At 50.5% G+C, this 273,322-nt stretch overlaps 6 protein-coding genes and 1 long non-coding RNA gene across 19 annotated transcripts; 3 read left to right on the plus strand and 4 right to left on the minus strand.

Annotated features, from left to right (window-relative positions):
• Positions 1-4,608: 4,608 nt before the first annotated feature.
• On the minus strand, positions 4,609-27,981 carry LOC139230078 (uncharacterized). Its single transcript, XR_011587890.1, has 3 exons — positions 27,902-27,981; positions 14,926-14,985; positions 4,609-5,437 (listed from the first exon to the last, which is right to left on the minus strand). It is a non-coding gene; the product is annotated as an uncharacterized lncRNA (long non-coding RNA).
• On the plus strand, positions 13,041-47,417 carry LOC139230076 (branched-chain-amino-acid aminotransferase, cytosolic-like). 2 transcript variants are annotated; one of them, XM_070861873.1, is made up of 11 exons: positions 13,041-13,107; positions 29,530-29,604; positions 30,978-31,178; positions 34,237-34,347; positions 34,935-35,054; positions 37,353-37,516; positions 38,316-38,458; positions 39,152-39,237; positions 40,308-40,448; positions 45,798-45,872; positions 47,148-47,417. In XM_070861873.1, exons 1-11 carry the CDS (start codon positions 13,063-13,065, stop codon positions 47,187-47,189), a joined length of 1,203 nt encoding a protein of 400 aa, XP_070717974.1. In that variant the 5' UTR covers positions 13,041-13,062; the 3' UTR covers positions 47,190-47,417. The 2 variants fall into 2 exon arrangements, with proteins under 2 accessions (XP_070717974.1, XP_070717975.1); XM_070861874.1 differs by lacking the exon at positions 34,935-35,054.
• A 17,570-nt stretch (positions 47,418-64,987) lies between these two features.
• Positions 64,988-213,355, plus strand: LOC139230080 (cytidine deaminase-like). Of its 5 annotated transcripts, XM_070861883.1 has the most exons (6): positions 204,512-204,601; positions 205,718-205,785; positions 208,336-208,493; positions 209,759-209,870; positions 210,595-210,652; positions 212,986-213,355. In XM_070861883.1, exons 3-6 carry the CDS (start codon positions 208,337-208,339, stop codon positions 213,097-213,099), a joined length of 441 nt encoding a protein of 146 aa, XP_070717984.1. In that variant the 5' UTR covers positions 204,512-204,601; positions 205,718-205,785; position 208,336; the 3' UTR covers positions 213,100-213,355. The 5 variants fall into 5 exon arrangements, 2 of the variants coding, with proteins under 2 accessions (XP_070717983.1, XP_070717984.1); XM_070861882.1 differs by lacking the exon at positions 205,718-205,785 and having other exon boundaries at positions 203,694-204,601; XR_011587894.1 differs by lacking the exons at positions 204,512-204,601; positions 205,718-205,785; positions 208,336-208,493; positions 209,759-209,870; positions 212,986-213,355 and adding exons at positions 64,988-65,259; positions 67,755-67,846 and having other exon boundaries at positions 210,595-210,649.
• On the minus strand, positions 73,061-216,400 carry LOC139230079 (uncharacterized). Of its 7 annotated transcripts, XR_011587891.1 has the most exons (10): positions 216,104-216,400; positions 202,691-202,862; positions 201,727-201,761; positions 200,734-200,851; positions 197,046-197,385; positions 109,170-109,343; positions 107,826-107,967; positions 106,409-106,504; positions 102,395-102,751; positions 73,061-73,197 (listed from the first exon to the last, which is right to left on the minus strand). XR_011587891.1 is itself a non-coding variant. In XM_070861877.1 (9 exons), exons 2-9 carry the CDS (start codon positions 202,779-202,781, stop codon positions 102,668-102,670), a joined length of 1,080 nt encoding a protein of 359 aa, XP_070717978.1. In that variant the 5' UTR covers positions 202,782-202,827; positions 216,104-216,400; the 3' UTR covers positions 102,382-102,667. The 7 variants fall into 7 exon arrangements, 6 of the variants coding, with proteins under 6 accessions (XP_070717978.1, XP_070717977.1, XP_070717976.1 ...); XM_070861877.1 differs by lacking the exon at positions 73,061-73,197 and having other exon boundaries at positions 102,382-102,751; positions 202,691-202,827; XM_070861876.1 differs by lacking the exon at positions 73,061-73,197 and having other exon boundaries at positions 102,382-102,751; positions 202,691-202,859.
• Positions 216,401-223,128: 6,728 nt separating this feature from the next.
• LOC139230082 (apoptosis regulator BAX-like) lies at positions 223,129-240,831 on the minus strand. Of its 2 annotated transcripts, none has more exons than XM_070861884.1 (6): positions 240,703-240,831; positions 236,378-236,426; positions 235,520-235,687; positions 231,423-231,558; positions 224,838-224,942; positions 223,129-223,522 (listed from the first exon to the last, which is right to left on the minus strand). In XM_070861884.1, the coding sequence occupies exons 1-6, from the start codon at positions 240,782-240,784 to the stop codon at positions 223,427-223,429; spliced, it is 636 nt and encodes a 211-aa protein (XP_070717985.1). In that variant the 5' UTR covers positions 240,785-240,831; the 3' UTR covers positions 223,129-223,426. The 2 variants fall into 2 exon arrangements, with proteins under 2 accessions (XP_070717985.1, XP_070717986.1); XM_070861885.1 differs by lacking the exon at positions 240,703-240,831 and adding an exon at positions 240,531-240,546.
• An 18,526-nt stretch (positions 240,832-259,357) lies between these two features.
• LOC139230305 (apoptosis regulator BAX-like) lies at positions 259,358-262,037 on the plus strand. Its single transcript, XM_070862130.1, has 4 exons — positions 259,358-259,373; positions 260,795-260,907; positions 261,159-261,254; positions 261,915-262,037. The coding sequence occupies exons 1-4, from the start codon at positions 259,358-259,360 to the stop codon at positions 262,035-262,037; spliced, it is 348 nt and encodes a 115-aa protein (XP_070718231.1).
• A 5,909-nt stretch (positions 262,038-267,946) lies between these two features.
• LOC139230550 (sodium-dependent neutral amino acid transporter B(0)AT2-like) lies at positions 267,947-271,411 on the minus strand. Its single transcript, XM_070862385.1, has 3 exons — positions 271,228-271,411; positions 270,308-270,470; positions 267,947-268,624 (listed from the first exon to the last, which is right to left on the minus strand). Exons 1-3 carry the CDS (start codon positions 271,374-271,376, stop codon positions 268,271-268,273), a joined length of 666 nt encoding a protein of 221 aa, XP_070718486.1. The 5' UTR covers positions 271,377-271,411; the 3' UTR covers positions 267,947-268,270.
• Positions 271,412-273,322: the final 1,911 nt, after the last annotated feature.

A 273,322-nucleotide genomic window follows, 5' to 3' on the forward strand; every position in this document is an offset into this window, starting at 1 on the left:
GTGTGCCAGTAGTGCAAGGATAGTGTACACTGCAGTCACAGTGTGCCAGTAGTGCAAGGATAGTGTACACCGCAGTCACAGTGTGCCAGTAGTGCAAGGATAGTGTACACTGCAAAGGGGATGGAATATAAAAGCAGGGAAGTCTTGCTACAGTTATACAGGGTATTGGTGAGGCCACACCTGGAATACTGCGTGCAGTTTTGGTTTCCGTATTTACGAAAGGATATACTTGCTTTGGAGGCAGTTCAGAGAAGTTTCACTCGGTTGATTCCGGGGATGAGGAGGTTGACTTATGAGGAAAGGTTGAGTAGGTTGGGCCTCTACTCATTGGAATTCAGAAGAATGAGAGGTGATCTTATCAAAACGTATAAGATTATGAGGGGGCTTGACAAGGTGGATGCAGAGGGGATGTTTCCACTGATGGGGGAGACTAGAACTAGTGGGCATAATCTTAGGATAAGGGGCCGCTCATTTAAAACAAGATGAGAAAAAATTTCTTTTCTCAGAGGGTTGTAAATCTGTGGAATTCGCTGCCTCAGAGAGTTGTGGAAGCTGGGACATTGAATAAATTTAAGACAGAAATAGACAGTTTCTTAAACGATAAGGGGATAAGGGATTATGGGGAGCAGGCAGGGAAGTGGAGCTGAGTCTATGATCAGATCAGCCATGATTTTATTGAATGGCGGAGCAGGCTCGAAGGGCAGTATGGCCTATTCCTGTTCCTATTTCTTATGTTCTATCTAAGGGCTTTGATTGTGTTGTTGCAGCCCCCTGCCCCCAGCTCCATGCTTACCTCTTCCACAACTCCCTATTGGAAACCCTTCAGTCCAGTTTTTATCCTGTGCACAGCACTAAGACCAACTCTGATCAAATCACAGGTATTCCCTTTGACTAACATTACCTTTACTTGGCCTTGACCTCTCTGCAGCATTTAACACAAATGATCGTATCATCATTCTCCAGTACCTTTCCTCCATGATCCATGTCTATAGGATACTCTTTTTTAGTTCCACTCCTACCTGTCCCAACACAGCCAGCACATCACAAGTAATTGCTCTCTAGCTGCTAAACAGTCATCTCCAAAAGATCCAGACTTGGCTTCCCCATCCATCTGCTCCCCCTTGGTGACACCGTCTGTAGAAACAGCCTTGGCTTCCATTTGTTCGCTGACTTCTCCACCACATCCCTTGACCACTGCTGTTCTGACAGAATACCAGTCTGACATTAAGTCATGGATGAACCAGAATTCCCTCCAATTGAACATTGGAAAGACTGAAGCCATTCTTTTTGCACCTCACCAGAGCCACATTGTCTCCCAGCATGGGAAAGGAAAAATCGGAAGTCTAGCCGGGGCAGTAACGTATTCTTCCATGTGACTGGTCAAAGGGGCAGGGAACAGGCACCTCAGCACCCATTCTGGGGCACAGGGGCAAGTCCAAGCAGAAAAAAGAAAGGGACCACTTTTAAACTACGAGCTTAAAAATAAACAAGTTCAACTTTGTCCATAACTCCTGTAAAAGGACAGGGCAATGGTTTAAAGTGTCCTGCAGCACACTTAGAAACATAAAAACATAGAAAATAGATGCAGGAGTAGGCCATTCGGCCCTTCAAGCCTGCACCACCATTCAAAATGATCATGGCTGATCATGCATCTTCAGTACCCCATTCCTGCTTTCTCTCAGAGTATGAGAGGAAGCTTGCAGGGAACATAAAAATTGACTGGAAAAGCTTCTATAGATATGGGAAGAGAAAACGATTAGTGAAAACAAATGTAGGTCCCTTGCAGTCAGAATCAGGTGAATTCATAATCGGGAGCAAGGAAATGGCAGACCAATTGAACAAATACTTTGGTTCTGTCTTCAATAAGGAAGACACAAATAACCTTCCAGAAATACTAGGGGACCGAGGGCCTAGCAAGAAGGAGGAACTGAGGGAACTGAGGGAAATCCTTATTAGTCAAGAAATGGTGTTAGGGAAATTGAAGGGATTGAAGGCTGATAAATCTCCAGGGCCTGATAGTCTGCATCCCAGAGTACTTAAGGAAGTGGCCCTAGAAATAGTGGATGCGTTGGTGGTCATTTTCCAACATTCCATGGACTCTGGATCAGTTTCTATGGATTGGAGGGTAGCTAATGTAACACCACTTTTTAAAAAAGAAGGGAGAGAGAAAACAAGGAATTATAGACTGGTTAGTCTGACATCGGTAGTGGGGAAAATGCTGGAATCAATTATTAAAGATGTAATAGCAGCGCATTTGGAAAGCAGTGACAGGATCAGTCCAAGTCAGTATGGATTAATCTTCTAGAATTTATTGAAGATGTACATAGTAAAGTCGATACACGAGAACCAGTGGATGTGGTGCATTTGAACTTGGCTTCTGACAAGGTCCCACATAAGAGATTGATGTGCAAAATTAAGGCACATGGGATTGGGGGTAATGTACTGATGTGGATAGAGAACTGGTTGGCAGACAGGAAGCAAAGAGTGGGAATAAACGGGTCCTTTTCAGAATGGAAGGCAGTGACTAGTGGGGTACCGCAGTGCTCAGTGCTGGGACCCCAGCTATTTACAATATATATTAATGATTTAGACGAAGGAATTGAATGTATTATCTCCAAGTTTGCAGATGACACTAAGCTGGGTGGCAGTGTGAGCTGTGAGGAGGATGCTAAGAGGCTACAGGGTGACTTGGACAGGTTAGGTGAGTGGGCAAATGCATGGCAGATGCAGTATAATAAGGATAAATGTGAGGTTATCCACTTTGGGGGCAAAAACAGGAAGGCAGATTATTATCGGAATGGTGACAGATTAGGAAAAGGGGAGGTGCAACGAGACCTGGGTGTCATGGTACATCAGTCATTGAAAGTAGGCATACAGGTACAGCAGGCAGTAAAGAAAGCAAATGGCATGTTGGCATTCATAGTGAGAGGATTTGAGTATAGGAGCAGGGAGGTCTTGCTGCAGTTGTACAGGGCCTTGTTCAGTTTTGGTCTCCTAATCTGAGGAAGGACATTCTTGCTATTGAGGGAGTGCAGCGAAGGTTCACCAGATTGATTCCTGGGATGGCAGGACTGACATATGAAGAAAAACTGGATCGACTAGGCTTATAGTCACTGGAATTTAGAAGAATGAGAGGGGATCTCATAGAAGCATATAAAATTCTGACGGGATTGTTTACTCTAGTAGTTACATCCTCAAAAAATTCTAGAAGATTTGTCAAGCATGATTTCCCTTTTATAAATCCATATTGACTTGGACCGATCCAGTCACTGCTTTCCAAATGCGCTGCTATTACATCTTTAATAATTGATTCCAACATTTTCCCCACTACCGATGTCAGGCTAACCAGTCAATAACTCCCTGTTTTCTCTCCTTTTTTAAAAAGTGGGATTACATTAGCTACCCTCCAATCCATAAGAACCCATCCAGAGTCTATAGAATGTTGGAAAATGACAACCAATGCCTCCACTATTTCTCGGGCCACTTCCTTAAGTACTCTGGGATGCAGACTATCAGGTCCTGGGGATTTATCGGCCTTCAATCCCACCAATTTCCCTAACACAATTTCCTGACTAATAAGGATTTCCTTCAGTTCCTCCTTCTTGCTAGGCCCTCGGTCCCTTAGTATTTCCAGAAGGTTATTTGTGTCTTCCTTAGTGAAGACAGAACCAAAGTATTTGTTCAATTGGTCTGCCATTTCTTTGTTCCCCATTATAAATTCATCTGATTCTGACTGCAAGGGACCTCCATTTGTTTACAGTAATATTTTTCTCTTCACATATCTATAGAAGCTTTTGCAGTCAGTTTTTATGTTCCCTGCAAGCTTACTCTCATATTCTATTTTCCCCCTCCTAATTAAACCCTTTGTCCTCCTCTGCTGAATTCTAAATTTCTCCCAGTCCTCAGGTCTGCTGCTTTTACTGGCCAATTTATATGCCTCTTCCTTGGATGTAACACTATCCTTAATTTCCCTTGTTAGCCACGAGCCACCTTCTCCGTTTTATTTTTACTCCAGACAGGGATGTACAATTGTTGAAATTCATCCATGTGATCTTTAAATGTCTGCCATTGCCTATCCACCGTCAACCCTTTAAGTATCACTCGCCAGTCTATTCTAGCCAATTCACGCCTCATACCATCGAAGTTACCTTTATTTAAGTTCAGGACCCTAGTCTCTGAATTAACTGTGTCACTCTCCATCTTAATAAAGAATTCTACCATATTATGGTCACATTTGTTTGTTTAGGATGAGATGGTGTAACTACACACGCAGAAATCTGCTAATGAATCCTTGATGCAAAGTTTTTAATGCAGTGAAAAAGATTGTGGAGAAAATATAGTGTCTTCTGCAGCGCAATTGATGTAGAATGCAGGTGTTCAACAGTCTTTTTGGATCAGGTTACTCCGGGGAATGAGCGTGCAAAGTCTCTAGACTGAGAGAACACCACCGCTCACATTTCTTTACCTTCAACCTCCAGAGGCTCATATTTTATAATTAATGTTATATCGTAAAATGCAGTTTCAGAACAGACCATAAGATGATGGGAGCCTTTCTGGATTAGCAGTGAGGTGGCAGGAGCTGTTCTCCACTCCCGACACATCCTGGGAACCTCAGAGCCCCGACATCGGCTCAGGCTCTGGAAACTTGTGTGACAAAATGAAAGCAGATAACTTTGATACTCTGGTTTAAGAATGACTTTAGTAACAATAAAGTGAAGGTAAAATTAAAATGCTAGAACAATGCAGCAGGTCTGCCAGTATCTGTACTGGGAAAAGGAACATTCATATTTTGGGTGCATACCCTTTGCCAGACTGGAGAGATAAATGTCCCTTATAGGACAGCAGAAGTGATTGGAAAGGACCATGTATTCTGCCTCTTATCACAGTGAAACAGTAAATGGGTTTACATAAGAACATAAGAAATAGCAGCCCGCTCGCCATTTAATAAGATCATGGCTGATCTGATCATGGATTTAGCTCCACTTCTCCGCCCACTCCCCATAACCCTTTAGTCCCCTGTTTAATAGCCTGTAGGAAGATACTGTTGAACACTAGATACATATCCACAGACGTGGCAATAGTTCCCACACAACCGTAAAGCAGGGTCTACAGTAGTGGATGTGACCTTGAGAATGATGGGGAGGAGGAGCGTGTTGGAAGAATGAAATACAGATATTAAAAACTGTTCTGCATAAATTGATATTGACAATGACCTTTCAAACACCGCTGTAGGTCACTGAAGGGTTAACATGAAAAATTGAACACAGATCTGCCTTTGCACGGTGTCAGTCTGGCCAATCAGACGTTGTTCAGCCTCGCCACGCTTCCCATGTGGGATCTCGCTGGAATGTAACATCTCCTCCCCAGTGCAAAGCCAGTCAGATTGAAGGAACGAGCTGACGCCGGGACTGCAGGTTCTGTGCAGAGTAACACGACCCTGCGGATATAATGAGCGCACATTTAGCAGTAGTCTCGGGAACGATCGGCACAAAGCACGTCACAGAATGAATGACCATGCAGCGCGCTAACTTGTCTCACACACAAATAGTCACTCAAATAAACAAAGGGTATATGGTTACAGAGATTATACACAGAGTTTTAACAGGAAATGTATTTTAAAACTAGAAATTGCAGAGACATTGGAAGTGACTGACATGCAAGGCGGTAATGTAACCCGACAGGTCAGGTGACAGTGAACTCGAGCAGTGTGAAGTATTAAACTACAAGATTTCATGCACATTCTCGGCTCACTGTGGTGAATATGTTTCTGATCCTTGCCATCATCAGGAGAGTTGCGGTGTTGGGATGTAATCACTGTGTCGGGGGGAGTTGGACTCGACAGCATATTGGCCAAGTTTATAGGGCAATACAGCACAGAAAGATGTCGAGGTCAAACAACAAAACTGCCGAAAGCAACAGACCTTATTTTAACGTTAAAATTGGGTTCGGGCCCGGAAGCATATTCTTCTTCATTATAGGCACTATTCACAGCAATTGCATCACAGGCTGGCCTCCCCAGCTCCACAACACATACTCGACAGAGGAGAGCAGGGAGGGACAACAGTAAAATGAAACGGCAGGTTTAGATACCGTTCACTGCCTGTTTGCGTGTCTGTTGATCAAGGTTACAAGGTTAGCCTCCGCGTAAAGCAGGTTGCGCACAGGCGCTGAACTTTTAAATATAGATTTATGGTTCGATCTGACTCCTGAGTGATGCTACCTCTTCCAATTGGGCCCCGATTCTGGATTCAGACTGCAACCATACTCTAATGCATCGTTACTCTAACAGACATGTTTTACAGAATTGAATTGACACCATGTTCCATGTCTGCAATGTATCAGACGATGTTGAATGTGTTTATAAATAATGTATCCATGATTTCCCTACACATGGGTTAGAGAGAGAATCTTTCCCATGCCTAGGAAATCGAACAGTAACCCTTTGCACAGACGGACTGTGAGTACTGCGAACTCCACCTTACTCATTGTATATATGTAGCTGCCTCTGTGGGTTCCACAACTACCTTCCAGAAGGAGAAGCTAGATTTAAAAAATAAGGAGGAATGGCCTGTTTCTGCTGAAAATACTATAATTCTATTCTGCTCTCCGACTACCTGGCCACCCCGTCCAATGAATCAATGAAAATAATTACATAAAGAGCAAGAGGACAACTAAGGAAAGAGTAGAGTCTATTATAGATCAAAATAGAGATCTGCGTGGAGGCCGATGATGTGGGTAAGATATGAAATGAATACTTTGCGGCTGTCTTCACAAAAGAGGGGACGATGCCGATGTTGAAATTAATGAGGAAGAGAGTGAAATATTGGAAGGGATAAACAGTAAGACAGGAAGTATTAAGGGGTTTAGCATCTTTCAAAGTCAATAAATCATCAGGATCAGATGAAATATATCTTAGGCTATTAAAAGAAGCAAGGGACGAAATTGCACAGGCATCATTTTCCAATCTTTCCCGGCTGCAGGAGTGGTGCCAGAAGATTTTAGAACTGCTAACGTTGTACCATTGTTTAAAAAGGGAGGAAGGGATAAACTGAGTAATTACATAAGAACATAAGAAATAGGAGCAGGAGTAGGCCATATGGCCCCTCGAGCCCGATCCACCATTTAATACGATCATGGCGGATCCGATCATGGACTCTGGTCCACTTCCCTGCCCGCTCCCCATAATCTCTTAATCCCTTATCGATTAAGAAACTGTCTATCTCTGTCTTACATTTATTCAATGTCCCGGCTTCCACAGCTCTCTGAGGCAGCGAATTCCTCAGATTTACAAGAAGAAATTCCTCCTCATCTCACTTTTAAATGGGCAGCCCCTTATTCTGAGACTATGCCCCCTAGTTCTAGTCTCCCCCATCAGTGGAATCATCCTCTCTGCATCCACCTTGTCAAACCCCCTCATAATCTTATACGTTTCAATAAGATCACCTCTCATTCTTCTGAATTCCAATGAGTAGAGGCCCAACCTCCTCAACCATTCCTCATAAGTCAACCCCCTCATCTCCAGAATCAACCTAGTGAACCTTCTCTGAACTGCCTCCAAAGCAAGTATATCCTTTCTTAAAAACGGAGACCAAAACTGCACGCAGTATTCAAGGTGTGGCCTCACCAATACCCTGTACAACTGTAGCAAGACTTTCCTGCTTTTATACTGCATCCCCTTTGCAATAAAGGCCAAGATTCCATTGGCCTTCCTGATCACTTGCTGAACCTGCATATTAACCTTTTGTGTTTCATGCACAAGTATCTCCAGGTCCCGCTGTACTGTAGCACTTTACAATCTTTCTCCATTTAAATAATAACTTGCTCTTTGATTTTTTTCTGCCAAAGTGCATGACCTTACACTTTCCAACATTATACTCCATCTGCCAAATTTTTGCCCACTCACTTAGTCTGACTATGTCCTTTTGCAGATTTTTTGTGTCCACCTCATACATTGCTTTTCCTCCCATCTTTGTATCATCAGCAAACTTGGCTACGTTATACTCAGTCCTTCCTTCCAAGTTGTTAATATAGATTGTAAATAGTTGAGGTCCCAGCACTGATCCCTGCGACACCTCACTAGTTACTGATTGCCAACCCGAGAATGAACCATTTATCTCGACTCTCTGTTTTCCGTTAGATTTCTGTTAGTTAGCCAATCCTCTATCCATGCTAATATATTACCCCCAACCCTGTGAACTTTTATCTTGTGCAGTAACCTTTTAATGTATTACAGGCCAGTTAGTTTAACCTCCATGGTGGGCAAATTATTGGAATCAATTCTGAGGGACAGTATAAACCTTAATCATGGACAATTAGCATTGATTTGTTAAGGGAAGGTCATGTCTGACTTACTTGATTGAATTTTTTGAGGTAACAAGAAGGGTCGGTGAGGGCAGTGCATTTGAGTAGTCTACATGGATTTTAGCGAGGCTTTTGACAAGGTCCCACATGGCAGTCTGATCAAAAAAGTAAAAGCAATGGGATCCAAGGGAGGGTGGCAAATTGGATCCAAAATTGGCTCAGTGGCAGGAAGCAAAGAGTAATGGTTGATGGGTGTTTTTGCGACTGGAAGGTTGTTTCGAGTGGGGTTCCACAGGGCTCAGTAATTGGTTTCTTGAATTTTGTACTCTTACTCCATTTTTTGAGGATGTAACTAGCGGAGTGGACAAGGGAGAACCAGTGGATGTGATGTATTTGGACTTTCAGAAGGCTTTTGACAAGGTCCCACATAAGAGATTGGTGTGAAAAATTAAAGCACATGGTATTGGGGGTCATGTACTGACGTGGATAGAGAACTGGTTGGCAGACAGGAAGCAGAGAGTCGGGATAAACGGATCCGTTTCAGAATGGCAGGCAGTGACTAGTGGAGTGCCGCAGGGCTCAGTGCTGGGACCCCAGCTATTTACAATATACATCAATGATTTAGATGAAGAAATTGAGTATAATATCTCCAAGTTTGCAGATGACACTAAGCTGGGTGGCGGTGTGAGCTGTGAGGAGGATGCTAAGAGGCTGCAGGGTGACTTGGACAGGTTAGGTGAATGGGCAAATGCATGGCAGATGCAGTATAATGTGGATAAATGTGAGGTTATCCATTTTGGGGGCAAAAACACGAAGGCAGAATATTATCTGAATGGCGGCAGATTAGGAAAAGGGGAGGTGCAATGAGATCTGGGTGTCATGGTTCATCAGTCATTGAAAGTTGGCATGCAGGTACAGCAGGCGGTGAAGAAGGCAAATGGTATGTTGGTCTTCATAGCTAGGGGATTTGAGTATAGGAGCAGGGAGGTCTTACTGCAGTTGTACAGGGCCTTAGTGAGGCCTCAACTGAAATATTGTGTTCAGTTTTGGTCTCCTAATCTGAGGAAGAACATTCTTGCTTTTGAGGGAATGCAGCAAAGATTCACCAGACTGATTCCAGGGATGGCTGGACTGTCATATGAGGAGAGACTGGATCAACTGGGCTTTTATTCACTGGAGTTTAGAAGGATGAGAGGGGATCTGATAGAAACATAGAAGATTCTGACGGCACTGGACAGGTTAGATGCGGGAAGAATGTTCCCGGTGTTGGGGAAGTCCAGAACCAGGGTCACAGTCTAAGGATAAGGGGTAGCCCATTTAGGACTGAGATGAAGAGAAACTTCTTCACTCAGAGAGTTGTTAACCTGTGGAATTCTCTACCACAGAGAATTGTTGATGCCAGTTCATTGGATATATTCAAAAAGGATTTAGATATGGCCCTTACGGCTAAAGAGATCAAGGGGTATGGAGAGAAAGCAGGAAAGGGGTACAGAAGGAATGATCAGCCATGATCTTATTGAATGGTGGTGCAGGCTCGAAGGGCTGAATGGCCTACTCCTGCACCTATTTTCTATGTTTCTACTATGTTTATCTTTTCCAATATTTCACTCTCTTCCTCCTTAACTCAATGTCGGCATCGTCCCCCTCTTTTGTGAAGACAGCCGCAAAGTATTCATGAAGTACCTTAGCCATACATCAATGATTTAGACTTAGGGGGCATGATAAAGAAATTTGCAGATGATACAAAAATTGGTCGTGTGGTTGACAGTGAGGAGGAAAGCTTTAGACTGTAGGAAGATATTGATGGACTGGTCAGTTGGACAGAAAAGTGGAAAATGGAATACAATTCGGAGAAGTGTGCGGTAATGCATTTGGGGACAGGCAACAAGGCAAGGGAATACACAATAAATGGGAGGATACTGAGAGGTATGGAGGAACAGAGGGACCTTGGAGTGTATGTCCACAGATCCTTAAAGGTAGCGGAACAGGTCGAAAAGATAGTTAAAAAAGCATATGGAATACTTTCCTTTATTAGCCGAGGCATAGAATATAAGAGCAGGGAGGTTATGCTTGAACTGTATACAACACTAGTTAGCCCACAGCTAGAGTACTGCATGCAGTTCTGGTCACCACATTACAAGAAAGATGTGATTGCACTAGAGAGGGTACAGAAGAGATTTATGAGGATGTTGCAAGGACTGGAAAATTTTAGTTATGAGGAAAGATTGGATAGTTTGGGATTGTTTTCTTTGAGGTGTACAAAGATGTGAGTTGCCTAGATAGAGTGGATAGGAAGGACCTATTTCCCTTAGCAGAGGAGTCAATAACCAGGGGGCATGAGGAATAACATTTTCACCCAGAGGGTGGTGGGGGTCTAGAACTCACGGCCTGAAAGGGTGGTAGAGGCAGAAACCCTCATCACATTTAAAAAGTACCTGGATGTGCCCTTAATCGGCCGTGACCTACAGGGCTACAGATTTAGTGCTGGAAGGTGGTAACTTTTTTTCGACTGGCACGGACACAATGGGCCGAATGGCCTCCTTCTGTGTTGTAATTTTTCTATGATTCTATTCTATGATTCTAAATGTATCCTTCCTTAGGTAAGGAGACCAAAACTGTCATCATCATAGGCAGTCCCTCGAAATCGAGGAAGGCTTGCTTCCACTCTAAAAGTGAGTTCTCAGGTGACTGAACAGTCCAATACGGGAATTAGTCCCTGTCACAGGTGGGACAGACAGTCATTGAAAGAAAGGGAGGGTGGGACTGGTTTGCCGCATGCTCCTTCCGCTGCCTGTGCTTGCTTTCTGGATGCTCTCGGCGATGAGACTCGAGGTGTTCAGCACCCTCCCGGATGCGCTTCCTCCACTTAGTGCGGTCTTTGGCCAGGGACTCCCAGGTGTCGGTGGGGATGTTGCACTTTATGAAGGAGGCTTTGAGGGTGTCCTTGAAACATTTCCTCTGCCCACCTGGGGCATGCTTGCCGTGTAGGACTTCCGAATAGAGCGCTTGCTTTGGGAGTCTTGTGTCATGCGGACAATGTGGCCCGCCCAACGGAGCTGGTCGAGTGTGGTCAGTGCTTCGATGCTGGGGATATTGGCTTGATCGAGAACACTGACGTTGGTGCGTCTATTCTCCCAGGGGATTTGCAGGATCTTGTGGAGACATCGTTGGTGGTATTTCTACAGCAACTTGAGGTGTCTACTTTATATGGTCCATATCTCTGAGCCATACAGGAGGACGGGTATTACTACTGCCCTGTAGACCATAAGCTTGGTGCAGATTTGAGGGCCTGATCTTCAAACACTCTTCCTCAGGCGACCGAAGGCTGCGCTGGCACACTGGAGGCGGTGTTGGACCTCGTCGTCGATGTCTGTCCTTGCTGATAATAGGTAAGGAAAGTGGTCCACGTTGTCCAAGGCCGCTCCGTGAATTTTGATGACCGGTGGGGGCGGCAGTACTGTGAGGGGAGGGTCAGGTTGGTGGAGGACCTTTGTCTTATGGATGTTTAGTTTAAGGCCCATGCTTTCGTACGTCTCGGTGAAGATGTTGACGATGACTTGGAGTTCGGCCTCTGAATGTGCACATGTATCCTTCCTTAGGTAAGGAGACCAAAACTGTACACAGTATTCCAGATGTAGCCTCACCAATGCTCTATATAACTGCAGCAAGACTTCCTTACTCTTATACTCCGACTCTCTTGCAATAAACATTAACATACCATTTGCCTTTCCAATTGCTTGCTGTACCTGTATGTTAACTTTCTGTGATTCGTGTATGAGAACGCCCAAATCCCTCTGAAAAACATTTTCTATCTGACGAAGGTTCAGCGACCTGAAAAGTTAACTCTGTTTTTCTCTCCAAAGATGCTGCCTGACCCGCTGAGGATCTCCAGCATTTTCTGTTTTTATGTGCTATCCTCTCACCTTTTAAAAAATATTCTGCTTTTCTATTCTTTGTCCCAAAGTGGATAATTTCACACTTCCCCACATTATACTCCATCTGTCACCTTCTTGCCCACTCACTTAACCGGTCTAGATCCCTTTGCAGGCTGTTTGCATCCTTTCACAGCTTAATTTCCCACCTCGTGTCAGCTGTGAGTAGCTCACTCACCTCTGAGTCAGAGGTTGAGGGTTCAAGTCTCACTCCAGGAACCTGAGCAGTACTGAGGGAGGTGCCGTCTTTCGAATGAGACATTAAACCGAGGCCCATCTGCTCTCTCAGGTGGGCGTAAAAGATCCCATGGCACTATTTTGAAAGGGAGTTATACCTGGTGTCCTGGGGCTAATATTTATCCCTCAATCAACATAACAAAAACAGATTATCTGGGTCATTATCACATTGCTGTGTGTGGGAGCTTGCTGTGCACAAATTGGCTGCGCGTTTCCCACATTACAACAGTGACTGCACTCCAAAAGTACTTCATTGGCTGTAAAGTGCTTTGAGACGTCCATTCGTCATGAAAGGCGCTATATAAATGCAAGTATTTATTTTCTTCAGAAAGACTGGGATTTATATAGCGTCTTCACGACCACCTCAAAGCGCTTTACAGCCACCGAAGTACTTTTGGAGTGGAGCAATGTGGGAAACATGAGGAAACCCAGCATTGTACCCTCAGCAAACACACTGCACTCGCTCCCCACAGCACAGTCCCGGCTATTCCCCTCCCCGCGCCGCTCAGCCTGGCTTCAGGGGCGGAACCTTCGAGCGGGGCTGGGCGGATCTGGAGGGCCGGCCGGCCGGGTTTGGGTGAGACGCGGTGCAATGGCGGCGGGAGCGGGAGCGGGAGCGGGAGCAAGAGCGCTGAGGGTGAGTGAGGGGCCCGGGGAGGGGGCTGAGGGTGAGTGAGGGGCCCGGGGAGGGGGCTGAGGGTGAGTGAGGGGCCCGGGGAGGGGGCTGAGGGTGAGTGAGGGGCCCGGGGAGGGGGCTGAGGGTGAGTGAGGGGCCCGGGGAGGGGGCTGAGGGTGAGTGAGGGGCCCGGGGAGGGGGCTGAGGGTGAGTGAGGGGCCCGGGGAGGGGGCTGAGGGTGAGTGAGGGGGCTGTGAGGGTGAGTGAGGGGGCTGAGAGTGAGTGAGGGGCCCGGGGAGGGGGCTGAGGGTGAGTGAGGGGCCCGGGGAGGGCGCTGAGGGTGAGTGAGGGGCCCGGGGAGGGTGCTGAGGGTGAGTGAGGGGCCCGGGGAGGGGGCTGAGGGTGAGTGAGGGGGCTGTGAGGGTGAGTGAGGGGGCTGAGAGTGAGTGAGGGGCCCGGGGAGGGGGCTGAGGGTGAGTGAGGGGCCCGGGGAGGGCGCTGAGGGTGAGTGAGGGGCCCGGGGAGGGGGCTGAGAGTGAGTGAGGGGCCCGGGGAGGGGGCTGAGAGTGAGTGAGGGGCCCGGGGAGGGTGAGTGAGGGGCCCGGGGAGGGGGCTGAGGGTGAGTGAGGGGCCCGGGGAGGGTGCTGAGGGTGAGTGAGGGGCCCGGGGAGGGGGCTGAGGGTGAGTGAGGGGCCCGGGGAGGGTGAGTGAGGGGCCCGGGGAGGGGGCTGAGGGTGAGTGAGGGGCCCGGGGAGGGGGCTGAGGGTGAGTGAGGGGCTGGGTAGTGAGGTGCCGGGGGGAGGGTGAGTGAGGGGCCGGGGGGAGAGAGGGCCCAGGGTGGGGAAGTGAGGGTGGGGGGAGGGGGGAAGAGTGAGGAGCCGGTGGGGTGAGGGGCTGAGGGTGGGTGTGAGTGAGTGAGGGTGAATGAGGGATGGGGGGGAGGAAGTGAGGGGCCAGGGGTAGCCCTGGGAGGGGAAATGAGAGGGGCCGGGGGGAGTGAGGGGGGTTGGGGATAGTGAGGGCCCGGGGGGTGAGTGAGTGAGTGAGTGAGGGGCCCGGTGGTTGAGTGAGTGAGTGAGTGAGGGGCCCGGTGGTTGAGTGAGTGAGTGGCCCGGGGGTTGAGTGAGTGAGTGAGGGGCCTGGGGTTGAGTGAGTGAGTGAGGGGCCTGGGGGTTGAGTGAGTGAGTGAGGGGCCCGGGGGTTGAGTGAGTGAGTGAGGAACCTGGGGGTTGAGTGAGTGAGTGAGGAACCTGGGGGTTGAGTGAGTAAGTGAGGGGCCCGGGGGGGTTGAGTGAGTGAGGGGCCGGGGGATGGGGAGGGCACTGAGGGCCATGGGGCGGGGGGGGGAAAGGGGACTGGGGGCCCATGGCGGGGTGGGGAGTGAGCGAGGACTGGCCCGGGTCCCTGGAGCTGAGCCACTGACCAAGGCACTGACCCCTGACCCACAGCTCCACAGCCACCCTTGGCTCCTCCCTGCTGTGACCGTTCTTCTGGTTACAGGCGTTGTATTGGCACAATATTCAACTGTGGGGGCATCACAGCTGATCCCGAGCCCGCCCCACCCTCACAGACTTGCATTTTCTGCAGAGTGCTTCTCCTTCGCCCAGGGGACCGAAACAAACTGAAACCTGCCACGACTGGTCTATGCAGCTTCATATAAGAGAAACTCGGCAATTTAAAGTTCATCGACAACATTAATACCAATATAAAGCATTCACAATCTGCTTTCTAAAGCTTTTGGGATGATTTCAAAGTAAAAATGAGGCTGGAACAATGATCAATGTCATGTGTACCAAATCCTTTAGTTATTTATAATTTATATATAATAGTGTTCCTTACCTCCTTCCATTTCCCTTTTCCCCAGAGGCTGATATGGTAGATCGTGTGGACAATCAGTACCTGGGTGTGCATAATGTGACACTGGGATTGGTTTTGCTTAACGATTATTACTGCCTTTATTATTTTTAATTAAAACATTAATAGTTGTAACATGGCAGTACTTTCAGCAATGTTTATAGTGTAAAACCACTAATAGAATTCTTAACTGGCTCTGATTTTCTCAGTGTTAAATGGAACAAAAAAGAATATCTATTAACATAAGGAAACATAGAGAGAGGCACCAAAGATCAGAGGAATTGTAATGTTGCTCCAAAATTTTCTGGTGTGTAATAAAAGGGGTCTTTAGCAGGACTGGACACTGTGTTAAGCTATGTCATGAGTCTATTGACAAAACATTGAATTTTTCTTAGGAACTTAAAGAAATAAATACTTGCATTTCTATAGCGCCTTTCACGATCACCGGACGTCTCAAAGCACTTTACAGCCAATGAAGTACTTTTTGAAATGTAGTCACTGTTGTAATTTGTTTTAACTAAAGGTATTAAGGGGTATGGTCCAAAGGTCACAGACCAGCCATGATCTTATTAAATGATGGAACAGGCTAGAGGGGCTAAATGGCCTCCTCCTGTTCCTGTGTTCCTCAGCACAATCTGCTGTTTTATTCAGCAACCAGCAGCACCACAAGCACATTGCACATTCTAGGGAGCACGGTGCAGCCCGATCCTGATGGGCCGAGTGGTGTAGCCCGAGTCCCTGCGGCTGAGTGGTGCAGCCCGAGTCCCTGAGACCAAATGGTGCAGCCCGAGCCCCTGCGGCGGAGTGGTACAGCCCGAGCCCCTGAGGCCGAGTGGTGCAGCCCGATCCTGATGGGCCGAGTGGTACAGCCCGAGCCCCTGAGGCCGAGTGGTACAGCCCGAGCCCCTGAGGCCGAGTGGTGCAGCCCGATCCTGATGGGCCGAGTGGTACAGCCCGAGCCCCTGCGGCGGAGTGGTACAGCCCGAGCCCCTGAGGCCGAGTGGTGCAGCCCGATCCTGATGGGCCGAGTGGTACAGCCCGAGCCCCTGCGGCGGAGTGGTACAGCCCGACCCCCTGCGGCGGAGTGGTACAGCCCGAGCCCCTTGTCGTTTATTGACACTGAGGCCAGTCATGTTTTTACTGGTGGGAATACTGACGAAGGATATGTCCTGCACAGTTGCAGTTGATAAAGAATCAGTCACTGATGAAGCAATGATTATGTTGCACCATCTCTAATGTGAGCTCATATTAAGATTGTGATTCAGGTCCTGATCACCCATTAAAATCGGGATGATTAGTTGGAAAATCCTGATGTTGGAAATAAATCTATTGGAATTTGCCTCTGTGTATTTAAGGTTTAATATATGATGCCTTATTTAGTTTGCTTCAAGTTGACCTGTATTAAGCCAACACACATCGAGACCTTTATCCAAGTCTGATTATAGTGCAGCATTGCTTGACGACCATTTAATTTTTGTTTATCAGAGATACTGAGAAATGAGTGGTAATATGTATCTATAACAGTAATTTATCAACTACTACACATGAAACGTTAACCATTTTTAGGGAAAATATCGATAAATATTTGAAGCAGAGGAAGAGAAAGGAATATTGGAAGCAATCAGGATAATTACTTTTGTATTGCTCTCGCAAAGAGCTGGCACGGGTTAAATGGCCTCTTCCTGTTCGATATGCCTCTGGAACCACTTGCTGGGTTCACTTATCTAATCTTAGTTCAGCATTTGTTTTTTTTAAGATCGTGCTGCATGTGAACATAAGAAATAGGAACAGGAGTAGGCCATTTGGCCCCTCGAACCTGCTCCACCATTCAATAAGATCATGGACTCAGCTCCACTTCCCCGCCCACTCCCCATAACCCTTTACTCCCTTATCGCTCAAAAATCTGTTTTTATCTCCACCTTAAATATATTCAATGACCCGGCCTCCACAGCTCTCTGAGGCAGAGAATTCCACAGATTTACAACCCTCTAAGAGAAGAAATTTCTCCTCCTCTTAGTTTTAAATGGGCGGCCCCTTATTCTAAGACTGTGTCCTCTAGTTTTAGTTTCCCCTATGAGTGGAAATATCCTCTCTACATCCACCTTGTTGAGCCCTCTCATTATCTTCTTTGTTTCGATAAGATCACCTCTCATTTTTCTGAACCCCAACCTAGCTTCATAAGTCAACCCCCTCATCTCCGGAATCAACCTAGTGAACCTTCTCTGAACAGTCTCTAATGCAAGTATATCCTTCCTTAAATACGGAGACCAAAACTGTACGCAATACTCCAGATGTGGCCTCACCAATACCCTGTACAGTTGTAGCAGGACTTCTCTGCTTTTATACTCCATCCCCCTTGTAAGAAAGGCCAACGTTCAATTTGCCTTCCTGATAACTTAATGTACCTGCATGCTAACTTTTTGTGTTTCAGTTTGTACAAAAGCACAAGAGGTACTTGTTATATATGTAAACTTGTATACTCTGTACAGCCTCATCCTCTGGAGTCCCAAGGGATCCCATAATCCCTTGGGAGCACAGGAATTTAAGGAGACCTCACAGGTTGGAGAGGCACTCTGGAGACCTGCAATAAAAGACTAAGGTCACACTTTACTTTCAGCTCACAGTATTCAGTCTGACTCGTTCTTCATACATAACAACTGGCGACGAGATACCGATGGCGAACCCAACGACGCAGAGAACAGTGGGCATCCTGGAGAAATTCTCGGAGGGAGATGAGTGGGAAACCAATACTTCGTAGCCAATGAGCTGGATGGAGAAGCGAACGCTGCCAAACGAAGGGCGATTCTCCTCACCGTCTATGGGGCACCAACGTATGGCCTCATGAAAAATCTGCTCGCTCCAGCAAACCCTACGGAGAAATTGTACGATGATTTGTGCACACTGGTCCGGGAGCATTTGAACCCGAAGGAAAGCGTCCTGATGGCGAGGTACCGGTTCTACATCTACAAAAGGTCTGAAGGCCAGGAAGTGGTGAGTTATGTCACCGAGCTAAGATGCCTTGCAGGACATTGCGAATTTGAAGGACATTTGGAGCACATGCTCAGAGACTTTTTCGTACTTGGCATTGGCCACGAAACCATACTTCGCAAACTTTTGACTATAGAGACCCCAACCTTGAGTAAGGCTATAGCAATAGCCCAGGCGTTCATTGCCACCAGTGACTATACTAAACAAATCTCACAGCACACAAGTGCTGCTACAAGTACTGTGAACAAAGTGATGTTGTTTTCAAATTGCAATGTACAGGGCAGGTCACACATACCTGCAGCTGCACGTCCGCCGATGTCTGAGTCCACCATCGAGTGTAGTGAATACAAGGCCATTAACACCTTGTTGGGGCTGCGGGGGTGATCATCGTTTCCATTCATGCCGACTCAAAGGATACGTTTGCAAGGGCTGTGGAACAATGGGACACCTCCAATGAGTGTGCAGGCGAGCTGCAAACCCTGCTAATCCTGCAAACCACCATGTTGCAGAGGTGGATCACGATGAACCAGAGTCTCAAACCGAGGAGGCAGAGGTACATGGGGTGCACACATTTACCACAAAGTGTCCCCCGATAATGCTGAATGTTGAACTAAATGGACTCACGGTGTCAATGGAGCTGGACACGGGTGCGAGCCAGTCCATCATGAGCAAAAAGATTTTTGAAAAATTGTGCTGCATCAAGACCTCAAGGCCAGTCTTAACTCCCATTTGCACGAAACGAAGAACTTATACAAAGGAACTGATTCCCATAATTGGCAGTGCTACTGTAAAGGTCTCCTACGATGGAGCGGTGCACAAGCTACCACTCTGGGTGGTACCGGGCGATGGTCCCACGCTGCTCGGCAGGAGCTGGCTGGGAAAGATACGCTGGAACTGGGACGACATCCGAACGCTATCGACCGCTGACGACACTTCGTGTGCACAGGTCTTAAACAAGTTCTCTTCACTGTTCGAACCAGGCATCGGGAAATTCCAAGGAGCAAAAGTGCAGATCCACCTAATTCCGGGGACGTGACCCATTCATCACAAGGCGAGAGCAGTACCGTACATGATGAGAGAAAGGGTAGAGATCGAGCTAGACCAGCTGCAAAGAGAGGGCATCATTTCACCGATCGAATTCAACGAGTGGGCCAGCCCGATCGTCCCAGTCCTCAAGGGAGATGGCACCATCAGAATCTGTGGTGATTACAAAGTAACTGTCAATCGTTTCTCCCTGCAGGTCCAATACACACTACCAAAGGCCGACAACCTCTTTGCAACGCTGGCGGGAGGAAGGACATTCACAAAGCTGGATTTGACTTCAGCCTACATGATGCAGGAACTGGAGAAATCATCGAAGGCCCTCACCTGCATCAACACGCACAAAGGTCTCTTCATTTTTAACAGATGCCCGTTTGGAATTCGATCACCGGCGGCGATATTCCAGAGAAACATGGAAAGTTTACTGAAGTCAGTCCCGCGCACCGTGGTCTTCCAGGACAACATCTTGGTCACAGGTCGGGACACAGTCGAGCATCTGCAGAACCTGGAGGAGGTTCTTAGTCGACTCAACCGCGTGGGGCTCAGGTTAAAACGCTCGCAGTGTGTTTTCCTGGTGCCTGAAGTGGAGTTCCCGGGGAGGAGGATCGCGGCGGACGGCAGGCAATCGAGAATGCACCAAGGCCACAGAACGTGATGGAGCTGCGGTCGTTTCTAGGATTCCTCAACTACTTTGGTAACTTCTTACCGGGTCTCAGCACACTGTTAGAACCACTGTAGGCCTTACTGCGTAAAGGGGACGAATGGGTTTGGGGCAAAAGCCAAGAAAATGCCTTTGTAAAATCTAGAAAATTGTTATGCCCAAACAAATTGCTTGTGTTGTATGATCCATGTTAGCGTTTGGTACTAGCATGTGATGCGCGTCATATGGCGTCGGGTGTGTATTGCAACAAGCCAATGATTTTGGGAAATTGCAACCGGTTGGTTATGCGTCCAGGAGTCTGTCTAAGACTGAGAGCGCCTACAGCATGATTGAAAAAGAAGCATTAGCATGTGTCTGGGGTAAAGAATATCTGTTTGGGCTAGAATTTGAGTTGGAAACTGACCATAAACCACTTATATCCCTGTTTTCCGAGAGTAAGGGGATAAATACCAAAGCAGTGATGGGCGCTCACGTTGTCCGCATACAACTACGCAATATTGCCGCCACAGGCCAGGCACAGAAAATTGTGCCGATGCTCTCAGTAGGCTGCCATTGCCCACCACGGGGGTGGAAATGTCGCAGCCCGCAGATCTAGCCATAGTTATGGAAGCATTTGAGATTGAGCAATCATCCGTCACAGCCCGACAGATTAAAACCTGGACAAGCCAGGACCCCTTATTGTCCCTAGTTAAAAACTGTGTGCTTCACGGAAGCTGGTCCAGTGTCCCAGTGGAAATGCAGGAAGAGATAAAGCCGTTCCAGCGGCGCAAAGATGAAATGTCTATTCAGGCAGACTGCCTTCTGTGGGGCAATCGAGTAGTGGTCCCCAAGAAGGGCAGAGACATCTTCATCAATGATCTCCACAGTATCCACCCAGACATCGTAATGATGAAAGCGATAGCCAGATCCCATATGTGGTGGCCCGGTATCGATGCGGACTTAAGAGTCCTGTGTGCACAGATGTAATACATGCTTGCAGCTAAGCAATGTACGCAAGGAGGCGCCGCTAAGTTTATGGTCTTGGCCCTCCAAACCCTGGTCTAGGGTCCATGTTGACTATGCAGGCCCATTTTTGGGTAAAATGTTCCTTGTGGTTCTAGATGCGTACTCCAAATAAACTGAATGTGAGATAATGTCGGCAAGCATGTCCGCTGCTACCACTGAAAGCCTGCGGGCCATGTTTGCCACTCACGGCTTACCCGATGTCCTGGTGAGCGACAACGGGCCATGTTTTACCAGTGCCGAGTTCAAATAATTCATGGCCCGTAACGGGATCAAACATGTTACATCTGCCCCGTTTAAATCAGCGTCCAATGGTCAGGCAGAGAGAGCAGTGCAAACCATCAAGCAAGGCTTGAAGAGGGTAACTGAAGGCTCACTGCAGACTCGCCTATCCCGAGTCCTGCTTAGCTACCGCATTCACTCACTTGGGATTCCACCTGCTGAACTGCTCATGAAAAGAGCACTTAAGACACGGTTCTCGTTAGTTCACCCCGATCTACATGAACAGGTAGAGAGCAGGCGGCTTCAACAAAGTCAATATCATGATAGCGCAAATGTGTCACGCGAGATTGAAATCAATGATCCTGTATTTGTATTAAATTATGGACAAGGTCCCAAGTGGCTTCCCGGCACTGTCGTGGCCAAAGAGGGGCAGGGTATTTCGGGTCAAACTTTCAAATGGACTCATTCACTGGAAACACTTGGACCAAATCAAACTCAGATTCACGGACTACCCTGAGCAACCCACCTTGGACCCTACATTCTTTGACCCCCAACATACACACCAGTGGCAACCGGCACCACGGTTGGCCACGAAGCAGAACCCATCATCCACAGCAGTCCAGCAGGACTCACCACACCTGGCAGGCCAGCTGCACGGCAGGCCAGCTGCACAGCAACCCAGCGAGGACCCAACAAATGATCCAACAACACCAGCTTTCACACCGAGACGATCAACCAGGGCAAGAAGGGCTCCAGATCGACTCACCTTGTGAATAGTTACACTATTGACTTTGGAGCGGGGGGAGAGAGGGGAAAGAGTGTTGTTATATATGTAAACTTGTATATACTCTGTACAGCCACCAGAGGGCCCATCCCCTGGCGTCCCAAGGGATCCCATAATCCCTTGGGAGCACAGATATTTAAGGAGGCCTCATAGGTTGGAGAGGCACTCTGGAGACCTGCAATAAAAGACTACGGTCACACTTTACTTTGAGCTCACAGTATTCAGTCTGATTCTTTCTTCTTACATAACAGTACCAATTGCAAGCTTTGTATTTTAGTCTGTGGTATTATTGAACCATCTTACAATCTCTGTACTCAGAAGGTAGTTACACTGTTGGGTCAAGGTTGACTACAGTGATGTGCTTGCAAATCTCTCTATCCTCCATAACTGTTCTTAATTGCTGGTTCATTAGGCCTTGTCTTCTCTATTCTGCTTAACTTTACTCAAGTATTCTTACTTTGAGATCTTGGTACAGGTACCAAGTTAATTTGGACTTCTCTATGAGTGGAACTCTGTTGATTTCAAAACTGACATGTTTTTTCTTTTTTGAAATCAATCTGCATACTGTTGTTATAATCAATCTTACTATGCCTGTGAAAACTATACCCAAAGCTGCCTTTTTTATATTTAAAAGATCAAAAAAATCTTCAGACAGAACTGTCAATTGTTTTTTGCTCGATTGGAAAGCTACCTCTTTAATCCCTTTTATCAGAAGTTTCAACATTGATTACTTGTCTCTGTGCCAGTGCAGAGCAGAGAATTTTTCCTTGTAATGTTTTCACAGGAATTGATTGCCCCGTGCTGTTATCAGCTGTCAGCGTGTGAGAGGATTAGCTTCTGCTTTGAGCAGTTGTTGTGAAAAGGCTTTCTCGGGATCTGATCTGGTTGGTGTTTTGTTCCCAGGTTGAATAGTCTAGTATTGTAATTCAAAGCCATGCATTGACCTTTGTTATTATACTTCTCTACCGCTTGTTTGTTTGATAACCCAAGCAGAACTGGCCTCTTTAACTCCCCTTTCCTCTCTAAGGCCCTAGAGGATGTAGAATCACAGAATGGTTACAGCACAGGAGGAGGCCATTCGGCCCGTCGAACCCGTGCCGGCTCTCTGCAAGAGCACTTCAGCCAGTCCCACCACCCCACCCTTTCCTTGCAGCCCTGCAATTTTTTTCCTTCAAGTACTTATCCAACTCCCCTTTGAAAGCCACGATTGAATCTGTCTCCACCACCCTCTCCAGATCTTAACATAGATTTTAAAGTAATTGGTAGAAGGTTTAGAGGGGATTTGAGGAGAATTTTTTTTCACCCAGAGGGTGGTGGGGGTCTGGAACTCACTGCCTGAAAGGGCGGTAGAGGCAGAAACCCTCAGAATTTATAAAGTACTTGGATGTGCACTTAAAATGCCGTAACCTCCAGGGCTATGGACCAAGAAAGTGGGATTGGCTGGATAGCTCTTTGTCGGCCGGTGTGGACACGATGGGCTGAATGGCCTCCTATGCTGTAAATTTCTATGATTCTTAACCACTTGCTGCATAAAAAAGGGTTTTTCCTCATGTCGCTTTTGGGTCTTTTGCCAATCGACTTAAATCTGTGTCCTCTGATTCCAGACCCTTCCACCAATGGGAACAGTTTCTCTCGATCTCCTCTGTCCAGACCCCTCATGATGTTGAACACCTCGATCAAATCTCCTCTCAACCTTCTCTGCTCCAAGGAGAACAACCCCAGCTTCTCCCGTCTATCCCGTAACTGAGGTCCCTCATCTCTGGAACCATTCTCGTAAATCTTTTCTGCTCCCTCTCTAAGGCCTTCACATCCTCCCTAAAGTGTGGTGCCCAGAATTGGACACAATACTCCAGCTGAAACCGAACCCGTGTTTTATACAGGTTTAGCAGAACTTCTCTCCAGCCTACAACTCACGGTGCTGTCGGGCTGCTGTCCAACATCAGCGACAACTTCCTTCTTTACAAATTCCAAATCTTTGACACTCACTTCATCACATCTCTGGCTTCTCACTCCGGCTCAACAAAACTCCACAACCGGGACATCCTGTCCGACCTGAGCTGTGTTTCAAACCCCATATTGTCTCTGCCACCCCTGCAAGAATTGTCTACCTCTGTCCCCCGGACCCCTCTACCACCGAAACCAGACTCGATTATTCCAATGCTCTCTACCTCTCGCCATCCAAACTCCATAAACGGCAGTGTGTCCAACATGGACCTGCTCATATCCTGCACTCAGCCTCGCTCATCCAGCACACATGTCCCCTCCGATTGCTCTGTAGCCCAACACATTCAATTCGAAGTCCTCATCCTTGTCTTCAAGGCTTCGCTGCACCTATTTCTGCAATCTCCTCCGAACTTCACCTTCCCTTTCTCATTCTTTGGTATTCTCACTTTGGCCTCCTGTGTATCCCACCCTCCCTCTGTCCCACTAATGGTGGCAGAGAGACACAGCTACCCAGGCTCTGCACTCTGTAACAACCTCCGAAAATCCCTCTACCTTTCGGCCTCCTCCTTTCTCAAATTCCATCTTTTCTCCCATGCCTTCAAACACTCTCAAACTCTCCGTCCTAGCGCAGGGTTTCCAATCCCCGTGCTACAACTCTGTAAAGTGCATTGGGACAATTTGTGCATTAAAACTATTCTATAAATGTGACTTGTTGTCAGTAACTTTAGAAACAGTTCTGTGTTTATAAGAATCCTGAACTATCACAAATAGGAGTTTAATCCTAATCTATCCGTGGGATTCACTCCTAGAGCAACATCTTTATCTGGTTCTTTTATTCTGAAACAGTATGTTTCGAAACACGGAAACCTGTTTTGGAAACACCCGTAAACACAGCATCAGTTTCCACATGTACACTGATGACACCCAGCTATACCTCACCACCACTTCTCTCAACCCCTTCTTAAATTGTCAGACTACTTGCCCGACATCCAGTACTGGATGAGCAGAAATTTTCTCCAATTAAATATTGGGAAGACCGAAGCCATTGTCTTTGGTCCCCGCCACAAACTGCGTTCCCTAACCACTGACTCCATCCGAGAGGGATGAACCAGACTGTTCGCAACCTTGGTGTCATATTTCACCCTGAAATGAGCTTCCGGCCACATTTCCGCGGCATAATTAAAACCGCCTAATTCCACCTCCATAACATCTCCCGTCTCCACCCCTGCCTCAGCTCATCTGCTGCTGAAACCCTCATCTCCATGCCTTTGTTACCTCTACACTTGACTATTTCAACGCTCTCCTGGCCGGCCCCCCACATTCTACCCGACATAAACCTGAGGTCGCCCAAAACTCAGTGCCCATGTCCTAACTCACACCCAGTCCCACTCACCCATCACCCCCTGTGCCCCGTGTCCTAACTCGCACCCAGTCCCACTCACCCATCACCCCCCGTGTCCTAACTCGCACCGAGTCCCGCTCACCCATCACCCCCCGTGTCCTAACTCGCACCGAGTCCCACTCACCCATCACCCCCCGTGTCCTAACTCACACCCAGTCCCACTCACCCATCACCCCCCGTGTCCTAACTCGCACCGAGTCCCACTCACCCATCACCCCCCGTGTCCTAACTCACACCCAGTCCCACTCACCCATCACCCCCCGTGTCCTAACTCGCACCGAGTCCCGCTCACCCATCACCCCCCGTGTCCTAACTCGCACCCAGTCCCACTCACCCATCACCCCCTGTGTCCTAACTCGCACCGAGTCCCGCTCACCCATCACCCCCCGTGTCCTAACTCGCACCGAGTCCCACTCACCCATCACCCCCCGTGTCCTAACTCGCACCGAGTCCCACTCACCCATCACCCCCCGTGTCCTAACTCGCACCGAGTCCCGCTCACCCATCACCCCCCGTGTCCTAACTCGCACCGAGTCCCGCTCACCCATCACCCACCGTGTCCTAACTCGCACCGAGTCCCGCTCACCCATCACACCATATCTTCTCCAGTCCCACAACCCCCCCCGAGATGTTTGCGCTACGCTAATTCTGACCTCTTGAGCATCCCTGATTATAATCGCCCAACCATTGGTGGCCGTGCCTTCAGCTGTCTAGGTCCCGAAGCTCTGGAACTCCCTCCCTTAACCTCTCTACCTCTCTCCTCCTTTAAGACTCTCCTTAAAATCACCCTCTTTGACCAAGCTTTTGTTCATCTTCCGTAATTTCTTCTTGTGCGGCTCGGTGTCAAATTCTTGTTTTATAACACTCCTGTGAAGCACATTGGGATGTTTTACTGTGTTAAAGGCGCTATATAAATACAAGTTGTTTTGAGAGTGAAAATGAAAGACTGAGGTATTAATCATTTCGCTCAGAATTACTGTAAGAAATGCCTGATCAGTTGCTAATAATGCACTGGAGCCTTGGGCTGGGAGTCCCGGGGGGGGGCGGTGGGGCTAGGAGACGCTGGGAGGGGTCACTGGGAGTCGCAATGGGGGGGCTGGGAGTTGCGGGTGGGCTAGGGGTTGCTGGGAGTGGGGGGCTAGGAGTCGCGGAGGGGGTGGGGGCTGGGAGTCGCTGGGCTGGGGGGGTGCTGGGAGTCGCTGGGCGGGGGGGCTGGGAGTTGCGGGGGGGGGTGGGAGTCGCGGGGCGCTGGGTGTCGCGGGTGGGTGGGAGTCGCGGGGCGGGGGACTGGGAGTCGCGGGGGGGTGGTTGGGAGTCGCTGGGCGGGGGGGATTGGGAGTCGCGGGGGGGTGGGTGGGGTTGGGAGTTGCGGGGGGGGCGCTGGGTGTCGTGGGTGGGGTTGGGAGTTGCGGGGGGGGTGGGTGGGGCTGGGAGTTGCGGGGGGGGCGCTGGGTGTCGTGGGTGGGGTTGGGAGTTGCGGGGGGGGGGCGCTGGGAGTTGCGGGTGGGCTAGGAGTTGCTGGGAGTGGGGGGCTAGGAGTCGCTGAGGGGGTGGGGGCTGGGAATCGCTGGGCTGTTGGGGGTGCTGGGAATCGCTGGGCGGGGGGCTGGGAGTTGCGGGGCGGGGGACTGGGAGTCGCGGGGGGTGGGTGGGGTCGGGAGTCGCGGGGGTTGGGGGGGTCGGGAGTCGCGGGGGGTGGGTGGGGTCGGGAGTCGCGGGGGTGGGGGGGGGGGGTCGGGAGTCGCTGGGCGGGGGGGTGGGAGTTGCGGGGGGGGCACTGGGTGTCGCTGGGAGGGGGACTGGGAGTCGCGGGGGGGCGCTGGGTGTCGCGGGGGGGTGGGAGTCACGGGGCGGGGGACTGGGAGTCGCGGGGGGTGGGTGGGGGTTGGGAGTCGCGGGGGGTGGGTGGGGTCGGGAGTCACGGGGGGTGGGTGGGGTCGGGAGTCGCGGGGGGTGGGGGGGGTCGGGAATCGCTGGGCGGGGGACTGGGAGTCGCGGGGGGGTGGGTGGGGTTGGGAGTTGCGGGGGGAGGGGGCGGTTGGCTGGGAGTCGCGGGGGCTGGGAGTTGCGGGTGGGCTAATAGTTGCTGGGAGTGGGGGGCTAGGAGTCGCGGAGGGGATGGGGGCTGGGAATCGCTGGGCGGGGGGGCTGGGAGTTGCGGGGCGAGGGACTGGGAGTCGCGGGGGGTGGGTGGGGGTTGGGAGTCGCGGGGGGTGGGTGGGGTCGGGAGTCACGGGGGGTGGGTGGGGTCGGGAGTCGCGGTGGGTGGGGGGGGTCGGGAATCGCTGGGCGGGGGACTGGGAGTCGCGGGGGGGTGGGTGGGGTTGGGAGTTGCGGGGGGAGGGGGCGGTTGGCTGGGGGTCTCTGTGCAGGAGGGGAAGGATTGGCTGTTTTATACAAACACGGGGAGAGAGAATCAGCAAATAGAAAATATTGCAAGAATGAGTTGTGGCATTTTTGAGGCAGCTGGCTGGTGCTCGGATTGCTGTCCTGTGACTCCTGCTGGACATGTGAGCAGACACTGGGTGAGGAGGACAGGTTCAGACTTCACTCACAGGAAGGATAACATGGAGGGAGAGGTGGGAGAGAGCAGTCACTACTGGTGCAGGAGAGAAAGGGACTACAATACACCGACACACATGGCCTCTGCCACAGTCGCTGCCTCTGTGTTAGAGAAACAACATAAAGCAATGTCTGTATAACACAATCTGATAACATTAATCCCCCACTTCCTCTGATGGATCACAGCGTGCTTATGGTCCCTTCTTAAACAGACGAACCCTTGCACTATAAAACACTTTTCATGGCTTCTAAACAAAAACAGTTTATTTCATTCTTTATCTTGTATCTGATTCTCCCAGAAATGTACCACAGAGTTCCAAACAATGAAACGGCTAAAAGATAGAACTTGATGTACCTTAAAATGGAGGCGAGGTCTTTACTCGCCCCTTCCATCCGAGCTTCATGTGAGCTTTGCTGCTTGTATTCGTGTGTCCACAGGCAAAGAACTGTACTTTGAACTAGGCAGAGCAGTTAATATATCAGAAAATATGTTTTCTTCTAACCTTTGAATTGCTGAGCTAGTAAAATGCAAATTAATCTCAGTGCCTAAGCAATAAATGATTGTTGAAGTTTGCACTGGGTGGCAGTTGGAATTTTGATGAATGCCGCCTGCTTTAACCAGTCGTGTTCTGCCCAGATGATTTTATTTAATTTATATTTTTAAAATCTCTCTAATGATCAATGTCTGCCAAGACATGATTGTATGGGATCCAAATCTTAAGCCATTTGCTCACTCACACAGATGATTCACACTGCTTTTGTGACTGGGCTGTTATTTATTCACTTCTTGAATAAAATGTGTTATCTCTGCAAAATTCTGAGACTTCTGCATTGCTGCTAAAAAAAAATACCGTTCATTATTACCCGTCTCCGGATCGTTTCAAAGTGCTTCACAAACAGCTTGTTATTTTCAGGTACAATGAATGTTGTTATGTAGGCAAATGTGGCAACCATTTTGAACACATTGAGCTCCCACAAATGATTTAAGGGAAATGGAGAAACTGTTTCATGACATTTGAAGGAGGAATGTTGACAGGGGATTGCGGACTGCGGGGACGCTGGGCTAGCTGCTCAATTGTCGTCATCATAGGCAGTCCCTCGAAGCGAGGATGGCTTGCTTTCACATCAAAAAAGGATGAGTTCACAGGTGTTTCAATGAAGGACCTAATATTCCAGGTCCTGAACTACATGTTGAAGGGTGGAAGATGCCTGTGGGTGGATTATTTTAACGTGGGGTGGCCGTTGCACACCAGCCACCACACGGGCTTGACAGAGCGAGGTCTTGGTCCAGTGGCAAGGGTTAACCAGGACGACTGGAGATCTGCTCTGCTGCACGGACCTAGTGCGCCCCGGCTCTGATCTCACGCCTCTCCTGGGCCCCGATCACGTCCCTCTACAATCTCTCACCACCCCTTCGCCCCGACCTCGCCGTTCCTGCTGTACCTGCCCAGGCTCCAATCACCAACCTGGACCTTGATGACATCACTCTTCCCGGCCGTCGCCCTCCTGCACCAGCTCGCGGGGCCTCCATGCCGCTCCTTTTATGGCTCCGGCCTGCCACTAGTGTTCTCACACAGGCAGGACCTCCACGCTGCTCCAGAGGCCTCCATCCACTCAATCGTAAACAGTGCCCTGCAACATGTTGGAGTCACCTTGTTGTACAGGAGTAACTTGGTTGCAATCTCCCGTCAAATGGTGTGTCATCTTGGAGCTAAGCTGAACCCAAAGGGACTTGATACCCCCCCCCCCCCCCCCCCCCGGAAGATAGTCACTCGATGATCATTAGCTTACAAGCACAGCTTTTGCCCTAGCTAGGTTGACGGCAGATGCCAGGTTGGGTTAAAACACACAATTCCTGAAAATGTTTATTGGAAGTGGTCCTTTTAATGAGCATTTATTTATCCTACGACACTTGTGTCTTTGCAGATGCAGCTTGTGCTGTAATCTCACCTGATAGTCATTTCAGAACTTTCTATTTTGCAGATTTTATCAAGACAGTTGTTCCAGGCTCATGGCTTTTCCAATGGATCCTGGAGATCTATTAGCACAACGTTTAAGGTAATCTATCTGTATAGAGTTTTGCAGTACTTTGTGACAGATTGATTAATTTAACCTTGCGGTAATGACATCTCATTTTTAATGCAGTGATCAGCACGTGACAACTAGCCAGGCAACCTTTACAGTAATAAGCTGCCTCCCAACGGTTCAGCTGGTAAAGGCAACATCTGACTGAGTCATAGGCAAGATCCCAAGTTGTCTCGCTGCTCTGTGTTTTGTTAGCTGCTTTTAACCAGGGCAGCAATGGGGATGCGACAGTTGGCCTCAGTGCCCCAGAGTGGCAAGATCGGGGTTTGTGCTCCTGATTACAATCCAGGGCCTCCTGCTGGAGTGTCTACGGGATCAGGTCTGTGATTGAATAGCCTGACAACACTCAATGTCTTTGCACGCTCATGAAGAATGGCCGTTTGGGTGAGGTTCTGAAGGGTGGTCGGTGCCCCAGGAAGAGTCAACGCCTTTGAGAGAGGAATAAAACGTGGTTGAGAAAGGAAAGCCAACACATCTATAAAGAATGTAGAAAGGTGACAAACCAGGAGATTACAAGACTAAGAGGTAGTATGTGAGACAAATTGGTAAAAGAAACATAAAGGAAAATGAGAGACTGTTTCTGGTCACATTAGCAAGGGGTTGTTGAATGTGCTGGTCGGGCTGCCAAGGGAGGAAGTAGACAAGCATGGGGTAAGGAAATGGCAGCAGTACATATCGGCACTCTGCCTCCACTTTCACACAGGATGTCGATAATTGAGATTGCAGAATCACCAGAGGGGAATGTCGAACAGTTACAGGAGTTCTTGTTCACTTGGGGGGTTAGAGTTGGTCTGAGTGCCCTGGGTAGGGTAATGAAGACAAACCCCTGCAGAACCTCTCGTTACTTCCAGCATCCTGTTCGGCACTATTTTATACAGGTAAGCAATTGAGGAATCCAGTAATTCCTCAACTGGCACAGGTGAAGGGTCAAGGGTCCATGAAGTTAAGGATGCAGCAAATCGGGAAGGAGGGATTCAGTGATGCGAGGTGTGGTCTTTAGAAGCCTGTCAGAGGAAGCAAAGACAGAGGCAAGCTCCACAGTTTTACGTCCAGGAAAGAATGAGTTGGAGTAGGAAGACAAACCAACACAATGAGGGGTTATGAAGATGGCAGAATGTATAGGACAATGTATTTGGAGCTCAAGTGGAATGCAAGAGGAAATTTCAGAGGAGGACAGTCCATTATAGTACTAGCACTGTGTGAGAGGAAGCTTGGAGTTGAGTGCTCAGCGGACAACAAACTCAGCAAGTTAGGTATAGTTAGTGTTCCACCAGTCATTTGCCACCCAGTTATCTTCAAGAACATAGCATGTTAACTAAGACTCTTTTGTTCTCTCCCTCAAACAGGCTTCTGATTTGCAGATTGAGCATTCCAAACACCCCAGAGAGAAGCCCGACAGCAACAAGCTGGTGTTTGGCAAGTCATTTTCAGACCATATGTTGACAGTGGAATGGAACGCAGAGAAAGGGTGGGATAAACCCCACATCAAACCCTTGCAGAACCTCTCATTTCATCCAGCATCTTCAGTTCTGCACTATTCTATAGAGGTGAGTAATCTCCTTACAGGAGCAGTGAGGTGACACATTTAAACCAGGGACAATATCCCATCTTTCTCCTTGGCACCCTGCAGCTTCTGATATGAACAATGATTCAACAACTTTGAACCTTGCGTCCTGCCCTATATACCTACTCATTTCTCCCAGCCACTTGCCATTCACACCTTTACATTTTAGAACTTTTTACAACAACTTGCATTTATATAGCTACTTTAACGTATTTAAAAGTCCCAAGGCTCTTCACAGGAGTGTTATAAAAAATGGATAGAAATTAGGGCAGATAACCAAAAGCTTGGTTCAAGAGCGTACAAAAAGAGGAGAGAGAGGTAGAGAGGCGGAGAGGTTTAGGGAGGGAGTGCCAGAGCTTGGGGCCCAGGCAGCTGAAGGCACGGCCACCAATGGTGGAGCAATTATAATCAGGGATGCTCAAGGGGCCAGAATTAGAGGAGCGTAAACATCTCGTGGGGGTTGTGGGGCTGGAGGAGATTACAGAGATATGGAGGGATTTGAAAACAAGGATGAGAATTTTAAAATCGAGGCATTGCTTAGCATTGAGCCAATGTAGGTCAGCGAGCACAGGGGGTGATGGGTGAGCGGGACTTGGTGCGAGTTAGGACACGGGGCAACAAGCACAGGGGTGATGGGTGAGTGGGACTGGGTGCGAGTTAGGACAGGGGGCAGCGAGCACAGGGATGATGGGTGAGTGGGACTCGGTGTGAGTTAGGACACGGGGCAGTGAGTGATGGGTGAGTGGGACTCGGTGCGAGTTAGGACACGGCAGTGAGCACAGGGGGTGATGGGTGAGTGGGACTCGGTGTGAGTTGGGACACGGGGCAGTGAGCACAGGGGGAGATGGGTGAGCGGGACTAGGTGTGAGTTAGGACACGGGGCAGTGAGCACAGGAGGTGATGGGTGAGTGGGACTCGGTGTGAGTTAGGACATGGGGCAGTGAGCATAGGGGGTGATGGGTGAGCGGGACTAGGTGCGAGTTAGGACACGGGGCAGTGAGCACAGGAGGTGATGGGTGAGTGGGACTCGGTGTGAGTTAGGACACGGGGCAGTGAGCACAGGGGTAGATGGGTGAGCGGGACTCGGTGTGAGTTAGGACATGGGGCAGTGAGCACAGGGGGTGATGGGTGAGCGGGACTCGGTGTGAGTTAGGACATGGGGCAGCGAGCACAGGGGGTGATGGGTGAGCGCGACTCGGTGTGAGTTAGGACATGGGGCAGCGAGCACAGGGGGTGATGGGTGAGCGGGACTAGGTGTGAGTTAGGACACGGGGCAGTGAGCACAGGGGGTGATGGGTGAGCGGGACTTGGTGCGAGTTAGGACATAGGCTGCTGAGTTTTGGATGACCTCTAGTTTATGTAGGGCAGAATGTGGGAGGGCAGCCAGAAGTGCATTGGAATAGTCACGTCTAGAGATCACAAAGGCACGGATGGGGTTTCAGCAGCAGATGCACTGAGGTGGGGTGGAGACGGGCAGTTACGGAGGTGGGAATAGGCATCTTAGTTATGACGCTGATATGTGGTCAGAAGCTCATTTCAGGGTCAAGTATGACACCAAGGGCACAAACAGTGTGGTTCAGCCTCAGGAGTTGTGGAGCGCGATGGAGTTTGTGGCGGGGACCGAAGACAATGGCTTCGGTCTTCCCGGTATTTAATTGGAGAAAATTTCTGCTCGATGGCGGATAAATAGTCTACAATTCCGTGGAGGGGTCAAGAGAAGAGGTAGTGAAATAGAACTGGGTGTTGTCAGTGTACATGTGGAAACTGACGCTGTGTTTTTTAGTCCATTTTCTCTTTCCATTGCCCTTTCACAACCTGAGATGATCTTTATGTATTGTTTAACAATTTTTCACTTCTTCACAGCTTTTATTTTTAATTTTAAAAAAATTCACAGGCTATTAAACCCATTAACTGCTACTTTGTGATAATGTAGCTGGCTCTCTATCGAAAAGAAAGACTTGCATTTATATAGCACCTTTCACGACCACCGGACATTTTAAGTGCTTTATAGCCAATGAAGTACTTTTGGAGTGCAGTCACTGTTGTAATGTGGGAATATAACACACCGGGCTCTGTGTCGCACACCTGGTGCTTTACAGCACACTGGGTACGGTAGCATACAGTGGTTGTTACTGGACCAGTAATCCAGAGGCCCAAACTAATGATCCAGGAGACGGGAGTTTAAATCCCACCACGGCAGCTGGGGAATTTAAATTCAATTCATTAAATAAATTTGGAATAAAAGCCAGTGTCAGTCATGGTGACCGTGAAAAATCCTAACTGGTTCACTAATGTCCTTTAGGGAAGGAAACCTGCCATTCTTACACGGACTGTGACTCCAGACCCACAATGTAGTTGACTCCTAACTGCCCTCTGAAATAACCTCGCAAGCCCCTCAGTTGTACCAAACCGCAGCGACAAAGTCAGCACTGTGGAAGTGCCTTCACCACACGGACTGCAGCGGTTCAAGAAGGCGGCTCACCACCACCTTCTCAAGGGGCAATTGGGGATGGGCAATAAATGCCAGCCTTGCCAGCGATGCCCACATCCTGTGAATTAATACATTTTAAAAAAAACAACTTTGTAGCTAACCCGACTCTTTATAATATGGCTGACCCCTATATTTGCCCTTGGTATTGGTTTAAAGCTTGAAGTAACTCTGATATAGGAGTCAGTGCATCTTTTTCAGTGCAATTTGTGTTTGACTTCTGTTAGTTTTAATGAAATGATTATATGATGATGGTCGAAACAGATGCTACTGTCCAGCCTATAATCCTTTGTGTACAAACACCGTGCTCTCATACGATGCCTCGCATTGGCTGCTACTCCCTTAAACCTTGAACACTTGCTCCAATTAATATCCTGGTTCTGGAGGGAGGTGAAAATTAAGGTAAATGAGCTGAGTGGGGTCTAGTTAAGTAAAGTATCTCTACGTCCTTCGCTGTGGGAGAGCCACATGTTACAGTTGAAGCTGTTGGTGAAATGCAGCACATGGTACAATTTGAACTCAATGTTTTTTCTCTGTCCTTTTCACCCAAAAGCTGTTTGAAGGTATGAAGGCTTTCCGCGGTGCAGACAACAAGATTCGCATGTTCCGACCCGATCTGAACATGGAGCGGATGCATCGATCAGCACTTCGGGCATGTCTGCCTGTACGTAGGTCACATTCCAGACTGAATACATTAAAGATATGCATTTATATAGTGCCTTATCACATCTCTCAGGAACATCTCGAAATGCTTCCATGAAATGAATCATTTTGAAGTGTAGTGTTACGTTGCTGAATGTGCCAGCCATTTTGCACCATTCAGATCTCACCCCAGGACTTGCATTATAATTCAATGTAGTGCTGAGGTTGTGCTGCATTGTTAGCGATGTCACTGTTCAAGTGAGATATTAAATTAAGGCCCCTATCTGTTTGTTTGGCTGTCCCAGGTCAAGTGCGGCATGGGTTAGATACAGAGCAAAAGCTCCATTTACACTGTAATTCTAATGTCTGAAGAGCGCCTGCCAGCATTCCCATCTCCAGCAGCATTCCCATCTCCAGCAGCATTCCCATCTCCAGCAGCATTCCTCCTTCTGGCCTGTGTCTCTCAGACTCGATTTGGTGCTGTGGTCTGGTGTAGTTGTACATGTTCCAAAGCGGCCCCCTCTGTCCATGTTGCCCTCAGAAACTTAGTCTGTAGAAGTTCTGCATCGCCAGAGTTTCTGAAGAATGCTGACGTGTCTGTATTTTTAGGACTTTGACAAAGAAGAGCTGGTGGAATGTATTCGGAAACTAATTGAAATTGACAGAGAATGGGTCCCATATTCTGATGCAGCGAGTCTCTATATCCGCCCCACTTTCATTGGGACAGAGGTAGGAGGTCTTTGTTTTCCAGGTTATTGTTAAGTAGGATTTTTAACGGATTTGCCTGTCAGTGTTGTGTTTAATCACGCATACACTGAAGGGTAAATCCGTACAGAAACAAGTTACTAGCAGATGAATATTGTTTGGGTATCTCTGTCCCCATGATCTTCCTCCATAAGAACATAAGAAATAGGAGCAGGAGTAGGCCATTTGGTCCCTCGAGCCTGCTCCGCCATTCAATAAGATCATGGCTGATCTGATCATGGACTCGGGTCCACTTCCCTGCCCACTCCCCATAACCCTTCACTCCCTTATCGTTCAAAAATCTGTCTATCTCCGCCTTAAATATATTCAATGACCCATCCTCCACAGCTCTCTGGGGCAGAGAATTCCACAGATTTACAACCCTGAGAGAAGAAATTTCTCCTCATCTCAGTTTTAAATGGGCGGCCACTTATTCTAAGACTATGTCCCCTAGTTTTAGTTCCCCCTAGGAGTGGAAATATCCTCTGTGCATCCATCTTGTCGATCCCCCTCATTATTTTATAAGTTTCAATAAGATCGCCTCTCATTCTTCTGAACTCTAATGAGTATAGATCCAACCGACTCAACCTATCCTCATAAGTCAAACCCCTCATCTCCGGAATCAACCTAGTGAACCTTCTCTGAACAGCCTCCAATGCAAGTGTATCCTTCCTTAAATACGGAGACCAAAACTGTACGCAGTACTCCAGATGTGGCCTCACCAATACCCTGTCCAGTTGTAGCAGGACTTCTCTGCTTTTATACTCCATCCCCCTTGCAATAAAGGCCAACATTCCATTTGCCTTCCTGATAACTTGCTGTACCTGCATACTAACTGTTTGTGTTTCATGCACAAGGACCCCCAGGTCCCTCTGCACTGCTGCATTTTGTAATCTCTCCATTTAAGTTATAATTTGCTTTTCTAGTATTTCCCACATTATACTCCATCAGCCAAATTTTTGCCCACTCACTTGTGTCCTCACAATTTGCTTTCCCATCCATCTTTGTATCATCAGCAAACTTGGCTACATTACACTTGGTCCCTTCATCCAAGTCTTTAATATAGATTGTAAATAGTTGAGGCCCCAGCACCGATCCCTGCAGCACCCCACTAGTCACTGTTTGCCAACCAGAAAATGACCCATTTATTCTGACTCTCTGTTTTCTGTTAGTTAGCCAATCCTCTATCCATGTTAATATATTCCCCCTCGAGCCCTGTGAGCTTTTATCTTGTGCAGTAACCTCTTATGTGGCAGCTTATCGAGTGCCTTCTGGAAATCCAAATACACCACATCCACTGGTTCCCCCTTATCCATTATGCTTGTTACATCCTCAATAGAATTCCAGCAAATTTGTCAAACATGATTTCCTTTTCATAAAACCATGCTGACTCTGCCTGATTGAATTATGCTTTTCCAAATGTACCGCTACTGCTTCCTTAATAATGGACTCCAGCATTTTCCTAAAGACATGTTAGGCTAACCGGTCTATCGTTTCCTGCTTTTTGACTGTCTCCTTTTTTTAAATAGGGGCGTTACATTTGCGTTTTTCCAATCTGCTGGGACCTCCCCAGAATCCAGGGAATTCCAGGGGGTTAGAATCATAGAAAGACACCATTTGCCCCACTGTCCCTGTGCCAGTACTAGCACCACACTGGTGCTACCCACTCAATCCCATGTATCTCTCTTCATTATACTGTTCTTCGTCATTTTCTCCCCACCTTGAAAGTATTCCTTAAACCGATCTTTTCGAGCGTGCTTTCAGTGCGTTCTCCGAATTCTCCCACTCTCATTCGTCTACTTTCTCCTATGTGAAGTGCCTGAAGACATTTTATTACGTGAAATGCACCACAAATCTAAACTATTGCTTATCCAGTTCTCTTAAATGTTGTGATTGTTTTGGCTCCAATAGCCGGTTGAGGTAATATATTCCTTTGTGTGAAAGTAATTCCCTCTGACCTTGCCCTTTATGCTTTTAGTACTAACCCTACATTTAATGCTCCCTTGTTACTGATTCACTCATCGGTGTTGTATGGAATCACATGCTACATACCGTCTCAAGCCCTTAACCTTCTATGCTTCACAAATACTGAGCTCATTTTTTAAGTCCCCGCCATAATTCTCATCCCTGATACTGTGCTGGTGCACCTGGTGGCCAAGTTATTTTGCTTTCTCTTTGTGGGGGGAGTTTACTTTTCAGCAAGCAGCACTAATTAAACGTTTGACAAGAAGCTGCAGGGAGTGGAGCACACTTTCACATTACCACATTTACTTTTTTTCCCAGCCTTCCCTTGGTGTGTCTCGAACTAATCATGCCCTACTCTTTGTTATCATTGGGCCTGTTGGACCCTACTTTGCCACAGGAGGTTTCAACCCTGTCTCATTGCTTGCTGATCCCAAGTTCGTGCGTGCTTGGAAAGGAGGCGTGGGTGACTGCAAAATGGGAGGGTAAGTGAGGGCAAAAAGAATGAAATGCAATTTAAAAACAATTGTTTTTGAAGGTATGATGGAGAGAGCTCCACAATGGTCATGGTCTAGCAGGTAAGGTGCACCCAGTGTAGTGCTGGGCCATACAGACCAACAGCTCCCAGGATTGGTTCCAAGTCTGTGCTCCAGGTCCCTGGGCTAGGAAAGGTGAAAGTTAGCCAGGCCTCCCACTGATTACTACCAGTTCTCGCTGGATGGTGCAATTTGTGGTGTCAGGTGAACACTGAATTTGGCGGCCATAACACTCCTCCATGGTCAAAGAACTTGGTGGCATTCTCTCTAGGCTTGTGTATGGAGAATGGCCACTTGAAGCCAGTGCCCATGGAATCATACCCTCGGCAGTGTTTCTAGCTCTATTTGTGATATCCAGTTACCAACCCAATAACTAAATTCAAAACCTTTTAAACCTCTCCCAGCGAATGTGTTTCCATTATAACCAGTGATCTGAATGGAAGATTTTTGTTGGAGCTAGATTCCACCTATGATGAGCATGTGTGACAGCAGTCAGAGGGGAGCGCATCTCCAGGACTAAGTACTTGCCCTTAATTGTTAACGTGATTAGGTTTCAATTTGCTTCCGATTTGCAAGACTGCTGCACAAAGCCCTGTTAGTGCTCTATTTGTGGAGTGATCTTTTAACGTGAATCCACCCTCGATCACAGTCTAATGCGTTTTAGTTCTTTGCATTTTGAATAATTTCCTCGCTGGAAGTCATATTGCGTAAGATCTGACAGAATTCGCTTCTCACTTCCTCTATCTAGAAATTACGGTCCCACGATTTATGTTCAGAACGAGGCTCTGAAACAAGGTTGTCAGCAGGTGCTGTGGCTCTACGGAGACAAGCATGAGATCACCGAAGTGGGAACCATGAACATCTTCATCTATTGGAAGAACGAGCAAGGCGGTACGTGACACTGGCAACTCCAGCACCGCAACCAACTCGCCAGCATTGAAGTGTTAAACTGCGCTTCCTTGTCCTGTTCTACTGACGCCAAAATTATTTATTTTAAACTTTCAGGCCTCTTAAAAGCCCAAGCTTGGCATTACCTATGACAGTTTCTAATTCTCTTCATCTTCTGTCCTTGCAGCTCACTGGGGTCTGTCCGACACTGGGGTCTGTCCGACACTGGGGATCTGTCCGACACTGGGGATCTGTCCGACACTGGGGATCTGTCCGACACTGGGGTCTGTCCGACACTGGGGTCTGTCCGACACTGGGGTCTGTCCGACACTGGGGTCTGTCCGACACGGGGGTCTGTCCGACACTGGGGTCTGTCCTACACTGGGGTCTGTCCTACACTGGGGTCTGTCCTTGCAGCTCACTGGCTGTCCCGCACCGAGGGCGAGGGTCTGTCCCGCACCGAGGGCGAGGGTCTGTCCCGCACTGAGGTCTTGGCCTTTCACCTGCATTTCTCAACAAAAAGTTTAAGTGTTTAAGTGGTGTGTTAGCCAATGAGAGCTCCCTAGTTTCAAATCCCAGTGAAGGTGATGGTCAGTGAGAGCTCCCTAGCCATTAATCCCAGTTGATTGTTGATTTGATGTTGGCCAGTATTTAGGGATTTTTGCTTGTTAAAGAATTCTACATTTCCTTCTTCAGAGGTGGAGTTGCTCACACCTCCACTGGATGGTACAATCCTTCCGGGAGTCACGAGGCAAAGTTTGCTGGACCTGGGACGACAGTGGGTATGTTGGCATTGCAGTAATAAATCTTTATTTGATGTGTCTTTGTTATGACTATATGATGTGCCCTCATCAGTTTACAGATAGTTTGGGATTCTTTCAATGATTTTAGTCTATAACCCTCCCAAGCTAGCTGGTTCTGTGTCCTTCTGGAGTGTGCCTCTCTGCTGCCTGAGAAATGGGATAAGGCAGCAGGTGAGTCGAGTGCCCAGGTGCTGCCAGCAGATTCAAAATGTCAATAGGAGGAGTATCTACGACACTAGATTGTTGGTAGAATCACAATATTAATGATTCTGTGAGCAGTGTTTTAGGTCTGCCCTAGATATTCTCTCGGGTTCAATGTCACACTTCACTCCTGGAGCAGACCTTGTATCCCCTACCATCTACAGACCTTTGCTGCCCATTAAACAATAGCATGATCCTGGGGCCATAACAATAAAACCTCTGAATACTGAATACCATGGTCTCACTCGTGCCCCATGTGTGTTTCTCCTCCTTTTGGAAGGCATTTCAGTGAGGTGTGGCCAATTGTAAATCAACAAACTGGAGTGAACAGCATGCAGTTTCACGGCAAAACTTACCTATTTTCAAAATAGTAATAACTGACTTTACAAGTCCGGCACTGACTTGGAAATCAAGGTGCTTCTGCCTCTTCACTGTTCCAAACGCAACCCGGCTGCAGACTATTTTTCCAGGTCAGAGAGAGAGAGGAAACCAAAATCCTAACCCCCTGCCCTGCCCCTCCCTGCAGATAAGAAGCTAGTAATTATATTTTTTTGGAGATGCAACTTAAAAGTGAGGAGGCTTCACTTTTCTGACCCAAGATACAAATTGGCATTTTTCTTATTTGTGGGTGTTGCTGGCTAGTTTGCAATCACTGCCCATTCTTAGTTAGCCTGAGAAAGTGGGAGTGAGTCTTCTTCATGAACCACTTGTAATAAGGGCACTCCCACAATGACGTTAGGTAGGGAATTCCAGAATTTGTATTGTGCCGATGATGGAACAATTAGTGCAGGTTAATGAGAAGTCACTCACACGGTCCCAGCACTGTTAAACACGCTGCTTATTTCCAGGGTGAGTTTAAAGTTTCAGAGCGAGGGATGGCGATGCCTGAGCTGCTCAAAGGACTGCAGGAGGATCGAGTGAAAGAAATTTTTGGTGCTGGCACAGCCTGTGTCGTCTGCCCAGTCGATCGGATCCTGTACCAGGGTCAGGTGAGTCCATTTGCAGAATCCCAAGCAATGTATTCATTTCTTTTACTAAAAAATACTTTAATTTGTGAAAGTAACAGTGTGACGAGCAGAACAAGAAACTAAAAATCCAAGCAAGCACCTCGTCAAACGGCAAACACTGAGCTGGGGGAGCCCGAGAATCATCGACAGATTCTAATTCAGACATTTCCACTGCTGCAGGGCACTCCAAATATCCAATAAACAATACTGGGCTAAATGTGTGGTTATCTACTTTGGTGGTAAAAACACGAAGGCAGAATATTATCTGAATGGTGACAGATTAGGAAAAGGGGAGGTGCAACGAGACCTGGGTGTCATAGTACATCAGTCATTGAAGGTTGGCATGCAGGTACAGCAGGCGGTTAAGAAAGCAAATGGTATGTTGGCCTTCACAGCGAGGGGATTTGAGTACAGGGGCAGGGAGGTGTTACTACAGTTGTACAGGGCCTTGGTGAGGCCACACCTGGAGTATTGTGTACAGTTTTGGTCTCCTAACTTGAGGAAGGACATTCTTGCTATTGAGGGAGTACAGCGAAGGTTCACCAGACTGATTCCCAAGATGGCAGGACTGACATATCAAGAAAGACTGGATCAACTGGACTTGTATTCACTGGAGTTCAGAAGAATGAGAGGGGATCTCATAGAAACGTTTAAAATTCTGACAAAGGGGACTACAGTGGGATGAGGGCAGAGTTGGCTAAAGTAGACTGGAAACACAGACTAAACGGTGGCACAATTGAGGAACAGTGGAGCACTTTTAAGGAGCTCTTTCATAGTGCTCAACAAAAATATATTCCAGTGAAAAAGGGCGGTAAGAGAAGGGATAACCAGCCGTGGATAACCAAGGAAATAAAGGAGAGTATCAAATTAAAAACCAATGCGTATAAGGAGGCCAAGGTTAGTGGGAAACTAGCAGATTGGGAAAATTTTAAACGACAGCAAAGAATGAATAAGAAAGCAATAAAGAAAGGAAAGATAGATTACGAAAGTAAACTTGCGCAAAACATAAAAACAGATAGTAAAAGCTTTTACCGATACATAAAGCGGAAAAGAGTGACTAAAGTAAATGTTGGTCCCTTAGAAGATGAGAAGGGGGATTTAATAATGGGAAATGTGGAAATGACTGAGACCTTAAACAATTATTTTGCTTCGGTCTTCACAGTGGAAGACACAAAAACCATGCCAAAAATTGCTGGTCATGGGAATGTGGGAAGGGAGGACCTTGAGATAATCACTATCACTAGGGGGGTAGTGCTGGACAGGCTAATGGGACTCAAGGTAGACAAGTCCCCTGGTCCTGATGAAATGCATCCCAGGGTATTAAAAGAGATGGCGGAAGTTATAGCAGATGCATTCGTTATAATCTACCAAAATTCTCTGGACTTTGGGGAGGTACCAGCGGATTGGAAAGCAGTTAATGTAACGCCTCTGTTTAAAAAAGGGGGCAGGCAAAAATAGGCCAGTTAGTTTAACATCTGTAGTGGGAAAAATGCTTGAAGCTATCATTAAGGAAGAAATAGTGGGACATCTAGATAGCAATAGTGCAATCAAGCAGACGCAACATGGATTCATGAAGGGGAAATCATGTTTAACTAATTTACTGGAATTCTTTGAGGATATAACGAGCATGGTGGATAGAGGTGTACCGATGGATGTGGTGTATTTAGATTTCCAAAAGGCATTCGATAAGGTGCCACACAAAAGGTTACTGCAGAAGATAAAGGTACGCGGAGTCAGAGGAAATGTATTAGCATAGATCGAGAATTGGCTGGCTAACAGAAAGCAGAGAGTCGGGATAAATGGGTCCTTTTCGGGTTGGAAATCGGTGGTTAGTGGTGTGCCACAGGGATCGGTGCTGGGACCACAACTGTTTACAATATACATAGATCACCTGGAAGAGGGAACAGAGCGTAGTGTAACAAAATTTGCAGATGACACAAAGATTAGTGGGAAAGCGGGTTGTGTAGAGGACACGGAGAGGCTGCAAAGAGATTTAGATAGGTTAAGCGAATGGGCTAAGGTTTGGCAGATGGAATACAATGTCGGAAATGTGACGTCATCCACCTTGGGGGGAAAAAAACAGTAAAAGGGAATATTATTTGAATGGGGAGAAATTACAACATGCTGCGGTGCAGAGGGACCTGGGGGTCCTTGTGCATGAATCCCAAAAAGTTAGTTTGCAGGTGCAGCAGGTAATCAGGAAGGCGAATGGAATGTTGGCCTTCATTGCGAGAGGGATGGAGTACAAAAGCAGGGAGGTCCTGCTTGAACTCTACAGGTATTGGTGAGGCCGCACCTGGAGTACTGCGTGCAGTTTTGGTCACCTTTCTTAAGGAAGGATATACAAGCTTTGGAGGGGGTACAGAGATGATTCACTAGGCTGATTCCGGAGATGAGGGGGTTACCTTATGATGATAGATTGAGTAGACTGGGTCTTTACTCATTGGAGTTCAGAAGGATGAGGGGTGATCTTATAGAAACATTTAAAATAATGAAAGGGATAGACAAGATAGAGGCAGAGAGGTTGTTTTTCCACTGGTCGGGGAGACTAGAACTAGGGGGCACAGCCTCAAAATACGGGGGAGCCAATTTAAAACCGAGTTGAGAAGGAATTTCTTCTCCCAGAGGGTTGTGAATCTGTGGAACTCTCTGCCCAAGGAAGCAGTTGAGGCTAGCTCATTGAATGTATTCAAATCACAGATAGATAGATTTTTAACCAATAAGAGAATTAAGGGTTATGGGGAGCGGGCGGGTAAGTGGAGCTGAGTCCACGGCCAGATCAGCCATGATCTTGTTGAATGGCGGAGCAGGCTCGAGGGGCTAGATAGCCTACTCCTGTTCCTAATTCTTATGTTTTTAATTATGTTTAGACAGGTTAGATGCAGGAAGAATTTTCCCAATGTTGGTGAAATCCAGAACCAGGGGTCACAGTCTAAGGATAAGGGGTAAGCCATTTAGGACCGAGATGAGGAGAAACTTCTTCACCCAGAGAGTGGTGAACCTGTGGAATTCTCTGCCACAGAAAGTTGTTGAGGCCAATTCACTAAATATATTCAAAAATGAGTTAGATGAAGTCCTTACTACTGGGGGGATCAAGGGGTATGGCGAGAAAGCAGGAATGGGGTACTGAAGTTGCATGTTCAGCCATGAACTCATTGAATGGCGGTGCAGGCTCGAAGGGCCGAATGGCCTACTCCTGCACCTATTTTCTATGTAAACTAGATGCCGACCTATACTAGCCCAACCATGGGATTTGCAGAAAGAGCTCGACTTTGTTTTAACATTTGATTAATCTTCTTTTCTGGGAGGGGGACAGATCTCTCAGCATTTTGTTCCCCACGAGGTGCTGTTTGCTATGGTGCACCTGTTATATATTCCCCCCCTCCGCCATGTCACTTGCTGAAGCACTGTTTACACACAACCTGTAAAAGCCATGTCTTACTGAGTTAGATTTTTATGGGGGGGGGGGGGGGGAGGGGTTGCACTCTACTATCTCTAAGTTTATCCTCTCCTCTACTGAGGGCACTGACTTCTTCCTAAGGTACCGTTCCATATGCCCTAGCAGCCTTTAAGCACCCTGTGAGTGTCAGCAGGATATTGAACTGTAGATGGCATCACAACCAACTTAGATTCTCTTGTCCATCGTAAATGTCATCACGTGTGCTTCCAACAGGAGTTAGGGTTACAGGGTTCATCGGAGAGTGATCCCCTCCCAGGGCACTGCGGCTTAGTATCACACCCCAGTGTTAGCCCAGCTGAGGTCAGATAGTTAATATAACAAAACTCAGTTAGGCAGTGGGCACTTGCTTTACCCACTGAACCATTCTCAGCATTCCATTCTTTCTCTGTTTCAGTTCGTCCCCCTCTCTCTGACTTTCTCTTTCTGTGTTTACATTCCTGGTTCTTTCTCCCTCTCTGTCTGTGTCTCTGTTTCTCTCTCTCCTTCCATTTCTTCCCCTTCTATCTCTTTTTGTATTTCTAGTTCTCCCTTTATCTATGTCTCTCATTAGTGATAACTAATTAACTTAAAAGTAATTTCCAACAACCAGAACTTGTTCATGTTAACACCTTGAGGCAGCAAGTCTCGCTGGTGTGAGGATGACTTATTTCATTGTCTGTATGAGTAGATCTGACTGGTGAGAAAGCAAGAGGCAGAGCCAGTGAAAATATAACTGCTCTACCAGGTCTTAAATGCTTAGTAAAATCTGTATTGTCTGCCAGAGTTGCCTTGGGCAAAGCGTTGCATAATCCATTAATGCCAATATCATGTCTGAGGTAAATGAGCCGAGCAGCCTAAGCAGAATTACATTCAGCGATGTTTGTATTGGCCCCACCTTCATCCCATGGTTTTGCTGTTCCATAAATGTCAGATTAGAATCTGTGTATTTCTGGGTAATCAGCCCATTGCCATTCAGTCTATGAGTTCATCCTGCAGTCTGCATTGCAGCATCCAAATGTTCCTTAAATGATTTCAATGTTTTCCCCACTATTCTGTCTGGGGGTTCCTTCTATTATGATGGATATTTGAGTATTAGAAACTGGATTTCACTTTATTAATTTGCAAGAAGCTGATTTAAAAAAAGAAAAGAAAATACCCCTTTTGTCTCCATTTTCTGGCCAAGCAGGCAGACAGACAGTTCATTCCCAAGATAAGAGGCTTGATAGAGGGGATCTCACGCTCTCATTCCTTCATTTGAATTTCCCTCCTCAACAGGATGTAGTATCTCAAAGGTAACAGTAGGACTGCGTGATCGAGCTGAAGTTGTGACCCCATGATTCATGGCTCGACTGCGCGATACCACCGTCATGTTTCACAGCTAGTGTGTAATGCAGGAACCAGCAGGCTGCTGGAATGAATCAGCTTGAAGGGAACAGAATGAACACCTGAACACATCAGAGGTCGAGTGTGAGAGGGAGCGAGGTACTGCAGGCATGGAAATTGCACCTGGCTTGTGCCAAGGATTTGTGATCATTTAGACAGTGGAAGCTGTAGAACATGTTCACAGATAAAATGAAAATGTCATGTTAATAACAAAAGGACTGTGTTGTTTAGTGGCTTGGGCAGCCTGTGCAGCCTGTGCTCCCAGTGGCTCCCCCGCTCTCAGATTCAGTAACGTTTCCAGTTTCGTAACCATGACATCATTAGCACATGTTGTTTAAAAAAGAATCACAGAACCAAACAACATGAGCTCAAGGTCAAAGACTCACATAATAGAACATGTGCTAAAGTTAAAAACATCATGCTATAGGGCTGCTTTATGTTTAATGTATGTTAATGGCTGAATGCTGTCGATAAAGCAATTCTTTAATTCACTTTTTCCCTTTCTTCAGAGCTATCACATTCCTACCATGGAGAATGGCCCCGAGCTAGCTAAACGGTTCCTGAAAGAACTGACAGATATTCAGGTAGGAGTTCAGGGTATTGAAGCACATGGTATTATACCTTGCAATATGTCCTGCTGACTCTTGCAAGATGAAGGTGATGATACCTTCATACCTGCTCTTGTGTAGAGTCTCTTCCCATTATACAGCACTATGGGCCGAGTTTGATCGACTTACCGTCGGCTGCCGCCGAGTTTTCTTGGTGGTCTCAATGGTCTTTGGGCGCTCTCCCCTCCGAGCGAGTTTCGTCAGGTCCTCACGCTGGCGGGGAGAGAAGACCGCTGGGTGCCATTCGCCCACAAGAGTCCTCTCGCCCCCTACGTTCCCAGGTGGTCCGGGCGGTCCTCCGCTCCAGCAGGGGAAAGGACCGCTGTGTGGAGGCAGGTCTAACCTCAATGGTGAGTATGAAGACCTGCAAAAAAACGTTAGTGTACTTTTCTTTTATTTATTTTGCAGGGATTTAGGTGTTTTTTTTTTATTGGTTTAAAAACTTTTTATTTTATCAGTTTCCCCCCCCCCCCCGGCTCCCTGGGCCCAACTCTATCCTCACGGTACTTTGCCGAGGATCGCATTTGCCACCCAGAATGGGAGCTATTACCCACTGCTGCCCAGAATCAGTGTACAAGGCCCAGTTTTGCCGCCGGGCGGCCTTTCCCACATTTTTTTCATGAAACTTCCGCCCAAATTACTGTCAGGATCTTAGCGGTCCTTTGGAAGGTGCTTGGGCAGAACTTATATTTCACCAAACTTATTCCCTCAAAGGGGCAAAGATCAGGGGATGTTTTATTTGAAGTATTCATTCTATATTCTAAGAAATATCTTCAGAAAAACTATCCCTGATATTTTAAAAATCTCAACTGTTTATTTGCCCAGAGGACCAGCCCTCCGTGATGCTGCTATTCTACAGCAACTGCAGTCATCACAATGAGAGTAGCCTAGAATCGACTCTTACTGCCTGTACTGTTGCACAGGAACTAGTTGTCCTACAGTACCATGCACGAGTCTCGTCAGTGCCAGTGAACCTGATCCCTGGCTTTCCCTGTCCTTACCCAGGAGCCTAAGGTCAATTGTGACATTCCAGCTGTTGCCCTGGCATAGACCGAGATGCAACCTGGGAGGCACCTGGTCTGTGCGGCTCAGGAGAACACTGGAAAATGGGAAAGGTTACAGTCCACTGCAACCCTTTACCTGGACTTACTGTGCATTTCTCTGCTGTCACCATTGTAACTGAGGAGAGTTATGGGGAGGGGGATTGACAATATAGTACATGATAAAAATGTCATTATATTCTAATTTCAGTATGGCCGAACTTCCAGCGACTGGACGCGGCTGGTCATCTAAGCAATGGAAATGTGCTTCCCATTCTGCACAGCCCTGAGCCAGAAGCCACATCGCTGTCTCGCTTTGCATTAGGGATATGTGTGATCCTTTGCCTTGCTTCTAGATGAAATATCTCAGACGTTCATTAACTTGTATGATTATAGATTTAGTCAAAAAATTGGATTCAGTGGTGCTGGCTTTTTTAGATTCTTTGGTCTAATTAAATATATATTACTAATTCCTTATCAACTATGTTGCTGCTCTTTATGGGATGTTTCCTAAGCTTAAATTCTAATTGATATCAGTGACAACTCAAAGGCTCAAGGTACCCATAGTGCTCGGCGTTGGTGACCCAGTGAATTGAGAAGCTCTCCATTCCAGACATCAGAAGAGATCAACCGTGCTGGAAGAACTGAAGTGTTCGCTCCTGGGCACCCTTAGTTCCTGTCTGTCATTTATAATATCAAAAATTAGAACAGAAAATTCTGGGAGCTCATAGCAGATCCGTCAGTATCTGGGGCAAGACAGACAAGTTAATGGTTTGGATCAATGCTGTCGGAACTGATCTCAGTACCATCAGTTAATATGGCCTTTCTTTTTCACATACCAATCTATCTGCTGCGGATTTTCTGTAATTTTGGAACAGAATTCAGTTTCTAATTTTAGTTGTCATAGACTATATCAGCTGTATGCTTCTGCGTCTCTCGCTCGCTGAGGATCGGGCTCACTGACTACAGACTGGTGTGTCCGCTAAACTGGGGCAGTCAGCTAAAGTACCCTGAGAGTAGGAACAATTTTGTCAGTCGATCATACTGACATTGTTGTTTCCATCAGCGCAGTCCCTTAACTTTCATTCACCATGACTGCTTGGATGTTACAAAGCTGTTGGTGTTTGCACTGACCAGTATAAAACAGGAGTGTATCAAAACCATGTTATATGAACAATTCAGTTGATGTACTATTCAATGACAGCTTCATAAATTTATGACCTTTCCTTCATTGCTATGTTCCTCAGCAAGCAAGTAACATATTTGCAAGTCTCTGCTTTGCTGATGGAGGTTAAAGGTACATCGAAGCAGATGGACACTACCATCTTGCATTTTATCCTTTCTTTTGTGTTTTTTTTCCTCTCAGAACTCTCCTTCCAGAAGTGCCTGGCCTCCACTCTGTGCCTACTCCTAATAACTGGCCAACCTGGAAAACCAATCTTATGCTGCTATTCTGTGCTGCAGTGCAGTGACTGAGCTCCCAGGGACACGAAAAAAAAACACTAACACTGGAAGTTCTTAGCTAGTCCGATCAGGTCAATGATGAGGGTGGAGATGTTTCATTAGTTCAACATAGAAATTTACAGCACGGAAGGAGGCCACTTCAGCCCATCGTGTCCGTGCCAGCCGTTCCTTCACCCCCCCCCCCAAAATCGATAATCTGGCTTTTCTCTTTCAGATGCTGTTTGTTTGCTGTACATTATTAGCATTTTCAGTTTGTTTTCCCTGGTAGTTTTATGCTCTGTTGATGAAGAATAGGACTATGAAGGTCATAGATCCCGGTCCAGGAATGGTAGAAGTTATTGACAGTGGAATCGGCGCGGTTTCACAATCTCCTTCGGGTATTGGGTAAATAATGTAACATAGCTGGCTCCTTCCACAAACCCTGTACCATTTAAACCGAATTAGATTTAATAACTGGGACCACTCTTCCTTGCCTTGTTCTGTGGCAGTTACCTTTGTTAACTTACCTTGCATATTTTTTGTGATTCATGAAGTCTCTTATCTGTGCAGGCATTTTGTGTGTGATAAACGGCTGATTTAGCAAGTGAGAGAATTGACATTGTTAGTGAACATCAGAAGTTCAGTGTATCTGCATATGCGTGCATATCCATGTGTCCATTTGTGAATCCGTCCATACGCATCTCCGTACATATCCCTGGATATATCCCTGTGATTATCCACATGCATGCACGTGTCCACATGTTTATATTTACGTCTGCGTGTGTGTATATAAACAGTGTCCCAGTAATGATGCTTACAAGATTGATTATAAACTGCATTTAAATAAGCTGATATGCCACAGATTGTCTCACTAGGTCAACTTAAAAATAGCTGTTCCAATTATGCCATCTAACAGCTTTTTAATCCCAGCCCTTAGCCACGTTACGCAATTTTCAACGTTACGCAATCTTCAACACTACGCACCTGGATGGTAACTAGGGAGGCTGCAGTGGGTCAGTCCCTGACAAACACTTTCTTTCACTTTCTGCACCCCACCACTCCCCAAACACTGTCATTCATGTCTTCCATTTTATCCAGAACGAAGTTATTCTGGATTAGCTACTGGTTCAGTGCTTGTGGAGTTGAGAGTTTGAACCTGGCAATCCTCAGTGAGCAAGTTCCACCTTCCTGCACTTCTCCAACTCAGTCACTAGATGGAGCATGGCACTTGTCATAGCTTGGAGTGGGGTGAGGGAGGGGATGAATACCTCAGCCAGACAGCCCTCTCTGCTCACTGGTGATGGGAGCAGCTGTGGGGAGACTCAGAAAGGAGAAGAGCAAACAAAAACTGTTTCGAGGCATTCATGTGAGCTGTTGGAAAGGAAAGTCAAACTTAACAACACAACCAAAACTAATAATGAATCCTTTTTGCTTCCTGCCCATAGTTCTGTGCTGATTAAGCTGCAACACTGATCAGGCCCCATGTCTCATCCAGCGCTTGATCCTCGCATTCTGCCATTTAATTTTAATTCGAATGGATAGATGTATCGTGCAGTAAAACTCCCCAGTGACTTTAATCATATGCTCTTCAAAGCAGAAATTACTGAAATCATTTTACCCTAAGGTAGTGTTTAGATGGTCATGCTTTTAATACACTCTGATTTCTTGGCAGGAAACATCAGTTGTCCAGATTTACTGTGTACAGCTGGATGTGTGTGTGTAGATATTACAGTTAACAGAGAAAATGCAAACACAGAAAATGCTGTAAATACACGGTGGGTCCGTGAGCATCGGAGTGAGGACACTGCCTCAGGTGTGACAAATGGCCCCCCTTGAACCGCCAAGCCGTGTTGGCTTTACCTGACTGCCGTGGTGCATTTTCTCAATAATTATAGGCATAGCTGCACTTCATTACAGAGCAAGTGTGAAAGGTTACGGCGAGGAAGCTTTGCACAACAAGGCATCATTGCAGACGATGATGTGACACATGCTGCAGTCACAAGCTACCTCTGTGCAGGTTACTGAATGTGGGTCACACACCCCACTGTACAGGATTTATAAAGAGAAGCTCCAGCTTTAAAAATATTTTTATCATTTTTTAGCCTAAAATTGGTAAGTGGGTAAGAAAATTATACTTTTTACAGGAAGATTGGGATGGGGCGCTGGGGGTGGGTTAGTGTGTGAGGTGGGCGGTGGGGTGAGGCTGTGTGTGGGTGAGGTGTACTGTAGGGAAGCTAATATCGCCAAATTGTTGCTGGGTACAGGGCAGTTTTAGATTAGAATCCAGGAGAGGAAAAAGTAGATTGTTTCTGTTGCCCATTCCTGTCAAATCCCAAGTTTGGAAGTTTGGAAGGGTAGAATTTAAGTCAGGCATTGCAGCTGACTGTCAGCCTGGGTCTTGGCTGGCCTTTGTTGCGATATTCAGTGGTACTGTTTAATATTAGAACATCCAATTAAAATGGGACATTTGAGCAGTGTGCTGATTGTCCTGGCCAGTGGATGTTGATGGGCCTCACTGCTAATACCAGGCTGTGAGTTGAGGGCAAGGATCTTAGTTCCAGATATTCCCACCAGTGGATTTGTTCTTTACAGTGGCTTTTACAGTGCTCTTCCTCTTCATGAATGTACGGTTTGTTTCAGTGCCTATAATTTATGATATATCGTTTACAAACTGAAATGTGTTGCTGTAATTTGCATTAGAGGCTTTAGGCAGCTCTGTGAAGTAGATAGAATGACAGGCTATTAGATTGGAGCTGGCCTTTGTAGCCACACCTGAACAGCCGACTGACAGCTCTAAATGTCGACAAAACATTCAGTAAATACAGAGCACCATCTCCAGAAATTGGGTTACTTTGGGAGCTTGATTAGAAAGGCTGCTATTTATAAGTTATCCAACTTCTAGTAAATTCCGTCACAGCTTCACCTTGTGTTTTGCTAGCTTGTCATAACTGGCCAACTTGTCTTTCTACTTGGTGTTACTGGAAGTATACATGTGTCTGCGTGTATACCTCTATGTCACAATGTGTGTTTCTGCGCGTATACCTGTATGTCACAGTGTGTGTGTCTGCGAGTATACCTGTATGTCAGTGTGTGTCTGCACATACCTGTAGGTCAGTGTGCATGTCTGCGAGTATACATGTATGTCAGTGTGTGGTGTGTGTGTCTGCACATATACCTGTATGTCACAGTGTGTGTGTCTGCGCGTATACCTGTATGTCAGTGTGTGTCTGCTCATATACCTGTAGGTCAGTGTGCATGTCTGCGAGTATACCTGTATGTCAGTGTGTGTGTCTGCGCGTATACCTGTACGTCAGTGTGTGTGTCTGCGCGTATACCTGTACGTCAGTGTGTGTCTGCGCGTATACCTGTACGTCAGTGTGTGTGTCTGCGCGTATACCTGTACATCAGTGTGTGTCTGCGTGTATACCTGTAGGTCAGTGTGCATGTCTGCGAGTATACCTGTATGTCAGTGTGTGTGTCTGCGCGTATACCTGTATGTCAGGTGTGTCTGCACATATACCTGTAGGTCAGTGTGCATGTCTGCGAGTATACCTGTATGTCACAGTGTGTGTGTCTGCGAGTATACCTGTATGTCAGTGTGTGTGTCTGAGTATACCTATATGTCACAGTGTGTGTGTCTGCGCGTATGCCTATATGTCAGTGTGTGTGTGTCTGCGCGTATACCTGTAGGTCAGTGTGCATGTCTGCGAGTATACCTGTATGTCACAGTGTGTGTCTCTGAGAGTATACCTGTATGTCAGTGTGTGTGTCTGCGAGTATACCTGTATGTCACAGTGTGTGTGTCTGCGAGTATACCTATATGTCACAGTGTGTGTGTCTGCGCGTATACCTGTATGTCAGTGTGTGTGTGTCTGCGCGTATACCGTATGTCAGTGTGTGTGTGTCTGCGCGTATACCTGTATGTCAGTGTGTGTGTGTCTGCGCGTATACCTGTAGGTCAGTGTGCATGTCTGCGAGTATACCTGTATGTCACAGTGTGTGTGTCTGAGAGTATACCTGTATGTCCGTGTGTGTGTCTGCGAGTATACCTGTATGTCACAGTGTGTGTGTCTGCGAGTATACCTATATGTCACAGTGTGTGTGTCTGCGCGTATACCTGTATGTCAGTGTGTGTGTGTCTGCGCGTATACCTGTATGTCAGTGTGTGTGTGTCTGCGCGTATACCTGTAGGTCAGTGTGCATGTTTGCGAGTATACCTGTATGTCACAGTGTGTGTGTCTGAGAGTATACCTGTATGTCAGTGTGTGTGTCTGCGAGTATACCTGTATGTCACAGTGTGTGTGTCTGCGAGTATACCTATATGTCACAGTGTGTGTGTCTGCGCGTATACCTGTATGTCAGTGTGTGTGTGTCTGCGCGTATACCTGTATGTCAGTGTGTGTGTGTCTACGCGTATACCTGTATGTCAGTGTGTGTGTGTCTGCGCGTATACCTGTATGTCAGTGTGTGTGTGTGTGTCTGTGCGTATACCTGTATGTCAGTGTGTGTGTGTCTGTGAGTATACCTGTATGTCACAATGTGTGTGTCTGTGCATATACCTGTATGTCAGTGTGTGTGTGTGTGCGTATATCTGTATGTCAGTGTGTGTCTGCGAGTATACCTGAATGTCAGTGTGTGTGTATCTGTGAGTATACCTGTATGCCGGCTTTGAATTTTACCTTTGATTCCCATGTGCTGAAAAGTGCTGCTTACAAATCTGCCACTGACTTTGTGAAAATTGAGATGCTCACTTGTACCATTATCACATCCATCACCATACTCGTTTGTTTATTCAGAAATAAAACTATAAAAAATAAACGTGTTTTGTATTTTTATACTAAAAGACTGTTTATGGAATCTGCATAGGATGTCTACACCAGGTACAGGCCCCACACCCGGGTACAGGCCCCACACTAAAATAGTGTCACTGTAGGCTAGTTAACGATTTCTATTGGACACTGAACTATGGGTACAAGCGGGTACCTATCTACACCGGGTCTTTGCATCCAACTATAACTATGGGTATGTGTAGGCAAAAGAAAATGAGGTCTCAGTTTGTGATGGTAGAGTCAGGGAGCTAATGCCTGGACATTGTTCACCCTCGGTCCCAGCTACACAAGTGCTAAGTGTACACCTTTGGTGACACACTCAGGTCGAAATTTGGTTTGTTACGCCACCCGTTAACACCGCAGAGGAGTGGCTAAGGACTTACCGTCGCTGCGGAGCTGACTCCTCGCCTTCCGAAAAATGTGATTGGGCCGTGGGGGCGGTGCCAGGAGGCACACTGCGCTCTCTACCGTCACCTACCTGCTGACGTCATTGAGCGTGCAGCCCGTCTGCGATATTCGGTAGGTTTGGCAGCTTCACCGGCAGGTGCTTGTACTGACTGGAAAAGCATCAGGGCTCTTGGTACGCGAGCGTCCAGAGATCAAGGTAAGTTGTTAACTTACATTTTTTCAGCCTATATTTATTAATGGCACCAGTGGGGAAGTGTAGGTGTGGGTGAAAGAAATTTTCAAAAATGTTTTTTTCAGTTTTATCGGCTGAGATGCCAGCAGCCGACTTGGGAAATTGAGTCTGCCTCCTGAGCTATTGCTCCATTGGTGCCAGAGGACCAGTGTGCAATGCCTCTTTTAGTGCTGCTCTCTCATCTTTGGGGAAAAATACTGAATTTGGCAATCTGAGGCGACCTAATAGCACTGTGGGAGCACCTTCACTACAAGGCCTACAGCAGTTTAAGATGGTGGCTTACCACCACATTTTCCAAGGAAATTGGGGATAGGCAATAAATGCTGGCCTTGCCAACGATTCTCACATCCAAGAAACTTTTTTTTGAATTATCAGGAATTAATATGGTAAATATATCTATACATATAAAACTTTTGTTATATAGCAATGTTGTCATTTACAAAGTTTGTCTCACACTTGCACCTGATTTGAATAATATCTGAGCAAAACACCAGAACTGACCAATCTTAAAAAATTGAGAAAGTAAGCCAGTCATTTCCTGTTGATTTCTATTAAACTTGATAACACGCACCTAGCATCAAGGGCAGGAGCGGCGATCTACACGTAGCTGCGTTCACTTTGGACTTTGATGTAATAAAATAGAATGTGTGCTGATACTGTGCTTTGTTATTCAAGCAGTTTAGAGTCAGACAGGAATAGGTGCAGCTACTCTGTGTTGACATTCTAGCAGGTGATGCATAGGCAAAGAGAGTTGAAGTGTGGTCATTTTCTCGGATGGGTTCTGGAGTCAGAGAACGTTCCTTTATTTGAAAGTTAGGGAGAAGGAGATAAACATAAGAACATAAGAAATAGGAGCAGGAGTCGGCTATTTGATCCCTCGTGTCTGCTCCATCATTTAATAAGATCATGGCTGATCTGATCCTGGCCTCAACTCCACTTCCCTGCCCGCTCCCCATAACCTTTGACTCTCTTATCATTCAAAAATCTGTCTATCTCCACCTTAAATATATTCAATAACCCAGGCTCCACAGCTCTCTGGGGTAGAGAATTCCAAAGATTCACGACCCTCGAAGAGAAGAAATTCCTCCTCATTTCTGTTTTAAATGGGTGGCCCCTTATTCTGAAACTATGCCCCCTAGTTCTAGATTCCCCCATGAGGGGAAACACCCTCTCTGCATATTCTGTCAAGCCCCCTCAGAATCTTGTATGTTTCTAAATTCCAATGACTATAGGCCCAACCTGCTCACCCTTTCTTTATATGACAACCCCTTCATCTCGGGAATCAACCTCATGAAGTTTCTCTGAACTGCCTCCAATGTAAGTATATCTTTCGTTAAATATAGAGACCAAAACTGTACGCAGTACTCCAGATGTGGCCTCACCAATACCCTGTACAGTTGGAGCAGGACTTCTCTGCTTTTATACTCTATCCCCCTTGCAATAAAGGCCAACATTCCATTTGCCTTCCTGATCACTTGCTGTACCTGCATACTAACTTTTTGTGTTTCATGTACAAGGACTCCCAGATCCCTCTGTACTGCAGCATTTTGTAATCGCTCCCCATTTAAATAATAATTTTAGTTTTTATTTTTCCTACCAAAGTGGATAACCTCACATTTTCCCACATTATACTCCATTTGCTACATTTTTGCCCACTCACTGAGCCTATCTATATCCCTTTGTAGATTCTTTACATCATCCTCATAATTTGCTTTCTCTCATATCTTTGTATCATCAGAAAATTTGGTTACATTACACTCGGACCCTTCATCCAAGTCGTTAATATAGATTGTAAATAGTTGAGGCCCCAGCACTGATTCCTGTGGCACCCCAATAGTTACAGTTTGCCAACCTGAAAATGACCCATGTATCCCAATTCTCTTTTTTCTGTTAGTTAGCCAATCTACTATCCATGCTAATATATTATCCCCAACCTGTGAGCTCTTATCTTGCGCAGTAACCTTTTGTGTGGCACCTTATCGAATGCTTTCCGGAAGTCCAAATATACGACATCTACTGGTTCCCCTTTATCCACTCTACTTGTTACATCCTAAAAGAACTCCAGCAAATTTGTCAAAATAGTCCCTTTTCATAAAACCGTGCTGACTTTGCTCGACTGTATTTTGATTTTCTAAATGTCCTGCTACTACTTCCTTAATAATGGACTCCAGTATTTTCTCAGTGACAGATGTTAGGCTAACTGGTCTATAGTTTCCTGCTTTCTATCTCCCTCCTTCCTTAAATAGGGGCATTACATTTGTGGTTTTTCAATTCGCTGGGACCTCTCCAGAATTCAGGGAATTTTTGTAGATTAAACCAATGCATCCACTATCTCTGCAGCTACTTCTTTTAAGACCCTAGGATGCAAGCTATCAGGTCCAGGGGCTTGTCCACCGTTAGACCCATTAGTTTGCCTAGTACTTTATCACTAGTGATAGTGATTGTTTTAATTATCAATTATTGGGATGTTTTAGTGTTCTCTACCGTGAAGACTGATACAAAATATTTGTTCAAAGTCTCTGCCATTTCCCTGTTTCCCATTATTAATTCTCCAGTCTCATCGTCTAAGCGACCAACGTTTACTTTAGCTACTTGCTTCCTTTTTATATACCTGTAGAAGCTCTTACTGTCTGTTTTTATATTTCTTGCTAGTTTACTCTCATATGCTATCTTCTCTGTCTTTATCATCTTTTTAGTCATCCTTAGCTGGTTTTGAAAAATGTTTAATTCCTCTGGCTGTGAATGTTTAAAAATGTATAGAGACATTGAAGTTGAGAACATGGGAATTGTATAGGGACAGTATAAGCTAACAAAGAATTCATGGAGGAATAGCCATGACATCTCAGACTCGAGACTGCAAAATGTTACAACACTAACAGTTTGAAACAAAACCCACAGCTTGCAAAACAAACCTCAAGGTCGTACTAACTTACATTGCTAACCTGAAACATTAACAGTAAGAGAATAATGGGACTACAGAATGGCTACTGTTTTGGGGACCTGTCGACCACTCCCTCCAGTGACTTCCTACTCTTATTATTTCTTATCTCCACCCAAACTGATTCTACATCTTGATGGATCTGTGTCAAAGATAGACTGTTACATAGAGTGAAGACTTCAGTGACAGGATGTGCTCTGATTTCCATTGCAATATGAGGTTATTTGGGACTCGGTGGACAGTTTCTGGAAAGGGCCAAAAAGCGTGATGGAATTTGGGGGAGTGATTTTGAGGTAGAAAACTTGTGTAGATGGCTGCCAGAAATGTTACTTACCCTGATTCTGCACTGAAATTACACTAAAAATGGGAGAATAAATTATCTTCTAGTATGTTACTAAAGAAAGACTTGTATTTATATAGCACTTTATCTCATCTCGAAATCTCAAAGTGCTTTACACAATTATTTTGAAATGCATCCAATTTGCACACAGCAAGATCACACAAATAATGAAGTGAATGGCTATGCTATAAATTTCATCCTCACTGTAGATCAGAAGTGTCAAACTAATATTCCACGGTGGGCCTAATCCGCTATTTGGCACTTCAGCAAAACGTATTAAAATAGAAATAGATGCAGATAAACTAATTGGTATTTACTTACATTTAGATTGTATTTACTGTACTGCTGTTCCCGATACCTGATACCTCTCAACCATTGCATCAACAGTTGGAGAAAACTTGGGCTGAGATCTGTCATGGATAGAAACATGGGGACCACTTGTCACCACAGAACTTTGAGCCCCAAGCACTGGAGGTGAATTCCACAACTCTCTGTGTGAAGATCACTGTTCTAAAATCTCTTACATTTAATCTTGCCTCTATGGTTCCTCGTCTTGACCCCTCAACCACTGGAAACAGCCTGCTTCTATCTACGCCATCCCAACTTTTAAACATTTCGATCATATCGCCCTGGAATATGTGTTTAATATGAGAAGGATGAGTTTCAACAGAATGGACCTGAGACTGAGCCACCTACCGTTCTGGCCAGGAATGCACCTGTCTTGTTTGACTTCTGTACTCCTAATCTCTTTACAACCCCGACCAGTTGCCTCTGTGATTAATGGCTATTAAACCACAAGCACATGACGCGCTCTACTGCACACCTTGTAAGTTGTATCTCTCGGACCTCCACAGTGGGAGAAAGCTGCGAGAAGAGGGGAATAGAAGTATCCTTCCTTCCCATAGCAATCCGTGGGCTTTACTCTGGAACCGCTACTCTTCAAATGAAATAACTCATTTCAGGCTTTTTTCAAGTATTCTTTGGCTGACCCCTCCTGTTCGGAATGACTATTGACAACGCAGCCACCCGGCACATCACTGGTGACCACTGCCGTTGTTATTGTTGACACGTCCTTTTTCATTTAATCTGTTTTTTTACCTCACAGACAAGTCACAAAATAACCGCATGAATTGTTCATTCAAAGAATCGAGCTCAATTTCCTCATTTCTTTCACATCTCTACGTTTCTCACAGAAAAATTCATCGGGGACATTAGACTTTGGGATTTTGGCACAAGATCAGGCGGACCCAGGCGTTACGCTAGTTACACCCGATCATCAAGTTGCTTGAAATAACAGTTATCACGCCCCAGCAGTCAGCATTTAATTCCACAATCATATCTTCATCCATTAACCACCTCTCACCTTCACCACCTATCCCCATACTGAGACACTCGGATTCCCTTTTTATAGTAAGTGTCCCGGGATTTGATCTCTGGGTGTCCCGGGATTTGGTCTCTCGGTGTCCCTGGGATTTGGTCTCTGGGTGTCCCGGGATTTGGTCTCTGGGTGTCCCGGGATTTGGTCTCTCGGTGTCCCTGGATTTGGTCTCCGGGTGTCCCGGGATTTGGTCTCTCGGTGTCCCTGGGATTTGGTCTCTGGGTGTCCCGGGATTTGATCTCTGGGTGTCCCGGGATTTGGTCTCTCGGTGTCCCTGGGATTTGATCTCTGGGTGTCCCGGGATTTGGTCTCTCGGTGTCCCTGGGATTTGATCTCTCAGTGTCCCGGGATTTGATCTCTGGGTGTCCCGGGATTTGGTCTCGCGGTGTCCCTGGGATTTGGTCTCTGGGTGTCCCGGGATTTGGTCTCTCGGTGTCCCTGGATTTGGTCTCCGGGTGTCCCGGGATTTGGTCTCTCGGTGTCCCTGGGATTTGGTCTCTGGGTGTCCCGGGATTTGATCTCTGGGTGTCCCGGGATTTGGTCTCTCGGTGTCCCTGGGATTTGATCTCTGGGTGTCCCGGGATTTGGTCTCTCGGTGTCCCTGGGATTTGATCTCTCAGTGTCCCGGGATTTGATCTCTGGGTGTCCCGGGATTTGGTCTCGCGGTGTCCCTGGGATTTGATCTCTCAGTGTCCCGGGATTTGGTCTCTGGGTGTCCCGGGATTTGATCTCTGGGTGTCCCTGGATTTGGTCTCTGAGTGTCCCTGGATTTGATCTCTCGGTGTCTCGGGATTTGGTCTCTGGGTGTCCCTGGATTTGGTCTCTGGGTGTCCCTGGATTTGGTATCTCGGTGTCCCGGGATTTGGTTTCTGGGTGTCCCGGGATTTGGTCTCTGGATGTCCCGGGATTTGGTCTCTGGGTGTCCCGGGATTTGGTATCTCGGTGTCCAGGGATTTGGTCTCTCGGTGTCCCGGGATTTGGTCTCTGGGTGTCCTGGGATTTGATCTCTCAGTGTCCTGGGATTTGGTCTCTGGGTGTCCCGGGATTTGATCTCTCGGTGTCCTGGGATTTGGTCTCTGGGTGTCCCGGGATTTGGTCTCTGGGTGTCCCGGGATTTGGTCTCTCGGTGTCCTGGGATTTGGTTTCTGGGTGTCCCGGGATTTGATCTCTCGGTGTCTCGGGATTTGGTCTCTCGGTGTCCTGGGATTTGGTCTCTGGGTGTCCCGGAATTTGGTGTCTCGGTGTCCCGGGATTTGGTCTCTGGGTGTTCCGGGATTTGGTCTCTGGGTGTCCCGGGATTTAGTCTCTGGGTGTCCCGGGATTTGGTCTCTCGGTGTCCCGGGATTTGGTCTCTGGGTGTTCCGGGATTTGGTCTCTGGGTGTCCCGGGATTTGGTCTCTGGGTGTCAAAGGTCTCTGGGTGTAAGTGGTTTTTGGATTGTGTGTCACTGTACAAGTTGTCCTTGGATTTGATCTCGGAGACTAAGCTCCTCGTCACGGTACCTTCACTCGCCAGCTTTTCGTCTTTTTCTCAGCTCTTTCTTTTACCAACCTTCGTGTTTTTCCCCGTTTAATGGCGGGCAAATTGGCACCTCGCCCCGTCGAATACCCTCTGCCGTTCCATTTCGCTGCTCCACCTTTTAAGATCAGATTTATCTAATTTAACGCAGTGTTTAGCTGCAGGACGGAGGAGCTGAGGCCCCAGGGAGTGAGTATGAGGGCTGAGGCTCAGGGGGAGTGGGGGTCGGTGAGGGAGGGGGGTGCGAGGGGGTAAGAGGAGATGAGGGTGGAGTGAGGAGGGGAGGGGTGAGAGGAGGGGGAGGGTTTGGAGGGTGGTGGGGATGGTGTTGGTGGGAAGTGGAGGAGGGGTCGAGGAAGGGGTGAAGGAGGTGAGAGGGGAGGAGGGAGGGGTGAGAGGGGAGGAGAGAGGGGTGAGGGATGTGAGGAAGGGGTGAGGGGAAGGAGGGGGTGAGTGAGAGGGGAGGAGGGAGGGAGTGAGGGGAAGGGGTGAGGGGGAGGGTGGTAAGGGGTGGGTGATGGGGGTGGAGGAAGGGGTGAGGGGAAGGGGTTGAAGGTGGGAGGGGGTGAAGGTGAGATGAAGGAGGGGGTGAAGGGTTAGGGGGTGAGGAAGGGGTTAGGAGGTGAGGGGTGAGGAAGGAATTAGAGGGTGAGGAAGGGGTTAGGGGGGGTGAGGAAGGGGTTAGGGGGTGAGGAAGGGGTTACATAGAAACATAGAAACATAGAAAATAGGTGCAGGAGTAGGCCATTCGGCCCTTCTAGCCTGCACCGCCATTCAATGAGTTCATGGCTGAACATTCAACTTCAGTACCCCATTCCTGCTTTCTCGCCATACCCCTTGATCCCCCTAGCAGTAAGGACCTCATCTAACTCCTTTTTGAATATATTTAGTGAATTGGCCTCAACAACTTTCTGTGGTAGAGAATTCCACAGGTTCACCACTCTCTGGGTGAAGAAGTTCCTCCGCATCTCGGTCCTAAATGGCTTACCCCTTATCCTTAGACTGTGACCCCTGGTTCTGGACTTCCCCAACATTGGGAACATTCTTCCTGCATCTAACCTGTCTAACCCCGTCAGAATTTTATATGTTTCTATGAGGTCCCCTCTCATTCTTCTGAACTCCAGTGAATACAAGCCCAGTTGATCCAGTCTTTCTTGATAGGTCAGTCCCGCCATCCCGGGAATCAGTCTGGTGAACCTTCGCTGCACTCCCTCAATAGCAAGAATGTCCTTCCTCAGGTTAGGAGACCAAAACTGTACACAATACTCCAGGTGTGGCCTCACCAATGCCCTGTACAACTGTAGCAACACCTCCCTGCCCCTGTACTCAAATCCCCTTGCTATGAAGGCCAACATGCCATTTGCTTTCTTAACCGCCTGCTGCACCTGCATGCCAACCTTCAATGACTGATGTACCATGACACCCAGGTCTCTTTGCACCTCCCCTTTTCCTAATCTGTCACCATTCAGATAATAGTCTGTCTCTCTGTTTTTACCACCAAAGTGGATAACCTCACATTTATCCACATTATACTTCATCTGCCATGCATTTGCCCACTCACCTAACCTATCCAAGTCGCTCTGCAGCCTCACAGCATCCTCCTCGCAGCTCACACTGCCACCCAACTTAGTGTCATCCGCAAATTTGGAGATACTACATTTAATCCCCTCATCTAAATCATTAATGTACAGTGTAAACAGCTGGGGCCCCAGCACAGAACCTTGCGGTACCCCACTAGTCACTGCCTGCCATTCTGAAAAGTACCCATTTACTCCTACTCTTTGCTTCCTGTCTGACAACCAGTTCTCAATCCATGTCAGTACACTACCCCCAATCCCATGTGCTCTAACTTTGCACATCAATCTCTTGTGTGGGACCTTGTCGAACGCCTTCTGAAAGTCCAAATATACCACATCAACTGGTTCTCCCTTATCCACTCTACTGGAAACATCCTCAAAAAATTCCAGAAGATTTGTCAAGCATGATTTCCCTTTCACAAATCCATGCTGACTTGGACCTATCATGTCACCTCTTTCCAAATGCACTGCTATGACATCCTTAATAATTGATTCCATCATTTTACCCACTACCGATGTCAGGCTGACCGGTCTATAATTCCCTGTTTTCTCTCTCCCTCCTTTTTTAAAAAGTGGGGTTACATTGGCTACCCTCCACTCCATAGGAACTGATCCAGAGTCAATGGAATGTTGGAAAATGACTGTCAACGCATCCACTATTTCCAAGGCCACCTCCTTAAGTACTCTGGGATGCAGTCCATCAGGCCCTGGGGATTTATCGGCCTTCAATCCCATCAATTTCCCCAACACAATTTCCCGGCTAATAAGGATTTCCCTCAGTTCCTCCTCCTTACTAGACCCCCCGACCCCTTTTATAACCGGAAGGTTGTTCGTGTCCTCCTTCGTGAATACCGAACCAAAGTACTTGTTCAATTGGTCCGCCATTTCTTTGTTCCCCGTTATGACTTCCCCTGATTCTGACTGCAGGGAACCTACATTTGTCTTTACTAACCTTTTTCTCTTTACATATCTATAGAAACTTTTGCAATCCGTCTTAATGTTCCCTGCAAGCTTCTTCTCATACTCCATTTTCCCTGCCCTAATCAAACCCTTTGTCCTCCTCTGCTGAGTTCTAAATTTCTCCCAGTCCCCAGGTTCGCTGCTATTTCTGGCCAATTTGTATGCCACTTCCTTGGCTTTAATACTATCCCTGATTTCCCTTGATAGCCACGGTTGAGCCACCTTCCCTTTTTTATTTCTATGCCAGACAGGAATGTACAATTGTTGTAGTTCATCCATGCGGTCTCTAAATGTCTGCCATTGCCCATCCACAGTCAACCCCTTAAGTATCATTCGCCAATCCATCTCAGCCAATTCACGCCTCATACCTTCAAAGTTAGCCTTCTTTAAGTTCTGGACCATGGTCTCTGAATTAACTGTTTCATTCTCCATCCTAATGCAGAATTCCACCATATTATGGTCACTCTTCCCCAAGGGGCCTCGCACAACGAGATTGCTAATTAATCCTTTCTCATTACATAACACCCAGTCTAAGATGGCCTCCCCCCTAGTTGGTTCCTCGACATATTGGTCTAAAAAACCATCCCTTATGCACTCCAGAAAATCCTCCTCCACCGTATTGCTTCCAGTTTGGTTAGCCCAATCTATGTGCATATTAAAGTCACCCATTATAACTGCTGCACCTTTATTGTACGCACCCCTAATTTCCTGTTTGATGCCCTCCCCAACATCACTACTACTGTTTGGAGGTCTGTACACAACTCCCACTAACGTTTTTTGCCCTTTGGTGTTCTGCAGCTCTACCCATAGATTCCACATCATCCAAGCTAATGTCCTTCCTAACTATTGCCTTAATCTCCTCCTTAACCAGCAATGCTACCCCACCTCCTTTTCCTTTTATTCTATCCTTCCTGAATGTTGAATACCCCTGGATGTTGAGTTCCCAGCCCTGCTCATCCTGGAGCCACGTCTCCGTAATCCCAATCACATCATATTTGTTAACATCTATTTGCACAGTTAATTCATCCACCTTATTGCGGATACTCCTTGCATTAAGACACAAAGCCTTTAGGCTTGTTTTTTTAACACCCTCTGTCCTTTTAGAATTTTGCTGTACAATGGCCCTTTTTGTTCTTTGCCTTGGGTTTCTCTGCCCTCCACTTTTCCTCATCTCCTTTCTGTCTTTTGTTTTTGCCTCCTTTTTGTTTCCCTCTATCTCCCTGCATTGGTTCCCATCCCCCTGCCATATTAGTTTAACTCCTCCCGGGTGAGGAAGGGGTTAGGGGGTGAGGAAGGGGTTAGGGGGTGAGGGGTGAGGAAGGGGTTAGGGGGTGAGGAAGGGATTAGAGGGTGAGGGGTGAGGAAGGGGTTAGGGGGTGAGGAAGGGATTAGAGGGTGAGGGGTGAGGAAGGGGTTAGGGGGGTGAGGAAGGGGTTAGGGGGTGAGGAAGGGGTTAGAGGGTGAGGAAGGAGTTAGGGGGTGAGGAAGGGGTTAGGGGGTGAGGAAGGGGTTAGCGGGTGAGGAAGGAGTTAGGGGGTGAGGAAGGGGTTAGGGGTGAGGAAGGGGTTAGCGGGTGAGGAAGGAGTTAAGGGGGTGAGGGGGGAGTGAGGAAGGGGTTAGCGGGTGAGGAAGGGGTTAGCGGGTGAGGAAGGGGTTAGCGGGTGAGGAAGGGGTTAGAGGGTGAGGAAGGGGTGAGGAAGGGGTTAAGGGGTGAGGAAGGGGTTAGGGGGTGAGGAAGGGGTTAGGGGGTGAGGGGGGGTGAGGAAGGGGTTAGGGGGTGAGGAAGGGGTTAGCGGGTGAGGAAGGGGTTAGGGGGTGAGGGGGGGGGTTAGAGGATGAGGAAGGGGTTAGAGGGTGAGGAAGGGGTTAGGGGGTGAGGAAGGGGTTAGGGGGTGAGGGGGGGTTAGAGGATGAGGAAGGGGTTAGGGGGTGAGGAAGGGGTTAGGGGGTGAGGGGGGGTGAGGAAGGGGTGAGGGGGGTGAGGAAGGGGTTGGGGGGGTGAGGAAGGGGTTAGGGGGTGAGGGGTGAGGAAGGGGTTAGGGGGTGAGGGGGGTGAGGAAGGGGGGGGGTTAGAGGGTGAGGAAGGGGTTGGGGGGGTGAGGAAGGGGTTAGGGGGTGAGGGGTGAGGAAGGGGTTAGGGGGTGAGGGGGGGGGTCGACCCCGGGCGCGAGCGGCGGTGGACGGTTGGTTGAGCTCAAGGCTCGAGCGGCCGGAGAGCGGGAAGAAGCGGAGCTGTGATTGGAGGAGGGGCGGTGCTTGGGGATCCGCGCCGACCCCGCGAGCCCGGGCTCTGGGTCTGAGCCCCGCCCCCTGCCCCGCGCCGCCCCCCGCGCTCCCCACGCCCCGCCCCGCCCCCTGCCCCGCGCCGCCCCCCGCGCTCCCCACGCCCCGCCCCCTGCCCCGCGCCGCCCCCCGCGCTCCCCACGCCCCGCCCCCCGGGGTATTGTCCGGTGAGTCGCTTCTGTTCCCACAGATGTCCCGGAGCGCATTGGAGCTGCCAGGAACGGAGAGAGGATTGGCCCTTTTATATATCCGTGATCGAGACTTGAATATAGGGGGATGATTAAGCAGTTTGCAGATGATAATAAAATCGCTGTGGTCGATAATGAAGAAGAAAGCTGCACACTGCAGGAAGATATCGATCAACTGGTCAGGTGGGCAGAACAGTGGCAAATGGAATTTAATCCGGAGAAGTGTGAGGTAAGGAGGGATAACAAGGAAAGGGAATACACATTAAATGGTAGGACACTGAGAAATGTAGAGGAACAGAGGGACCTGGGAGTGCAGGCCCACAGATCCCTGAGGGTAGCAGGCCAGGTAGATAAGGTGGTTAAGAAGGCATACGGAATGCTTGCCTTTATTAGTCGAGGCATAGAATACAAGAGCAGGGAGGTTATGCTTGAACTGTATAAATTACGAGGCTGTTGCCGGGAGTGGAGAATGTTAGCGATGAGGAAAGATTGGATAGGCTGGGGTTTATTTTCTTTGGAACAGAGGAGGCTGAGGGGAGACCTTATCTGGGCCTCTCATAATTTTATACATCAATAGAGTGGATAGGAAGGACCTGCTTCCCTTAGCAGAGAGGTCAACAACCAGGGGCCATAGATTTAAAGTAATTGGGGTGAGGTTTAGAGGGGATTTGAGGGGAAATGTCTTCACCCAGAGGGTGGTGGGGGTCTGGAACTCACTGCCTGAAAGGGTGGTAGAGGCAGAAACCCTCACCACATTTAAAAAGTACCTGGATGTGCTCCTGAAGTGCCGTAACCTACAGGGCTACGGACCCAGGGCTGGAAAGTGAGATTAGGCCGGATAGCTTTTTGTTGGCTGGTGCGGACACGATGGGCCGAATGGCCTCCTTCTGTGCCGTAAATTTCTGTGATTGTATGACCCGGAGTGAGAGGGGATTGATCCACAACAGATCCTGCTTCAAGCAACTTTGTCAAATACATTTTCTGCATCTCTTTGTAAAAGGCATGAACACATACACGGTGTGACAAAAAGTTTATTAATGATTTGACTTAAACAGTCAGTAAGTATACAGGCAGGATTTAATTGTCAAATGGAGTTCTGGAAGTGGTTCCAAGGATTAAATAAAGAGCAGTTGGTACAAATTCCAAAAATACGGAAACAAATGGTATCATTTCATTAATATGCCCAGAAAAAAATATCCATTGCTGACACAACTCCATCTGCACATACCCCAGCCAACACACGTCCCTACCCCAGCAGGCTCCCTCTACCCCAGCAGGCTCCCTCTACCCCAGCAGGCTCACTCTAACCCAGCAGGCTCACTCTAACCCAGCAGGCTCCCTCTAACCCAGCAGGCTCCCTCTACCCCAGCAGGCTCCCTCTACCCCAGCAGGCTCACTCTACCCCAGCAGGCTCCCTCTAACCCAGCAGGCTCCCTCTACCCCAGCAGGCTCCCTCTACCCCAGCAGGCTCACTCTACCCCAGCAGGCTCCCTCTATCCCAGCAGGCTCCCTCTACCCCAGCAGGCTCCCTCTACCCCAGCCAACACGCGTCCCTACCCCAGCAGGCTCCCTCTAACCCAGCAGGCTCCCTCTAACCCAGCAGGCTCCCTCTACCCCAGCAGGCTCCCTCTACCCCAGCCAACACGCGTCCCTACCCCAGCAGGCTCCCTCTACCCCAGCAGGCTCCCTCTACCCCAGCAGGCTCCCTCTACCCCAGCAGGCTCCCTCTATCCCTGCAGGCCCCCATCCCAGCCGCTGCCACGTGTGGTTAGTAGCTGTTTACAGGGTGACACTGGCATGGGCTGGGAGTCTTCATTGTGTTGGCCAGAGAGTGGTTCGTGCCATTGCAGGGAACCTTGTGAGGAAAATAAATAAAATAAACCACTTAAATTACTACAAAAGAAATGCTTTCAGTGATATCTCGTAACTATGAGCACGTTACTGTGGAGCAAGTTCAGTCAAAAATAGAGATTAATAGATACCTGTACCTGCGAATTAAGCTGATTGAATAACTGGGTCCAGCTAATCTCAAGCTATGGCTACTGAGTACATAATCTTTGTATGTGACTTGCGTTGTGTGGGGAAGGAAGGTTGTTTCATTGGGTTTTGTATCAGTGTGTATGGTAAGGCTGCCTCCAGACCCACACTCAACTCGAGGTGGTGAGGCCTTGGATCCCTGGACATTGTGTTCTGGCTTTGCCCTCAGCCTGCCCTACAGGCCAGTGATCCATTTTGCATTCTGGTGACAGAACAGATCATCTCCCTTCTCCCTCCCCACCCACCAACATAGGGAGATCTGAAATCAGGAACACAACATCACAGCAGCTGCACTGTGCGATTTTGCGGATGCTCTGGCTTTGTGTTGCTGTCAGTGGCCCCAATCTGTGCAAAGTAAGAGGGGCCTCAAAAACGCTGATCAACCATTTCTATAAATGGGGTATTAAAACAAACCAGTTTCAACATTTCATTTTAAGTAAACAATCTTGTATTTATATAAATAAGACCATATTGCGCTAAGATTAATAACGTTTTAAATAAATAAATAATTATTATTGCTGAATTCCTGAGCTGTGGTGATCTTCTCAACATTCAACCATTGTCAATGGGTCTGATGAATCGGGATTGACCTGTCCAGATTGCAAACATTTGCTGAGTATCTTCACAGGTGAACTGTTGTGTTTTTCTGTGTTCCCATGGTCATTATGTCTGCCTTTGAATTTGCAGTTCTCTGTCAACTGAAACTGAAATACAAACATCAATTCAGAGAGTTCGGAAGATATCAAAGTTTGTCTGACAACAGCAAGCTGGAACTCCAGGCAAGTTGTGCAATGGAACACAATGCTCAAGTTCAAGCTGTTTGTTTTTCTGTACCTTTTTAAAACCCTGCTGACTAAATCAATCCATCCTCAATCAAGTACAATACAAGAAAAATACAACTCAGCACAACCTCCTCTACATTAAACCGACAATGTATCTCAACCCCTATCTCAGCAGAATATGACTGATAAATGTGCATTCTGTAATGATTCTGAAATGTGACTATTCTTTCTGCACAAATAACAGTCTAAAACAAAGCTTTTGGCTCAATGTTCTTATTAGACTGGTTTTAGAAACATCAGATATAGGGTTTGCAACTCTTGCATTGGGTACTGTGGAAGTGGAACTCCTCACCGCTTTGTGTTATTTTTCTCAGGATTCCATGGCTCTTCCGCTATAGTTATGGCGGATAACCAGCAGAACCCTATGGAAATTCAGCCGCCTTACTTTTAATTTGGTAACAACAACTTGTAATTATATAATGCCTTTAACTTCCAAAGGCACTTTATAGGAGCATATTCAGACAAAAATTGACACTGAGCCAAAGGAGGAGACATAAGGTCAAGTGACCAAAAGCATGGTCAGAGGTAGGTTTTAAGGATGATCTTAAATTAAGAGAGAAGTGGAGAGGTTTAGGGAGGAACGTTAGAGTGTAGGACCGAGACTGCTGAAGACATGGCCACCAATGGTGGAGCAAAGGAAGTTGGTGCTACACAAGTGGCTGGAATTGGAGTAATGCAGAGATCTTGGAGGTTTGTCGGGCTTGAGGTGATTGGAGGTGAGGAGGGGCAAAGTCCTGCAGCGTATTTTAAATTCAAGGCCAATGTAGTTCAGCGAGCTGTGGTGATGGGTGAACGGGATTTGGTGCGAGTTAGTATACTGACAGCACAGTTTTGGATGCGCTTAAGTTTGAAGAGAGCATTGGAATAGTCGAGTCTGGGGATAACGAAAGCATGGATGAGGAGTTCAGCAGCAGTTGGCTGAGGTACAGGCAAAGAGCGTCAATATTATGTCTGGTGATGAAGAAGATATGAGTCAGATGCTCAGCTCTGATAAGATGTCAAATAAGACGCTGAGGTTGCGAACAGACTGGTTTAGCCTAAGACAGTGGCCAGGGAGAGGGATGAGTCGGCTAGGGAACGGAGTTTGTGGTGGGGTCCAAAGACAATAAATAGGATGGGCCAAGGATAGATCCCAGGGGGACTTCAGAGGTTGACCGTATGAATGGCTTTTCATTGGAAAATGTTCATATGATTCGGCCAGGCATAATGAACAGGGAACTGCTAGAATCTTCACTTTATATAAAAAGGGTCAAGTGTTGATGCTGTTAATGTAGTTCATGTACTGTTACTCACTGTGCTATATAGAGTATTGTTCGGATGCACGCACAAATACCGATCACTCTGTCTTCCTTTAATCAGAATCCCAGTCTTGGTGAATTCAATATCCATCAGAGCTGCAAATGACATGCAGTGTTAGTGAAAGATTCCATTATACTGACTTCATAGTCTAAAACTGGATAGGGGACGGATGAATGGAGAAGAGGGGGAATGGGGGAGGGGAGAGGGAATGGGGGAGAAGAGGGGGAATGGGGGAGGGGAGAGGGAATGGGGGAGGGGAGAGGGAATGGGGGAGGAGAGGAGGAATGGGGGAGGGGAGAGGGAATGGGGGAGGAGAGGAGGAATGGGGGAGGGGAGAGGGAATGGGGTGGGGGGGAGAGGGAATGGGGGTGAGAGGGAATCGGGGGGGGAGGGGGAGAGGGCATCGGGGGGAGGGGAGAGAGGGAATCGGGGGGAGGAGAAGAGAGGGAATCGGGGGGAGGAGAAGAGAGGGAATCGGGGGGAGGAGAAGAGAGGGAATCGGGGGGAGGAGAAGAGAGGGAATCGGGGGGGGAGGAGAGAGGGAATCGGGGGGGGGGGAGGAGAGAGGGAATCGGGGGGAGGAGAAGAGAGGGAATCGGGGGGAGGAGAGGAGAGGGAATCGGGGGGAGGAGAGGAGAGGGAATCGGGGGGGGAGGGGGAAAGGGAATCGGGGGGAGGAGAGGGAATCGGGGGGAGGAGAAGAGAGGGAATCGGGGGGGGGGGAGAGGGAATCGGGGGGAGGAGAAGAGAGGGAATCGGGGGGAGGAGAAGAGAGGGAATCGGGGGGAGGAGAAGAGAGGGAATCGGGGGGGGGGGAGAGGGAATCGGGGGGATAGGAGAGGGAATCGGGGGGAGGAGAAGAAAGGGAATCGGGGGGGAGAGGAGAGAGGGAATCGGGGGGGAGGGGGAGAGGGCATCGGGGGGGGGGGAAAGGGAATCGGGGGGAAAGGAGAGAGGGAATGGGGAGGAGAGAGGGAATCATGGGGGGGAGAGGGAATCGGGGGGGGGGAGAGAGGGAATCGGAGGAATATACATTAAATCATTAATGTATATTGTAAATAGCTGGGGTCCCAGCACTGAACCCTGTGGCACCCCACTAGTCACTGCCTGCTACCCATTTATTTTGACTCTCTGCTTCCTGTCTGCCAACCAGTTCTCGATCCACATCAATACATTATCCCCAATACCACTATAGCTCTCCCACTCTTTTTCCTGCCTTCCTGTGCAGCAGAGCCACCAATGGTGCCATGAACTTGGCTGCCGCTGCCTTCCCCTGATGATCCATCTCCCCCAACAGTATCCAAAGTGGTATATCTGTTTTGGAGGGAGATGACCGCAGGGGACCCCTGCACTACCTTCCTACTCCTGCTATGCCTGATGGTCAACTATTCCCTATGTGCCTTTGTAACCTTTACCTGCGGTGTGACTAACTCATTAAACGTGCTATTCACGACATCCTCAGCATCGCGGATGCTCCAGAGTGAATCCATGCGCAGTTCCAGTGCCGCAATGCGGTCTGATAGGAGCTACAGCTGGATACACCTCCCGCACATATAGTAGTCAGGGACACTGGGAGCGTCCCTGACTTCCCACATAGCACAGGAGGAGCATAACATGGGTCTGGGCTCTCCTGCCATGACTTAACCCTTAAATCCTTTAAATTAACTTAATTTGGCAATAGGGAGAGAGGGAAATGGGAGGAGAGAGGGAATGTGGCGGGGGGGGGGGGCGGGGAGAGAAAGAGAGTGCGAAGGGGGGGAGAGGGGGAGAGAGCGAAGGGGGAAGAGAGGGAATGGGGGCAGGGGTAGAGAGGGAATGGGGGGTGGGGTGAGAGGGAATGGGGGTAGGGGGAGAGAGGGAATGGGGGTAGGGGGAGAGAGGGAATGGGGGTAGGGGGAGAGAGGGAATGGGGGGGGAGAGGGAATGGGGGCGGGAGAGGGAATGGGGGCGGGAGAGGGAATGGGGAAGAGGGAATGGGGGGGAGAGGGAATGGGGGAGGAGGGGGAGTGGGAATGGAGGGGAGAGGGAATGGGGGAGAGGGAATGGGGGAGAGGGAATGGGGGGGGAGAGGGAATGGGGGGAGAGGGAATGGGGGGGAGAGGGAGAGGGAATGGGGGAGAGAGGGAATGGGGGGAAGGAATGAGGGGGGAAGGAATGGGGGGAGAGATTGAATCGGGGGGTGAGGGAATCGGGGGGAGAGGGAATCGGGGGGGGAAGGAATGGGGGGGGGAGAGGGAATGGGGGGAAGGAAATGAAGTGCTTTGGGATGCCCGGAGGATGTAAAAGGTGCTATATAAATTTCTTGAGACTGTACAGCTGCCTCCTGCGATGTGATGTTATTTCAGCCGAGTTCCTGAACTGGGCTGTTCGAGGAATAGAGGCTCACTGAGAACTCCTTCACACTGTGTCTGTGCCCCATAAAACAATTATTTTATTTTCTATTTTTATAGGTAAAGTCTTGGCAAGTTCCCCGATTTTGTAATTCTATCCCTTCTTTCCCATTGCCCTAATACATCTGCAATAGAGAAGGTGGAAACATGCTATACTGCCAGACTATCACCAATACAAGACTTGCATTTCTATAGCGCCCAAGATTTCCCAAAGTGTTTTACAGCCAATGAAATACTTTTGGAGTGTAGTCACTGTTGGAATGAAATACACACAGCACCCAATTTGCACACAGCAAGCTCCCACAAACAGCAATGTGATAATGGCGAGATAATCTGTTTTTAGTGACGTTGATTGATAATAAATCTTGGCTAGGACACTGAGGATATCTCCCCTGATCTTCTTCAAAATAATACCATGAGATCTTTTACATCCCAGGTCAGGACCACAGTTTAACATCTCATCCCTCAGTGCTGCACTAAAGTGTCAGCCTAGATTTTGTGCTCAAGTCTCTGGAGTGGGACTTGAACCCACAACTTCTGCCTCAGAGGTGAGAGTGCTTCCATTGAGCCACTGCTAACAGCTGCGAATATTGCCAGTAGGCAACCATGTGGAAGCATCAGAGACTGTACAGATATCCCCCTGAATTTCCTCAAGCCGATGTTCAGCTCCCTTTAAATACTTTGTGACATGCTAACACCCAATGCCACCAGCGATACTACTTCATTAGACATTGTTAGCTCATGTAATGATCACGCTCCCTCAGTAGAAATGTACAATATGAAACAGCAAAAGAAAGGCAACTCCACCAATGCAGGCTGTGCCTATAGCCTCCCCCTTTCCCAGGTGAATAGGCTCGCTATCTGCATCTGTCATTCCAGCCGCCCCAAAGACAGGTGTAGAAAAACAACTGGGTTTGTCTAGTCACTAATGTTCCTTTCCGGTTTCTCTCCTGCTCTTCTAAAGCCATTGGCTCTTGCTGGATGCCCTGCAGTACTCCAGCTGCCCATTCTCCAAATGTAAGCCTGGATAGTGAATATCAGAAGACTATTTGACTGTGGAGAGAATCACAGGGAAACTCGATGAATGCAGTTCTCTGCAGGAGTTACTGGACAGTGATCAGGAGCAGGAATCCTGGCTGATTTATGCTCTGCAGGCATGTGAGTCTCACTATAGCACTCTGAAATCTTACCTCAGATTTTCCTGGTTCATGTAGCTCAGAACCACAGTAAGAGAAACGTTCAGCAACCCAGTCACCGGGAAAAGTATAAACTCTCAATAAACAATCAAAGCTTTACAAAAGAGTTCAAATGATTTCCTTACTGTAATCATTCTTGTGCTGTAACTTGTCGACATTCCCATCATCATTGATCTGTATGTACCGGATAGGCTGCTGATTGGATGGTGGTAGGTTATGCCCATGTCCATGATTCAGGATAAGGTGCTGATTGGATGGTGGTGGGCCATGTCTTTGGCCGTGATTTTCCTGGTGGGACTGTCCAACTGGCTTTAACTCGATTAGGCCTATCGTGAACATTGCCAGAATTAAGATGACACATGGTGCAGATACTGAGTGAGACATGGCGTAAATGTGCACTTGGCTGTTTTAAAAACAAAAACAATTTGTTAATAATGTTGGGATTTAAATTGTCTCAAATCAGTTCTACAAACTGCTCCTACAAACTTACAAACAGAATTATTACACCCAAAAAACAATTTAAATTTAAAATACCGGGTCAGATTTAACTTGGGGTGGCTGTTGGCAAGCTTCTAGTCAAGTGTTGAGGAAGGGGTTTCAGGGGTTGGTCTTGCGAGAGGTGTGTCTGGGGTGGGGAAGTCATGACTTTCCCTATGGCGCCTGGATGAGCACTTCTGCTCTTCCTCCTCCTCCACAAAGGAAAGTTTGAGACTTACCAGCTGTAGACCTGCTCCTGCCTAGCGGGACGTCTCCATTCAGGCCCCAGTTAAACCTGCTCCAGGGTCCTATCTATGCAATAAGATCCTGATTTGCATGAATTTATGAAGCTCCCAGCTGCTTTATGGCAGGCCACTCATCTATCTGCAGAACACTGCAGGTTAACAATGCAGGCCGTTAAGTAACCTGCTTCTTTTTAACCAGTGATCGGGTAGAGTTCAAATAAACTTTAGCATTTAGATAGAATAAGTATAAAAATTTCAAGCAATGCAGAGAGAAAATAGTCTCAATATATACTGTGTCATACACATCAACACAGATAGACTGGCTTGGAGCTCAAATCAGAGGCTGACACCAAACTGAAAACAGACTGGCAGAGAACTCGACTCGGAGACTGACCAGGAGCTCGACTCAGAATATTCTGTCAGCTAAAGCCACCTCTTCTCCTTTCCAGTCAGTCAGCTTGTATCTGGTGCTTTATATTACACCCTGATTTCAACCCCTCCCCCTCAACAAAAATGACAAAATGTTGTTATCTTTCTGTTATCAAATCCATCCGTTTCTGCATCACCATAATATAAGGTCATTTTACATGTGAGAACAAACAATGTGCAATTAAAATGTTTAGAGATTAGACCAATTCAAATCAGCGTAAGGGAAATAAAAGATTAAAAGATAACAGGGAATAATGGAGTGGGATAATTCTAGATGAACTTGAATTTAAAGCAGGTTATAAGGGATATTAAAAATGAATACTTAGAATCATAGAATGGTTACAGCACGGGAGAAGGCACGGCCCGTGCCAGCTCTCTGCAAGAGCACCTCAGCCAGTCGCACTCCCCGCCCTTTCCCTGTAACTCTGCACATTTTTTTGTTCAGCTACCCACTCCCTTTTGAAAACAGTAATTGAGTCTGCCTTCACCACCCTTTCAGGGAGTACATTCCAGATCCTAACCACTCGTTGTGTAAAAAAAATGTTTTCTTATACTGCCTTTGGTTCTTTTGCCAACCACCTTAAATCTGTGTCCTCTGGTTCCTGACCCTTCCACCAATGGGAACAGTTTCTCTCGATCTACTCTGTCCAGACCCCTCATGATATTAAACACCTCGATCAAATCTCCTCTCAACCTTCTCAGCTCCAAGGAGAACAACCCCAGCTTCTCCAGTCTATCCCCGTCACTGAAGTCCCTCATCCCTGGAACCATTCTCGTAAATCTCTCTGCTCCCTCTCCAAGGCCTTCACATCCTCCCTAAAGTGCGGTGCTCAGAATTGGACTCCAATTGAGGCCAAACCCGTGTTTTATACAGGTTCCACACTTTTGTACTCTGTGCCTTTATTCATGAAGCCCCGGATCCCATAAGCTTTTTAACGGCTTTCTCAACCTACCCTGCAACCTTCAATGATTTGTGCACATATACCCCCAGGTCTCTCTGTTCATGCACCCCCTTTAGGATTGTACCTGTTAGTTTATATTTCCTCTCCTCATTCTTTCTACCAAAATGTATCACTTTGCACTTTTCTGCGTTAAATTCCATCTGCCACGTGTCCGCCCATTCCAACAGCCTTTCTATGTCCTCTTGAAGTCGATCACTCTCCTCCTCACTTCCAAGTCTTGTGTCCTCTGCAAATGTTGAAATTGTGGCCTGTACACCCACATTCAAGTCATTAATATATATCAAGAAAAGCAGTTGTCCCAGTACTGACCCTGGGGAACACCACTGTACACCTCCCTCTGGTCCGAGAAACAACCGTTCACCCCTACTCTCTGTTTCCTGTCACTGAGACAATTCCTTCTCCATGTCCCTTTTATTCCATGGGCTTCAACTTTGCTGGCAACCTATTATGTGGCACTTTGTCGAAAGCCTTTTGGAAATCCATGTACACCACGTCATCTGCATTGCCCTCATCAACCCTGTCTGTTACCTCGTAAAAAACTCCATCAAGTTGGATAAACACGATTTACCTTTAACAAATCCGGGCTGGCTTTCCTTAATTAATCCACACTTGTCCAGCTGACTGTTAGTGTTGTCCCTGATTATTGTTTCTAAAAGCTTCCCCATTACCGAGGTTAAACTGACCGGCCTGCAGCTGCTGGGTTTATCTTTACACCCTTTTTTGAACAATGTGTAACATTTGCAATTCTCCAGTCTTCTAGCACCCCCCCTGTTTCTGAGGAGGATTGGAAGATTATGGCTAGTACCTCCACAATTTCTTCCTCCTGTTTCCTCAGTGTCCGAGGATGTATCCCATCCGGCCCTGGTGCCTTATCTACTTTAAGTACAGCCAGCCTTTCTAGTACCTCGTCTTTATCAATTCTTATCCCATCCAGTATCTCCTCTTCCCCCTCCTTTACTATGTCTATGGCACCATGGAGAAGTCAGAGGCAAAGTACTCGTGTAGTACCTCAGTCTTACCCTCTGCCTCCATGTGTAGCTCTCCGCTCGTGTAGTACCTCAGTCTTACCCTCTGCCTCCATGTGCAGCTCTCAGCTCGTGTAGTATCTCAGTCTTACCCTCTGCCTCCATGTGTAACTCTCAGCTCGTGTAGTACCTCAGTCTTACCCTCTGCCTCCATGCGTAGCTCTCAGCTCGTGTAGTACCTCAGTCTTACCCTCTGCCTCCATGTGTAACTCTCAGCTCGTGTAGTATCTCAGTCACACCCTCTGCCTCCATGTGTAACTCTCAGCTCGTGTAGTATCTCAGTCACACCCGCTGCCTCCATGTGTAGCTCTCAGCTCGTGTAGTATCTCAGTCACAACCTCTGCCTCCATGTGTAGCTCTCAGCTCGTGTAGTACCTCAGTCTTACCCTCTGCCTCCATGTGTAACTCTCAGCTCTTGTAGTATCTCAGTCTTACCCTCTGCCTCCATGTGCAGCTCTCAGCTCGTGTAGTATCTCAGTCTTACCCTCTGCCTCCATGTGTAGCTCTCAGCTCGTGTAGTATCTCAGTCATACCCTCTGCCTCCATGTGTAGCTCTCAGCTCGTGTAGTATCTCAGTCACACCCTCTGCCTCCATGTGTAACTCTCAGCTCGTGTAGTATCTCAGTCATACCCTCTGCCTCCATGTGTAGCTCTCAGCTCGTGTAGTATCTCAGTCATACCCTCTGCCTCCATGTGTAACTCTCAGCTCGTGTAGTACCTCAGTCACACCCTCTGCCTCCATGTGTAGCTCTCAGCTCGTGTAGTATCTCAGTCACACCCTCTGCCTCCATGTGTAGCTCTCAGCTCGTGTAGTATCTCAGTCACACCCTCTGCCTCCATGTGTAACTCTCAGCTCGTGTAGTACCTCAGTCACACCCTCTGCCTCCATGTGTAGCTCTCAGCTCGTGTAGTACCTCAGTCTTACCCTCTGCCTCCATGTGTAGCTCTCAGCTCGTGTAGTATCTCAGTCACACCCTCTGCCTCCATGTGTAGCTCTCAGCTCGTGTAGTACCTCAGTCACACCCTCTGCCTCCATGTGTAGCTCTCAGCTCGTGTAGTATCTCAGTCATACCCTCTGCCTCCATGTGTAACTCTCAGCTCGTGTAGTACCTCAGTCTTACCCTCTGCCTCCATGTGTAGCTCTCAGCTCGTGTAGTATCTCAGTCACACCCTCTGCCTCCATGTGTAGCTCTCAGCTCGTGTAGTATCTCAGTCTTACCCTCTGCCTCCATGTGTAACTCTCAGCTCGTGTAGTATCTCAGTCATACCCTCTGCCTCCATGTGTAACTCTCAGCTCGTGTAGTATCTCAGTCTTACCCTCTGCCTCCATGTGTAGCTCTCAGCTCGTGTAGTATCTCAGTCATACCCTCTGCCTCCATGTGTAACTCTCAGCTCGTGTAGTACCTCAGTCACACCCTCTGCCTCCATGTGTAGCTCTCAGCTCGTGTAGTATCTCAGTCACACCCTCTGCCTCCATGTGTAGCTCTCAGCTCGTGTAGTATCTCAGTCACACCCTCTGCCTCCATGTGTAACTCTCAGCTCGTGTAGTACCTCAGTCACACCCTCTGCCTCCATGTGTAGCTCTCAGCTCGTGTAGTACCTCAGTCTTACCCTCTGCCTCCATATGTAACTCTCAGCTCGTGTAGTATCTCAGTCTTACCCTCTGCCTCCATGTGTAGTATCTCAGTCACACCCTCTGCCTCCATGTGTAGCTGTCAGCTCGTGTAGTATCTCAGTCACACCCTCTGCCTCCATGTGTAGTATCTCAGTCACACCCTCTGCCTCCATGTGTAGCTCTCAGCTCGTGTAGCATCTCAGTCACACCCTCTGCCTCCATGTGTAGCTCTCAGCTCGTGTAGTATCTCAGTCTTACCCTCTGCCTCCATGTGTAGTATCTCAGTCACACCCTCTGCCTCCATGTGTAGCTCTCAGCTCGTGTAGTATCTCAGTCACACCCTCTGCCTCCATGTGTAACTCTCAGCTCGTGTAGTATCTCAGTCATACCCTCTGCCTCCATGTGTAGCTCTCAGCTCGTGTAGTATCTCAGTCTTACCCTCTGCCTCCATGTATAGCTCTCAGCTCGTGTAGTATCTCAGTCACACCCTCTGCCTCCATGTGTAGCTCTCAGCTCGTGTCGTATCTCAGTCTTACCCTCTGCCTCCATGTGTAGCTCTCAGCTCGTGTAGTATCTCAGTCTTACCCTCTGCCTCCATGTGTAACTCTCAGCTCGTGTAGTACCTCAGTCACACCCTCTGCCTCCATGTGTAGCTCTCAGCTCGTGTAGTATCTCAGTCATACCCTCTGCCTCCATGTGTAACTCTCAGCTCGTGTAGTACCTCAGTCACACCCTCTGCCTCCATGTGTAGCTCTCAGCTCGTGTAGTATCTCAGTCACACCCTCTGCCTCCATGTGTAGCTCTCAGCTCGTGTAGTATCTCAGTCACACCCTCTGCCTCCATGTGTAACTCTCAGCTCGTGTAGTACCTCAGTCACACCCTCTGCCTCCATGTGTAGCTCTCAGCTCGTGTAGTACCTCAGTCTTACCCTCTGCCTCCATGTGTAGCTCTCAGCTCGTGCAGTATCTCAGTCACACCCTCTGCCTCCATGTGTAGCTCTCAGCTCGTGTAGTACCTCAGTCACACCCTCTGCCTCCATGTGTAGCTCTCAGCTCGTGTAGTATCTCAGTCATACCCTCTGCCTCCATGTGTAACTCTCAGCTCGTGTAGTACCTCAGTCTTACCCTCTGCCTCCATGTGTAGCTCTCAGCTCGTGTAGTATCTCAGTCACACCCTCTGCCTCCATGTGTAGCTCTCAGCTCGTGTAGTATCTCAGTCTTACCCTCTGCCTCCATGTGTAACTCTCAGCTCGTGTAGTATCTCAGTCATACCCTCTGCCTCCATGTGTAACTCTCAGCTCGTGTAGTATCTCAGTCTTACCCTCTGCCTCCATGTGTAGCTCTCAGCTCGTGTAGTATCTCAGTCATACCCTCTGCCTCCATGTGTAACTCTCAGCTCGTGTAGTACCTCAGTCACACCCTCTGCCTCCATGTGTAGCTCTCAGCTCGTGTAGTATCTCAGTCACACCCTCTGCCTCCATGTGCAGCTCTCAGCTCGTGTAGTACCTCAGTCTTACCCTCTGCCTCCATATGTAACTCTCAGCTCGTGTAGTATCTCAGTCTTACCCTCTGCCTCCATGTGTAGTATCTCAGTCACACCCTCTGCCTCCATGTGTAGCTGTCAGCTCGTGTAGTATCTCAGTCTTACCCTCTGCCTCCATGTGTAGCTCTCAGCTCGTGTAGTATCTCAGTCACACCCTCTGCCTCCATGTGTAGCTCTCAGCTCGTGTAGTATCTCAGTCTTACCCTCTGCCTCCATGTGTAGCTCTCAGCTCGTGTAGTATCTCAGTCACACCATCTGCCTCCATGTGTAGCTCTCAGCTCGTGTAGTATCTCAGTCACACCCTCTGCCTCCATGTGTAGCTCTCAGCTCGTGTAGTACCTCAGTCTTACCCTCTGCCTCCATGTGTAACTCTCAGCTCGTGTAGTATCTCAGTCATACCCTATGCCTCCATGTGTAGCTCTCAGCTCGTGTAGTACCTCAGTCATACCCTCTGCCTCCATGTGTACCTCTCAGCTCGTGTAGTACCTCAGTCACACCCTCTGCCTCCATGTGTAGCTCTCAGCTCGTGTAGTATCTCAGTCACACCCTCTGCCTCCATGTGTAGCTCTCAGCTCGTGTAGTATCTCAGTCACACCCTCTGCCTCCATGTGTAGCTCTCAGCTCGTGTAGTATCTCAGTCACACCCTCTGCCTCCATGTGTAGTATCTCAGTCATACCCTCTGCCTCCATGTGTAACTCTCAGCTCGTGTAGTACCTCAGTCTTACCCTCTGCCTCCATGTGTAGTATCTCAGTCACACCCTCTGCCTCCATGTGTAGCTCTCAGCTCGTGTAGTATCTCAGTCACACCCTCTGCCTCCATGTGTAACTCTCAGCTCGTGTAGTATCTCAGTCATACCCTCTGCCTCCATGTGTAACTCTCAGCTCGTGTAGTATCTCAGTCATACCCTCTGCCTCCATGTGTAACTCTCAGCTCGTGTAGTATCTCAGTCATACCCTCTGCCTCCATGTGTAACTCTCAGCTCGTGTAGTATCTCAGTCACACCCTCTGCCTCCATGTGTAGCTCTCAGCTCGTGTAGTATCTCAGTCTTACCCTCTGCCTCCATGTGTAGCTCTCAGCTCGTGTAGTATCTCAGTCACACCCTCTGCCTCCATGTGTAACTCTCAGCTCGTGTAGTATCTCAGTCTTACCCTCTGCCTCCATGTGTAACTCTCGGCTCGTGTAGTATCTCAGTCTTACCCTCTGCCTCCATGTGCAGCTCTCAGCTCGTGTAGTATCTCAGTCACACCCTCTGCCTCCATGTGTAACTCTCAGCTCGTGTAGTATCTCAGTCATACCCTCTGCCTCCATGTGTAGCTCTCAGCTCGTGTAGTATCTCAGTCACACCCTCTGCCTCCATGTGTAACTCTCAGCTCGTGTAGTATCTCAGTCACACCCTCTGCCTCCATGTGTAACTCTCAGCTCGTGTAATACCTCAGTCATACCCTCTGCTTCCATGTGTAGCTCTCAGCTCGTGTAGTATCTCAGTCACACCCTCTGCCTCCATGTGTAACTCTCAGCTCGTGTAGTACCTCAGTCACACCCTCTGCCTCCATGTGTAGCTCTCAGCTCGTGTAGTATCTCAGTCTTACCCTCTGCCTCCATGTGTAGCTCTCAGCTCGTGTCGTACCTCAGTCTTACCCTCTGCCTCCATGTGTAACTCTCAGCTCGTGTAGTACCTCAGTCACACCCTCTGTCTCCATGTGCAGCTCTCAGCTCGTGTAGTATCTCAGTCACACCCTCTGCCTCCATGTGTAGCTCTCAGCCCGTGTAGTACCTCAGTCACACCCTCTGCCTCCATGTGTAGCTCTCAGCTCGTGTAGTATCTCAGTCACACCCTCTGCCTCCATGTGTAGCTCTCAGCTCGTGTAGTACCTCAGTCACACCCTCTGCCTCCATGTGTAGCTCTCAGCTCGTGTAGTATCTCAGTCACACCCTCTGCCTCCATGTGTAGCTCTCAGCTCGTGTAGTATCTCAGTCACACCCTCTGCCTCCATGTGTAGTATCTCAGTCATACCCTCTGCCTCCATGTGTAACTCTCAGCTCGTGTAGTACCTCAGTCTTACCCTCTGCCTCCATGTGTAGTATCTCAGTCACACCCTCTGCCTCCATGTGCAGCTCTCAGCTCGTGTAGTATCTCAGTCACACCCTCTGCCTCCATGTGTAGCTCTCAGCTCGTGTAGTATCTCAGTCACACCCTCTGCCTCCATGTGTAGCTCTCAGCTCGTGTAGTACCTCAGTCACACCCTCTGCCTCCATGTGTAGCTCTCAGCTCGTGTAGTATCTCAGTCATACCCTCTGCCTCCATGTGTAACTCTCAGCTCGTGTCGTACCTCAGTCACACCCTCTGCCTCCATGTGTAGCTCTCAGCTCGTGTAGTATCTCAGTCTTACCCTCTGCCTCCATGTGTAACTCTCAGCTCGTGTAGTATCTCAGTCACACCCTCTGCCTCCATGTGTAACTCTCAGCTCGTGTAGTACCTCAGTCACACCCTCTGCCTCCATGTGTAGCTCTCAGCTCGTGTAGTATCTCAGTCTTACCCTCTGCCTCCATGTGTAGCTCTCAGCTCGTGTAGTATCTCAGTCACACCCTCTGCCTCCATGTGTACCTCTCAGCTCGTGTAGTACCTCAGTCACACCCTCTGCCTCCATGTGTAGCTCTCAGCTCGTGTAGTACCTCAGTCACACCCTCTGCCTCCATGTGTAGCTCTCAGCTCGTGTAGTATCTCAGTCACACCCTCTGCCTCCATGTGTAGCTCTCAGCTCGTGTAGTATCTCAGTCACACCCTCTGCCTCCATGTGTAGCTCTCAGCTCGTGTAGTATCTCAGTCTTACCCTCTGCCTCCATGTGTAACTCTCAGCTCGTGTAGTATCTCAGTCACACCCTCTGCCTCCATGTGTAACTCTCAGCTCGTGTAGTATCTCAGTCACACCCTCTGCCTCCATGTGTAACTCTCAGCTCGTGTAGTATCTCAGTCTTACCCTCTGCCTCCATGTGTAGCTCTCCGCTCGTGTAGTACCTCAGTCTTACCCTCTGCCTCCATGTGTAGCTCTGAGCTTGTGTAGTATCTCAGTCATACCCTCTGCCTCCATGTGTAGCTCTCAGCTTGTGTAGCACCTCAGTCACACCCTCTGCCTCCATGTGTAGCTCTCAGCTCGTGTAGTATCTCAGTCACACCCTCTGCCTCCATGTGTAACTCTCAGCTCGTGTAGTACCTCAGTCACACCCTCTGCCTCCATGTGTAGCTCTCAGCTCGTGTAGTATCTCAGTCTTACCCTCTGCCTCCATGTGTAGCTCTCAGCTCGTGTAGTATCTCAGTCACACCCTCTGCCTCCATGTGTACCTCTCAGCTCGTGTAGTACCTCAGTCACACCCTCTGCCTCCATGTGTAGCTCTCAGCTCGTGTAGTACCTCAGTCACACCCTCTGCCTCCATGTGTAGCTCTCAGCTCGTGTAGTATCTCAGTCTTACCCTCTGCCTCCATGTGTAACTCTCAGCTCGTGTAGTATCTCAGTCACACCCTCTGCCTCCATGTGTAACTCTCAGCTCGTGTAGTATCTCAGTCACACCCTCTGCCTCCATGTGTAACTCTCAGCTCGTGTAGTATCTCAGTCTTACCCTCTGCCTCCATGTGTAGCTCTCCGCTCGTGTAGTACCTCAGTCTTACCCTCTGCCTCCATGTGTAGCTCTGAGCTTGTGTAGTATCTCAGTCATACCCTCTGCCTCCATGTGTAGCTCTCAGCTTGTGTAGCACCTCAGTCACACCCTCTGCCTCCATGTGTAGCTCTCAGCTCGTGTAGTATCTCAGTCACACCCTCTGCCTCCATGTGTAACTCTCAGCTCGTGTAGTACCTCAGTCTTACCCTCTGCCTCCATGTGTAACTCTCAGCTCGTGTAGTATCTCAGTCTTACCCTCTGCCTCCATGTGTAGCTCTCAGCTCGTGTAGTACCTCAGTCTTACCCTCTGCCTCCATGTGTAGCTCTCAGCTCGTGTAGTACCTCAGTCTTACCCTCTGCCTCCATGTGTAACTCTCAGCTCGTGTAGTATCTCAGTCACACCCTCTGCCTCCATGTGTAACTCTCAGCTCGTGTAGTATCTCAGTCTTACCCTCTGCCTCCATGTGTAACTCTCAGCTCGTGTAGTACCTCAGTCATACCCTCTGCCTCCATGTGTAACTCTCAGCTCGTGTAGTATCTCAGTCTTACCCTCTGCCTCCATGTGTAGCTCTCAGCTCGTGTAGTACCTCAGTCTTACCCTCTGCCTCCATGTGTAACTCTCAACTCGTGTAGTATCTCAGTCTTACCCTCTGCCTCCATGTGTAGCTCTCAGCTCGTGTAGTATCTCAGTCCCCCCCTCTGCCTCCATGTGTAGCTCTCAGCTCGTGTAGTACCTCAGTCTTACCCTCTGCCTCCATGTGTAGCTCTCAGCTCGTGTAGTACCTCAGTCTTACCCTCTGCCTCCATGTGTAGCTCTCAGCTCGTGTAGTACCTCAGTCTTACCCTCTGCCTCCATGTGTAACTCTCAGCTCGTGTAGTATCTCAGTCTTACCCTCTGCCTCCATGTGTAACTCTCAGCTCGTGTAGTATCTCAGTCTTACCCTCTGCCTCCATGTGTAGCTCTCAGCTCGTGTAGTACCGCAGTCTTACCCTCTGCCTCCATGTGTAGCTCTCAGCTCGTGTAGTACCTCAGTCTTACCCTCTGCCTCCATGTGTAACTCTCAGCTCGTGTAGTATCTCAGTCACACCCTCTGCCTCCATGTGTAACTCTCAGCTCGTGTAGTAGCTCAGTCTTACCCTCTGCCTCCATGTGTAACTCTCAGCTCGTGTAGTATCTCAGTCTTACCCTCTGCCTCCATGTGTAGCTCTCAGCTCGTGTAGTACCTCAGTCTTATCCTCTGCCTCCATGTGTAACTCTCAGCTCGTGTAGTATCTCAGTCTTACCCTCTGCCTCCATGTGTAGCTCTCAGCTCGTGTAGTATCTCAGTCACACCCTCTGCCTCCATGTGTAGCTCTCAGCTCGTGTAGTACCTCAGTCTTACCCTCTGCCTCCATGTGTAGCTCTCAGCTCGTGTAGTACCTCAGTCACACCCTCTGCCTCCATGTGTAACTCTCAGCTCGTGTAGTATCTCAGTCATACCCTCTGCCTCCATGTGTAGCTCTCAGCTCGTGTAGTATCTCAGTCACACCCTCTGCCTCCATGTGTAGCTCTCAGCTCGTGTAGTATCTCAGTCACACCCTCTGCCTCCATGTGTAACTCTCAGCTCGTGTAGTATCTCAGTCACACCCTCTGCCTCCATGTGTAGCTCTCAGCTCGTGTAGTACCTCAGTCTTACCCTCTGCCTCCATGTGTAGCTCTCAGCTCGTGTAGTATCTCAGTCATACCCTCTGCCTCCATGTGTAGCTCTCAGCTCGTGTAGTACCTCAGTCACACCCTCTGCCTCCATGTGTAACTCTCAGCTCGTGTAGTATCTCAGTCTTACCCTCTGCCTCCATGTGTAACTCTCAGCTCGTGTAGTACCTATGTCACACCCTCTGCCTCCATGTGTAACTCTCAGCTCGTGTAGTATCTCAGTCTTACCCTCTGCCTCCATGTGTAGCTCTCAGCTCGTGTAGTACCTCAGTCTTACCCTCTGCCTCCATGTGTAGCTCTCAGCTCGTGTAGTATCTCAGTCTTGCCCTCTGCCTCCATGTGTAACTCTCAGCTCGTGTAGTACCTCAGTCTTACCCTCTGCCTCCATGTGTAACTCTCAGCTCGTGTAGTATCTCAGTCTTACCCTCTGCCTCCATGTGTAGCTCTCAGCTCGTGTAGTATCTCAGTCACACCCTCTGCCTCCATGTGTAGCTCTCAGCTCGTGTAGTACCTCAGTCTTACCCTCTGCCTCCATGTGTAACCCTCAGCTCGTGTAGTATCTCAGTCACACCCTCTGCCTCCATGTGTAGCTCTCAGCTCGTGTAGTATCTCAGTCACGCCCTCTGCCTCCATGTGTAACTCTCAGCTCGTGTAGTATCTCAGTCTTACCCTCTGCCTCCATGTGTAACTCTCAGCTCGTGTAGTATCTCAGTCATACCCTCTGCCTCCATGTGTAGCTCTCAGCTCGTGTAGTACCTCAGTCACACCCTCTGCCTCCATGTGTAACTCTCAGCTCGTGTAGTATCTCAGTCTTACCCTCTGCCTCCATGTGTAACTCTCAGCTCGTGTAGTACCTCAGTCACACCCTCTGCCTCCATGTGTAGCTCTCAGCTCGTGTAGTACCTCAGTCATACCCTCTGCCTCCATGTGTAGCTCTCAGCTCGTGTAGTATCTCAGTCACACCCTCTGCCTCCATGTGTAGCTCTCAGACACACCTCTCCCCTTACTACCCGTTTACTGTTTATATGCCTAGAGAAGACTTTTGGATTCCCTTTTATGTTCGCTGCCATTCTATTCTCATACCCTTTCTTTGCCCCTCGTTTTCTTTTTCACTCCTGCTCTGAACTTTCTATATTCAACCGGATTCTCAGATGTATTCTCCACCTGACATCTGTCATCGGCGCGCTCTTTCTGCTTCATCTTACTCTTACTCTCTATCTCTTTCATCATCCAGGGGACCATGATTTTAGTTGCCCGACCATTCCCCTTAGTGGGAATGTACATTGGCTGTCCCCAAACTATTTCCTCATTGTTCCACTTCAGTTTTGCCTGCCAATCTTTAATTCCAGTTTACCCGGGTCAGATACGTTCTCATCCCACTGAAATTTGCCTTCCTCCAATTAAGTATTTTTACTTTAGATTGCTCCACAGATAATCTAAACCTTATGATACTCTGATCACTGTTCCCTAAATGTTCACCAACTGACACTTGCTTCACTTCATCAATCTCATTCCCCAGAACAGATCCAGCAATTCTCCTCTTTCATTGGGCCGCAAACATACTGATGAAGAAAGTTTTCCTGAACACACATCAGAAATTCTTCCCCTCTCTGCCCTTTACATTACTATCCCAGTCTATAGGATAGTTCCAGTCTCCCGTTGTCACTACTCTATAGTTCTTGCACCTCTTTGTAATTTCCCAAACACTGTAACATTCTCCTTAATTTTCTACATTACAACAGTGACTATACTCCAGAAGTACTTCATTGGCTGTAAAGCACTTTGAGATGTCCGGTGGTCGTGAAAGGCGCTATATTAATTCCAAGTCTTTCTTTCTTTAACCAAAACTGCCACACCACCTCCTAGCTTTCCTTCCCTATCATTCCTCAACACCCTATATCCAGGAATATTTAATACCCAATCCTGTCCCTTTTTGAGCCAGGTCTCCGTTATTGCCACAACATCATATTCCCATGTGGCTATTTGCGCTGCAGCTCACCAACCTTGTTTACTATGCTTCATGCGTTCACATACATGCACTGTGAACGTATTCTAGACACCCTGTGTTCTCTCTTAGTCTTACCCCTAATACCTTAATATTTCTTACTTTAATGCTATCAGTCTCTCCCAATCCTTTATGCTCTTTTTTTCTGCTTTCGAATACTACACCCTGGTGCTCATCCCCCCTGTCAACTTAGTTTAAACCCTCCCCAACAGCACTAACTGTTGTGTTCCTAACACAGATGAGAGTGCACACAGGGAGGTTAAAATAACAGTAACCTCAGACTTTATTAAGACACTCCAGAGTCAGTAACAGGCCTTAGGGTCCGGCTTATATACAGTGCTCCCAAGGGATGCTGGGATCCCTTGGGACTTCAGGGGATGCGTTCCCTGGTGGCGGAACATGTGAGTGCATGCTTTACAGATACACAACATCACTCCCCCCCCCTCCCCCTCCCCAAAGTCAAAGTGAAAACTATTTACAAGGTGAGGCGGTCGGGAGCCTTTCTTTCCCTGGTGGACCGCCTCGGTACAAATGTCTGTTCTGGTGTGTTGGCTGTGCCCTCGCTGGGCTGGCGTGTTGTTGGCCCTGCAGAGCTGCTGGGTGAGCCTGGCCTTGCTGGGCTGTTGGGCGTGATGGGTTCGATTTCCTGGTCCGGGGTGGTGTCGTTGATCCTTTGGGTGTGTGTTGTGGGCTCGAAAAAGGTGGTGTCTGCTGTGGGTTGTTCAGGGCAGTCTGTGAACCGCAGCCTCATTTGGTCCAGGTGCTTTCTGCAAATTTGTCCATTGTCTAGTTTGACTACAAACACCCTATTCCCTTCTTTATCTATCACCGTGCCCGCGATCCACTTGGGACCATGTCCATAGTTTAGCACATACACAGGGTCATTCAGATCAATTTCCCGTGACACAGTGGCGCGACCATCGTTTACATTTTGTTGCTGCCGCCTGCTCTCTACCTGATCATGCAGGTTGGGGTGAACCAGCGAGAGTCTGGTTTTAAGTGTCCTTTTCATGAGTAGCTCAGCCGGGGGCACCCCTGTGAGCGAGTGGGGTCTCATGCGGTAGCTGAGCAGTACTCGGGACAGGCGGGTTTGGAGTGAGCCTTCTGTGACTCGTTTAAGGCTCTGTTTGATGATTTGTACTGCCCGCTCTGCCTGCCCATTGGAGGCTGGTTTAAACGGGGCCGAGGTGACATGTTTGATCCCATTGCAGGTTATGAATTCTTTAAATTTGGCACTGGTGAAACATGGCCCGTTGTCACTGACCACGATGTCAGGCAGGCCGTGGGTGGCAAACATGGCCCTCAGGCTTTCAATGGTGGCGGTGGCGGTGCTTCCCGACATTATTTCACATTCAATCCATTTTGAAAAAGCATCCACCACCACCAGGAACATTTTACTGAGAAACGGGCCCGCATAGTTGACATGGATCCTCGACCATGATCTGGAGGTTCAGGACCACAAACTTAGTGGTGCCTCTCTGGGCGCGTTGCTCAACTGAGTGCACACGCTGCATTGCCGTACACAGGACTCGAAGTCAGAGTCGATACCGGGCCACCACACGTGGGATCTGGCTATCGCTTTCATCATTACTATACCTGGGTGTGTGCTGTGGAGATCCGAGATGAACGTCTCCCTGCCCTTTTTGGGTAGCACTACGTGGTTACCCCACAACAGGCAGTCTGTCTGAATGCACAGCTCGTCTTTTCGCCGCTGGAACGGCTTGATTAGCTTTTGCATTTCAACTGGCCCAGCTCCCATGCAGTTACACAGTTTTTTTACCAGGGACAGCAGAGGATCTTGGCTGGTCCAAGTCCTAATCTGGCGGGCCGTGACAGGTGATTTATCATTTTCAAACACTTCCATGACCATCAACAAGTCTGCGGGCTGCGCCATCATCAACAAGTTTGCAGGCTGCGCCATTTCCACCCCCGTGGTGGGCAATGGTAGCCGACTGAGAGCATCCGCACAGTTCTCGGTGCCTGGTCTGTGGCGGATGGTATAGTTATACACTGATAGCGTGAGTGCCCACCTTTGTATGCGGGCTGTGGCATTAGTACTTATTTTCAGCGAACAGGGATATGAGGGGCTTGTGATCGATTTCCAGCTCAAATTTGAGGCCAAACAGGAACTGATGCATTTTCTTTACCCCGAACACACACGCTAATGCCTCTTTCTCAATCATGCTGTAGGCCCTCTCAAGCCCTGGAAGCATAGGTGACAGGTTGCAACTTCCCCACAATGTTAGCTTGTTGCAATACACACCCGACTCCGTACGACGATGCATCGCATGCGAGCACGAGTCTTTTACACGGGTTATACAAAACAAGCAGCTTGTTGGAGCATAAAATGTTTCTGGCTTTCTCAAAAGCAATTACTTGTTTTTTTCCCCAGACCCAGTTCTCACCTTTATGCAATTACACATGTAGGAGCTCTAAGAGGGTGTTTAAACCCGTTAGGAAGTTATCAAAATAGTTGAGGAATCCCAGGAACGACCGCAGCTCCGTGACATTCTGTGGCCTGGGCGCGTTCCTGATAGCCTCTGTCTTGGCGGCTGTGGGCCGAATGCCGTCCACCGCGATCTTTCTCCACAAAAACTCAATTTCTGTTGCCATGAAGATGCATTCTTCAGCCGCAGCCCTACGCGATTCAGTCGCTGGAGGACCTCCTTCAGGTTTTGTAGGTGCTCGACGGTTTCCCGACTCATGACCAATATGTTGTCCTGAAAAACCACCGTGTGTGGGACCGACTTGAGTAGGCTCTCCATGTTTCTCTGGAAGATCGCTGCAGCCGACCGAATTCCAAACGGGCATCTGTTGTAGATAAACAGTCCCTTGTGCGTGTTGATGCAGGTGAGGCCCTTCGAAGACTCCTCCAGCTCCTGCGTCATGTAGGCCGAAGTCAGATCGAGCTTGGTGAACACCTTGCCTCCTGCCAGCGTCGCAAATAGGTCGTCTGCCTTAGGTAGCGGGTATTGATCCTGTTGCGAGAAACAATTAATAGTTACTTTATAATCGCCGCAAATCCTGACCGTGCCATCACTTTTGAGTACTGGAACAATCGGGCTGGCCCACTCGCTGAATTCCACTGGGGAGATGATGCCCTCGCGTTGCAGCCTGTCCAGCTCGATTTCCACTCTCTCCCTCATCATGTGAGGTACCGCTCGCGCCTTGTGGTGAATGGGTTGTGCCTCTGGGACCAAGTGGATCCGCACCTTCGCCCCGGAAAAGTTTCCAATGTCTGGCTCAAAAAGGGAAGGAAATTTGTTAAGAACCTGGGTACATGAGGCCTCATCGACATGTGATAGCGCTCGGATGTCATCCCAGTTCCAACGGATTTTGCCCAGCCAGCTCCTTCCAAGCAGTGTGGGGTCATCGCCCGGGACAATCAGAGTGGCAGTTCATGCACTGTGCCCTCGTAGGTGACCTTGACCATGGCGCTGCCCAGGACAGTGATAAGCTCTTTGGTGTACGTTCTCAGTTTCGTCTGGATGGGGCTCAGGGACGGTCTGAATGCTTTGTTGCACCACAGTCTCTCAAACATCTTTTTACTCATGATGGATTGGCTAGCGCCAGTGTCCAGTTCCATGGCTACGGGTAAGCCATTCAATTTTACATTTAGCATTATAGCTGGACATTTCGTCGAAAATGTGTGCACCCCATGTACTTCAGCATCTGCCTCCTCTCTCTGAGGCTCGAAATTGCTTTGATCAACCATGGACCGATCTTCCTCTGCCACGTGGTGGTTAGCAGGTTTTGCAGAACTTGCAGCTTGTCTGCAAGCTCATTGGAGGTGTCCCATTGTTCCACAGTTCTTGCAAACATACCCTTTGAAGCGGCATGAATAGGCTGAATGGAAGCCTCCACAACGCCAACAAGATGTGAATTGCCTTGCATTCATCCTTTGTTGGGGATTCTGATTCATCTGGGTCACCTGAGGCCTGCTGGCAGTTGCAGACTCGTGGGTTCTGCCCTGTACATTTCTGCTCGCAAACACAGTTCCAGTTAATTTATGAACATTGCTAGCACTTGTGTGGAGAGATTTGTTTGGTGTTATCACTGGTGAATATAAACGCCTGTGCTATCGCAATGGCCTTACTGAGGGTCGGTGTCTCTACAGGCAAAAGTTTTCATAGGATGGTCTTGTGGCCAATGCCCAGTACAAAAAAGTCTCTGAGCATTTTCTCCAGGTAGCCATCAAACTCACATTGTCCTGCAAGTTGCCTTAGCTTGGTGACGTAGCTCGCCACTTCCTGACCTTCAGATCGCTGGCACGTGTAGAACCGAGACCTCGCCATCAGCACGCTCTCCTTCGGGTTAAGATGCTCCCGAACCAGTGTACACAGCTCCTCATACGACTTATCTGTGGGTTTCACCGGAGCCAGAAGATTCTTCATGAGGCTGTAGGTCAGTGCCCCGCAGACCGTGAAGAGGACCACTCTCCTTTTTGCAGCGCTTCCTTCTCTGTCCAGCTCATTGGCTACAAAGTACTGGTCTAACCGTTTGACATAGGCTACCCTGCCCTCACCCTCCGAGAACTTCTCCAGGATGCCCACAGCTTGCTGCATTTTTGCGTTGGATTCGTATACTCGTCGCCAGTTGTTGTGTTCCTAACACAGATGAGACTGCACACAGGGAGGTTAAAGTAACAGTGACCTCAGTCTTTATTAAGACACTCCAGAGTCAGTAACAGGCCTTAGGGGCCGGCTTATATACAGTGCTCCCAAGGGATGCTTTGATCCCTTGGGACTTCAGGGGATGAGCTCCCTGGTGGCGGAACATGGGAGTGCATGCTTTACAGGTACACAACACTAACAAACCTCCCCGCGAGGATACTGGTACCGGCTCTGTTGCGGTCCAGCCTGTACAGGTCCCACCTCCCCCAGAACCGACCCCAATATCTCAGGAATCTGAAGCCCTTCCTCTTGCACCATCTCTCCAGCCACATATTCATTTGATGCCCTGCTTTTTAATCTTCTTCCTAGCTCCCTAAAATCTGCCTGCAGGACCTTATCCCTCTTTCTAGCTATGCCGTTGGTACCAATATGGACCACGACCTCCAGCTGTTCATCATCCCCCCTCAGAATATTCTGCAGCCGCTCAGTGACATCCTTAATCCTGGCACCAGGGAGGCAACACACTATCCTGTAGTCACGTCTACAGCCACAGAAATGCCTATCTGCTCCACTAACTATCGAATCCCCTACCACTATTGCTTTCCCAGTCTTCCTTCTCCCCCCCTGCCCCCGTACAGCTGAGACATCCGTGGTGCCATGGACATGGCTCTGGCTGTATTCTCCAGAGGAACCATTGCCCTCACCAGTACTCAGATCAGAATACTAGTTGGAGAGTGAGATGCACTCGGGGGCCTCCTGCACTACCTGCCTGGTCCTCCTCTTCTGTCTGACGGTGACCCATTCCCTCTCGGCCTGCGCATTCTTTATCTGCGGGATAACCACCTCCTGAAACGTGCCATTCACGAAGTTCTCAGCCTTGCGGATTCATCACAGTGACGACATGCTGCTCAAGCTCCAAAACCCGGATCTTGAGCCCCTCCAGCTGTGACATCTCCTGCGCACGTGGTTGTAAGGACACGGGAAGCGTCCTGGAGTTCTCACATGGCACAGGATGAGCCGTCCTGCCATGCTTTTATTTATTCGACTATTAACTAACTTCTTTTATTTTTTTAAGTAACTTAACAGAATTAAACTTAAGACTTAAAATGAAACAATCACCAACTACTCGCCAATCAGCTCTTTCCCTTGCGCTGATGTCACTTACCTCGCTCCCTCAGGACTCCTGGGCCTACCTTTATCTGCAGTCGTTTCTCTCGCTGTCCCACAGGTATGCCCTCGTGTTTATAAACGTCGAGACCTTGGGCCATTTCTATAAGGCCCATGGCCACCTGAGGGTGGCGACCACAAGTCGGAGTGGAGGGGCCGCCATTTTTGATATTGCGCTCCTTTACTTTTGAAGCGGTGTAGGGGACCACTTCGCCCGTTTGCCTGCCGCATCGTGCCAACCCTTTACCGACCGGCAGTGACCCCCTTTCCGAAATTGCCCCACGGGAGCAACAGCGCCAGCAGTCGGTGCCCTTTCTGTGGGTTGGAGGCGTGGCTACCCTTAAAGGGGAGGTTGTGCTGCCGGCGACTCCATGTTTTTTTTATTTTTGTCGGCATACTGGCAGATCGGGCGAACAATTACGCCCACGGGTACGGCTGGGCTGTCAACAGGGGAGCCTAAACCCTCCCCGGTGGCCCAGTTATTTACCAGTAAGGTGGCTTCAGAGTTCACAGCGGCCCTCCCCTTTAACTGAAGGGGAGGAACATTGTGACGCGCCAGCGCGATGAGGTCATCAGCATGACTCCGACCCCCACTTCCGCCCATATAGTGGCGGCTGCTCCAACCCGACCGAACCTCCGCCCCGCACAAAAAAACCCCACCAAGACCTGAATTTCTCCGGATTGACCGCCCTAGGCATTGGGCTGGACGAACCCTTCGAAAGCGGTAGGTGCAACTAGTTTCAGGCAGTGGGCACTTTCAGCTCCCTTGGGTTACTGATATATTGGAATATTGATAGAATTCTCTCTGATATGAAAAACCCTCCAAGAATGAGTGTTTTAGCATGTTAACTTTCTTCTATTCTTCCTCATGTTTCAGGCTTGTATCCCTCAGGGAGTGCTGTTATGTTTTGCAGCTGCTGTTCGATCCCTTTTCAGCTCTCTTAGCCCCAACCACATATTCCATTCTTCTTCCTGAAAGCTCTACATACCCTCCATCTTAAACAGGTCTACACTGGATTCTTCTGTTGATGTCAGGACTTTGAGTTCTTTCCACACTAAAATGAGTTCTAAGGTGACTGATGAAACCAATGTGGGCCAAGTCCCGAACTTCATTTTAAAGGGTGGAAGATGCCTGTGCATTAATTCTTTTAATGTGGGGTGGCCATTGCACACCAGCCACCACACGGACTTGACAGAGCAAGGTCTTGGTCCAATGCCAAGGGGATCCAAGACGATTGGAGACCTGCTCTGCTGCATGGGCCTAACACACACACATTCCTACTGACCCCTCCCTCCCTCAGGTCCTCTCTCACTGGTTTTCAGAGATCGCAGTGTAGGTAAGCGCATTAATCTTGGAGAAGCTTGCGTATTTGCACACTCTTTACATACTCATACTCTTTACAGACGCACACACTGGTACTTAGTCACGTACTCTGCACAAACACATAATGTTGTCCAGCCCAGGGTTAATAGCCGTCCCTACACATACTCATTCACTTCCTCATTATCTCAGCCACCCCGCCCTCCCGCCACCTCCAGTTTCTGTCCATAAAATCACCCAATCATTGTATGCAAAGTAAGGGAACTCACAGATAAATAGATAAGACAATCATTTCAATAAACAACAGATATCCTGATTGTTAACTTCCTTTCTGTTTCTCAGTAATCCCAGTGACTCTACTCAGCAGCGATAAGGAAACAAATTACTCAAGTTTGTTTAAAAGAACGTAACATTTCTGTGGAAATCTATTAATGAACTGATGTTATAGTGTTTAGCTATAGGTGAGTTAATGGATAATTAGCAGTTTCCTTCCCTTAGTTTGAGACAGCTATTGTTGCACTGACTTCTTGCTTTGTCTTTTGCTACAACCCCATCTTCATCTGTTCAGTTTGTACTGAATATGAATTCTCCTTTTTGGAATTAACTTGGTCCGTGACCCCAGGAAAACCCTTACTCTGGGAATCATCATAGGTGGTCCCTTGAATGAGGATGACTTGCTTCCACACCAAAAGGGGTGAGTTCATAGCTGATTCAATGGAGGACCCGATATTCCAGTCCTGAACTCCAGGGGTGGAAGATGCCTGTGCGTGAATTTTTTTAATATGTAGTGACCGTTGCACATCAGCCACCACACGGGTTTGACAGAGCTAGGCCTTTATCCAGTGGCAAGAGTTAACCAGGACAACTGGAGACCTGCTTGGACCTACTGCGCACACATATCGCAGTGTGGGCTGGCCCGAGCTGCCCCATTGCCCTTGGCTCTTCTGGGCCCTGCACCCAAATTTGCCGCACCTCCGCCACAAAACATTAGCTGCACTTCCACCACAATCTCTCACCGCTCCTCCGCCTCAATTATTCGCCGCACCTCCGCCTCAATCTCTTGCCGCTCATCCGCCCTGACCTTCCCACTCCTCCGCTGTGCCTGGGCCCCGCCGACCTCCTGACTCATCGGTGAGTTGGGAGTTCGGCGAGTGAGTCGGCAGCTCAGTCCCGGGGAGTGCACGTCCTGCGGTATGTGGGAAGTCCTGGACGCTTCGTGCAGCTGAGACAACCCTGTGTGCAGGAGGTGTCTCCAGCTTCAACTATTCGAGCTCCACGTTTTGGAGCTGGAGCAGCGGGTGGAGTCACTGCAGGGCATCCGCGATGCTAAGAGCCACATGGCTAGCACGTTCCAGGAGGTGGTCACCCTGCAGCTTAAAGGCGTGCAGGTAGAGGGGAAGTGGGTGACCACCAGACGCAGTAAGAATGTTAGGCAGGCAGTGCAGGAGTCCCCCCCATGAGTCCATCTCATTTTCACCGATATTCACTTCTGAGTATCGGTAAGGATGATGGTGCCTCTGGGGAGTGCAGCCAGAGCCAATTCCAAGGCACCACGGGTGGCTCAGCTGCACAGGGTGAGGGCCGAAGGATAAAAGAGCCCTAGTGATAGGGGATTCTATAGTTCGGGGAACAGACAGGCCTTTCTGCGGCCGTAGACGTGACTCCTGGATGGTATGGTGCCTCCCTGGTGGCAGGGTCACGGATGTCACAGAGCGGACACAGAGCATCCTGGGGGGTGGGGGGGGGGGGGGGAGGGTAAACAGCTAGAGGTCGTGGTCCATATCGGGACCAACCACATAGGTAGAAAGAGGGACGAGGTCCTACAGGCAGAATTTAGGGAGCTAGGAGAAGAATTAAAGGGTAGGACCGCAAAGGTAGTAATCTCGAGGTGGCAGCCGGTGCCACGTGCGAATGAGTATAAGAATAGAAGGATAGAGAGAATGAACACGTGGCTGGAGAGTTGGTGCAGGAGGGAGGGATTTAAATTCCTGAGGCATTGGGGGAGATGGGACCTGTACAAACCGGACGGGTTGCACCTCAACAGCACCGGGACCAATATCCTCACGGGGAGTTTTGCTCGTGCTGTTGGGTAAAGTTTCAACTAGCTTGTCAGGAGGATGGGAATCTGAGAACAAATTCAAAAGGAAAGGAAGTAAAGCAGAAATTGGATAGCAAGAATCTAGAAAGCGAATCTGTAAGACAGGGCTTAGTAAGTAGTAAGCAAGGAGGTCTTCCTGTGCTGAATGGTATATACTTTAATGCAAGGAGTATAGTGAATAAGGCGGATGAACTAAGAGCACAGGTAGACACTTGGGAATATGACAATATAGCCATTACAGAAACATGGCTGAAAGAGGGGCAGGTTTGGCAGATCAATATTCCTGGCTACAGGATCTTTGGACAAGATAGAGAGGGGGTAAAAAGGAGGGAGGATCGTGGTACTGATTAAAGAAACTATTACAGCGGTGAGGAAGGATGATATATTAGAGGGATCATCAAATGAGGCCATATGGGTCGAATTGAAAAATAAAAAGGGGGCGATCACACTGCTGGGCGTGTATTATAGACCCCCGAACAGTGGGAGGGAGATAGAGGAGTAAATATGTCGGCAAATTGTCTAAAAACCATAGGGTAGTAATAGTAGGGGATTTTAACTATTCAAATATTGATTGATTTAGTGTGAGGGTGCGGAATTCTTGAAATGCATTTTTAGTCAGTATGTAGCAAGCCCAACACGGGAGGGGGCAGTCTGGGATTTAGTTTTGGGGAATGAAGCTGGGCAGGTTGAAGAGGTATTAGTGGGGGAACACTTGGGTGCCAGTGATCATAATTCAGTCAGATTCAAGTTGGTTATGGATAAGGACAAGGATAGGCCTGGAGTAAAAGTTCCGAATTGGGGAAAAGCTAATTTTGCTAAGTTAAGGAGTGATTTGGCCACAGTGGACTGGAAACAGCTACTTGTGGGTAAATCAGTGTCGGAACAGTGGGAGGCATTCAAGGAGGAGATCCGGAAGGCTCAGGCCAAACATGTGACCTTAAAGAAAAAGGCTGCGAAAAATAATTCTAGAGCCCCCTGGATGTCTAGGGACTTACAGGGGAGGATTAAGAAAAAAAGGGACACTTATGTCATATACCAACGCCTAAATACTATAGAATCTTTAGAGGAATATAGAAAGTTAAGAGGCAAAATTAAAAAGGATATTAGGAATGCTAAGAGAGAGCACGAGAAATTCTTGACTAGTAAAATTAAGGAAAACCCTTAGATGTTCCATAAATATATTAAGAGTAAAAGGGTAACTAAAGAAAGGGTAGGGCCTATTAGAGACCATGAGGGTAATCTTTGTGTGGAGGCGGAAGATGTTGGTAAGGTTCTTAACGAATACTTTGCATCTGTTTTCACAAAGGAAAGGGGCAATGCAGATACTGCTATCGAGGAGTAGTGAAATTCTGGATGAAATAAATATAATGAGAGGAAGTATTCAGGGGTTTAGCAGCTTTGAAAGTAGCTAAGTCCCTGGCCCGGATGAAATGCATCCCAGGCTGTGAACGAAGTAAAAGAGGAAATAGCAGAGGCCTTGACCATCATTTTCCAGTCCTCTTTGGATCTGGGCATGGTGCCGGAGGATTGGAGGAATGCTAATATAGTACCCTTGTTTAAGAAGGGTGAAAGGGATAGACCGAGTAATTACAGGCTTGTCAGCCTAACCTCAGTGGTGGGAAAATTATTGGGAAAAATCCTGAAAGACATGATAAATCTACATTTAGAAAGGCAAGGATTAATTAGGGACAGTCAGCACGGAGTTGTTAAGGGAAAATCGTGTTTGACTAACCTGATTGAATTTTTTGAGGAGGTAACCAAGAGGGTCGATGAGGGTAGTGCGTACGATGTAGTATATATGGACTTTAGCAAAGCTTTTGGTAAGGTCCCACATGGTAGACAGGTCATGAAGGCTAAAGCCCATGGGATCCAGGGCAAAGTGGCAAGTTGGATCCAAAATTGGCTTGGAGGTAGGAAGCAAAGGGTAATGGTTGATGGATGTTTTTGTGACTGGAAGGACGTTTCCAGTGGGGTTCCGCAGGGCTCAGTACTGGATCCCTTGCTTTTTGTGGTATACATCAACGATTTAGATTTGAATATAGAGTATGATTCAGAAGTTTGCAGTCGACTCTAAAATTGGCTGTGTGGTTGATAATGAAGAGGAAAGTCATGGGCTGCAGGAGGATATCAATCTACTGGTCAGGTGGGCAGAGCAGTGGCAAATGGAATTTAATTCAGAGAAGTGTGAGGTGATGCACTTTGGGAGGGCTAATAAGGAAAGGGTATACACATTAAGCGGTCGGCCACTTAATAGTGTAGATGAACAAAGGGACCTTGGAGTGATTGTCCACAGATCCCTGAAAGTAGCAGGCCAGGTGGATAAGGTGGTTAAGAAGGCATAAGAAATGTTTGCCTTTATTGGCCAAGGCATAGAATACATGAGCAGGGAGATTATGATCAAATTGTACAATACTCTGGTTAGGCCACAGCTGGAGTACTGCGTGCAGTTCTGCTCGCCGTATTATAGGAAGGACGTGATTGCACTAGAGAGGGCGCAGAGGAGATTTACTAGGATGTTGCCTGGAATGGAGAATTTTAGTTATGAGGACAGATTGGATAGGCTGGGTTTGTTCTCATTGGAACAGGAGGTTGAGAGAAGACCTCATTGAGGTGTACAAAATATTGAGGGGCCTGGACATAGTGGATAGTAAGGGTCTATTTCCATTGGTGGAGGGGGCTATTACTAGGGAGCATAGTTTTAAGATGGTTGGTGGAAGGGTTAGAGGGGATTCGAGGGGGGCTTCTTTACGCAGAGGGTTGTGGGGATCTGGAACTCGTTGCCTGGAAGAGTGGTGGATGCAGAAACCCTCTTTTAAGAGATGGTTGGATGGGCACTTAAAGTGCAGTATCCTGCAGGGCTGGTAATTGGGATTCGACTGGATGACCTTTTGTTGGATGGTGCAGATATAATGGTAAGCGAATAGGGCCAGGGTGATCTCTTGGGCTAGATTCAATCACCTGAATGGGTTGGAGAGAAATTTTCCTGGATTTTTTCTCCCTAAATTGGCCTCAGTTTTTATCTGGTTTTTGCCTCTCCCAGGAGATCACATGACTCCAGTTGGGGTGGAGTGTAGAATGGCTCAGTATAAGGGGTGTCACAGGTGTGTGAGGCAGACTGGTTGGGCTGGGTGCTCTTTGCCTTTCCATCATTGTTCATAGGTTTATATGTTACCTTCAGGGCTGCTGACCGAGGGCCGTGCGGCTCTTTGTCGGCCGGCGCGGACACGATGGGCCGAAATGGCCTCCTTCTGCGCTGTAAATTTCTATGTTCCTGCCCACGCTCTAACCGCCGACCTGGGCCTTCCGCAGGTCGGGAGTATAAAGAGCTGGAGCGCGGGCCCCTGCAATATCATGGGCCACCCCGACCTGCTAGAGGACACTGCTGCAGGTTGGGAGTATAAAGCGCAAGCTACTACAACTTCCAGGGTGAGTCGTCCTAAGTGTGCGACGAGTTCGAGGTGGGCGACGTCTGGGAATAGAGCATGAAGGAAGACAGCACGGAGCAGGACAAGCTACCAGCAGAGGAAGAGGCCACTCAGCAAGGTCCACATCCAGAGAGAATCTTCGGGGAGCCCTTCTCCTACCTCACCTTCAATAAGAAGCAATGTATGAGCTGTCATTTCAGCTCACAACTGATTTCCAATGGTTATTGCAGCCACAATAAAACCTCCCCTTTAAGAGGTGCAGGCTACCTTTAAGTAGGCGATATCGGGACCCCATCTCATGCCTGCAGCCAATGAACAGCATGGGCAACGCTGGCAGCATGGAGCAATCCTTGTAGGTAGCAGGTATATTTCTAACAACAGGTGACGTGATGCCCATTCTACCAATTTCACCCAGTGACTTTTTAGGTTCCCTTGTACCGCTGGTATTTTGTCCTTTTTCCCCACTGTGAAAATGGTTACATTCCTGGGTGTGTACCCCACCCATTCAGAATAAAAACATTTATGTAGAAACAGTATGATAACGAGAGGGCGCAGAGTTGAGCTGATTGGCAAAAGGGCCAGAGGCGACACGAGGAAAAGATTTTTTATGCAACGTGTGGTTAGGATCTGGAACGCGCTGCCTGAAAGGCTGATGGATACAGATTCAATCGCAGCCTTCAAAAGGGAATTGGATAAATACTTGAGGGAGAACAAATTGCCGGGTTATGGGGAAAGAGCGGGGGGAGTAGAACTGAGTGGGTGCAGACTTGATGGGCCGAATGACGTCCTGTGCTGTATGATTCTATTATAATAATAAGAGAAGGAAACACACTCAATATTTGCTGAAGACTTACCGGGAAACCTCATCCTGTTCATTACATCCCATTGCATCATCAGACTCCGTTATCAACTGGCAACACAAACATGACTAATTCTGTGGTAAAATTTGAAAATCGTCATTATTTATTTGGATACAAAGATTATAGAAATAGTTGGCTAGGCAGCTTCCTCCTTAATCCCCACCCAAGACACTTTTCACACAGTGTCCATGTGCCGGTGAGGTGTGACAGTCCAGGCTGCTAAAGTCTCCCACTATAGTCCTGTGTTGGCACTCAGATATGCAGGAAGTATATAGGCAGGCCACATCTACCAGTCCAGTGGTCACCTCCACGAATTCAACCCTTCGCAGATCTGCAGCGGCACGGTTATTTACAAACCCTCCGTTCCCACTGTCCAACATCTGTGTAGAAAAAGTGCTGCCACAAGATTTAGGCAGGCGAGGTGTTCTCAATAAAGCATCCAGTATTTCTCATCCATATTGCATCAAAGGCCTGTTTTACCCCTAGTAGTTTCTAGTAGGATATCTAGGGGTATCTATGAGGGATATCTAGGGGTATCTATGAGGGATATCTAGGGGTATCTATGAGGGATATCCAGGGGTACCATGAGGGATATCCAGGGGTATCTATGAGGGATATCTAGGGGTATCTATGAGGGATATCCAGGGGTACCATGAGGGATATCCAGGGGTATCTATGAGGGATATCGAGGGGTATCTATGAGGGATATCTAGGGGTATCTATGAGGGATATCGAGGGGTATCTATGAGGGATATCCAGGGGTATCTATGAGGGATATCGAGGGGTATCTATGAGGGATATCTAGGGGTATCTATGAGGGATATCGAGGGGTATCTATGAGGGATATCCAGGGGTATCTATGAGGGATATCTAGGGGTATCTATGAGGGATATCTAGGGGTATCTATGAGGGATATCGAGGGGTATCTATGAGGGATATCCAGGGGTTTCTATGAGGGATATCTAGGGGTATCTATGAGGACATACATACTCTACTAAATAATTTTGACAGTTGACTTTGACATCTACATTTTCACTTTCAAAAGATAAATGAAAATTCTTCATTCTTTCGGAATCATTCACAATGATCATCGAATGCAGTTATCCTGTGAACAGTGCACATAACGCTCCGGGTGAATTTTTGGGGGATATTTATACATGTTTCAAGATTGTCACAGAATTTTAAACACACTTTGAGCCATAAGGATGCAATATTTTGTACCTCTGAAGATATAATTATGCAGTTATATAAAATATTGCGTAACCAACCTTGTGACAAAGATTTAGGGTTAATGATATAAAAATGAGGGCCTAAGGCTATGGGTTAATCTGGCCCTGCCCACATTCTACAACATTCAGCAAAATCTTATCACTGGCACATATTGCATGGGTACGGTAGCGTAGTGATCACATTACTGGACTAGTAATCCAGACTAGACAACATGAGTTCAGAATCCCTCAACTTATCTGGCTATATGTGACTCCAGTCCCACGCCAACGTAGTTGATTTAACTGCAATCTGAAATCGCCCAGCAAGCCACTCAGTTATATCAGAACAAGGCAACTAAGGATGGCCAATAAGAAAGAAAAGAAAAATAAAGAAAGACTTGCATTTTTACAGCATCTGTCACAATCACCGTACAGCCCGAATCGCTTCACAGCCAATGAAGTACTTTTTGAAGGGTAGTCACTGTTGTAATGTACGAAACAAGGCAGCCAATCTACGCACAGCAAGCTCCCGCAATTACATACCTGCCATGCCAGCAGTGCCCATGTCCCAAGAATACATAAATTAAAAACTCGCTGCTTTTGGAGCTGGGTTTCCAGGAATTTCTAAAACATTCACCAGACTTCTAAATTCTCTTTTTTTTAAAACTAAAACCAAATTTCCCATCTAATTCCTGAGTTCCAGGATGTGGATGTTTGTAACTCAGTTTACAATCAATTTTCATCAGTGGCTTAACAAGCTTCGGAACTCAAGCTGCTATCCTCCTTCACCCTCAGCAATTCTACTCTCCTCCCCCCCTCTATCCCTCCCCCCCTCGATACCTCCTCCCCAATATACCTCCCCCCCAATATACCTCCCTCCAATACTCCTCCCCCCCTCTATAACCTCCCCCCCTCTATAACCTCCTCCCCCCTCTATCCCTCCCCCCCTCGATACCTCCTCTTCCCCTCGATACCTCCTCTCCTCCCCCCCTCTATACCTCCCTCCTCCCCCCCTCTATACCTCCCTCCTCCCCCCCTCGATACCTCCTCTCCTCCCCCCCTTTATCCCTCCTCCTTCCCTCTATACCTCCCTCCTCCATACCTCCTCTCCCCCCCCCTCTATACCTCCTCCCCCCCCTCTATACCTCCTCCCCCCCCTCTATACCTCCTCCCCCCCCTCTATACCTCCTCCCCCCCACCTCTCTCGCACCCCACTGTGCTCCCTCTCCCGCCCCACCCTCTCCCTCTCCAACTCCACCTCTATTGGTTTTTTGGTGCCCTTCCTAGGTTCTGGCTGCTGTGACTGGGAAGATCAAGACTGTTCATCGCCTTTTCCAGAATATTCTGACCATAAGGTGTGTGACAGGATTGTTCCTTGACGCATTTCTGGGAGTAGGACGCCCATTGGTCGATTGAAGAATCCAGGACACCTGATGTTTTGCTTAAAAGTAGTTTCTGAAGTTCAGGTGTGTTGCTTAAGGGCATTGGTCATTAGTAGCCCTGCTACATTCATGTGCCCTGCTTATTTATTTCAATTTAATGTCTTCAGTAGCATCACGAGTCCCACTAGCAGACCACTCGCTAGGAGAACTCCGAGAGCACTCAGTACTGCTCCCTGTAAACAGAACAATACAGACTGAATTATTCACAGGGCTTTCCATTTCAGGAATCAAGTATCAGCACCAAACACTCCCAGGGCAGGTACAGCACGGGGTTAAATATAGAGTAAAGCTCCCTTTACAGTGTCCCATCAAACACTCCCAGGGCAGGTACAGCACGGGGTTAGATACAGAGTAAAGCTCCCTCTACACTGTCCCATCAAACACTCCCAGAGCAGGTACAGCATGGGTTAGATACAGAGTAAAGCTCCCTCTACACTGTCCCATCAAACACTCCCAGGGCAGGTACAGGGGGTTAGATACAGAGTAAAGCTCCCTCTACACTGCCCCATCAAACACTCCCAGGGCAGGTACAGAGGGTGAGAGACAGAGTAAAGCTCCCTCTACACTGTCCCATCAAACACTCCCAGGGCAGGTACAGCACGAGGTTAGATACAGAGTAAAGCTCCCTCTACACTGTCCCATCAAACACTCCCAGGGCAGGTACAGGGGGTGAGAGACAGAGTAAAGCTCCCTCTACACTGTCCCATCAAACACTCCCAGGGCAGGTACAGCACGGGGTTAAATATAGAGTAAAGCTCCCTTTACAGTGTCCCATCAAACACTCCCAGGGCAGGTACAGCACGGGGTTAGATACAGAGTAAAGCTCCCTCCACACTGTCCCATCAAACACTCCCAGAGCAGGTACAGCATGGGTTAGATACAGAGTAAAGCTCCCTCTACACTGTCCCATCAAACACTCCCAGGGCAGGTACAGGGGGTTAGATACAGAGTAAAGCTCCCTCTACACTGCCCCATCAAACACTCCCAGGGCAGGTACAGAGGGTGAGAGACAGAGTAAAGCTCCCTCTACACTGTCCCATCAAACACTCCCAGGGCAGGTACAGCACGAGGTTAGATACAGAGTAAAGCTCCCTCTACACTGTCCCATCAAACACTCCCAGGGCAGGTACAGGGGTTAGATACAGAGTAAAGCTCCCTCTACACTGTCCCATCAAACACTCCCAGGGCAGGTACAGGGGGTGAGAGACAGAGTAAAGCTCCCTCTACATTGTCCCATCAAACACTCCCAGGGCAGGTACAGGGGGTTAGATACAGAGTAAAGCTCCCTCTACACTGTCCCATCAAACACTCCCAGGGCAGGTACAGGGGGTTAGATACAGAGTAAAGCTCCCTCTACAAGCCCAACAAGGGAGGGGGCGATTCTGGACTTGGTTTTGGGGAATGAATTCTTTGCTGTCATTTAAAATTTTCCCAATCTACTAGTTTCCCACTAACCTTGGCCACCTTTTATGCATTGGTTTTTAATTTGATACTCTCCTTAATTTCCCTGGTTATCCACGGCTGGTTATCCCTTCTCTTACTGCCCTTCTTTTTCATTGGAATATATTTTTGTTGAGCACTATGAAAGAGCTCCTTAAAAGTCCTCCACTGTTCCTCAATTGTGCCACCGTTTAGTCTGTGTTTCCAGTCTACTTTAGCCAACTCTGCCCTCATCCCACTGTAGTCCCCTTTGTTTAAGCATAGTACGCTCGTTTGAGACAGTAATTCCTCACCCTCAATTTGTATTACAAATTCAACCATACTGTGATCACTCATTCCGAGAGGATCTTTTACTAGGAGATCGTTTATTATTAAAACAGAAGTCCTGCTACACTGTACAGGGTATTGGTTAGGCCACACCTGGAGTACTGCATACAGTTTTGGTCTTCGTATTTACGGAAGGGTATACTTGCATTGGAGGCTGTTCAGAGAAGGTTCACTCGGTTGATCCCGGAGATGAGGGAGTTGACTTATGAAGGTAGGTTGGGCCTATACATATTGGAGTTCAGAAGAATGAGAGGTGATCTTATCGAAACATATAAGATAATGAGGGGGCTCGACAAGGTGGATGCAGAGAGGATATTTCCACTCATAGGGGAAACTAAAACTAAGGGACATAGTCTCAGAATAAGGGGCCGCCCATTTAAAACTGAGATGAGGAGGAATTTCTTCGCTGAGAGTTGTAAATCTGTGGAATTTTCTTTCCCAGCGGCTGGTCATTTTTAAGGCAGAGATCGACAGATTTTTTGAGCGATAAGGGAATAAAGGGTTATGGGGAGCGGGCGGGGAAGTGGAGCTGAGTCCATGATCAGATCAGCCATGATCTTATTAAATGGCGGAGCAGGCTCGAGAGGCCGTATGGCCTACTCCTGCTCCTATTTCTTATGTTCTTATAAGGTGGTTAAGAAGGCATATGGAATACTTGCCTTTATTAGCCGAGGCATAGAATACAAGAGCAGGGAGGTTATGCTTGAACTGTATAAAACACTAGTTAGGCCACAGCTGGAGTACTGCATGCAGTTCTGGTCAGCACATTACAGGAAAGATGTGATTGCACCAGAAAGGGTGCAGAGGTGATTTACAAAAAATGTTGCCTGGACTAGAGATTTTTGGATATGAGGAAAGATTGGAGATGCTGGGTCTGTTTTCTTTGGAACAGAGGAGGCTGAGGGGAGACCTGATTGAGGTGTATAAAATTATGAGGGGCCTGGATAGAGTGGATAGGAAGGACCTGTTTCCCTTGGCAGAGGGGTCAACAACAAGGGACGTAGATTTAAAGTAATTAGGGGGAAGTTTAGAGGAGATATGAGGGAAAATGTCTTCACCCAGAGGATAGAGAGTCTGGAACTCACTGCTTGAAAGGGTGATAGAGGCAGAAACCCTCATCACATTTAAAAATACTTGGATGTGCACTTAAAGTGCCATAACCTATAGGGCTACAGACCAAGAGCTGGTAAGTGGGATTAGGCTGGATAGCTCTTGGTCAGTCTGCGCGGACACGATGGGCTGAAATGGCCTCCTTCCATGCAGTAAATTTCTATGATTCTACAGTGTCCCATCAAACAGGGCAAGTACAGCACGGGGTTAGATACAGAGTAAAGCTCCCTCTACACTGTCCCATCAAACATTCCCAGGGCAGGTACAGGGGGTTAGATACAGAGTAAAGCTCCCTCTACACTGTCACATCAAACACTCCCAGGGCAGGTACAGCACGGGGTTAGATACAGAGTAAAGCTCCCTCTACACTGTCCCATCAAACACTCCCAGGGCGGGTACAGCACGGGGTTAGATACAGAGTAAAGCTCCCTCTACACTGTCCCATCAAACACTCCCAGGGCGGGTACAGCACGGGGTTAGATACAGAGTAAAGCTCCCTCTACACTGTCCCATCAAACATTCCCAGGGCAGGTACAGGGGGTTAGATACAGAGTAAAGCTCCCTCTACACTGTCCCATCAAACACTCCCAGGGCAGGTACATCAATGTTCCTCAGCCTAATCTGTCTCCTCCCGTTCCAGTGTGATTTTTACAAATCCCAAGCTGTCCCATGTTGTCTGTGTTGTTCAGATTTACTCCACATCTCCAAGATGAGATTATGAATTTATATGGAAAATTGGAAGAGTGATCTTGCATTTTGCTCCTCACTGGCACAGTCCATTACTCTGGCCACTTGCAGATGTGGAAACCCCTTTAGTGAATGGTAGATCAGATGGCGTAGTGTGTAAATACAGCACCGAACAGCAAAGCCCCAAGTTTGAGCCCCAGTCTATGCTGAATTCAAGGTGTTCAATGTAAGTCAATGTTTGAGCACCAGATGGCACAGTTACTCACCCAGCCACCCATCCGGGAGATCCAAGGAACCACCATTTCCAGAATAAATACTTCCACCCATTTCTTAAAAGCAGCAAAGGCTTCCGATTGCAAGATCTTAAAAACAGAAGTAGAGCAATTAGTCACTGCTGTGTGCTACTGCTCCTTGTTTAAATCTCAAACCAGGTTCCATCCTGTCACAGCCTTAATCAAAGTTACAAATGACATCCCCCAAGACTTGAGCATTATCCCTCCTCTTCTTCCTCGACCTCTCTGCAGCCTTTGATGCCGTCAAAGACACCATCTTTCTCCAATGCTTCACCTCCTGCTCAATAGGACTGATTTGACGTATAACTACGCGATCATAACCGGAGCATCTCCAGTAAGGATTCTCTTCCGACCCCGCAGCATTACCTCTGCAGTTGTCCAAGGATCTATCCTTCGCTGCCTCCTCTTCCTCATATACATGCTGTCCTTTTGTGACATCATCCGCAGGCACGGGATCAGCTTCCACATGTACACGGACGACACACAGCTCGATCTCGACGCTGTTCTACATTGTCACACTGCTTGTCCACGTCCAAACTTGGATGAGCCACAGTTTTCTCCAGGTAAACATTAGGAAGACCAAAGCCATTTTCTTCGGTCCCCACCACAAACTCCATATCCTTGCCAACGATTACATGCCCTTTACCCGGGCACTGTCTCGGGCTGAATCAGACACTTTGTTGCACGGTATTCTATTTGATCCCGAGCTCAGCTTTCAACCCCAAAACCTCTCTAGCACAAAGACTTCCAACTCCATCTCCGTATTATTATCTCGGTAACATCGGCACACACCCTCCACCCTCCATAAATTTCAGATCATCAAAAACTCTGCTGTCCGGGTCCTATCCTGCATCCTACTACCCATCACACATGTCCTTGTTGACTTATATTGGCTCCCGGTCCCATCAAACACTCCCAGGGCAGGTACAGGGGGTTAGATACAGAGTAAAGCTCCCTCTACACTGTCCCATCAAACACTCCCAGGGCAGGTACAGGGGGTTAGATACAGAGTAAAGCTCCCTCTACACTGTCCCCATCAAACACTCCCAGGACAGGTACAGCACGGGTTAGATACAGAGTAAAGCTCCCTCTACACTGTCCCCATCAAACACTCCCAGGACAGGTACAGCACAGGGTTAGATACAGAGTAAAGCTCCCTCTACACTGTCCCATCAAACACTCCCAGGGCAGGTACAGCACGGGGTTAGATACAGAGTAAAGCTCCCTCTACACTGACTCAACAAATATTCCCAAGGCACTACCCTGGTACAGTGCCCATCCATTACTCGTGTACATTATTCTCCCATTACCCTGGTGTACTGTGCCCACCCATTACCCAGAGTATTGTTTGATTTATGCATTATTGATTGAATGATATTATGGTACTTACTGTTGGCAGAAATAGTTTTGCCAGCTGGAAGAAAAGGAAGACAGGGGCAGCACCCTTGGTCCCACTTCTGCTGAATATGGTGTTTGACAACGACTGCAGAATGGGAAGGGGGTTGGGGTTTTTCAGGAGAGTCCTAAACACCCTGCAACACGAAGAGAGTAACATTGAAACCTGTGGCTTCTGCCTGACACACCACAAACATCCATACTACTGAATCTTCTGGTCTGCAACAACCACAGATTTAATGAGAAGGATTTGGTATTCTGGAGCACAGTCGGCGCACTCTTGCCGAGTTAGAAACTCCATCCGGGACTAGAAAATGTCGAGGTTGAATTTCTGTGGGGGTTCTCCTCATTGTTCACTCTAACCTCAGCAGAAGATTCATGGACCACACTCACCGACTGTGCGCACATTCCTTGGGAGGGATGTGTCCAGACCACCTGAACTTTCTGTGTGTGTTTCTGCAGCACATGTCCTCCCGATGTCCTGGTCAGACTTGATGCGGTGAATAATATTCAGGACAGAGAGTGGCCTGTGTCATAACCCACATATATTTGTCTAATTTTGATTTGGTCTCTATTCTGTGAAGTCCAGTCACATTATACAAGCAATTTATAAAATCAACTGCAACATAACATTTACCAAGCTTAATGTTTCACCCTTTAAACAATTCAAACTCGAACAGTGCTGAGTGATTGTTTCAGTTGGTAAATGGGTGAAAGATCTTTGTATAAATCTGAGTGCTGAGATAAGCAAAATCCGGTGTCCGATAACTCTCCCAAAATGTAATAAAGAGCTGTCCCTGTCACAGAGAGACTACTTGAGGGGTCAGTTTGAAAACAGCTGAAGTTTGAAGCTCAAGAAAAAAAAAATCTGTTTGAACTTTCAAGAAACAATACTAAGATTTACTGTTAGTATTATTTAAAAGTTCTATATTAAGAGATAACTTTGTTTTTAAGAGTTGTGATCTCAAGGAGTTGGCGCAAGAGAGTTTAAAGTAAATATTTAAATGTAAATGTATTATATCATTGTTACTTATTTGTTTGTTCATTCTTTGCAAGTTAAATTCGGTTGGTATTTTAAACGTAAAACAAAGTCCGAGGTGATGCCCTGTCGCTCTTATCAACCAGAGAGAGAGTAACGGAATCAGACCAAAGCTGAAAGTGATTAATGGACAGGGTTTATTGTTCATTTCCCTTGCTCACCTACCTAGAACCCAAAGACAGGCAATGTGAAGGTTTGGGAGTGATTGAAGCCAAAATAATCTCAGGTAAGGAGGTTTGAAAAGAATCAGAAACATAACAAAGTGTCAATCCTAAAGCCACTGGCATTCTGTAAACTTACTGCTTGAATTCCGGATCCTGTGCAAGATGGTGCTCCAGCTTTATCAAATATTGGACTGCTTTCTCTATGTCGGACATATTGTCTGCCTCTGCACCTCTGTTGCTCAGAACCCCGCTGTGCCCCTCACCCTCAGCTACTGCTCCTGGAACCACAGGCTTGTTGCTATTGATGAAGCTGAAAAGGAGAAAGTAACAGGATTTACAAAGATGTGAGGTGGAAGGGCCCTATATCAGCTTTACGTGATGTACAGTCCACAGGCTGAAACAGAGCCATCCTATGGATTCAAGCACCAAACTCCTGCTTTGTGAATTGGCTGGTGCAGTGGGTCAGATGCCAGCCTTTCACCTCTGAGTGCTCACCGCTGCCTGGAGTTCCCTGGATTCTGGGGAGGTCCCAGCAGGTTGAAAACCGCAAATGTAATGCCCCTATTTAAAAAAGGAGGCAGACAAAAAGCAGGAAACTACAGACCAGTTAGCCTAACATCTGTGGTTGGGAAAATGTTGGAGTCCATTATTAAAGAAGCAGTAGCAGGACATTTGGAAAAGCAAAATTCGGTCAGGCAGAGTCAGCATGGATTTATGAAGGGGAAGTCATGTTTGACAAATTTGTTGGAATTCTTTGAGGATGTAACGAACAGGGAGCACAGGTATTTAAGGAGACTTCACAGGTTGGAGAGGCACTCTGGAGACCTGCAATAAAAGACTAAGGTCACACTTTACTTTGAGCTCAGTGTCCAGTCTGACTCTTTCTCCATACACAACAACTGGCGATGACATACAGATAGCGAACCCAAAGATACAGAGAACAGTGGGCATCCTGGAAAAATTCTCGGAGGGAGATGATTGGGAAACTTTTGTGGGGCGACTCGACCAATACTTCGTGGCCAATGAGCTAGATGGGGAAGAGAGCGCTGCCAAACGAAGGGCGATCCTCCTCACTGTCTGTGTGGGCACCAACGTATGGCCTCATGAAGAATCTGCTCACTCCAGTGAAACCCACGGAGAAATCGAACAACGATTTGTGCACACTGGTCCGAGAGCATTTGAACCCGAAGGAAAGCGTCCTGATGGCGAGGTACCGGTTCTACATCTACAAAAGGTCTGAAGGCCAGGAAGTGGTGAGTTATGTCGCTGAGCTAAGGCACCTTGCAGGACATTGCGAATTTGAAGGACATTTGGAGCACATGCTCAGAAACTTTTTCGTACTTGGCATTGGCCATGAAACCATACTTCGCAAATTTTGACTATAGAGACCCCAACCTTGAGTATGGCCATAGCAATAGCCCAGACATTCATTGCCACCAGTGACAATACGAAGCAAATCTCTCAGCACACAAGTGCTGCTACAAGTACTGTGAACAAAGTGATGTTGTTTTCAAATCGTACAGGGCAGGTCATTAACACCTTGTTGGTGCTGCGGGGCAGATCATCGTTTCCATTCATGTTGATACAAAGAGTACGTTTGCAAGGGCTGTGGAACAATGGGACACCTCCAACGAGTGTGCAGGTGAGCTGCAAAGCCTGTTAAACCTGTAAACCACCATGTTGCAGAGGAGGACAGATCCATGGAGGATCACGAAGAACCAGAGCCTCAGACCGAGGAGGCAGAGGTACATGGGGAGCACACATTCATCACGAATGTGCCCCGATAATGCTAAATGTTGAACTAAATGGAGTCCCGGTGTCAATGGAGCTGGACACGGGCGCGAGCCAGTCCATCATGGGCAAAAAGACTTTCGAATGGTTGTTGTGCAACAAGGCCTCAAGGCCAGTCTTAACTCCCATTCGCACGAAATTAAGAACTTACTCGAAAGAACTGATCCCTGTTATCGGCAGTGCTACTGTAAAGGTCTCCTACGATGGAGCGGTGCACAAGCTACCACTCTGGGTGGTACCGGGCGATGGTCCCACGCTGCTCGGCTGGAGTTGGCTGGGAAAGATACGCTGGAACTGGGACGACGTCCGAGCGCTATTGCCCGCTGACGACACTTCGTGTGCCCAGGTTTTAAACAAATTTCCTTCGCTGTTCGAACCAGGCATCGGGAAATTCCAAGGAGCAAAAGTGCCGATCCACCTAATTACGGGGGCGTGACCCATCCATCACAAGGCAAGAGCAGTACCGTACATGATGAGAGAAAGGATAGAGATCGAGCTAGACCGGCTGCAAAGAGAGGGCATCATTTCCCCAATCGAGTTCAGCGAGTGGGCCAGTCCTATCATTCCAGTCCTCAAGGGAGACAGCACCGTCAGAATCTGTGGAGATTACAAAGTAACTATCAATTATTTCTCCCTGTAGGACTAATACCCACTACCAAAGGCCGACGACCTCTTTGCAATGCTGGCGGGAGGAAAGACATTCACGAAGCTGGATTTGACCTCAGCCTACATGACGCAGGAACTGGAGGAATCATCGAAGACCCTCACCTGCATCAACACGCACAAAGGTCTTTTTTTTTATAACAGATGGCCGTTTGGAATCCAATCAGCGGCGGCGATATTTCAGAGAAACATGGAAAGCTTACTGAAGTTGGTCCTGCACATCTTGGTCTTCCAGGACGACATCTTGGCCACAGGTCGGAACACAGTCGAGCATCTGCAGAACCTGGAGGAGGTTCTTAGTCGACTCAACCACGTGGGGCTCAGGTTAAAATGCTCGAAGTGCGTTTTCCTGGTGCCTGAAGTGGAGTTCCCGGGTAGGAGGATTGCGGCAGACGGCATCAGACCCACCAACGCGAAGACGGAGGCAATCGAGAACGCACCGAGGCCACAGAACGTGACGGAGCTGCGGTCATTTCTGGGACTCCTGAACTACTTTTGTAACTTCTTACCGGGTCTCGGCACACTGTTAGAACCACGACATGTCTTACTATGAGAAGGGGCCAAGAAAATGCCTTTGTAAAAGCGAGAAAATTGTTATGCCCAAACAAATTGCTTGTGTTGTATGATCTATATAAGCGTTTGGTTCTAGCATGTGATGCGTCGTCATATGGCGTCGGGTGTGTATTGCAACAAGCCAATGATTTCGGGAAACTGCAACTGGTTGCTTATGCATCCAGGAGTCTGTCTAAGGCCAAGAGAGCCTACAGCATGATTGAAAAAGAAGCATTAGCATGTATACGAGAATAAAGGGATAAATACCAATGCATCGGTCCGCATCCAGAGATGGGCGCTCACGTTGTCCGCATAAAACTACGCCATCCGCCACATGCCAGGCACAGAAAACTGCGCCGATGCTCTCAGTAGGCTGCCATTGCTCACCACGGGGGTGGAAATATCGCAGCCCGCAGATCTAGCCATGGTTATGAGCAATCACCCGTCACTGCCTGGCAGATCAAAACCTGGACAAGCCAGGACCCCTTATTGAGAAAGAAGCGTTAGCGTGTGTCTATGGGGTAAAGAAAATGCATCAATACCTGTTTGGGCTAAAATTCGAATTGGAAACTGACCATAAGCCAGTGGATGAAGCAGAATCCATCATCTACAGCAGCTCTGTAGGGCCGAACATACCAGGCAGCCCAGCAAGGCCAGCTGCACAGCAGCCCAGCGAGGGCCCAACAAATGATTCAACAACACCAGCTTTCACACCGAGATGATCAACCAGGGCAAGAAGGGCCCCAGATCGACTCACGTTGTAAATAGTTACAATATTGACTTTGGTGGGGCGGGGGCGGGGGGAGTGTTGTTATATATGTGGACTTGTATTTACTCTGTACAGCCACCAGAGGGCTCATCCCCTGACATCCCAAGGGATCCCGTAATCCCTTGGGAGCACAGGTATTTAAGGAGGCTTCACAGGTTGGAGAGGCACTCTGGAGACCTGCAATAAAAGAATAAGGTCACACTTTACTTTGAGCTCACAGTGTTCAGTCTGACTCTTTCTCCATACACAACAGTTAGTATGCAGGTACAGCAAGTGATCAGGAAGGCCAATGGAATCTTGGCCTTTATTGCAAGGGGGATGGAGTATAAAAACAGGCAAGTCTTGCTACAGTTATACAGGGTATTGGTGAGGCCTGTCACTTTCCATATTTACGAAAGCACGTACTTTGCTTTGGAGGCAGTTCAGAGAAGGTTCACTCGGTTGATTCCGGAGATGAGGAGGTTGACTTATGAGGAAAGGTTGGGTCTCTGCTCATTGCAATTCAGAAGAATGAGAGGTGATCTTATCAAAACGTATAAGATTATGAGGGGGCTTGACAAGGTGGATGCAGAGAGGATGTTTCCACTGATGGGAGAGACTAGAACTAGAGGGCATGATCTTAGAATGAGGGGCCACCCATTTAAAACTGAGTAAGAATGGCAGTTTAGTGGTGAATTAAGGGTAGTTTCATGCTGTGGTCCCAAGCCCAGTGAAAAATGGACTGAAACAACATCATAACATAAGAAATAGGAGCAGGAATAGGCCATACGGCCCCTTGAGCCTGCTCCGCCATTTAATAACATCAGTCATTGAAGGTTGGCATGCAGGTACAGCAGGCGGTTAAGAAAGCAAATGGCATGTTGGCCTTCATAGCGAGGGGATTTGAGTACAGGGGCAGGGAGGTGTTGCTACAGTTGTACAGGGCCTTGGTGAGGCCACACCTGGAGTATTGTGTACAGTTTTGGTCTCCTAACTTGAGGAAGGACATTCTTGCTATTGAGGGAGTGCAGCGAAGATTCACCAGACTGATTCCCGGGATGGTGGGACTGACCTATCAAGAAAGACTGGATCAACTGGGCTTGTATTCACTGGAGTTCAGAAAAGTGAGAGGGGACCTCATAGAAACGTTTAAAATTCTGACGGGTTTGGACAGGTTGGATGCAGGAAGAATGTTCCCAATGTTGGGGAAGTCCAGAACCAGGGGTCACAGTCTAAGGATAAGGGGTAAGCCATTTAGGACCGAGATAAGGAGAAACTTCTTCACCCAGAGAGTGGTGAACCTGTGGAATTCTCTACCACAGGAAGTAGTTGAGGCCAATTCACTAAATATATTCAAAAGGGAGTTAGATGAAGTCCTTACTACTCGGGGGATCAAGGGGTATGGCGTGAAAGCAGGAAGTGGGTACTGAAGTTTCATGTTCAGCCATGAACTCATTGAATGGCGGTGCAGGCTAGAAGGGCTGAATGGCCTGCTCCTGCACCTATTTTCTATGTTTCTATGTTTCTATGTAGAACATGGCCGGTCTAGGAAACGTAAATATATAACCGTGCTGTTACATAGTGGGAAACCACCTGTAAGTTATTCACGTTTCTACCACATCCATCCCAAAAATACGGACACACTTTCGGGGACCCCCTGTAAATACTCACACACTCCCTGGGGACCCCTTATAAATACTGACACACTCCCGGGAACCTCCTGTAAATACGGATACACTCCCGGGGATCCCCTGTAAAGACTGACACACTCCTGAGGATCCCCTGTAAATACTGACACACTACTGGGGACCTCCTGTTAATACTGACACACTCCCGGGGATCCCCTGTAAATACTGACACACTCCCGGGGATTCCCTGTAAATACTGACACACTCCTGGGGACCCCCTGTAAACACTGACACACTCCCGGGGAACCCCTGTAAATACTGACACACTCCCAGGGGTCCCCTGTAAATACTGACACACTCCTGTGAACCCCTTGTCAATACGGACATGCTGTCGGGGACCTCCTGTAAATACTGACACGCTCCCGGGAATCTCCTGTAAATACTGACACACTCCCGGGGATCCCCTGTAAATACTGACACACTCCTGTGAACCCCCTGTAAACACGGACACACTCTCGGGGACCTCCTGTAAATACTGACACATTCTCGGGGATCCCCTGTAAATACTGACAGACTCCCGGGGATCCCCTGTAAATACTGACACATTCCCGGGGATCCCTATAAATACTGACTCACTCCCAGGGTCCCCCTGTAAATACTGGCACACTCCCTGGGACCCCTTGTAAATACTGACACATTCCCCGGGGTCACCCAGTAAATACTGACACACTCCCGGGGACCCACGTAAATACTGACACATTCCCGGGGACCACCTGTAAATACTGACACACTGTCAGGGACCCCCTGTCAATACTGACACACTCCCTTAGAACCCCTGTAAATACTGACACAGTCCCCGGGGACCTCCTGTAAGTACTGACACAGTCCCGGGGACCTCCTGTAAATACTGACACACACCCGGGGACCCCCTGTAAATACTGACACACTGTCAGGCACCCCCTGTCAATACTGACACACTCCCTTAGAATCCTTGTAAATACTGACACATTCCCGGGGACCACCTGTAAATACTGACACACTCCCGGGGACCCCTTGTAAATACTGACACACTGTCAGGGACCCCCTGTCAATACTGACACACTCCCTTAGAACCCCTGTAAATACTGACACACACCCGGGGACCCCCTGTAAATACTGACACACTCCTTTAGAACTCCTGTAAATACTGACACAGTCCCGGGGACCCCCTGTAAATACTGACACACTGTCAGGGACCCCCTGTCAATACTGACACACTCCCTTAGAACCCCTGTAAATACTGACACAGTCCCGGGGACCCCCTGTAAATACTGACACATTCCCCGGGGATCCCCTGTAAATACTGACACATTCCCGGGGACTCCCTGTAAATACAGACATATTCCCGAGGAACCCCTGTAAATACTGACACACTGCCGGGGACCCCCTGTAAATACTGACAAACTCCCGGGGACCACCTGTAAATACTGACACATTCCCCGGGGACCCCCTGTAAATACTGACACATTCCCCGGGGACCCCCTGTAAATACTGACACACTCCAGTGGACCCCCTGTAAATACTGACACACTCCCCGGGGACACCCTGTAAATACTGACACACTCCCCGGGGACCCCCTGTAAATACTGACACACACCAGGGGACCCCCTGTAAATACTGACACACTCCCCGGGGACACCCTGTAAATACTGACACACTCCCCAGGGACCCTCTGTAAATACTGACACACTCCCCGGGGAACCTCTGTAAATACTGACACACTCCCGGGGACCCACTGCAAATACTGACACACTCCCCGATGGCCTCATGTAAATACTCATAGACACCCTTGGGACCCCCTGTAAATACTGACACACTCCCAGGGACCCCCTGTAAATAGTGACACACTCCCAGGGACCCCCTGTAAATACTGATAGACACCCTGGGGACCCATTATAAATGGGTAAGATTTGGTGGCCATTACAGAAACGTGGTTTCAGGGTGGCTAAGACTGGGAATTAAACATACAGGGGTATCTGACGATTCGGAAAGATAGACAAGATAGACAAGAAGGGAAAGGAGGTGGGTGGGGTAGCTCTGTTAATAAAGGATGATATCAGGGCAGTTGTGAGAGACGATATTGGCTCTAATGAACAAAATGTTGAATCATTGTGGGTGGAGATTAGAGATAGTAAGGGGAAAAAGTCAGTGGTGGGCGTAGTTTATAGGCCCCCAAATAATAACTTCACGGTGGGGTGGGCAATAATCAAGCGAATAATGGAGGCATGTGAAAAAGGAACGGCAGTAATCATGGGGGATTTTAACCTACATATCGATTGGTCAAATGAATTCGCACGGGGTAGCCTGGAGGAGGAATTCATAGAATGCATACGGGATTGTTTCTTAGAACAGTATGTTACAGAACCTACAAGGGAGCAAGCTATCTTAGATCTGGTCCTGTGCAATGAGACAGGAAAAATAAACGATCTCCTAGTAAAAGATCCTCTCGGAATGAGTGATCACAGTATGGTTGAATTTGTAATACAAATGGAGGGTGAGGAAGTAGTGTCTCAAACGAGCGTATTATGCTTAAACAGAGGGGACTACAGTGGGATGAGGGCAGAGTTGGCTAAAGTAGACTGGAAACACAGACTAAACGGTGGCACAATTGAGGAACAGTGGAGGACTTTTAAGGAGCTCTTTCATAGTGCTCAACAAAAATATATTCCAGTGAAAAAGAAGGGCGGTAAGAGAAGGGATAACCAGCCGTTGATAACCAAGGAAATAAAGGAGAGTATCAAATTAAAGACCAATGCGTATAAGGTGGCCAAGGTTAGTGGGAAACTAGAAGATTGGGAAAATTTTAAACAACAGCAAAGAATGACTAAGAAAGCAATAAAGAAAGGAAAGATAGATTACGAAGGTAAACTTGCGCAAAACATAAAAACAGATAGTAAAAGCTTTTACAGATATATAAAACTGAAAAGAGTGACTAAAGTAAATGTTGGTCCCTTAGAAGATGAGAAGGGGATTTAATAATGGGAAATGTGGAAATGGCTGAGACCTTAAACAATTATTTTGCTTCAGTCTTCACAGTGGAAGACACAAAAACCATGCCAAAAAATGCTGGTCACAGGAATGTGGGCAGGGAGGACCTTGAGACAATCACTATCACTAGAGGAGTAGTGCTGGACAGGCTAATGGGACTCAAGGTAGACAAGTCCCCTGGTCCTGATGAAATGCATCCCAGGGTATTAAAAAGAGATGGCGGAAGTTATAGCAGATGCATTTGTTATAATCTACCAAAATTCTCTGGACTGTGGGGAGATACCAGCGGATTGGAAAGCAGCTAATGTAACGCCTCTGTTTAAAAAAGGGGGCAGACAAAAGGCAGGTAACTACAGGCCGGTTAGTTTAACATCTGTAGTGGGGAAAATGCTTGAAACTTTCATTAAGGAGAAAATAGCGGGACATCTAGATAGCAATAGTGCAATCAAGCAGACGCAACATGGATTCATGAAGGGGAAATCATGTTTAACTAATTTACTGGAATTCTTTGAGGATATAACGAGCATGGTGGATAGAGGTGTACCGATGGATGTGGTGTATTTAGATTTCCAAAAGGCATTCGATAAGGTGCCACACAAAAGGTTACTGCAGAAGATAAAGGCACACGGAGTCAGAGGAAATGTATTAGCATGGATAGAGAATTGGCTGGCTAACAGAAAGCAGAGATTCGGGATAAATGGATCCTTTTCGGGTTGGAAATCAGTGGTTAGTGGTGTGCCACAGGGATCGGTGCTGGGACCACAACTGTTCACAATATACATAGATGACCTGGAAGAGGGGACAGAGTGTAGTGTAACAAAATTTGCAGATGACACAAAGATTAGTGGGAAAGCGGGTTGTGTAGAGGACACGGAGAGGCTGCAAAGAGATTTAGATAGGTTAAGCGAATGGGCTAAGATTTGGCAGATGGAATACAATGTCGGAAAGTGTGAGGTCATCCACCTTGGGGGAAAAAAACAGTAAAAGGGAATATTATTTGAATGGGGAGAAATTACAACATGCTGCGGTGCAGAGGGACCTGGGGGACCTTGTGCATGAATCCCAAAAGGTTAGTTTGCAGGTGCAGCAGGTAATCAGGAAGGCGAATGGAATGTTGGCCTTCATTGCGAGAGGGATGGAGTACAAAAGCAGGGAGGTCCTGCTGCAACTGTACAGGGTATTGGTGAGGCCACACCTGGAGTACTGCGTACAGTTTTGGTCACCTTACTTAAGGAAGGATATACTAGCTTTGGAGGGGGTACAGAGACGATTCACTAGGCTGATTCGGGAGATGAGGGGGTTACCTTATGATGATAGATTGAGTAGACTGGGTCTTTACACGTTGGAGTTCACAAGGATGAGGGGTGATCTTATAGAAAAATTTAAAATAATGAAAGGGATAGACAAGATAGAGGCAGAGAGATTGTTTCCACTGATCGGGGAGACTAGAACTAGGGGGCACAGCCTCAAAATACGGGGGGAGCCAATTTAAAACCGAGTTGAGAAGGAATTTCTTCTCCCAGAGGGTTGTGAATCTGTGGAATTCTCTGCCTAAGGAAGCAGTTGAGGCTAGCTCATTGAATGTATTCAAATCACAGATAGATAGAAACATAGAAACATCGAAAATAGGTGCAGGAGCAGGCCATTCAGCCCTTCTAGCCTGCACCGCCATTCAATGCGTTCATGGCTGAACATGAAACTTCAGTACCCCCTTCCTGCTTTCTCGTCATAACCCTTGATCCCCCGAGTAGTAAGGACTTCATCTAACTCCCTTTTGAATATATTTAGTGAATTGGCCTCAACTACTTTCTGTGGTAGAGAATTCCACAGGTTCACCACTCTCTGGGTGAAGAAGTTTCTCCTCATCTCAGTCCTAAATGGCTTACCCCTTATCCTCATACTGTGACCCCTGGTTCTGGACTTCCCCAACATTGGGAACATTCTTCCTGCATCTAACCTGTCTAAACCCGTCAGAATTTTAAACGTTTCCATGAGGTCCCCTCTCATTCTTCTGAACTCCAGTGAATACAAGCCCAGTTGATCCAGTCTTTCTTGATAGGTCAGTCCCGCCATCCCGGGAATCAGTCTGGTGAATCTTCGCTGCACTCCCTCAATAGCAAGAATGTCCTTCCTCAAGTTAGGAGACCAAAACTGTACACAATACTCCAGGTGTGGCCTCACCAAGGCCCTGTACAACTGTAGCAACACCTCCCTGCCCCTGTATTCAAATCCCCTCGCTATGAAGGCCAACATGCCATTTGCTTTCTTAACCGCCTGCTGTACCTGCATGCTAACCTTCAATGACTGATGTACCATGACACCCAGGTCTCGTTGCACCTTCCCTTTTCCTAATCTGTCACCATTCAGATAATAGTCTGTCTCTCTGTTTTTACCACCAAAGTGGATAACCTCACATTTATCCACATTATACTTCATCTGCCATGCATTTGCCCACTCACCTAACCTATCCAAGTCACTCTGCAGCCTAATAGCATCCTCCTCGCAGCTCACACTGCCACCCAACTTAGTGTCATCCGCAAATTTGGAGATACTGCATTTAATCCCCTCGTCTAAATCATTAATGTACAATGTAAACAGCTGGGGCCCCAGCACAGAACCTTGCGGCACCCCACTAGTCACTGCCTGCCATTCTGAAAAGTCCCCATTTACTCCTACTCTTTGCTTCCTGTCTGACAACCAGTTCTCAATCCACGTCAGCACACTACCCCCAATCCCATGTGCTTTAACTTTGCACATTAATCTCTTGTGTGGGACCTTGTCGAAAGCCTTCTGAAAGTCCAAATATACCACATCAACTGGTTCTCCTTTGTCCACTTTACTGGAAACATCCTCAAAAAATTCCAGAAGATTTGTCAAGCATGATTTCCCTTTCACAAATCCATGCTGACTTGGACCTATCATGTCACCATTTTCCAGATGCACTGCTATGACATCCTTAATAATTGATTCCATCATTTTACCCACTACTGAGGTCAGGCTGACCGGTCTATAATTCCCTGTTTTCTCTCTCCCTCCTTTTTTAAAAAGTGGGGTTACATTGGCTACCCTCCACTCCATAGGAACTGATCCAGAGTCAATGGAATGTTGGAAAATGACAGTCAATGCATCCGCTATTTCCAAGGCCACCTCCTTAAGTACTCTGGGATGCAGTCCATCAGGCCCTGGGGATTTATCGGCCTTCAATCCCATCAATTTCCCCAACACAATTTCCCGACTAATAAAGATTTCCCTCAGTTCCCCCTCCTTACTAGCCCCTCTGACCCCTTTTATATCCGGAAGGTTGTTTGTATCCTCCTTAGTGAATACCGAACCAAAATACTTGTTCAATTGGTCTGCCATTTCTTTGTTCCCCGTTATGACTTCCCCTGATTCTGACTGCAGGGGACCTACATTTGTCTTTACTAACCTTTTTCTCTTTACATACCTACAGAAACTTTTGCAATCCGCCTTAATGTTCCCTGCAAGCTTCTTCTCGTACTCCATTTTCCCTGCCCTAATCAAACCCTTTGTCCTCCTCTGCTGAGTTCTAAATTTCTCCCAGTCCCCAGGTTCGCTGCTATTTCTGGCCAATTTGTATGCCACTTCCTTGGCTTTAATACTATCCCTGATTTCCCTAGATAGCCACGGTTGAGCCACCTTCCCTTTTTTATTTTTACACCAGACAGGAATGTACAATTGTTGTAATTCATCCATGCGGTCTCTAAATGTCTGCCATTGCCCATCCACAGTCAACCCCTCAAGTATCATTCGCCAATCTATCCTAGCCAACTCACGCCTCATACCTTCAAAGTTACCCTTCTTTAAGTTCTGGACCATGGTCTCTGAATTTACTGTTTCATTCTCCATCCTAATGCAGAATTCCACCATATTATGGTCACTCTTCCCCAAGGGGCCTCGCACAATGAGATTGCTAATTAATCCTCTCTCATTACACGACACCCAGTCTAAGATGGCCTCCCCACTAGTTGGTTCCTCAACATATTGGTCTAGAAAACCATCCCTTATGCACTCCAGGAAATCCTCCTCCACCGTATTGCTTCCAGTTTGGCTAGCCCAATCTATGTGCATATTAAAGTCACCCATTATAACTGCTACACCTTTATTGCATGCACCCCTAATTTCCTGTTTGATGCCCTCCCCAACATCCCTATTACTGTTTGGAGGTCTGTACACAACTCCTACTAACGTTTTTTGCCCTTTGGTGTTCTGCAGCTCTACCCATATAGATTCCACATCATCCAAGCTAATGTCTTTCCTAACTATTGCATTAATCTCCTCTTTAACCAGCAATGCTACCCCACCTCCTTTTCCTTTTATTCTATCCTTCCTGAATGTTGAATACCCCTGAATGTTGAGTTCCCAACCCTGATCATCCTGGAGCATCGTCTCCGTAATCCCAATCACATCATATTTGTTAACATCTATTTGCACAATTAATTCATCCACCTTATTACGGATACTCCTTGCATTAAGACACAAAGCCTTCAGGCTTGTTTTTTTAACACCCTTTGTCCTTTTAGAATTTTGCTGTACAGTGGCCCTTTTTGTTCTTTGCCTTGGGTTTCTCTGCCCTCCACTTTTCCTCATCTCCTTTCTGTCTTTTGCTTTTGCCTCCTTTTTGTTTCCCTCTGTCTCCCTGCATTGGTTCCCATCCCCCTGCCATATTAGTTTAAATCCTCCCCAACAGCACTGGCAAACACTCCCCCTAGGACATTGGTTCCGGTCCTGCCCAGGTGCAGACCGTCCGGTTTGTACTGGTCCCACCTCCCCCAGAACCGGTCCCAATGCCCCAGGAATTTGAATCCCTCCCTGCTGCACCACTGCTCAAGCCACGTTTTTAACCAATAAGGGAATTAAGGGTTACGGGGAGCGGGTGGGTAAGTGGAACTGAGTCCACGGCCAGATCAGCCATGACCTTGTTGAATGGCGGAGCAGGCTCGATGGGCTAGATGGCCTACTCCTGTTCCTAATTCTTATGTTCTTATGTTCTTATGACCCCCTGTAAATACTGACACACTCCTGGGGACTTCCTGTAAATACTGACACATTCCCGGGGACCCCCTGTAAATACGGATACATTCCCGGGGACCCCCTGTAAATACTAAAACACTCCCGGGGACCCCCTGTAAATACTGACAATCTCCCGGGGACCCCCTGTAAATACTAACAAATTCCCGGGGACCCCCTGTAAATATTGACATACTCCCGGTGACCCCCTGCAAATACTGACACATTCCCCGGGAACCCCCTGTAAATATTGACATACTCCCGGTGACCCCCTGTAAATACGGACAAATTCCCCGGGGACCCCCTGTAAATACTGACACACTCCAGGGGACACCCTGTAAATACTGATACACTACCCGGGGACACCCTGTAAATACTGACACACTCCCGGGGAACCTCTGTAAATACTGACACACTCCCGGGGACCCCCTGTAAATGCTGACACACTCCCGGGAATCCCCTGTAAATACTGATACACTCCCGGGGATCCACTGTAAATACTGACACACTCCCGGGGACCCCCTGTAAATACTGATACACTCCCGGGGACCCCATGTAAATACTGACACACTCCCGGGAATCCCCTGTAAATACTGATACACTCCCCGGGGACCCCCTGTAAATACTGATACACTCCCGGGGACCCCCTGTAAATACTGACACACTCCCCGGGAATCCCCTGTAAATACTGATACACTCCCGGGGATCCACTGTAAATACTGACACACTCCCGGGGATCCCCTGTAAATACTGATACACTCCCGGGGATCCACTGTAAATACTGACACACTCCCAGGGACCCCCTGTAAATATTGACACAATCCTGGGGATGCCCTGTAAATACTGACACACTCCCAGGGACCCCCTGTAAATACTGACATACTCCCGGGGATCGCATGTAAATACTGACACAATCCCGGGGACCTCTTGTAAATACTGATACACTCCCGGGGACCCCCTGTAAATACTTACACACTCCCAGGGACCCACTGTAAATACTGATACACACGCCCGTCGACCCCCTGTAAATACCGACACATTCCCGGGGACCCCCTGTAAATACTGACACACTCCCGGGGACCCCCTATAAATACTGACAAACTCGCGTGGACCCCCTGTAATTACTAACAGATTCCCCGGCGACCCCCTGTAAATACTGACACATTCCAGGGGCCCCCCTTTAAATACTGACACACTCCCGGGAACCCCCTGTAAATACTGACAGATTCTCCGGGGACCCCCTGTAAATACTGACACATTCTAGGGGACACCCTGTAAATACTGACACACTCCTCGGGGACACCCTGTAAATACTGACACACTCCTCGGGGACACCCTGTAAATACTGACACATTCCAGGGGACCCCCTGTAAATACTGACACACTCCCGGGGACCCCCTGTAAATACTGACATACTCCAGGGGACCACCTGTAAATACTGACACACTCCCAGGGACCCCCTGTAAATATTGACACAATCCTGGGGATGCCCTGTAAATACTGACACACTCCCGGGGATGGCATGTAAATACTGACACATTCCCGGGGACCGCCTGTAAATACAGACACACTCCCAGGGAGCCCCTGTAAATACTGGCACACTCCCGGGGACCCCCTGTAAATACTGACACACTCCCGGGGACCCCCTGTAAATACGGATACATTCCCGGGGACCCCCTGCAAATACAGACACACGCCCAGGGACCCCCTGTAAATACTGACACACTCCCGGTTATCCCCTGTCAATACTGACGCACTCCCGCGGACCTCCTGTAAATACTGACACACTGCCGGGGATGCCCTGTAAATATTGACACACTCCCAGGGACCCCCTGTAAATACTGACACACTCCCGAGAACCACCTGTAAATACTGACACACTCCCGGTTATCCCCTGTCAATACTGACGCACTCCCGCGGACCTCCTGTAAATACTGACACACTGCCGGGGATGCCCTGTAAATACGGATACATTCACGGGGACCCCATGTAAATACTGACACACTCCCAGGGACTCCCTGCAAATACTGACAAACTCCCGGGTACCCCCTGCAAATACTGACACACTCCCGGCAACCCCCTGTAAATACTGATACACACCCTGGGGGCCCTGTAAATACCGACACACTCCCAGGGACCCCCTGTAAATACTGACACACACCCCGGGGACCCCCTGTAAATACTGACACATTCCCCGGGGACCTCCTGTAAATACTGATACACACCCTGGGGACACCCTGTAAATACCGACACACTCCAAGGGACCCCCTGTAAATACTGACACGTTCCCCGGGGCACCCTATAAATACTGACACACTCCCGGGGACCCCCTGGAAATACTGACACATTCCCAGGGATCCCCTTTAAATACTGACACACTCCTGGGGACCCCCTGGAAATACTGACACATTCCCAGGGATCCCCTTTAAATACTGATACATTCCCAGGGAACCCCTGTAAATACGGACACATTCCCCGGGGACCCCCTTTAATACAGACACATTCCCGGGAACCCCCTGTAAATACTGACACATTCCCGGGGACCCCCTGTAAATATGGATACATTCCCGGGAACCCCCTGTAAATACTGACACACTCCCGGTGACCCCCTGTAAATACTGACACACTCCCCGGGGACCCCCTGTAAATACTGACACATTCCCCGGGGACCCCCTGTAAATACTGACACATTCCCCGGGGACCCCCTGTAAATACTGACACATTTCCTGGGGACCCCCTGTAAATACTGCCACGCTCCCCGGGTATGCCCTGTAAATACTGACACACTCCCAGGGACCCCCTGTAAATACGGACACATTTCCCGGGGAACCCTATAAATACTGGCACATTCCCGGGGGACCTACTGTAAATACTGACACATTCCTGGGGACCCCCTGTAAATACTGGCACATTCCCGGGGGACCTCCTGTAAATACTGACACACTCCCGGTGACCCCCTGTAAATACTGACATACTCCCCGGGGACCCCCTGTAAATACCGACACACTCCAAGGGACCCCCTGTAAATACTGACACGTTCTCCGGGGCACCCCATAAATACTGACACACTCCCGGGGACCCCCTGGAAATACTGACACATTCCCAGGGATCCCCTTTAAATACTGACACACTCCTGGGGACCCCTTGGAAATACTGACACATTCCCAGGGATCCCCTTTAAATACTGATACATTCCCAGGGAACCCCTGTAAATACGGACACATTCCCCGGGGACCCACTTTAATACAGACACATTCCCGGGAACCCCCTGTAAATACTGACACATTCCCGGGAACCCCCTGTAAATACTGACACATTCCCCGGGGACCCCCTGTACATACTGACACATTCCCCGGGGACCCCCTGTAAATACTGACACATTCCCTGGGGACCCCCTGTAAATACTGCCACGCTCCCCGGGTATGCCCTGTAAATACTGACACACTCCCAGGGACCCCCTGTAAATACGGACACATTTCCCGGGGAACCCTATAAATACTGGCACATTCCCGGGGTACCTACTGTAAATACTGACACATTCCTGGGGACCCCCTGTAAATACTGGCACATTCCCGGGGGACCTCCTGTAAATACTGACACACTCCCGGTGACCCCCTGTAAATACTGACATACTCCCCGGGGAACCCCTGTAAATACTGACACATTCCCCGGGGACTCCCTTTAACACTGACACATTCCCCGGGGACCTTCTGTAAATACTGACACATTTCCTGGGGACCCCCTGTAAATACTGACACATTCCCCGGGGACGCCCTGTAAATACTGACACATTCCTCGGGGACCCCCTGTAAATACTGACACGTTCCCCGTGGACGCCCTGTAAATACTGACACACTCCCAGGGACCCCCTGTAAATACTGACACATTCCCCGGGGCTCCCTATAAATACTGACACACTCCCGGGAACCCCCTGTAAATACTGACACATTCCCCGGGGACCCACTGTAAATACTGACACACTCCCGGGGACCCCCTGTAAATACTGACACACTCCCGGGGACCCCCTGTAAATACTGACAAACTCGCGGGGACCCCCTGTAAATACTAACAGATTCCCCGGCGACCCCCTGTAAATACTGACACATTCCAGGGGACCCCCTGTAAATACTGACACACTCCCGGGAACCCCCTGTAAATACTGACAAATTCCCCGGGGACCCCCTGTAAATACTGACACATACTAGGGGACACCCTGTAAATACTGACACACTCCCCGGGGACACCCTGTAAATACTGACACATTCCAGGGGACCCCCTGTAAATACTGACACACTCCCGGGAACCCCCTGTAAATACTGACAAATTCCCCGGGGACCCCCTGTAAATACTGACACATACTAGGGGACACCCTGTAAATACTGACACACTCCCCGGGGACACCCTGTAAATACTGACACATTCCAGGGGACCCCCTGTAAATACTGACACACTCCCCGGGGACACCCTGTAAATACTGACACACTCCCGGGGACCCCCTGTAAATACTGACACACTCCCGGGGACCGCCTATAAATACCGACACACTCCCGGGGACTCCCTGTAAATACTGACACACACCCGGGAATCCCCTGTAAATACTGACACACTCCCAGGGACCCCCTGTAAATACAGACACACTCCCTTAGAACCCCTGTAAATACTGACAAACTCGCGGGGACCCCCTGTAAATACTAACAGATTCCCCGGCGACCCCCTGTAAATACTGACACATTCCAGGGGACCCCCTGTAAATACTGACACACTCCCGGGAACCCCCTGTAAATACTGACAGATTCCCCGGGGACCCCCTGTAAATACTGACACATACTAGGGGACACCCTGTAAATACTGACACACTCCCCGGGGACACCCTGTAAATACTGACACATTCCAGGGGACCCCCTGTTAATACTGACACACTCCCCGGGGACACCCTGTAAATACTGACACACTCCCGGGGACCCCCTGTAAATACTGACACACTCCCGGGGACCGCCTGTAAATACCGACACACTCCCGGGGACTCCCTGTAAATACTGACACACACCCGGGAATCCCCTGTAAATACTGACACAATCCTGGGGATCCCCTGTAAATACTGATACACTCCCGGGGATCCACTGTAAATACTGACACACTCCCGGGGATCCCCTGTAAATACTGATACACTCCCGGGGATCCACTGTAAATACTGACACACTCCCAGGGACCCCCTGTAAATATTGACACAATCCTGGGGATGCCCTGTAAATACTGACACACTCCCGGGGATCGCATGTAAATACTGACACAATCCCGGGGACCTCTTGTAAATACTGATACACTCCCGCGGACCCCCTGTAAATACTGACAGACTCCCAGGGACCCACTGTAAATACTGATACACACGCCTGTCGACCCCCTGTAAATACCGACACATTCCCGGGGTCCCCCTGTAAATACTGACACACTCCCGGGGACCCCCTATAAATACTGACAAACTCGCGGGGACCCCCTGTAATTACTAACAGATTCCCCGGCGACCCCCTGTAAATACTGACACATTCCAGGGGCCCCCCTTTAAATACTGACACACTCCCGGGAACCCCCTGTAAATACTGACAGATTATCCGGGGACCCCCTGTAAATACTGACACATTCTAGGGGACACCCTGTAAATACTGACACACTCCTCGGGGACACCCTGTAAATACTGACACATTCCAGGGGCCCCCCTTTAAATACTGACACACTCCCGGGAACCCCCTGTAAATACTGACAGATTCTCCGGGGACCCCCTGTAAATACTGACACATTCTAGGGGACACCCTGTAAATACTGACACACTCCTCGGGGACACCCTGTAAATACTGACACATTCCAGGGGACCCCTTGTAAATACTGACACACTCCCGGGGACCGCCTGTAAATACTGACAAACTCCCGGGGACCCCCTGTAAATATTGACATACTCCAGGGGACCACCTGTAAATACTGACACACTCCCAGGGACCCCCTGTAAATATTGACACAATCCTGGGGATGCCCTGTAAATACTGACACACTCCCGGGGATGGCATGTAAATACTGACACATTCCCGGGGACCCCCTGTAAATACTGACACACTCCCGGGGACCCCCTGTAAATACTGACAGATTCCCCGGGGACCCCCTGTAAATATTGACATACTCCAGGGAACACCCTGTAAATACTGACACATTCCCCGGGGACCCCCTGTAAATACTGACACATTCCCCGGGCACCTGCTGTAAATACTAACACACTCCAGGGGACCCGCTGTAAATATTGACACACTCCCCGGGGACACCCTGTAAATACTGACACACACCGCGGGGACCTCCTGTAAATACAGACACATTCCCGGGGACCCCCTGAAAATACTGACACACTCCCCGGGGACACCCTGTAAATACTGACACACTCCCGGGGACCCCCTGTAAATACTGACACACTCCCGGGGATGCCCTGTAAATACTGACACACTCCAGGGGACCGCCTGTAAATACAGACACACTCCCAGGGACCCCCTGTAAATACTGGCACACTCCCGGGGACCCCCTATAAATACTGACACACTCCCAGGGACCCCCTGTAAATACAGATACATTCCCGGGGACCCCCTGCAAATACAGACACACGCCCAGGGACCCCCTGTAAATACTGACACACTCCCTTAGAACCCCTGTAAATACTGACACACTCCCGGGAACCCCCTGTAAATACTGACACACTCCCGGTTATCCCCTGTCAATACTGACGCACTCCCGTGGACCTCCTGTAAATACTGACACACTGCCGGGGATGCCCTGTAAATATTGACACACTCCCAGGGACCCCCTGTAAATACTGACACACTCCCGAGAACCACCTGTAAATACTGACACACTCCCGGTTATCCCGTCAATACTGACGCACTCCCGCGGACCTCCTGTAAATACTGACACACTGCCGGGATGCCCTGTAAATACGGATACATTCACGGGGACCACCTGTAAATACTGATACACTCCCGGGGATCCCCTGTAAATACTGACACAATCCCGGGGACCTCTTGTAAATACTGACACACTCCCGGGGACCCCCTGTAAATACTGACACACTCCCAGGGACCCCCTGTAAATACTGACACACTCCCTTAGAACCCCTGTAAATACTGACACACTCCCGGGAACCCCCTGTAAATACTGACACACTCCCGGTTATCCCCTGTCAATACTGACGCACTCCCGCGAACCTCCTGTAAATACTGACACACTGCCGCGGATGCCCTGTAAATATTGACACACTCCCAGGGACCCCCTGTAAATACTGACACACTCCCGAGAACCACCTGTAAATACTGACACACTCCCGGTTATCCCCTGTCAATACTGACGCACTCCCGCGGACCTCCTGTAAATACTGACACACTGCCGGGGATGCCCTGTAAATACGGATACATTCACGGGGACCCCCTGTAAATACTGACACACTCCCGGGGAACCCCTGTATATACTAACATACTCCCAGGGATGCCCTGTAAATACTGACACACTCCCGGGGACCCCCTGTAAATACTGACACACTCCCGGGGACCCCCTGTAAATACGGATACATTCACGGGGACCCCATGTAAATACTGACACACTCCCGGGGATTCCCTGCAAATACTGACAAACTCCCGGGTACCCCCTGCAAATACTGACACACTCCCGGCAACCCCCTGTAAATACTGATACACACCCTGGGGACCCTGTAAATACCGACACACTCCCAGGGACCCCCTGTAAATACTGACACACACCCCGGGGACCCCCTGTAAATACTGACACATTCCCCGGGGACCTCCTGTAAATACTGATACACACCCTGGGGACCCCCTGTAAATACCGACACACTCCAAGGGACCCCCTGTAAATACTGACACATTCCCCGGGGACCTCCTGTAAATACTGATACACACCCTGGGGACCCCCTGTAAATACCGACACACTCCAAGGGACCCCCTGTAAATACTGACACGTTCCCCGGGGCACCCTATAAATACTGACACACTCCCGGGGACCCCCTGGAAATACTGACACATTCCCAGGGATCCCCTTTAATACAGACACATTCCCGGGAACCCCCTGTAAATACTGACACATTCCCGGGGACCCCCTGTAAATATGGATACATTCCCGGGGACCCCCTGTAAATACTGACACAATCCCGGTGACCCCCTGTAAATACTGACACACTCCCCGGGGACCCCCTGTAAATACTGACACATTCCCCGGGGACCCCCTGTAAATACTGACACATGCCCGGGGACCCCCTGTAAATACTGACACATTCCCTGGGGACCCCCTGTAAATACTGACACACTCCCTGGGGACCCCCTGTAAATACTGACACATTCCCCGGGGACCCCCTGTAAATACTAACACATTCCCCGGGGACCCCCTGTAAATACTGACACATTCCCTGTGGACCCCCTATAAATACTGCCACGCTCCCCGGGTATGCCCTGTAAATACTGACACACTCCCAGGGACCCCCTGTAAATACGGACACATTTCCCGGGGAACCCTATAAATACTGGCACATTCCCGGGGGACCTACTTTAAATACTGACACATTCCTGGGGACCCCCTGTAAATACTGGCACATTCCCGGGGGACCTCCTGTAAATACTGACACACGCCCGGTGACCCCCTGTAAATACTGACATACTCCCCGGGGACCCCCTGTAAATACCGACACACTCCAAGGGACCCCCTGTAAATACTGACACGTTCCCCGGGGCACCCTATAAATACTGACACACTCCCGGGGACCCCTTGGAAATACTGACACATTCCCAGGGATCCCCTTTAAATACTGACACACTCCTGGGGACCCCTTGGAAATACTGACACATTCCCAGGGATCCCCTTTAAATACTGATACATTCCCAGGGAACCCCTGTAAATACGGACACATTCCCCGGGGACCCGCTTTAATACAGACACATTCCCGGGAACCCCCTGTAAATACTGACACATTCCCCGGGAACCCCCTGTAAATACTGACACATTCCCCGGGGAGCCCCTGTAAATACTGACACATTCCCTGGGGACCCCCTGTAAATACTGACACATTTCCCGGGGAACCCTATAAATATTGGCACATTCCCAGGGTACCGACTGTAAATACTGACACATTCCTGGGGACCCCCTGTAAATACTGGCACATTCCCGGGAACCCCCTGTAAATACTGACACACTCCCGGTGACCCCCTGTAAATACTGACATACTCCCCGGGGAACCCCTGTAAATACTGACACATTCCCAGGGACCCCCTGTAAATACTGACACATTCCCCGGGGCTCCCTATAAATACTGACACACTCCCGGGAACCCCCTGTAAATACTGACACATTCCCCGGGGACCCACTGTAAATACTGACACACTCCAGGGGACCCCCTGTAAATACTGACACACTCCCGGGGACCCCCTGTAAATACTGACAAACTCGCGGGGACCCCCTGTAAATACTGACACACTCCCGGGAACCCCCTGTAAATACTGACAGATTCCCCGGGGACCCCCTGTAAATACTGACACATTCTAGGGGACACCCTGTAAATACTGACACACTCCCCGGGGTCACCCTGTAAATACTGACACATTCCAGGGGACCCCCTGTAAATACTGATACACTACCCGGGGACACCCTGTAAATACTGACACACTCCCGGGGAACCTCTGTAAATACTGACACACTCCCGGGGACCCCCTGTAAATGCTGACACACTCCCGGGAATCCCCTGTAAATACTGATACACTCCCGGGGATCCACTGTAAATACTGACACACTCCCGGGGACCCCCTGTAAATACTGATACACTCCCGGGGACCCCATGTAAATACTGACACACTCCCGGGAATCCCCTGTAAATACTGATACACTCCCCGGGGACCCCCTGTAAATACTGATACACTCCCGGGGACCCCCTGTAAATACTGACACACTCCCCGGGAATCCCCTGTAAATACTGATACACTCCCGGGGATCCACTGTAAATACTGACACACTCCCGGGGATCCCCTGTAAATACTGATACACTCCCGGGGATCCACTGTAAATACTGACACACTCCCAGGGACCCCCTGTAAATATTGACACAATCCTGGGGATGCCCTGTAAATACTGACACACTCCCAGGGACCCCCTGTAAATACTGACATACTCCCGGGGATCGCATGTAAATACTGACACAATCCCGGGGACCTCTTGTAAATACTGATACACTCCCGGGGACCCCCTGTAAATACTTACACACTCCCAGGGACCCACTGTAAATACTGATACACACGCCCGTCGACCCCCTGTAAATACCGACACATTCCCGGGGACCCCCTGTAAATACTGACACACTCCCGGGGACCCCCTATAAATACTGACAAACTCGCGTGGACCCCCTGTAATTACTAACAGATTCCCCGGCGACCCCCTGTAAATACTGACACATTCCAGGGGCCCCCCTTTAAATACTGACACACTCCCGGGAACCCCCTGTAAATACTGACAGATTCTCCGGGGACCCCCTGTAAATACTGACACATTCTAGGGGACACCCTGTAAATACTGACACACTCCTCGGGGACACCCTGTAAATACTGACACACTCCTCGGGGACACCCTGTAAATACTGACACATTCCAGGGGACCCCCTGTAAATACTGACACACTCCCGGGGACCCCCTGTAAATACTGACATACTCCAGGGGACCACCTGTAAATACTGACACACTCCCAGGGACCCCCTGTAAATATTGACACAATCCTGGGGATGCCCTGTAAATACTGACACACTCCCGGGGATGGCATGTAAATACTGACACATTCCCGGGGACCGCCTGTAAATACAGACACACTCCCAGGGAGCCCCTGTAAATACTGGCACACTCCCGGGGACCCCCTGTAAATACTGACACACTCCCGGGGACCCCCTGTAAATACGGATACATTCCCGGGGACCCCCTGCAAATACAGACACACGCCCAGGGACCCCCTGTAAATACTGACACACTCCCGGTTATCCCCTGTCAATACTGACGCACTCCCGCGGACCTCCTGTAAATACTGACACACTGCCGGGGATGCCCTGTAAATATTGACACACTCCCAGGGACCCCCTGTAAATACTGACACACTCCCGAGAACCACCTGTAAATACTGACACACTCCCGGTTATCCCCTGTCAATACTGACGCACTCCCGCGGACCTCCTGTAAATACTGACACACTGCCGGGGATGCCCTGTAAATACGGATACATTCACGGGGACCCCATGTAAATACTGACACACTCCCAGGGACTCCCTGCAAATACTGACAAACTCCCGGGTACCCCCTGCAAATACTGACACACTCCCGGCAACCCCCTGTAAATACTGATACACACCCTGGGGGCCCTGTAAATACCGACACACTCCCAGGGACCCCCTGTAAATACTGACACACACCCCGGGGACCCCCTGTAAATACTGACACATTCCCCGGGGACCTCCTGTAAATACTGATACACACCCTGGGGACACCCTGTAAATACCGACACACTCCAAGGGACCCCCTGTAAATACTGACACGTTCCCCGGGGCACCCTATAAATACTGACACACTCCCGGGGACCCCCTGGAAATACTGACACATTCCCAGGGATCCCCTTTAAATACTGACACACTCCTGGGGACCCCCTGGAAATACTGACACATTCCCAGGGATCCCCTTTAAATACTGATACATTCCCAGGGAACCCCTGTAAATACGGACACATTCCCCGGGGACCCCCTTTAATACAGACACATTCCCGGGAACCCCCTGTAAATACTGACACATTCCCGGGGACCCCCTGTAAATATGGATACATTCCCGGGAACCCCCTGTAAATACTGACACACTCCCGGTGACCCCCTGTAAATACTGACACACTCCCCGGGGACCCCCTGTAAATACTGACACATTCCCCGGGGACCCCCTGTAAATACTGACACATTCCCCGGGGACCCCCTGTAAATACTGACACATTTCCTGGGGACCCCCTGTAAATACTGCCACGCTCCCCGGGTATGCCCTGTAAATACTGACACACTCCCAGGGACCCCCTGTAAATACGGACACATTTCCCGGGGAACCCTATAAATACTGGCACATTCCCGGGGGACCTACTGTAAATACTGACACATTCCTGGGGACCCCCTGTAAATACTGGCACATTCCCGGGGGACCTCCTGTAAATACTGACACACTCCCGGTGACCCCCTGTAAATACTGACATACTCCCCGGGGACCCCCTGTAAATACCGACACACTCCAAGGGACCCCCTGTAAATACTGACACGTTCTCCGGGGCACCCCATAAATACTGACACACTCCCGGGGACCCCCTGGAAATACTGACACATTCCCAGGGATCCCCTTTAAATACTGACACACTCCTGGGGACCCCTTGGAAATACTGACACATTCCCAGGGATCCCCTTTAAATACTGATACATTCCCAGGGAACCCCTGTAAATACGGACACATTCCCCGGGGACCCACTTTAATACAGACACATTCCCGGGAACCCCCTGTAAATACTGACACATTCCCGGGAACCCCCTGTAAATACTGACACATTCCCCGGGGACCCCCTGTACATACTGACACATTCCCCGGGGACCCCCTGTAAATACTGACACATTCCCTGGGGACCCCCTGTAAATACTGCCACGCTCCCCGGGTATGCCCTGTAAATACTGACACACTCCCAGGGACCCCCTGTAAATACGGACACATTTCCCGGGGAACCCTATAAATACTGGCACATTCCCGGGGTACCTACTGTAAATACTGACACATTCCTGGGGACCCCCTGTAAATACTGGCACATTCCCGGGGGACCTCCTGTAAATACTGACACACTCCCGGTGACCCCCTGTAAATACTGACATACTCCCCGGGGAACCCCTGTAAATACTGACACATTCCCCGGGGACTCCCTTTAACACTGACACATTCCCCGGGGACCTTCTGTAAATACTGACACATTTCCTGGGGACCCCCTGTAAATACTGACACATTCCCCGGGGACGCCCTGTAAATACTGACACATTCCTCGGGGACCCCCTGTAAATACTGACACGTTCCCCGTGGACGCCCTGTAAATACTGACACACTCCCAGGGACCCCCTGTAAATACTGACACATTCCCCGGGGCTCCCTATAAATACTGACACACTCCCGGGAACCCCCTGTAAATACTGACACATTCCCCGGGGACCCACTGTAAATACTGACACACTCCCGGGGACCCCCTGTAAATACTGACACACTCCCGGGGACCCCCTGTAAATACTGACAAACTCGCGGGGACCCCCTGTAAATACTAACAGATTCCCCGGCGACCCCCTGTAAATACTGACACATTCCAGGGGACCCCCTGTAAATACTGACACACTCCCGGGAACCCCCTGTAAATACTGACAAATTCCCCGGGGACCCCCTGTAAATACTGACACATACTAGGGGACACCCTGTAAATACTGACACACTCCCCGGGGACACCCTGTAAATACTGACACATTCCAGGGGACCCCCTGTAAATACTGACACACTCCCGGGAACCCCCTGTAAATACTGACAAATTCCCCGGGGACCCCCTGTAAATACTGACACATACTAGGGGACACCCTGTAAATACTGACACACTCCCCGGGGACACCCTGTAAATACTGACACATTCCAGGGGACCCCCTGTAAATACTGACACACTCCCCGGGGACACCCTGTAAATACTGACACACTCCCGGGGACCCCCTGTAAATACTGACACACTCCCGGGGACCGCCTATAAATACCGACACACTCCCGGGGACTCCCTGTAAATACTGACACACACCCGGGAATCCCCTGTAAATACTGACACACTCCCAGGGACCCCCTGTAAATACAGACACACTCCCTTAGAACCCCTGTAAATACTGACAAACTCGCGGGGACCCCCTGTAAATACTAACAGATTCCCCGGCGACCCCCTGTAAATACTGACACATTCCAGGGGACCCCCTGTAAATACTGACACACTCCCGGGAACCCCCTGTAAATACTGACAGATTCCCCGGGGACCCCCTGTAAATACTGACACATACTAGGGGACACCCTGTAAATACTGACACACTCCCCGGGGACACCCTGTAAATACTGACACATTCCAGGGGACCCCCTGTTAATACTGACACACTCCCCGGGGACACCCTGTAAATACTGACACACTCCCGGGGACCCCCTGTAAATACTGACACACTCCCGGGGACCGCCTGTAAATACCGACACACTCCCGGGGACTCCCTGTAAATACTGACACACACCCGGGAATCCCCTGTAAATACTGACACAATCCTGGGGATCCCCTGTAAATACTGATACACTCCCGGGGATCCACTGTAAATACTGACACACTCCCGGGGATCCCCTGTAAATACTGATACACTCCCGGGGATCCACTGTAAATACTGACACACTCCCAGGGACCCCCTGTAAATATTGACACAATCCTGGGGATGCCCTGTAAATACTGACACACTCCCGGGGATCGCATGTAAATACTGACACAATCCCGGGGACCTCTTGTAAATACTGATACACTCCCGCGGACCCCCTGTAAATACTGACAGACTCCCAGGGACCCACTGTAAATACTGATACACACGCCTGTCGACCCCCTGTAAATACCGACACATTCCCGGGGTCCCCCTGTAAATACTGACACACTCCCGGGGACCCCCTATAAATACTGACAAACTCGCGGGGACCCCCTGTAATTACTAACAGATTCCCCGGCGACCCCCTGTAAATACTGACACATTCCAGGGGCCCCCCTTTAAATACTGACACACTCCCGGGAACCCCCTGTAAATACTGACAGATTATCCGGGGACCCCCTGTAAATACTGACACATTCTAGGGGACACCCTGTAAATACTGACACACTCCTCGGGGACACCCTGTAAATACTGACACATTCCAGGGGCCCCCCTTTAAATACTGACACACTCCCGGGAACCCCCTGTAAATACTGACAGATTCTCCGGGGACCCCCTGTAAATACTGACACATTCTAGGGGACACCCTGTAAATATGGATACATTCCCGGGAACCCCCTGTAAATACTGACACACTCCCGGTGACCCCCTGTAAATACTGACACACTCCCCGGGGACCCCCTGTAAATACTGACACATTCCCCGGGGACCCCCTGTAAATACTGACACATTCCCCGGGGACCCCCTGTAAATACTGACACATTTCCTGGGGACCCCCTGTAAATACTGCCACGCTCCCCGGGTATGCCCTGTAAATACTGACACACTCCCAGGGACCCCCTGTAAATACGGACACATTTCCCGGGGAACCCTATAAATACTGGCACATTCCCGGGGGACCTACTGTAAATACTGACACATTCCTGGGGACCCCCTGTAAATACTGGCACATTCCCGGGGGACCTCCTGTAAATACTGACACACTCCCGGTGACCCCCTGTAAATACTGACATACTCCCCGGGGACCCCCTGTAAATACCGACACACTCCAAGGGACCCCCTGTAAATACTGACACGTTCTCCGGGGCACCCCATAAATACTGACACACTCCCGGGGACCCCCTGGAAATACTGACACATTCCCAGGGATCCCCTTTAAATACTGACACACTCCTGGGGACCCCTTGGAAATACTGACACATTCCCAGGGATCCCCTTTAAATACTGATACATTCCCAGGGAACCCCTGTAAATACGGACACATTCCCCGGGGACCCACTTTAATACAGACACATTCCCGGGAACCCCCTGTAAATACTGACACATTCCCGGGAACCCCCTGTAAATACTGACACATTCCCCGGGGACCCCCTGTACATACTGACACATTCCCCGGGGACCCCCTGTAAATACTGACACATTCCCTGGGGACCCCCTGTAAATACTGCCACGCTCCCCGGGTATGCCCTGTAAATACTGACACACTCCCAGGGACCCCCTGTAAATACGGACACATTTCCCGGGGAACCCTATAAATACTGGCACATTCCCGGGGTACCTACTGTAAATACTGACACATTCCTGGGGACCCCCTGTAAATACTGGCACATTCCCGGGGGACCTCCTGTAAATACTGACACACTCCCGGTGACCCCCTGTAAATACTGACATACTCCCCGGGGAACCCCTGTAAATACTGACACATTCCCCGGGGACTCCCTTTAACACTGACACATTCCCCGGGGACCTTCTGTAAATACTGACACATTTCCTGGGGACCCCCTGTAAATACTGACACATTCCCCGGGGACGCCCTGTAAATACTGACACATTCCTCGGGGACCCCCTGTAAATACTGACACGTTCCCCGTGGACGCCCTGTAAATACTGACACACTCCCAGGGACCCCCTGTAAATACTGACACATTCCCCGGGGCTCCCTATAAATACTGACACACTCCCGGGAACCCCCTGTAAATACTGACACATTCCCCGGGGACCCACTGTAAATACTGACACACTCCCGGGGACCCCCTGTAAATACTGACACACTCCCGGGGACCCCCTGTAAATACTGACAAACTCGCGGGGACCCCCTGTAAATACTAACAGATTCCCCGGCGACCCCCTGTAAATACTGACACATTCCAGGGGACCCCCTGTAAATACTGACACACTCCCGGGAACCCCCTGTAAATACTGACAAATTCCCCGGGGACCCCCTGTAAATACTGACACATACTAGGGGACACCCTGTAAATACTGACACACTCCCCGGGGACACCCTGTAAATACTGACACATTCCAGGGGACCCCCTGTAAATACTGACACACTCCCGGGAACCCCCTGTAAATACTGACAAATTCCCCGGGGACCCCCTGTAAATACTGACACATACTAGGGGACACCCTGTAAATACTGACACACTCCCCGGGGACACCCTGTAAATACTGACACATTCCAGGGGACCCCCTGTAAATACTGACACACTCCCCGGGGACACCCTGTAAATACTGACACACTCCCGGGGACCCCCTGTAAATACTGACACACTCCCGGGGACCGCCTATAAATACCGACACACTCCCGGGGACTCCCTGTAAATACTGACACACACCCGGGAATCCCCTGTAAATACTGACACACTCCCAGGGACCCCCTGTAAATACAGACACACTCCCTTAGAACCCCTGTAAATACTGACAAACTCGCGGGGACCCCCTGTAAATACTAACAGATTCCCCGGCGACCCCCTGTAAATACTGACACATTCCAGGGGACCCCCTGTAAATACTGACACACTCCCGGGAACCCCCTGTAAATACTGACAGATTCCCCGGGGACCCCCTGTAAATACTGACACATACTAGGGGACACCCTGTAAATACTGACACACTCCCCGGGGACACCCTGTAAATACTGACACATTCCAGGGGACCCCCTGTTAATACTGACACACTCCCCGGGGACACCCTGTAAATACTGACACACTCCCGGGGACCCCCTGTAAATACTGACACACTCCCGGGGACCGCCTGTAAATACCGACACACTCCCGGGGACTCCCTGTAAATACTGACACACACCCGGGAATCCCCTGTAAATACTGACACAATCCTGGGGATCCCCTGTAAATACTGATACACTCCCGGGGATCCACTGTAAATACTGACACACTCCCGGGGATCCCCTGTAAATACTGATACACTCCCGGGGATCCACTGTAAATACTGACACACTCCCAGGGACCCCCTGTAAATATTGACACAATCCTGGGGATGCCCTGTAAATACTGACACACTCCCGGGGATCGCATGTAAATACTGACACAATCCCGGGGACCTCTTGTAAATACTGATACACTCCCGCGGACCCCCTGTAAATACTGACAGACTCCCAGGGACCCACTGTAAATACTGATACACACGCCTGTCGACCCCCTGTAAATACCGACACATTCCCGGGGTCCCCCTGTAAATACTGACACACTCCCGGGGACCCCCTATAAATACTGACAAACTCGCGGGGACCCCCTGTAATTACTAACAGATTCCCCGGCGACCCCCTGTAAATACTGACACATTCCAGGGGCCCCCCTTTAAATACTGACACACTCCCGGGAACCCCCTGTAAATACTGACAGATTATCCGGGGACCCCCTGTAAATACTGACACATTCTAGGGGACACCCTGTAAATACTGACACACTCCTCGGGGACACCCTGTAAATACTGACACATTCCAGGGGCCCCCCTTTAAATACTGACACACTCCCGGGAACCCCCTGTAAATACTGACAGATTCTCCGGGGACCCCCTGTAAATACTGACACATTCTAGGGGACACCCTGTAAATACTGACACACTCCTCGGGGACACCCTGTAAATACTGACACATTCCAGGGGACCCCTTGTAAATACTGACACACTCCCGGGGACCGCCTGTAAATACTGACAAACTCCCGGGGACCCCCTGTAAATATTGACATACTCCAGGGGACCACCTGTAAATACTGACACACTCCCAGGGACCCCCTGTAAATATTGACACAATCCTGGGGATGCCCTGTAAATACTGACACACTCCCGGGGATGGCATGTAAATACTGACACATTCCCGGGGACCCCCTGTAAATACTGACACACTCCCGGGGACCCCCTGTAAATACTGACAGATTCCCCGGGGACCCCCTGTAAATATTGACATACTCCAGGGAACACCCTGTAAATACTGACACATTCCCCGGGGACCCCCTGTAAATACTGACACATTCCCCGGGCACCTGCTGTAAATACTAACACACTCCAGGGGACCCGCTGTAAATATTGACACACTCCCCGGGGACACCCTGTAAATACTGACACACACCGCGGGGACCTCCTGTAAATACAGACACATTCCCGGGGACCCCCTGAAAATACTGACACACTCCCCGGGGACACCCTGTAAATACTGACACACTCCCGGGGACCCCCTGTAAATACTGACACACTCCCGGGGATGCCCTGTAAATACTGACACACTCCAGGGGACCGCCTGTAAATACAGACACACTCCCAGGGACCCCCTGTAAATACTGGCACACTCCCGGGGACCCCCTATAAATACTGACACACTCCCAGGGACCCCCTGTAAATACAGATACATTCCCGGGGACCCCCTGCAAATACAGACACACGCCCAGGGACCCCCTGTAAATACTGACACACTCCCTTAGAACCCCTGTAAATACTGACACACTCCCGGGAACCCCCTGTAAATACTGACACACTCCCGGTTATCCCCTGTCAATACTGACGCACTCCCGTGGACCTCCTGTAAATACTGACACACTGCCGGGGATGCCCTGTAAATATTGACACACTCCCAGGGACCCCCTGTAAATACTGACACACTCCCGAGAACCACCTGTAAATACTGACACACTCCCGGTTATCCCGTCAATACTGACGCACTCCCGCGGACCTCCTGTAAATACTGACACACTGCCGGGATGCCCTGTAAATACGGATACATTCACGGGGACCACCTGTAAATACTGATACACTCCCGGGGATCCCCTGTAAATACTGACACAATCCCGGGGACCTCTTGTAAATACTGACACACTCCCGGGGACCCCCTGTAAATACTGACACACTCCCAGGGACCCCCTGTAAATACTGACACACTCCCTTAGAACCCCTGTAAATACTGACACACTCCCGGGAACCCCCTGTAAATACTGACACACTCCCGGTTATCCCCTGTCAATACTGACGCACTCCCGCGAACCTCCTGTAAATACTGACACACTGCCGCGGATGCCCTGTAAATATTGACACACTCCCAGGGACCCCCTGTAAATACTGACACACTCCCGAGAACCACCTGTAAATACTGACACACTCCCGGTTATCCCCTGTCAATACTGACGCACTCCCGCGGACCTCCTGTAAATACTGACACACTGCCGGGGATGCCCTGTAAATACGGATACATTCACGGGGACCCCCTGTAAATACTGACACACTCCCGGGGAACCCCTGTATATACTAACATACTCCCAGGGATGCCCTGTAAATACTGACACACTCCCGGGGACCCCCTGTAAATACTGACACACTCCCGGGGACCCCCTGTAAATACGGATACATTCACGGGGACCCCATGTAAATACTGACACACTCCCGGGGATTCCCTGCAAATACTGACAAACTCCCGGGTACCCCCTGCAAATACTGACACACTCCCGGCAACCCCCTGTAAATACTGATACACACCCTGGGGACCCTGTAAATACCGACACACTCCCAGGGACCCCCTGTAAATACTGACACACACCCCGGGGACCCCCTGTAAATACTGACACATTCCCCGGGGACCTCCTGTAAATACTGATACACACCCTGGGGACCCCCTGTAAATACCGACACACTCCAAGGGACCCCCTGTAAATACTGACACATTCCCCGGGGACCTCCTGTAAATACTGATACACACCCTGGGGACCCCCTGTAAATACCGACACACTCCAAGGGACCCCCTGTAAATACTGACACGTTCCCCGGGGCACCCTATAAATACTGACACACTCCCGGGGACCCCCTGGAAATACTGACACATTCCCAGGGATCCCCTTTAATACAGACACATTCCCGGGAACCCCCTGTAAATACTGACACATTCCCGGGGACCCCCTGTAAATATGGATACATTCCCGGGGACCCCCTGTAAATACTGACACAATCCCGGTGACCCCCTGTAAATACTGACACACTCCCCGGGGACCCCCTGTAAATACTGACACATTCCCCGGGGACCCCCTGTAAATACTGACACATGCCCGGGGACCCCCTGTAAATACTGACACATTCCCTGGGGACCCCCTGTAAATACTGACACACTCCCTGGGGACCCCCTGTAAATACTGACACATTCCCCGGGGACCCCCTGTAAATACTAACACATTCCCCGGGGACCCCCTGTAAATACTGACACATTCCCTGTGGACCCCCTATAAATACTGCCACGCTCCCCGGGTATGCCCTGTAAATACTGACACACTCCCAGGGACCCCCTGTAAATACGGACACATTTCCCGGGGAACCCTATAAATACTGGCACATTCCCGGGGGACCTACTTTAAATACTGACACATTCCTGGGGACCCCCTGTAAATACTGGCACATTCCCGGGGGACCTCCTGTAAATACTGACACACGCCCGGTGACCCCCTGTAAATACTGACATACTCCCCGGGGACCCCCTGTAAATACCGACACACTCCAAGGGACCCCCTGTAAATACTGACACGTTCCCCGGGGCACCCTATAAATACTGACACACTCCCGGGGACCCCTTGGAAATACTGACACATTCCCAGGGATCCCCTTTAAATACTGACACACTCCTGGGGACCCCTTGGAAATACTGACACATTCCCAGGGATCCCCTTTAAATACTGATACATTCCCAGGGAACCCCTGTAAATACGGACACATTCCCCGGGGACCCGCTTTAATACAGACACATTCCCGGGAACCCCCTGTAAATACTGACACATTCCCCGGGAACCCCCTGTAAATACTGACACATTCCCCGGGGAGCCCCTGTAAATACTGACACATTCCCTGGGGACCCCCTGTAAATACTGACACATTTCCCGGGGAACCCTATAAATATTGGCACATTCCCAGGGTACCGACTGTAAATACTGACACATTCCTGGGGACCCCCTGTAAATACTGGCACATTCCCGGGAACCCCCTGTAAATACTGACACACTCCCGGTGACCCCCTGTAAATACTGACATACTCCCCGGGGAACCCCTGTAAATACTGACACATTCCCAGGGACCCCCTGTAAATACTGACACATTCCCCGGGGCTCCCTATAAATACTGACACACTCCCGGGAACCCCCTGTAAATACTGACACATTCCCCGGGGACCCACTGTAAATACTGACACACTCCCGGGGACCCCCTGTAAATACTGACACACTCCCGGGGACCCCCTGTAAATACTGACAAACTCGCGGGGACCCCCTGTAAATACTGACACACTCCCGGGAACCCCCTGTAAATACTGACAGATTCCCCGGGGACCCCCTGTAAATACTGACACATTCTAGGGGACACCCTGTAAATACTGACACACTCCCCGGGGTCACCCTGTAAATACTGACACATTCCAGGGGACCCCCTGTAAATACTGACACACTCCCGGGGTCTTCCTGTAAATACTGACAAACTCGCGGGGACCCCCTGTAAATATTGACATACTCCAGGGGACCCCCTGTAAATACTGACACACTCCCAGGGACCCCCTGTAAATATTGACACAATCCTGGGGATGCCCTGTAAATACTGACACACTCCCGGGGACCGCTTGTAAATACTGATACACTCCCGGGGATGCCCTGTAAATACTGATACACTCCCGGGGATCCACTGTAAATACTGACACACTCCCAGGAACCCCCTGTAAATACTGACAAACTCCCGGGGACCCCCTGTAAATACTGACACACTCCCGGGGACCCCCTGTAAATATTGACACACTCCCGGGGACCCCCTGTAAATACTGACACATTCCCGGGGACCCCCTGTAAATACTGACACATTCCCGGGGACCCCCTGTAAATACTGACAGATTCCCCGGGGACCCCCTGTAAATACTGACACACTCCCGGGGAGCCCCTGTAAATACTGACACACACCCGGGAATCCCCTGTAAATACTGACACATTTCCAGGGACCCCCTGTAAATACTGACACACTCCCAGGGACCCCCTGTAAATACCGATACACACCCTGGGGACCACCTGCAAATACTGACACACTCCCGGGGACCCCCTGTAAATACAGACACACTCCCTTAGAACCCCTGTAAATACTGACACACTCACGGGGATGCCCTGTAAATACTGACACACTCCTGGGGACTCCCTGTAAATACTGTCACACTACCGGGAATCCCCTGTAAATACTGACACACTCCCGGGGAGCCCCTGTAAATACTGACAATCTCCCGGGGACCCCCTGTAAATATTGACGTACTCCAGGGGACCCCCTGTAAATACTGACACATTCCCCGGGGACCCCCTGTAAATACTGACACATTCCCCGGGGACCTGTTGTAAATATTGACACACTCCAGGGGACCCCCTGTAAATACTGACACACTCCCGGGGACCCCCTGTAAATATTGACACACTCCCGGGGACCCCCTGTAAATACTGACACATTCCCGGGGACCCCCTGTAAATACTGACACATTCCCGGGGACCCCCTGTAAATACTGACAGATTCCCCGGGGACCCCCTGTAAATACTGACACACTCCCGGGGAGCCCCTGTAAATACTGACACACACCCGGGAATCCCCTGTAAATACTGACACACTCCCAGGGACCCCCTGTAAATACTGACACACTCCCAGGGACCCCCTGTAAATACTGACAGATTCCCCGGGGACCCCCTGTAAATACTGACACACTCCCGGGGAGCCCCTGTAAATACTGACACACACCCGGGAATCCCCTGTAAATACTGACACACTCCCAGGGACCCCCTGTAAATACTGACACACTCCCAGGGACCCCCTGTAAATACCGATACACACCCTGGGGACCACCTGCAAATACTGACACACTCCCGGGGACCCCCTGTAAATACAGACACACTCCCTTAGAACCCCTGTAAATACTGACACACTCCGGAGGATGCCCTGGAAATACTGACACACTCCCAGGGACCCCCTGTAAATACTGACACACTCCCGGGGACCCCATGTAAATACTGACACATTCCCCAGGGCTCCCTATAAATACTGACACACTCCCGGTGACCCCCTGTAAATACAGACACATTCCCCGGGGACCCCCTGTAAATACTGACACACTCCCCGGGGACACCCTGTAAATACTGACACACTCCCGGGGACCCCCTGTAAATACTGACACACTCACGGGGATGCCCTGTAAATACTGACACACTCCTGGGGACTCCCTGTAAATACTGTCACACTACCGGGAATCCCCTGTAAATACTGACACACTCCCGGGGAGCCCCTGTAAATACTGACAATCTCCCGGGGACCCCCTGTAAATATTGACGTACTCCAGGGGACCCCCTGTAAATACTGACACATTCCCCGGGAACCCCCTGTAAATACTGACAGATTCCCCGGGGACCCCCTGTAAATACTGACACATTCTAGGGGACACCCTGTAAATACTAACACACTCCCCGGGGTCACCCTGTAAATACTGACACATTCCAGGGGACCCCCTGTAAATACTGACACACTCCCGGGGACTCCCTGTAAATACTGACAAACTCGCGGGGACCCCCTGTAAATATTGACATACTCCAGGGGACCCCCTGTAAATACTGACACACTCCCAGGGACCCCCTGTAAATATTGACACAATCCTGGGGATGCCCTGTAAATACTGACACACTCACGGGGACCGCTTGTAAATACTGATACACTCACGGGGACCGCTTGTAAATACTGATACACTCCCGGGGATGCCCTGTAAATACTGACAAACTCCCGGGTACCCCCTGCAAATACTGACACACTCCCGGCAACCCCCTGTAAATACTGATACACACCCTGGGGACCCTGTAAATACCGACACACTCCCAGGGACCCCCTGTAAATACTGACACACACCCCGGGGACCCCCTGTAAATACTGACACATTCCCCGGGGACCTCCTGTAAATACTGATACACACCCTGGGGACCCCCTGTAAATACCGACACACTCCAAGGGACCCCCTGTAAATACTGACACATTCCCCGGGGACCTCCTGTAAATACTGATACACACCCTGGGGACCCCCTGTAAATACCGACACACTCCAAGGGACCCCCTGTAAATACTGACACGTTCCCCGGGGCACCCTATAAATACTGACACACTCCCGGGGACCCCCTGGAAATACTGACACATTCCCAGGGATCCCCTTTAATACAGACACATTCCCGGGAACCCCCTGTAAATACTGACACATTCCCCGGGGACCCCCTGTAAATACTGACACATTCCCTGGGGACCCCCTATAAATACTGCCACGCTCCCCGGGGACCCCCTGTAAATACTGACACATTCCCTGGGGACCCCCTGTAAATACTGACACACTCCCTGGGGACCCCCTGTAAATACTGACACATTCCCCGGGGACCCCCTGTAAATACTAACACATTCCCCGGGGACCCCCTGTAAATACTGACACATTCCCTGGGGACCCCCTATAAATACTGCCACGCTCCCCGGGTATGCCCTGTAAATACTGACACACTCCCAGGGACCCCCTGTAAATACGGACACATTTCCCGGGGAACCCTATAAATACTGGCACATTCCCGGGGGACCTACTTTAAATACTGACACATTCCTGGGGACCCCCTGTAAATACTGGCACATTCCCGGGGGACCTCCTGTAAATACTGACACACGCCCGGTGACCCCCTGTAAATACTGACATACTCCCCGGGGACCCCCTGTAAATACCGACACACTCCAAGGGACCCCCTGTAAATACTGACACGTTCCCCGGGGCACCCTATAAATACTGACACACTCCCGGGGACCCCTTGGAAATACTGACACATTCCCAGGGATCCCCTTTAAATACTGACACACTCCTGGGGACCCCTTGGAAATACTGACACATTCCCAGGGATCCCCTTTAAATACTGATACATTCCCAGGGAACCCCTGTAAATACGGACACATTCCCCGGGGACCCGCTTTAATACAGACACATTCCCGGGAACCCCCTGTAAATACTGACACATTCCCCGGGAACCCCCTGTAAATACTGACACATTCCCCGGGGAGCCCCTGTAAATACTGACACATTCCCTGGGGACCCCCTGTAAATACTGACACATTTCCCGGGGAACCCTATAAATATTGGCACATTCCCAGGGTACCGACTGTAAATACTGACACATTCCTGGGGACCCCCTGTAAATACTGGCACATTCCCGGGAACCCCCTGTAAATACTGACACACTCCCGGTGACCCCCTGTAAATACTGACATACTCCCCGGGGAACCCCTGTAAATACTGACACATTCCCAGGGACCCCCTGTAAATACTGACACATTCCCCGGGGCTCCCTATAAATACTGACACACTCCCGGGAACCCCCTGTAAATACTGACACATTCCCCGGGGACCCACTGTAAATACTGACACACTCCCGGGGACCCCCTGTAAATACTGACACACTCCCGGGGACCCCCTGTAAATATTGACGTACTCCAGGGGACCCCCTGTAAATACTGACACATTCCCCGGGGACCCCCTGTAAATACTGACACATTCCCCGGGGACCTGTTGTAAATATTGACACACTCCAGGGGACCCCCTGTAAATACTGACACACTCCCGGGGACCCCCTGTAAATATTGACACACTCCCGGGGACCCCCTGTAAATACTGACACATTCCCGGGGACCCCCTGTAAATACTGACACATTCCCGGGGACCCCCTGTAAATACTGACAGATTCCCCGGGGACCCCCTGTAAATACTGACACACTCCCGGGGAGCCCCTGTAAATACTGACACACACCCGGGAATCCCCTGTAAATACTGACACACTCCCAGGGACCCCCTGTAAATACTGACACACTCCCAGGGACCCCCTGTAAATACCGATACACACCCTGGGGACCACCTGCAAATACTGACACACTCCCGGGGACCCCCTGTAAATACAGACACACTCCCTTAGAACCCCTGTAAATACTGACACACTCCGGAGGATGCCCTGGAAATACTGACACACTCCCAGGGACCCCCTGTAAATACTGACACACTCCCGGGGACCCCATGTAAATACTGACACATTCCCCAGGGCTCCCTATAAATACTGACACACTCCCGGTGACCCCCTGTAAATACAGACACATTCCCCGGGGACCCCCTGTAAATACTGACACACTCCCCGGGGACACCCTGTAAATACTGACACACTCCCCGGGGACCCCCTGTAAATACTGACACACTCCCGGGGACCCCCTGTAAATACTGACACACTCACGGGGATGCCCTGTAAATACTGACACACTCCTGGGGACTCCCTGTAAATACTGTCACACTACCGGGAATCCCCTGTAAATACTGACACACTCCCGGGGAGCCCCTGTAAATACTGACAATCTCCCGGGGACCCCCTGTAAATACTGACGTACTCCAGGGGACCCCCTGTAAATACTGACACATTCCCCGGGAACCCCCTGTAAATACTGACAGATTCCCCGGGGACCCCCTGTAAATACTGACACATTCTAGGGGACACCCTGTAAATACTAACACACTCCCCGGGGTCACCCTGTAAATACTGACACATTCCAGGGGACCCCCTGTAAATACTGACACACTCCCGGGGACTCCCTGTAAATACTGACAAACTCGCGGGGACCCCCTGTAAATATTGACATACTCCAGGGGACCCCCTGTAAATACTGACACACTCCCAGGGACCCCCTGTAAATATTGACACAATCCTGGGGATGCCCTGTAAATACTGACACACTCACGGGGACCGCTTGTAAATACTGATACACTCCCGGGGATGCCCTGCAAATACTGATACACTCCCGGGGATCCACTGTAAATACTGACACACTCCCAGGAACCCCCTGTCAATACTGACAAACTCCCGGGGACCCCCTGTAAATATTGACACACTCCAGGGGACCCCCTGTAAATACTGACACACACCCCGGGGACACCCTGTAAATATTGACACACTCCAGGGGACCCCCTGTAAATACCGATACACACCCTGGGGACCACCTGCAAATACTGACACACTCCCGGGGACCCCCTGTAAATACAGACACACTCCCTTAGAACCCCTGTAAATACTGACACACTCCGGAGGATGCCCTGGAAATAGACACACTCCCAGGGACCCCCTGTAAATACTGATACACATGCCCGGCGACTCCCTGTAAATATTGACACACTCCCGGGGACCCTCTATAAATACTGACACAATCCTTTGGAACCCCTGTAAATACTGACACACTCCCGGGGACTCCATGTAAATACCGACACATTCCCCAGGGCTCCCTATAAATACTGACACACTCCCGGTGACCCCCTGTAAATACTGACACATTCCCCGGGGACCCCCTGTAAATACTGACACACTCCCCGGGGACCCCCTGTAAATACTGACACACTCCCCGGGAATCCCCTGTAAATACTGACACACTCCCAGGGACCCCCTGTAAATACAGACACACTCCCTTAGAACCCCTGTAAATACTGACACACTCCGGAGGATGCCCTGGAAATACTGACACACTCCCAGGGACCCCCTGTAAATACTGACACACTCCCAGGGACCCCCTGTAAATACCGATACACACCCTGGGGATCACCTGCAAATACTGACACACTCCCGGGGACCCCCTGTAAATACAGACACACTCCCTTAGAACCCCTGTAAATACTGACACACTCCGGAGTATGCCCTGGAAATACTAACACACTCCCAGGGACCCCCTGTAAATACTGATACACATGCCCGGCGACTCCCTGTAAATATTGACACACTCCCGGGGACCCTCTATACATACTGACACAATCCTTTGGAACCCCTGTAAATACTGACACACTCCCGGGGACCCCATGTAAATACTGACACATTCCCCAGGGCTCCCTATAAATACTGACACACTCCCGGTGACCCCCTGTAAATACAGACACATTCCCCGGGGACCCCCTGTAAATACTGACACACTCCCCGGGGACACCCTGTAAATACTGACACACTTCCCGGGGACCCCCTGTAAATACTGACACACTCCCGGGGACCCCCTGTAAATACTGACACACTCCCGGGGATGCCCTGTAAATACTGACACACTCCTGGGGACTCTCTGTAAATACTGTCACACTACCGGGAATCCCCTGTAAATACTGACACACTCCCGGGGACCCCCTGTAAATACTGATACACTCCCGGGGATCCCTTGTAAATACTGACACATTCCCGGTGACCCCCTGTAAATACTGACACATTCCAGGGCACCCCCTGTAAATTCTGACACACTCCCGGGGAGCCCCTGTAAATACTGACAAACTCCCGCGGACCCCCTGTAAATATTGACATACTCCAGGGGACCCCCTGTAAATACAGACACATTCCCGGGGACCCCCTGAAAATACTGACACACTCCCCGGGGACACCCTGTAAATACTGACACACTCCCCGGGGACCTGTTGTAAATATTGACACACTCCAGGGGACCCCCTGTAAATACTGACACACTCCCCGGGGACACCCTGTAAATACTGACACACTCCCCGGGGACCCCCTGTAATTACAGACACATTCCCGGGGACCCCCTGAAAATACTGACACACTCCCCGGGGACACCCTGTAAATACTGACACACTCCCGGGGACCCCCTGTCAATACTGACACACTCCGGAGGATGCCTTGGAAATACTGACACACTCCCAGGGACCCCCTGTAAATACTGATACACATGCCCGGCGACTCCCTGTAAATATTGACATACTCCCGGGGACCCTCTATAAATACTGACACACTCCCGGGGACTCCATGTAAATACTGACACATTCCCCAGGGCTCCCTATAAATACTGACACACTCCCGGTGACCCCCTGTAAATACTGACACATTCCCCGGGGACCCCCTGTAAATACTGACACACTCCCCGGGGACACCCTGTAAATACTGACACACTCCCCGGGGACCCCCTGTAAATACTGACATGCTCCCGGGGAGCCCCTGTAAATACTGACAAACTCCTGGGGACCCCCTGTAAATATTGACATACTCCAGGAGACCCCCTGTAAATACTGACACATTCCAGGGGACCCCCTGTAAATACTGACACACTCCCTAGGAGCCCCTGTAAATACTGAAAAACTCCCGGGGACCCCCTGTAAATATTGACATACTCCAGGGGACCCCCTGTAAATACTGACACATTCCCCGTTGACCCCCTGTAAATACTGACACATTCCCCGGGGACCTGTTGTAAATATTGACACACTCCAGGGGACCCCCTGTAAATACTGACACACTCCCCGGGGACACCCTGTAAATATTGACACACTCCAGGGGACCCCCTGTAAATACTGACACACTCCCAGGGACCCCCTGTAAATACAGACACACTCCCTTAGAACCCCTGTAAATACTGACACACTCCAGAGGATGCCCTGGAAATACTGACACACTCCCAGGGACCCCCTGTAAATACTGACACACTCCCTGGGACCCCCTGTAAATACCGATACACACCCTGGGGACCACCTGCAAATACTGACACACTCCCGGGGACCCCCTGTAAATACAGACACACTCCCTTAGAACCCCTGTAAATACTGACACACTCCGGAGGATGCCCTGGAAATACTGACACACTCCCAGGGACCCCCTGTAAATACTGATACACATGCCCGGCGACTCCCTGTAAATATTGACACACTCCCGGGGACCCTCTATAAACACTGACACAATCCTTTGGAACCCCTGTAAATACTGACACACTCCCGGGGACTCCATGTAAATACTGACACATTCCCCAGGGCTCCCTATAAATACTGACACACTCCCGGTGACCCCCTGTAAATACTGACACATTCCCCGGGGACCCCCTGTAAATACTGACACACTCCCCGGGGACACCCTGTAAATACTGATACACTCCCCGGGGACCCCCTGTAAATACTGATACACTCCCGGGAACCCCCTGTAAATACTGACACACTCCCCGGGAATCCCCTGTAAATACTGATACACTCCCGGGGATCCACTGTAAATACTGACACACTCCCAGGGACCCCCTGTAAATATTGACACAATCCTGGGGATGCCCTGTAAATACTGACACACTCCCAGGGACCCCCTGTAAATACTGACACACTCCCAGGGACCCCCTGTAAATACTGACATACTCCCAGGAACCCCCTGTAAATACTGACAAACTCCCAGGGACCCCCTGTAAATACTGACACACTCCCGGGGACCCCCTATAAATACTGACAAACTCGCGGGGACCCCCTGTAATTACTAACAGATTCCCCGGCGACCCCCTGTAAATACTGACACATTCCAGGGGCCCCCCTTTAAATACTGACACACTCCCGGGAACCCCCTGTAAATACTGACAGATTCTCCGGGGACCCCCTGTAAATACTGACACATTCTAGGGGACACCCTGTAAATACTGACATACTCCTCGGGGACACCCTGTAAATACTGACACATTCCAGGGGACCCCCTGTAAATACTGACACACTCCCGGGGACTCCCTGTAAATACTGACAAACTCCCGGGGACCCCCTGTAAATATTGACATACTCCAGGGGACCACCTGTAAATACTGACACACTCCCAGGGACCCCCTGTAAATACTGACACATTCTAGGGGACCCCCTGTAAATACTGACACACTCCCGGGGACACCCTGTAAATACTGACACATTCCAGGGGTCCCCCTTTAAATACTGACACACTCCCGGGAACCCCCTGTAAATACTGACAGATTCTCCGGGGACCCCCTGTAAATACTGACACATTCTAGGGGACACCCTGTAAATACTGACACACTCCTCGGGGACACCCTGTAAATACTGACACATTCCAGGGGACCCCCTGTAAATACTGACACACTCCCGGGGACTCCCTGTAAATACTGACAAACTCCCGGGGACCCCCTGTAAATATTGACATACTCCAGGGGACCACCTGTAAATGCTGACACACTCCCAGGGACCCCCTGTAAATATTGACACAATCCTGGGGATGCCCTGTAAATACTGACACTCTCCCGGGGATGGCATGTAAATACTGACACATTCCCGTGGACCCCCTGTAAATACTGACACACTCCCGGGGACCCCTGTAAATACTGACAGATTCCCCGGGGACCCCCTGTAAATATTGACATACTCCAGGGGACCCCCTGTAAATACTGACACACTCCCAGGGACCCCCTGTAAATATTGACACAATCCTGGGGATGCCCTGTAAATACTTACACACACCCGGGGACCTCTTGTAAATACTGATACGCTTCCGGGAACCCCCTGTAAGTATTGACATACTCCAGGGGACCCCCTGTAAATACTGACACATTCCCCGGGGACCCCCTGTAAATACTGACACACTCACGGGGACCGCCTGTAAATACCGACACACTCCCGGGGACTCCCTGTAAATACTTACACACACCCGGGAATCCCCTGTAAATACTGACACACTCCCAGGGACCCCCTGTAAATACTGACACACTCCCAGGGACCCCCTGTAAATACCGATACACACCCTGGGGACCCCTGTAAATACTGACACACTCCGGAGGATGCCCTGGAAATACTGACACACTCCCAGGGACCCACTGTAAATACTGATACACATGCCCGGCGACCCCCTGTAAATATTGACACACTCCCGGGGACCCTCTATAAATACTGACACAATCCTTTGGAACCCCTGTAAATACTGACACACTCCCGGGGACCCCATGTAAATACTGACACATTCCCCAGGGCTCCCTATAAATACTGACACACTCCCGGGGATCCCTTGTAAATACTGACACATTCCCGGGGACCCCCTGTAAATACTGACACACTCCCGGGGAGCCCCTGTAAATACTGACAAACTCCCGGGGACCCCCTTTAAATATTGACATACTCCAGGGGACCCCCTGTAAATACTGACACATTCCCCGGGGACCCCCTGTAAATACTGACACATTCCAGGTTACACCCTGTAAATACTGACACACTCCGCGGTGACACCCTGTAAATACTGACACATTCCAGGGGACCCCCTGTAAATACTGACACACTCCCGGGGAGCCCCTGTAAATACTGACAAACTCCCGGGGACCCCCTGTAAATATTGACATACTCCAGGGGACCCCCTGTAAATACTGACACATTCCCCGGGGACCCCCTGTAAATACTGACACATTCCCCGGGGACCTGTTGTAAATATTGACACACTCCAGGGGACCCCCTGTAAATACTGACACACACCCCGGGGACACCCTGTAAATACTGACACACTCCCGGGGACCCCCTGTAAATACTGACACACTCCCGGGGACCGCCTGTGAATACCGACACACTCCCGGGGACTCCCTGTAAATACTGACACATTCCCGGGGACCCCCTGTAAATACTGACACATTCCCGGGGACCCCCTGTAAATACTGACAGATTCCCCGGGGACCCCCTGTAAATACTGACACACTCCCGGGGAGCCCCTGTAAATACTGACACACACCCGGGAATCCCCTGTAAATACTGACACACTCCCAGGGACCCCCTGTAAATACTGACACACTCCCAGGGACCCCCTGTAAATACCGATACACACCCTGGGGACCACCTGCAAATACTGACACACTCCCGGGGACCCCCTGTAAATACAGACACACTCCCTTAGAACCCCTGTAAATACTGACACACTCCGGAGGATGCCCTGGAAATACTGACACACTCCCAGGGACCCCCTGTAAATACTGACACACTCCCGGGGACCCCATGTAAATACTGACACATTCCCCAGGGCTCCCTATAAATACTGACACACTCCCGGTGACCCCCTGTAAATACAGACACATTCCCCGGGGACCCCCTGTAAATACTGACACACTCCCCGGGGACACCCTGTAAATACTGACACACTCCCCGGGGACCCCCTGTAAATACTGACACACTCCCGGGGACCCCCTGTAAATACTGACACACTCACGGGGATGCCCTGTAAATACTGACACACTCCTGGGGACTCCCTGTAAATACTGTCACACTACCGGGAATCCCCTGTAAATACTGACACACTCCCGGGGAGCCCCTGTAAATACTGACAATCTCCCGGGGACCCCCTGTAAATATTGACGTACTCCAGGGGACCCCCTGTAAATACTGACACATTCCCCGGGAACCCCCTGTAAATACTGACAGATTCCCCGGGGACCCCCTGTAAATACTGACACATTCTAGGGGACACCCTGTAAATACTAACACACTCCCCGGGGTCACCCTGTAAATACTGACACATTCCAGGGGACCCCCTGTAAATACTGACACACTCCCGGGGACTCCCTGTAAATACTGACAAACTCGCGGGGACCCCCTGTAAATATTGACATACTCCAGGGGACCCCCTGTAAATACTGACACACTCCCAGGGACCCCCTGTAAATATTGACACAATCCTGGGGATGCCCTGTAAATACTGACACACTCACGGGGACCGCTTGTAAATACTGATACACTCCCGGGGATGCCCTGTAAATACTGATACACTCCCGGGGATCCACTGTAAATACTGACACACTCCCAGGAACCCCCTGTCAATACTGACAAACTCCCGGGGACCCCCTGTAAATATTGACACACTCCAGAGGACCCCCTGTAAATACTGACACACACCCCGGGGACACCCTGTAAATATTGACACACTCCAGGGGACCCCCTGTAAATACCGATACACACCCTGGGGACCACCTGCAAATACTGACACACTCCCGGGGACCCCCTGTAAATACAGACACACTCCCTTAGAACCCCTGTAAATACTGACACACTCCGGAGGATGCCCTGGAAATACTGACACACTCCCAGGGACCCCCTGTAAATACTGATACACATGCCCGGCGACTCCCTGTAAATATTGACACACTCCCGGGGACCCTCTATAAATACTGACACAATCCTTTGGAACCCCTGTAAATACTGACACACTCCCGGGGACTCGATGTAAATACCGACACATTCCCCAGGGCTCCCTATAAATACTGACACACTCCCGGTGACCCCCTGTAAATACTGACACATTCCCCGGGGACCCCCTGTAAATACTGACACACTCCCCGGGGACCCCCTGTAAATACTGACACACTCCCCGGGAATCCCCTGTAAATACTGATACACTCCCGGGGATCCACTGTAAATACTGACACACTCCCAGGGACCCCCTGTAAATATTGACACAATCCTGGGGATGCCCTGTAAATACTGACACACTCCCAGGGACCCCCTGTAAATATTGACACACTCCAGGGGACCCCCTGTAAATACTGACACACTCCCAGGGACCCCCTGTAAATACAGACACACTCCCTTAGAACCCCTGTAAATACTGACACACTCCGGAGGATGCCCTGGAAATACTGACACACTCCCAGGGACCCCCTGTAAATACTGACACACTCCCAGGGACCCCCTGTAAATACCGATACACACCCTGGGGATCACCTGCAAATACTGACACACTCCCGGGGACCCCCTGTAAATACAGACACACTCCCTTAGAACCCCTGTAAATACTGACACACTCCGGAGTATGCCCTGGAAATACTAACACACTCCCAGGGACCCCCTGTAAATACTGATACACATGCCCGGCGACTCCCTGTAAATATTGACACACTCCCGGGGACCCTCTATACATACTGACACAATCCTTTGGAACCCCTGTAAATACTGACACACTCCCGGGGACCCCATGTAAATACTGACACATTCCCCAGGGCTCCCTATAAATACTGACACACTCCCGGTGACCCCCTGTAAATACAGACACATTCCCCGGGGACCCCCTGTAAATACTGACACACTCCCCGGGGACACCCTGTAAATACTGACACACTCCCCGGGGACCCCCTGTAAATACTGACACACTCCCGGGGACCCCCTGTAAATACTGACACACTCCCGGGGATGCCCTGTAAATACTGACACACTCCTGGGGACTCTCTGTAAATACTGTCACACTACCGGGAATCCCCTGTAAATACTGACACACTCCCGGGGACCCCCTGTAAATACTGATACACTCCCGGGGATCCCTTGTAAATACTGACACATTCCCGGTGACCCCCTGTAAATACTGACACATTCCAGGGCACCCCCTGTAAATTCTGACACACTCCCGGGGAGCCCCTGTAAATACTGACAAACTCCCGCGGACCCCCTGTAAATATTGACATACTCCAGGGGACCCCCTGTAAATACAGACACATTCCCGGGGACCCCCTGAAAATACTGACACACTCCCCGGGGACACCCTGTAAATACTGACACACTCCCCGGGGACCTGTTGTAAATATTGACACACTCCAGGGGACCCCCTGTAAATACTGACACACTCCCCGGGGACACCCTGTAAATACTGACACACTCCCCGGGGACCCCCTGTAATTACAGACACATTCCCGGGGACCCCCTGAAAATACTGACACACTCCCCGGGGACACCCTGTAAATACTGACACACTCCCGGGGACCCCCTGTCAATACTGACACACTCCGGAGGATGCCCTGGAAATACTGACACACTCCCAGGGACCCCCTGTAAATACTGATACACATGCCCGGCGACTCCCTGTAAATATTGACATACTCCCGGGGACCCTCTATAAATACTGACACACTCCCGGGGACTCCATGTAAATACTGACACATTCCCCAGGGCTCCCTATAAATACTGACACACTCCCGGTGACCCCCTGTAAATACTGACACATTCCCCGGGGACCCCCTGTAAATACTGACACACTCCCCGGGGACACCCTGTAAATACTGACACACTCCCCGGGGACCCCCTGTAAATACTGACATGCTCCCGGGGAGCCCCTGTAAATACTGACAAACTCCTGGGGACCCCCTGTAAATATTGACATACTCCAGGAGACCCCCTGTAAATACTGACACATTCCAGGGGACCCCCTGTAAATACTGACACACTCCCTAGGAGCCCCTGTAAATACTGACAAACTCCCGGGGACCCCCTGTAAATATTGACATACTCCAGGGGACCCCCTGTAAATACTGACACATTCCCCGTTGACCCCCTGTAAATACTGACACATTCCCCGGGGACCTGTTGTAAATATTGACACACTCCAGGGGACCCCCTGTAAATACTGACACACTCCCCGGGGACACCCTGTAAATATTGACACACTCCAGGGGACCCCCTGTAAATACTGACACACTCCCAGGGACCCCCTGTAAATACAGACACACTCCCTTAGAACCCCTGTAAATACTGACACACTCCAGAGGATGCCCTGGAAATACTGACACACTCCCAGGGACCCCCTGTAAATACTGACACACTCCCTGGGACCCCCTGTAAATACCGATACACACCCTGGGGACCACCTGCAAATACTGACACACTCCCGGGGACCCCCTGTAAATACAGACACACTCCCTTAGAACCCCTGTAAATACTGACACACTCCGGAGGATGCCCTGGAAATACTGACACACTCCCAGGGACCCCCTGTAAATACTGATACACATGCCCGGCGACTCCCTGTAAATATTGACACACTCCCGGGGACCCTCTATAAACACTGACACAATCCTTTGGAACCCCTGTAAATACTGACACACTCCCGGGGACTCCATGTAAATACTGACACATTCCCCAGGGCTCCCTATAAATACTGACACACTCCCGGTGACCCCCTGTAAATACTGACACATTCCCCGGGGACCCCCTGTAAATACTGACACACTCCCCGGGGACACCCTGTAAATACTGATACACTCCCCGGGGACCCCCTGTAAATACTGATACACTCCCGGGAACCCCCTGTAAATACTGACACACTCCCCGGGAATCCCCTGTAAATACTGATACACTCCCGGGGATCCACTGTAAATACTGACACACTCCCAGGGACCCCCTGTAAATATTGACACAATCCTGGGGATGCCCTGTAAATACTGACACACTCCCAGGGACCCCCTGTAAATACTGACACACTCCCAGGGACCCCCTGTAAATACTGACATACTCCCAGGAACCCCCTGTAAATACTGACACACTCCCGGGGACCCCCTTTAAATACTGACAAACTCCCAGGGACCCCCTGTAAATACTGACACACTCCCGGGGACCCCCTATAAATACTGACAAACTCGCGGGGACCCCCTGTAATTACTAACAGATTCCCCGGCGACCCCCTGTAAATACTGACACATTCCAGGGGCCCCCCTTTAAATACTGACACACTCCCGGGAACCCCCTGTAAATACTGACAGATTCTCCGGGGACCCCCTGTAAATACTGACACATTCTAGGGGACACCCTGTAAATACTGACATACTCCTCGGGGACACCCTGTAAATACTGACACATTCCAGGGGACCCCCTGTAAATACTGACACACTCCCGGGGACTCCCTGTAAATACTGACAAACTCCCGGGGACCCCCTGTAAATATTGACATACTCCAGGGGACCACCTGTAAATACTGACACACTCCCAGGGACCCCCTGTAAATACTGACACATTCTAGGGGACCCCCTGTAAATACTGACACACTCCCGGGGACACCCTGTAAATACTGACACATTCCAGGGGTCCCCCTTTAAATACTGACACACTCCCGGGAACCCCCTGTAAATACTGACAGATTCTCCGGGGACCCCCTGTAAATACTGACACATTCTAGGGGACACCCTGTAAATACTGACACACTCCTCGGGGACACCCTGTAAATACTGACACATTCCAGGGGACCCCCTGTAAATACTGACACACTCCCGGGGACTCCCTGTAAATACTGACAAACTCCCGGGGACCCCCTGTAAATATTGACATACTCCAGGGGACCACCTGTAAATGCTGACACACTCCCAGGGACCCCCTGTAAATATTGACACAATCCTGGGGATGCCCTGTAAATACTGACACTCTCCCGGGGATGGCATGTAAATACTGACACATTCCCGTGGACCCCCTGTAAATACTGACACACTCCCGGGGACCCCTGTAAATACTGACAGATTCCCCGGGGACCCCCTGTAAATATTGACATACTCCAGGGGACCCCCTGTAAATACTGACACACTCCCAGGGACCCCCTGTAAATATTGACACAATCCTGGGGATGCCCTGTAAATACTTACACACACCCGGGGACCTCTTGTAAATACTGATACGCTTCCGGGAACCCCCTGTAAGTATTGACATACTCCAGGGGACCCCCTGTAAATACTGACACATTCCCCGGGGACCCCCTGTAAATACTGACACACTCACGGGGACCGCCTGTAAATACCGACACACTCCCGGGGACTCCCTGTAAATACTTACACACACCCGGGAATCCCCTGTAAATACTGACACACTCCCAGGGACCCCCTGTAAATACTGACACACTCCCAGGGACCCCCTGTAAATACCGATACACACCCTGGGGACCCCTGTAAATACTGACACACTCCGGAGGATGCCCTGGAAATACTGACACACTCCCAGGGACCCACTGTAAATACTGATACACATGCCCGGCGACCCCCTGTAAATATTGACACACTCCCGGGGACCCTCTATAAATACTGACACAATCCTTTGGAACCCCTGTAAATACTGACACACTCCCGGGGACCCCATGTAAATACTGACACATTCCCCAGGGCTCCCTATAAATACTGACACACTCCCGGGGATCCCTTGTAAATACTGACACATTCCCGGGGACCCCCTGTAAATACTGACACACTCCCGGGGAGCCCCTGTAAATACTGACAAACTCCCGGGGACCCCCTTTAAATATTGACATACTCCAGGGGACCCCCTGTAAATACTGACACATTCCCCGGGGACCCCCTGTAAATACTGACACATTCTAGGTTACACCCTGTAAATACTGACACACTCCGCGGTGACACCCTGTAAATACTGACACATTCCAGGGGACCCCCTGTAAATACTGACACACTCCCGGGGAGCCCCTGTAAATACTGACAAACTCCCGGGGACCCCCTGTAAATATTGACATACTCCAGGGGACCCCCTGTAAATACTGACACATTCCCCGGGGACCCCCTGTAAATACTGACACATTCCCCGGGGACCTGTTGTAAATATTGACACACTCCAGGGGACCCCCTGTAAATACTGACACACACCCCGGGGACACCCTGTAAATACTGACACACTCCCGGGGACCCCCTGTAAATACTGACACACTCCCGGGGACCGCCTGTGAATACCGACACACTCCCGGGGACTCCCTGTAAATACTGACACACACCCGGGAATCCCCTGTAAATACTGACACACTCCCAGGGACCCCCTGTAAATACAGACACACTCCCTTAGAACCCCTGTAAATACTGACACACTCCGGAGGATGCCCTGGAAATACTGACACACTCCCAGGGACCCCCTGTAAATACTGACACACTCCCTGGGACCCCCTGTAAATACCGATACACACCCTGGGGACCACCTGCAAATACTGACACACTCCCGGGGACCCCCTGTAAATACAGACACACTCCCTTAGAACCCCTGTAAATACTGACACACTCCGGAGGATGCCCTGGAAATACTGACACACTCCCAGGGACCCCCTGTAAATACTGATACACATGCCCGGCGACTCCCTGTAAATATTGACACACTCCCGGGGACCCTCTATAAACACTGACACAATCCTTTGGAACCCCTGTAAATACTGACACACTCCCGGGGACTCCATGTAAATACTGACATATTCCCCAGGGCTCCCTATAAATACTGACACACTCCCGGTGACCCCCTGTAAATACTGATACACTCCCGGGGACCCCCTGTAAATACTGACACACTCCCCGGGAATCCCCTGTAAATACTGATACACTCCCGGGGATCCACTGTAAATACTGACACACTCCCAGGGACCCCCTGTAAATATTGACACAATCCTGGGGATGCCCTGTAAATACTGACACACTCCCAGGGACCCCCTGTAAATACTGACACATTCCAGGGGCCCCCCTGTAAATACTGACAGATTCTCCGGGGACCCCCTGTAAATACTGACACATTCTAGGGGACACCCTGTAAATACTGACATACTCCTCGGGGACACCCTGTAAATACTGACACACTCCCCGGGGACACCCTGTAAATACTGATACACTCCCCGGGGACCCCCTGTAAATACTGATACACTCCCGGGAACCCCCTGTAAATACTGACACACTCCCCGGGAATCCCCTGTAAATACTGATACACTCCCGGGGATCCACTGTAAATACTGACACACTCCCAGGGACCCCCTGTAAATATTGACACAATCCTGGGGATGCCCTGTAAATACTGACACACTCCCAGGGACCCCCTGTAAATACTGACACACTCCCAGGGACCCCCTGTAAATACTGACATACTCCCAGGAACCCCCTGTAAATACTGACACACTCCCGGGGACCCCCTATAAATACTGACAAACTCCCAGGGACCCCCTGTAAATACTGACACACTCCCGGGGACCCCCTATAAATACTGACAAACTCGCGGGGACCCCCTGTAATTACTAACAGATTCCCCGGCGACCCCCTGTAAATACTGACACATTCCAGGGGCCCCCCTTTAAATACTGACACACTCCCGGGAACCCCCTGTAAATACTGACAGATTCTCCGGGGACCCCCTGTAAATACTGACACATTCTAGGGGACACCCTGTAAATACTGACATACTCCTCGGGGACACCCTGTAAATACTGACACATTCCAGGGGACCCCCTGTAAATACTGACACACTCCCGGGGACTCCCTGTAAATACTGACAAACTCCCGGGGACCCCCTGTAAATATTGACATACTCCAGGGGACCACCTGTAAATACTGACACACTCCCAGGGACCCCCTGTAAATACTGACACATTCTAGGGGACCCCCTGTAAATACTGACACACTCCCGGGAACCCCCTGTAAATACTGACAGATTCTCCGGGGACCCCCTGTAAATACTGACACATTCTAGGGGACACCCTGTAAATACTGACACACTCCTCGGGGACACCCTGTAAATACTGACACATTCCAGGGGACCCCCTGTAAATACTGACACACTCCCGGGGACTCCCTGTAAATACTGACAAACTCCCGGGGACCCCCTGTAAATATTGACATACTCCAGGGGACCACCTGTAAATGCTGACACACTCCCAGGGACCCCCTGTAAATATTGACACAATCCTGGGGATGCCCTGTAAATACTGACACTCTCCCGGGGATGGCATGTAAATACTGACACATTCCCGTGGACCCCCTGTAAATACTGACACACTCCCGGGGACCCCTGTAAATACTGACAGATTCCCCGGGGACCCCCTGTAAATATTGACATACTCCAGGGGACCCCCTGTAAATACTGACACACTCCCAGGGACCCCCTGTAAATATTGACACAATCCTGGGGATGCCCTGTAAATACTTACACACACCCGGGGACCTCTTGTAAATACTGATACGCTTCCGGGAACCCCCTGTAAGTATTGACATACTCCAGGGGACCCCCTGTAAATACTGACACATTTCCCGGGGACCCCCTGTAAATACTGACACACTCACGGGGACCGCCTGTAAATACCGACACACTCCCGGGGACTCCCTGTAAATACTTACACACACCCGGGAATCCCCTGTAAATACTGACACACTCCCAGGGACCCCCTGTAAATACTGACACACTCCGGAGGATGCCCTGGAAATACTGACACACTCCCAGGGACCCACTGTAAATACTGATACACATGCCCGGCGACCCCCTGTAAATATTGACACACTCCCGGGGACCCTCTATAAATACTGACACAATCCTTTGGAACCCCTGTAAATACTGACACACTCCCGGGGACCCCATGTAAATACTGACACATTCCCCAGGGCTCCCTATAAATACTGACACACTCCCGGGGATCCCTTGTAAATACTGACACATTCCCGGGGACCCCCTGTAAATACTGACACACTCCCGGGGAGCCCCTGTAAATACTGACAAACTCCCGGGGACCCCCTTTAAATATTGACATACTCCAGGGGACCCCCTGTAAATACTGACACATTCCCCGGGGACCCCCTGTAAATACTGACACATTCTAGGTTACACCCTGTAAATACTGACACACTCCGCGGTGACACCCTGTAAATACTGACACATTCCAGGGGACCCCCTGTAAATACTGACACACTCCCGGGGAGCCCCTGTAAATACTGACAAACTCCCGGGGACCCCCTGTAAATATTGACATACTCCAGGGGACCCCCTGTAAATACTGACACATTCCCCGGGGACCCCCTGTAAATACTGACACATTCCCCGGGGACCTGTTGTAAATATTGACACACTCCAGGGGACCCCCTGTAAATACTGACACACACCCCGGGGACACCCTGTAAATACTGACACACTCCCGGGGACCCCCTGTAAATACTGACACACTCCCGGGGACCGCCTGTGAATACCGACACACTCCCGGGGACTCCCTGTAAATACTGACACACACCCGGGAATCCCCTGTAAATACTGACACACTCCCAGGGACCCCCTGTAAATACAGACACACTCCCTTAGAACCCCTGTAAATACTGACACACTCCGGAGGATGCCGCTGGAAATACTGACACACTCCCAGGGACCCCCTGTAAATACTGACACACTCCCTGGGACCCCCTGTAAATACCGATACACACCCTGGGGACCACCTGCAAATACTGACACACTCCCGGGGACCCCCTGTAAATACAGACACACTCCCTTAGAACCCCTGTAAATACTGACACACTCCGGAGGATGCCCTGGAAATACTGACACACTCCCAGGGACCCCCTGTAAATACTGATACACATGCCCGGCGACTCCCTTTAAATATTGACACACTCCCGGGGACCCTCTATAAACACTGACACAATCCTTTGGAACCCCTGTAAATACTGACACACTCCCGGGGACTCCATGTAAATACTGACACATTCCCCAGGGCTCCCTATAAATACTGACACACTCCCGGTGACCCCCTGTAAATACTGATACACTCCCGGGGACCCCCTGTAAATACTGACACACTCCCCGGGAATCCCCTGTAAATACTGATACACTCCCGGGGATCCACTGTAAATACTGACACACTCCCAGGGAATCCCCTGTAAATACTGATACACTCCCGGGGATCCACTGTAAATACTGACACACTCCCAGGGACCCCCTGTAAATATTGACACAATCCTGGGGATGCCCTGTAAATACTGACACACTCCCAGGGACCCCCTGTAAATACTGACACATTCCAGGGGCCCCCCTGTAAATACTGACATACTCCCAGGAACCCCCTGTAAATACTGACAGATTCTCCGGGGACCCCCTGTAAATACTGACACATTCTAGGGGACAACCTGTAAATACTGACATACTCCTCGGGGACACCCTGTAAATACTGACACATTCCAGGGGACCCCCTGTAAATATTGACATACTCCAGGGGACCACCTGTAAATACTGACACACTCCCAGGGACGCCCTGTAAATACTGACACATTCTAGGGGACCCCCTGTAAATACTGACACACTCCCGGGGACACCCTGTAAATACTGACACATTCCAGGGGTCCCCCTTTAAATACTGACACACTCCCGGGAATCCCCTGTAAATACTGACAGATTCTCCGGGTACTCCCCTGTAAATACTGACACATTCTAGGGGACACCCTGTAAATACTGACACACTCCTCGGGGACACCCTGTAAATACTGACACATTCCAGGGGACCACCTGTAAATACTGACACACTCCCGGGGACTCCCTGTAAATACTGACAAACTCCCGGGGACCCCCTGTAAATATTGACATACTCCAGGGGACCACCTGTAAATACTGACACACTCCCAGGGACCCCCTGTAAATACTGACACATTCTAGGGGACCCCCTGTAAATACTGACACACTCCCGGGGACACCCTGTAAATACTGACACATTCCAGGGGTCCCCCTTTAAATACTGACACACTCCCGGGAACCCCCTGTAAATACTGACAGATTCTCCGGGGACCCCCTGTAAATACTGACACATTCTAGGGGACACCCTGTAAATACTGACACACTCCTCGGGGACACCCTGTAAATACTGACACATTCCAGGGGACCCCCTGTAAATACTGACACACTCCCGGGGACTCCCTGTAAATACTGACAAACTCCCGGGGACCCCCTGTAAATATTGACATACTCCAGGGGACCACCTGTAAATGCTGACACACTCCCAGGGACCCCCTGTAAATATTGACACAATCCTGGGGATGCCCTGTAAATACTGACACTCTCCCGGGGATGGCATGTAAATACTGACACATTCCCCGGGGACCCCCTGTAAATACTGACACACTCACGGGGACCGCCTGTAAATACCGACACACTCCCGGGGACTCCCTGTAAATACTTACACACACCCGGGAATCCCCTGTAAATACTGACACACTCCCAGGGACCCCCTGTAAATACTGACACACTCCCAGGGACCCCCTGTAAATACCGATACACACCCTGGGGACCACCTGCAAATACTGACACACTCCCGGGGACCCCCTGTAAATACAGACACACTCCCTTAGAACCCCTGTAAATACTGACACACTCCGGAGGATGCCCTGGAAATACTGACACACTCCCAGGGACCCCCTGTAAATACTGATACACATGCCCGGCGACTCCCTGTAAATATTGACACACTCCCGGGGACCCTCTATAAATACTGACACAATCCTTTGGAACCCCTGTAAATACTGACACACTCCCGGGGACCCCATGTAAATACTGACACATTCCCCAGGGCTCCCTATAAATACTGACACACTCCCGGGGATCCCTTGTAAATACTGACACATTCCCGGGGACCCCCTGTAAATACTGACACACTCCCGGGGAGCCCCTGTAAATACTGACAAACTCCCGGGGACCCCCTTTAAATATTGACATACTCCAGGGGACCCCCTGTAAATACTGACACATTCCCCGGGGACCCCCTGTAAATACTGACACATTCCCCGGGGACCTGTTGTAAATATTGACACACTCCAGGGGACCCCCTGTAAATACTGACACACTCCCCGGGGACACCCTGTAAATACTGACACACTCCCCGGGGACCCCCTGTAAATACAGACACATTCCCGGGGACCCCCTGAAAATACTGACACACTCCCGGGGACCCCCTGTAAATACTGACACACTCCCGGGGACCCCCTGTAAATACTGACAGATTCCCCGGGGACCCCCTGTAAATACTGACACATTCCAGGGGACACCCTGTAAATACTGACACACTCCGCGGTGACACCCTGTAAATACTGACACATTCCAGGGGACCCCCTGTAAATACTGACACACTCCCGGGGAGCCCCTGTAAATACTGACAAACTCCCGGGGACCCCCTGTAAATATTGACATACTCCAGGGGACCCCCTGTAAATACTGACACATTCCCCGGGGACCCCCTGTAAATACTGACACATTCCCCGGGGACCTGTTGTAAATATTGACACACTCCAGGGGACCCCCTGTAAATACTGACACACACCCCGGGGACACCCTGTAAATACTGACACACTCCCGGGGACCCCCTGTAAATACTGACACACTCCCGGGGACCGCCTGTAAATACCGACACACTCCCGGGGACTCCCTGTAAATACTGACACACACCCGGGAATCCCCTGTAAATACTGACACACTCCCAGGGACCCCCTGTAAATACAGACACACTCCCTTAGAACCCCTGTAAATACTGACACACTCCGGAGGATGCCCTGGAAATACTGACACACTCCCAGGGACCCCCTGTAAATACTGACACACTCCCTGGGACCCCCTGTAAATACCGATACACACCCTGGGGACCACCTGCAAATACTGACACACTCCCGGGGACCCCCTGTAAATACAGACACACTCCCTTAGAACCCCTGTAAATACTGACACACTCCGGAGGATGCCCTGGAAATACTGACACACTCCCAGGGACCCCCTGTAAATACTGATACACATGCCCGGCGACTCCCTGTAAACATTGACACACTCCCGGGGACCCTCTATAAACACTGACACAATCCTTTGGAACCCCTGTAAATACTGACACACTCCCGGGGACTCCATGTAAATACTGACACATTCCCCAGGGCTCCCTATAAATACTGACACACTCCCGGTGACCCCCTGTAAATACTGACACATTCCCCGGGGACCCCCTGTAAATACTGACACACTCCCCGGGAATCCCCTGTAAATACTGATACACTCCCGGGGATCCACTGTAAATACTGACACACTCCCAGGGACCCCCTGTAAATATTGACACAATCCTGGGGATGCCCTGTAAATACTGACACACTCCCAGGGACCCCCTGTAAATACTGACACATTCCAGGGGCCCCCCTGTAAATACTGACATACTCCCAGGAACCCCCTGTAAATACTGACAGATTCTCCGGGGACCCCCTGTAAATACTGACACATTCTAGGGGACACCCTGTAAATACTGACATACTCCTCGGGGACACCCTGTAAATACTGACACATTCCAGGGGACCCCCTGTAAATACTGACACACTCCCGGGGACTCCCTGTAAATACTGACAAACTCCCGGGGACCCCCTGTAAATATTGACATACTCCAGGGGACCACCTGTAAATACTGACACACTCCCAGGGACGCCCTGTCAATACTGACACATTCTAGGGGACTCCCTGTAAATACTGACACACTCCCGGGGACACCCTGTAAATACTGACACATTCCAGGGGTCCCCCTTTAAATACTGACACACTCCCGGGAACCCCCTGTAAATACTGACAGATTCTCCGGGGACCCCCCTGTAAATACTGACACATTCCAGGGGACCACCTGTAAATACTGACACACTCCCGGGGACTCCCTGTAAATACTGACAAACTCCCGGGGACCCCCTGTAAATATTGACATACTCCAGGGGACCACCTGTAAATGCTGACACACTCCCAGGGACCCCCTGTAAATACAGACACACTCCCAGGGACCCCCTGTAAATACAGACACACTCCCTTAGAACCCCTGTAAATACTGACACACTCCGCAGGATGCCCTGGAAATACTGACACACTCCCAGGGACCCCCTGTAAATACTGACACACTCCCAGGGACCCCCTGTAAATACCGATACACACCCTGGGGACCACCTGCAAATACTGACACACTCCCGGGGACCCCCTGTAAATACAGACACACGCCCTTAGAACCCCTGTAAATACTGACACACTCCGGAGGATGCCCTGGAAATACTGACACACTCCCAGGGACCCCCTGTAAATACTGATACACATGCCCGGCGACTCCCTGTAAATATTGACACACTCCCGGGGACCCTCTATAAATACTGACACAATCCTTTGGAACCCCTGTAAATACTGACACACTCCCGGGGACTCCATGTAAATACTGACACATTCCCCAGGGCTCCCTATAAATACTGACACACTCCCGGTGACCCCCTGTAAATACAGACACATTCCCCGGGGACCCCCTGTAAATACTGACACACTCCCCGGGGAGACCCTGTAAATACTGACACACTCCCCGGGGACCCCCTGTAAATACTGACACGCTCCCGGGGACCCCCTGTAAATACTGACAAACTCCCGGGGACCCCCTGTAAATATTGACATACTCCAGGGGACCCCCTGTAAATACTGACACACTCCCAGGGACCCCCTGTAAATATTGACACAATCCTGGGGATGCCCTGTAAATACTTACACACACCCGGGGACCTCTTGTAAATACTGATACGCTCCCGGGAACCCCCTGTAAGTATTGACATACTCCAGGGGACCCCCTGTAAATACAGACACATTCCCGGGGACCCCCTGAAAATACTGACACACTCCCGGGGACCCCTGTAAATACTGACACACTCCCGGGGACCCCCTGTAAATACTGACAGATTCCCCGGGGACCCCCTGTAAATACTGACACATTCCAGGGGACACCCTGTAAATACTGACACACTCCTCGGGGACACCCTGTAAATACTGACACACTCCTCGGGGACACCCTGTAAATACTGACACATTCCAGGGGACCCCCTGTAAATACTGACACACTCCCGGGGAGCCCCTGTAAATACTGACAAACTCCCGGGGACCCCCTGTAAATATTGACATACTCCAGGGGACCCCCTGTAAATACTGACACATTCCCCGGGGACCCCCTGTAAATACTGACACATTCCCCGGGGACCTGTTGTAAATATTGACACACTCCAGGGGACCCCCTGTAAATACTGACACACATCGGGGACACCCTGTAAATACTGACACACTCCCGGGGACCCCCTGTAAATACTGACACACTCCCGGGGACCGCCTGTAAATACCGACACACTCCCGGGGACTCCCTGTAAATACTGACACACACCCGGGAATCCCCTGTAAATACTGACACACTCCCAGGGACCCCCTGTAAATACAGACACACTCCCTTAGAACCCCTGTAAATACTGACACACTCCGGAGGATGCCCTGGAAATACTGACACACTCCCAGGGACCCCCTGGAAATACTGACACACTCCCTGGGACCCCCTGTAAATACCGATACACACCCTGGGGACCACCTGCAAATACTGACACACTCCCGGGGACCCCCTGTAAATACAGACACACTCCCTTAGAACCCCTGTAAATACTGACACACTCCGGAGGATGCCCTGGAAATACTGACACACTCCCAGGGACCCCCTGTAAATACTGATACACATGACCGGCGACTCCCTGTAAATATTGACACACTCCCGGGGACCCTCTATAAACACTGACACAATCCTTTGGAACCCCTGTAAATACTGACACACTCCCGGGGACTCCATGTAAATACTGACACATTCCCCAGGGCTCCCTATAAATACTGACACACTCCCGGTGACCCCCTGTGAATACTGACACATTCCCCGGGGACCCCCTGTAAATACTGACACACTCCCCGGGGACACCCTGTAAATACTGATACACTCCCCGGGGACCCCCTGTAAATACTGATACACTCCCGGGGACCCCCTGTAAATACTGACACACTCCCCGGGAATCCCCTGTAAATACTGATACACTCCCGGGGATCCACTGTAAATACTGACACACTCCTAGGGACCCCCTGTAAATATTGACACAATCCTGGGGATGCCCTGTAAATACTGACACACTCCCAGGGACCCCCTGTAAATACTGACACATTCCAGGGGCCCCCCTGTAAATACTGACATACTCCCAGGAACCCCCTGTAAATACTGACAGATTCTCCGGGGACCCCCTGTAAATACTGACACATTCTAGGGGACACCCTGTAAATACTGACATACTCCTCAGGGACACCCTGTAAATACTGACACATTCCAGGGGACCCCCTGTAAATACTGACACACTCCCGGGGACTCCCTGTAAATACTGACAAACTCCCGGGGACCCCCTGTAAATATTGACATACTCCAGGGGACCACCTGTAAATACTGACACACTCCCAGGGACCCCCTGTAAATACTGACACATTCTAGGGGACCCCCTGTAAATACTGACACACTCCCGGGGACACCCTATAAATACTGACACATTCCAGGGGTTCCCCTTTAAATACTGACACACTCCTCGGGGACACCCTGTAAATACTGACACATTCCAGGGGATCCCCTGTAAATACTGACACACTCCCGGGGACTCCCTGTAAATACTGACAAACTCCCGGGGACCCCCTGTAAATATTGACATACTCCAGGGGACCACCTGTAAATGCTGACACACTCCCAGGGACCCCCTGTAAATACAGACACACTCCCAGGGACCCCCTGTAAATACAGACACACTCCCTTAGAACCCCTGTAAATACTGACACACTCCGGAGGATGCCCTGGAAATACTGACACACTCCCAGGGACCCCCTGTAAATACTGACACACTCCCAGGGACCCCCTGTAAATACCGATACACACCCTGGGGACCACCTGCAAATACTGACATACTCCCGGGGACCCCCTGTAAATACAGACACACTCCCTTAGAACCCCTGTAAATACTGACACACTCCGGAGGATGCCCTGGAAATACTGACACACTCCCAGGGACCACCTGCAAATACTGACACACTCCCAGGGACCCCCTGTAAATACAGACACACTCCCTTAGAACCCCTGTAAATACTGACACACTCCGGAGGATGCCCTGGAAATACTGACACACTCCCAGGGACCCCCTGTAAATACTGATACACATGCCCGGCGACTCCCTGTAAATATTGACACACTCCCGGGGACCCTCTATAAATACTGACACAATCCTTTGGAACCCCTGTAAATACTGACACACTCCCGGGGACTCCATGTAAATACTGACACATTCCCCGGGGACCCCCTGTAAATACTGACACACTCCCCGGGGACACCCTGTAAATACTGACACACTCCCCGGGGACCCCCTGTAAATACTGACACACTCCCGGGGACCCCCTGTAAATACTGATACACTCCCGGGGATCCACTGTAAATACTGACACACTCCCAGGGACCGCCTGTAAATATTGACACAATCCTGGGGATGCCCTGTAAATACTGACACACTCCCAGGGACCCCCTGTAAATACTGACACATTCCCCGGGGACCTGTTGTAAATATTGACACACTCCAGGGGACCCCCTGTAAATACTGACACACTCCCCGGGGACACCCTGTAAATACTGACACACTCCCCGGGGACCCCCTGTAAATACAGACACATTCCCGGGGACCCCCTGAAAATACTGACACACTCCCGGGGACCCCTGTAAATACTGACACACTCCCGGGGACCCCCTGTAAATACTGACAGATTCCCCGGGGACCCCCTGTAAATACTGACACATTCCAGGGGACACCCTGTAAATACTGACACACTCCTCGGGGACACCCTGTAAATACTGACACACTCCTCGGGGACACCCTGTAAATACTGACACATTCCAGGGGACCCCCTGTAAATACTGACACACTCCCGGGGAGCCCCTGTAAATACTGACAAACTCCCGGGGACCCCCTGTAAATATTGACATACTCCAGGGGACCCCCTGTAAATACTGACACATTCCCCGGGGACCCCCTGTAAATACTGACACATTCCCCGGGGACCTGTTGTAAATATTGACACACTCCAGGGGACCCCCTGTAAATACTGACACACATCGGGGACACCCTGTAAATACTGACACACTCCCGGGGACCCCCTGTAAATACTGACACACTCCCGGGGACCGCCTGTAAATACCGACACACTCCCGGGGACTCCCTGTAAATACTGACACACACCCGGGAATCCCCTGTAAATACTGACACACTCCCAGGGACCCCCTGTAAATACAGACACACTCCCTTAGAACCCCTGTAAATACTGACACACTCCGGAGGATGCCCTGGAAATACTGACACACTCCCAGGGACCCCCTGTAAATACTGACACACTCCCTGGGACCCCCTGTAAATACCGATACACACCCTGGGGACCACCTGCAAATACTGACACACTCCCGGGGACCCCCTGTAAATACAGACACACTCCCTTAGAACCCCTGTAAATACTGACACACTCCGGAGGATGCCCTGGAAATACTGACACACTCCCAGGGACCCCCTGTAAATACTGATACACATGCCCGGCGACTCCCTGTAAATATTGACACACTCCCGGGGACCCTCTATAAACACTGACACAATCCTTTGGAACCCCTGTAAATACTGACACACTCCCGGGGACTCCATGTAAATACTGACACATTCCCCAGGGCTCCCTATAAATACTGACACACTCCCGGTGACCCCCTGTGAATACTGACACATTCCCCGGGGACCCCCTGTAAATACTGACACACTCCCCGGGGACACCCTGTAAATACTGATACACTCCCCGGGGACCCCCTGTAAATACTGATACACTCCCGGGGACCCCCTGTAAATACTGACACACTCCCCGGGAATCCCCTGTAAATACTGATACACTCCCGGGGATCCACTGTAAATACTGACACACTCCTAGGGACCCCCTGTAAATATTGACACAATCCTGGGGATGCCCTGTAAATACTGACACACTCCCAGGGACCCCCTGTAAATACTGACACATTCCAGGGGCCCCCCTGTAAATACTGACATACTCCCAGGAACCCCCTGTAAATACTGACAGATTCTCCGGGGACCCCCTGTAAATACTGACACATTCTAGGGGACACCCTGTAAATACTGACATACTCCTCAGGGACACCCTGTAAATACTGACACATTCCAGGGGACCCCCTGTAAATACTGACACACTCCCGGGGACTCCCTGTAAATACTGACAAACTCCCGGGGACCCCCTGTAAATATTGACATACTCCAGGGGACCACCTGTAAATACTGACACACTCCCAGGGACCCCCTGTAAATACTGACACATTCTAGGGGACCCCCTGTAAATACTGACACACTCCCGGGGACACCCTATAAATACTGACACATTCCAGGGGTTCCCCTTTAAATACTGACACACTCCTCGGGGACACCCTGTAAATACTGACACATTCCAGGGGATCCCCTGTAAATACTGACACACTCCCGGGGACTCCCTGTAAATACTGACAAACTCCCGGGGACCCCCTGTAAATATTGACATACTCCAGGGGACCACCTGTAAATGCTGACACACTCCCAGGGACCCCCTGTAAATACAGACACACTCCCAGGGACCCCCTGTAAATACAGACACACTCCCTTAGAACCCCTGTAAATACTGACACACTCCGGAGGATGCCCTGGAAATACTGACACACTCCCAGGGACCCCCTGTAAATACTGACACACTCCCAGGGACCCCCTGTAAATACCGATACACACCCTGGGGACCACCTGCAAATACTGACATACTCCCGGGGACCCCCTGTAAATACAGACACACTCCCTTAGAACCCCTGTAAATACTGACACACTCCGGAGGATGCCCTGGAAATACTGACACACTCCCAGGGACCACCTGCAAATACTGACACACTCCCAGGGACCCCCTGTAAATACAGACACACTCCCTTAGAACCCCTGTAAATACTGACACACTCCGGAGGATGCCCTGGAAATACTGACACACTCCCAGGGACCCCCTGTAAATACTGATACACATGCCCGGCGACTCCCTGTAAATATTGACACACTCCCGGGGACCCTCTATAAATACTGACACAATCCTTTGGAACCCCTGTAAATACTGACACACTCCCGGGGACTCCATGTAAATACTGACACATTCCCCGGGGACCCCCTGTAAATACTGACACACTCCCCGGGGACACCCTGTAAATACTGACACACTCCCCGGGGACCCCCTGTAAATACTGACACACTCCCGGGGACCCCCTGTAAATACTGATACACTCCCGGGGATCCACTGTAAATACTGACACACTCCCAGGGACCGCCTGTAAATATTGACACAATCCTGGGGATGCCCTGTAAATACTGACACACTCCCAGGGACCCCCTGTAAATACTGACACATTCCCCGGGGACCTGTTGTAAATATTGACACACTCCAGGGGACCCCCTGTAAATACTGACACACTCCCCGGGGACACCCTGTAAATACTGACACACTCCCCGGGGACCCCCTGTAAATACAGACACATTCCCGGGGACCCCCTGAAAATACTGACACACTCCCGGGGACCCCTGTAAATACTGACACACTCCCGGGGACCCCCTGTAAATACTGACAGATTCCCCGGGGACCCCCTGTAAATACTGACACATTCCAGGGGACACCCTGTAAATACTGACACACTCCTCGGGGACACCCTGTAAATACTGACACACTCCTCGGGGACACCCTGTAAATACTGACACATTCCAGGGGACCCCCTGTAAATACTGACACACTCCCGGGGAGCCCCTGTAAATACTGACAAACTCCCGGGGACCCCCTGTAAATATTGACATACTCCAGGGGACCCCCTGTAAATACTGACACATTCCCCGGGGACCCCCTGTAAATACTGACACATTCCCCGGGGACCTGTTGTAAATATTGACACACTCCAGGGGACCCCCTGTAAATACTGACACACATCGGGGACACCCTGTAAATACTGACACACTCCCGGGGACCCCCTGTAAATACTGACACACTCCCGGGGACCGCCTGTAAATACCGACACACTCCCGGGGACTCCCTGTAAATACTGACACACACCCGGGAATCCCCTGTAAATACTGACACACTCCCAGGGACCCCCTGTAAATACAGACACACTCCCTTAGAACCCCTGTAAATACTGACACACTCCGGAGGATGCCCTGGAAATACTGACACACTCCCAGGGACCCCCTGTAAATACTGACACACTCCCTGGGACCCCCTGTAAATACCGATACACACCCTGGGGACCACCTGCAAATACTGACACACTCCCGGGGACCCCCTGTAAATACAGACACACTCCCTTAGAACCCCTGTAAATACTGACACACTCCGGAGGATGCCCTGGAAATACTGACACACTCCCAGGGACCCCCTGTAAATACTGATACACATGCCCGGCGACTCCCTGTAAATATTGACACACTCCCGGGGACCCTCTATAAACACTGACACAATCCTTTGGAACCCCTGTAAATACTGACACACTCCCGGGGACTCCATGTAAATACTGACACATTCCCCAGGGCTCCCTATAAATACTGACACACTCCCGGTGACCCCCTGTGAATACTGACACATTCCCCGGGGACCCCCTGTAAATACTGACACACTCCCCGGGGACACCCTGTAAATACTGATACACTCCCCGGGGACCCCCTGTAAATACTGATACACTCCCGGGGACCCCCTGTAAATACTGACACACTCCCCGGGAATCCCCTGTAAATACTGATACACTCCCGGGGATCCACTGTAAATACTGACACACTCCTAGGGACCCCCTGTAAATATTGACACAATCCTGGGGATGCCCTGTAAATACTGACACACTCCCAGGGACCCCCTGTAAATACTGACACATTCCAGGGGCCCCCCTGTAAATACTGACATACTCCCAGGAACCCCCTGTAAATACTGACAGATTCTCCGGGGACCCCCTGTAAATACTGACACATTCTAGGGGACACCCTGTAAATACTGACATACTCCTCAGGGACACCCTGTAAATACTGACACATTCCAGGGGACCCCCTGTAAATACTGACACACTCCCGGGGACTCCCTGTAAATACTGACAAACTCCCGGGGACCCCCTGTAAATATTGACATACTCCAGGGGACCACCTGTAAATACTGACACACTCCCAGGGACCCCCTGTAAATACTGACACATTCTAGGGGACCCCCTGTAAATACTGACACACTCCCGGGGACACCCTATAAATACTGACACATTCCAGGGGTTCCCCTTTAAATACTGACACACTCCTCGGGGACACCCTGTAAATACTGACACATTCCAGGGGATCCCCTGTAAATACTGACACACTCCCGGGGACTCCCTGTAAATACTGACAAACTCCCGGGGACCCCCTGTAAATATTGACATACTCCAGGGGACCACCTGTAAATGCTGACACACTCCCAGGGACCCCCTGTAAATACAGACACACTCCCAGGGACCCCCTGTAAATACAGACACACTCCCTTAGAACCCCTGTAAATACTGACACACTCCGGAGGATGCCCTGGAAATACTGACACACTCCCAGGGACCCCCTGTAAATACTGACACACTCCCAGGGACCCCCTGTAAATACCGATACACACCCTGGGGACCACCTGCAAATACTGACATACTCCCGGGGACCCCCTGTAAATACAGACACACTCCCTTAGAACCCCTGTAAATACTGACACACTCCGGAGGATGCCCTGGAAATACTGACACACTCCCAGGGACCACCTGCAAATACTGACACACTCCCAGGGACCCCCTGTAAATACAGACACACTCCCTTAGAACCCCTGTAAATACTGACACACTCCGGAGGATGCCCTGGAAATACTGACACACTCCCAGGGACCCCCTGTAAATACTGATACACATGCCCGGCGACTCCCTGTAAATATTGACACACTCCCGGGGACCCTCTATAAATACTGACACAATCCTTTGGAACCCCTGTAAATACTGACACACTCCCGGGGACTCCATGTAAATACTGACACATTCCCCGGGGACCCCCTGTAAATACTGACACACTCCCCGGGGACACCCTGTAAATACTGACACACTCCCCGGGGACCCCCTGTAAATACTGACACACTCCCGGGGACCCCCTGTAAATACTGATACACTCCCGGGGATCCACTGTAAATACTGACACACTCCCAGGGACCGCCTGTAAATATTGACACAATCCTGGGGATGCCCTGTAAATACTGACACACTCCCAGGGACCCCCTGTAAATACTGACATACTCCCGGGGATCCACTGTAAATACTGACACACTCCCAGGGACCCCCTGTAAATACTGACATACTCCCAGGGACCCCCTGTAAATACTGACACACTCCCGGGGATCGCATGTAACTACTGACACAATCCCGGGGACCTCTTGTAAATACTGATACACTCCCGGGAACCCCCTGTAAATACTGACAGATTCTCCGGGGACCCCCTGTAAATACTGACACATTCTAGTGGACACCCTGTAAATACTGACACACTCCTCGGGGACCCCCTGTAAATATTGACATACTCCAGGGGACCACCTGTAAATACTGACACACTCCCGGGGATGGCATGTAAATACTGACACATTCCCGGGGACCCCCTGTAAATACTGACAGATTCTCCGGGGACCCCCTGTAAATACTGACACATTCTAGGGGACACCCGGTAAATACTGACACACTCCTCGGGGACACCCTGTAAATACTGACACATTCCAGGGGCCCCCCTTTAAATACTGACACAATCCCGGGAACCCCCTGTAAATACTGACAGATTCTCCGGGGACCCCCTGTAAATACTGACACATTCTAGGGGACACCCTGTAAATACTGACACATTCTAGGGGACACCCTGTAAATACTGACACACTCCTCGGGGACACCCTGTAAATACTGACACATTCCAGGGGACCCCCTGTAAATACTGACACACTCCCGGGGACCCCCTGTAAATACTGACAAACTCCCGGGGACCCCCTGTAAATATTGACATACTCCAGGGGACCACCTGTAAATACTGACACACTCCCAGGGACCCCCTGTAAATATTGACACAATCCTGGGGATGCCCTGTAAATACTGACACACTCCCGGGGATGGCATGTAAATACTGACACATTCCCGGGGACCCCCTGTAAATACTGACACACTCCCTGGGATCCCCTGTAAATACTGACAGATTCCCCGGGGACCCCCTGTAAATATTGACATACTCCAGGGGACACCCTGTAAATACTGACACACTCCCGGGGACCCCCTGTAAATACTGACACACTCCCGGGGACCCCCTGTAAATACTGACAAACTCGCGGGTACCCCCTGTAAATACTAACAGATTCCCCGGGGACACCCTGTAAATACTGACACATTCTAGGGGACCCCCTGTAAATACTGATGCACTCCCGGGAACCCCCTGTAAATACTGACAGATTCCCCGGCGACCCCCTGTAAATACTGACACATTCCAGGGGACCCCCTGTAAATACTGACACACTCCCGGGAACCCCCTGTAAATACTGACAGATTCCCCGGGGACCCCCTGTAAATACTGACACATTCTAGGGGACACCCTGTAAATACTGACACATTCCCAGGGACCCCCTGTAAATACTGACACACTCCCTTAGAACCCCTGTAAATACTGACACACTCCCAGGGACCCCCTGTAAATACTGACACACTCCCGAGAACCACCTGTAAATACTGACACACTCCCGGTTATCCCCTGTCAATACTGACGCACTCCCGCGGACCTCCTGTAAATACTGACACACTGCCGGGGATGCCCTGTAAATACGGATACATTCACGGGGACCCCCTGTAAATACTGACACACTCCCGGAGAACCCCTGTATATACTAACACACTCCCAGGGATGCCCTGTAAATACTGACACACTCCCGGGGACCCCCTGTAAATACTGACACACTCCCGGGGACCACCTGTAAATACGTATACATTCACGGGGACCCCCTGTAAATACTGACACACTCCCGGGGACTCCCTGCAAATACTGACAAACTCCCGGGTACCCCCTGCAAATACTGACACACTCCCGGCAACCACCTGTAAATACTGATACACACCCTGGGGACCCTGTAAATACCGACACACTCCCAGGGACCCCCTGTAAATACTGACACATTCCCCGGGGACCTCCTGTAAATACTGATACACACCCTGGGGACCCCCTGTAAATACCGACACACTCCCGGGGACCCCCTGTAAATACGGATACATTCACGGGGACCCCCTGTAAATACTGACACACTCCCGGGGACTCCCTGCAAATACTGACAAACTCCCGGGTACCCCCTGCAAATACTGACACACTCCCGGCAACCCCCTGTAAATACTGATACACACCCTGGGGGCCCTGTAAAACACCGACACACTCCCAGGGACCCCCTGTAAATACTGACACACACCCCGGGGACCCCCTGTAAATACTGACACATTCCCCGGGGACCTCCTGTAAATACTGATACACACCCTGGGGACCCCCTGTAAATACCGACACACTCCCGGTGACCCCCTGTAAATACTGACACACTCCCTGGGGAACCCCTGTAAATACGGACACATTCCCCGGGGACTCCCTGTAAATACTGACACATTTCCTGGGGACCCCCTGTAAATACTGGCACATTCCCCGGGGACCCCCTGTAAATACTGACACACTCCCGGGGACCCCCTGTAAATACTGACAGATTCCCCGGGGACCCCCTGTAAATACTGACACATTCCAGGGGACACCCTGTAAATACTGACACACTCCCCGGGGACTCCCTGTAAATACTGACACATTTCCAGGGGACCCCCTGTAAATACTGACACATTCCCCGGGGACTCCCTGTAAATACTGACACATTTCCTGGGGACCCCCTGTAAATACTGGCACATTCCCCGGGGACCCCCTGTAAATACTGACAAACTCCCGGGGACCCCCTGTAAATATTGACATACTCCAGGGGACCCCCTGTAAATACTGACACATTCCCCGGGGACCCCCTGTAAATACTGACACATTCCCCGGGGACCTGTTGTAAATATTGACACACTCCAGGGGACCCCCTGTAAATACTGACACACACCCGGGGACACCCTGTAAATACTGACATACTCCCGGGGACCCCCTGTAAATACTGACACACTCCCGGGGACCGCCTGTAAATACTGACACACACCCGGGAATCCCCTGTAAATACTGACACACTCCCAGGGACCCCCTGTAAATACAGACACACTCCCTTAGAACCCCTGTAAATACTGACACACTCCGGAGGATGCCCTGGAAATACTGACACACTCCCAGGGACCCCCTGTAAATACTGACACACTCCCAGGGACCCCCTGTAAATACCGATACACACCCTGGGGACCACCTGCAAATACTGACACACTCCCGGGGACCCCCTGTAAATACAGACACACTCCCTTAGAACCCCTGTAAATACTGACACACTCCGGAGGATGCCCTGGAAATACTGACACACTCCCAGGGAACCCCTGTAAATACTGATACACATGCCCGCGACTCCCTGTAAATATTGACACACTCCCGGGGACCCTCTATAAATACTGACACAATCCTTTGGAACCCCTGTAAATACTGACACACTCCCGGGGACTCCATGTAAATACTGACACATTCTCCAGGGCTCGCTATAAATACTGACACACTCCCGGTGACCCCCTGTAAATACTGACACATTCCCCGGGGACCCCCTGTAAATACTGACACACTCCCCGGGGACACCCTGTAAATACTGACACACTCCTGGGGACCCCCTGTAAATACTGACACACTCCCGGGGACCGCCTGTAAATACCGACACACTCCCGGGGACTCCCTGTAAATACTGACACACACCCGGGAATCCCCTGTAAATACTGACACACTCCCAGGGACCCCCTGTAAATACAGACACACTCCCTTAGAACCCCTGTAAATACTGACACACTCCGGAGGATGCCCTGGAAATACTGACACACTCCCAGGGACCCCCTGTAAATACTGACACACTCCCTGGGACCCCCTGTAAATACCGATACACATGCCCGGCGACTCCCTGTAAATATTGACACACTCCCGGGGACCCTCTATAAACACTGACACAATCCTTTGGAACCCCTGTAAATACTGACACACTCCCGGGGACTCCATGTAAATACTGACACATTCCCCAGGGCTCCCTATAAATACTGACACACTCCCGGTGACCCCCTGTAAATACTGACACATTCCCCGGGGACCCCCTGTAAATACTGACACACTCCCCGGGGACACCCTGTAAATACTGATACACTCCCCGGGGACCCCCTGTAAATACTGATACACTCCCGGGGACCCCCTGTAAATACTGACACACTCCCCGGGAATCCCCTGTAAATACTGATACACTCTCGGGGATCCACTGTAAATACTGACACACTCCCAGGGACCCCCTGTAAATATTGACACAATCCTGGGGATGCCCTGTAAATACTGACACACTCCCAGGGACCCCCTGTAAATACTGACACATTCCAGGGGCCCCCCTGTAAATACTGACATACTCCCAGGATCCCCCTGTAAATACTGACAGATTCTCCGGGGACCCCCTGTAAATACTGACACATTCTAGGGGACACCCTGTAAATACTGACATACTCCTCGGGGACACCCTGTAAATACTGACACATTCCAGGGGACCCCCTGTAAATACTGACACACTCCCGGGGACTCCCTGTAAATACTGACAAACTCCCGGGGACCCCCTGTAAATATTGACATACTCCAGGGGACCACCTGTAAATACTGACACACTCCCAGGGACCCCCTATAAATACTGACACATTCTAGGGGACCCCCTGTAAATACTGACATACTCCAGGGGACCACCTGTAAATACTGACACACTCCCAGGGACCCCCTATAAATACTGACACATTCTAGGGGACCCCCTGTAAATACTGACACACTCCCGGGGACACCCTGTAAATACTGACACATTCCAGGGGTCCCCCTTTAAATACTGACACGCTCCCGGGGACCCCCTGTAAATACTGACACACTCCCGGGGACCCCCTGTTAATACTGATACACTCACGGGGACCCCCTGTAAATACTGACACACTCCCCGGGAATCCCCTGTAAATATTGACACAATCCTGGGGATGCCCTGTAAATACTGACACACTCCCAGGGACCCCCTGTAAATACTGACATACTCCCAGGGACCCCCTGTAAATACTGACACACTCCCGGGGATCGCATGTAAATACTGACACAATCCCGGGGACCTCTTGTAAATACTGATACACTCCCGGGAACCCCCTGTAAATACTGACAGATTCTCCGGGGACCCCCTGTAAATACTGACACATTCTAGTGGACACCCTGTAAATACTGACACACTGCCGGGGATGCCCTGTAAATATTGACACACTCCCAGGGACCCCCTGTAAATACTGACACGCTCCCGGGGACCCCCTGTAAATACTGACACACTCCCGGGGACCCCCTGTTAATACTGATACACTCCCGGGGATCCACTGTAAATACTGACACACTCCCAGGGACCCCCTGTAAATATTGACACAATCCTGGGGATGCCCTGTAAATACTGACACGCTCCCAGGGACCCCCTGTAAATACTGACATACTCCCAGGGACCCCCTGTAAATACTGACACACTCCCGGGGATCGCATGTAAATACTGACACAATCCCGGGGACCTGTTGTAAATACTGATACACTCCCGGGAACCCCCTGTAAATACTGACAGATTCTCCGGGGACCCCCTGTAAATACTGACACATTCTAGTGGACACCCTGTAAATACTGACACACTCCTCGGGGACACCCTGTAAATACTGACACATTCCAGGGGCCCCCCTTTAAATACTGACACACTCCCGGGAACCCCCTGTAAATACTGACAGATTCTCCGGGGACCCCCTGTAAATACTGACACATTCTAGGGGACACCCTGTAAATACTGACACACTCCTCGGGGACACCCTGTAAATACTGACACATTCCAGGGGACCCCCTGTAAATACTGACACACTCCCGGGGACCCCCTGTAAATACTGACAAACTCCCGGGGACCCCCTGTAAATATTGACATACTCCAGGGGACCACCTGTAAATACTGACACACTCCCAGGGACCCCCTGTAAATATTGACACAATCCTGGGGATGCCCTGTAAATACTGACACACTCCCGGGGATGGCATGTAAATACTGACACATTCCCGGGGACCCCCTGTAAATACTGGCACACTCCCTGGGACCCCCTGTAAATACTGACAGATTCCCCGGGGACCCTCTGTAAATATTGACATACTCCAGGGACACCCTGTAAATACTGACACACTCCCGGGGACCCCCTGTAAATACTAACAGATTCCCCGGCGACCCCCTGTAAATACTGACACATTCCAGGGGACCCCCTGTAAATACTGACACACTCCCGGGAACCCCCTGTAAATACTGACACACTCCCGGGGACCCCCTGTAAATACTGACAAACTCGCGGGGACCCCCTGTAAATACTAACAGATTCCCCGGCGACCCCCTGTAAATACTGACACATTCCAGGGGACCCCCTGTAAATACTGACACACTCCCGGGAACCCCCTGTAAATACTGACAGATTCCCCGGGGACCCCCTGTAAATACTGACACATTCTAGGGGACAACCTGTAAATACTGACACAATCCCGGGGACCTCTTGTAAATACTGACACACTCCCAGGGACCCCCTGTAAATACTGACACACTCCCTTAGAACCCCTGTAAATACTGACACACTCCCGGGAACCCCCTGTAAATACTGACACACTCCCGGTTATCCCCTGTCAATACTGACGCACTCCCGCGGACCTCCTGTAAATACTGACACACTGCCGGGGATGCCCTGTAAATATTGACACACTCCCAGGGACCCCCTGTAAATACTGACACACTCCCGAGAACCACCTGTAAATACTGACACACTCCCGGTTATCCCCTATCAATACTGACGCACTCCCGCGGACCTCCTGTAAATACTGACACACTGCCGGGGATGCCCTGTAAATATTGACACACTCCCAGGGACCCCCTGTAAATACTGACACACTCCCGAGAACCACCTGTAAATACTGACACACTCCCGGTTATCCCCTGTCAATACTGACGCACTCCCGCGAACCTCCTGTAAATACTGACACACTGCCGGGGATGCCCTGTAAATACGGATACATTCACGGGGACCCCCTGTAAATACTGACACACTCCCGGAGAACCCCTGTATATACTAACACACTCCTAGGGATGCCCTGTAAATACTGACACACTCCCGGGGACCCCCTGTAAATACTGACACACTCCCGGGGACCCCCTGTAAATACGGATACATTCACGGGGACCCCCTGTAAATACTGACACACTCCCGGGGACTCCCTGCAAATACTGACAAACTCCCGGGTACCCCCTGCAAATACTGACACACTCCAGGCAACCCCCTGTAAATACTGATACACACCCTGGGGACCCTGTAAATACCGACACACTCTCAGGGACCCCCTGTAAATACTGACACACACCCCAGGGACCCCCTGTAAATACTGACACATTCCCCGGGGACCTCCTGTAAATACTGATACACACCCTGGGGACCCCCTGTAAATACCGACACACTCCCGGGGACCCCCTGTAAATACGGATACATTCACGGGGACCCCCTGTAAATACTGACACACTCCCGGGGACTCCCTGCAAATACTGACAAACTCCCGGGTACCCCCTGCAAATACTGACACACTCCCGGCAACCCCCTGTAAATACTGATACACACCCTGGGGGCCCTGTAAATACTGACACATTCCCCGGGGACCTCCTGTAAATACTGATACACAACCTGGGGACCCCCTGTAAATACCGACACACTCCCGGTGACCCCCTGTAAATACTGACACACTCCCTGGGGACCCCCTGTAAATACTGACACATTCCCGGGGGACCTACTGTAAATACTGACACATTCCTGGGGACCCCCTGTAAATACTGGCACATTCCCGGGGGACCTCCTGTAAATACTGACACACTCCCGGTGACCCCCTGTAAATACTGACATACTCCCCGGGGAACCCCTGTAAATACGGACACATTCCCCGGGGACTCCCTGTAAACACTGACACATTCCCCGGGGACCCCCTGTAAATACTGACACATTTCCTGGGGACCCCCTGTAAATACTGGCACATTGCCCGGGGACGCCCTGTAAATACTGACACATTCCCCGGGGACCCCCTGTAAATACTGACACGTTCCCCGTGGACGCCCTGTAAATACTGACACACTCCCAGGGACCCCCTGTAAATACTGACACATTCCCCGGGGCTCCCTATAAATACTGACACACTCCCGGGGACCCCCTGTAAATACTGACACATTCCCCGGGGACCCCCTGTAAATACTGACACACTCCCGGGGACCCCCTGTAAATACTGACACACTCCCGGGGATCACCTGTAAATACTGACAAACTCGCGGGGACCCCCTGTAAATACTAACAGATTCCCCGGCGACCCCCTGTAAATACTGACACATTCCAGGGGACCCCCTGTAAATACTGACACATTCCAGGGGACCCCCTGTAAATACTGACACACTCCCGGGAACCCCCTGTAAATACTGACAGATTCCCCGGGGACCCCCTGTAAATACTGACACATTCCAGGGGACCCCCTGTAAATACTGACACATTCCAGGGGACCCCCTGTAAATACTGATACACTCCCGGGAACCCCCTGTAAATACTGACAGATTCCCCGGGGACCCCCTGTAAATACTGACACATTCTAGGGGACACCCTGTAAATACTGACACACTCCCCGGGGACACCCTGTAAATACTGACACATTCCAGGGGACCCCCTGTAAATACTGACACACTCCCGGGGACTCCCTGTAAATACTGACAAACTCCCGGGGACCCCCTGTAAATATTGACACAATCCTGGGGATGCCCTGTAAATACTGACAGATTCCCCGGGGACCCCCTGTAAATACTGACACATTCCAGGGGACACCCTGTAAATACTGACACACTCCGCGGTGACACCCTGTAAATACTGACACATTCCAGGGGACCCCCTGTAAATACTGACACATTCCCCGGGGACCCCCTGTAAATACTGCCACACTCCCGGGGACCGCCTGTAAATACCGACACACTCCCGGGGACTCCCTGTAAATACTGACACACACCCGGGAATCCCCTGTAAATACTGACACACTCCCAGGGACCCCCTGTAAATACTGACACACTCCCAGGGACCCCCTGTAAATACCGATACACACCCTGGGGACCACCTGCAAATACTGACACACTCCCGGGAACCCCCTGTAAATACAGACACACTCCCTTAGAACCCCTGTAAATACTGACACACTCCGGAGGATGCCCTGGAAATACTGACACACTCCCAGGGACCCCCTGTAAATACTGATACACATGCCCGGCGACTCCCTGTAAATATTGACAAACTCCCGGGGACCCCCTGTAAATATTGACATACTCCAGGGGACCCCCTGTAAATACTGACACATTCCCCGGGGACCCCCTGTAAATACTGACACATTCCCCGGGAACCTGTTGTAAATATTGACACACTCCAGGGGACCCCCTGTAAATACTGACACACTCCCCGGGGACACCCTGTAAATACTGACACACTCCCCGGGGACCCCCTGTAAATACTGACACATTCCCGGGGACCCCCTGAAAATACTGACACACTCCCCGGGGACATCCTGTAAATACTGACACACTCCCGGGGACCCCCTGTAAATACTGACACACTCCCAGGGACCCCCTGTAAATACTGATACACATGCCCGGCGACTCCCTGTAAATATTGACACACTCCCGGGGACCCTCTATAAATACTGACACAATCTTTTGGAACCCCTGTAAATACTGACACACTCCCGGGGACCCCATATAAATACTGACACATTCCCCAGGGCTCCCTATAAATACTGACACACTCCCGGTGACCCCCTTTAAATACTGACACATTCCCCGGGGACACCCTGTAAATACTGACACGCTCCCCGGGGACACCCTGTAAATACTGACACACTCCCCGGGGACCCCCTGTAAATACTGACACACTCCCGGGGACCCCCTGTAAATACTGACACACTCCCGGGGATGCCCTGTAAATACTGACACACTCCTGGGGACTCCCTGTAAATACTGTCACACTACCGGGAATCCCCTGTAAATACTGACAAACTCCCGGGTACCCCCTGCAAATACTGACACACTCCAGGCAACCCCCTGTAAATACTGATACACTCCCGAGAACCACCTGTAAATACTGACACACTCCCGGTTATCCCCTGTCAATACTGACGCACTCCCGCGAACCTCCTGTAAATACTGACACACTGCCGGGGATGCCCTGTAAATACGGATACATTCACGGGGACCCCCTGTAAATACTGACACACTCCCGGAGAACCCCTGTATATACTAACACACTCCTAGGGATGCCCTGTAAATACTGACACACTCCCGGGGACCCCCTGTAAATACTGACACACTCCCGGGGACCCCCTGTAAATACGGATACATTCACGGGGACCCCCTGTAAATACTGACACACTCCCGGGGACTCCCTGCAAATACTGACAAACTCCCGGGTACCCCCTGCAAATACTGACACACTCCAGGCAACCCCCTGTAAATACTGATACACACCCTGGGGACCCTGTAAATACCGACACACTCTCAGGGACCCCCTGTAAATACTGACACACACCCCAGGGACCCCCTGTAAATACTGACACATTCCCCGGGGACCTCCTGTAAATACTGATACACACCCTGGGGACCCCCTGTAAATACCGACACACTCCCGGGGACGCCCTGTAAATACGGATACATTCACGGGGACCCCCTGTAAATACTGACACACTCCCGGGGACTCCCTGCAAATACTGACAAACTCCCGGGTACCCCCTGCAAATACTGACACACTCCCGGCAACCCCCTGTAAATACTGATACACACCCTGGGGGCCCTGTAAATACTGACACATTCCCCGGGGACCTCCTGTAAATACTGATACACACCCTGGGGACCCCCTGTAAATACCGACACACTCCCGGTGACCCCCTGTAAATACTGACACACTCCCTGGGGACCCCCTGTAAATACTGACACATTCCCGGGGGACCTACTGTAAATACTGACACATTCCTGGGGACCCCCTGTAAATACTGGCACATTCCCGGGGGACCTCCTGTAAATACTGACACACTCCCGGTGACCCCCTGTAAATACTGACATACTCCCCGGGGAACCCCTGTAAATACGGACACATTCCCCGGGGACTCCCTGTAAACACTGACACATTCCCCGGGGACCCCCTGTAAATACTGACACATTTCCTGGGGACCCCCTGTAAATACTGGCACATTCCCCGGGGACGCCCTGTAAATACTGACACATTCCCCGGGGACCCCCTGTAAATACTGACACGTTCCCCGTGGACGCCCTGTAAATACTGACACACTCCCAGGGACCCCCTGTAAATACTGACACATTCCCCGGGGCTCCCTATAAATACTGACACACTCCCGGGGACCCCCTGTAAATACTGACACATTCCCGGGGGACCTCCTGTAAATACTGACACACTCCCGGTGACCCCCTGTAAATACTGACATACTCCCCGGGGAACCCCTGTAAATACGGACACATTCCCCGGGGACTCCCTGTAAACACTGACACATTCCCCGGGGACCCCCTGTAAATACTGACACATTTCCTGGGGACCCCCTGTAAATACTGGCACATTGCCCGGGGACGCCCTGTAAATACTGACACATTCCCCGGGGACCCCCTGTAAATACTGACACGTTCCCCGTGGACGCCCTGTAAATACTGACACACTCCCAGGGACCCCCTGTAAATACTGACACATTCCCCGGGGCTCCCTATAAATACTGACACACTCCCGGGGACCCCCTGTAAATACTGACACATTCCCCGGGGACCTCCTGTAAATACTGACACACTCCCGGGGACCCCCTGTAAATACTGACACACTCCCGGGGATCACCTGTAAATACTGACAAACTCGCGGGGACCCCCTGTAAATACTAACAGATTCCCCGGCGACCCCCTGTAAATACTGACACATTCCAGGGGACCCCCTGTAAATACTGACACATTCCAGGGGACCCCCTGTAAATACTGACACACTCCCGGGAACCCCCTGTAAATACTGACAGATTCCCCGGGGACCCCCTGTAAATACTGACACATTCCAGGGGACCCCCTGTAAATACTGACACATTCCAGGGGACCCCCTGTAAATACTGACACACTCCCGGGAACCCCCTGTAAATACTGACAGATTCCCCGGGGACCCCCTGTAAATACTGACACATTCTAGGGGACACCCTGTAAATACTGACACACTCCCCGGGGACACCCTGTAAATACTGACACATTCCAGGGGACCCCCTGTAAATACTGACACACTCCCGGGGACTCCCTGTAAATACTGACAAACTCCCGGGGACCCCCTGTAAATATTGACACAATCCTGGGGATGCCCTGTAAATACTGACAGATTCCCCGGGGACCCCCTGTAAATACTGACACATTCCAGGGGACACCCTGTAAATACTGACACACTCCGCGGTGACACCCTGTAAATACTGACACATTCCAGGGGACCCCCTGTAAATACTGACACACTCCCAGGGACCCCCTGTAAATACTGACACATTCCCCGGGGACCCCCTGTAAATACTGACACACTCCCGGGGACCGCCTGTAAATACCGACACACTCCCGGGGACTCCCTGTAAATACTGACACACACCCGGGAATCCCCTGTAAATACTGACACACTCCCAGGGACCCCCTGTAAATACTGACACACTCCCAGGGACCCCCTGTAAATACCGATACACACCCTGGGGACCACCTGCAAATACTGACACACTCCCGGGAACCCCCTGTAAATACAGACACACTCCCTTAGAACCCCTGTAAATACTGACACACTCCGGAGGATGCCCTGGAAATACTGACACACTCCCAGGGACCCCCTGTAAATACTGATACACATGCCCGGCGACTCCCTGTAAATATTGACAAACTCCCGGGGACCCCCTGTAAATATTGACATACTCCAGGGGACCCCCTGTAAATACTGACACATTCCCCGGGGACCCCCTGTAAATACTGACACATTCCCCGGGAACCTGTTGTAAATATTGACACACTCCAGGGGACCCCCTGTAAATACTGACACACTCCCCGGGGACACCCTGTAAATACTGACACACTCCCCGGGGACCCCCTGTAAATACAGACACATTCCCGGGGACCCCCTGAAAATACTGACACACTCCCCGGGGACATCCTGTAAATACTGACACACTCCCGGGGACCCCCTGTAAATACTGACACACTCCCAGGGACCCCCTGTAAATACTGATACACATGCCCGGCGACTCCCTGTAAATATTGACACACTCCCGGGGACCCTCTATAAATACTGACACAATCTTTTGGAACCCCTGTAAATACTGACACACTCCCGGGGACCCCATATAAATACTGACACATTCCCCAGGGCTCCCTATAAATACTGACACACTCCCGGTGACCCCCTTTAAATACTGACACATTCCCCGGGGACACCCTGTAAATACTGACACACTCCCCGGGGACACCCTGTAAATACTGACACACTCCCCGGGGACCCCCTGTAAATACTGACACACTCCCGGGGACCCCATGTAAATACTGACACACTCCCGGGGATGCCCTGTAAATACTGACACACTCCTGGGGACTCCCTGTAAATACTGTCACACTACCGGGAATCCCCTGTAAATACTGACACACTCCCGGGGACCCCCTGTAAATACTGATACACTCCCGGGGATCCCTTGTAAATACTGACACATTCCCGGGGACCCCCTATAAATACTGACACACTCCCGGGGACCCCCTGTAAATACTGACACACTCCCGGGGACCCCCTGTAAATACTGACAGATTCCCCGGGGACCCCCTGTAAATACTGACACATTCCAGGGGACACCCTGTAAATACTGACACACTCCGCGGGGACACCCTGTAAATACTGACACATTCCAGGGGACCCCCTGTAAATACTGACACACTCCCGGGGCTGTAAATACTGACAAACTCCCGGGGACCCCCTGTAAATATTGACATACTCCAGGGGACCCCCTGTAAATACTAACACATTCCCCGGGGACCCCCTGTAAATACTGACACATTCCCCGGGGACCTGTTGTAAATATTGACACACTCCAGGGGACCCCCTGTAAATACTGACACACTCCCAGGGACCCCCTGTAAATACCGATACACACCCTGGGGACCACCTGCAAATACTGACACACTCCCGGGAACCCCCTGTAAATACAGACACACTCCCTTAGAACCCCTGTAAATACTGACACACTCCGGAGGATGCCCTGTAAATACTGACACACTCCCCGGGGACCCCCTGTAAATACTGACACACTCCCCGGGGACCCCCTGAAAATACTGACACACTCCCCGGGGACCCCCTGTAAATACTGACACACTCCCCGGGGACCCCCTGAAAATACTGTCACACTCCCCGGGGACACCCTGTAAATACTGACACACTCCCGGGGTCCCCCTGTAATATTGACACACTCCCGGGGATGCCCTGTAAATACTGACACACTCCCGGGGACCGCCTGTAAATACAGACACACTCCCAGGGACCCCCTGTAAATACTGACACACTCCCAGGGATCTCCTGTAAATACCGATACACACCCTGGGGACCACCTGCAAATACTGACACACTCCCGGGGACAACCTGTAAATACAGACACACTCCCTTAGAACCCCTGTAAATACTGACACACTCCGGAGGATGCCCTGTAAATACTGATACACACGCCCGGCGACTCCCTGTAAATATTGACACACTCCTGGGGACCCTCTATAAATACTGACACACTCCTTTGGAACCCCTGTAAATACTGACAGATTCCCCGGGGACCCCCTGTAAATATTGACACACTCCCGGGGACCCCCTGTAAATACTGACCCACTCCCGGGGACCGCCTGTAAATACCGACACACTCCCGGGGACCGCCTGTAAATACTGACACACACCCGGGAATCCCCTGTAAATACTGACACACTCCCAGGGACCCCCTGTAAATACAGACACACTCCCTTAGAACCCCTGTAAATACTGACACACTCCGGAGGATGCCCTGGAAATACTGACACACTCCCAGGGACCCCCTGTAAATACTGACACACTCCCAGGGACCCCCTGTAAATACCGATACACACCCTGGGGACCACCTGCAAATACTGACACACGCCCGGGGACCCCCTGTAAATACAGACACACTCCCTTAGAACCCCTGTAAATACTGACACACTCCGGAGGATGCCCTGGAAATACTGACACACTCCCAGGGACCCCCTGTAAATACTGATACACATGCCCGGCGACTCCCTGTAAATATTGACACACTCCCGGGGACCCTCTATAAATACTGACACAATCTTTTGGAACCCCTGTAAATACTGACACACTCCCGGTGACCCCCTGTAAATACTGACACATTCCCCGGGGCCCCGTTGTAAATACTGACACACTCCCCGGGGACACCCTGTAAATACTGACACACTCCCCGGGGACCCCCTGTAAATACTGACACACTCCCCGGGGACCCCCTGAAAATACTGACACACTCCCCGGGGACACCCTGTAAATACTGACACACTCCCGGGGTCCCCCTGTAATATTGACACACTCCCGGGGATGCCCTGTAAATACTGACACACTCCCGGGGACCGCCTGTAAATACAGACACACTCCCAGGGACCCCCTGTAAATACTGACACACTCCCAGGGATCTCCTGTAAATACCGATACACACCCTGGGGACCACCTGCAAATACTGACACACTCCCGGGGACCACCTGTAAATACAGACACACTCCCTTAGAACCCCTGTAAATACTGACACACTCCGGAGGATGCCCTGTAAATACTGATACACACGCCCGGCGACTCCCTGTAAATATTGACACACTCCCGGGGACCCTCTATAAATACTGACACACTCCTTTGGAACCCCTGTAAATACTGACACACTCCTGGGGACCCCATGTAAATACTGACACATTCCCCAGGGCTCCCTATAAATACTGACACACTCCCGGGGACCCCCTGTAAATACTGATACACATGCCCGGCGACCCCTGTAAATACTGACACACTCCCGGGAACCCCATGTAAATACTGACACATTCCCCAGGGCTCCCTATAAATACTGACACATTCCCGGGGACCTCCTGTAAATACTGACACATTCCCGGGGACCCCCTGTAAATACGGATACATTCCCGGGGACCCCCTGTAAATACTGACACACTCCCGGCGAACCTCTGTAAATACTGACACACTCCCGGGGATGCCCTTTAAATACTGACACGCTCCCAGGGACCCCCTGTAAATACTGACACATTCCCCGGGGACCTGTTGTAAATATTGACACACTCCAGGGGACCCCCTGTAAATGCTGACACACTCCCCAGGGACACCCTGTAAATACTGACACACTCCCCGGGGACCCCCTGTAAATACAGACACATTCCCGGGGACCCCCTGAAAATAATGACACACTCCCCGGGGACACCCTGTAAATACTGACACACTCCCGGGGACTCCCTGTAAATACTGACACACTCCCGGGGACCGCCTGTAAATATTGACACATTCCCCGGGGACCCCCTGTAAATACTGACACATTCCCCGGGGACCCCCTGTAAATACTGACACATTCCCTGGGGACCCCCTGTAAATACTGACACGTTCCCCGGGGACGCCCTGTAAATACTGACACACTCCCAGGGACCCCCTGTAAATACTGACACATTCCCCGGGGCTCCCGATAAATACTGACACACTCCCGGGGACCCCCTGTAAATACGGACACATTCCCCGGGGACCCCTGTAAATACGGACACATTCCCCGGGAACCCCTGTAAATACTGACACACTCCCGGGGACCCCCTGTAAATACGGACACATTCCCCGGGGACCCCCTGTAAATACTGACTCATTCCCGGGGACCCCCTGTAAATATTGACACATTCCCCGGGGACCCCCTGTAAATACTGACACATTCCCCGGGGACCCCATGTAAATACTGACACATTCCCGGGGACCCCCTGTAAATACTGACACATTCCCGGGGAACCCTGTAAATACTGACACATTCCCAGGGACCCCCTGTAAGAACTGATAAACTCCCCGGGGCTCCCTATAAATACTGACTCCAGGGAATGCTTTCACTCCTAAGATGGGACAGAGAGAGAACAAAATGGATGTGTCAGCGTTCGTCGCCCAAAGATGGCAAATGTCTCGGATACCTTGAGGAAGATAAAACAGGCTGTACCTCCAAAAGAGTTGCACGGTGCTGCTGCCTTCTTCACAGGAAACCCTTGGCTCCTGGTCCCGGCTGTAACTGGAGACCCTTGGTTCCTGGGCCTGGCTGTAACTGGAGACCCTTGGTTCCTGGGTCCGGCTGTAACTGGAGACCCTTGGTTCCTGGGCCTGGCTGTAACTGGAGATCCTTGGTTCCTGGGCCTGACTGTAACTGGAGACCCTTGGTTCCTGGGCCCGGCTGTAACTGGGGCCATTGCAGAATGCTGCATGTTCCTCTATTTGATCCGCGGGGAAATAGTGACTGCACAGTGGGCAATGCCGCTCCTCTTCTGTCACTTCCTGAGACACTTCTGAATTAAACAAAAGCACCCAACAGAAATAAAATAACAAGATGGCCTCGATTCCCAGGCGGCCCCTGTCATGTATGTAGACCATGTATACTAACTGTATAGTTAGATAAGGTCTGCCACCAGAGGGCACTACGGTGGGAGAGCTGAGGGCCACCTGCCCAGGTGTGCAGGGCACAGTATACCCACCATGCTTATGCCTCACTCTGGAGTTACAATAAATAGGACTAAGGTCACAACAGCTCAAGTACAATACTGGACCTCGTGGAGTCATTCATAGAGTATTAAAGACACAAACCCCCCTTGTCCCCCAGTGAGAGTCAGTGTGTGTGGGACTGTACCCCAGTGAAAGTCAGTGTGTGTGGGACTGTACCCCAGTGAGAGTCAGTGTGTGTGGGACCTGTACCCCAGTGAGAGTCAGTGTGTGTGGGACTGTACCCCAGTGAGAGTCAGTGTGTGTGGGACTGTACCCCAGTGAGAGTCAGTGTGTGTGGGACTGTACCCCAGTGAGAGTCAGTGTGTGTGGGACCCATACCCCAGTGAGAGTCAGTGTGTGTGGGAATGTACCCCAGTGAAAGTCAGTGTGTGTGGGACCCGTACCCCAGTGAGAGTCAGTGTGTGTGGGACTGTACCCCAGTGAAAGTCAGTATGTGTGGGACCCGTACCCCAGTGAGAGTCAGTGTGTGTGGGACTGTACCCCAGTGAGAGTCAGTGTGTGTGGGACCCATACCCCAGTGAGAGTCAGTGTGTATGGGACTGTACCCCAGTGAGAGTCAGTGTGTATGGGACCCGTACCCCAATAAGAGTCAGTGTATGTGGGACCTGTACCCCAGTGAGAGTCAGTGTGTGTGGAACCCGTACCCCAGTGAGAGTCAGTGTGTGTGGGACCTGTACCCCAGTGAGAGTCAGTGTGTGTGGGACCCGTACCCCAGTGCGAGTCAGTGTGTGTGGGACCCGTACCCCAGTGAGAGTCAGTGTGTGTGGGACCCGTACCCCAGTGAGAGTCAGTGTGTGTGGGACTGTACCCCAGTGAGAGTCAGTGTGTGTGGGACTGTACCCCAGTGAGAGTCAGTGTGTGTGGGACCCGTACCCCAGTGAGAGTCAGTGTGTGTGGGACTGTACCCCAGTGAGAGTCGGTGTGTGTGGGACCTGTACCCCAGTGAGAGTCAGTGTGTGTGGGACTGTACCCCAGTGAGAGTCGGTGTGTGTGGGACCTGTACCCCAGTGAGAGTCAGTGTGTGTGGGACCTGTACCCCAGTGAGAGTCAGTGTGTGTGGGACTGTACCCCAGTGAGAGTCAGTGTGTGTGGGACCTGTACCCCAGTGAGAGTCAGTGTGTGTGGGACTGTACCCCAGTGAGAGTCAGTGTGTGTGGGACCTGTACCCCAGTGAGAGTCAGTGTGTGTGGGACTGTACCCCAGTGAGAGTCAGTGTGTGTGGGACTGTACCCCAGTGAGAGTCAGTGTGTGTGGGACTGTATCCCAGTGAGAGTCAGTGTGTGTGGGACCTGTACCCCAGTGAGAGTCAGTGTGTGTGGGACCTGTACCCCAGTAAGAGTCAGTGTGTGTGGGACTGTATCCCAGTGAGAGTCAGTGAGTGTGGGACTGTACCCCAGTGAGAGTCAGTGTGTGTGGGACTGTATCCCAGTGAGAGTCAGTGTGTGTGGGACCTGTACCCCAGTGAGAGTCAGTGAGTGTGGGACTGTATCCCAGTGAGAGTCAGTGTGTGTGGGACTGTATCCCAGTGAGAGTCAGTGTGTGTGGGACCTGTACCCCAGTGAGAGTCAGTGTGTGTGGGACTGTACCCCAGTGAGAGTCGGTGTGTGTGGGACCTGTACCCCAGTGAGAGTCAGTGTGTGTGGGACTGTACCCCAGTGAGAGTCAGTGTGTGTGGGACCTGTACCCCAGTGAGAGTCAGTGTGTGTGGGACTGTACCCCAGTGAGAGTCAGTGTGTGTGGGACCTGTACCCCAGTGAGAGTCAGTGTGTGTGGGACTGTACCCCAGTGAGAGTCAGTGTGTGTGGGACTGTACCCCAGTGAGAGTCAGTGTGTGTGGGACTGTATCCCAGTGAGAGTCAGTGTGTGTGGGACCTGTACCCCAGTGAGAGTCAGTGTGTGTGGGACCTGTACCCCAGTAAGAGTCAGTGTGTGTGGGACCTGTACCCCAGTGAGAGTCAGTGAGTGTGGGACTGTATCCCAGTGAGAGTCAGTGTGTGTGGGACTGTATCCCAGTGAGAGTCAGTGTGTGTGGGACCTGTACCCCAGTGAGAGTCAGTGTGTGTGGGACTGTACCCCAGTGAGAGTCGGTGTGTGTGGGACCTGTACCCCAGTGAGAGTCAGTGTGTGTGGGACTGTACCCCAGTGAGAGTCAGTGTGTGTGGGACCTGTACCCCAGTGAGAGTCAGTGTGTGTGGGACTGTACCCCAGTGAGAGTCAGTGAGTGTGGGACCCGTACCCCAGTGAGAGTCAGTGTGTGTGGGACTGTACCCCAGTGAGAGTCAGTGTGTGTGGGACTGTATCCCAGTGAGAGTCAGTGAGTGTGGGACTGTACCCCAGTGAGAGTCAGTGTGTGTGGGACTGTATCCCAGTGAGAGTCAATGAGTGTGGGACTGTACCCCAGTGAGAGTCAGTGTGTGTGGGACTATACCCCAGTGAGAGTCAGTATGTGTGGGACTGTATCCCAGTGAGAGTCAGTGTGTGTGGGACTGTATCCCAGTGAGAGTCAGTGTGTGTGGGACTGTATCCCAGTGAGAGTCAGTGTGTGTGGGACTGTACCCCAGTGAGAGTCAGTGTGTGTGGGACTGTATCCCAGTGAGAGTCAGTGTGTGTGGGACTGTATCCCAGTGAGAGTCAGTGTGTGTGGGACTGTATCCCAGTGAGAGTCAGTGTGTGTGGGACTGTACCCCAGTGAGAGTCAGTGTGTGTGGGACTGTACCCCAGTGAGAGTCAGTGAGTGTGGGACTGTACCCCAGTGAGAGTCAGTGTGTGTGGGACTGTACCCCAGTGAGAGTCAGTGTGTGTGGGACTGTACCCCAGGGAGAGTCAGTGTGTGTGGGACTGTACCCCAGTGAGAGTCAGTGTGTGTGGGACTGTACCCCAGTGAGAGTCAGTGTGTGTGGGACTGTACCCCAGTGAGAGTCAGCACCTTTAGGGTAGGGACAGCAAATTTAGTGAATATGTGATACGAGTGAACAAATTGATGGAGAGCGGGGATTTCACAATAACTTCTGTGCCACCTCAGAGTTCTGAGGAAAAGTCATCAATCTTAAACGTTAACTCTATTTCCGTCTCCACAGATGCTGCCTGACCTGCTGAGTATTTCCAGCGCTTTCTGTATTTATTGCTGATCTTACCTGTGCTGCGTTGTGGAACTGCAGGCGTGTCTGACGAGACAACAGAACCCGCTTCATTGAACTGTTGGTGCAGGTGTCCGGTGCTCGTTGCACGCTGATAATCCTGTCCTTGGATAAGCTGAAAGGGAAGCAACATTGACCTCCGATAAAGACTCCTGAGAGCAAACTTTGCCCACACCAAGAACTGCTGCAGCCGGACACTCTTACTGACATTAACGAGCAAATTGTTCCAGCAAGAATACAAATTGGTTTAGAATAAAATCAGCTCAGTGTGATGTCTCCCATGATTGAATAGCTGCCAACTCTGACTGCCTGGGTTGATGCATGAATGGCAACTCGAGCTGGAGTGTGGCCAGTGCCCATGAGACTATATCGGTGCGAGATCGGTGCACTGGGGAGGTGGCAGATTGAGAATGAGCTGGTTTGCTGATCCCAGTTGGAATTGTGCTGGAGCTGCAGTGCCGCTGACTGCCTGCTGGTGGTGCTGTGCTCAGTGTCTGACCGCACAGCAGCGCCGCCAGGTGTAACTCACTGGTACTGCAACTGAACCATAGAATGACACAGCATGGGGGGAGGCCATTGGGCCCAGCGGGCCTGTGCCAGCCCTTGGCAGAGCTCTCCGATTAGTCACACTCCGCTGCTCTTCCCGCGCAGCCCTGTATTTGTTTTCCCTTCAAGTATTTATTGAATACCATTTTGAAAGTTAGTATTAAATCTTCTTTCAGGGAGGGCGTACCAGATCACAACTCGCTGCTTAAAAATAAATGTCCTCGTGTTCCCTCTGGTTCTTTTACTAATCACCTTAAATCTGTGTCCCCTGCCACCGACCCTTCTGCCATTTGAAACAGTTTCCCCTTACTCTAACAAAACTTCTGGATTTTGAACACCACTATTCAATCTCTGAGGAGGGGATTGGAAACCGAACTCCATCCCATCCCTCATCCCGTTCCCCCATCAACAAAACAATCCAGGAAATGTAGAAAACCAACTCACTGCACTCGGAGCTGCTCCTTCCAGGGTCCGTGCACCTCAAAAACAAAAAGTCAATAATTTACACACCAAGCTTTCGTTTCCAGTTAAATACATTCCAGTATTAGTTATATTTAATGATTTATTTATATGTTGAGCAACTATTCATTCACTTTCCATTCACCCAGTTACTTTGAGTCACGGGTATAATGCAGGAGCTGTGTTGTGTTGAGGGAGGAATTGGCCATGGCATCAGGAGAACTCCTTGCTCGCTCACTCATACCATTAACATCCCCCAGAACCACAGAACAGGCTGCAGCTCGGATCTCCCCCAGTCCTGCACTGCAGGCTCAGCACAGATTCCAAGTTCCAGGATTTAGCTTTCAGGGAATACTGTCCTGTGGCACAGACAATTCACAGGTCAATAGGGGAGGGTCTGTCCCGGGGGGGGGGGGGGGCTGTGGGCCTGTCCTGGGGGGGGGGGTGGGGAAGGGCTGTGTGTCTGAGCCGGGGGGGGGGGGGGAAGGGCTGTGTGTCTGAGCCGGGGGGGGAGGGAGGAGGGGCTGTGTGTCTGAGCCGGGGCGGGGGGGGAGGGGCTGTGGGTCTGTCCCGGGGGGGGAGGGGCTGTGGGTCTGAGCCGGGGGGGGGGGGGAGGAGGGGCTGTGGGTCTGAGCCGGGGGGGGAGGGGCTGTGGGTCTGATCCGGGGGTGGGGGGAGGAGGGGCTGTGTGTCTGAGCCGGGGGGGGGTGGGGCGCTGTGTGTCTGAGCCGGGGCGGGGGGGGGGGGGAGGGGGCTGTGTGTTTGAGCCAGGGCGGGGGGCGGGCTGTGTGTTTGAGCCGGGGAGGGGGGAGGAGGGGCTGTGTGTCTGAGCCGGGGCGGGGGGGGATGGGCTGTGGGTCTGTCCCAGGGGGCACTATTTGGATGTTTAGTGCCCTGTGACTGTCCAGTTTCCCCTAATTCGAGCTTCTCACTGTAGTTCACTGTTTACCTTCCTCGGGTAATTTCGAGCCATCACAGTCCCATGCATGGTCCTGAATTAGCACCTCAGGAAACTCATCTCCACACACCGGGCACTCCATCCTCCTGTTACACTGCGATTCCCCGGGCTGTGCACTCCACTGTCAACTGAATGGGAGGCGACGATGGAAAGGGTTAATCTGCTGACTCCAGACAGAAAAATGACAATTATTTTTTGTTTAATACATCTGCTCACTGGATCTCTGCCTCTTACCTGTGGATCACTCTGTGTTCTCCCTGTCCACTGGATCTCTGATCCTGTCAGCTGAATCTCTCTGGTCTGCCCAGTGACTCTCTGTATCTCTCTCTCCCTGCCCAGTGACTCTCCCTGTATCTCTCTCCCTGCCCAGTGACTCTCTCTGTATCTCTCTCTCCCTGCCCAGTGACTCTTCCTGTATCTCTCTCTCCCTGCCCAGTGACTCTCCCTGTATCTCTCTCTCTCCCTGCCCAGTGACTCTCTGTATCTTTCTCTCCCTGCCCAGTGACTCTCTCTGTATCTCTCTCTCCCTGCCCAGTGACTCTCTGTATCTCTCTCTCCCTGCCCAGTGACTCTCCCTGTATCTCTCTCTCCCTGTCCAGTGACTCTCCCTGTATCTCTCTCTCCCTGCCCAGTGACTCTCCCTGTATCTCTCTCTCCCTGCCCAGTGACTCTCCCTGTATCTCTCTCTCCCTGTCCAGTGACTCTCTGTATCTCTCTCTCCCTGCCCAGTGACTCTCCCTGTATCTCTCTCTCCCTGTATCTCTCTCTCCCTGCCCAGTGACTCTCTCTGTATCTCTCTCTCCCTGCCCAGTGACTCTCCCTGTATCTCTCTCTCCCTGTATCTCTCTCTCCCTGCCCAGTGACTCTCTGTATCTCGCTCTCTGCCTAGTGACTCTCTCTGTATCTCTCTCTCCCTGCCCAGTGATCCTTTCTGTATCTCTCTCTCTCCCTGCCCAGTGACTCTCTCTGTATCTCTCTCTCCCTGCCCAGTGACTCTCTCTGTATCTCTCTCTCTGCCCAGTGACTCTCTCTGTATCTCTCTCTCTGCCCACTGACTCTCTCTGTATCTCTCTCTCCCTGCCCAGTGACTCTCTCTGTATCTCTCTCTCCCTGCCCAGTGACTCTCTGTATCTCTCTCTCCCTGCCCAGTGACTCTCTCTATATCTCTCTCTCGCTGCCCAGTGACTCTCCCTGTATCTCTCTCTCCCTGCCCAGTGACTCTCCCTGTATCTCTCTCTCCCTGCCCAGTGACTCTCTCTGTATCTCTCTCTCTCCCTGCCCAGTGACTCTCCCTGTATCTCTCTCTCCCTGCCCAGTGACTCTCTCTGTATCTCTCTCTCCCTGCCCAGTGACTCTCTCTCTATCTCTCTCTCTCCCTGCCCAGTGACTCTCCCTGTATCTCTCTCTCCCTGCCCAATGACTCTCCCTGTATCTCTCTCTCTCCCTGCCCAGTGACTCTCTGTATCTCTCTCTCCCTGCCCAGTGACTCTCCCTGTATCTCTCTCACCCTGTCCAGTGACTCCCTGTATCTCTCTCTCCCTGTCCAGTGACTCTCCCTGCCCAGTGACTCTCCCTGTATCTCTCTCTCCCTGCCCAGTGACATTCTGGTCTCTGTCAGTGGATCTCTCTGCCTTTTATTCTCTCTTTTCGATCTATTGACATATTTGCCATGCCCCAGAAACGCTCCTCCCATTAGTAATCGTGCATGTCCCTTGGCTAACCCTGACCTTTCTCTCTCTCCCTATCGACGGACTGAACTGGATTGCGAGTTCCAGCGGCTTTGTGCAATCGGTTGCAGCACTGTGTCGCAGTGTGACTTCGGGGCTCTCGGCGTTTCTCAGACCAACCGATGCACCCAGCAGTCAGTGAGAGCACAATATCCCCGAGGCCCGTGGAGAGGCGGTAGGCCAAGTTTTGAAATGTTTACACGGTTTAAATCCTTTGAAAGGGAGAGGGACTTCTGACATGTCACTGAAACCGGCCACTCATCGATTGCCCACCGAGCACTCTCACTGGGAGAGGGAGCAGTGTCCGGGGGCAGGATAACAGAACAATAACTGGACAGCGAGTGATGGAGAACAACATTCCCCAGTTCTGGACTCTCAGGTTGAAGGGCAGCCGAGAAAATGTTGCCGGCCTGAGTCCTGGCAGGAGGCGCTGCATATTTGCCATTAAGTTTCAGGAATTAGATTGTGTTTCAGGTCAGGAGGGACATGGGGTCATGGTGCAAGTTGTGTAAGGGCAGACCTAGGTCAGATATTGGCCAGTCCTCCTTCTCCCAGAGAATAGTGGACCCGGGGAGATCAGGTTACCGGCTCAGGCAGTGGACGCCGATTCGCTGGTTACCTTCCAGCCAGAGCTGGATTTGTGTCTACAACAAACGCGAAACACTGCGGGTGCTGGAATCTGAAATAAAAACAGAAGATGCTGGAAATCTCAGCGGGTCAGGCAGCATTTGTGCAGAGAGAAACAGGGTTAACCCTGTCACTGCTGGGGCGGAGAGCACTTTGTACAAGAGGCAAGCAGCCTGTCACAGAAATCAGGGGCAGTGTGATCTCCTGCAGCCTAAGGGGGTCAGAGAGGAATTTTCCTGTTTCCCCCCCTCTAATTGGCTTGGGTTTTATGTCTCTCCCGGAAGATGGCTCTGAGCGGTGGGATGGTTAGTATGTGTATTGAGTCACAAGGCATCACAGCTGTGGGGCAGCCTGGATAGACCAGGGGGTCTTTTCCACATGTTTGCATGTTCAACCTGTAATAGTTTTGGTGGGAGATGTGCACACCCTCCATATATGTCCATCCCCTCCATATTGGGAGGTGTTGACTGATCAGTAAATTAATACATTGTTGTGTGGTTTATTCACCCTCCATATATGTCCATCCCCTCCATATTGGGAGGTGTTGACTGATCAGTAAATTAATACATTGTTGTGTGGTTTATTCACCCTCCATATATGTCCACCTTCTCCATATTGGGGACAGCTGGACTGTTAACTAATTGCATTGCTCTGTCTATCTCAGTTGGTTGGACCCCAGGCCCAGACAGATCAGCATCTCTTCAATCCAAATTATTGAGCAAGATCTTTAAAGTAAGTGGACTTTGGAAAATCTTTACAGGGTTAATGTAAAGTTTTACACACTCCATACCTGTAATGATGAAATATTTGTCACAAAGCCCAGTTACATATCAACTCTGATAATGACTGTGAGGTGCAGGATCGAGTCTGATTCCACTACCCCCACAGTCGATATAGTCCGACAATACTGAATAACCCGTGTCACAAATGAAGAATGGCTATGGTAAGGTATCAAAGGGCAGCTGACACTGTATTACTGTGCTCCAGCAAGACCAAACACCTTCAGGAGAGCTCCGAGACCCGGCCTCTCTCTCACGTGTTTGATGCTCGGCCTAAAGCTTCTGTCCAACCATCATGGCAAATGAAATTATACACAGATAAATGTGAGGCATGACATTTTGGTAGGAAGAATCGGGAGGTCACATTACTGGGGTAGAGGAACAAAGGGATCTGGGATACAAACACAGGTTAGCAAGGCCATAAGAAAAGCAGACCAAGCACTAGGGTTTATTTCTAGAGAATTGATAAGTAGGGAAGTTATGCTAAACCTGTATCAAACCTTGGTTAGACCACACTTAGAGTACTGCGTACAGTTCTGGTTGCCATATTATAAAAAGGCCCCCGGCCAGTGAGCACCATCGGAGCAGGCCGGGGAGCGGAGGGACGTCACCAAGGTCCAGGTCGTGATTGGAGCGTGGGCAGGTACAGCAGGAGCGGCGAGGTCGGGGCGAAGGAGCGGCGAGAGACTTGAGGGACGTGATCGGGGCCCAGGAGAGGCGAGGGCCCAGGGGCAGCACGGGCCAGCCCACACTGCGATGTGTGTGCGAACTAGGTCCGTGCAGCAGAGCAGGTCTCCAGTCGTCCTGGTTAATCCTTGCTACTGGACCAAGACCTAGCTCTGTCAAGCTCGTGTGGTAGCTGGTGTGCAACAGTCACCACATGTTAAAAAAAATCCAAGTACAGGCATCTTCCACCCTTCAAGATTTAGTTCGGACTTGGAATTTTAGGTCCATCATTGAAACACCTGTGAACTTTTTGATGTGGAAGCAAATCATCCTCGGTTCGAGGGACTGCCTATGATGATGATTATAAAAAGGATATAGAGGCATTGGAGAGGGTGCCGAGACGATTTACAAGGCTTGTTATGTATGTAAACACTACCATAGTGCTACCACGGGGCACACCTGTGGGAGACCCAAGGGTCACCTGCACACCCTGGGCCAGCAGGTATAAAAGGCAGTCTACCATGCTGCTTCCTCACTCGGGGGTTATATTAAAGAGACCAAGGTCACAACAGTTTGAGCTTAAGATATACAGTCTTGTGGAGTTATTCTAAACGTAACAAGGCTGATACCAGAAATGAGAGGATATACATATCAGGAAAGGATGAACAGACTGGGTCTCTTTCCTCTTGAAACATCATCCCATAGGCGATCCCTCGAAACCTGGAGGACTTGCTAAAGGCCAAAAAACAATGAGTTCATGGGTGTTTCGAATGAAGAACCTGAACTACATGTAGAAAGGTGGAAGATACCTGTGGGTGGATTGTTTTAACGTGGGGTGACCGTTGTACACCAGCCACCACACGGGGCTTGACAGAGCGAGGTCTTGGTCCAGTGGCAAGGGTTGACCAGGACCACTGGAGACCTGCTCTGCTGCACAGACCTAGTGCGCACATATTGCACAGTATGGGCTGGCCGTGCTGCCCCTGGGCCCCTGACCCCGAACTCAGGCCTCCCCTGGGCCCCGATCACATCCCTCCACAGTCTCTCGCCGCTCCTGCTGCATCTGCCCACACTCCAATCACCGACCTGGACCTTGCTGAACTCACTCTTCGCTGCCGTCACCTCCTGTGCAAGCTCGCACTGTACCTTGTAGTCGCCTCCATCTGCCCCTTTTATGGCCCCGATCTGCGAGAAACCAACTTGAAAATAGAAGGCTGAGGGGTGACCTAATAGAGATCTTTAAAAGGATGAAAGGTTTTGATAGAGTGGATACAGAGAGAATGTTTCCACTTGTGGGGAAGAGAATAACTAGAGGCCATCAATATAAGATAGTCACCCAGAAATCCAATGGGGAATTCAGGAGAAACCTCTTTACCCAGAGAGCGGTGAGAATGTGGAACTCGCTGCCACAGGGAGGGGTTGAGGCGAATAGTATCGATGTATTTAAGGGGAGGCTGGATAAACACATGTGGGAGAAGGAATAGAGGGTTGTGCTGATAGATTTAGATGGGGAAAGACGGGAGGAGGCTCGAGTGGAACATAAACACTGGCAGGGACTGGTTGGGCCAAATGGCCTGTTTCTGTGCCGTATATTCTATGTAATCCTATGTACCTGAGCCCACCAGCCCGCTCCTAGCATCATGTCACGAGGGCCCTGGTTAAAGTGTAAATGGTTATGTAACAGCATGGAGCCGCTGTTGTACAGGGGTAAAGGACAATGTCCTGAGCAGGCACTGCTGTGTTTACCCAGCATGAGAGACCCATAATGCACACAGACACACTGAGCTCTGAACTCCTCCACCACCTCACTCTGTTTGTGTGTATGTGTGTGTGACAGGATGTGTACTCCGACACAACAAACCGACCTCCAGAAGGCCGAGGAGACAGACAAGTTAGTCAAGAAAAGCCAAGAGGCCAAGGCACTTGCACACTGTCCGTACAGCAAGTTCCCAGTGGGTGCTGCTGTAATGACGGAGGATGGGCAGGTTTTCACAGGTAAGAAATCTACTCATCACAGTACTGTCAATATGCTGCATGCCTACAATCAATGCCATAGATGAGGGGACCAAGTGTAATATATCCACTAATACAAAAGCAAAATACTGCGGATGCTGGAATCTGAAATAAAAACAGAAAATGCTGGAAATCTCAGCGGGTCGGGCAGCGTCCGAGGAGAGAAACAGTTAATGTTACGGGTCGATGACAATACAAAGCTAGGTAGGAAAGTAAGCTGTGAGCAGGACATAAAGGCTGCAAAGGGATATAGACGGACTAAGTGAGTGGGCAAGAACTTAGCAGATGCAATATAATGTGGGGAAGTGTGAAATTATCCACTTTGGTAGGAAGATTGAAAAAATGGAATTTTTTTTTACAAGGTGAGAGACGAGTAAATGGGATTCAGAGAGCTCTGGGTCTCCTTGTACACAAATCACCAACTTTTAGCATGCAGGTACAGCAAGCAATTGGGAAGACAGATGGTGTGTTAGTTGTCACTGTAAGGGGGTTGAAATACAAGAGTAAGGAACTTCTGCTGCAATTATGTAGGCTTTGGTGAGACCACTCCTGGAGTAGTGCCGTCTATATTGGACAAATGTCTTGCATGTCAATTATCCCCTTTCACCAACTGCTCAAACTTCCACTGTTCACAATTTAAACGTCTGACACATCACACGTGGTGTCATGCTCACTGGAGAGGAACATTGATGCCGTAAATGGCCAGGGGTTGGGGACAGCTCAGGGGTCTGGGGCTATTCCTGCTGCCCAGCACTGGATACACGTGAGGAGGGATGTTACCTTACTAATTAATTTGTTCAGTAACTTTATTTGATGGGCAATCCTTCCCTCAGTGCATGCATGGGCGTCCCTGAGACATACAGAACAGGGCGCCCTCAGACTCAATCTGCAGTCTGTGCCATGTTCATTAATCACAGCTGGAGCAGTGCGAGGAGCGTCTATTGGCCTCAGTGCCTTTGGGAGGGGGTGGCGGTAGCAGGGTAATCAGCCAGGGGTCCTGCCCCTGGTCGCTCCTGCTGGAAAGTGCATCGGTTGAGGAGAGGATCAGACTGGGCTGTGAAGCCCCCAGTGGCCGAATAACCCGTTTGTCTGTGCTCAGACATAGAACACCACTGGTGATTAGCAACCGTGGAGCTGTACCTCAACAAGAATCAGCAATTTTAGGAGAGGAGTGAGAAAGCTATGTAGAGAGAGAGAGCAGATTTAACAAATTCCTAATAATTTGACTTATTTCATTTCTCTCTCAGGCTGCAATATTGAAAATGCATGTTTCACGGTGGGGATCTGTGCTGAAAGGGTGGCCATGCACAAAGCTATCTCAGAAGGTTGCAACAAATTCAAGGCAATAGCTATTTCTAGGTACTGACCCAAGACTCTGCTATCCTGTGATATTATATCAGAAACCAACTGAAATAAATCTAGGCTTCGGTCTTATAACATGACACGCTAGACACTCACTGTTTTATATTCAAGACTCATCACTCTGTCTCTCTCCTCGACTCCTTCACTTCTACAATCTACAGCCTTTTAAACCCAACCTGAGCCCCAGTTAGCCACTGCTTCCTAATTCAACTTTTCCCTATTCTCTTCAAGCTCATCTAAATCCTTCACTCTGAACTCTGACACTTCACCTTATCTCTCAATAATAAACCTAGAGTGCAGTGGGAAACTCTAGGACGCGGGGGCGGGGGCGGACAGACAACTTAGATTGAAGTACTCTGCACACAGGGTGGAGTGCACAGGGAGGTGGAGTAGCAACAAGAGAGAATTGGAGAGATGTCAGAGGGAGCGAGTGATTGAGGGCGGTGAGTGTTTGGACCAGCCCATGGAAGCACCGCCTTCAATCTCCTACTTTCCCCTGTTCCCAAAGGTGCTGCTGTTGCAAAGTGACATGGGGATGGTCCTGGGAATTCTGGGTTAACCAGAACAGTACAGAATTCCAATCAACCAGCTCTAGTTGTGAATATAGAGAAGACAATCATCTGTCTGATTCCAATGCGTTGCACAGACACAATGTTTATAATAAAGTAACGTCGCCAGGATTTTAACAATTAGATTTTAAACACATTCTGCTCTCTTGCAGCGATAAAAAGGACCAATTCATTACTCCATGCGGTGCTTGCAGGCAAGTCATGAGAGAGGTGAGGAGGCCCCCTTTCTAGTATTTCCTGATGGTCCTTTAACGCACTGGATAATGTAATGGTTCTCTGTAAAGATTGAGAGAGTCGGAGGGCCGGCAGTGATCACTCTGGGGTTCGGGGGGGGGGGTGATCACTCTGGGGTTCGGGGGGGGGGGGTGATCACTCTAGGGTTCGGGGTTTGACCAGTTCGGGGGGTGATCACTCTGGGGTTCGGGGGGGTGATCACTCTGGGGTTCGGGGGGGGGGGGTGATCACTCTGGGGTTCGGGGGGGGGGGTGATCACTCTAGGGTTCGGGGTTTGACCAGTTCGGGGGGTGATCACTCTGGGGTTCGGGGGGGTGATCACTCTGGGGTTCGGGGGGGGGGGTGATCAGACTGGGGTTCGGGGGGGGGGGTGATCACTCTGGGGTTCGGGGGGGGTGATCACTCTGGGGTTCGGGGTTTGACCAGTTCGGGGTTCAGGGGGTGATCACTCTGGGGTTCGGGGGGGTGATCACTCTGGGGTTCGGGGGGTGATCACTCTGGGGTTCGGGGGGGGGGGTGATCACTCTGGGGTTCGGGGTTTGACCAGTTCGGGGTTCGGGGGGGGTGATCGCTCTGGGGTTCGGGGGGGGGATGATCAGACTGGGGTTCGGGGGGGGGGTGATCACTCTGGGGTTCGGGGGGGGGGTGATCAGACTGGGGTTCGGGGGGGGGGGTGATCACTCTGGGGTTCGGGGGGGGGGGGGGTGATCACTCTGGGGTTCGGGGGGGTGATCACTCTGGGGTTCGGGGGGGGGGGGTGATCAGACTGGGGTTCGGGGAGGGTGATCACTCTGGGGTTCGGGGGGGTGATCACTCTGGGGTTCGGGGTTTGACCAGTTCGGGGTTCGGGGGGTGATCACTCTGGGGTTCGGGGGGGTGATCACTCTGGGGTTCGGGGGGTGATCACTCTGGGGTTCGGGGGGGTGATCACTCTGGGGTTCAGGGGGGTGATCACTCTGGGGTTCGGGGGGTGACCAGTTCGGGGTTCGGGGGTGATCAGACTGGGGTTCAGGGGGTGATCACTCTGGGGTTCGGGGGGTGACCGGTTCGGGGGGTGGTCAGCTGGGGTTCGGGGGGTGATCACTCTGGGGTTCAGGGGGTGATCACTCTGGGGTTCAGGGGGTGACCAGTTCGGGGTTCGGGGGGTGATCAGTTCGGGGGGTGATCAGACTGGGGTTCGGGGTTTGACCAGTTCAGGGTTCGGGGGGGTGATCACTCTGGGGTTCGGGGGGTGACCAGTTCGGGTTTCGGGGGGTGATCAGACTGGGGTTCAGGGGGTGATCACTCTGGGGTTCGGGGGTGACCGGTTCGGGGGGTGATCAGCTGGGGTTCGGGGGGTGATCACTCTGGGGTTCAGGGGGTGATCACTCTGGGGTTCAGGGGGTGATCACTCTGGGGTTCGGGGGGTGATCAGTTCGGGGGGTGATCACTCTGGGGTTCAGGGGGTGATCACTCGGGGGTTTGGGGGGTGACCAGTTCGGGGTTCGGGGGGTGATCACTCTGGGGTTCAAGGGGTGATCACTCTGGGGTTCGGGGGGTGACCAGTTCGGGGTTCGGGGTTCGATCACTCTGGGGTTCAGGGGGTGATCACTCTGGGGTTCGGGGGGTGACCAGTTCGGGGTTCGATCACTCTGGGGTTCAGGGGGTGATCACTCTGGGGTTCGGGGGGTGACCAGTTCGGGGTTCGGGGGGTGATCAGTTCGAGGTTCGGGGGTGATCAGACTGGGGTTCAGGGGGTGATCACTCTGGGGTTCGGGGGGTGACCAGTTCGGGGTTCGGGGGTGATCACTCTGGGGTTCGGGGGTGATCACTCTTGGGTTCGGGGGGTGATCACTCTGGGGTTCGGGGGGTGATCACTCTGGGGTTCGGGGGGTGATCACTCTGGGGTTCGGGGGGTGATCACTCTGGGGTTCGGGGGGTGATCACTCTGGGGTTCGGGGGGTGATCACTCTGGGGTTCGGGGGGTGATCAGTTCGAGGGGTGATCAGACTGGGGTTCGGGGGGTGATCACTCTGGGGTTCGGGGGGTGATCAGTACGGGTTTGGGGGGTGATCAGTACGGGGTTTGGGGGGTGATCAGTACGGGGTTCGGGGGGTGATCAGTACGGGGTTAGGGGGGTGATCAGTACGGGGTTCGGGGGGTGGGGGTGATCAAACTGGGGTTCGGGGGGTGATCACTCTGGGGTTTGGGGATCGAGAATGCTGTATATCAGGGTTATGAGATACAAGACTGCCAGCTAATGTACAGAGTGTCTAGCTATTTGAGAATTTAAGAGTAACTCTCTTTCTTGTCTCACTCTCTCGCTGCAGTTTGGCACTAAGTGGGAAGTCCACTTGACGAAGTGTGATGGCACCCACAAGACGATGACGGTTGAAGAACTCTTGCCGGCTTCCTTCGGGCCCGAGGATATGGCCGCCAAATAATGGGCAACGGATCGCACTGGCACTCGCTGATCGATTGCGCATGAAACAATCATTGCAGTGACTTTCTCCTGATAACAAAGACCCTTTAGACTTCACTCTTATTACACTACTTGTAATTACCGTTGCATTAAGTGCCTTCTTTAATATCTGCAGGAAAAGGTGGGATGTTTCTGTCCCCGATAGGGACGTGCATTCAGACCATTGCTCAGAAACATCAATACATTACATCGTAATAAAACGCATGTAATTCAACTTATTTCACTCGTGATAATGAATATTAAATTAAACGAGCAGACGGGCTCAGACCCCGCAGTAAGGCAGCAAAAGGAATTAAATGACAGCACCACAAACATCTGTGTATTTATAGGAGCTTTACTCTGTATCTAACCCCCTGTACCTGCCCTGGGAGTGTTTGATGGGACAGTGTAGAGGGAGCTTTACTCTGTATCTAACCCCGTGCTGTACCTGCCCTGGGAGTGTTTGATGGGACAGTGTAGAGGGAGCTTTACTCTCTATCTAACCCGTGCTGTACCTGCCCTGGGAGTGTTTGATGGGACAGTGTAGAGGGAGCTTTACTCTGTATCTAACCCCGTGCTGTACCTGCCCTGGGAGTGTTTGATGGGACAGTGTAGAGGGAGCTTTACTCTGTATCTAACCCGTGCTGTACCTGCCCTGGGAGTGTTTGATGGGACAGTGTAGAGGGAGCTTTACTCTCTATCTAACCCGTGCTGTACCTGCCCTGGGAGTGTTTGATGGGACAGTGTAGAGGGAGCTTTACTCTGTATCTAACCCATGCTGTACCTGCCCTGGGAGTGTTTGATGGGACAGTGTAGAGGGAGCTTTACTCTGAATCTAACCCCGTGCTGTACCTGCCCTGGGAGTGTTTGATGGGACAATGTAGAGGGAGCTTTACTCTATATCTAACCACGTGCTGTACCTGCCCAGGGAGTGTTTGATGGGACAGTGTAGAGGGAGCTTTACTCTGTATCTAACCCCCTGTACCTGCCCTGGGAGTGTTTGATGGGACAGTGTAGAGGGAGCTTTACTCTGTATCTAACCCCGTGCTGTACTTGCCCTGGGAGTGTTTGATGGGACAGTGTAGAGGGAGCTTTACTCTGTATCTAACCCCCTGTGCCTGCCCTGGGAGTGTTTGATGGGACAAATTACCCAGGTATGTACAGTATTTAGACATCTCCTGTTATTCATGTGCTGGGTGCTGTTTGCACTCTATAGCCGATGATGACGCAGGGCCCATCTGTGAACCGGTATGATGTGCTGATGAGCAACAATAGGAGTGCGTCACAAAACCACAAATACAGACAACACCTGAATTATTTTCACCAGTGTTTTGTCTATTTTTAGCCTCATGTGGGCGGCCCTTCAACTTCACTGATAAACCTGTCAGAACAAAGTTCACAAACGCGAACCTGTCCCGCTTATAGCAGCCAGCAGCAGCCAGTTCCTGCTGGACTGCAGTAGTTCCACATTTTACTGTCAAAAGGCACTCTCACAATTTTCACAGCATTCATTTTTAAAGGCGCAAATGATCTCTGAGCCACTGAATCTCAGGGTTTGTTACTGTAGATAACCAGGCCCTCAAAACTACCACCAAGCTCATGGTCTACAGGGCTGTAGTGATACCCGCCCTCCTGTATGGATCAGAGACATGGACCTCAAGTTGCTGGAGAAATATCACCAACGATGTCTCCGCAAGATCCTACAAATACCCTGGGAGGACAGGCGCACCAACATCAGAGTCCTCATTCAGGCTAACATCCCCAGCATTGAAACACTGACCACACTCCATCAGCTTCGCTGGGCGGGCCACATAGTCCGCATGCCAGACACGAGACTCCCAAAGCAAGCGCTCTACTCGGAACTCCTTCATGGCAAACGAGGGCAGCAGAAACGCTATAAGGACGCCCTCAAAGCCTCCCTGATAACGTGCGACATCCCCACTGACATCTGGGAGTCCCTGGCCTAAGACCGCCCTAAGTGGAGGAAGTGCATCCGGGAGGGCGCTGAGCACCTCGAGTCTCATCGCCGAGAGCATGCAGAAACCAAGCGCAGGCAGCGGAACGAGCGTGCGGCACATCTGTCCCACCCACCCCTTCCCTCAACCACTGTCTGTCCCACCTGTTGCAGAGTCTGTGGCTCTTGTATTGGGCTGTTCAACCACCAAAGAACTCACTTCAGGAGGGACTGCCTGAACTTGATATGCTCAACTGACCAGAACATGAATTAAAGCTGATGGTGCACTGCACCAAGCACACCTTATCCAGGGAAGGGAATGGGCCAAAGACCTTTAAAGAGGTGAAAATTTCATTGTCTTTACTCAAATATTTGGCTCTGGGGAAAACAGATCAAACCCAAGCTTAAAATTCCACAGGAATGACCCCACTGCCGGGGTGAACGTTCCTGATCTCAGCCCAAGTTGAAGAAAGTGGTTCACAGTTTTCAGAGAGAAACAGGACACTTGGAAACCGAGAAATCCAAATGCACCGAAAGTCAGGACCAGATTGTGTTTGCACTTTAATCCTGAGTTACACCAAACAACCTGTTTCAGCTGCTGAAATATCTGGTCTATTTCCAGATTCCCCGTCCATCAAATGAGGTCTTCCACACTTTCCCCTTGGAGTCTCTCCACTTCCTTCTCCAGCCCCTTGTGTTTAGTAATTACAGATTCAGGATTTAACAAAATATAGACACCGCCAACTTTATCAAATGCTTTACAATTCAAGCACTTGGGGCAAGTGCCCCGAGACACCCAGGACTGGCAGGCACCGGGCCAGCGGCTGGTGGACACGGGGGGAGCAGGGCCGCGGGCTCCACGCTCGGTTTTGCGATAAAACACCCGCGGGACACGCAGCCCGAGTGAGGAAAGACCGCGGGCCCGGCCTCAACACACGGCCCCGCGCTCCCCGCACAGACCGCGGCCGAGAAACAGTCTTCCCCCCGCGCCCGGTCCCTCCCTCAGCCGCCCGCCATCACTGCAGCCACTCACCGCTCCCTCCGTCTGCTCCTTCTGCCGCACTCCCCGAGCGGAAGTAACCAGGCGATCCCGAGACAGACAGCACGGGGTTAGATAGAGAGTAAAGCTCCCTCGACACTGTCCCAAACACTCCCAGGGCAGGCACAGGGGGTTAGATACAGAGTAAAGCTCCTTCTACACTGTCCCATCAAACACTCCCAGGGCAGGTACAGGGGGTTAGATACAGAGTAAAGCTCCCTCTACACTGTCCCATCAAACACTCCCAGGGCAGGTACACGGGGTTAGATACAGAGTAAAGTTCCCTCTACACTGTCCCATCAAACACTTCCAGGGCAGGTACAGGGGGTTAGATACAGAGTAAAGTTCCCTCTACACTGTCCCATCAAACACTCCCAGGGCAGGTACAGGGGGTTAGATACAGAGTAAAGCTCCCTCTATACTGTCCCATTAAACACTTCCAGGGCAGGTGCAGCATGGGGTTAAATATAGAGTAAAGCTCCCTCTACACTGTCCCATCAAACACTCCCAGGGCAGGTACAGGGGGTTAGATACAGAGTAAAGCTCCCTCTACACTGTCCCATCAAACACTCCCAGGGCAGGTACAGGGGGTTAGATACAGAGTAAAGCTCCCTCTACACTGTCCCATCAAACACTCCCAGGGCAGGTACAGGGGGTTAGATACAGAGTAAAGTTCCCTCTACACTGTCCCATTAAACACTCCCAGGGCAGGTACAGCACGGGGTTCGATACAGAGTAAAGCTCCCTCTACACTGTCCCATCATACACTCCCAGGGCAGGTACAGGAGATTAGATACAGAGTAAAGCTCCCTCTACACTGTCCCATTAAACACTCCCAGGGCAGGTACAGCACGGAGTTAGATACAGAGTAAAGCTCCCTCTACACTTTCCCTTCAAACACTTCCAGGGCAATTACAGCACGGGGTTCGATAGAGTAAAGCTCCCTCAACACTGTCCCATCAAACACTCCCAGGGCAGGTACAGGGGGTTCGATACAGAGTAAAGCTCCCTCAACACTGTCCCATCAAACACTCCCAGGGCAGGTACAGGGGGTTCGATACAGAGTAAAGCTCCCTCTACAATGTTCCATCAAATACTGACCTAATTTATGGCAGTTTCTAGCTCATCCAACATCCCAATGTCCTTCCAGGTCAGAACGCACAACCCTCACTTCGTGGCCAGGTATCAATTCCAGAGCAAGAAAAAGCCATTCTGCCCTTGCTGATCAGAGACTAGCTGCCCCATTTCCCCCTACCCGAGTGCCTGGCAGCCACTCTCCATCCAGTGGCCTCAACCTGGCCCACAATGGTTGCCGGGCTGTCACTAGCAGGGCGCAAGGATCAGTGCTGGGGCCTCAGCTCTTTACAATCTGTATTAATGACTTATTGAAGGAACTGAATAACATATCCAAGTCTATGTGCAAAATTAGGTCAGAAAGTAAGCTGTGAGGAGGATGCAAAGAGATTGCAGAGATATATCGACAGGCTAACTGAGTGGGCAAGAACATGGCAAATGGAATACAATGTGTGGAAGTGTTAACTTATCCACTTTGGTAGGAAAGCATTTTTTTTTCAGTGATTTTTTTTTTGAATGGAGATTGGGAAATGTTTGCATTTAGGAGGACAAGGTGTCCTTGTACATGAATCACTGAAAATTACAGCAAATACAGCAAGCAATTAGGAAATCAAATGGTATGTAAACTTTTGTTACAAAGAGTCCAGAGTATGATTGTAAATAAGTCTTACTACAATTATACAGGGCACTGGTGGGATCACACCTGGAGTACTGTATACAGTTGTGAGTTCCTTATCTAAGGAAATACATACTTGCTTTAGAGGTAGTTCAATGAAGGTTCATTCGAATCGTTCCTGGGATCAGGGGATTGACCTATGAGGAGAGATTGAGTAGACTAAGCCTATATTCCCTAGAGATTAGAAGAACATGAGTTATAATTGAAACATATAAAATTCTTAAGGGGCTTGACAGGATAAATGTTTCCCCTGGCTGGGGAATCTAGAATACGGGGTCACAGTCTCAGAATAAAGGGGTTGGCCATTTCGGACTGAGATGAGGAGAAATTTCTGCACTCAAAGGGCTGTGGATGCTCAGTCATTGAGTATATTTAAGGCAGAGGTCGATACATTTTGGGGAATTAAGGGATATGCAGGAAGGTGGAGTTGAGGTAGATCAGCCATGATCTTGTTGAATGGCGAGCAGGCTCAAATGGCCTACGCCAGCTCCTATTTATGATGTTTTTATGAAGGATGGTTCTATCAGGAACTCTTCCGTTGCTCCAATGACCGTTCTTTGGAGTCAGTTACTTTGAGGAGCTTTGTAAACCCCGCGGACAAGAAACCTGCCAGAGCCAATGACTTCATTCATTTTACTGCCCTGCGTGGGATCTGATGGAGTTACCTCCCCTACAAGCACAGATAGCGGCCTGGGAATGGTCTGCCTCTTCTGATGTTTGGAGATTGGAGCCTGGGGGCTTGGAACCAATGTGACCCAAAAAGGAAATACGAGCAACTGTACTTCAATTCAAGTTATTGTTTATTCTGGAAAAAACAATCACAAAAGTAGAAAAACAGCCCTTTGATGACATTCAAGTTGTGTTTTATATTAACAGCATGAAGTAAATTGCACAGATAAAGCAGAGCTTTGTCGATGAATCCTAAAAGTGTTTTCACTCTTCATGATATATTAAAAGCTTTTTAAGTTTCAGTCTGAAGACACTGTACCTCATACACAGGGTGCTGAACACAGTAAAACCACCCTACATTACTGTCAGCGGTGCTGCATAAGTCACCTCAACACCAGTTGGCTGGTATTTTAGAAATGCTCAAGGGCAGGGTTACAATACAAGAAATTTTAAAAGGGAGATGACATCTGTTCCATCTGTCGATTAGGAGACTTCTGGCTTTGACTCGATCGATGCAAAGTTCTCATTCGAGCTATGGCAACAGAAGAGTTGCAGCGATTATCCTCAAACCATGATAAAATGGGGCACAGCTAGAGAGCGAGGCACACTAAAATATGTTCGGGGGGTGGGGGGAGAGATGGGAGAGAGATGGAAGGTGCAGCCATTTCCGAGAGGGTGAGGGACATCTCATGGGAAGAACATATTTTATAAAAAAAGCTAATTGAAAATGATAATTTTGGGAATTGAGAATGGGTCTGACAGTCACCTCCATTTGTTCCAGTGTCTGTCCTCATTCCAAAATTATTCTTTATAGCAACCTGTGGATACTACCAGTCAGTGGTTTGAGTGTCTTCAGCACCCAGAAACAGGCACACATTCCAAGACAAGATTATAAAATCCCAGAGTTAGGACATGCCAAAGAAGATAATCTGAAAATTATCCTCGCTAAGGATAATTACGGCACCAAAGCTTTGTTTCCTCGTACTTTTAAACAAAGTCACGAGATAGGACTCACCCCTCTGAACCGATGGTCCAATGTCGACTGGGGGAGGTTCAAGAGCAGGTACCAGAACAGGCACTGTACGGAGAGACCAAACCACACGCAGGGCAGGGAGCTACATGCCACGTCATTGTGGCCAACACCTGCTACACAAGTCAGAAACAGCACCAAACATGAAGTCCGCAAGGGGCCTGGCTCAAGGGTTTCCCAATGGTTAAAAATACAGGAACAGAACTGAACCGGAACAAAATTCATTGCTCCTGAAATGCTTACAGGAATAAGATCATTTCACATTTTTATATAAAAAAGCTAAGGCAATTGAAAGAAGTCATGGATACAACACACAGCTTCAGAGCAGCAGCAGACTGGTAGATAAATCGATAGAGTGGGCACTGGGCTCCCAATACCATGACAAATGGGGCACTTCACCCCTCCCACCCAAGCCTGACCCACAGGTTCGAATCCCCTCCCTGGAGAGTCCCCATGCCCTGGGTTTTGGATATTGAGGGCAAAGTATTTGTGGAATGATGGCTACACGCAACATGTGGTTTAGTGCAATGGAGATACTGCTCTGTAATCACTGCGCATATATTAAAGGCAGATAGACTTTTGCATTATCCACATTGACCTAAACCAATGTAGAAGTTAACCGTCAGGAAGAGACACTCGGTTCAATATAGCCGGTGATGTATGGATACCCAGAGGGACATCTGTTCAGCTTCAGACTCTCAGATGCTTAAACAATCACACACAACTACTTCAAACAATTCCTTGCCGATGTGTCATTGTTGCAGTAACCGTGTTATATGTAAAAGACTGAGGGGAATTATTCAATTCACAAGAGGAGCATGCGGCCAAGTCAGTGTCCAACGGGAATAAAGGCTTGCAACGGTTCTTTAATTAAAAACATTTAAAATGGCAGATTCCTCGCTGTTAGGTGGAGTTGATCATTCTTTCCATGAAGGCATCCTCTGCACAATGATCACAATCACATTCCTCGAGATTTCAGATGACAGCATGTGACCATCGCTCCTAAGATTCTCCACACGGCCCAATTCAGAGCCCGACCACTGGACCCCATCCTGTACCTGTGTCCACCAACAAGATCCCAAGTCCTCCTGATCCTGCCCTTTAGCGCGAGCCATTTCCACCCGAGGAAGGAGTGTGCAAAGCGTGTCCACGACCTGTGAACCCCAAACCCACATCGCTAAACAGCGAAACCCCGGGTGAGCGGGCAGGGAGCTCAAGCCCCGGAGCCAGACTGGTGGGGCATCAGAGGGGGCAGGCGGGTAGGGAGCGGGAATTATGAGGGAAGCTTTCATGGACACAAGTGCAGATTTTGGCCTGAAATCTCAAAAATGAGTTATCCACTCAAAATCAGAGTAAGGAACTGAGTTTCTACAACCCTCCGCCATTGTAATTCTGCTCCACCCCATGTGCAGCTCCCATCACCATGCTGCTCAGTGGCTGAAAGGCCAGAGGACGCAGTACCATTACAAGGCCACCTATGGTGGAATAGGCTCAGATTTCCCCCCATCTCCAGGGGGGCAGGGCAAGGGAGATTGTGGGCAAGGCGGGGGTGGAGGGCAGGCGATTTGACCCATGGCCCACTGCACCAAGTGAGTTTTTTCACTTTCTAAAGATGGTTTTCTCTAAGAAAAGAGGTTAAGGCAGAGGGAGCAGGCATTGGGCAGGAGCAGAAAACCTGCTGGTGCTGGGTTAACTCACTGTGACTCTCAGTACGGCCAGCACATTATTCACTGCTGCTAAAGCTTGCATTTACTTGCAACAAAGTGTAAAATTCTCAGTTGTTCCCATTTTCTCAGCTGGTTTAAAATGCCTCCCGTTGGCAAAGAATTTTTATTTTATCTGAAAAAGGCAACAATAGCCAGTGAGCAAAGGGTTAAACCACAGCAAACTCGGCCTGACCAGCCCCCATAGCCCTGATCACAAGGCAGCCTCTCCCCTCATCGTGAAAAAACTAAAGGCTAAGTGTGTGCATCAATCTCATGTTACACCACGAATACCTCACAAAACACGATCCCGAGAATATCGGCAACATTTCCACAATGGCTTCCTCGCTTCATACAACATTTGAACATTGCCGGAGGCAGCGGACACCGAGGGCCCAAAATTGCCCCTTTCTATAGGCCTCTGGTCGGCCGCGGGTCTCCGCCGTTTTAGACACTGCCCTTCCTCAGGTTCGGAGCGGTGTCGGGGACCTCTCCGCCCGTTGTCCCAAAGCGGTGAGCACACGCCGACCCCTTTCCCAAAAGTGCCCCGCGGGAGTGGCAGTGCCGCCGGTCGGTGCCCCGCGGGAGTGGCAGTGCCGGCGGCCGGTGCCCCGCGGGAGTGGCAGTGCCGGCGGTCAGTGCCCCGCGGGAGTGGCAGTGCCGGTGCCCCGCGGGAGTGGCAGTGCCACCGGTCGGTGCCCCGCGGGAGTGGCAGTGCCACCGGTCGGTGCCCCGCGGGAGTGGCAGTGCCACCGGTCGGTGCCCCGCGGGAGTGGCAGTGCCACCGGTCGGTGCCCCGCGGGAGTGGCAGTGCCACCGGTACTCTCTGGTTTGGTGGCACGGCCGCCCTTAAAGGGGAGGTGGAGCTGCCGGTGATGCCGTGCTATTTCTTTTTGTCGGCCAACTGCCAGGTCGGGCCGCCAACAGGCAGCCTGGCACTCCTCTCGGTGCCAGGCCCCTGGCCCGGCCAAAACCCTCCCTCCTGATGGCCCAATGTTTGCCACTAAAGTGGCTGCTGAGTTCTCAGTGGCCCTCCCCTTTAACCGATGGGGAGAGACATTGTGACGTGTCAGCACGCGCTGAGCCTCACAGCGTCCGTCACTCCACCCCGGCCCGGCCCGCCCCCGACCAGCCCCGCCCCCACCCCCGCCCAGCCCCGCCCCCGCCCAGCCCCGCCCCCGACCAGCCCCGCCCCGCCCCCGACCAGCCCCGCCCCGCCCCCGACCAACTCCCGCCCCGCCCCCGACCAACTCCCGCCCCGCCCCCGACCAGCCCCGCCCCCACCAACTCCCACCCCGCCCCCGACCAGCCCCGCCCCCACCAACTCCCGCCCCCGACCAGCCCCGCCCCCGACCCACCCCACCCCGCCCCCACCAACTCCCACCCCGCCCCCCACCAGCCCCGCCCCCACCAACTCCCGCCCCGCCCCCACCAACTCCCACCCACGCCCCGCCCCCACCCCCACTCCAGCCCTGCCCCCGCCAACTCCCGCCCCGCCCCCACCCTGCCCCCACTCCGCCCCCACAGTGCTGAATTTCTCCAGCCGGAACACACCGGAAACAGTTGGTGCGACTTGTTTCGGGCGGTGGGTAATTTCGGCCCCTGGGGTTTGAACTTCGATCGGAAGCTGTTCCTTCTGAAGATGTGAAGCTGGGACCTCTAAACACGCCTTATGTGATGGACACCTTGATCAATGCCCAGGGGTTCAATCAGCACTCGTACTGCCCCATGCCACACCCGCTTCATTAGCCTATTACTTATGATAAAGTAACTTTACCGCAAATCGTACAGAGCAAGGCTCTCTGTAAGGAACAATACCACAGAATATTGGAGAGCTGGTAGTTAAAACTGATCCCATTCCCCTCCCCTGCCCCCCACCCCTCCCGCACTCCCCTCATCCCAAGATGCGGATAGACACCCGTTATTCAGAACACAATCCACCAGCTCCTCAGAGAAACCACATGGAACCCTCAGTCACAGGGGACCCCCAGGCTGCACAGGCAAGGGGCATCTGCCTAATTGGGGAGAAGAAATGAACTCAAATTGCTGGAATCTGCACCATGGCCTCGATGAGGAGATGGTCCATGGCTGTTTCAGCTGCTCTGAGCAGGTCCCGTCACCCCAGCCGCCCTCCTCTGCTGCTCCCCTGGGCTCCGAGCATTGCTTCAGGAAGATTTCCATCGCAGCACCACCAGAGTGGTGATGACTCCCAGTGTGAAGATGCTGATAGTTTGCCAGGTTGGCGTGCCCAAGAGAGCTTCCTGCAAAACAAACACCAAAACCAGGTTAGACCAAACGAAAACATGGCACTTCCGTTCCACATCCAAAACACCTGAGTTTTCAGGGACAGTGACTTGTGGGGACTTTACACACAAGGATCTGGATATCTGGAGCTACAATCAATGGAAACAGCTTCCACACGCAGGGCCATAGTGCAGCCAGCTCAGAGCTGGCATATTATCAGCCTATCACAAGAGAGGCTCGGGCTTTCGCACTAATTTGACTCACCTATCCAATCCCTCCTCAATTTATGTTCATCTTTACCAGGGTCCAGCTTGCGGTTTGATTTGTGGATTAGACTTCAGGATCAGACTTCAGGATCACCATTGAGCTTATTGGTAAAATACTCAGCACAGCTCAAGTCACAACCTCACCAGCTCCACTCCAGAGATATAATCCAGGTCGACACTCCAGTGCAGTACCGAGGGAGCACCGCAATGTCTGGAGGGACGGTGATGAGTGAGCGGCGCACTGTCGGAGGGGCAGTACTGAGGGAGCGCCGCACTGTCGGAGGGGCAGTACTGAGGGAGCGCCGCACTGTCGGAGGGGCAGTACTGAGGGAGCGCCGCACTGTCGGAGGGGCAGTACTGAGGGAGCGCCGCACTGTCGGAGGGGCAGTACTGAGGGAGTGCCGCACTGTCGGTGGGGCAGTACTGAGGGAGCGCCGCACTGTCGGAGGGGCAGTACTGAGGGAGCGCCGCACTGTCGGAGGGGCAGTACTGAGGGAGCGCCGCACTGTCGGAGGGGCAGTACTGAGGGAGTGCGGCACTGTCGGAGGGGCAGTACTGAGGGAGTGCTGCACTGTCGGAGGGGCAGTACTGAGGGAGCGCCGCACTGTTGGAGGGGCAGTACTGAGGGAGTGCCGCACTGTCGGAGGGGCGGTACTGAGGGAGCGCCGTACTGTTGGAGGGGCAGTACTGAGGGAGTGCCGCACTGTCGGAGGGGCCCTGTTTTAGACGAGATGTTAATCCAAGGCCGTTTGACCTCTTAGGTGGATGTAAAAGATCCCATGGTACTTTTTCCAAAGATGATGAGGGGAGTTATGCTCCTCCTGCTGCCAGCCCCAGTGGCAGACATGTGTTGACCAGCACTTCTCCCCGAGGCTACTGTGTCCGGATACACTCCACAGGGAACAATCCTGGCGGTTTCACACTTGAAGTTCATCCTTCACTATCACCAGAGCTGAGTGTTGGGGCTAGTACCACGGGTCAGTCACCAGCCTGTTATTACCCACACCCAGGGCTATCCAAAGCATGAGATAAATCCCAGAGACAACATGCTGGTGTGGCCACTCACCCAGCCCCCGTGCTCCCGAATCCAGCGCAGGATATTCTCCTGGATATATTCCATAGTCCAGCTGATTATAGTTTGGATCAGTTCTGGAATCTTCTGGCACATGGCCTAGAAATAATGAGACATAATTTATTAGACATTCACCTTAAAGGGATATTTCAGGTGCCTACAACACGACCCTCCCACAGTGAATCTTGCTGTGCGCAGACTCAGCTCCTGGGGCCAATCAACGGGCACTTTGACAAGTGGCGAGTGCAACAGTTCAGTGTGAGGGACACCAATCCAGAGACTGGTGAATTGGGGCGCTCGGCTGTGGGTCCAAGAGTTCACAGCTTGCAGTCAGTGGGTCACCCATCAGCCTGCTGGGTGAGGGCTTCGCTGTATCGGAGGTGGGACCAGCCTGGTTCCAGGGTATAAATTCTCCAGCATTGTCCTGGAGTCAGTGAGCAACCCGGCAATAAAATCATTGGGCCAGTAAACAAAACACTTGCCATTTCCTTTGAACACTTTTGTTTAATAGTTATGGAAATATCGGAGATGGGAAAAGGGACTGTTTGACCGACAGCCAAGAATCATCCAATCAGATAAGAGTCACTCGCTTTCCAATTGGCAGGAGGAGCAGCGCGAACGTTTACACATTGGACAATTAATGGCAGGAGCGCGGGGGTGGGGCAGCTGGCCATCACACGATGAAACTTCCCGCAATATGTTCAGAGTCTGCGACCCTAACCTGCTCTCATTAACCAGTTGGCTAGTTAAAGCCATCTGCAGCATCCACTAACTCGAGTTTATTCGTTCCGGGATGTGGGCGTCGCTGGCCAGGCCGACATTTATTGCCCCTCCCTAATTGCCCCTTGAGAAGGTGGTGGTGAGCCGCCTTCTCGAACTGCTGCAGTCCGTGTGGTGAAGGTACTCCCACAGTGCTGTTAGGGAGGGAGTTCCAGGATTGTGACCCAGCGACGATGAAGGAATGGCCGATATATTTCCCAGTCGGGATGGTGTGTGACTGGGAGGGGAACGTGGAGGTGGTGGTGTTCCCGTGCACCTGCTGCCCTTGTCCTTCTAGGGGGTAGAGGTCGCGGGTTTGGGAGGTGCTGCTGAAGAAGCCTTGGTGAGTTGCTGCAGTGCATCTTGTAGATGGTACACACTGCAGCCAGGGGGCGCCGGTGGTGGAGGGAGTGAGTGTTGAAGGTGGTGGGTAGCGTGTCGATCGAGCGGCTGCTTTGTCCTGGATGGTGTCGAGCTTCTTGAGTGTTGTTGGAGCTGTACTCATCCAGGCAAGTGGAGAGTGTTCCATCACACTCCTGACTTGTGCCTTGTAGATGGGGGAAAGGCTTTGGGGAGTCAGGAGGTGAGACACTCGCTGCAGAATACCCAGCCTCTGACCTGATCTTGTAGCCACAGTATTTATGTGTCTGGTCCAGTTAAGTTTCTGGTCAATGGTGACCCCCAGGATGTTGATGGTGGGGGATTAGACGATGGTAATGCCGTTAAATGTTAATTCAAATCCCAGGAGTTTGATTGTTGGATCAGGGGAGGGAGGGAGGAGAGAGAGAGGAGAGAGAGAGAGGAGAGAGAGAGAGGAGAGAGAGAGAGAGAGAGAGAGAGAGGAGAGAGAGAGAGGAGAGAGAGAGAGAGAGAGAGAGAGAGGAGAGAGAGAGAGGAGAGAGAGAGGAGAGAGAGAGGAGAGAGAGAGGAGAGAGAGGGAGAGAGAGAGGAGAGAGAGAGGAGAGAAGAGAGAGAGAGAGAGAGAGAGAGGAGAGAGAGAGAGGAGAGAGAGAGAGGAGAGAGAGAGAGAGAGAGAGAGAGAGAGCGCGAGAGAGGAGAGAGAATCAGTCAGCTGTGGTGGGACAAAGGTGAAAAGTTCCCTTCAATTTCACAGCATCCCAGTTTCCACTGTTTACTGTTTCACACAGAACAGAGCCCACAGTAAATCCGCACGGCTGGCCTCAACAGCCGTACATAGGTGGGAAGCTGGTCGACAGTAGCTCCCTCCACTGTGTGTGCAGTGTAACTGTAGATGGCGGAGTCATCATCATCATAGCACAACTTGCTTTCACGCCAATACAACACGGAACAAAAGGCCACAAGTAACTGCAGCAAGCACTGGAGATTAATTTCCCAGATAAGCTTCTGATACAGTCACAAAGAGCAGAGTTCAATTATACAAGTTAACCTCACCACCCACACAGCAGACTGGAACAAGTAGGAGCTTGTCCACAACAAGCCCATCCCTCCAGTCCCCTAACTCTCCCATCGAAGCCCATCCCTCCAATATCCTAACTCTCCCATCGAAGCCCATCCCTCCAGTCCCCTAACTCTCCCATCGAAGCCCATCACTCAGGTCCCCTAACTCTCCCATCGAAGCCCATCCCTCCAATATCCTAACTCTCCCATCGAAGCCCATCCCTCCAGTCCCCTAACTCTCCCATCGAAGCCCATCCCTCCAGTCCCCTAACTCGCCCATCCCTCCAGTCCCCTAACTCTCCCATCGAAGCCCATCCCTCGAGTCCCCTAACTCTCACATCGAAGCCCATCCCTCCAATATCCTAACTCTCCCATCGAAGCCCATCCCTCCAGTCCCCTAACTCTCCCATCGAAGCCCATCACTCAGGTCCTCTAACTCTCCCATCGAAGCCCATCCCTCCAGTCCCCTAACTCTCCCATCGAAGCCCATCCCTCCAGTCCCCTAACTCTCCCATCGAAGCCCATCACTCCAGTCCCCTAACTCTCCCATCGAAGCCCATCCCTCCAGTCCCCTAACTCTCCCATCGAAGCCCATCCCTCCAGTCCCCTAACTCTCCCATCGAAGCCCATCCCTCCAGTCCCCTAACTCTCCCATCGAAGCCCATCACTCCAGTCCCCTAACTCTCCCATCGAAGCCCATCCCTCCAGTCCCCTAACTCTCCCATCGAAGCCCATCCCTCCAGTCCCCTAACTCTCCCATCGAAGCCCATCCCTCTAGTCAGGCTTCACTTGAACCAGGCTGGAGCCACAGTCCTGACAAATCGAACTACTAGGGCTGCAGATAAGGCTTTAAATTAAACAGTGGGGGGGGAGGAAGGTTCAGGTGAGAGGAATTGTGAAAGGAGAAGGCAAATGTGCAGGGTAGCGATAGAGGGAATGATAACCAGAGTGCGACAGGAAGGGACAGAGTGTATACACATAAGGCAAAATTAAAAGCTGTATGTCTGAACGCACACAGCATGCGTAACAAGATAGATGAGTTGACGGCACAAGTAGAAATCAATGGGTATGATCTGATAGCTATTACAGAGATGTGGTTGCAAGGTGACCAAGGATGGGAACTGAATATTATGGGGTATTTGCCATTTCTTAAGGATAGGCAGAAATGGAAAAGGAGGTGGGGTAGCTCTGTTAATAAAGGATGAGATCAGTGCAGCAGTGATAAATGATATTGGCTCAGAAGATCAAGATGTAGAATCAGTTTGGGTGGAAATAAGAAATAATAAGAGTAGGAAGTCACTGGTGGGAGTGGTCTACAGGCCCCCAAAACAGTAGCCACTCTGTAGCACAGCGTATACATCAAGAAATAATGGAGGCTTGTAAGAAAGCTACAGCAATAACCATGGGCGATTTTAATCTTCATATTGATTGGACAAATCAAATTGGCAAAGGTAGTCTTGAGGAAGAGTTCAGAGAGTGTATGTGGGATGGTTTCTTGGAACAATACGTTATGGAACCAACCAGGGAGCAGACTATTTTAGATCTGGTAATGTGTAACAAGTCTGGATTAATTAATGCTCTCGTAGTGAAGGATCCTCTGGGGAAGAGTGATCATAGCATGGTAGAGTTTCAAATTCAGTTTGAGGGTGAGAAAGCTAGGTCTCAAACTAGTGTCCTGGACTTAAATAAAAAGTAATTACAAAGGTATGAAGGCAGAGTTGGTTAAAGTGGGCTGGGAAAATATATTAAAGGGTAAGATGGTAGAAAAGCAGTGGCAAACATTTAAGGAAATATTTCATTACTCTCAGCAAAGATTTATTTCAGTGAGAAAAAAAGACGCTAAGAGAAGGATGAACCATCCCTGGCTAACTAAGGAAGTAAAGGATGGTACCATATTGAAAACAAAGGCATACAATGTAGCAAAGGACAGTGGAAGGCCTGAGGATTGGGAAATGTTTAGAAACCGGCAAAGAACAACTAAAAAAATTGTTAGAGAAGATAGCTTATGAGAGCAAACTAGCAAGAAATACAAAAACAGGCAGTAAGAACTTCGACAGGTATATAAAAAGGAAGCAAGTCACAAAAGTAAACGTTGATCCCTTAGACGATGAGACTGGAGAATTAATAACGGGAAACAGGGAAATGGCAGGGACTTTGAACAAATATTTTGTATCGGTCTTCACGGTAGAGAACACTAAAAGCATCCCAATAATTGATCATTAAGGGGCTATTGGGGGGAGGAACGTAAAACAATCACGATCACTGGAGAAAAAGTACTAGGCAAATTAACAGGGACTAGAGGTGGACAAGTCCCCTGGACCTGATGGCCTACATCCTAGGTGGCTACAGAGATAGTGGATGCATTGATTGTAATCTGCCAAAATTCCCTGGATTCTGGAGGGGTCCCAGCGGACTGGAAAATTGCAAATGTAATGCCCCTATTTAAGAAAGGAGACAGACAGAAAGCAGGGAACTATAGACCAGTTAGCCTAACATCTGTCACTGGGAAAATGCTGAAGTCTATCAGTAAGGAAGCAGTAGCAGGACATTTGGAAAATCATAATGCAGTCAGGCAGAGTCAGCACGGTTTTATGAAATGGAAATCATGTTTGACAAATTTGAGTTCTTTAAGGATGTAATGAGCAGGGTGGATAAGTGGGGGGGAAACCAGTAGATGTCGTGTGTTTGGATTTCCAGAAAGCATTCGATAAGGTGCCACATAAAAGATTACTGCACAAAATAAGAGTTCATGGGGTTGGGGTTAATATATTAACATGGATAGTGGATTGGCTAACTAACAGAAAACAGAGTCGGGATAAATAAGTAATTTTCAAGTTGGCAAACTATAACTAGTTGGGTGCCACAGGGATCAGTGCTGTTTATATTAATGACTTGGATGAAGAGACAGAGTGTAATGTAGCCAAGTTTGCTGACGATACAAAGATGGATGGGAAAGCAAGTTGTGAGGAGGACACAAAGAATCTGCAAAGGGATATAGACAGGCTAAGTGAGTGGGCAAACATTTGGCAGATGGAGTACAATGTGGGAAAATGTGAGGTTATCCACTTTGGTAGGAAAAATAAAAAAGCAAATTATTGTTTAAATGGGGAGAGATTACAAAATGCTGCAGTAGGTACTTGTACATGAAACACAAACAGTTAGTCTGCAGGTACAGCACGTGATCAGGAAGGCAAATGGAATGTGGGCCTTTATTGCAAGGGGGATAGAGTATAAAAGCAGAGAAGTCCTGCCACAACTGTACAGGGTATTGGTGAGGCCACACCTGGAATACTTTTCTTATTTAAGGAGGGATATACTTGCATTGGAGGGAGTTCAGAGAAGGTTCACGAGGTTGATTCCTGAGATGAAGGGGTCGTCATATGAAGAAAGGTTGAGCAGGTTGGGCCTATACCCATTGGAATTTAGAAGAATGAGAGGTGATCTTATTGAAACATATAAGATTCTGAGGGGACTTGACAGGGTAGATGCAGAGAGGATGTTTCCCCTTGTGGGGGAATCTAGAACTGGGGGCATAGTCTCAGAATAAAGGGTTGCCCATTTAAAACCGAAATGGAAGAATTTCTTTTCTCAGAGGGTCGTGAATCTGTGAAATTCTCTACCCCAGAGAGCTGTGGAGGCTGGGTCATTGAATATATTTAAGGCGGAGATAGACAGATTTTTGAATGATAAGGGAGTCAAGGGTTATGGGTAGCGGGCAGGGAAGTGGAGCTGAGTCCAAGATCAGATCAGCCATGATCTTATTGAACGGCGGAGCAGGCTCGAGGGGCCGAATGGCCGACTCCTGCTCCTATTTCTTACGTTCTTATGTAGTCCACTAACTCTCCCATCGAAGCCTCTCCCTATCCTCCCCCGATTCTCCCTATCCTAACATCCAACTGTAGTATCGGTTTTAAATTTACTTTTCACATTTAGATTCCAATTTAACCCGGCCTCCTCATGTAACATGCTGGCTTTATTATGTAGCCCCTTTAACCTTTTTATTTAAATTGTGCAGCTCGTGTTTATCTAACCTTCCCTCGTGGCTCAGCCCCTTTACACTCGGGATCCTCTCTCGCCCTGTTCGGCCAACAACCCCTCTCTCCCTTCTCCCCCCTCCGCTCCGCTCTCCCTCCCTCCCTCCCTCCCTCCCTCCGCACGCTCCCTTCCCCTCCCCTCCCTTCCCCTCTCCCTCCCTCCGTGTCTGATGCATTAATCCCACTGGAGGTTCAGTGTTGTGTTGTTACCTGCCCCAGGTCTGGGTGTCTGGGAATTACTGCCAGGTATCAGGAAGCTATTTTATTTGATGAATATTTTGGACGTCACTCTTGCAGCACTGGATCAGAACAGTCCTGCCCCGGGGTGCTGCCAGAGTACGGATTAGTTAGACTGCTGCTGCCATACCTTCACAACCAGCTTGCAGGCAAAGTAGAAGAGAGTCACCACTCTCCCCCAGTTGATGACTCCATCAGCAAACTGTTCCTTGGCCACTCTGAAAAATGTCTCTTTGGGGCACTGCGAACCGATGCTGTCGATCATCCTGTGTGCAGAAGGAAGCTCACATTAACAGGCTCACTAGTATAACCAGGCTCACTAGTATAACCAGGCTGACTAGTATAACCATTAAGCAGATTTGGAAAAGGCAGGAATTGGGCCGAGAATTCAGACAAGGCATGGTACGGTGTGCCAGCGTGTGGTCGTGTTCACTCCCAGTTTGTTCTACGTCGAAGGATCAACAATCGGGACCCGATCTCCACAAGGCAAGAACATAATAGGAATAGGAGTCAGCCATTCAGTCCCTCGAGCCTGCTCCATCATTCAATAAGATCATGGCTGATCTGATCTTGGCCTCAACTCCACTTTCCTGCCTGTTCCCCATAACCCCCGACTCCCTTATCATTCTATCTCCGCCTTGAATATACTCAGTGACAGTCCCCACAGCTCTCTGGGGCAGAAAATTCCACACACGACCCTCGGAGAAGAAATTCCCCCTCATCTCCGTCTTAAATGGGTGACCCCTTATTCTGAAACTATGCCCCCTAATTCTAGATTCCCCCACAAGGGGAAATACCCTCTCTGCATATTCTGTCAAGTCCCCTCAGAATCTTATATGTTTCAGTAAGATTGATGTGCAAAGTTAAAGCACATGGGATTGGGGGTAGTGTGCTGACATGGATTGAGAACTGGTTGTCAGACAGGAAGCAAAGAGTAGGAGTAAATGGGGACTTTTCAGAATGGCAGGCAGTGACTAGTGGGGTGCCGCAAGGTTCTGTGCTGGGGCCCCAGCTGTTTACATTGTACATTAATGATTTAGACGAGGGGATTAAATGTAGTATCTCCAAATTTGCGGATGACACTAAGTTGGGTGGCAGTGTGAGCTGCGAGGAGGATGCTATGAGGCTGCAGAGTGACTTGGATAGGTTAGGTGAGTGGGCAAATGCATGGCAGATGAAGTATAATGTGGATAAATGTGAGGTTATCCACTTTGGTGGTAAAAACAGAGAGACAGACTATTATCTGAATGGTAACAGATTAGGAAAAGGGGAGGTGCAACGAGACCTGGGTGTCATGGGACATCAGTCATTGATGCAGGTACAGCAGGCGGTTAAGAAAGCAAATGGCATGTTGGCCTTCATAGCGAGGGGATTTGAGTACAGGGGCAGGGAGGTGTTGCTACAGTTGTACAGGGCCTTGGTGAGGTCACACCTGGAGTATTGTGTACAGTTTTGGTCTCCTAACTTGAGGAAGGACATTCTTGCTATTGAGGGAGTGCAGCGAAGGTTCACCCGACTGATTCCCGGGATGGCGGGACTGACATATCAAGAAAGACTGGATCAACTGGGCTTGTATTCACTGGAGTTCAGAAGAATGAGAGGGGATCTCATAGAAACATTTAAAATTCTGACGGGTTTAGACAGGTTAGATGCAGGAAGAATGTTCCCAATGTTGGGGAAGTCCAGAACCAGGAGTCACAGTCTAAGGATAAGGGGTAAGCCATTTAGGACCGAGATGAGGAGAAACTTCTTCACCCAGACAGTTTTGAACCTGTGGAAATCTCTACCACAGAAAGTTGTGGCCAATTCACTAAATATATTCAAAAAGGAGTTAGATGTAGTCCTTACTACTAGGAGGATCAAGGAATATGGCGAGAAAGCAGGAATGGGGTCCTGAAGTTGCATGTTCAGCCATGAACTCATTGAATGGCGGTGCAGGCTCGAATGGCCTACTCCTGCACCTATTTTCTATATTTCTACCACCTCTCATTCGTCTAAACTCCAATGAGTACAGCTGCACAAGATAAAAGCTCACGGGGTTGGGGATAATATATCAGCATAGAGAGGGGATTGGCTATCTAACAGACAACAGAGAGTTGGATAAATGGGGCATTTTCTGATTGGCAAACAGTGACTAGTGGGGTGCTGCAGGGATCGGTGCTGGGGCCTCAACTATTTACAATCTATATTAATGACTTGGATGAAGGGACCGAGTGTAATGTAGCCAAGTTTGCTGATGATACAAAGATGGATGGGAAAGCAAATTGTGAAGAGGACACAAAAAATTTGCAAAGGGATATGGACAGTCTCTGAGTGGGCAAAAATTTGGCAGATGGAGTAGAATGTGTGAAAATGTGAAGTTATCCACTTTGGCAGAAATAATAGAAAAGCAAATTATAATTTAAATGGAGAAAAATTGCAAAATGCTGCAGTACAGAGGGACCTAGAGGTCCTTGTGCATGAAACACAAAAAGTTAGTATGCAGGTACAGCAAGATATCAGGAAGGCCAATGGAATGTTGGCCTTTATTGCAAGGGGGATGGAGTATAAAAGCAGAGAAATCCTGCTACAACTGTACAGGGTATTGGTGAGGCCACACCTGGAGTACTGCGTACAGTTTTGGTCTCCGTATTTAAGGAAGGATACACTTGCATTGGAGGCTGTTCAGAGATGGTTCACTAGATTGATTCCAGAGATGAGGGGGTTGACTTATGAGGGTAGGTTGAGCCTATACTCATTGGAGTTCAAAAGAATGAGAGGCGATCTTATTGAAACTTATGATAATAAGGGGGCTCAACAAGGTGGATGCAGAGAGGATATTTCCACTCATAGGGGAAACTAAAACTAGGGGACATAGTCTCAGAATAAGTGGCCGCCCATTTAAAACTGAGATGAGGAGAAATTTTTTCTCTGAGTGTTGTAAATCTATAGAATTCTCTACCCCAGGGAGCTGTGGAGGCTGGGTCATTGAGTATATTTAAGGCGAAGATAAGACAGATTTTTGAGCGATAAACAGAAGTAAAGGTTACAGGGAGCGGGCGGGGAAGTGGAGCAGAGTCCATGATCAGACCAGTCATGATTTTATTGAATGGCGGAGCAGGGTCGAGGGGCCGATTGGCCTACTCCTCAGAAGACAACCCCCTCATCTCCAGAATCAACCTAGTGAACCTTCTCTCAACTGCCTTCAATGCAAGTACATCCTTCCTTAAATACGGAGACCAACACTGTATGCAGTACTCCAGGTGTGACCTCACCAATACCCTGTACAGTTGGAGCAGGACTTCTCTGCTTTTATACTCTATCCCCCTTGCAATAAAGGCCAACATTCCATTTGCCTTCCTGATCACTTGCTGTACCTGCATACTAACTGTGTGTTTCATGTACAAGGATCCCAGGTCCCTCTGTACTGCAGCATTCTATTTAAATAATATTTTGCATTTCTATTCTTCCTACCAAAGTGGATTTTCCCACATTATACTCCATCTGCCAAATGTTTTCCCACTGACTTAACCTGTCTATATCCCTTTCCAGATTCTGTGTCCTCCTTGCAACTTGCTTTCCCACCCATCTTTGTATCGTCAGCAAATTTGGCTATATTACACTCGATCCTTTCTTCCAAGTCATTTAAATAGATTGTAAATAGTTGAGGTCCCAGCACCGATCCCTGTGGCACCCCACTAGTCACTATTTGTCAACCTGAGAATGACCCATTTATCCCGACTCTGTTAGTTAGCCAATCCTCCATCCATGCCAATATATTACTGAGGTAATACAAGTCATGCAGGGGATTCCTGGGCACAAGACTGGAATCGTTCCGCGCCCATCACCTGCTGCAGTTGTTGCAGAGTTTTCAAATCACGACCTGCAACATTGTTCAATGCAGCATTTTGTACAGAATCACAGGCTGAAATCTCACAGGGTCTCGCCCTTCATAAACAGGGACTCTGCACAACACAAACAGCCTGTGAAACAACGGACATTGAATCAGGGAACTGGATTAACTGCTTAGAGAGGACTGGTTGCTTCAGAGAGTCAGGTTTAGGTTTAGGTTTAGGTTTCGGTTTAGTGTCCCTCTGGACTCTATCCCGACCGAGTGATGGGATTAAAGTCCCCTCCATCCTCTGGCAGGGCGTTCAGGCCGCCCCCCTCCCCTCCACCGGCCAGGTCAGGAGGTCCCAGTCCTGGCTCCCTTCAATAGGCCGCAGCCTCTGCTGGATTGCTCCTAACCTCTGCAACTCCACATTTCCGTCAAGCTCGTCCCCGATCTGTCGCAGGCAAACCCCAAGACGCTTTACGTTGGGGTTACACAGTTCATCCTCTTTGCCCCCGAGCTCGGTGATGGTTAACACTGCTTCAGAACCTTCGGCACCTCGAGTCGTCCGATCTACGATAAATCTGAAATGTAAAAATCATTACTCTCCCAGAAATTCCAACGCAGGAGGAGCCTATTCGGCCCATCAGCTCTCTGCTAGCAGTAAGCTCTTCACTTAACCTCTGCCTATTTCCGCCGTTAGTGCGGCCTCCTGCTCACTCCCGATTCTCACGGACTCAACTAACACCAATAATTCAACTGTCAGCGGTTCGGTGAAATGGCTCCACATCAACATTCAAACTACATTTTACCACTTGCAGCTTACGTGTGTATTTATTCTACAAACACTGCCCTCATGTCTGGGCGTCCCACGACCTCTCAAACCAACCACTAACTCGGGTACGTCCTACTCTACTCCACTCCTAGAGAACCAGCTGCCCATCGTCTGGTTCCTGACAACAAGGCCGGAGGCTGGGAGTGAATCCTGGGGAACCTTGGGTGTATTCTCACTGCACTAACTAGCCTGCCGTGCCAAAGCCACATTCCTAGCTTTGGGAGAGTTCCAGACTGAAGGCGAGGCTCCTGGGATAACGAGAGGAGTCAAACACTTCCCAACAACAATGACCTGAAGCAGCCCTCCGAACTATTCAGACCGACTCCCCACTAGGTAAATCGGAGTAGTGGCCAGATTGGCAGCTAAATCACCAGAACTAGACTCCAGAGCCCAGACTACTTAGGAGCAAGTATTGAATCAAATTAAAACGGACACGTACCCGCGCAGAAGTGTGGCTCCTGTCTGCATGATCTGCTCACTAACTTGATCTAAAAGAGAAGCACAAAGTTAGGGAACAATAATATGACTTAACAAGTGCGAGAGTTGAGCCGAGCTACAGGATTAAGTCATCCTCGACTCCGAGCGACTGCCTATGATGATGCTGACAGGATCCAATATGGCAACTGTGCCCGTGTACAAAGTGCAGCCTGCAGGCTAATACTGCCTGCCGAGTGGCTCACCAACTTGTGCATCACCAACTGTGGCAGCACAGTCTCCCTCGGCTCCGGCAGAAACACTAGAAAAAACACCATTGATCTAGAAACCGTTGCAAAAGCTTCTCAGAACTCAGTTAGATAAGGAATGGACAGTGAGCGGTTGGTCAAATGGTCATAAGGACATGGAGCGGTGCAGGGGACAAGTCGGGAATTTCAGGGCATGGGGCCTTGACGACAAATCCTATTCCAAATCCACTTCCAGCTACATTTGTGGTGGGGAAGTGGGCAGGAGGATGAGTGTGGTGAGGGAAACAAGGAAGTAATTGGAAATGTCCTTGCCTGGGGCATAGAGAGGTCACGTGAAATGGCAACTCAAGGGGGTAGCTGAGACTGTGGGTGCTTATACGAAAGGAAAGGGAAAAATAACTTACTTTTCTGTACCATCTTTTACCACCCCTTGTCCCAAAGTACTTCACAGCCAATGAAGTAGAGCAGTGTCACTGCTGGGAGTGATGGAGGTTCAGGGAGGACAATCACCGAGAATGTGGAGTAAAAGTGCAGAAGCTGAGAGAAAAGCAGGGAGGGTATGGACAAGGCGAGATCTTCGATGGGGACTGTACCAGAGGAGTAGGGTGAGGGAGAAAAGGGAGAGTGTGATTTGGTGATGAAGGCAGGCGTTTAGACGGGGCAGGTGATGGGAGGTAGAGCTAGGCGGGAAAACCAACAAGTTACAAGAAATGCCGTTCAAAATTGCCCGCCCAAGATTGGCAGTAAATCATTAATTTCCCCGGACTACGCTGGCATGGAAAGGATTGATGAGTCACTGCTGGGAATGTGTCCTGTCGCGCTCCGTGTGAAACCTACACTCAGCCCCTCCCTTCAGTGATACTAACAGGGCAGCGCCCAGATTGGGGTAGAGCAGAATCAGGCTTGTTACAGAGTCCACAGCACACACACATCGTGCTCCTCATTTAGAAAAAAATATCAAAGCTCTAAAATATTTGCGAAGATAAAACATCAAATTACAACTGGACAATCTTAAAAAAAAATTGAGAAAAGAAAGCAAGTCAGCTTTTATTAGTTTGCCTGACCTCGAATTCTGGTCAAGTGATCTCCCACCATTGGTGGTCGTGCCTTCAGCCATCTAGGCTCGAAGCTCTGGAATTCCCTCCCTAAACCTCACTTCCATTTAAGATATTCTTAAAACCTATCTTTGACCAAGCTTGACCTGTCCCAGTGTCTCCATCGTTAGCTCGGTGGCAATTTTTGTTTGTGATGTGCGTTTACAGGTTGAATCTCTCTTATCCAGCACTGTGCCAGATAAGGGATTTTTCCAGACGAGGGGTGGTCACGTTAAATTGGATGGTACAGGTACTGAGCAAGGGGATATTGGGGCTGGCTGGCTTGGGGTTGAGAGTGCGGCAGAGATATCATGGGGTTGGGGGGGCGCTGTGGATCACGGGGTCAGGCCAACGATTGCGGGAGTCGGAAGCGAGTAAGGACTTCAATTTGTTCATGTCGGGAGTTCTGTGCATGCGCCACCCGGTGGCCAGGAATGGTTCTGGACGAGGGGTGGTTCCAGATAAGGGAGTTCTGGATAAGGGAGGTTTAACTGTACTATGTTTATGGCACTATAGACATATAGGTTGTTAAGACATTGAGATTAGAGGATACAGTGAGCTCCCATGGTAGAACTCACCAATCAGCCTCCAAGTGACTATTCAGACCACCTGCCCACTGGGAATGCCAGATAGGGCCAGTTTAGGTGAAACTGCCCCATACTAGCAGCAAGGCCATGGGTCTTCAGCTAGTTTTTGAACAGATGTCACAAAACAAACCTAACAGAGATTAAATGCAGTTGGAATGTTCTAGTCACACGCCAACAGGAAGAATGTAATTGAGGGAGAGCAGGTTTGTGTTTCCGGGAATTGCTGGCCTGTTGATCGGAGAGGTGGATGAGCCAGTGTGAACGGTTAGATATGAAACTGACATGACAAGGCCCAGGAAAGGAAATTCCATGCCTCGGGTGTGTCAATAAAACACTGCGGCATTCATGGCTTTGATCCAGTGTTCTGACAAATCATAGGCCCCCAGGCAGCAAGGTGTGGGTACCTTAAACACGTGCACCAGTTAGAAGCTAGAATCAGTGCAGCAATCATCTTTCCGGTGAGAGGTTTAACATCAGTGTAAGATTGTAGAGGAACCTGTCCCAGGACTCTCAACCAACACCAGGAAGATATCAATTGATCCATTTGCTGTGTCTGGGGCCTAGCAGTGCAGATTGGTTACACAGGATTCACTGGGTGTGAAGGACTTTGGGACAGATGTGAGCAGCTACTACAAAAATTAAAGTTCTTCCTTGAATCTGATCCCATAACTTAGGTACTCACCTACCGGCGGACACACTCAATTAAACACATCCGGATACTGATCATTGTAGAATAGGCCAGGAAAGAGAAACGGTCACTCAATGCAATGAATGAGGGGGAAAAAACTGAGCGCAGATAAAACAAGCTGAGATGCAGAGTGACCAGCACTGGATCAGCTGAACCTCACTCGGACAATATCTGGGGGCAGCCCTGATCCCCATCCAGTGATTGCTGCTGGGACCAGGACCGGGTACACTCTGACAATCCGGATCCGGACTGAGACACCGATCGCCACACAGCTGGACAGCAGGGGGGGGGGAAAGAGAGGTGTCGTGGGGGAGGGGGAGTGTGGGGGAGGGAGTGAGGGGGGGGGGGAGAGTGAGGGGGGGGGGGGGGAGTGGGGGGGGGGGGGGAGTGTGGGGGGGGGGGAGTGAGGGAGGGGGAGTGTGGGGGGGGGGGGAAGTGAGGGGGGGGAGTGAGGGGGGGGCGGGAGAGGCGAGGAGTGAGGGTAGTGAAGGGGAGCGAGGAGGGGCAAGGAGGTGGGGGGGGGGGGGGGAGTGAGTAGTGAGGGGGCGAGCCCGGGGGGTGGGGAGCCGGGGGCCGGGGAGTGGGGAGCCGGGGCCCGGTGGGTGGGGGGCCCGGGGGGTGGGGGACCGGGGGGTGGGGAGCCGGGGGGTGGGGGACCGGGGGCCGGGGGGTGGGGAGCCGGGAGCCGGGGCCCGGTGGGTGGGGGGCCCGGGGGTGGGGGACCGGGGGGTGGGGAGCCGGGAGCCGGGGCCCGGGGGGTGGGGAGCCGGGAGCCGGGGGCCCGGGGGGTGGGGAGCCGGGGCCCGGGGAGTGGGGGCCCGGGGGGTGGGGAGCCGGGGCCCGGGGGGTGGGGGCCCGGGGAGCCGGGGGGTGGGGAGCCGGGGCCCGGGGGTGGGGAGCCGGGGGGTGGGGGCCCGGGGGGTGGGGGCCCGGGGAGCCGGGGGGTGGGGAGCCGGGGAGCCGGGGGGTGGGGAGCCGGGGCCCGGGGGTGGGGGCCCGGGGGGTGGGGAGCCGGGGCCCGGGGGGTGGGGGCCCGGGGAGCCGGGGGTGGGGGCCCGGGGGGTGGGGAGCCGGGGGGTGGGGGCCCGGGGGGTGGGGAGCCGGGGGGTGGGGAGCCGGGGGTGGGGGCCCGGGGGGTGGGGGCCCGGGGGGTGGGGGCCCGGGGGGTGGGGGCCCGGGGGGTGGGGGTGGGGGCCCGGGGAGCCGGGGGTGGGGGCCCGGGGGGTGGGGGGCCGCGGATCGGGGGCCGGGGCCCGGGGGGGTGGGGAGCCGGGGCCCGGGGGGTGGGGGCCCGGGGGGTGGGGAGCCGGGGGCCGGGGCCCGGGCGGTGGGGAGCCGGGGGGTGGGGGACCGGTGAGTGGGGGCCCGGGGCCCGGGGGGTGGGGGGCCGGTGAGTGGGGGCCCGGGGCCCGGGGGGTGGGGACCGGTGAGTGGGGGCCCGGGGGGGTGGGGGCCCGGGGCCCGGGGGGTGGGGGGCCGCGGATCGGGGGCCGGGGGTGGGGGCACTCCCCCAATCGCGGGTTCTGGGGCTGAGCCTTACCCAGTGCCAGCAGCCCGGGGCCCGGGGGGTGGGGACCGGTGAGTGGGGGCCCGGGGGGTGGGGGGCCGCGGATCGGGGGCCCGGGGCCCGGGGGGTGGGGAGCCGGGGGCCGGGGTCGGGGCCCGGGGGTGGGGGCACTCCCCCAATCGCGGGTTCTGGGGCTGTGCCTTACCCAGTGCCAGCAGCCCGGGGCCGCTCCGATTCCTCCGCCGCCTCTGACCCTCGCCGTCCCCGCAGCCGCCGGCCTCCGCCATCCCGCTCCCGGCCCGAGGCTCTGCGGCCCAGCCGCTGTTGCTATGGCGCATTGCGCACGCGCGACACCGCCTCGTGACATCACCGCGGGGCCCCGCCTTTCCTGAATATTCTAATTAGCTCGGACCCGCCCCCTATTAGAATATTATAATTAGCCGCAAGTACAATCACTCCGCGCTCAGTGCGCACGCTCCGGTGGTGGCGGCTCCGTGGGCGGTAGCGGTAGCGGGAGCGGGAGCGGGAGCGGGCGGTGGCGAAATCCTAACACCCGCCATGGGGCAAATCGGGGCAGAGGTTGTAGTCTGAAATTGTTCAACTGGATTACCTCGAGACTTGACCATTCCAACACACTCCTGGCCGGCCTCCCACATTCTACCCTCCGTAAACTCGAGGTGATCCAAAACTCGGCTGACCCGTGTCCTAACTCGCACCCAGTCCCACTCACCCATCACCCCCTGTGCTCACTGCCCCATGTCCTAACTCACATCCAGTCCCACTCACCCATCACCCCCTGTGCTCACTGCCCCGTGTCCTAACTCACACCCAGTCCCACTCACCCATCACCCCCTGTGCTCACTGCCCCGTGTCCTAACTCACACCCAGTCCCACTCACCCATCACCCCCTGTGCTCACTGACCCCGTGTCCTAACTCACACCCAGTCCCACTCACCCATCACCCCCTGTGCTCACTGCCCCCGTGACCTAACTCACACCCAGTCCCACTCACCCATCACCCCCTGTGCTCACTGCCCCGTGTCCTAACTCGCACCCAGTCCCACTCACCCATCACCCCCTGTGCTCACTGTCCCCGTGTCCTAACTCACACCCAGTCCCACTCACCCATCACCCCCTGTGCTCACTGCCCCGTGTCCTAACTCACACCGAGTCCCACTCACCCATCACCCCCTGTGCCCCATGTCCTAACTCACACCTAGTCCCACTCACCCATCACCCCCTGTGCTCACTGCCCCATGTCCTAACTCACACCGAGTCCCGCTCACCCATCACCCCCTGTGCTCACTGCCCCATGTCCTAACTCACATCCAGTCCCACTCACCCATCACCCCCTGTGCTCACTGCCCCGTGTCCTAACTCACACCCAGTCCCACTCACCCATCACCCCCTGTGCTCACTGCCCCATGTCCTAACTCACACCCAGTCCCACTCACCCATCACCCCCTGTGCTCACTGACCCCGTGTCCTAACTCACACCCAGTCCCACTCACCCATCACCCCCTGTGCTCACTGCCCCCGTGACCTAACTCACACCCAGTCCCACTCACCCATCACCCCCTGTGCTCACTGCCCCGTGTCCTAACTCGCACCCAGTCCCACTCACCCATCACCCCCTGTGCTCACTGTCCCCGTGTCCTAACTCACACCCAGTCCCACTCACCCATCACCCCCTGTGCTCACTGCCCCGTGTCCTAACTCACACCGAGTCCCACTCACCCATCACCCCCTGTGCCCCATGTCCTAACTCACACCTAGTCCCACTCACCCATCACCCCCTGTGCTCACTGCCCCATGTCCTAACTCACACCGAGTCCCGCTCACCCATCACCCCCTGTGCTCACTGCCCCATGTCCTAACTCACACCCAGTCCCACTCACCCATCACCCCCTGTGCCCCATGTCCTAACTCACACCCAGTCCCACTCACCCATCACCCCTGTGCTCACTGCCCCGTGTCCTAACTCACACCCAGTCCCACTCACCCATCACCCACTGTGCTCACTGACCCCGTGTCCTAACTCACACCCAGTCCCACTCACCCATCACCCCCTGTGCTCACTGCCCCCGTGTCCTAACTCACACCCAGTCCCACTCACCCATCACCCCCTGTGCCCCGTGTCCTAACTCACACCCAGTCCCACTCACCCATCACCCCCTGTGCTCACTGACCCCGTGTCCTAACTCACACCCAGTCCCACTCACCCATCACCCCCTGTGCCCCATGTCCTAACTCACACCCAGTCCCACTCACCCATCACCCCCTGTGCTCACTGCCCCCGTGTCCTAACTCGCACCAAGTCCCACTCACCCATCACCCACTGTGCTCACTGACCCCGTGTCCTAACTCACACCCAGTCCCACTCACCCATCACCCCCTGTGCTCACTGCCCCCGTGTCCTAACTCACACCCAGTCCCACTCACCCATCACCCCCTGTGCCCCATGTCCTAACTCACACCCAGTCCCACTCACCCATCACCCCCTGTGCTCACTGCCCCCGTGTCCTAACTCGCACCAAGTCCCACTCACCCATCACCCCCTGTGCTCACTGACCCCGTGTCCTAACTCACACCCAGTCCCACTCACCCATCACCCCCTGTGCTCACTGCCCCGTGTCCTAACTCACACCCAGTCCCACTCACCCATCACCCCCTGTGCTCACTGCCCCGTGTCCTAACTCACACCCAGTCCCACTCACCCATCACCCCCTGTGCTCACTGCCCCGTGTCCTAACTCACACCCAGTCCCACTCACCCATCACCCCCTGTGCTCACTGCCCCGTGTCCTAACTCACACCCAGTCCCACTCACCCATCACCCCCTGTGCTCACTGCCCCGTGTCCTAACTCACACCCAGTCCCACTCACCCATCACCCCCTGTGCTCACTGATCCCGTGTCCTAACTCACACCCAGTCCCACTCACCCATCACCCCCTGTGCCCTGTGTCCTAACTCACACCAAGTCCCATTTACCCATCACCCCCTGTGCTCATTGCCCCGTGTCCTAAATCACACCAAGTCCCATTCACCCATCACCCCCTGTGCTCACTGCCCCGTGTCCTAACTCACACCCAGTCCCACTCACCCATCACCCCCTGTGCTCACTGACCACGTGTCCTAACTCGCACCGAGTCCCGCTCACCCATCACTCCCTGTGCTCACTGCCCCATGTCCTAACTCACACCGAGTCCCGCTCACCCATCACCCCCTGTGCTCACTGCCCCATGTCCTAACTCACACCCAGTCCCACTCACCCATCACCCCCTGTGCTCACTGACCACGTGTCCTAACTCACACCTAGTCCCACTCACCCATCACCCCCTGTGCTCACTGCCCCGTGTCCTAACTCACACCCTGTCCCACTCACCCATCTCCCCCTGTGCTCACTGACCCCGTGTCCTAACTCACACCCAGTCCCACTCACCCATCACCCCCTGTGCTCGCTGCCCCGTGTCCTAACTCACATCGAGTCCCACTCACCCATCACCCCCTGTGCTCACTGCCCCGTGTCCTAACTCGCACCGAGTCCCACTCACCCATCACCCCCTGTGCCCCGTGTCCTAACTCACACCCAGTCCCGCTCACCCATCACCCCCTGTGCTCACTGCCCCGTGTCCTAACTCACACCCAGTCCCGCTCACCCATCACCCCCTGTGCTCACTGCCCCGTGTCCTAACTCACACCCAGTCCCGCTCACCCATCACCCCCTGTGCTCACTGACCCCGTGTCCTAACTCGCACCGAGTCCCGCTCACCCATCACCCCCTGTGCTCATTGCCCGTGTCCTAACTCTTACCGAGTCCCACTCACCCATCACCCCCTGTGCTCGCTGCCCCGTGTCCTAACTCACACCCAGTTCCACTCACCCATCACCCCCTGTGCTCATTGCCCCGTGTCCTAACTCTCACCGAGTCCCACTCACCCATCACCCCCTGTGCTCGCTGCCCCGTGTCCTAACTCACACCCAGTCCCACTCACCCATCACCCCCTGTGCTCGCTGTCCCCGTGTCCTAACTCGCACCGAGTCCCGCTCACCCATCACCCCCTGTGCTCATTGCCCCGTGTCCTAACTCTCACCGAGTCCCACTCACCCATCACCCCCTGTGCTTGCTGCCCCGTGTCCTAACTCACACCCAGTCCCAATCACCCATCACCCCCTGTGCTCATTGCCCCGTGTCCTAACTCACATCCAATCCCACTCACCCATCACCCCCTGTGCTCACTGCCCCGTGTCCTAACTCACACCGAGTCCCGTTCACCCATCACCCCCTGTGCTCATTGCCCCGTGTCCTAACTCACACCCAGTCCCACTCACCCATCACCCCCTGTGCTCACTGCCCCGTGTCCTAACTCACACCGAGTCCCGTTCACCCATCACCCCCTGTGCTCACTGCCCCGTGTCCTAACTCACACCCAGTCCCACTCACCCATCATCCCCTGTGCTCACTGATCCCGTGTCCTAACTCACACCGAGTCCCACTCACCCATCACCCCCTGTGCTCACTGAACTACATTGGTTCCCGGTCTAGCAACGCCTCGATTTCAAAATTCTCATCCTTGTTTACAAATCCCTCCATGGCCCTCGCCCCTCCCTATCTCTGTAACCTCCAGCCCCACAACCCCCCCGAGATGTCTGCGCTCCTCTAATTCTGCCCTCCTGACCATCCCTGGTTATAATCGCTCCACCATTGGTGGCCGTGCCTTCTGTTACCTAGGCCCCAAGCTCTGGAATGCCTCTCTAGCCTCCTTCAAGACATTCCTTAAAAACTACCTCTTTGACCCAGCTTTTGGTCACATCACTTCTACTTATGTGGCTTGGTGTCAAATTTTTATCACATAATACTCCTGTGAAGCACCGTGGGACATTGCACTACATTAAAGACGATAAGTTGTTGTTGATCTTGAGTCCAGAAGGCTGTAAAGTGCCTGATCAGAAGATGAGGTGCTGTTCCTCGAACTTATATTGAGGTTCATTGGAATAGTGTGAGAGGCCAAGGACGTAGAGGTCAGTGAGGAAGAGACACAGAGAATTAAAGTGACACGCTTGCGGACGGAACCCTGAACGGAGGTGTTCCGCAAAGCAGTCACCCAATCTGCGTTTGGTCTCCACAATCCAGAGGAGACCACAGCGTGAGCAGCGAATACAGTATACTAAATTGGAAAAAGTCCAAGTGAATCGCTGTGTCACTTGGAAGGGGTGTTTGGGGCTCTGGACGGTGGGATGGGAGGCAGTAAAAGGGCAGGTGTTACATCTCCTGCGCTCGCACGAGAGGGTCCTGTGGGAGGTGCGTCGGAGAGGCAGGAGTCGGAGCGGCAGCGGCCTATAAAAGGCCCAGCAGTTCGGGGACCAGCGAGGTGAGTCGGAGGTCGGAGGTCAGTCGGTGCGGCAGCGGCCTATAAAAGGCCCAGCAGTTCGGGGACCAGCGAGGTGAGTCGGAGGTCGGAGGTCAGTCGGTGCGGCAGCGGCCTATAAAAGGCCCAGCAGTTCGGGGACCAGCGAGGTGCGTCGGAGGTCGGAGGTCAGTCGGTGCGGCAGCGGCCTATAAAAGGCCCAGCAGTTCGGGGACCAGCGAGGTGCATCGGAGGTCGGAGGTCAGTCGGTGCGGCAGCGGCCTATAAAAGGCCCAGCAGTTCGGGGACCAGCGAGGTGCGTCGGAGGTCGGAGGTCAGTCGGTGCGGCAGCGGCCTATAAAAGGCCCAGCAGTTCGGGGACCAGCGAGGTGTGTCGGAGGTCGGAGGTCAGTCAGTGCAGCTGCGGCAGGGAGGCAAAAAAGAAGTAAAAAGAAATCGAAAGGTGACGTCACAGCCAAGGGGGTAAGTGATTGGCTGGTGATTGGTGAGTAGTTTTTCTTTTTCTTTTCTTTATCAGTAAGTAACCTTTAGCATTATTGTTACCAAATTAATTTAATCTAAGGGTAGGAGAGCTCAGACACGTGTTATGCTCCTCCTGTACTATGTGGGAACTCAGGGACGCTTCCGGTGTCCCTGACGACTACGTGTGCGGGAAGTGTATACGCCTCCAGCTCCTGACAGACCACATGGCGGAACTGGAGCTGAGGGTGGATTCACTCTGGAACATCCACGATGCTGAGAATGACGTGAATAGCACGTTTAGTGAGTTGGTCTTACCGCAGGTAAAGGGTACACAGTCAGATAGTAAATGGGTGACCAGCAGGAAGAGCAGTTCAAGGAAGGTAGTGCAGGGGTCCCCTGTGGTCACCCCCCTGCAAAACAGATACACCGCTTTGGGTACTGTTGAGGGGGATGACTCATCAGGGGAGGGCAGCAGCAGCCAAGTTCATGGCACCGTGGGTGGCTCTGCTGCACAGGAGGGCAGGAAAAAGAGTGGGAGAGCTATAGTGATAGGGGATTCAATTGTAAGGGGAATAGATAGGCGTTTCTGCGACCGCAACCGAGACTCCAGGATGGTATGTCGCCTCCCTGGTGCAAGGGTCAAGGATGTCTCGGAGTGGGTGCAGGACATTCTAGAAAGGGAGAGTGAACAGCCAGTTGTCGTGGTGCATATAGGTACCAACAATATAGATAAAAAACGGGATGAGGTCCTACGAGACGAATTTAGGGAGCTTGGAGTTAAATTAAAAAGTAGGACCTCAAAAGTAGTAATCTCAGGATTGCTACCAGTGCCACGTGCTAGTCAGAGTAGGAATCGCAGGATAGCTCAGATGAATACGTGGCTTGAGCAGTGGTGCAGCAGGGAGGGATTCAAATTCCTGGGGCATTGGAACCGGTTCTGGGGGAGGTGGGACCAGTACAAACTGGATGGTCTGCACCTGGGCAGGACCGGAACCAATGTCCTAGGGGGAGTGTTTGCTAGTGCTGTTGGGGAGGAGTTAAACTAATATGGCAGGGGGATGGGAACCTTTGCAGGGAGACAGAGGGGAATAAAATGGAGACAGAAGCAAAAGATAGAAAGGAGAATAGTAAAAGTGGAGGGCAGAGAAACCCAAGGCAAAAAACAAAAAGGGCCACTTTACAGCAAAATTCTAAAGAGTCAAAATGTGTTAAAAAGACAAGCCTGAAGGCTCTGAGCCTCAATGCAAGGAATATTCAGAATAAGGTGGACAAATTAACTGCGCAGACAGCAGTTAACGGATATGATGTAATTGGCATCACGGAGACATGGCTCCAGGGTGACCAAGGCTGGGAACTCAACATCCAGGGGTATTCAGCATTTAGGAAGGATAGACAGAAAGGAAAAGGAGGCGGGGTGGCGTTGCTGGTTAAAGAGGAAATTAATGCAATAGTAAGGAGGGACATTAGCTTGGATGATGTGGAATCGGTATGGGTGGAGCTGCGGAATACCAAAGGACAGAAAACGCTAGTGGGAGTTGTGTACAGACCACCAAACTGTAGTAGTGAGGTTGGGAACAGCATCAAACAAGAAATAAGGGATGTGTACAATACAGGTACAGCAGTAATCATAGATAACTTTAATCTACATATTGATTGGGTTAACCAAACTGGTAGCAATGCGGTGGAGGAGGATTTCCTGGAGTGTATAACGGATGGTTTTCTAGACCAATATGTCGAGGAACCAACTAGAGAGCTGGCCATCCTAGACTGGATGATGTGTAATGAGAGAGAATTAATTAGCAATCTTGTTGTGCGAGGCCCCTTGGGGAAGAGTGACCATAATATGGTAGAATTCTTCATTAAGATGGAGAGTGACACAGTTAATTCAGAAACTAGGGTCCTGAACTTAAGGAAAGGTAACTTCGATGGTATGAGACGTCAATTGGCTAGATTAGACTAGCAAATGATACTTAAAGGGTTGACGGTGGATAGGCAATGGCAAATCTTTAAAGATCACATGGATGAACTTCAACAATTGTACATCCCTGTCTGGAGTAAAAATAAAACGGGGAAAGTGGCTCAACCGTGGCTAACAAGGGAAATTAAGGATAGTGTTAAATCCAAGGAAGAGGCATACAAATTAGCCAGAAAAAGCAACAAACCTGAGAACTGGGAGAAATTGAGAATTCAGCAGAGGAGGACAAAGGGTTTAATTAAGAGGGGGAAAATAGAGTACGAGAGGAAGCTTGCCGGAAACATAAAAACTGACTGCAAAAGCTTCTATAGGTATGTGAAGAGAAAAAGATTAGTGAAGACAAACGTAGGTCCCTTGCAGTCAGATTCAGGTGAACAAAGAAATGGCAGACCAATTGAACATGTACTTCGGTTCTGTCTTCACAAAGGAAGGCACAAATAACCTTCCAGATGTACTAGGGGACCGGATGTCTAGTGAGAAGGAGGAACTGAAGGATATCCTTATTAGGTGGGAAATTGTGTTAGGGAAATTGATGGGATTGAAGGCCGATAAATCCCCAGGGCCTGATAGTCTGCATCCCAGAGTACTTAAGGAAGTGGCCCTCGAAATAGTGGATGCATTGGTGATAATTTTCCAACAGTCTATCGACTCTGGATCAGTTCCTATGGACTGGTGATAGAGAATTCAAACAGGCTGCATTTAGACAGGCTGTGAAAATTCACAGACAACAAATCAGAGATGCTACGTGAGTGGTAGCCTGTTGCATTAAGTTATCAATCAACTTGACATTTTAGGACCCTTGGGTAGTGAGCCAATTAAAAGGTTAAAAGACTATTAATTGAGCCAATAAGGTCAAAGAAGGCGAGTTCTTTTCTGTAAATTGATCCAGGTATAAGTACAGCCATTTTGACCATGTGGTCTCAGAAGGACAAAGACCTCGCTTAAAGCCAAGAGCTTTTTACAGCTGCCAAAAATAAAGAAATTAAAACTACAATTGGAATTCGTATTTCATTGGGAATTAAGAGATCTAACAACTGGAGGGTTGCTAATGTAACACTACTTTTTAAAAAAGGAGGGAGAGAGAAAACGGATAATTATAGATCGGTTAGCCTGACATCAGTAGTGGGGAAAATGTTGGAATCAATCATAAGGATGAAATAGCAGCGCATTTGGAAAGCAGTGATAGGATTGGTCCAAGTCAGCATGGATTTATGAAAGGAAAATCATGCTTGACAAATCTTCTGGAATTTTTTGAGGATGTAACTAGTAGAGTGGACAAGGGAGAACCAGTAGATGTGGTGTATTTGGACTTTCAAAAGGCTTTTGACAAGGTCCCACACAAGAGATTGGTGTGCAAAATTAAAGCACATGGAATTGGGGGTAATGTACTGACATGGATAGACAACTGGTTGGCAGACAGGAAGCAGAGAGTCGGGATAAACGGGTTCTTTTCAGAACGGCAGGCAGTGACTAGTGGAGTGACACTAAACTGGGTGGCGGTGTGAGCTGTGAGGAGGATGCTAAGAGGCTGCAGGCTGACTTGGACAGGTTAGGCGAGTGGGCAAATACATGGCAGATGCAGTATAATGTGGATAAATGTGAGGTTATCCACGTTGGGGGCAAAAACACGAAGGCAGAATATTATCTGAATGGTGGCAGATTAGCAAACAGGGAGGTGCAACGAGACCTGGGTGTCATGGTACATCAGTCATTGAAAGTTGGCATGCAGGTACAGCAGGCAGTGAAGAAGGGAAATGGTATGTTGGCCTTCATAGCAAGGGGATTTGAGTATAGGAGCAGGGAAGTCTGACAGCAGTTGTACAGGGCCTTGGTGAGGCCTCACCTGGAACATTGTGTTCAGTTTTGGTCTCCTAATCTGAGGAAGGATGTTCTTGCTATTGAGGGAGTGCAGCGAAGGTTCACCAGACTGATTCCAGGGATGGCGGGACTGACATATGAGGAGAGACTGGATCGACTGGGCCTTTATACACTGGAGTTTAGAAGGATGAGAGGGGATCTCATAAAAACATATAAGATTCTGATGGGACTGGACAGGTTAGATGCGGGAAGAATGTTCCCGATGTTGGGGAAGTCCAGAACAGTGTAAGGATAAGGGGTAAGCCATTTAGGACTGAGATGAGGAGAAACCTCTTCACTCAGAGAGTTGTTAACCTGTGGAATTCTCTACCGCAGAGAGTTGTTGATGTCAGTTCATTGGATATATTCAAGAGGGAGTTAGATATGGCCCTTATGGCTAAAGGGATCAAGTGGTATGGGGAGAAAGTAGGAAAGGGGTACTGAAGGAATGATCAGCCATGATCTTATTGAATGGTGGTGCAGGCTCGAAAGGCCTTATGGCCTACTCCTGCACCTATTTTCTATGATGTTGGGGAAGTCCAGAACCAGGGGACATAGTCTAAGGATAAGGGGTAAGCCATTTACGACCAAGATGAGGAGAAACTTCTTCACTCAGAGAGTTTTGGGCATGTGGAATTCTCTACCACAGAAAGTTGTTGAGGATAGTTCGTTAGATATATTCAAAAGGGAGTTAGATATGGCCCTCACGGCTAAAGGGATCAAGGGGTATGGAGAGAAAGCAGGAATGGGGTACTGAAATGCATGATCAGCCATGAACTTATTGAATGGTGGTGCAGGCTTGAAGGGCTGAATGGCCTACTCCTGCACCTAGTTTCTATGTTTCTATAAAGGGGTGGGGTGCTGGGGATGATTGAGGAATGGGCTAGGATGTCGCAGAGGGAGCGGTCCCTACAGAATGCTGAAAGAGGAAAAAGGAAGAAAGAATTGCATTTATATAGTGCCTTTCACGATCACCGGATGTCTCTAAAGCGCTTTACAGCCAATGAAGTACTTTTGGAGTGTAGTCACTGTTGTAATGTGGGAAACGTGGCAGCCAATTTGCGCACAGCAAGCTCCCACACACAGCAATGTGATAATGACCAGATAATCTGTTTTGTTATGTTGATTGAGGGATAAATACTGACCCCAGGACACCGGGGAGAAATCCCTGCCCTTCTTTGAAAAAGTGCCATGGGATATTTTACTTCCACTTGAGAGAGCAGACGGGGCTTCGGTTTAACATCTCATCCGAAAAACGGCACCTCCGACAGTGCTGCGCTCCTCAATACTGCACCGGAATGTCGGCCTAGATTTTTTGTGCTCAAGTCCCTGGAGTGAGACTTGAACCCACACCTTCTGACTCAGAGGCAAGAGTGCCTTTGCTGAGGACTGATCGTTTGGGGTCAGAGAGGAGAAGTCAGAGGGGATAGTGAAAACACGGCAGGGGGTGAGATTGCAAGAAGGGATGGGGTCAGAGGGCAGTGAACTGGAAGAAGGTTCCGGAGGAGCATTGGTGTCCAAGAGTTGTTGAAGCTTGCGATCCTTGACCCCTGAAAGAAGATAAAAGTTTTTTGTTGAAGTGCCGGATGAAGCGAAGGATGAAATGAAACTGTGACAGCTCGGAGATAGAGTGAGTTGGTGCTGCTGAAGGGAGAGGTGGAGAGGTGGCACATTGTGTTGATTGGAGCCCAGGATGTGGTGGTTCGAGGAACGCTAATATCTCGGAGATATCTGCAATCCTGGGTGGATCCAAAACATCAAGGGTGCACTTCCAGTTGAAATCCATGTGGAATAGATCGAAATTGTTGCTGAGGAACTGTCATTTAATCTCTCCGGCCTTGCACCCTATCACAGACCTTCCCGTTTGTTCTTTACCCGCCTCCGCACTTGTCACATCTCTAACTTTTTCTAATTCTAATGAAAGAGCATCGAGCTGAAACGTTAAGTCTCTCTCTCTCTCTCCACAGATGCTGCCTGACCCGCTGAGTGTTTCCAGCACTTTGTGTTTTTATTTACTTGATTTCAGTTGGCTGAATGCAGTTTCAGTCTCGGGCATTAAACTGGTGCTGCCCCTCAGGAAAAAAAGTTCACATTTGTTTTTATAATCACTTCCTGCATGTTAAAACTTGTGAAATAATTAACAGGAAGTGTGAGCTGCATACATCTGAACTGTGACCGCATCTCAAACAAAAGTACTTGATTGGTGGAGAGGGGCTTTGGGACGTCCTGAGAATGTGCAAGGTGCGAGATAAATAAACATCTTTGTTTCGTTCTACTTGTTCCAGACCAGATAACCTGGCTCTGGTGCTGTTGTCTGTAAGGTGCAGGGCAGGGGCACTCTGAGCAGAGGCTGAATAGCTTGTCGAGCACGGCCTGCAGAGTCTGGGACAGTCTAACGGAGTCAGTGCAGGAGTCACTGTGTACTGAAGCCAAGATGGCAATGGAGACTGCAGGAACTCAGCAGGGATTGGGTAAGATTAATGTTCTTTGTTGTGTGTTTATATATCGTCTTATCACATCACAGAAACATTTCAGGAAAATCTACTCAATGTGAAGCAGGCTTATGACTCTGTTCACATCGCAGACAGAGAAAATCTTAGCAAGCATGCTACAGAACATTTTGAAAGCGCAATGACTGATATAATGTGGAGAAACGTGGCACAGTAAGATCTCACAGACAGGGGTGAGCTGTTAACCTGTAATAGGCCCGGCGGAAATAGAAAACCAGGGACAAGAAAAGCAACGTGTGACAGTAAAGTGTTGATATCAGCTTGGCTCAGTGGTAACATTCTCGCCTCCAAGTCAGAAGGTGGGTTCAATGTATGCGGACACTTCAGTGCAGTACTGAGGGAGTGTTGCACTGTCGAAGGACCCTCATCCGTTAAACTGTGTCTGTCTGTTCAGGTGGATGTAAACAATCCAACAATTCAAAGGGGAGCAGGGGAGTTGCTCCACTCTCCTGGTGTCCTGTCCATCTCAAAACCAACAGATTTACTGCTCATTTACCTTGGCGCTGTTTATAGGAGCTTTCTGTGTGCAATTTGGCTGCTGCCTTTCCTATGTGACGCAACCTATATTTATCTAGTGCCTTAAACATTAAAACAATCTCAAAGCTGCATTTCAAAGCAATTCATTGTGTGTGAAGCACTTTGGGTCGGTCTGAAGACATGGAACAAACGATATATAACTGGGCAAGTTGTTGCTTTCTAAAGTTTTGAGGGAACCAGGCAATATTGAGGTACAAAGAGGGTGTGACAAAGTAAAAGAAAAAATAACTTCATCAGAGAATAGAAACTGAAAGTATGGGTAAACAACTTGAAACGCCACAAGAGAGCGAATTAAAATGAATCCTGGAATGCCCACTTGGTCAGTCAGCGGCTGAAAGGGAAAAGCCAGATTCATGTTTTGAGCATTTTCTGATTTGGGTCATTTTGATGTCAGTACCTGAAATAACCAACTTGTCTTCAGTTGGTGCTGTTTCTGGTGACTGCTGCCCTTGTATTTTATATACACCCCGTCCCCCCACCTTCTCAGGCCACCCACCGATGGGCAATAAATGTTGCCGTGCCAACACCACATCCATAGAACAAATTTTAAAAACCTTCAAGCGCTCGGCCAGTAAAATGTAAGTGAAATGTGCAATCTTTTCTTGATGAACTTTCCAGGCACTATATCTCACTGCAGATGGTAGGGGACAGGTCCAGATTTCAGTGGCATCCGTCACCCCCCGAAGTAGCTCTGACATTCTGGTGTTAACTCACACCGCCCAATATCTGCTCATGTAATAATGTAACCCAAGGGGGTAAGTCTGTCCCCTCAACATGCAACCTCCATACTAACCCCGCACTCGCCCCTTGGAGGCTTCTCCAACCTTGGGTCGCAACTGATGAACATTCTGGTCAGTCAAGGTCGCTGAGCTGGTTTATTTACAGAATACAGTTTAACCGGAATCTATCAATGTCCCTTTGCAACTTTCTGCTCCCATCAACAGTAATGAGCTGCCTAACTTAGTGTTGTCAGCAAACTTGGATAGATGTCTCTCTATTCGTCATTGATAAATATAACAAAAAGCTGATGCCCCAGTACAGATCCTTGGGTGACCCACTCGGTGGGTGGAGGAGCAAAAGAGTTTGAGTTTGAGCAGAATGAGAACAGGAGCAGCAGAGTGAGTGAGCTGCATAAACCTGACAATTGGGAAGGAGGGGGGTGGAAGGGTGTAAGTCAAAGATACAAAAGCAGATAACTGCCGATGCTGGAATCAGGAATAAAAACAGAAAATGCTGGAAATCTCAGCAGCTCAGGTATAAAGTCCTTACACAATACCACAAACCCACACGAGGCACATTCTATGGACAAGGTCACTCCATGACCTGAACCTTTATTCACAGGACCAAGAAGTGATGACCCTGTGTGGGACCTCCCTTTATATACCTGGATGACCAGGTGAGGAGTGTCTCCCACAAGTTCACCCCCTGTGGTCAAGATGTGCATTTCTTACATATATACAGTATTGCAGTGTTGTAACATAAAGGTTACATACATGACATCACCTCCCATCTCCTCCCCCCCCCCCCCAAGATCTTATTGGGATCATAGGTTAAGTCTCTCGGGTGGTCTACGCTCCCTTGTGGAGCGCTGCAGTTGGGGCTCTGGTTGTTGAGCCTTGGCCTGTGTCTCTGTCCCCTGTGGTGATTCCGGCCTGTCCGGACTGACCGCAGGGACTGTACATGCTGCTGAATGTTCTTGTTGCTCGTTCACTGGCAGTGGTGTGAATACCGTCTCATGATCTTCCTCAGGTTCCTCAGTGTCCATGCTGAATCTTTTTTTTACTTGGTCCAGATGCTTGCGGCATATCTGCTCATTGTTAAGTTTAACCACTATGACCCTGTTCCCCTCTTTGTCTATTACAGTACCCTCAAGCCATTTGGGCCCCACGGCGTGATTGAGAACAAATACGGGGTCATCAATTTCTATACATCTCCCCCTTGAATTTCGGTCATGGTACTCGTTTTGGGACTGGCACTTGCCCTGGTGGGCCAGGGCCACGGGCTGAGCGGGGCCTCCCTGGGGGCATTACCCAGCTGGGCACACGTCGTGCACCTGCGAACACAATGTTCCAGGTCTGAATCAATTCCCGGCCACCACACATGTGACCGGGCAATGGCCTTCATCAGCACGATGCCTGGGTGCTCGCTGTGGAGTTCCCCTCCCTGCCCCTCTGGGGCATGACTACCCGGCTGCCCCATAGTAGGCAGTCGGCTTGGGTGGAGAGCTCATCCAACCGTCTGTGGAACGGTCTGACCTCCTCAGCACAAGCTCCGTGTGCGGGCACCCAATCCCCAGTCAGGACACATTTCTTAATCAAGGCTAGGGGGGGGGATCTCTGTTGGTCCAGATTTTGATCTGGCGGGCTGTGATGGGGGAGCCTGCGCTGTCAAAGGCATCGACAGCCATGACCATCTCAGTGCTTTGCTCCCAGAAATGAACGCAACTCCGATGTGTTGCAGGGCCTGGGCGCTCGTCGAATCGCCTGTTTTGGATTCGGTGGGCCGAATCCCGCCTGTAGCAACCCTCCTGCCCAGAAACTCAACCTCAGGAGCTAAGAACAAACATTTAGACTTCTTGAGTCACAGGCCTACCCGGTTTAGTCGGCGTAGCACCTCCTCCAGGTTGTGGAGGTGTTCCTCGGTGTCCCGACCCATGATGAGGATGTCGTCCTGGAATACGATCGTTCCAGGAATGGATTTGAGCAGGCTTTCCATGTTTCTTTGAAAAATCGTGGCCGCTGATCGATGCCAAACGGGCACCTGTTATAAACGAACAGTCCCTTGTGTGTGGTGATGGTGGTCAGTTGTTTAGACTCATCGGCCAGTTCTTGGGTCATTTAGGCTGAAGTGAGGTCCAACCTGGTGAACAGCTTGCCGCCTGCCAGCGTGGTGAAAAGATCCTCCGCTCTCGGGAGCGGGTATTGGTCTTGTAGGGACACCCAATTGATGGTGGCCTTGTAGTCGCCACAGATCCTGACCGAGCCATCTGCTTTTAGGACGGGAATGATGGGGCTCGCCCAGTCGCTGAATTCAACGGGCGAGATGATGCCCTCTCTCAGCAACCGGTCCAATTCGCTCTCGATCTTTTCCCGCATCACATACGGCACAGCTCTGGGTTTGTGGTGCACTGGTCTGGCGTCCGGGGTGATGCGTATCACTACTTTGGTATCTTTGAACGTCCCGACGCCAGGCTGAAATAGTGGTTCAAATTGCTGTACGATATGTGAGCATGAACTTCGCTCCACAGATGTCATGATGTGCACATCCCTCCATTTCAGTTCATCTCAGCTAACCAGTTCCTCCCCAACAGTGCGGGACCATTGCCCGGGACAATCCAGAGCGGCAGCCAGTTCACCGATCCATTGTGTGTGACCGCCAACATTGCACTGCCTAGCACCGGAATGATTTCTTTGGTATACGTCCGTAATTGCGTCTCAATGCGTTCTAGTTTGGGTCTGCTGGCTTTGAGTGGCCACAGCTTTTCGAATTGTTGAACACTCATGAGTGACTGGCTGGCCCCCATGTCCAGCTCCATGTGTACAGGGATGCCGTTTAATAAGACTTTCATCATCATGGGTGGCGTTTTGGTATATGAGCTGTAAATGTTTGCCACATGAACCCGCTGAACTTCAGCATCCATTGATTTGCCCCAAGCGTCATCCTGCTTCGCAAACACCTCATCTGGTCCATCCGCCTCGTATATTAGCCTGGTTACAGGCTTTCTGCACATTCTGGCTAAATGGCCAGTGAGGTTACAATTTCTGCAGACGAATTGTTGAAACCTGCAAGTCCTGGCAGCATGTCTGCCCCCACACCTCCAGCATGAGCTGAGATTCCCATTGTTGTGAACAAAAGAGCTGTTACAAGGCATTCCTCGCTGATTGTCCCTTTGACTGCTCTTGAGCACCCTGTTAGTGGGTGTCAATGGCCCCGTCCTGAGCCGCATTGTCCACTGGGGGGACGTAAATGTCCGTTCAGCCTGCCATTGTCTGTGTTGGAAACTTACTCTGGGGTCTATTGCTGCCTGGGGTGTGTCGAACTGCCCTTGCCTACCTGCGGGGCTCTGTGTCGCGTTTATGATATTGACTCCCTGATCCATCGCCACGTTGGAGGTAGAATTGCTCGCATATATTATCTTGGTTTCCTCCTCCCCCGCCATAAAAGTCTGAGCCATCAACGCCGCCGCTTCCAAGGTCAAGTCCTTGGTCTCAATTAGCTTTCTGAAAATCCCAGCTTGACCGAGGCCCTCGATAAAGAAATCCCTTAGCATCTCGCCCCTGCAGGCGTCTGTGACCTTAGAGGCTGGCCAAGCGCCGGAGGTCTGCAACGAAGTCCGGTATGCTCTGTCCTTCCCGACGTCGGTGTGTATAGAATCGGTGTCGGGCCATGTGTACGCTGCTCGCCGGTTTGAGGTGCTCACCGATTAGTTTGCTGAGCTCTTCAAAGGTTTTGTCTGCCGGCTTCTCGGGTGCTAGCAGGTCTTTCATGAGCGCGTAAGTGTTAGGTCCACAGCTGGTCAGTAGATGGGCCCTTCGCTTGTTGGCCTCTGCATCTCCCAGCCAGTCCTTCGTGACAAAACTCTGCTGGAGCCTCTCAATGAAATTGTCCCAGTCCTCACCAACACAGTACCGTTCTTCTGTGCTACCGGTGGCCATTCTCGTGGGTCGTTGATTCCCGTTTCTCGTCGCCAATGTAATGTCCTTGCTCAATGGCACAAAACCCACACGAGACACATTCTATGGACAAGGTCACTCCATGACCTGAACCTTTATTCACAGGACCAAGAAGTGATGACCCTGCGTGGGACCTCCCTTTATATACCTGGATGACCAGGTGAGGAGTGTCTCCCACAAGTTCACCCCCTGTGGTCAAGATGTGCATTTCTTACATATATACAGTATTGCAGTGTTGTTACATAAAGGTTACATACATGACATCAGGCAGTGTCTGTGGAGAGAAAGCAGAGATGATGGGAAGTTGATTGAGGAGGAGGGTTGGGCAGGACGTTATATGGAGTTGTTCAATGGCAGAGGTTTGTGAAGATGGAAGTGGTTTCATCATCATAGGCAGTCCCTCAGATTCGAGGATGACTTGGGGCGGCTTATGGTTGGACTGACTTGTGCTCACACTGGAAGCTGTTGGTATTACTGACTGATTCCTTTGTTTTCTCTGTTGCAGATAATTGTAACCAGACTCTCCAGCAGATTGCCAAGATTCTGCTGTGGGGGTAGGTCACATCTGCATCTTGAAACTCGCCTCACAAGCCACTCATTACAACAACAATATCCTCGAGATTTACTAGCATGGTGCCAGGGTGAAGTACTTAAGTTACAGGGAGAGACTGGGATTGCTCTCCTTAGAACAGAAAAGGTTAAGAGGAGGTTTGAGAAGTGTGAATAATGAGAAAGTGTTTCCAGTGGCGAGAGGGTCCGAAGCCGACAGATTTAAGGTGCAAAGGAACCAGAGGGGAGATAAGGTAAAAAAATGACACACCGAGTTGTTGTGATCAGGAACGCGCTGCCTGAAAGGGCGGTGGAAGCAGATTCAGTGGTAACTTTCAAAAGGGAATTGGATAAATATTTGAAAAAGGAGAATTTGCCGGGCTGTGGGAATAGAGCAGGGGAGTGGGACTAACAGGCACGGTGGTCTTCTTCTGTGCCTCAGTCATTTCCCAATTCCCAATAGCCTTCATTGGACCCACCAATGTTTGACCCGAAAGACCATTGTCTGGGTGTCTCTGGCTAATGCCGGCAGCCATGACTCAGGATTCCAGCAGAGGGCAAGCCATGAGCTGCTGCCACTCACACCATTGCATGTTCAACCAGGGCTCCCAGTATCTGGCCAGGGGTTCAATAAGCGTAGCCAGGGATCTCACCCTTGGGAGAGGTATCGTGAAGCAGGAATTGTCTCTGGACCATGAAATAGCCTGACTGACTGTCAGTGAGCCTCGACCTCATTAACTGACTCGGCTTTAAAGAAACCTGAAATTTATCTTCGCTATCGATACTGACTGCGAGGACTGACCACTCCCTGACCATATTGTTCCAGATTTATGCAGCAGAATCCTGGCTCTAATCCGGAGCAACAGGACCCGAGGATAAGAAGCCTGAGTCTGTGTTTGACCAAGGATCACTGAGCAGATCATAAATGATGAGGAACTTAACAGGTCAGTCGGTCAGTTTCCCCAGACACCGGTCAGTTTTCCAGATCCCCAGTTTCCCCAGACCCTGGTCAGTTTCCCCAGACCCCGGTCAGTTTCCCCAGATCCTGGTCAGTTTCCCAAGACCCTGGTCTGTTTCCCCGGGACCCCGGTCAGTTTCCTCAGGACCCCGGTCAATTTCTCAGATCCCCGGTCAGTTTCCCCGGACCCCGGTCAGTTTTCCAGACCCCCAGTTTCCCCAGACCCTGGTCAGTTTCCCCAGACCCCGGTCAGTTTCCCCAGACCCTGGTCAGTTTCCCCAGACCCTGGTCAGTTTCCCCGTGACCCTGGGTCAGTTTCCCCAGGATCCCGTCTGTTTCTGCAGACCCCCGGTCAGTTTCCCAGACCCACGGTCAGTTTCATCGGGACCCCGGTCAGTTTCCCCAGACCCCGGTCAATTTCACCAGGACCCTGGTCAGTTTCTCAGACCCCGGTCAGTTTCCCCAGACCCTGGTAAGTTTCCCAGTACCCCGGTAACTTTCCCCAGACCACTGGTCATTTTCCCAGACCCATGGTCAGTTTCCCCAGATCCCGGTCAGTTTCTCAGACCCCGGTCAGTTTCCCAGACACCCAGTCAGTTTCCCCAGGACCCACAGTGAGTTTCCGCAGGATCCATGGTCAGTTTCCCCAAGACCCTGGTCAGTTTCTCAGACCCTGGTCAGTTTCCCAGGACCCCGGTCAGTTTCCCAGGACCCCGGTCAGTTTCCCAGACACCCGGTCAGTTTCCCCAAGACCCTGGTCAGTTTCTCAGACCCTGGTCAGTTTCCCAGGACCCCAGTCAGTTTCCCCAGATTCCGGTCAGTTTCCTCAGGACCCAAAGTCAGTTTCCTCAGGACCACGGTCAGTATCCCCAGACCCTGGGCAGTTTCTCAGACCCCGGTCAGTTTTCCCGGGACCCTGGTCAGTTTCCCCAGGACCCACAGTCAGTTTCTCTAGGACACCAGTCAGTTTCTCCAGGACTCCGGTCAGTTTCCCCAGACCCTGGTCAGTTTTCACGGAACCCGGTCAGTTTCTCAGACCCCCATCAGTTTTCCCAGACCCTGGTCAGTTTCTCAGGCCCCCATCAGTTTCCCCAGACCCCGGTCAGTTTTCCAAGACCCTGGTCAGTTTCCCAGATCCACGGTCAGTTTTGCCAGACCCCGGTCAGTTTTCCAAGACCCTGGTCAGTTTCCCAGATCCACAGTCAGTTTTGCCAGACCCCGGTCAGTTTCCTCAGATCCCGGTCCATTTTTCCAGACCCCGGTCAGTCTCTCCAGCCCCTATTTGGGTTATTTGTGCCTCCAACACTCCGGGGTTTTGTCGACACTCTGGCCATTCTCTCACTGCAGCGGTTTCCATCGGAATATCACTGTTTACAACTTGCTGCTTTCTCCAGGTGCATCGGTGAGATTTCTCACGTGAAACCTTTCTCCAATTGGCGTGGGAGCTGATTTCTGACGGAAACATTAACTGGCACCGAGTCGTAATGCTGTTTATCCTTGCCTCTTCCATATTCCAGAAGGTCAGTGTGTTTCCTGCTCTCTGTCCTGTCCAGCCGGAGCTCCTCGCCTCTCGCCTCTCGCCTCCCCCGCAGACTCGGGCTCTCTCCTGATTCCTGCCCAAGCGCCAGTTTCTGCACCTTCTGCCTCTCTCAGTATTACTGTAGTCACGGCCTCTCTTGGTCATTCTAAGTATAGACTGTTCTGTAAGATGTGTGTGAGGGGGGTGCATTTGTTACCCTCAGTCTAAGGGCTGTGTTTCCTGGTTTTGCAGTCTCCCAAGGAGTGTATTCTCCAGATTGTAATCCGTTGGACTCTGGACTTCCTCTGTGAACGTTTTCTGCTGTGGATTCGAGACCAGGGCAGTTGGGTGAGTGTGCAAACCATCCTCTGCTCAGTGACCTTTTTAGTTACACAGGTCAGCCTGGCTCTGTGCTGCATGTACTGAGGAGGGGAGGGGCTCAAAGGGAAAATTAGGGGACTAGAGGGATGGGCTTCGATAAGAGAGTTAGGGGACTGGAGGGATGGGCTTCGATGGGAGAGTTAGGGGACTGGAGGGATGGGCGAGTTAGGGGACTGGAGGGATGGGCGAGTTAGGGGACTGGAGGGATGGGCTTCAATGGGAGAGTTAGGGGACTGGAGGGATGGGCGAGTTAGGGGACTGGAGGGATGGGCGAGTTAGGGGACTGGAGGGATGGGCGAGTTAGGGGACTGGAGGGATGGGCGAGTTAGGGGACTGGAGGGATGGGCGAGTTAGGGGACTGGAGGGATGGGCGAGTTAGGGGACTGGAGGGATGGGCTTCAATGGGAGAGTTAGGGGACTGGAGAGATGTGCTTCGATGGGAGAGTTAGGGGATTGGAGGGATGGGCTTCGATGGGAGAGTTAGGGGACTGGAGGGATGGGCTTTGATGAGAGTTAGAGGACTAGAGGGAGGGGCTTTGATGGGGTGAATTACCTTGTGTGTCTCTATTACTGTGATTGAATCAGTTGGTTTAATCATTCCTGTCTCCCCATCTTTCTGTCCTACAGGAAAGCCTTCCAGTTTTACAGAGAGAAATCAGCTCCCGTGTTTCCTTAGCCACCGGAAGCACTGTGGCCTTCATTGCTCTGGGGGCCCTCACTGCATTCATTGTGGTGCAATATAAAATATGAAAACATCAGTCAGAGTGAACACAGCAGGCAATGAAGAGGGTGTCACATACAGTGAGGGATATACCCAGTGGAACATTATCATGGATTTGTTGTTTTTTAGAATATTTGCTTTACTATCGTATAATCATCAATAATGGATTTATAATCGTGTGTAAGAATTAAATATAAAAGTCTGTAATCATCCACAGTAAGCAATGGTAACCTGAATTATGTTCAACATTTAACCTTTTTCTTATGCTTAAAAGTCTGTGTAAGCTGCAACCAGACAGTGTGGGATCTACCTGGGCTAAGACAGAGGTTGCCATGAGCGAACAGACTAGTTAGCCTGGGAACCAAGGTTAGGTGCAGATACCATTGTGCTGGAATGTTATAACATCCGCAGTGAATTCTCAAAACAATGGCCAACAGCTGGGGCCGTATCTCAGCCGAGGAGACATATTCCTCTCGTGTTGACATAACTGCCCAGACCTGAATCTTGATGGTCAAAAATAGACAATGCAAGAGTGTCATCAGACCAAAACCTGTGCGGGCCAGGTATCAATATGTATTATGATTGAATTTGGGTGTCAGCCAGTGATTGGTTCAGCCACAAATTGTAGAAGATTTCAGGAGGAATCAGAGACACGCCCGGGAGATGAGGAGAGGCGCCCGGGAGATGAGGACAGGCGCCCGGGAGATGAGGACAGGCGCCCGGGAGATGAGGACAGGCGCCCGGGAGATGAGGAGAGGCGCCCGGGAGATGAGGAGAGGCGCAGGGAGCAGCTTCTAGCCAGAGTATGAGGTCTCAATTACACGCAGTAAACTGTTGCTCGAACACTGTCATGTATTAAGTTTTGCTTGTGCTGAATAAAATTAAATCATTGTCCCCAATATGGGTCAACCTTGAATTATTTGGAACCAAGGGAACTATGGGGTCTTACAGTCGTGTGGGATATACCCGGGGGGAGAAGAGTGGTTATACCGGGGCGTGAGGGATATACACTAACAGGCGTGTGCATAGAAACATAGAAAATAGGTGCAGGAGTAGGCCATTCTAGCCTGCACCGCCATTCAATGAGTTCATGGCTGAACATGCAACTTCAGTACCCCCTTCCTGCTTTCTCGCCATACCCCTTGATCCCCCGAGTAGTAAGGACCTTTTGAATATATTTAGTGAATTGGCCTCAACAACTTTCTGTGGTAGAGAATTCCACAGGTTCACCACTCTCTGGTTGAAGAAGTTTCTCCTCATCTCAGTCCTAAATGGCTTACCCCCCTTATCCTTAGACTGTGACCCCTGGTTCTGGACTTCCCCAACATTGGGAACATTCTTCCTGCATCTAACCTGTCTAAACCCGTCAGAATTTTAAACGTTTCTATGAGATCCCCTCTCATTCTTCTGAACTCCAGTGAATACAAGCCCAGTTGATCCAGTCTTTCTTGATATGTCAGTCCCGCCATCCCGGGAATCAGTCTGGTGAACCTTCGCTGCACTCCCTCAATAGCAAGAATGTCCTTCCTCAAGTTAGGAGACCAAAACTGTACACAATACTCCAGGTGTGGCCTCACCAAGGCCCTGTACAACTGTAGCAACACCTCCCTGCTCCTATACTCAAATCCTCTCGCTATGAAGGCCAACATGCCATTTGCTTTCTGAACCGCCTGGTGCACTACAGGTGGATTTGTTTATTACAAGCTGCTCATTCTTGGCCCTTCTGTTTCTTGTGTTCTGGGAACCTGATTTCCCAGTATGTGTAGCTCGGGACCTCCCCGATACCCAGGGGGTGTGGGGTCTACACTGTCCTCGCCCTGGATCTTTGTCATCCTGTCTCTGTAAATGTCACATGATGATCCCTTGCCACGTCTCACCTTTCCTTCCTCTGTAGTCACCTGTCCCCCATAGCACTCAGAAGCTAGATTCGTGAACCAGACTGATAGCTACTAGCACTGCAAGCTCCCAATCCCAAACCAATGCGAGGCTTGACACAGGCCTCACTCATCCAGTACAACATCTGGATAAAGTGCACAATGGTGCACTGAGGGTCAGTTAGTTGGTAGAACTCTTGCCTCTGAGTCGGAAGGCTGCGAGTTCAAGTCTTCCTCCAGAACTGGAGCAGTCACTCCCTGTTGTGCAGTACTGAGGGAGCGCCGCACTGTCAGAGGGGCAGTACTGAGGGAGCACCGCACTGTCAGAGGGGCAGTACTGAGGGAGCGCCGCACTGTCGGAGGGGCAGTACTGAGGGAGCGCCGCACTGAGGGAGCGCCGCACTGTCGGAGGGGCAGTACTGAGGGAGCGCCGCACTGTCGGAGGGGCAGTACTGAGGGAGCGCCGCACTGTCAGAGGGGCAGTACTGAGGGAGCACCGCACTGTCAGAGGGGCAGTACTGAGGGAGCACCGCACTGTCGGAGGGGCAGTACTGAGGGAGCGCCGCACTGTCGGAGGGGCAGTGCTGAGGGAGCGCCGCACTGTCGGAGGGGCAGTACTGAGGGAGCGCCGCACTGTCGGAGGGACAGTACTGAGGGAGCGCCGCACTGTCGGAGGGGCAGTACTGAGGGAGTGCTACACTGTCGGAGGGGACTTCCTGCAGATCAAATGTTAAACCAAGTTCCCACCTGTCTGGTCAGGTGGATATAAAATAATCCATGGTACTGTTGGAAGATCAGAACCAAAAAGTGGAAATTCATGTATATGATGTTGTGGGATCTTCTACTTTGGGGCAAAAGGTGTGATTATAAATGCAGTTTCTCTCCCTATGAGGTTATTATGGATAATTACTAACAAATCACAGCTTCCATTCGTCTGTACATGTAACCAATTTATTTTCCTTGCAATGTTCCAGAAAAAATACTCAGTATTTTCTTATTAAATGGGTCAGATAGGGCACGGATAACACAAAGTAACATACTTCTGTCCAACCAATAGTTAGTTTCAGTAGTTAGCAGCCGCTCACATTAACTCTGCAAACAGCTGGACCCTAAAAACCACTGGTTGATGAAACCGACTGCCTGCTCCCCAGACAGGATGGAAGGATTGCATTCACGTAGCAATCGGTGAAAAGTACACACACATACACATCAATGTTCCCTCTACTTTTTCTTCTTCCCCGTGCCGAGTGCTTTTAAATTTTCTGCACAGTTTCTTCTCTGGCGGCAACAGCTCGCGAGCAGACCGCGCGGGACGTCGCGATCCGCGCTCGGGACCTCGCGATCCGCGCGCGGGACCTCGCGATCCGTGCGCAGGACCTCGCATACCTGCGCACCGACCTTTGTTATCATCATCATCACAGGCGCTCCCTCGAAACGAGGATGACTTGCTTCCACTCCAAAGGATGAGTTCACAGGCGTTCCAATGAAGGACCTAATATTCCAGATCCTGAACTACATCCTGAAGGGTGGAAGATACTTGTGCATGGATTTTTTCACATTGCACACCAGCCACCACACGGGCTTGACAGAGCCAGGTCTTGGTCCAGTGGCAAGGGTTGCCCAAGATAACTGGAGGCCTGCTCTGCTGCACGGACCCAGTGCGCGCACATATAGCAGTGTGGGCTGGTCCGTGCTGCCCCTGGGCCCCGATCTCATCCCTCCACAGTCTCTCGCCGCTCCTGCTGTACCTGCCCACGCTCCAATCACTGACCTGGACCTTGATGATGTCACTCCTGCACCAGCTCGCACTGCTCCCTGAGGTGGCATGCCTCCAGGCTGCTCCCAGGCCGCTGCTTCCCTTGGTACATGTAACTACAAGCACGCACGCACGCACATACACACGTACACGTACATACGCAACATAAACACACTCACCATTATAATAATCGGTCAAAACAAGCAATATTCAGAGCTGACAGTGGAAGGATGCATTGCTATTGGCCACAACTTCCCGTTGAATTGATGTTTTCCAATCGTCTGAGGAAATGAAGCCACACACCCCCTCCCCCCATCCCTCCCCCCACCCCGTCCCTCCCCCCACCCCTCCCTCCCTCCCTCCACCCCTCCCTCCCCCCACCCCGTCCCTCCCTCCACCCCTCCCTCCCCCCACCCCGTCCCTCCCTCCACCCCTCCCTCCCCCCACCCCTCCCTCCCTCCACCCCTCCCTCCCTCCACCCCTCCCTCCCCCCACCCCGTCCCTCCCTCCACCCCTCCCTCCCCCCACCCCGTCCCTCCCTCCACCCCTCCCTCCCCCCACCCCTCCCTCCCCCCACCCCTCCCTCCCTCCACCCCGTCCCTCCCCCCACCCCGTCCCTCCCTCCACCCCTCCCCTCACTCCCGGCCCTCCCTCCTCTTCCTTTCTGTGGGTGAGTCCTACAATCCCTCCCCACCCCTCCCCCTAACCACCCCGCTAATCATCACCCCAACCCCCCACCCCACACGCTGGGAACCGATGGTTAATGTTATTTCACGGGACTTGCTTTTCTCTGGTAACCTTTGACATCACTCATGTTCTAGGAACTTTTTGCATAGTTGGGTGACTTTTTAAAAATAATACGAATTAATTCCAGTTTGGGCTGCCGCACTATTCGACGTTTAGTAAACGCGAGCCTGTCAGACAGACGTTTAGTAAACGCGAGCCTGTCAGACAGACGTTTAGTAACACGCGAGCCTGTCAGACAGACGTTTAGTAAACGCGAGCCTGTCAGACAGACGTTTAGTAAACGCGAGCCTGTCAGACAGACGTTTAGTAACACGCGAGCCTGTCAGACAGACGTTTAGTAAACGCTAGCCTGTCAGACAGACGTTTAGTAAACGCGAGCCTGTCAGACAGACGTTTAGTAAACGCGAGCCTGTCAGACAGACGTTTAGTAACACGCGAGCCTGTCAGACAGACGTTTAGTAACACGCGAGCCTGTCAGACAGACGTTTAGTAAACGCGAGCCTGTCAGACAGACGTTTAGTAACACGCGAGCCTGTCAGACAGACGTTTAGTAAACGCGAGCCTGTCAGACAGACGTTTAGTAACACGCGAGCCTGTCAGACAGACGTTTAGTAAACGCGAGCCTGTCAGACAGACGTTTAGTAAACGCGAGCCTGTCAGACAGACGTTTAGTAACACGCGAGCCTGTCAGACAGACGTTTAGTAAACGCTAGCCTGTCAGACAGACGTTTAGTAAACGCGAGCCTGTCAGACAGACGTTTAGTAAACGCGAGCCTGTCAGACAGACGTTTAGTAACACGCGAGCCTGTCAGACAGACGTTTAGTAACACGCGAGCCTGTCAGACAGACGTTTAGTAAACGCGAGCCTGTCAGACAGACGTTTAGTAACACGCGAGCCTGTCAGACAGACGTTTAGTAAACGCGAGCCTGTCAGACAGACGTTTAGTAACACGCGAGCCTGTCAGACAGACGTTTAGTAAACGCGAGCCTGTCAGACAGACGTTTAGTAAACGCGAGCCTGTCAGACAGACGTTTAGTAACACGCGAGCCTGTCAGACAGACGTTTAGTAAACGCGAGCCTGTCAGACAGACGTTTAGTAAACGCGAGCCTGTCAGACAGACGTTTAGTAAACGCGAGCCTGTCAGACAGACGTTTAGTAACACGCGAGCCTGTCAGACAGACGTTTAGTAAACGCGAGCCTGTCAGACAGACGTTTAGTAACACGCGAGCCTGTCAGACAGACGTTTAGTAAATGCGAGCCTGTCAGACAGACGTTTAGTAAACGCGAGCCTGTCAGACAGACGTTTAGTAAACGCGAGCCTGTCAGACAGATGTTTAGTAAACGCGAGCCTGTCAGACAGACGTTTAGTAACACGCGAGCCTGTCAGACAGACGTTTAGTAACACGCGAGCCTGTCAGACAGACGTTTAGTAAACGCGAGCCTGTCAGACAGACTTTTAGTAAACGCGAGCCTGTCAGACAGACGTTTAGTAAACGCGAGCCTGTCAGACAGACGTTTAGTAACACGCGAGCCTGTCAGACAGACGTTTAGTAACACGCGAGCCTGTCAGACAGACGTTTAGTAAACACGAGCCTGTCAGACAGACGTTTAGTAAACACGAGCCTGTCAGACAGACGTTTAGTAAACACGAGCCTGTCAGACAGACGTTTAGTAACACGCGAGCCTGTCAGACAGACGTTTAGTAAACGCGAGCCTGTCAGACAGACGAATGTACCGTTAGACAGGTGACTGTACCGTTAAAACCAGCTGGCATCACTCTCTGCCGAGTAGGTTGTTCAAAAACTTTTGCAGCATATTTTTAAAACATGTTCAAGGCCCCGAGAGACGCAGCTAAAACGGATGAAGAAACTCCACAGGAGCTGCTAAACCCTCGCACGTAATTCATCTTCTTTGTCCGGTGACATGTCGCCCATTTCAAAGGCATCCCCCTCCTCCTCCGCCAGCAGCTCTCTCTCCAGACCCTCCTCGTCCGTCTCAACCTTCAGGTAGCCATTGTGCCCGGGTGCCTGCTCCTCGCTCTCATTGACCGGGAGGGAAGCCTCATCTCCTCCATCGGCCCGAATGTAGACACACTCGGAGTAGGCTGTCTGTTTGTCCCGTCTGCTCTGGATCACGTGCTGGACGTACATCAAGGGGATGGGCATAGAGGCAACGATGATCAGGATGACCATCATGGTCAGGGCCCAATCTGGATACTCCAGCTGTACTTCCTCTGCCTGCCAACACAGGAACAGACAAAGGGCCAAACATTTATCTCAATCTCGCAATAAACCTCAAGTGGAAGCAAAGCCAAACACAACCAATGGATATCCGGGGTCTGGACTCAAATACTGAGCCACCTGGGCACATGGAGGCTTCCGTCTGCCAATAGCACCCCTCCAGTGAGCACAAAGTCAGACGTCACCAACTGGTCAGACAGGCCGAGGGCCCCAGACTGTTGCAGTAAAGTGCTCTTCTGGGGTAGTGTAGTGGGAGCTTTACTCTGTATCTAACCCCCTGTACCTGCCCTGGGAGTGTTTGATGGGACAGTGTAGAGGGAGCTTTACTCTGTATCTAACCCCGTGCTGTACCTGCCCTGGGAGTGTTTGATGGGACAGTGTAGAGGGAGCTTTACTCTGTATCTAATCCGTGCTGTACCTGCCCTGGGAGTGTTTGATGGTACAGTGTAGAGGGAGCTTTTCTCTGTATCTAACCCCGTTCTGTATATGCCCTGGGAGTTTTTGATGGGACAGTGTAGAGGGAGCTTTACTCTGTATCTAACCCCGTGCTGTACCTGCCCTGGGAGTGTTTGATGGGACAGTGTAGAGGGAGCTTTACTCTGTATCTAACCCCGTGCTGTACCTGCCCTGGGAGTGTTTGATGGGACAGTGTAGAGGGAGCTTTACTCTGTATCTAACCCCGTGCTGTACCTGCCCTGGGAGTGTTTGATGAGACAGTGTAGCGGGAGCTTTACTCTGTATCTAACCCGTGCTGTACCTGCCCTGGGAGTGTTTGATGGGACAGTGTAGAGGGAGCTTTACTCTGTATCTAACCCCCTGTACCGGCCCTGGGAGTGTTTGATGGGACAGTGTAGCGGGAGCTTTACTCTGTATCTAACCCGCTGTACCTGCCCTGGGAGTGTTTGATGGGACAGTGTAGAGAGAGCTTTACTCTGTATCTAACCCGTGCTGTACCTGCCCTGGGAGTGTTTGATGGGACAGTGTAGAGGGAGCTTTACTCTGTATCTAACCCCGTGCTGTACCTGCCCTGGGAGTTTTTGATGGGACAGTGTAGAGGGAGCTTTACTCTGTATCTAACCCCCTGTACCTGCCCTGGGAGTGTTTGATGGGACAGTGTAGAGGGAGCTTTACTCTGTATCTAACCCCCTGTACCTGCCCTGGGAGTGTTTGATGGGACAGTGTAGAGGGAGCTTTACTCTGTATCTAACCCCCTGTACCTGCCCTGGGAGTGTTTGATGGGGCAGTGTAGAGGGAGCTTTACTCTGTATCTAACCCCCTGTACCTGCTCTGAGAACCACCATGATCCAGGGGTCGTGGGTTAGGCACCAGATTCTACCTTGTGCCACCTTGTGCCTCTACCCTGGAATTCCTCGGCCTGTCCTTCGAGGGCTCAAGATGCCCCTTGTAGCTCTCTAAAGGCTGCAGGGATTTTTGCCCTCACCCCAAGCAGTGGCCACATCCTTTTAAATGTTGCCAACACAGCGATTGTGCAGTTTGACCGCTCCCCATGCCCAGGACCAAAGCGATTCTGCGAGCTTCTGACGGTAATGGAATCTCGCTCAATGCGATTAATAGCACCATCAGCTTCATCTGCACTAAAGCAAAGCCATTCTGGATGGAACTTTCCCCGTCAGTTAGTTTAATGAAAATAATTTGAAAATGAGGTGCGCGTGGTCTCACCGTCTGTTGGTTCCATGACCGATACGTTGGATGATGAATGCACATACGGATCAGACTGGCAAGGAGCAGAGCCACCATCATGATGGGACAGACAAACTTCCACATGTACTTGTAGAGAACGACTGGCCGGCGGCCAATCATGGCCTGGATATCATCCATAAACCTGCAACAAACATCCTCGGTTACAACTCACTCAGATCCTCCCCCAGTGACCTGCTCTGCTCCTCTCCTTCCCGTCCCCTCCCCCCCCGCCAGACTTCCTTCGGGGTGTTTGATGGGACAGTGTACAAGAGAATATTGAGTTTGCCACAGAAAGTTGACAGTGCCAATCTTTCATCATCAGGATCATCATTTTGGGACCACCATGGCCCCCTGGAGATCCCTCTTACCCATGCTCACCCCGCCCTGCCAAAGATGGACATTTGACAAATGGCAGCTATTGGCTGGTGCCACGTTTGGTAGCTGGACACCAGGAGTTGATGAGTGGGTCAGGCTTGGAGCACAGCACCAACACACAACATACTTCCCCAGGATCATCACCCCGTCTCCAGAACCACTGCAGCTCACAGTCCAGGTGCTGCTGGCTCACAGACAGCAGCGACGGACTCGGAACATGCTCATCACCTTCAGCTTCTCGATGTCAAAGTCCAACAGAGTCAGAGAAAGAATCAAAGAGAAAGAGAGAAAGAGCTAAAATGGAGAGAGTGAGAGACACAGACATGAATAGTAAATGGGTTGTACAAACAACAGGATGGGTAGTGAATGAAAGTCAGTGTTTGGATAGAGACGAAAGAGTGAAAGAGCGAGTGAACTAGGAGGAGTTTAATAATCGGAGTTAACATGAGAAAGAGAGAGAATAGCGAAGAGATGCCAAGAGAAGGGACAGTGAGAAGCAGCGGCAGCTCGAAAGCTCAGCCTACCTGTCAGCTCCATAGATCCACGCCACGGCAATCACCTCGAGCAAAACAACGATGATCAGGGGCAGTGTCGCCGAGTAATCGTCAAACATCATCACAAAGTAGTTCCCAGAGCGCTGCGTAAAAAGCATCCCAATAACAAAACCCAGCATACAGCAGACCACTGGAACAAAAGGACAGAGAGGGTGTTACACAGGATGGGGGGGACAGTGAGGGTGTTGCACAGGATGGGGGGGACAGTGAGGGTGTTGCACAGGATGGGGTGGGACAGTGAGGGTGTTGCACAGGATGGGGGGGGACAGTGAGGGTGTTGCACAGGATGGGGGGGACAGTGAGGGTGTTGCACAGGATAGGGGGGACAGTGAGGGTGTTGCACAGGATGGGGGGGACAGAGAGGATGTTACACAGGATGGAGGGGGGGGGGGGACAGAGAGGGCGTTACACAGGATGGAGGGGGGAGGACAGAGGGCGTTACACAGGATGGAGGGGGGGGACAGAGAGGGCGTTACACAGGATGGGGGGGGGGCAGAGAGGGCGTTACACAGGATGGAGGGGGGGACAGAGAGGACGTTACACAGGATGGAGGGGGGTGACAGTGAGGGTGTTACACAGGATGGAGGGGGGGGACAGAGAGGGCGTTACACAGGATGGAGGGGGGGGACAGAGAGGGCGTTACACAGGATGGAGGGGGGTGACAGTGAGGGTGTTACACAGGATGGAGGGGGGGGACAGAGAGGGCGTTACACATGATGGAGGGGGGGGTACAGAGAGGACGTTACACCGGACCGAGGGGCTGCATTTCCTCCCTATATGTTACACAATGGGGGAAGGCAAAGAGATGGAATGAATGCAGGATTGGGGGAGGGAAGCCTGGCTCATAGAAACATAGACAATAGGTGCAGGAGTACGCCATTCGGCCCTTCGAGCCTGCACCACCATTCAATATGATCATAGCTGATCATTCCCTCAGTGCCCCTTTCCTGCTTTCTCTCCATACCCCTTGATCCCTTTAGCCGTAAGGGCCATATCTAACTCCCTCTTAAATATATCCAATGAATTGGCCTCAACAACTCTCTGCGGTAGAGAATTCCACAGGTTCACCACTCTCTGGGTGAAGAAGTTTCTCCTCATCTCGGTCCTAAATGGCTTACCCCTTATCCTTAGACTGTGACCCCTGGTTCTGGACTTCCCCAACATCGGGAACATTGGGCCCAAGTTTCCACATGATTTGCTCCTGATTTTTTGGAGCAACTGGTGTGGAACGGAGTAACTTAGAAATTCAAATTCTCGTCATTTAGTTTGCTCCAGTTCTAGTCAGTTAGAACAGTTTCACTTTGGAACAGAATTTTTTTTTCAAAAGGGGGCGTGTCCGGCCACTTACGCCTGTTTTCAAAGTTTCGTCAGTGAAAACTTACTCCAAACTAACTTAGAATGGAGTAAGTGAAGATTTTTGTACGCTCGAAAAAACCTTGTCTACACTTTAGAAAATCAGGCGTAGGGAATGGGGGGGGGGTTTAAAGGGAAGTTTACAAACATTAAGCACTTCAGTTTTACAAATAAAGAGCCATCATCAATAATAAATGATAAATACATCAATAAATCAACCAAAAAAAATTAATAAGAAATAAAAAGTCAATAAATAAAACCTTTTCTACTTACCGACTGCAACACCGGGAGCCCTCCAACAGCATGCTGGGATATCCCCCCCCCCCCCCCGCCCCCAGTGCGTCTCTGTCAGTATCTCTATCTCTCTGTCTGTCTGTGTGTGTCTCTCACTCTGTCTGTGTTTCTGACAGCAAGGGGAGGGGGAGGAGGGGGTTAGAGGGAGAGAGGGAGGGGGTTAGAGGGAGAGAGGGAGGGGGTTAGAGGGAGAGAGGGAGGGGGTGAGAGGGAGGGGGTTAGAGGGAGAGGGAGGGGGTTAGAGGGAGAGAGGGAGGGAGGGGGTTAGAGGGAGAGAGGGAGGGGGTTAGAAGGAGAGAGGGAGGGGGGTAGAGGGAGAGAGGGAGGGGGTTAGAGGGAGAGAGGGAGGGGGTTAGAGGGAGAGAGGGAGGGGGGTTAGAGGGAGAGAGGGAGGGGGTTTAGAGGGGAGAGAGGGAGG

The sequence above is a fragment of the Pristiophorus japonicus genome, chromosome 19 (genome assembly GCF_044704955.1).
Source record: "Pristiophorus japonicus isolate sPriJap1 chromosome 19, sPriJap1.hap1, whole genome shotgun sequence".
NCBI lineage: Eukaryota > Metazoa > Chordata > Chondrichthyes > Pristiophoridae > Pristiophorus > Pristiophorus japonicus.

Excerpts from the sequence above, each read along its gene's own strand:
- LOC139230076 (XM_070861873.1), top strand. The coding sequence starts at position 13,063 with ATGGCGGCGGGAGCGGGAGCGGGAGCGGGAGCAAGAGCGCTGAGG. Across the intron at positions 34,348-34,934 it reads CACTTCGGGCATGTCTGCCT|GACTTTGACAAAGAAGAGCT; the intron begins GTACGTAGGTCA and ends CTGTATTTTTAG. Across the intron at positions 39,238-40,307 it reads TGGACCTGGGACGACAGTGG|GGTGAGTTTAAAGTTTCAGA; the intron begins GTATGTTGGCAT and ends GCTTATTTCCAG.
- LOC139230079 (XM_070861877.1), bottom strand. The coding sequence starts at position 202,781 with ATGGAGTGCCCGGTGTGTGGAGATGAGTTTCCTGAGGTGCTAATTCAG. Across the intron at positions 197,386-200,733 it reads AGTTCCACAACGCAGCACAG|AAGTGTCTCAGGAAGTGACA; the intron begins GTAAGATCAGCA and ends TGTTTAATTCAG. Across the intron at positions 102,752-106,408 it reads TCTCCCGGATGGGTGGCTGG|GGAGCAGTACTGAGTGCTCT; the intron begins GTGAGTAACTGT and ends TTCTGTTTACAG.
- LOC139230080 (XM_070861882.1), top strand. The coding sequence starts at position 204,549 with ATGCACCCAGCAGTCAGTGAGAGCACAATATCCCCGAGGCCCGTGGAG. Across the intron at positions 208,494-209,758 it reads GGATGGGCAGGTTTTCACAG|GCTGCAATATTGAAAATGCA; the intron begins GTAAGAAATCTA and ends TTTCTCTCTCAG. Across the intron at positions 210,653-212,985 it reads GCAGGCAAGTCATGAGAGAG|TTTGGCACTAAGTGGGAAGT; the intron begins GTGAGGAGGCCC and ends CTCTCGCTGCAG.
- LOC139230082 (XM_070861884.1), bottom strand. The coding sequence starts at position 240,784 with ATGGCGGAGGCCGGCGGCTGCGGGGACGGCGAGGGTCAGAGGCGGCGG. Across the intron at positions 224,943-231,422 it reads CCTGCAAGCTGGTTGTGAAG|GCCATGTGCCAGAAGATTCC; the intron begins GTATGGCAGCAG and ends CATTATTTCTAG. Across the intron at positions 223,523-224,837 it reads TTCGGGAGCACGGGGGCTGG|GAAGCTCTCTTGGGCACGCC; the intron begins GTGAGTGGCCAC and ends TTTGTTTTGCAG.
- LOC139230305 (XM_070862130.1), top strand. Across the intron at positions 260,908-261,158 it reads CCTCTTCCATATTCCAGAAG|TCTCCCAAGGAGTGTATTCT; the intron begins GTCAGTGTGTTT and ends CTGGTTTTGCAG. Across the intron at positions 261,255-261,914 it reads TTCGAGACCAGGGCAGTTGG|GAAAGCCTTCCAGTTTTACA; the intron begins GTGAGTGTGCAA and ends TCTGTCCTACAG.
- LOC139230550 (XM_070862385.1), bottom strand. The coding sequence starts at position 271,376 with ATGCTGGGTTTTGTTATTGGGATGCTTTTTACGCAGCGCTCTGGGAAC. Across the intron at positions 270,471-271,227 it reads TGGATCTATGGAGCTGACAG|GTTTATGGATGATATCCAGG; the intron begins GTAGGCTGAGCT and ends TGTTTGTTGCAG. Across the intron at positions 268,625-270,307 it reads GGTCATGGAACCAACAGACG|GCAGAGGAAGTACAGCTGGA; the intron begins GTGAGACCACGC and ends CTGTGTTGGCAG.